At 42.3% G+C, this 227,599-nt stretch overlaps 1 protein-coding gene across 2 annotated transcripts; it reads right to left on the reverse strand.

The window, feature by feature from the left end:
• Positions 1–258: 258 nt before the first annotated feature.
• TTC27 (tetratricopeptide repeat domain 27) lies at positions 259–214,897 on the reverse strand. Of its 2 annotated transcripts, XM_002709924.5 has the most exons (20): positions 214,602–214,897; positions 212,974–213,151; positions 209,928–210,057; positions 200,970–201,110; positions 193,509–193,611; positions 178,651–178,815; positions 175,658–175,791; positions 165,732–165,844; positions 162,267–162,333; positions 134,577–134,690; positions 104,601–104,696; positions 98,798–98,920; positions 76,291–76,518; positions 58,841–58,939; positions 49,544–49,596; positions 44,437–44,602; positions 12,475–12,672; positions 10,742–10,853; positions 4,165–4,265; positions 259–498 (listed from the first exon to the last, which is right to left on the reverse strand). In XM_002709924.5, the coding sequence occupies exons 1-20, from the start codon at positions 214,699–214,701 to the stop codon at positions 376–378; spliced, it is 2,544 nt and encodes an 847-aa protein (XP_002709970.2). In that variant the 5' UTR covers positions 214,702–214,897; the 3' UTR covers positions 259–375. The 2 variants fall into 2 exon arrangements, with proteins under 2 accessions (XP_002709970.2, XP_051698980.2); XM_051843020.2 differs by lacking the exon at positions 134,577–134,690.
• Between the last annotated feature and the right edge of the window lie 12,702 nt (positions 214,898–227,599).

Consider the following 227,599-nt stretch of genomic DNA (forward strand, 5'->3'; position numbering starts at 1 on the left):
ATTTAGACTAAGTTTTTCCAAAGAATGATCCAATTCCTGTGTGTGTGTGTGTGTGTGTGTGAGAGAGAGAGAGAGAGAGAGAACACCCTATTTTAAAGAGAAAACCAAATCATTTGCTTTTTTGTACTAAAATACCTCAATAATAATAAAAATACTCAATTCTACTGCAACTAGAACTAGGACTATAGAAATAGAAAACTTTTTAATTTAATGTACTTCAGAAAGCACAAACATTTGGGAATATCACAAAAGTAAGAATTTAGCTTTAAATCAGAAATTTATTTTAAAAATCATTATCTTGTGTTTCAGCCACACAGCTCTGAGAGAAAGCCCGGAAGGTGACAAGCGCTTTTCCGGAAGCTGTCCGCTGCACAGTCAATACTGATTTCGAAACTGATTGCTGAGGTCTTGGAGCTGCACTACCACAGTGTCCATAGCTGCCATGTCATCAGCTAGCTCCCTGGAAATTTCTCCACTTGCCACATCTGTAAAAAGTTGCTGCAATAAAAAAATAAAGAACTATCAAAGCAATGAAAAATGCTTTAAAAAAAACATAGAGTACAGAATTAAAATCCACTTTGCTCAATATCATACCATCACAGTAGCAATGGTGGTATCTGTTCTGTTCTCTCGAAAGTGTATGAGCTTTAAAAGTTCAACAATGTGTCAGAACAACTTACCTGTACTTACAAACAACAATGAGCTCTGCTCTTCAAAGCAGCTACCTTAACTACTGGTCATTCATCTCAGTACTAAGGATAGTTTTAGATAACAGGTGTAATTCATGCAAACAAAACAAATCTATTTACTAGTTATGCAAGCAAACCAAATGTATTTTAAATTCAAATTAATATAAATCATACCCTTTATGCTATTTATTTGAAAGTTAACTTCAGTTTAGGCCTCAGAGAACACAGAGATCCTCAGGATTTGGTAAAAGCCAAAGAAACTCCAACAAAATAAAATAAAAATAAATGTGCCCTCCCTCTGGAAAGGGAGGTTTATTGCAACATACTTCAGTAATACTCCCATAGCTGACAACATTTTGGAATGCTTCTCCTGGGACTGCCTGCTGAGCCAATATGGGCACCCAAGAAAACGAGTGAACAGGATTTTTGATGACCACATTTTGTGTTTGTGCACACATGTGTGTGCATGTCACTGTGTGTGCTAACCTGAGGTATAATTTACTCAGTGTGCTGTTTATCTTTTCCACCAGACCTTGACAAGATGAGTTGCACAGATTCTGTAACAGAATGACACAAGAACTGCAGTGTGCTCAGCAGAGAAAACACCTTTTAGCAAAATCACCTGGACTCACACAGTGTGTATGTTTTTGACAAAGAATTACAATGCTTGCAATCATAATGAATCTGCATCTCTTCCTAATGTGGGAAGGAGGAAGCAGAGAAACTGAGATTCAGAAAGCCTGGATAATTTGCTGAGAGTTCCCAAGAGTGAAGGCAGTGAAGTGTGTTCTAACTCAAGGCTCTCTGGCACTCTGGTGAACGGACCCCATGCCACTACTGCAGCCAATCTGTAACGTGACAGGGCATGCATGGACTGATGGCTTAAGTGATTCTCCGGGTTCCAGGAGTTTATTTCCATGAAGTTTCTGGCCTGGCAGGAAAAGACCAAAGATTTGTGCAAACTGAGCCTATTGCAAATTATTTAACACAGTTATCTCAATTCACTTCCAAGTTTTTGAAGTGTTCTAAAAACATAGCTTTTGGAAATTCAATTTAGCAAATGCAGTTTATTCCAAAAAAGACAAAGCATATGAGCCACTACAAAACCAGAGACTCCCAAATTTCATATGCAAAAGGTGCTTCAAAGGAGGCACTAGGAGGCCATTTTTCCCGTTCACAGAGATCCAGTTGGGAGCTAATAACAAAATCTAAACATGCGTGATGTTTTGAGGCCTTGTTTTCAGCATTTGAGAACCTACCACAACATGAAAGTACCTGCACAAGCAATTCTATTTAAGTCATAGAACTACTAGATTATGTAAAAGTAGCAATGTCCAAGAAAAAACTTTGCACAGAGATGAGGGACCCAGAGTTTATCCTTAAGAAATAAACAAGTAGGGGAGCCGGCACCGTGGTTCACTTGGTTAATCCTCCACCTGAGGCACTGGCATCCCATATGGGTGCTGGGTTCTAGTCCCGGTTGCTCCTCTTCCAGTCCAGCTCTCTGCTGTGGCCCAGGAAGGCAGTGGAGTATGGCCCAAGCGCTTGGGCCCCTGCACCCACATGGGAGACCAGGAAGAAGCTCCTGGCTTCGGATCAGCTCAGTGCCGGCCGTAGCAGCCATTTGGGGAGTGAACCAATGGAAGGAAGACTTTTCTCTGTCTCTCAACTCTCTCACTGTCTATAACTCTACCTGTCAAAAAAAAAAAAAAAAAAAAAAAAAAAAAAGAAATAAACAAGTAGGGCTGGCGCTGTGTCGTAGCAGGTAAAACCACCGCCTAAGACACCAGCATCTGATATGGGTGCTGATTCAAATCTCAGCTGCTCCACTTCTGATCCAGCTCCCTGCTAATGTGCCTGGGCAAGCAGCAAAGGATAGCCCAAGTGCTTGGGTCCCTCTACCCATGTGGGAGATCTGGAAGAAGCTCCTGGCTTCGAGTTGTCCCAGCTCCAGCCATGGTGGCCATTTGGGGAGTGAACCAGCTAATGGTAGACCTCTCTCTCTCTCTCTCTCTCTCTTTTTCTAACTCTGACTTTCAAATACATAAACAAATTTATGTTGAAGCCTGAAGCTTCTTCTGGGTCTCCCAGGCAGGTGCAGCCATCTTTACTGCTTTCCCAGGCCATAGCAGAGAACTGGATCATAAGTGGAGCGGCCAGGACTTAAACCAGTACCCATGTGGGATTTGGCACTGCAGGTGGTGGCTTTACCTGCTATCCACAGCATTGGCACAAAACAAACCTTAATTTTATATATACACACACACACACACACACACACACACACACACACATATATATATATATATATAGGTTAGTGATCTAATCAAAAGTAGAAAACATAATCCCAGTTTGGAAAGGAAAGTCACAAATATAGCTTGCTGCTTTGACTTTCTCTGAGAGAACTTTTGCACATTTCTCAGACACATATATCTGAAGTTGTGCTGGCATGCTGGGAGGAAATGCAGGTAGATAAATAGGGAAGTAATTACCTAAAGAGGCAAATTACCTAAAGAGGCAAAAATGAGGCCTCAACCAGAAAAGATCAAGCAATTAACAAAAAGACATATTCTAGGAATGTTTTCCAGAAATGCTCTCTACGTGCCCTGGACTTTCAGAAGTGAATCAAAATTCATCTGAACCCAAGATTAAATGGTAAAAGTGGGTAAAGACTAGAAAACAAACTGTGCTGGAAGTGAGGTTTTTAAAATTTTGTTTCCAGAGATGAAAGCCAATCCTGGCTGCACATTAGAAACACCTAGGAAATTTAACAGATTCCCCAGGCTCTCTTCCACACCTGAATCTGTATCTGCCGCAGAGACAGCCCAAGAATCCAGTCTTCAAAAACGCTTCCTAAGTGATTCTTAAACACACCTCATGCCAGCACTGCTCTCCAGGTTGGTATCTTCAGTAACAGTATGTTTCAGCTGTCACATCTGAGTCATCCATCTAAACACGTTTTTGTCAAACTGTATACACCACTTAATATTTTTCCCTAATTCATTTTTTCTTGCATAGTCTTTCTTAAAGACTTTTAAATTACTAAAAATAGTAAACAAGCATAAATATTCATGAAATTATAAGTCTGATGACTTAGTTAATACTTTTTTCTAATATGCATTAAAATACATATTAAACCCAAAAACTGACCCAAGTGCCACCAGTGGGGATATATGCCATACTTGGAGAAAAGTGATAACAAATAGAAGAGCACGGTTTAATTTAATAAACAGAAGAAAGCATTAAGGGTTGCTTTATAAGCATTCACTGTGAAAACTCCTCGGTTACCCACATTTATGGTGGTCTAGCCACTGGTCCAATAACACCTTCACCAAGATAAACTGCCTGGCTGTTATCTCAAACACAGCATGGGGCTACAATATCCTTGATGTAAAAGAAGATTTAAGAGCAGTAAGCTGATCCTAATAACCTTTTTTTCTATGACAGCTCTAATTAATCCACACGTTATGCTCACCTTTGCTTTAGACAACAAACCCCGCAAATTGAGTCGAACTGAAGACAGCACTTGCACAGCTTCTTGGGGACTGGATTTGTTTTTACTGCAGTTCATAGCCACTGGAAGACAAAGACAGGGGAAATATCCATTAGGAACTGGAATGATAGTATACAGATACAAAACCAATTATTTACCCAGAATTTTATGGTAACTTTAGAAATACTTCTACCTTGAAAGTTTTTTATTTTTGAAAAAGAATTAAAGATTAAGTGCACAGAGACCAGCATTGTGGTGTAGCAGATTAAACTGCTGGCTCTGATGCCATATGAGCACCCGTATGAGCGCCAGTTGGAGTCCTTAATGAGAAATGACAATTGCTGAAGCCGACAGCCCAGGAAATGGCATGCTTCTATGCAGAGGTCAATTCTTCCTGCATTTTCCTTTTCACATTCAAGGTTTACAGTCCCCCTCTGGAAGAACTGATGTCAACACCGTGCATCTTCATTTAGAGAATGACCACAACCAGGCGTTCAAGTTTCTGAGCCACGCTTGGCATCAGTGAGGGTGCTGGGAAGCAAAGCCACTCGTCCCTGACAACTCTGCCTCCAGCACTCTGGCAAACCCATTCTCTTAAAATTTGGAATCATGAAGGAGTGTACTCTTCCCTGGCCGGGCCCGGGACATGAATTCTTTATCAGAACAAGTGAAGAGTGTTATAGAAACATCATGCCTGATAATTCTCCACCGATTCACTATTGTCTTATGTTCTTTGAAATTAGGCTCACTAAATTAAAAAAAATTAATAACCAGCCCCTATTTTAAAACTACACAAATTAGTGCATGAGTAAACTCTACTTCATACCCTAGGAAAGAGACTAGGGATGGAAAGTAGGTTTCTTTTTGCTAGCAAACACTACTCAGTCCATAGAGGTTGCCTGTGACTAGCAAAAGAATTTGGCATTGGGATCGGTGCTGTGGCGCAGTGGTTAGAGCCCCGGCCTGCAGTGCTGGCATCCCATATGGGCGCTGGTTCAAGTCCTGGCTGCTCCACTTCCAGGCCAGCTCTCTGATGCAGCCTGGGAAAGCAGTGGAGGATGGCCCAGGTCCTTGGGCCCCTGCACCTGCATGGGAGACCCGGAGGAGGCTCCTGGCTCCTGGCTTCGGATGGGCTCAGCTTTGGCCATTGCGGTAATTTGAGGAGTGAGCCAGTGGATGGAAGACCTCTCTCTCTCTTTGGCTCTACCTCTCTTTGGGACTCTGTCTTTCGAGTAACTAAAATAAATCTTTTTAAAAAAGAGTGTTTGGCATTAATTAATAATCTCTTCCATGGCCAGCAACAACTAGGTTTGACATTCCTCTCAGGATAATGATTAGACTGACATTTCTCAGCCAGTGGCTGAGAGGACACGTGGTACTTAGCAATATTAATCCAATTTTCAGAGGGCACAGTTGACCCAGAGATAGTGAGGATTATGATGTCTGTTTCCGTAAAGTTGTAACTACCATGCAGAGGTATTTGGGCTGTTTAACACCTAGTAACTTACATCAAAAACAGCTGTGATTCTTTTTTTAATCCCTTATTTTCATTCTAAGAAAAATAATACTAAAGCAAAAAGACAACACACAATATGTTTCCTTTCTTTCCCAAAGCCATCAAAGACAGAAACAAAGATAAAGGTAGAAATAGAGGTTGGGGGGGGGGGGTGGAAGAGGAAAAGAGGAAGGGAGAGAGGGAGGAAGGAAGAAAGGAGGAAGGAAGAAAGGAATGAAGGAAGAAAGAATCTGTTGTTTCAAATCATCAAAAAATCCAAGAAGGGTCAGTGTTGTGGTGTAGTGGGTTAAGCCACTGCCTGCTATGCTGGCATCCTATATAGGCACTGGTTCCTATCTTCATGGTTCCACTTCTGATTGAGCTCTCTGCTAATGCACCTGGGAAAGCAGTGGAAGATGACCCAAGTGTTTGGGCCCTGCACCTACATGGGAGATCTGGAAGGAGCTCTAGTGTCCTAGCTTTGGCCTGGCTCAGCCCCAGCCTTGGCAGTCATTTGGGGGAGGAACCAGAAGGTAGAAGATCAATCTCTCCCTCTCTCTCACTCTTCCTCTGTTACTCTGTCTTTCACATAAACAAATAAATCTTTTAAAAAAAAAAAAAAAACCCTCCACACTTTACAAATGGGCAGGCACACAATGACAATACTGCCATAGACAGGTCAAGTACAGGTTTCCTACTATGTTGAGACCTCAATGTCTTCTCCAGCTTTCTGATGAGCATGGTCACACTTAACAATAGCAACCTATAGGGAGTAAGCCATGTGTGGACTTTGAAAAAGTCTATTTCCTCTTCAGAATGGGGTGGGGCAAAGGAATAATGATGGAAAGAAAGACCAAAAGGAGAGGAGAAGAACAGAAATCCAAGAAAGCAAGAAAGAGCACTGATGTACAAAAGCAACAAAGCCAAGATTAAGATTTATCTTTATAAATCCAAATGTCATTAGAAAGCAAAGCCGAGCATCCACTCAAATATGCTTAAAACACTGTAAGAGCACCAACATATCATTCATTAATACTGGTAACAGAGAACTTAAAAGAATAGATATTTGTTTTTCTACAAGTATTGACCTTTGAAAAAAAAGCAGTGTCAGTAACAGTTTAAAATTAAGTAACATGAAAATTTTTCCTGGAACATTTTTTTCATCTGCATATTTATATTTGACAGGTTTAATACTATCACTTCATGATTACAGAAAATATCTTGGCTTTGACTGGTACTGAGCCAGCAATTCACAGAAATGTTTAGAGTTGGTAAGTTAAAGTAGATAAGATAAATTCTTCAAAGTAAATCCCATCCGGCTATTAATATACATACTACACCTTAGTGTGATTTTCTCTAAACATAGTACCATACCCACAAGGGCCAAACACATAAGGACGGAACTCAACCTGAGCCCACCTATCATGGGCCAACACAAGCCACATGAATTCTAGTGACCTCAAAACATCTTTTCACTGGTTAGTAGAGATGACCTTAAACTTTTCTACAATGAATTTCAACCATAGAGTTTAGCACGTCTACCTTATCTGCCAAGGGCTAGGTGGCCCAGGAAGTTGGATATTTACATCTTTTTGGTCAAAGATATCAAAGGCCATAAGAAGAATTATTAACTACCAGGCCCATTTCTAAATTGTTTGAATGTTCTGTGACTTCTTTATAGTCAAGTTAAACTTTATCCTTGTTCAGTTCCTTTTTAGCTTTGAGTCCCTTATCACATAGCCTAGACCCTCTACTTCAGAAAGAACAGAGAAAGGGTGGGTGGGTAAGGGTTTAACATTTGAACTCTGTATAAAATATTGCTATGTGTTTAAATATTTTCATTTGTTGTTCCTAACGGCCACTGGTCAGTATTTTACCATTTTACCAATGAGAAAAACAAGGCTCAGAGAGTTAAGCAATCTACCCAAGTCACCTACAAGTTCACAAGATACCTGGTCCTAGGGCTTTGGTTTTCCCAGTTCCAAAGCTCTGCCCTTTTGCATTGTTTCTTTTTGGCTCCCTATTTGCTATACATACTGGTGGCTGGAAGAAATTACACAAATTAGGACAGGTTCACAGTACTTGTAATTCAGCTCAAACATTGGAGTTTTATTATTTAATTGGAACAGCAATCCCAGGGCACTGTAAACCCATATTCAGATATAAATAGAACCAAAATTCATAAATTTAACTAGTATATTTTTCATTAATTCCAGTAAATTAAAGCAGTCTCTCTGGACCACATTCTATCTGGAGCACATTCTCCCAACAAGCATACAACTTATGCTTTTCATTTTATTTGAAAGACAGAAGAGAGAGCTCTTCCATTCACCAGTTCACTCCTCAAATGCCTGCAAAAGCCAGAGCTGAGCCAGGCCAAAGCCAAGAGCCCACCACTCAACCCAGGTCTTCCCACGGTGGCAGAGACCCAAGTACTGGAGCCACCACTGCTGATTCCAAGGAAGGACAGCAGCAGGAAGCTGGAATCCAAGCAGAGCTGGGACTCAAACCCAGGCACTCCAGTACCAGACGTGGGTGTCCCAAGCAGCACGTTGACTGCGGTGTCAAATGCCTGCCCTAGGGATATTTCTTTACAAGTAAGGTTACCCCCAACTAACACCCTCTTAAGTTTCTCAGAAATAGGGATTCTACTTTGTATTTCTTTTGTATATGCTGTAGCTCTTTGCATATTCCTAGGTACTCTACTGAGCTATCTTTATTTATAAAGGAAGAAGACGACAAGTAGTGAAAAAGTTAACAGGTTTCCTTTCCCCCCTCCACTCCACTAAATTTTATTTTAATGGATTTCAAAATTCTATGACAGATTTTTGGTCAAGTTGTTCCCATTAGAAAGAATTGATTTTTAAAACTAATAACTTAAAGCTGCCATAGACACACAAAAAACAAATAGTTCATAAAATAAACTCCTTTCTTACTGAAGGTTTTATGATGCATTGTTATCATTAACCAGTCTGACTATTAAACTTCAATGGCCAACTGAGACAAACAGTTCTGTGACCGTTCTTCTACCACAGATTATGACTGGGGAGGCAGGTGTTGCGATAAAATGTTCATTTAGCCTTCTGAGGTTTCTGGGTTGAGTTGGTGACCTTGCCAGTTCCAGCAGTCTTCTTGTACACTGCTTGGACGACATCCATAGCAACTGTCTGTCTCATATATGAACAGCAAGCTGACCCAGAAAGAGTCAGAGAGGCTTTCAACACACATGGGCCTGCTGGGAACCATTCCAATGCTGGCAACATGGCCAGATTTCAATACAAGACCATGTCCCAGCATCCTACCAGAAAGGTGATCAATCTTTTCCTTCAGCTCAGCAAACTCACAAGCAAGGTGAGCTGTGTGACACTCCAGGACAGGAGCACTGCTGGCACTGATATGGGCTGGATGATTCGGGAGAATCACCCGAGCAGAGAAGCCTGCTGCTCCACTGGTGGTTTCATTTTGCTGTCGTGAGCAGTGCTGCCACAATGAACACATTTCTACAGGCAGGCTCTGGACACTGAAGCCCACACTGTCCTAAGGAGGAGTTTCACTCAAAGCTTTATAGTGCATTTCAGCAGACGGAATGGAACAAAGGTGACAACCATGCCAGATTTAAGAAAACCAGTCTTCAGACAGACTACAAGGAGGATACTACCAATTCTGTGAACTTCCTGGAGGTGCAGGTGCAAGGGCTCGTTAGCTGGATGAAATTTTGGGAGGATGCAATACAGAGCTTCAAGCAGGGTGGTCACACTGGCATTGCCATCTTGGCAGGTGACTTTCCATTCCTTGAACCAAGACATGCTATGCATGACCCCAGTGTGTTGTCACCATGGCAAATAAAAACTGGCACAAATGATACTGTGTTTGGCTTGTAGCCAATTTTCTTAAGGTAGGAGCTGACTTCCTTAGCAGTTTCCTTGTATCTCTTCTGGCTGTAGGGTGGCTCAGTGAAATCTATTTTGTTAACACCAAACAATAAGGTCATACCCCCATTTTTTTATGCCAGAAGTGCATGCTCACAGGCCTGCCCATTCTTGGAACACAGTTTCAAATTCACCAGCATCAGCAGAAACAATTACAACAGCACAGTCAGCCTGGGATGTTCCTATAATCATGGTTTAAAAATATTTTTTTAATTTAATTAAAAGGCAGACACAGAGACAGAAATAGACACAGAGCTCTTCTATCTACTGGTTTACTCTCCAAATGCCCACAGCAGCTGGGTTGGGCCAGGCCAAATCCAGGAGCCTGAGACTCAATCCAGGTCTCCACATAGGGAGCAGGGACTCAAATACTGGAGTCATCACTCGCTGCCTCCCAGGGCATTAACAAGCTGGAACTCTGGCAGCAACTCCAACCCAGGTACTCCGATTTGTGTTTTTGATAATGTGTCTGTGTCATGGGGCATCAAAGATAGTCGTACTTGCTGTCTCAAACTTCCACAGGGAGATGTCAACAGTGATATCATACTCATGCTCAGTTTTCAGTTTATCCAAGGCCCATGCATACTTGAAGGAGTCCTTTCCCATCTCAGTGGCCTCCTTCTCAATTTCTTTGATGGTTCTTTTGTTGATTCCACCACATTTGGAGAATGGATGGCCAGTGGTGGTGTCCAATGATGACAAGTTGATGGGAATCTTTTTCTTTCCCATTTTAGCTTTGATTTAGTGGTGGTTTTCAAGAAACCCGTGTTTATGGTTGCAAACCCATTGCAAAAAAGGCAACAGATTTCCTTAATACTACATAATCAACACAACACAAACAGACTCTGCGTGAAGATTATACACAGTTGTAAAGTTATTTCATATACTCAAAAAGTTTCTCATTTCTGTCACTTACTCAAACAGTATGTAAGCCTCTATCCTGTTCCTCTGTATTGCTCTAATGTGCCTATTATATAGTAGTTGGCCTATAAATGTTTGGGGAATTAAATATAATAATTTCAATGTGATGAAATAATTTGAAATTACTTGCAGTGGAACTTTACTTTTGACTAATATTCTTTTCTATTAGGAAAAACTACAGTATGTCACAGATATCAAATGTTACATCAAATACCATGTGCAAGTCCTAAGGCTCTTTGAACAACTTCCTTAAATGATGCAACATCTTTCTCCCAACAACTGGACTGTGTGTCACACTTGTATGCCTTCAAGAGGTATTGGAAGGCCTGAGGGAAGAGAGAGAGAGAAAAAAAAAAAAAACATTTAGAATTCACATTTTAAACTCTGTTTCCTGGAAGTCATATGGAACTTATTCCAACTTGAAAAAATAGCATCTGTGTCATACAGCGCTGTCTTTATTATTCTCATCAAAGAAAGGGTACAGATGCACGCCCCATAGCAATAAGCAATTATAAGAAATCAAATAGCTGTATCTGGATAGAGGCACGTCTCTGTAACCAGGAACACACAGAGGCTAGGATTAGAAGTGTACATATTTCCTTAGCATTTGTAGCCATCAGTTTAGCAGACCTGTTTAGAGAAAAAGGCATGAAGGTGGTGAAAACTATGGAATTTCTGGTTGGTGTGTGATCTCACAGAACTTTAAAACACTCTCTTTTAAACTCCTATAAATTCTTGAGGGAAAAGTCACAGATCAGAGAATTCAGAGCACCCTTAATTCGATATACGCATAATTCAAGAAGAAATGGAGAGACAGACGTAGGAGTGTGTGCATGTGTGCATATGATATGCGTTCTTTTGACTTACAAGGCAATGGTAGAAGCCAGCTGTGTGGACTGAGGGAGGAGAGAACGGCTAAGAATCCCACAGATTAGCTGTACTGTGGCTAATTCCAAACCCACGCAAGGAGTACATTTGATTTGTTGTGAATGTTTTGAAAAGAAACACAAAATAATTATCCCAACCTTGGAAATTCTGGGGGCTCATTCGAGTTCTAAGATAACAGACTAACAGCACAACGTGAGTGTAACTGGTGTGCTGCTGCACTTGTGAGAAGGGCAGGGCAACCTTTGTAAAGGACTCCATGTTTAGATTTTCAAAGTTCTCCAAAATCTTTCATCTAGTTCCTTTTTCTTTTTCCTGTTAGTAGTCGTCAGCTCAGACCTAAACACTCTTTCTGTCCTTGTACTTATAGTCTTTAGCAATGAGCCCACAGAAAGGGGTGTTGGGTAAATAACAAGAGCCAGCTGTTTGCTGGAGGGAGGTAGCAGGCCAGAAAGACCCCTTTACAGGAAATACAGAACAACTGGATAAGGATAATTTATCAAAAATGAAAAGGTAAGTGTTATAACTCTTAACCTGTCCACAATTGAAAGCACTTTTGTTAAAGGCTGAATCAGGGAGCTGGTGTTGTAGTACAGCCAGTAAAGCCAGCACCTGCAGTGCTGGCATCCCATACGGGCACTGGTTTGAGTCCCGCCTGCTCCATTTCTAATCCAGCTCCCTGTTAATCCACCTGAGAAAGAAGTGGAAGACAGTCCAAGTACTTGGATCCCTGTACTCTTATGGGAGACATAGAGGAAGCTCCTGGCTCCTGCCTCAGCGCTCTGGCCATTACAGGCATTTGGAGAGTGAACCAGCAGATGGAAGATGTCTCTCTCTTCCTCTCTCTCCCTCTCTGCCAGTGCCTATTCCTCTGTAACATTGATTTTAAAATAATAAATAAATATATAAAAAATAAATAAAGGCTGAATCAGAACTGAAATTGAGCATATTAATTGTATCCTTTAGGGTATGAAACTCTTCCTCCACCCATCAGAAACACAGATCTGCTAAACATGTGTGCAAACAAATGCAAGGGCCCTGGAGTGCACAAGCATGACTTACCTTTTCATTCTCATCAGGCTTTTCACTCTGCCCATTTCCATACACTTGGGCATACAGCCTCCAGATTTCTCCATCATTCGTCACTCTCGAAGTGACTCTGCCAAATAACTCCTGCAGCTTTCCTTTGAGGCTGGTTGCAACATCTCCACTTCGATCAGCCATTCCATCCATCACTGCCTTGACCAGAATTTTAAGGACCTTGAAAAATACACAGAAAAAAAAATGGTAAGCTAGAAACCACTAAACAATAACAAAAACAGAGCTACCATAACTGTCATCAACAATAACGAACCCTATGAAACTGTTATCACCATTAACCGTTTCTAAAAAGAAAACTCCAGCCGGCCTGCACCTCAGGCTGACCACCTCTCGGGATGTTTCTCCTCAGGCTCCTTGGAGATCTCACCTGTCATGGGTCCCATGCTCGGCACTCCTCTCTTTTCACTTGGAACACTCTGAATGATCTGATCCACACCTGTACTCCAAACAAGTGACCAAGTCTCCTCTGGTAGCTAGCATCCGTGCCCCTCCAGCCAGACTCTTCTCTGGAACTCCAAGACCGTGCACCCCAGATCCACCAGGCAGGTTCCATGAACACCTCACCCTATATCTTCCCAAGAATAAAACACAGATCTCCAGTCTCTTTCTCTCCCCTAATCTCTAGGTAAACCTATCCACATAGCTACTAGAATGAATAACCTGAGCATCAACCTACCTTCTCTTCTCTCCTATTTCTGCCATCTCTGATTTGATTCAACATCCCCAATGAGTCCTAAATGTAGCCTCTCTTTCCTAATTTTAGGCCTCCTTAGCTTCCATATGGATTGCTACGATAACATTCTAACACTGCTTGAAGAGGTCTTGACCCTGCTAATTACTGAATTATAATTAGTTAAGCATGCAAAGTACTTAAAGAATATCTCTTCTTCCAACTACCCAAGGCCAACTTGCCATTTAGCAAATTCTTGGTTCTCTTACTAGAGGGTGCTCAATCCACATTCTATCCCAAATGCTTTCAATGCTGATAGACAAATTCAATTGAGCCCCATCAGAGGATACATCATTATGAGAAGGCATATTTGTTAGGCTGTGTGTCTCAAAGTCCGCGCCCTGAGAGCACAGAAAGTGCACCCTGAATCTTCCACTCCCTTGATGGAGGGATAGCAAAGACACCCAGACCCATCTAAAGGACCAGCTGAGGATAGAACTCCTAAGACCCTGATGTTCAGTGAGGTCCATGGACCACTAGCATTAAATCACCTGGGAGCTTGTTGGGATTGCAGAATCCTGGGTAGAGATGCTGATCCATCTTGGATCAAGATTCTGCCTTTCTAACAAACTCCCAGGCAGTGCTGATGTTCATAACCCGCCGGCCACACTCTGAGGAACAGGGTCCCATGAGACAAGAGCACACATGTTTATTCCTACCCTGAACAGGGACCTGGCCATTATATCTTCATCTTATATCACCAGTGTCTAAGGCTTATCACATAAACCTGGTATTTAGCACCAACTCAATAAATGCTCATGCCTGACTGGAAAGAAGACTGAATGAATAAACCTCTTTCAGAAAGTACTGATAAGAGATATGGGACCAGCGTGACACATTGCTGTGTCCTCACAGAACTTTCTGACTCAGGCATGAGACACTGTAGAGGAATTGAGGCTCCTCTAGAACATCAACACTTTAACGTGAACTCAGACAAGAGCTCCTAATTACATACAGTGATAAAAGTAGGCAGGAGAACATTTGTGCTTTTTCTTCCTTGCTTGGACAAAGTATATTATCTCTGCCTATAAATTTACATTACAATCCCAAGTGTGCGTTTTAAAATCTGAAAGTCACAAAATTCACATTCTAATCCCAGTCCTGGCTGTGTATCTGCAATGCAGGAGAAACACCGTGAAGTGCACTGCTTGCTTCAAGTGATTGTTCTACAAGCATTTCAAGGACTAACTTTTTTTTTTTTTTTAAGATTTATTTTATTTCATTGAAAGGCAGAGTTACACAGAGGCAGAGGCAGAAGCAGAGAGAGATACCTTCCATTTTGGTTTACTTCCCAAACAGCTACAACGGCCGAAGCTGGGTGGGTATAAGGGCCTAAGGACTTGGGCCATCCTCTACTGCTTTTCCAGGCCACAGCAGAGAGCTGGATTGGAAGAGGAGCAGACAGGACTAGAACTGGTGCCCATACGGGATGACAGCAATGCAGGTGGTGGCTTTAACCATTACACCACAGTGCCGGCCTCAAGGACTAAGATGTTTTGAAAGGGATAGTTTATTAAAATAGTTACTAACGTGTACAAACGAAACATACCAACTGAGTACAATACTTTGCTTCTCCTGGAAGCTCACAGTTGGCCCAACGTTCCATTCCCTCACGACAGCCTACTTGAGGAGCTACTGGGGAAGAGTGAGCTTTCAGTCTTCTTGCCAATGAAACATGGAGAGCTTCAAGGCTGGTATGACAGGGAAAGAGTGAAGTGTGTGTGTGTGTGTGTGTGTGTACACAAACGTAAATGAGTAAGGAAGTAGTACAGTATGTGAACTGAGAGAGGCAGGGAAGGAAGGGAACTGTTGGGAGGGCAAACACTGAAGGCTTCTATTCGGTTGATACGCAGATACTGCGAGGGGAAGGGAGCAATAACCAATTTGTTTTCACACTCTCAATTTATATGTTCAATGACCAGTAAATGACAGGATCTGGAATTTAGAAGAGGTCCATACCAGAAGAAGGGGCAACAATAGTCTTTCACAGCTAGGGCGGATATGGCCTAAACAGACTATTGTTGGGTAACAATAAAGCTGAGGAAAGAATCTTAGGGATCACGTTTAAGAGGCAGATAAACAGGACCCACCAATGAGACTTAAAAAAGAACAGCCAGAAAAGTCTCTACTTTGGAGGAACCAAAGGAGAGGTCAGCATTGTAGCATAGCAGGTCAAGACACTGCCTGGGTGCTGGTTCAAGTTCTGGCTGCTCCACTTCTGATCCAGATCCCTACTAATGTACCTGGGAAAGCAGCAGAGAACGGCCCAAGTCCTTGGGCCCCTGCACCCATGTAGAAGATCCTGAAGAAGCTTCTTGCTCTTAGTTTCCCCCTGGTCCAGCCCTAGCTGTTGCAACCATTTCCAGGTATGAACTAGTGGATAAAAGATCTCTCTCTTATCTCTCTCTGTAACACTACCTTTCAAATAAATGAAATAAATCTTTAAAACAGGGGGCCAGCGCAGTGGCATAACGGGTAGGGCTGCCGCCTGCAGTGCTAGCATCCCATATGGGCACCGGTTCAAGATCTGGTTACTTCATTTCCAATCCGGCTCTCTGCTGTGGCCTGGGAAAGCAGTGGAGGATGGCCCAGGTCCTTGGGCCCCTGCACCCACGTGGGAGACCAGGAGGAGGCTTCGGATTAGCCTAGCTCCGGCCACTGCAGCCAACTGGGGAGTGAGACAAGGGATGGAAGACCTCTCTCTCTGTCTCTCCTCTCTCTGTATTTGTGTGTGTGTAATTCTGACTTTCAAATAAATAAATAAATCTTTTAAAAAAATCTTAAAAAAAAAAAAGGAAACAAAGTAAAAGGATGTACATCTATAAAAGATTAGGACTGGAATATTCCACTGGATTTAGCAATCCTAAGGGTGACTATTCTGCAACCAAAGCCAGAACAGAAGATAATTTTAGAAAAGAAGTTAAAATGAAAAACATGACAACTAAGGCAATTATCAACATCAAGAAAAATGAAGAGAAAGAAACCTACTATAGGCCGGCGCCGCGGCTCACTAGGCTAATCCTCCGCCTAGCAGCGCCGGCACACCGGGTTCTAGTCCCGGTTGGGGCGCCGGATTCTGTCCTGGTTGCCCCCGTTCCAGGCCAGCTCTCTGTTGTGGCCAGGAAGTGCAGTGGAGGATGGCCCAGGTGCTTGGGCCCTGCACCCCATGGGAGACCAGGAAAAGCACCTGGCTCCTGGCTCCTGTCATCGGATCAGCGTGGTGCGCCGGCCGCAGCGTGCCGGCCGCGGCGGCCATTGGAGGGTGAACCAACGGCAAAGGAAGACCTTTCTCTCTGTCTCTCTCTCTCACTATCCACTCTGCCTGTCAAAAAAAAAAAAAAAAAAAAAAAGAAAAAAGAAAAAAAGAAAAGAAACCTACTATAATCATAGGATCTCCAAAACCCATTCTGAATATCATTTCTATCTTCACAGAGTGGTCATTGACCCAAAATTTTTTTTTTAAGATTTATTTATTTATTTGAAAGGCCAAGTTATGGGGTGGGGTGGGGTGGGGACAGAGAGACAAGAGTGAGATCTTCCATCCACTGGTTTATTCGCCAAATGGCTGCCATGACCAGAGCTGGGTTGATCTGGAGTCAGGAGACAGGAGCTTCTTCCAGGTCTCCTATGTGGGTGCAGGGATCCAAGCACTTGGGCCAGCTTCTGCTGTTTTCCCAGGCACAACAGCAGGAAGCTGGATCAGAAGTGGAGCAGCTGGGACTCAAACCAGTGCCTATATAGGATACTGGTGCCACAGGCAGCAGCTCTACCCACTACATCACAGCGCCAGCCTCATACCCGAAAATTTTAATATAAATATATTTGGAAGATAAGGAAGGGAAGTAGTAGAAGGGCTGGTATTAATACAGTTAAGTTCCTATTTAATGTAATAGAAAGTATGAGGTAATGCCTAATTTTTAATGAATAATAAGCAGTATATAACTATTAATATGAACTACAGAAATCTGCAAATAGCAGAAGATGTACTAAAGAATTTCTCCCCTTTGGACAGAAGGATCTTTAGGAGTAGGCAGGGGTAGAGCAGGAAATTACTATATTTTGGAATAAGCCTTTTATTGTTTCTAAACTTAAAAACCTACATACTGACCGGCGCCACGGCTCACTAGGCTAATCCTCCGCCTTGCGAAGCAGGCACACCGGGTTCTAGTCCCGGTCGGGGCACCGGATTCTGTCCTCGTTGCCCTTCTTCCAGGCCAGCTCTCTGCTGTGGCCCGGGAGTGCAGTGGAGGATGGCCCAAGTGCTTGGGCCCTGCACCCCATGGGAGACCAGGAAAAGTACCTGGCTCTTGGCTTCGGATCAGTGCAATGTGCTGGCCGTAGCGCGCTAGCCGCGGCGGCCATTGGAGGGTGAACCAACGGCAAAAGGAAGACCTTTCTCTCTGTCTCTCTCTCTCTCTCACTGTCCACTCTGCCTGTTTAAAAAAAAAAAAAAACCTACATACTTGTGCTGTTTGAATAAAATAAAATTTTAGTTTAAAAACAGAGAAAAGACAAAAATAAATGTAATCAAATATTTGCAAAGGTGAAATAAAAAAAAAAAAACGTTGGCATATGTGAATATTCACTAACTAAACTTTAAAATCTGTCCTCTGTCCTGTAATGGGAGGTAGCCTTTAAGTATGTATCCAGGCGACTGAAAGCTGGGGAGGCGGGAGTGCTGGGATGGTTCTGGCTCACGCTCTGGAGTTGCTGACACAGTGTGCTCTCATGAAAATTCATGTATACTGTATACTTTCCCATATGTATATTACATTTCAATAGTTAATAAAAAATTATTCCCTCCTACTAAGAAAAACCCATGAACTGAAGGAGAAATATATATTGCTTTATTTAAAACACTAACAAATGGAGCTAACATAAAGTCTTAAAAAGTGGCTTTAGGGGCAAGCGTTTGGCACAGCAGTTAAGGGGCTGCTTGGGAGCCTGCATCCCATATTGAAGTACCTGGGTTTCAAGTCCTGGCATCACTACCAATTCCAACTTCCTGCTAATAGTGTACCCTGGGAGGCAGAAGATGGTGGCTACAGTAGGAGACCTCGATTGGGTTCCTGGTTCCAGGTTTCTGTCTGGCCCAGTCCCAGCTGTTGAGGCTATTTGTGGAGTCAACTGGCAAATGGGAGTTCTCATTTTCTCTGCCTCCAAATAAAGCATGTACACATGTACATACATACATACATACGTACATAAATTTAAAGGGGCTTCAGAGTCAGAACAGAATTGTATTTTTCAAAACTATTCGAATAATTTTACAGCTTATTGGCTAACAATAGTCTTTTCATTGTTCTAAGTAGCAAATTAGAAAATCACATTCTAGTTAGTCACACAGATGATAAAAGCAGTAACTTTTAGCATACATTCAACTTTTCTTTAAAGTAGATAGTCACAGTTTAAAGGAGCAAAGAGTGTTACAGTAGTATTTCCTTGATTAAATGAATCACCAACAAGTACATTCCCTTCTTGGGCAGTCTACAAGTTTATCAGACACTCCACTCCCTTGCCTTATCAAAGGTAGAAAAAAAAAGATACAAACTTTTATCCATTGTCGTGGGTAAGCTGTTATTATTTAAGCCATTAGTAACTAGTCAAAACTATAAATTATTATACACATGTAAGTAGCTGCAGAGTAAAACACTGAAGGTTAAGATTTTAGAAGTAAAACAACTCTTTCTTGGGAAAACAGAACTCAAGATAAAACCACAGGGGCTGTGTTGCTCATCTGAAATGAAGACAAAGACAAAGAACTTTAAGTCCAAAGTACTGGCTCCGCCACCTAACTACCCATCAAGTGTTTAGGAGCAGCCGGACTATGGTGGGGAAGATCCACACGGGCAGCTGTGGAAGCATGAGCGATGCCACAATATGGGCAGTGACGGGGAACCTGGTAAGGGACAGTAAAGAGAACAGGTTTTCTGTTCACTACACACAGGACTGTTGTATTAAAGGAGTCAGTATACACGCATGTATGGGCTTTGAAAACTGAAAAGCAAAATAACCTATGAACTATGATGATTTTCACTGATTCTCAACTACTTGACTGTCAAAAGTAAGCAATAAAGCCCTCATCACTGGCTCCCTTACAGTCTTTTTCTGACAGTTCAAAACAGGCCTACAGAACACCAGAAGCCACCACTACAGTGCCAGCCTTGATGCTTCCCCACTAATTCATGCAGTGAGCTATCACTGCGGGCCAAGCCCTGTGTGCTCAGCGTGTGATCTGCCTAATTTCATTAAGTTCTCACAATAATCCCCGGAAGCAGGCACTTAATTACCCCCACTATACAAATGAAAAACCTGAGGCATGGACACATAAAATCAATTTTCTTAAGGTCACTCAGAAGTGAGTTGTGTGGCTGGCTTTTGAACACCAGTGATATTTGTCTCCTGAGCCTTAATGAGGATGACGAGCAGCAATCATGATGGAGGCTGACACCTCCACATGGCCCTTCCCATGTTTCAGGTGCTCTACAGGCACATTTAGCCCACCCAGCAACCCTATAAGGAAAGTGCTATTGTTATATATATCCTACAGAAGAAGTAATTAGTGCATCGAGACATTAAGTAACTCCTCCAAGGTCACAGCATAGGAAAGGTGGACTTGGATTTGAAATCTCAGCTTAAGTTCTGGCTCCTACTCGCAAGCATTTGCTATATTAGTTTACAAAGTACAGCTCCATACTCCTCTGTTATTTCTTTCTTCCTAACAAGTTCTTTTACATTAGAATGATTTCTCTTTTGTGAAATATGTCTGTTAGCACCATTTAACATTCATTTTCACTTCTTTGTTAAATAATCAACCAAAACCAGAAAGATCTTTGCTTTTATAGTTCACTATTTTATCACAAATTTTCAACAAGACTTTTTTTTTTTTTTTATGGACAGGCAGAGTTAGTGAGAGAGAAAGAGAGACAGAAAGGTCTTCCTTCCATTGGTTCATCCCCCAAATGGCCGCTATGGCCGGCACACTGCGCCGATCCAAAGCTAGCAGCCAGGCGCTTCCTCCTGGTCTCCCATGCAGGTGTAGGGCCCAAGCACTTGGGCCATCCTTCACTGCACTCCCTGGCCACAGCAGAGAGCCAGACTGGAAGAGAAGCAACCGGGACAGCATCCGGCGCCCCAACCGGGACTAGAACCCGGGGTGCCGGCGCCACAGGTGGAGGATTAGCCAAGTGAGCTGAGGCGCCGGCCTCACCAAGACTTTTAACTAATACAAAATAGATGGAAATAAACCTGATTGATCTATTAGCCATACACAAGCACCACTAACATTACAGTGAATTTCTAGTCATTTTACTACATGCTGTTTTACAATACAATACAATGTAAACTGTTTTACCTTTTTCACTTAATATTATGCTACAGAATTCATTTCATATTATTTTTAATATATCATTTTAATATATTCAAGGTATCTTATTGGGTTGATAGGCCATAGTCTATTTAGCAGTTCCCCTGCAGTTAGATGTGTAGGCTGGCTGGCCCCTGAGGGTTCCTTCCTGCTCTGCCCTCCACATGCTGAGGTTAGCTGACTCTCAGGGAAATGGCCTTGGAAAACAGCAGTTCCTGGCTCAGGGAAGGGAGCTTTCCTGAGGAACCAGCTAATTGGTGGGAGTGGGAGGCAGCCATAGCAAAGCCCATCAATGCGTGAGTTTCTCTATAGCACAAGTTAGGTTCTGGGCGTTAGCTTCTGCCACCAAGTACACACTATCAGTCGAATGGCAAACATCCCCAGGGAAGTATGAGTCAACAGGGAAAAAGAAAGACATCTGAAAGGGCAACCATAATAACATAAACCCATCGAATAGTGCATGTGTAAAAGAATTAAAGAGGCCGGTGCCATGGCTCACTAGGCTAATCCTCTGCCTAGCGGCGCTGGCACACTGGGTTCTAGTCCCGGTCGGGGCACCGGATTCTGTCCCGGTTGCCCCTCTTCCAGGCCAGCTCTCTGCTGTGGCCAGGGAGTGCAGTGGAGGATGGCCCAATTACTTGGGCCCTGCACCCCATGGGAGACCAGGATAAGCACCTGGCTCCTGGCTCCTGCCTTCAGATAGGCGTGGTATGCCGGCTGCGGCGGCCATTGGAGGGTGAACCAATGGCAAAAGGAAGACCTTTCTCTCTGTCTCTCTCACTGTCTACTCTGCCTGTAAAAAAAAAAAAAAAAGAAAAAAAAGAAAGAAAGAAAAAAAATTAAAGAGTCATGCATGGGAAAATTTTTAATTGTTTTCATAATATTTATCCTCAGGAAGATAAGAGAGAAGACCAAGGGAATGATGAAATCCCTTGGGTGCAGTATACTAGGATATGAGGAAGAAAAACAGCTGGAGTACTCTCCCAGAGAAAGACGAGGATGAGTCTGCAAGGCAGAGTGCGAAGCAGCAGCTGGTGAAGCAAGAAGTGTAGAATTGTGGAAGCCAAGTGAAGAAAATGCTTCAAGGCTGAGGAGTGACCACTGTCTACGGGATGTGGCAACACAGACCTTGAAACCAGCACTTGCAGGACACAGGAGACAGAGCCGACATGGCATGAGTTCCAAAGAGAATGAGAGAAGAGGAAGGAGAGACAATATGGAAAGATGCCTTTCTTGAAGAGTTGGCTACAAAGTGCAGCACAACAATGGGGTGGCAACTGGGGCAGGGGCTAAGTTTTGTGTGTGCAGTTAAACTATTTATGTACAGCTTGAAAACATCGATGACTTTGAAAAGTTAGGACAACAGATAAATGCATTCAGTAATATCTTCCCATTTGTAACATAATACAAGTTATTAAGGTAAATGTAATCCATTGTGATTACAATGTAAGGTTCACTTGCATATTTATCTAAAAATTAATCCTTACAATCCATTCTAAAAATGATTCTTTAGTCTGCTCCCCACCCCTACCCAACTTTGGGTATATTAGAGGTAACCTTGTAAATCTAATGAGAATCTTGAACCTTATCCACATAATATATACATAGCTACATACATGGCTTATTTTTTTTTTCATGTATGTCAGGTAATATCACACTATTCTGAAGCCCTGTAATAGAACTATCTCTTCTGATAAAGGCTAATTTATCCATCATAGTCTGGGACTCCAGTCTTTTCTATCAATACTGTCTTTGACTAAATATCAGTCTTTCTAAAAGCTTTATTAGTTTTCTATCAAACTCCTTCCAATTCTTATTTATATGGATTTTTAAAGATTTATTTATTTATTTGAAAGTAGGAGTTAGAGAGAGAGAGAGAGAGAGAGAGAGAGAGAGAGAGAGAAAGGTGTTCCATCTGCTGGTTCATTCCCCAAATGGCCACAACAGTCAGGGTTTAGCCAAGCAGAAGCCAGGAGCCAGGAGTTTCTTCCAGGACTCCCACATGGGTGCAGGGGCCAAGCACTTGGGTCATCCTCCACTGCTTTCCCAGGCCATTAGCATCAAGTAGCTAGATTAGAAGTAGAGCAGCTGGGAATCGAACCAGCACCCACATGGGGTGCTGATGTCACTGGTGGTGTCTTTACCTGCTATGCCACACAACCAGCCCCCTCCTTCCAATTCTTAGCATCTCCTCTTTCACTAACAGATGCTATTTGCTAATGGAAGACTTCAATGTGATTAGCTGAGATCTTGCTCGCCCTCCCTTACATGTCACCTCCTACCTCAGCTCCCCGCAAGGTGCCTATTGGATGCACTTTCTTACCTTGATCAACACCACTATTCTCAAAGCCACTGCTATAGCTATTTTCTCCCTGGAACTAGAAGTTCTGGTGGGCTGAATATTGTTCCCCCAAAATTCATGTCCCCATAGAACCTCAGAATGTGACCTTATTTGGAAAGAGGTTCTTTGCAGATGTTATTAGTTAAGATGAGTTCATATTGTACTAAGGTGGGATCTACATCCAATGACTAGCAAGTATCCTTATTAAAACAGGATGGGCTGCACAGACACGCACACAAAGGAGGTGAATACGGAGGCGGAGAATGAAGTTAGATTACCACAAGGCAAGGAACACCAGGAGCCACTATAAGCTGAAAGGAAGGAACCTTTCCTAGAGTCTTCAGAGGAGCAGTGTCAACTCCTTGATTCTGTTCTTCTGACTTCTAGAACTACATAGACAATGAACTGGTTTTTTTGGACGTCAAGTTTGTGGTAATTTGTTACGGCCACTCTAGGAAACTAATAGAGCAGTCTGAAGTGCAAATACCAGGTTGACATTCCAAACACTAAAACCAATTTCCCAGGGCACTTATTTAGCTTCTAGCAATCATTTTCTCCTTTCAATTCAGTAGATAAGAAATAACTGCATGTCACTGTCACAGCCTGTCCCTGCTGTGGATGACACCCTCCAGCACCTCACCCATGGGTCAGAAGTCATCCTTCCCCCATGTGCACAGTTTTAATATCACATTTCTTGATCTTTTCCTTAATGAGACATGGCTTTGTATCATAATAAAGTATTTCCTCTATCCCTAAGCTTATAAAAACATTCTTTTAGTACTTTTATGAACAGTTTCAGCTTTGTGCTGATCATGATCAGGATAGCAGCTACACTTAAACAGCACTTGTGTGTGCAGGTACTGTTCCAACTCACCTAATCTTCCTAATATTCTGTTCATTTAATTTTCACAACAATCCTGTGAGGCGAGTACTACCATCATCCCCATTGTATGAAACTGAGACACAAAGTGTTATATAATTTGCTCAAGGTCATACAGGTAGTGACTTAGAGAAGTGGGATGCAAACCCAAGCTAACTCCAGAGTCTACTCTCTTACATACAACATAATCCTGCTTCTTAAGGAACTTCAATTTAAATATTGTGTTCATTTGAATTTATTTTGGTTTAAGGCTTAGCCAACTATTCCAACACATATTGAATAACCTATTTTTACCACCATAGATTTAAAATGCTATTGTTATCATGTACTAAATTCTCACACCAACTAGAATCTGTTTCTGAATTCTCTATTCTGTTCCATTTCATTCCTACAGCAGATGTTAACTCTTTATATAATAAGGATATTATTAGCTTTTTATGTTTCCTATTTGCTGCAAATATTTTGTCACATATTTCTTTAATGAAGTCATAAAAATTCCTTTGAGTTTTCTTTTACAATGTCAAAGTTCTAGAAATTTGGTAAGTTTCCACTAATTTTACTAATTTTTCTCTGAGATAAAATCATGTTTAGCATGTATCTGGTCAATTTGGAATTCATTTGATGTATCATAAAATTATACACAACTATACACCCACATAGATATGCCTAGAAGCTTAGTGGGATTTCTTTTATTTCCTCCAATTGTTTTCTCTGTTGTAAAATACAAATAATTTCCCATCCTAATCATTTTTAAGTTACAGTTCAGGGGTATTGAATACATTCATAATGTTGGGCAATTGTCTCTACCATCTATCTCTATAACATCTCCTCTTGTGAAACAGAATTTCTATCCCACTAAAAAACAACTCCCTAAGACTGGGAGGAAGGACCCGGCTCCTGGCTTCAGATTGGCACAGCACCAGCCGTGGCGGCCATTAGGGGAGTGAACCAACGGAAGGAAGACCTTTCTCTCTGTCTCTCTCTCTCACTGTCTAACTCTGCCTGTCAAAAAATAAATTAAAAAAAAAAAAAAAAAAAGAAACAAACTCCCAATCTCCCTCTCCTCTCAGTTTCACGCACCATTTTAATTTTTATCTCCATGACTCTGGCTACTCTCCAGTACATCAGATAAGTGGAATCATACACCATTTGTCTTTTTTTGTGACTAACTTACTTCTCTTAGCATAATGCCCTCACTTTTAATCCAGATTGTAGCGTCAGCACTGCCTTCATTTTTAGGCTAATATTCCATTGTTTGTATATACCACATTGGTTCACCCATTCATCTGTTGTTGGATACTTGGATTGACTTTCATGTTTGAGCTAGAGTGAATAATGTCACTATAAATGTGGTTGTAAAAATATTCCTTTGAGTTCTTTCTTTCTTCTGCTTTTTTTTATATAGACCCCATACCCAGAAATGGAACTGCTAGATCATACGGCAATTTTATTTTTAATTTTTTGTGGTACTGTCATTACTATTTTCCACAGCAGCTATACCATTTTATCTTTATTCTAACAGTGCACAAGGGTTAAAAATTTCTCCATATTCTCTTGCCAAATTTGTTATTTTCTGTGTTTTTTTTTTTTTTTTCATAGTTGCCATCCTAACAGATATTATGTGGTATCTCACGGTACTTTAGATTTGCATTTTCCTAATTAGTGATGTTCAGTCTCTTTTTGGGTGCTTATTGGACACCTGTATATATTCTTTAGAGAACTGTCTTTTCAAGTTTTTTCCTTATATTAAAATTTCTTCACAATTACTTCATTGATGAGCTTTGGGAGTTCTCCATATATTCCAGATATTAATTCCATATCAGATACATGATTTGAAAATACTTTTTCCTATTCTGTGGGCTGCTTTTTCACTCTTTTGACAATGTTTTTTACTGCACAAAATTAAAAAGTTTTCACAAAGTCCAACTTAGTTTTTTTGTTATTGTTGTTTCCTATGCCTATACCAAGAATTCACATCAATTCTGATGTCACAAAGCATTCGGCTCTATGTTTGCTCCTAAGAGATTTAATTTTAGCTCTTACAGTCAGGCCTTTGATCCACTTTGAATTAATTTTTGTATATGACATAAGGTTAAGAACTCCATTCTTTTGCATGTGGATATCCAGTCTTCCCAACACCATGTATTAATAAACTTACTTTCCCAATTAAATAGTCTTAGCACTCTTATCAAAAAAAAATCTACTGACCAACATTCAAAAGTTTATTTCTGGACTCTCCTACTGATCTATATTTCTGTCTTTATGCCAGTACTCTTTTGTTTTGTTTACTCTAGCTTTGTAGAAGATTTTGAAACCAGGAAATGTGAGTCTTCAAGATTTGATCTTTTATATCAAGGTTGTTTTTGGTTATTCAAGGTCTGTTGAGATTCCATATGATTTTTAGCATGACTTTTTCTACTTTGCAAAAACATATATTGGTATTGTGGTAGGCAATGCACTGGATTTGTAGATTGCTTTGGATAGTACAGACATCATAACAATATTAAGCTTTCTAACCCGTGAACACAGTTCTTTCAGCAACACTTTGTAGTTTTTGTTGTACAAGTCTTTTACTTCCTTGGTTAAATATATTAAGTATTTTATTCTTTTTGAAGCTATTGTACATGGAATTGTTTTCATAATTTCCTCTTCAGAATGTTCACTGTTATTGTACAAAAATGTAACTAATTTTTGTGTACTGACATTGCATCCTAATACATGGATTTAATTTATTAGTTTTAAGAGGTATTTTTGGTACAATCTTTAGGGTTTTCTACATATAAGATCATATCATCTTTGAACAGCAATGGTTTTACTTATTCCCTTTTTAAAAAAATTTTTGGATGCCTTTTGTTTCTTTTTCTTATATAATTGCTCTAGTTAAGATTTCCAGTTGAGATTCCAAGATGGTGGAATAGGGAAAGGATGTACTGCTTTAGGCTAGAGGAAAATAGTAGCAAGAAGCAGAGGTAGTGCATTCCCAGGGGAGAGTTAGCAAGAAATCTGCAGTGGAAATTCTACACAAGGAAGAGGGGATGCCAGGGATCAGCATGGAAGATGTGGACATGCAGCAAAAGGTGTGGACACAACATACAATCTGCACAGCCAAGAGCCAGAAATGCTAGTTTTTCAGAATAAGGTGACAGCAGACTGTAGGAACCTGTGCCACTGGTGAGACTGCTGGAGGGAAAGTCTGGTGGAGTACACTGTCTTTTATTATGGCCTGGAGCCCTAAGGGAGGTGGGGTACCTGCCTAACCCAACAAAAAGGGACATGTTTCTCTTTCCCCATCTCCCCACAATGGCACTTGACAACCAGCTGGGATAGGGTGCTATTTTGACACCAGTAGTGGCTGCAGAGGCTCTTGCACATGTCTGTGATCCAGGGATTTTACAAGAAGGAAAAATCCACATTCCCAACTGGCTTTGAGTCTGGCTGGGAGGACCGATAGGGTGTTGGATACCCACGTAGGACTGTGAGGTGTCCCTATCCTGTCAACACATCACAGGCTCCAGGGCTCAAACTGCCAAAGCAGAGCACCCACAGACAGATGGCTCTGGGAACATCTTTGCCTCTCTGTGGACGAAACAGGCTAGTGAGGCATAGCGGATCCTCTGCACCCTGTGACCATGGGAGCCTTGTGTGCTCAGACTATGGGAACTCTGTGACTCCATGAAAGGGTGCAGGGTGTAGCTGGGTCTGTGGGCAATCACTGTGTGTGGCGCCAGAAGCTCAGAGGTTCCTAACTGTTTGTAGCGGGTCACTGTAGCAGGATCCGTACTCACATAGGACTGTAGAGATCCTTCGTGCAGCTCACATGACAGTGCAGGTCAGTATGGCAACCACTGTAGGCTAACTCAGGGCACTGATCATCTTGGAAGGAAGGGTGTGATTATGCCAACAGAGGTGATCTTACACTCTCCCCTGCTGAAAACAGAGGAGATCTAGCATAACCAACTTGGATGTCACCCTGGACACTTGCCTCACCCTGGAGCACTGATCAGAGAATTTGTCATCCCTTGTCCAGCCATACAAATGATGCTTAAGGATGTGCTACACACAAAAACATAGAAAGACAGTCATCATTATGAAAAAATGTGAAGAATCTCCCAGTAAAAGTACAAAGGAAATCCATAGCAAACAATAGGAACATTTACAGAAAAATGGCAGGGCCAAGTTGTTACTTATCAATAGCAACCTTGAATGTAAATGGTCTAAATTCTCCAATTAAAAGATATAGTCTGGCTGAATGGATTTAAAAATGAAAGCCATCTATCTGCTGTCTAGGAAACACCTCACCAACAAATACACATGCAGACTGAAAGTGAAAGGATGGAAAACGATATTCCACATTAAAGGACAGCAGGTACAGCTATGCTAATGTCAGACAAAACAGACCTTAACACAAAAACTGTTAAAAGAGACAAAGAAGGGCACTATGATCAAGGGATCAATTCAACAGGAAGGTGTGACTATAAAAATGAATATGCACCAAATGCCAGGGTACCTGGCTGTTATAACAAATGTTAACAGATCTAAAGGGAAACATAGACTCCAATACAATAGTAACAGGGGACTTCCAACACTCCAGTTTCATCAATGGAGAGATCAACTAGAAAGAAAATCAACAAAGAAACAGAGTTAATTGACACTATGGACTAAATGGAACTGATATCTACAGAACCTTTCATTCTAAGGTTGCAGAATATACATTCTTTTCATCACTGCATTGAACTTTGTATAGGATAGTCTATATTTTAGGCCATAAAAGAAGTCTCAGCAAATTAAAAAAAAAAAAAACTGAAATCATACCATGCATCTTTTCTGACCACAATGGGATGAAGCTGGAAATTAACAACTCAAGAATCTACACAAGGAGACTGAGCAACATGCTCCTGAATGAATAGTGGGTCATAGAAGAAATCAAAAAGGATATCAAAAAATTTCTGGAAAGAAACAATTAAAATTAGAAAGGAAATAAACTAAATTGAAACCAATAAAACAATACAAAAGATCAATGAAATGAAGAACTGGTGTTTTGAAAAAATAAAGTTGATATTATCATTGGCCCAACAAACAAACAAACAAACAAACAAAAAAAAAAAGGGAAGGAGAAGACCCAAATCAGAGATTAAAAAGGAAATGTAACAATAGATACCATAAAAATAAAAAGAAAATCACCAGGAATTACTACAAAGAGCTGAATGCCAACAAATCAGGAAACCTAGAAGAAATGGACAGATTCCTAGACACATACAATCTACCAGAAATGAGGCATGAAGACATGGAAAACCTAAACAGACCAATAACCAAAACAGCAATTGAATCAGTAATAAAGACTCTCCCAATGGCCAGCGCCACGGCTCACTAGGCTAATCCTCCGCCTTGCGGCGCCAGTACACCGGGTTCTAGTCCCGGTCGGGGCGCCGGATTCTGTCCCGGTTGCCCCTCTTCCAGGCCAGCTCTCTGCTGTGGCCAGGGAGTGCAGTGGAGGATGGCCCAAGTACTTGGGCCCTGCACCCCATGGGAGACCAGGATAAGCACTTGGCTCCTGCCATCGGATCAGCGCGGTGCGCCAGCTGCAGCGCACCAGCCGTGGCGGCCATTGGAGGATGAACCAACGGCAAAAGGAAGACCTTTCCCTCTGTCTTTCTCTCTCACTGTCCACTCTGCCTGTCAAAAGAGAGAGAGAGAGAGAGAGAGAGAGAGAGAGAGAGAGACTGTCCCAACAAAGAAAAGCCCAGGAATGGATGGCTTCACTAGTGAATTCTACCAAATTTTTAAAAAAGAACTAATCCCAATTCTTCTTAAGCTATTCAAGAACAAATGAAAAGGAGGGAATCCTCCCAAACTCCTTCCAAACATCCCCTTAATTCCTAAACCAGAAAAAGATACAACACAGAAAGAGAACTACAGACCAATATCCCCGATGAACAAAGATACAAAAACCCTCAATAAAATACTAGCTAATCAAATTCAACAATATGTTAGGAAGATATTTCACCCAGACTAAGTGAGACTTATCCCTGGTATGCAGGGATGGTTCAACATTCATAAATCAATAAATATCACATTAACAAACTGAGGAATAAAAAACATGATTATCTTAACAGATGCAGAGAAAGCATTTGATCATTTCATGATGAAAAGCTTAAGCAAATTGGGTACAGAAGAAACATTCTTCAACACAATCAAGGCAATTTATGACAAACCACAGCTATCATCTTACTGAATGGGGAAAAGTTCGAAGCATTTCTATGAAGATCTAGAATCAGACAAGGATAGCCACTTTGCCACTGCTGGTCAGTATAGCCCTGGAAGTTTCAGCCAGAGCCATTTGGCAATTAAAAAAAAATCAAAGAGATACAAAAAGGAGAAAGTCAAATTATCCGGTGAAGATGACATAATTCTATATATAGGGGAACCAAAAAGCTCCACTGAGAGACTATTGGAAAAGCTGGCACTGTAATGTAGCAGGTAAAGCTGCTGACTGCAGTGCCAGCAATCTACATGGGTGCTGATTTAAGTCTCGGCTGCTCCACTTCCAATTGAGCTCTCTGCTATGGTCTGAGAAAGCAGTAGATGATGGTCCAAGTACTTGGGCCCCTACACCCGTGTAGAAGACCTGGACGAAGCTCCAGGCTCCTGGCTTCAGACTGGCTCAGCTCTGGCCATGGTGGCCATTTGCAGAGTGAACCAGTGGATGGAGGAATTTCCCCTTCTCTTTCCCTTCCTCGCTCCTTTCCACCCTCCTACCCTCCCTGCCTCTCTCTCTCTCTCTTTCCCTGCCTTTCTGTAACTCTGCCTTTCAAATAAATAAATAAATCTTTAAAGAGAGACAGAAAGACTACTGGAACTTATACAAGAGTTTGGTAAAGCGTCAGGATATAAAATTAGCACAAAAAATTCAATAGCCTTTATACACAAATAATGCCATAGTTGAGAAAGAACTTCTAAGATCAATTCCATTCACAATAGCTACAGAAAAAATTAAATAACTTGGAATAAATATAGCCAAGGAAGTCAAAGACCTCCACGATGAGAATTATAAAATATTAAAGAAAGAAATAGAAGAAAACACAAAAAATGGAAAAATCTATCATATTCATTGATTGGAAGAATTAACATCAAAATGTCTATACTACCAAAAGCAATTTACAGATTCAATGCAATCCCAATCAAAGTACCAACAACATTCTTCTCAGATTTAGAAAAAAATGGTGCTAAAATTTATATGGAAACACAAGAGATCCCGAATACCTAAAGAAATCTTATACAACAAAAATAAAGCTGGAGGCATTACCATATCAGATTTCAAGACATACTATAGGGTAGTTACAATCAAAGCAGCTTGGTAGTGGCACAAAAATAGACATGGAGAAAAGGGAACAGATAGAAATTCCAGAAATCAATCCACATATCTACAATTAACTAATCTTTGACAAAGGGTTAAAAATGAATCCCTGGGGTGAAAGGGCTAATCTCTTTAACAAATGGTGCAAGGAAAATTAGCTCTTACAAGACTCTTACCTTACACCTATACCTTATACAAAAATCAATTCAGAATGCATTAAGTATCTCAATCTATTACCTGATACCATCAAATTACTAGAGAATGTTGGAGAAATTCTGCAAAACATTGTTATAGGCAGACTTCTTAGAAAAGACACAAAAAGCACAGGCAATCAAAACCAAAATAGACAAATGGGATCACATCAAAGTGAGAAGCTTCTGCACTGCAAAGGAAACACTCGGCAATGTGAAGAGGCAATGGACAGAATGGGAGAAACTATTTCCAAGCTATGCAACTAACAAAGGATTAATATCTAATCTATAAAGAGATCAAGAAACTCCACAACAACAAAGCAAACAATCCAGTTAAGAAAGGGCACAGTACTTAACAGGCATTTTTCAAAGGTGGAAATTCAAATGGCCAAGAGACACATGGAAAATGCTCAGGAGGGCCAGCACTGTGGGTTAAAGCCCTGGCCTGATGTGTTGGCATCCTATATGGGTTCTGGTTCTAGTCCCAGCTGCTCCTCTTCTGATCCAGCTCTCTGCTATGGCCTGGGAAATCAGTAGAAGATGGCCCAAGTCCTTGGGCCCCTGCACTTGCATGGGAGACCTGGAAGAAACTCCTGGCTCCTGGCTGTGGATTGGCACAGCTCTGGCTGTTGGGCCATCTGGGGAGTGAACCAACAGTTGGAAGACCTCTCTCTCTCTGTCTCTGTCTCTCTATCTCTGCCTATCCTCTTTCTGTGTAACTCTTTCAAATAAATAAAAAATAAATAAATAAATCTTTAAAAAAAAAAAAAGAAAGAAAATGCTTGGGATCACTAGCCATCAGGGAAATGCAAATCCAAACCACAATGAGGTTTCAGAAAGCTGAAAATAGATCTACCATATGGCCCAACAATCCCACTCCTGGGAATTGACCTTAGGGAAATGAAATCAGCATTTGAAAGTGTTTTATACCCCTATGTTTATTAAAGCTTAATTCTCAATAGCTAAGATATGCAATCAACCCAGATGTCATCAACTGCTGACTGGATATAAAGAAATTATGGTATATATAATGGAATACTACTCAGGTATAAAAACAAGAAATTCTGTCTTTTGCAACAAAATGGATGCAACTGGAAACCATTATACTTACTAAATAAGCCAATCCCCAAAAGACAAATACCATGTTCTCCCTGATCTGTGATAACTAATAGGGTACCAAAAATGTAATATATAGAAGTGAAATTGACATTTTCAGATGTGATAACTGTTCACAGCCCTTGTGTCCATTGTTGAGAAACATTTTTTTTTCTTACTATTTGTTTAACTCTGTACTTACTGTAGGGTTAATCTTAAAAGTATAAAGTAAACTGAAAGTACATGACTATAAAAATTAAGAGAGGGAATGAGGAAGGATGGAGGATGGGTGGAAGCACTGTAGGAGGGAAACTAGGATGAGAAGTATAACTATGTTCCTAAAGCTATATATTAGAAATATATGAAATTTGTATATCTTAAATAAAATTTTTAAAAAGAAAAAAATTCCAGTTGAATAGACATGAAAGTGAGCAACCTCCCTTCTTTCTGATGTTAGAGAAAAAGCTTTCAGTCTTCCATCAAAGTGCGATGCTCACTGTGAGCTCTTCCTATATGGCTATTATGTTGAATATTTTTTATTAGGAAAAAGCTTTGTATTTTGTCAAAATTTTTTCCTGCATCCATTGAGATGATTCTGTGGGTATTTTCTCTTTTATTGCAATAATGTGACTTATTATATTGATCATATTTTTTTAAATGTCAAGCCATCATTGCATTTTAGGAACAAAAAGCACTTGATCTGGTGAATAAGTTTTTTAATATGTTGCTCATTCAGTTTGCTACTACACTGATGAGGACCTCTGAATCAAAATGTTTATAAGGGGTTTGTTCTATAATTTTCTGTTGTGTTTGGCTTTGGCCCCAGGATAATGCTAGCCTCAGTGGGTTAGGAATGAGTCAGGAAGTATTCCTTTCTCTTCAAATTTTTTTGGAAAGTTTGAGAAAAACTACTGTTAATTATTTTGTAGGTATTTCATATAATTCATCAGGGAAGCCACTACATCCATAAGTTTTCTTTCTCAGGAGACCTTTCACTACTGATTGAATCTCTTTCCAATTTATAGGCCTATTCAGATTTTCTACTTTTTTGTGATTTCATATTGCTACGTTTTGAGTTTCTAAGAATGTGTCCATTTCTTCTAGGTTATCCTATTTGTTGGGATACACTTGTTCATAGTACTCTCATATAATTCTTTTTTCTATAATCATAAGTAATTTCCCATTTACATTCCTTATTTTAATAGTTTTAGTCCTCTTTTTGTTCTTCCTTTCAAAGGAATAACCTTTGGTTTCATTGACTATTCCCTACACTTCTATTCTCTATTTCACTGATCTCTGTGTTCTTATCTTTATTGTTTCCTCTCCTGCTAGTTTTGGGTTTGATTTGCTCTTTGTTTAGTTCCATAGATTGTAAAGTCATCTTGTTAACTTGAAATTTTTATTGTGTTTTAGTGTAAGCATTTATAGCAATAATTTTCCCCCTTAGCACTATTTTTGCTGTATCTGATAAATTTTTTTAAAGATTTATTTATTTATTTTAAAGTCAGAGTTACACAGAGAGAGGAGAGGCAGACAGTGAGAGAGAGCATGAGAGAGAGAGGTCTCTCATTTGATGGCTCACACCCCAGTTGACCACAATGGCCGGAGCTGTGTCAATCCAAAGCCAGGAGCCAGGAGCTTCCTCTGGGTCTCCCACATGGGTGCAGGGGCCCAAGGACTTGGGCCATTTTCTACTGCTCTCCCAGGCTACAGCAGAGAGTTGGATCGAAAGAGGAGCAGCCAGGACTAGAACCAGTGCCCATATGGGATGCCAGCACTTCAGACCAGGGCGTTAATCCGCTGCACCACAGCACTGGCCCCTGTGTCTGATAAATTTTAATATATTGTGTTTTTATTTTTATTTGTCTCTAGATGTTTTTGAATAGTTGATTCACTATTTACTTTTAAAAATGCTGCTTAATTTCTGCAATTTTGCAAATTTTTCAGTTTTTCTTCTTTTACTAACTTGACTTCATCCTGTGGTGGCTTTGTTTGATATCTTTTAAAATCTACTGAGACTTCATTTGTAGCCTAACATATGGTCTATCCTGGAAAATGTTTCATGTGCACTTACGAAGAATGTGCGTGTTCTTAGGTAGAATGTTCTATATACATCTGTTTTAAAGTTTGACAACATACAAAATCTGCTCCTTTAACAGCTCTGTTCCTACACTTTTTATTTGATGATGTCATAAAATTATAGTAAACATCATGAAAAAAAACACAAACTAATAATTTATGATGCATTATTCTCCAAAATTATGCAGGAAGTAAAATGTGGGGTTCAAAACCAGTTACAATAATACTAGCATTTAAAATAATGTATTTTTAAAATGTCTTAGTCACATAGAAAGCAATAAGTAGACATGAAAACTATTGTTACTATAATAATATAAATTGAGTATCCGGTATCCAAATGTCTCAGATTTTAGAGTGTTTTAGATTTGCATAGAATTCAGCATTTCTTACTTAAAAATCTGTAATCTAAAAATTACTGGGTTTGGAGCATTTCAGATTATGGATTTTCAGAATAGGAATGCTTAGTCTGTACTAGTTTTTATAACTATCATGTTTTTAGCTTTACTGAAACCCTTTCTTTCTTAAAAAAAAAAAAAGATTTTTAATTATTTATTTCAAAGGCAGAGTTACAGAGATGCAGAAGAAAGAGAGAGTCTTCCATCTGCTGGAACTCCCCAAATGGCTGCAACAGCCAGAGCTGTGCCAATCCACAGCCAGGAGCCAGGAGCTTCTTCTGGGTCTCCCACATGGGTGCAGGGGCCCAAAGACTTGGGCCATCTTCCACTGCTCTCCCAGGCCATAACAGAGAGCCGGATCAGAAGCGGAGCAGCCAGGACCTGAACCGGCAGCCATATGGGATGCCGGCACTGCACACGGTGGCTTTACCAGCTACACCAGAGTCCCGGCCCTGAGATCTTTATTTTTTTATACAGTTTCAAGCTACGGCTTCATAGATTTCCTTTTCTTATTGCAGGACTTCTTTGAGAATTTCTTTCAAAATGGTAATGAACTCCCTCAGTTTTTGTTTATTTGGATATGTCTTAATTTCTCCTTTACTTCCAAAGAACAGTTTTGCTGGGTACAAGATTCTTGTGACTGTTTTTGTTTTTTTTTTTTTTCCTTTACCACTTTGAATATATCAGCCCACTGCCTTCTGTCTTCTAAAGCATACGGGAAACCTGCTGATAATCTTATAGCAGATCCCTTGTGCATGATGAGTGATTTCATTTTAATCAGAATAAATAACCCGGTAGCCCCTCATTTCCTACCCAAGCTGACATCATGCCACTAAATACATGTGATGGCGAACAAATCCCTCGCCCTCTTCTCTAATTCATTTAGATAATATCCAACTTGTGTTTCATTCTTTATCTTAAATCCATTTCTCATGTCCATCATGGACCATGCATATGAGATGCAGTAAGCAGAGAATAACTAAGACAAAGGCTTCTTAAATGGAGCAGTGATTATAATATGCTTAAAAATCTGTACAAAGAGAAAACTATGATTATACTCTTCCCCCAACACTAACCTTGAAATTGTTGGCCAACTCTTAGCAAAATCTTGGCCTAAAGAACAAGGTGTTGGCCCTCTGAATCCTGGAGGTCCTCATAGCAGGAAGGAACAGGACTGCCTTAGGTCCCATTACAAAAACTTCCAGGAGGCTGCAGGCCAGGAATTAAGCAATTTCCCACCACTCCTGCTTGGCTAACTCCTGGCCCACTTGGAGCTCTCAGCGCTGCTTCCTAGACTGATAACCTTGATCCTTGGCTTTCCCAAACCTTAGTTATCAGAGACAGGCATGTGGTTGAGCATTTTCTTTTTCATTCCTTCAACAATAAATACATCCATACATAAATAAAAATATTAAGAGTGTGGAAAAGTTTTAGGTTGAATAGGCCAGACTTAATTCTTGGCTTTACTATTTATTAGCTAAAGATGGGCCTTATCAGCCTTACAAGACAACTTTACCTTGCTGAGCCTCTGATGCTGCAGCAAAACTGGACATAAAACCTAAATTACAAAGCTATAAATTCTAAAAAAGAAATCCATTCTTTTCTTTCAGGTAATTCTCCACCATCACTTGCTTTAAGACTTCAGTGCTGGGGCCAGTGCTGTGGCACGGGGGTAAAGCTGCCGCCTGCAGTGCCGGCACCCCATACTGGCACTGGTTCGATACTGGCTGCTCCACTTATGAACAAGCTCTCTGCTATGGCCTGGGAAAGCAGTAGAAGATGGCCCAATTTCTTGGGCCCCTGCAGCCACGTGGGAGACCTGGAAGAAGCTCCTGGCTCCAATCTTCAGATCAGCTCAGATCTGACCATTACAGCTATCTGGGAAGTAAACCAGCAGCTGTAAGATCTTTTCTCTCTTTCTCTTTCTCTTTCTCTCTCTCTCTCTCTCTCTCTCTCTCTCTGCCTCTCTATAACTCTGCCTCTCAAATAAATAAATAAATCTTTTAAAAAAAATAAATGTCAATGTAGTCAGCAACCTGCCCCACTGCACTATAACACCACCTTCAGTTTCCTGGAGAAAAAAAAAAAATAGAAATCCACATAAAAAACCTCATCAGTATATGGGAACATGTATTGCATAATTCTACTTATATAACATTTGAGAAAAATCTCAACTGAACTGTGGCGATAGAAATTAGAAAGTAATTGGGTAGGTGTGTGGGAGGAGTAGACATTCTACTGTTTGAAAAGGGCATAAGAGAACTTTGTATGAGAACGAAAATTGCCATAACCACTTTGAGTGATGAGTACACAAGAATATATAATGGTAAAATACATCAAACAAATGCTTAAGATCTGTGTATTTTATTATAGGTAAATTATACTTCAATTAAAAAAAAAAACTTTGTCACATATACGTGAAGCTAATTGGGAAATTTGCTTTTTAATATAAGCCTCCCCATAGACTTCAAGTCCTGAAATGATGAGAATAATTTGGCATGCCCACACATGATTTCTATCTTCAGTTCCTACTAGCTATATAACTGATCAACTTATATAATACCTCTGGGTTTCATATTTATCAACTTTAAAATGGGGAATATTAGCATCCATCAAATGTATTGTATGCTGAATAAAAGATGATCTACATTAAGTGGAAGGAACATAGTAAATACTCCATTTATGTTAATTTCCTTCACCTCCCCTTCCACATATAAACAACCAATGAAGTATAGATAATGTAACACTTGAATCCTTTTTCCAAAATGATTGCCAAATTATCGAGAAGAAATAAGAAATAGGGAAAAATACCTAAAAATCAGTATGAGAATTTATTCTGAGGAAAGAAGCAAGGATGTACACAAGGATCTGTTTACATGGATATCCATGGCAATATTTTTAATAGTGGAAACTGAACAGGGACTAATTACACAGAAAAATGAGTCTCAGGATAGATAAACAGAAGTACGTACAATACAATATGGGCATGAATATTACCAGTAGGCACTATCACTGAAAAGTCCTGAAATGATGAGAATAATCTGGCATGCCCACACATGATTTCTATCTTCAGTTCCTACTAGCTATGTAACTGGTCAATTTATATAATACCTCTGGGTTTCATATTTATCAACTTTAAGATGGGGAATATTAGCATTCATCAAATGTATTGTATGCTGAATAAAAGATGATCTACATTAAGTGGTAGGAACATAATAAATACTCCATATATGTTAATTTCCTAAGTTCAAATTTAAGACATGGAGAGAGGAGCTGTTGCTGTGGCACCCTGGCCTAAAGTGCCAGCATCCCATATGGGTGCTGGTTCGAGACCCAGCTGCTCCACTTCCGATCCAGCTCTCTGCTATGGCCTGGGAAAGCAGCAGAAGATGGCCCAAGTCCTTGGGACCCTGCAGCTGCGTGGGAGACCCAGAAGAAGCTCCTGGCTCCTGGCTGTGGATTGGCACAGCTCTGGCCGTTGCAGCCAATTGGGGAGTGAACCATTGGATGAAAAGACCTCTCTCTGCTTCTCCTCTTTCGGTGTAACTCTGACTTTTAAATAAATAAATAAATCTTTATTAAAAAAAATCGAAAGAAAAAAGGAAATAATAAACTTTATCCACTCACTTCATTATCACAAATACTTTACAAAAAACAGAATACTTTTTAGGTAATTTACCCCATCAGTTTTAAAATGAGTATGAATTTACACATTTGCACACATATGCACACACACAATAAAAAAAACTTAAAATGACATTATCTAAATCCATATCCATTAAAAAGTAGAATAAGAAAAGAAAAGAACTCCAAAGCAAATTAAAATAGGATGGGGTCAGGTAGTCTCAAACATGAATACCAGAGATTTTTTTGAAAGACAATTGCTGACACAGATGTACAGATAAATTAAGTAAAATTTTCGTACACAAGATTAAAATATTGCAGGCAACTTATTAACTGTCTTGGCGTGCACTGACTGGTTGTCATAAAGCCCAATAACAGAACATCCCAGAAGGCCAAATACACCAGAGCACATCAAAAGCCATCTCGACTTCCTTTCAATGATGCCTTCATCACTGTATGGTGATTCAAACTCCACCTGCCAGAGGCTAAACCTGCCATCACGAATCTTTGACACTGTTTTTTTTTAAAAAGATTTATTTATTTATTTGAAAGGCAGAGTTACAGAGAGGCAGAGGCAGAGAGAGACAGAGAGAGATCTTCCATCTGCTGGTTCACTCTCCAGATGGCCACAACAGCTGGATCTGAGCCAATCTGAAGCCAGGAGACAGGAGCTTCTTCCAGGTCTCCCACATGGGTGCAAGGGCCCAAGGACTTGGGTCATCCTCAGCTGCTTTCCCAGGCCATAGCAGAGAGCTGGATCAGAAGTGAAGCAGCCAGGACTTGAACTGGAACCCATGTGGGATGCTGGCACTGCAGATGGCAGCTTTACCCACTATGTCATAGTACCGGCCCTTCTTTGACACTTCTAAAGACAGCTACTGAGGCCGTTGTTGTGGCCTGGAAGGTAAAGCCATTGCCCGCAACACAAACATCTCATATGGGCACTGATTCAAGTCCCAGCTCCTGGCTCCTGGCTTCAATCTGGCTCAGACCCAGTCACTGCATTTGTGAGGAAATCAGCAAGTGGAAGATTTATCTCCCTCTGTCTCAGTCTCTCTCTCTCTCTCTCTCTCTGAGCCTTTCAAATAAATAAAAATAAATCTTAAAAAAAAAAAAGACAGCTGCTGACAGGGCCTCTCTATTTGATACATATTACCTCTCTGTGATTATTTCTATATCTGAATACCTGAAAGTTTTATATAAAACACTCAAGATAATCATTTGACCTGAGTTCCTAACATGAAAAATATGCTAACAGCTACAACAACTGACATCTTTATAGCACTTTATGCTTCTCAAAGTGCTTGGTTTAGGAAGAGTATTTTGAGCCCAGCAGGACCTCTTGTTGGTGTTCCCGTGTGCAGATTAGGATTGCAGGAGGGAAGTTTCAGGAAAGCAAATCCTAGGACCAGCACTGTGGTATAATGGGTAAAGCCACCGTCTGCAGTGCTGGCATGTCATATGTGTACAAGTTCGAAACCTGGCTGCTACACTTCCAATCCAGCTCTCTGCTATGGCCTGGGAAAGCAGTAGAAGATGGTCCAAAAGCTTGGGCCGCTGCACCCACGTGGGAGACCTGGAGGGAGCTCCTGGCCCTGGCTTTGGAAAGGCCTAGCTCGGGCTGCTGCACCCATTTGAAGAGTGAACCAGTGGATGGAAGCTCTCTCTCTCTTTCTTGGCCTCTGCCTCTCTGTAACTCTGCCTTTCAAATAAATAAATAAATCTTTTAAGAAAAAAACACAAATGTCATCCTTGATGGCTTCTGAAAATATTGAACTTTTATAGAAATTAATTTTAAACTCATTGAAATATTCACGCTCAGATGAAATATAATTGTACTAAAAAAACTTGGCTTCATATTCTGAAACTGAGAAACAATGGAAGAATTAGAAGAAAAGAAACAAAAAATTAACTGGCCATGAATTTAAACTTAAAATTTAACTGTCTCCAGAAAAAAATTATAAATTTCACTTATGTTTATAAATATATAAGTTAAATACTCTGCTAAATCAGGTATAAGACTGAAACTTTTTAAATGAACATCAGAACACAATTGTGCTATGGTTGAAAATATCTTATGATTAGAGGAGTGAGATGCTATGAATATGATCACAAAATATGTATGAAAAATCCACTTAAGGCCGGCGCCGCGGCTCACTAGGTTAATCCTACACCTTGCAGCGCCGGCACACCGGGTTCTAGTCCCAGTAGGGGCGCCAGATTCTGTCCCGGTTGCCCCTCTTCCAGGCCAGCTCTCTGCTATGGCCAGGGAGTACAGTGGAGGATGGCCCAGGTGCTTGGGCCCTGCACCCACATGGGAGACCAGAATAAGTACCTGGCTCCTGCCATTGGATCAGTGCGGTGCGCTGGCCGCAGTGCGCCGGCCACGGCGGACATTGGAGGGTGAACCAACGGCAAAAAGGAAGACCTTTCTCTCTGTCTCTCTCTCTCACTGTCCACTCTGCCTGTCCAAAAAAAAAAAAAAATTCCACTTAAGATAAAAGTTAAAGTATTCAAATTCAGGCTGGAAAATGCTTTTCTAAGACATTTTTTTTCTTTTTCCAAAAAATGTGCAAATGTATCTCCATGCATTTTGGGGCCCTTTAATTCTTTCTTAGGAAAGGATCTTGAAAGATTTCTAAGCAAATGTTCTTATCATTCCTGTGCATTTGATTAGGTATACAACACCCACATCAACAACTGAAAGCTGTATCTTTTTGAGATCAAGTAACTATACTCATATTATTTTTACCATAATTCTCTCTGTTGGTGTCTACCACTGCAACTACCAATAAATCATTCTCTCTTCTCCCCCATACATTTATAGATGTTCAAATACAGCAGTATTATCTAAACATTAGCAAGAATTTTTTTCATTCTGAGGAGGATGAAACTCTTAAGCTGGGGTTATTAACAAAAAAGAAGTTTATGCAAAATTCTCCCATATTTTGCAGCTACTGTAATTAGAAGAAATAAGGGAGATCCAGGCTGAATCTATTTTATTGTGCATTATTATTTTCAGTACAGAAACTACTTTATGTTTCTCAGGTATCAGCAATATTTGGCACATTTGGTATAACTGAGTCAACTAAAATCAGCACTATCTTGATGACTTCACAACTTTCTATGACAGAGAAGTAACAGCTTTCAAAACAACCTTGGCTGGTGCCGCAGCTCACTAGGCTAATCCTCCTCCTGCAGTGCCGGCACCCCGGGTTCTAGTCCCGGTTGGGGTGCCAGATTCTGTCCCGGTTGCTCCTCTTCCAGTCCAGCTCTCTGCTGTGGCCCGGGAAGGAAGTGGAGGATGGCCCAAATGCAGGGCCCAGCCCTGCACCCCATGGAAGACCAGGAGGAAACACCTGGCTCCTGGCTTCGGATCGGCACAGCGTGCCGGCTGTAGCGGCCATTTGGGGCGTGAACCAACGGCAAAGGAAGACCTTTCTCTCTGTCTCTCTCTCTCACTGTTTAACTCTGCCTGTCAAATGCTGTGGCCAGGGAGTGCAGTGGAGGATGGCCCAAGGAATTGGGCCCTGCACCCCATGGGAGACCAGGATAAGTACCTGGCTCCTGCCATCGGATCAGCGCGGTGCGCCGGCCGCAGCGCACTGGCCGCAGCGGCCATTGGAGGGTGAACCAACGGCAAAGGAAGACCTTCCTCTCTGTCTCTCTCTCTCTCACTGTCCACTCTGCCTGTCAAAAAAAAAAAAAAAAAAAAAAAAAAAAAAAAAAAAAACAAAAACAAAAAAAACAAACAAAAAACAAAACAAAACAACCTTTGGACAGGTATTCCACTTGATATGGTTAGTTTCTTTAACACAGAGGAGAAGACACACACACGTATTCCAGAGTCAGACACAGCTTACAGGAGTCCAAATGTGTCCTTCATAGCTGTAGGGAGAATTAAATGAGCTAATTCATATAAAATGCTTAGAATAGCATCTGAAACAGAACAAGCCCTCAGTAAAAGTTAACAATTACTTTACCATGTCCCACTTTGACGTGCTCTGTGTCTTGGGAAGCAGGGGAGAACAAGTGAGACAGAAAATTGAAAGTAGAGGCTGGCGCAGTGGGTTAGAGCCCCAGCCTGCAGTACAGGCATCCCATGTGGGTACCAGCTTGGGTCCTGGCTGCTCCACTTCTGAACCAGCTCCCTGCTAATGTGCCTGGGAAAGCAGCAAAGGATGGTCCAAGTGCTTGGGACCCTGCATTCACGTGGGAGAAGTTCTTGGCTCCTGGCTCTGGCTGTTGCAGCCATTTGGGAAGTGAACCTGTAGATAGATCTCTCTCTCTCTCTCTCTCTCTACCTCTCTCTGTAACTCTTTCAAATAAATAAAATGAATCTTAAAAAGAAAATAGAAAATAGATGGTTACCTATCATAATCCATACAAATCTGTCTCTTATGGGTAAACAGGAACCTAGATGTAGCAATTTGGGTTTCTTCTGTATAAGGGGACTTAAAAACGTTTGTGAGAAAATGAAATTAAAAGATACGATTTTTTTCAATGCAAATATTTTGAAATCTACGCTTAGGGGAGGAGTCCTTAAAAAGTATACATAAAATGAACATTATTCATGGAGTTCAAAAAAATTTTTATAACAAAATAAATTTATCTTTTAATTCCATTTTTTATAAACTTTTTGAAGTACCAACTCCCACTGATGCCAAACATGAATGGAGAATCAGAATTTTCTCAAGATCCAAAAATTCAAACTAGTGAACCAACTGCTACTAATCTTTAACAGATATGAAGGATTGCTGAGGGTTAAGTATAGATTTAAAGGGGAAATCCAACTCATATCAGGAAGAAAAGCAGATCAGTTAGAAATTGGAGGCACATGACAGAGGATTAATGGGATTAGATTTAAGTGTGATATTTAGAAAGGACCAACCAAAACAACAAGAATAAGAAAAGTAATTAAACAGGTGTCAGTTAACTCCTGCAAGTGGTTTTATGCTGCTACTTGAAGTCACAGCTTTCAGATGAAGTGCCCAGAACCTGAACCTTAAAATAACCTAGCCAATTAACTGGGCTCTAAAGACCATGTATACAAGTCAAAGGCAGAAACTCTAAGACAAGTGCTCAAATAAGCTGAATTTTGGAATAACTAGGGTAAAGACAACAGGTCTTAAGATCAGTGAGATATTAGATGATATTTCTAATTTTCCATAATTCCAAATTCACCACTTTCGATAATGTATGTTGATTACTGCAAATAAAATGTTAAATTTTCTAGCCTTCACTTCATACCCATAAGCTCCTACATACCCTACCGTTTTGTATACATGCCTTCAACTACTATCAAACCCAGTCTGCTTTATTTCACCTTTTGGATAACCAACATATTGCCTTCAATGTCCTGAATTGTCTGAAAAGATAATTTCATTTCATCAAAAAGAGGACAATCCCATTAAACACTACAAAGGAAATGCTAGCCATCATTTCCACATCGTACAGATCATCTGAAGGTACGTAGTAAGTGCTCGTTAAGTGAGTGAATAAACGAGCATGGGATATCGTCCAACTACCACAAGTCACGGGACACACTGAGAAACCCAAAGGAATAAGTAACACAGACCGCATTCTATTTAGTTATACAAGCTGACTGTATATATGCAAACCACATAACAGATTTTTAGAACTGACTCACAGTAATACTGAATTTATGACTACACAAAGACATTTTGATTCTGGAATTCCAGAATTAATGTGTAACAGAATATTTGACAAGAGGAAAAAAAAGATGTTTTTTTCATATAGTATACACAGTTAACCAAATTCTCTTATGCATAGTCAAGGAAACAATGTACTTCATATAATCAAGGATTAACATCAAACCCAAACTGAAATAAAATATAAATATCTTACCTGAACATCTTTGTATTTGTCTCGTAAGTCTAAGAGCCGATGATAAGCTTTAATGGCTTCTGAAAATTCTCCAACGTCAGTGCTGGTAAGGATGTAATTTTCCCAGATTTGCCAGTGTTCATAGTTACACTTGAGAGCTTCTTGTAAAGTTCTAAAAGCTTTTACTCTATTGAAAGTCAAATTATAGAGACAGCAATAATTAATTCTTTTTTATTACAATAAGCTACAGCTAGATGTGCGGACTGTCACTCCTTAATCATCCATGTTAGTAAACAGATTTAAAGGCTCAAATCATCCCAAGCCACTTCAAATTTCCCACAAAATTCAATGACAGACCCTGTGGTATACACAGCATACGCAGAGAGATTGTCTCTTTCTAATCTGCTTTCTAATAACAAGGACATTTTCTCATAATTGGCTATCAGTTACCACATAGTCTGAACGGTCAAGAGCAACTGCAAACCTGCAACACAAAATGTAGTGAGTATAAAGAGGGGGGTCCTGAAGTGAGGAGGTCAAAACAAAACGAAAAATGTCTCATATTCTAAATGAATCCACAAAACGAAACTCCCACAACCTGTGGAAGGGGAAAAAATTCTATGCCAGCTAGGAAAGACAGTCAACAAAATTAACCAACAGGGCACAAACTTGTTACAGAAAAAACTAATTTTAAGGAACAATCTAGCAAGTCCTTAAAAAATGTGTTGAGAATACTGAAAGAGACAAATAAATAATTTACAGTTAAAAGGAACAAGAGATTGTTAAACAATAACAGGCAGAAAAAAAAAACAAGGAGATGGGAATACAAATGAACTGGGAATTTTAGAATTAAAATAAAAGAGACATTGAAGTAAAACAAAACAAAAACCTCAACAGGTGGCAGAACTGGCCTGAACACAGTTAAAAAGAAACTAGAAGATAAAACTTAGGAATTCATACAGACTTCAGACTAAAGATCAGTAAAGAAAGGAAAAAAGGGAGGGGCCAGGCTGTGGCGTAGTATTGGTAAAGCCACTGCCTGCAGTGCCAACATTCCATATGGGCACTGGTTTGAGTCCTGGTAGCTCTACTTCCAATCCAACTCTCTGTTATGGCCTGGGAAAGCAGTGGAAGACACCCTAAGTCTTTGGGCCCCTGCACCTGCATGAGAGACCTGGAAAAAACTCCAGGCTCCTGGCTTTGGATTGGTACAGCTCCAGCTGTTGCAGCCATTTGCAGCGGATAGAAGACCTGTTTCTCTCTCTTTCTTTCTCTCTCTCTCTCTGCCTTTCAAATAAAATAAATCTTTTTAAAAAAAGTGAGAGGTTAAGGGTCAAATATATATGATAGAATTTTAAGAGTAAGTGGGTACAGAATGCTATGTACTGAAAAAATAATAGTTGAGCATTTTCCAGGACAGAACAAAGATCTAAATTCTACGTATATAGAATATAGTATATTCCACATATCAAACATTACAAAGATAAACCAACAACTAGACACATTTTGTGAACCTGCAGAATATAAAGATATTCCTAAAACTTACAAAGGAGAGACAATTAGAGAACAGTATATATTTCATCAGCAATAAAAGATGATAGACGACAACACACACACACACACACACACGAAGATGTCTTTCTTTTAAAGGCGGCAAAATGACAGAGAGAAGGAGAAACACAGGAGATGGGGGGGGGGGAAGGAGAGAGGGAGAGAGGGAAAGAGGGAGAGAGGGAGAGATCAGTTCACTTTCCAGAGCTAAGACGGGTCAAAGCCAGGAGCCAGGAACTCCATCTGGGTCTCTCATGTGGGTGGCAGGGGCCCAAGTATGTGGGCCGTCATCTACTGTCTTCCAGATATATTAGCCAGAAGCTGGATCAGAAGCAGAACAGTAAGGACTCAAACCAGCATTCCAATATGGGATAATGGCATCATAAGCAGCAGCTTAACCTACTGTGCCACAAGAACAGTCCCAATAAAATATATTTTTAAAGTGCTAAGTGAAAATAATTGTCAACCTAAAATTTTATAACCAGCGAAACTTACCACTCAAGAGTAAGTGCAAAACCATTTTTATATGTATATCAGTTTGTCATCTACTGACTATAACTAGAAGAATTATTAAAGATCTCCTCTTGCAAAAATAAAAGGGATTATGAAAAGAAACAAATATTTCTTCAAATTCAGCCATACATAGTTTTGATGGGTTTTTTCTTTTTGTTTTCCTTTCTCCACTCTACCTATTCCCATCCTACCCCACCCCACCCAACAGCAACTGCCTTCAACAGTGGTGGATTAAGACTCCTCAGTTCTCCCATCTACTAAGGAGTAGGGGTGAAGTTATCTGAAAAGAATTCAACAAGTGGATTACTACTTTTTTCCTTTATATCCTTCCTTTTCTAATCACAATTTCCTGACCTCAAAACATTGGCAATGAATTATTTTTTTCTTTTGGGGAAGTATATCTCCTTTATAAGGATCTTTATTTCAGGATTCATTTACCAACCAAACTATGGTAGAGATACTACACTACGAGTGTTGTACACAAAAAGGAGAAAGCTTTCCCAAGGGATTCGTAGTGACATGAGGCATAGGGGAATCAAAAGAAAGTGAAGAGAGCACTTTATGAAGAACTTTGTGATAACAAAGATAGTTTAATGGGCCACTTCTAAGGCACAGATAGGATTCCATTGAGGACTGAAGTAACAATCTCATGAGTCCAAAATTAGCTGTCTGGAGTAGCAGCAAAGAGAAAAAAGGAAAAGCAGAAAGAGTAAAAAGGCAAGGACAAAGGACTGATTTCCTCAGACTCTGCAACCTCACTTTTACACAAAAACCTATTTGGGGAGCAGCAGGAAAGCAAGAAAGTATCAAAAAGAGGTTTTTGAATACTATGCAAGAACCCTTAAGAGAGAAGTAATATTTCTAAGATTACTGGGCTGACAGACAAAGCAGAGTATCGAGGGCCTGAGTTACTAGTAAAACTCACGGAGATCATTCTAGAACTGTGAAAGGGAATTTTCCCTGCCCATTGCTCTAAACCAAAATGGTCTCCAGTGAGTTTAACACAATCAGTGGCAATCAAGAACATAATATTATTGTCTGAAGAGCATGGGAGAACAAACAGTACTTTATTTATGAAGACTGTCATCCAAGAGCTGAGGAAGCCTTTCATGATTTCAATGTACATGGATTCAATGTCTTCAGAAATATCTTGTGATCCACAAAGAAAAACTAAATTCAATTTAAAAATAAGGCCAAATAAAAACGGAAACATATCCATTCTCTAGTGAATTTACTGAAACTCTAGCAGTAGCAATCTTTGCCTTTTCCCTTTCTTTTGCTTTCTGTAGCCAGTCAATAGCCCAGCTGGTTGTCCCCTTTATAAGCTGTTTGGCATCTGCCCTTTCTTTTTCCACTCTAGTTATCTCATGCCTGGATTGTTACAACAGCTGTCTCCTAACTGGTTTCCCAGCCTCCAACTTCCTCTCTAGTCTGTCTCATATACTGCCACTAGATAAATCTTCCTAAAAAGCTTCTTTCTTCATGAAATTACACCGTGGAAATCTCTGGCCTCCTATTATCAAGAAAATAGTCTTAACTTGTTAGTCAGATAATCAACATATCACAGTGTGACTCCAGACTACCTTTCCAACCTTATCTCTCATTAGACTCCACATATTCTTTAGCTGGACTATTTTATGTCCTATCTCCTAAACTATTTCATTCATTCCTGTCACTCTGCATTTGGTCACATCATTTCCCCTGCCTAGAGGCTGCCCTCTGGCCCTTCTAACCATCCTTCAGTTTTTAGCTTGAGTCTAACATTCTCTTGGAAGCATTCCTGACCCAGGACCATTCACTCCCTCTTCTGAGATCCGCACAGGACTAAATGAGCATCTGGCATATAAGCACTCTATAAATATCACCCACTACTATTACTGCCCTCTTTGTATTCGCACTTGCTACTCATCGCATATAGTTTCCACTGCAAACCAATTTCTTAATAATATAGCATAATATTTTACTTTATAAACATACTTTCCCTGAAGATTCTGGTTCATATTTATGTACATTTCTTAGTAATGTCTAATACAGAACAAGCAATCTATTTAAAAATTAATCAACAGAGTTTGCCAATTATAAGTATGCTTACATTACCATGTAATGAAATTTATAATGGAAAACTTCACTATGAAATAAATATTTCAAGTAATATTGCTTATTTTATTACATATTAAATGTTTTCAAGAAATATTATATATTTAGAAGTCAAAAGACTATGACAGGTTAAAATGTCACATGGGACTTCTTATGTCCCATATTAGAGTGCCTGGGTTTAAGTCCCAGCTCTGTTCTTAATTCCAACTTTTTGCTAATGCACACACTGGGAGGCAACAGGTAATAGTGTTAAGTTGCTGGGTCCTTGTCACTTTTGTGGGTGACTTGGACTGAGTGCCCGGTCTTGGCTTTGGCCTGACTCAGACCAGCTGTAGTGGGCATTTGGGGACTGAACAAACAGATGGAAGATCTGTTTCTTTCTCTCTTTTTTAATAAAGATTTTTATTTATTTATTTGATGATAGAGTTACAGACAGTGAGAGAGAAAGACAGAGAGAAAGGTCTTCCCTCCACTGGTTCACTCCCCAAATGGCCACAACAGCCAGAGCTACGCTGATCCAAAGCCAGGAGCCAGGTGCTTCCTCCTGGTCTCCCATGCCAGGTGCAGGGGCCCAAGCACTTGGGCCATCCTCCACTGCCTTCCCAGGCCACAGCAGAGAGCTTGACTGGAAGAGGAGCCCATATGGGACGCCGGCGTCGCAGGCGGAACATTAACTCTAGTGCACCAAGGCGCCAGCCCCTCTCTCTCTTTCTCACTCTCACTCTTACTCGCTGTCTTTCAAATAAATAAATAAAATTGACATTTGTCCCTCTATCTACCTACCTTCCTACTTACCTACCTACCAATCAGAAGCCAAAGTGCTATGTTACACTGTTGTAAGTCACATAAGAGGATGGAAAATGGAAAAAGACACAGAGGAAGGCACAATGTCTCAGTGTTCCATCGGAAAAAAATCTCATTTGTGATTTCAAAAGCAAATTTCTTCATATTTGTCTGATATACTTACTTTTGTTTTAATCGGATATAGGAAGTTGATAAATTATTCCAAGCCTCAGCATTCTGAAATGAAAGACAATTCAGTTATTGACTACTCTCATTTAGATGAAATAATTGCTGAGACCAAAAATACAACACATGTTCCTTGACTTAAATGTGCTCTTTAAAATTATAATTTCCAACAAGATATGTTTAAAGTCTGACACACTAAATTAAACTTCTATAATCAAAAACATTTTTAAAAAGTCAATACTATGACATATCTCTTACAACTAGTTTGGAATTTAGTCAAGGTTTTATTTTTGAATTTAGATTTATACAACAGTTCAACAATTTACAACATAATTTATATAATACACAAATTAATAACAAATCCAAGGCAGTTCAGAATATTATTTTTTTATCTTATATCATTTTGCTATTTTAACACCATCCTTTAAAAAAAAAAGATTTATTTTATTTACTTGAAACACAGAGTTACAGAGAAAGGGACAGACAGAAAGGTCTTCCAGCTGCTGGTTCACTCCCAAACTGGACAAAATATAGAAGCAAAATATAGGACAACATGGCACGTTAAAAAACATCAACCAAGTGTTCTACCTCCAGGTAATCTCAGGGCTGTAGCACAGAAAAGCAGAAACCAAACAAAGCACAGCAAGATCTTACTGAGTTGAGGAAAAAGATCAGAATCCAAGGATAAAGAGGCAACAAGAACTTGCAGTGCAAACTACCTTTAAAAGAGACTGTGCAAAGAATGGACTCCCGATATCTCAATAGACATTCATTTTGAGGCCTCAGGTGAATACTAAGTTGTATCTGTGCAAGGCACAACTTCTTAACCAAGTACCAAAGAGCTATAAACTGAATGGAGATGTTGCAGGTCACACAGAGCTAGGAGTTACTGGAATTCCAACGAGGAGCATTTTCACGTCAATAAATTCTCCCCATAGGATACCAGTCTTCATTTCTCTTAGATAAAAACCTAAATGTGAAATTGATTGATCATATTCTTGATGCTATTATAAGCATTTATCATGTTAACTTCATTTTCCAGTTGTTCACTGACAGAATATAGAAATAAAATTTTTTGGCCGGCGCCGTGGCTCACTTGGCTAATCCTCCGACTGCGGTGCCAGCACCCCAGGTTCTAGTCCCAGTTGCTCCTCTTCCAGTCCAGCTCTCTGCTGTAGTCCGGGAGGGCAGCGGAGGATGGCCCAAGTGCTTGGGCCCTGCACCCGTATGGAAGACCAGGAGGAAGTACCCAGCTCCTGGCTTTGGACTGGTGCAGCACCAGCCGTAGCGGCCATTAGGGGAGTGAACCAAAAGAAGGAAGACCTTTCTCTCTGTCTCTCACTGTATAACTCTGCCTGGCAAAAAATTTAAAAAAAATAAATAAATTTTTTTATTTATTTACTTAATTATTTAAAAGGGTGATCAAGAGTGAGAGAGAGAGAGAGAGGAAGAGAGACAGAGAGAGAGAAAGTGCTCTTTATTCACTGGTAAACTCCCAAACAGCTGCAACAGCCAGGGCTGGGGCAGGCCAAAGCCAGGAGCAAGGAACTCTAAGAACTCTATCTTGATGTCTCACATAGGCAGCAGGGGCCCAGGTACTTGGGCCATCTGCTGCCTTCCCAGGTGCAGGGAGCTGGATGGAAGTGGAGCAACTGGAACTTGAACTGGCACTCAGCATTGTGAGCAGGAACTTAACCTGCTGTGCCATAATAACTAGCCTCTCTAACACTTTAAATATGATCTACCTTCACAATCTTTACTTTGTGTTAATAATTTCAATGGGAAATGTTTTTGGTGAACACTGACATTAAGTTCTAAACTAAAAAGTGAAATAAAGATTTGAGCAGAAATTCATAAAACAATTAAAAAAGAGAAAAATACATAAAAATTTGGTTCTTGGAATCAACAAAATTGATAATCGTTAACCAGACTGACCAAGAAGAAAACAGAGAAGACTAAAATTACTAACATCAAGAATGAAAAAAGGAGATATTCTTACTATTCTTACAGATATACAAAGAATTAAGAGAATACTATGAGCAATTAAATAACAAATTACATAACCAATACATTATATATCCTAGATTACAAGGATAAATTCCTAGAAAGACATCAACCACCAAAGCTCTGTTTTGTTTATTTATTTATTTATTTATTTATTTATTTATTTGAAAGGCAGATTGACAAGATGGAGAGACAGACAGATCTTCCATTAGCAGGAAACTAGATTGCACACCAAGTAGCTGGGACTCAAACTAGCATTCAGATACAGGGTGTGGCTGTCCTAAGCAGTGGCCACAACACCAGCACACCTCCTAAAGCTGACTTTTTAAAATGTTTTAAACAGGCCAGTGCCGCGGCTCACTAGGCTAATCCTCCACCTAGCGACGCTGGCACACCGGGTTCTAGTCCCGGTTGGGGCGCCGGATTCTGTCCCGGTTGCCCCTCTTCCAGGCCAGCTCTCTGCTGTGGCCAGGGAGTGCAGTGGAGGATGGCCCAGGTCCTTGGGCCCTGCACCCCATGGGAGACCAGGAAAAGCACCTGGCTCCTGGCTCCTGCCATCGGATCAGCGCGGTGCGCCGGCCGCAGCGCACCGGCCGCGGCGGCCATTGGAGGGTGAACCAACGGCAAAGGAAGACCTTTCTCTCTGTCTCTCTCTCTCACTGTCCACTCTGCCTGTCAAAAAAGAAAAAAAAATGTTTTAAACAGACAATCTGAATAAATCTGTAACATGTAAAGAGACTGATTATAAATCAAAAAATTGCTTGCAAGGAAAGTCCCAGGACCAGAAAGCTTCATTGGTGAATTTTACAAAATGTTTTAAAAAATGCAATAAAATCCTTCACAAAGATTTCCAAAAATAGAAGAGGGAACACTCTGTAATTTATTCATAAAGCCAGTATTACCCTGACACCAAAATCAAAGCCTTAACAAAAAAGAAAACTACAGACAAATGTTTCTTATGAAATATAGAAACAAAAATCCTCAATAAAAATACTAGCAAACCAAATTCAGCAGAAGATTAAAAGGATTGCATACTATCACCAAATGGGAATTATCCCAGGAATGCAATGCAAGATTGGTTTAATGCCTACGAATCAATCAACAAAAAATACTGCCTTAATAAGGGCTGGTATTGTGGCACATCAGGTTAAGCCACAACTTTTGATGCTGGCATCTAACATCAGAGTGCTGGTTGGAGTCCCTGTTCTGATGTTTTTTTTTTGTTTTTTTTGTTTTTTTTTTTGACAGGCAGAGTGGATAGTGAGAGAGAGAGACAGAGAGACAGAGAGAAAGGTCTTCCTTTGCTGTTGGTTCACCCTCCAGTGGCCACCGCGGCCCGCACACTGCGGCCGGCGCACCACGCTGATCCGATGGCAGGAGCCAGGTGCTTATCCTGGTCTCCCATGGGGTGCAGGGCCCAAGCACTTGGGCCATCCTCCACTGCACTCCCTGGCCACAGCAGAGAGCTGGCCTGGAAGAGGGGCAACCGGGACAGAATCCGGTGCCCCAACCGGGACTAGAACCCGGTGTGCCGGCGCCGCAAGGCGGAGGATTAGCCTAGTGAGCCGCGGCGCCGGCCAATGCTTCTAATCCAGTATTTGTGCTAATGCACCTGGGAAGAGAGCAGAAGATGGCCCAAATGATGGAGCCCCTGCCAACCATGGGGGAGACCCAGAGGGAGTTCAGGACTCCTGATTTAGGCCTGGCCCTGCCCTGGCTGGGTGAATGAACCAATAGATGGAAATCTCCTCTCTATCACTGTCTTTCAACTATAAAAATCGATGAATAAATGAATAAATAAATTTGCTTTTTAAAAGATTTATTTATTTATTCGAAGGCAGAGTTACAGAAAGATGAAGAGGTCTTCCATCCGCTGGTTCACTCCCTAACTGGCTGCAATGGCCAGAGCTGCACTGTTCTGAAGCCAGGGACCAGGAGCTTCTGCCAGGTCTCCCAGGCAGGTGCAGAGGATTTGGGCCATCTTGTGCTTCTTTCTCAGGTCATAGCAGAGAGCTGGATAGATAGTGGAGCAGCCAGGACTCGAGCCGGTGCCATATGGGATGCCAGCACTGCAGGTAGTGGCTTTATTCACTATGCCACAGCACTGGCTCCAATAAATGTATTTTTCAAAATACTATCTTAAATAGAATAAAGTGAAGGAATATGCCACATAGTCATCTCAACACAAAGAGAAAAAATGTGAAAAAATTCAGTATCATTTTATGACAAAAATAGTCAACAAACTAGGAATAGAACTTTCTCAACCTGATAAATGACATCTACAAAAAAACCACAGCTAACATCATATTCAACAGAGAAAAACCGAAAGCTGGAGCCAGCATTGTAGCATGGCTGGGTAAGCCACCTGCAACACTATCATCCCCTAGGAGCATCAGTTCAAATCTCAGCTGTTCCACTTCCAATCTGGCTCCCTGCTAATGTCCCTGGGAAAGCAGCAAAAGATGTCCGAAGGGCTTGGGCCCCTGCCACTCACGTGGTAGACAAGTATGGAGTTGCCAAGTTCCTGGCTTTGGCCTGACCCAGTCCAGTCCTTGTGGCCATTTGGGGAGTAAATCAGGGGGTGCATTTAAATGAAACACTCACGTGCAACACTGTACTAGAAGGGCTAGCCAGGACAAGGGAGCAAGGACAACCAAAGCATCTGGACTGCAGCGGAAGAAGTACGCCCACCTCTCTTTGCAGAGACCATGCAGTAAAAAACAATTGTGTTTCTACACACTACCACTGAGCAATCCAAGGACAAAATTAAGAAAACAGCTCCATTTATGATGGTAAGAAAAAGAATAAAAATCAGAAACATCAAAAGAAGTATAAAATGTGTACTCTGAATGCATAAAATATTGCCAAAATTAAAGAAATCTAAATAAATATATTTCATATTCATGGTTTAGAAGATTTAATATTATTAAGCAACCAATACTCTCCTATTAGCCTCCAGATTCAATGTATCCCCATCTACATCCCAGCTGCCTTTTCTTACAGAAATTGACAGGGCTAAACTTTCATGTGAAAATTCAAGGAACCCAGAATAGCCAAAACAAACAAAAGAATAAAGCTGGAGTATTTACACTTATCATTTTCAAAACTTTCTATAAAATTTGAGCAAACAAGAGAGTGGCACTAGCATATGCATAGACATGTACATAATTAAGTATAACTGGTGACCCATACATAAACCCTTATATTTAGTCAGCTGATTTTTCACTAAAGTGAAAAATACTTTTTAGTAGGGGAGAGAATAATCTTTACAATAATTCTGAGACAACTGGATATTCACATGAAAAAGAGGGAAGTTGGGCCCTTTCCTTACATCACACACAAAACATTCACTTAACATAGTCCTCAGCCCATGCCTCAGCTGTTGAGGAACAGTTTTTTTTTTTCCTTTAATTTATCTTATTTTACTTACCCTTTTTTTCTTTCATACTAATGACTGAACTCTTTACTTAACATAGAGTTAAGCATATGTGTATAAAGTTAACTGAAAATAGATCTTAGTTAAAAATAAGAGTGAGAAAAAGAGAGGGAAGAGGTTGGGAGGCGGGAGTGTGGGTGGGAGGGCAGACATGGAGGGAAGAATCACCATGACTCTAAAGGTGTAACTGTGAAATGTATAAAGTTTGTAACTGTAAAGCAGTATAGTTCTGCATACATTTGTACAGACTTACTTCTAAGGATACAGCTTAGAAACTTGCCATGGGACCAGTGCCATGGCTCACTTGGCTAATCCTCCACCTGCGGCGCCAGCACCCCGGGTTCTAGTCCCAGTTGGGGAGCCAGGGACTAGTCCCGGTTGCTCCTTTTCCAGTCCAGCTCTCTGCTGTGGCCCGGGAGGGCAGTGGAGGATGGCATAAGTGCTTGGGTCTCTGCACCCACATGGGAGACAAGGAGGAAACACCCAGCTCCTGGCTTTGGATCGGCACAGCACCAGCCGTGGTGGCCATAAGAGGAGTGAACCAACGGAAGGAAGACCTTTCTCTCTCTCTCTCCCTGTCTATAACTCTCTGTTATATCTATCTCACTGTCTAATTCTGCCTCTCAAAAAATAAATAAATAAATAAATAAATAAATAACTTGCCATGGGATCCCAAATCCCCTTAAGCTGGGTAGTAAGAATAGCGTTCTAAGTGCTATATGGATAGGATCAAGTGTTACTGTGATCTTATAAATAGGAGTAAGTGTTTAGTAATAATAACAGAATTAAAAAGGAGTGAATGCTCCAACATGAGAAGCAGTCCATACAGCAGACTCACAGAATGACAACTGCCTTAAGTAGCACTCTGACCCCAGAATCAACCCTTAAGGTATTCCAGTTTGGCTGCAAAGCCCAGGGGAGCATTTCAGGCATGGAAAGTCAAGGCACCGTGGCAAAAATGTTCTACATAAAGGACCTCTGTGGGTGGGACACCAGTAGAAAGAAGCAGCCACCAAAGAAGGATGCACTTTTCTCTGAATGGAGGAGAGGGCTTCTACTTTGCCTATGGCCCTGTCTAAATACTGAAGGAGTGTGTAGAGCCAAAAGGCCTCCATAGCCTAGGAAGCTCATATCAAGAGCCTCGGGTGACCACTGATGTCATACATAATAGTGTTAATTGTTAAATAAACAACAGGAAACACTGCACCAACTTCCCATACTGGACCTCTGTCCTCAAAGAGTTGTATTATGAGACTTAATAGTAAAACTTGTTCTCAAAGAATTACTTCATTTTAGTGTATTAAGTGGAGGATATCCTTATGTCACAAAAATTATAGTTATGTCTAAGTGCCTGCAAAAGATGTATCATTCTTGGGTTTCTAAAAAGTTTCTTTAAAAAAATGAAATTTCCATCCATATACAATGACTTTGAACAGACCTTGTCTGGACTGTTGAGGAACAGTTTTTGTTCTTCTTATTATTATTTTTAATGTTTTTTTGTTTTACATTTGTTTTTCTTTCTCTGACCTTTTGCTGACCTCTTTCCTTAGAACAAAGCTAACGTGTGTATAAAGTTAAATGAAAAATAGATGCTAGTAAAAAATAAGACTGGGAACAGGAGAGGGAAGAGGATGAGGGTTAGGAGTGTAGGTGTGAGGGTGGGTATGGTGGGAAGAATTACTATGCTCCTAAAGTTGTATTTATGAAATGCAAACAAATAAATAAATACATTAGTCCTAAGACCTATACTTAAGAGCTAACACTATTAAACTCTCAGAGAAAAAAAAAATAGGAGTATATTTATGGTCTTGGATTTGGCAATGGATTCTTCTTTTATATATGATAGCAAAAGTATGAGCAAGAAAAGAAAAAATAAATCAAGTTAGAGCACATCAAAATGTAAAACTTTTGTACTTCATAGTACACTATTCATAAAGTAAAAAAACAATAGAATAAAATGTTTGCAAATCCCATATCTGATGAGGGATTTGTAATTAGGATATAAAAAGAACTCTTATAATTCAATAATGAAAAGGCAAATAAGCAATAACTTTAAATGGGCAAAGGATATAAACAGATACTTCCTTAAAGATGATACACAATGGCCAATGGGAGAATGCTCCCACGATACACAATGGCCAATGGGAGAATGCTCAACATCATTAGCCACCAAAGAAATGCACATCAAAATCACAAGGAGATGCCACCCATTAGGATGGCTACAATTGAAAAGAGAGAGAACTGTTATCCAGGATGTTGATAAATTAAGACCTTCACACACTGCTGGTTGGAATATAAAATGTTGCTTTGGAGAAAGTCTGGGGGACCGGCGCTGTGGTGTAACAGATAAAGCCACCACCTGCAGCACCAGCATCCCATATAGGCACTAGTTCAAGTCCCGGCTGCTCCACTTCCAATCCAGCTCCTTGGTAATGTGTCTGGGAAAGCAGCAGAAGATAGGCCAAGTCCTTGGGCCTCTGTACCAACATGGGAGACCTGGAAGAACCTCCTGGTTCCTGGCTTTAAACTGGCCCAGTTGGGGAGTGAATCAATGGATGGAAGATCTCTCTCTCTCTCTCTCTGTGTAACTTCCTTTCAAATAAGTAAATAAATAAATGAAAGAGAGAAAAGGTCTGGCAGTTCTTCAAAATCATTAGGTATATACCCTAGAGAAATGGAAATATAGTTACCAAAAACTTATAAGCGAACATCCACAGCAGCAGTATCCATAATAAACAAAATGTGGAAATGATCCAAATGTTCATCAACTAATGAATGAATGAATAACAAGTGATGTAGCCGTACAAGGAACCACTATTTGCCCATAAAAATGAATGAAACACTAATACAGGCTACAACATGGATGGACCTTGAAAGCATTAACCTGATATAAAAGAAGCCAGACACAAAATCCCACATATTGTAGGGTTCCATTTATATAAAATGTTATATTTTATGCTACAGAAATGCTACAGAAACAGAATGTACATCAGTGGTAGTCTAGAGCTCGGGGAAGGAAAGGGTTGATGGTAGGGTGATAAGTTATTTGTGAAGAAATAGAGTGACTGCTAATGAGTACAAGGGTTTCTTATGATGGTAACAAAGATGTCTTATAAGTGATCACAGTGATGGCAGAACACCTCTGAAATTGCTAAAAATCATTGAATTTTTCACTTTCATTGAGTGAATTCTATGTTACGTGAATTTTTTCTAAATAAAGCTCAAAAGAATGTAGGTAGAAAATGTAAATGAAATACACATGGCACTTCATTATATACTTCAGTTAAGTATATTTTTAAGAAATTATTTTATCAAAATTATTTCCTAAATAAAACTATGAATAACATAGCTACTATGAAAAGATTCATAAATTGTATTTCTTGAGGTATGACCTTTCTTCAAACGTATACTTTTTTCCAAAAACAAAGGGAATTACTGTTCTGAACCATACAGTACAATGTGGTTAACTTAGAGATTACTAGATTACTGGAAAAAGCTGGGGCCAACATTGTGGCACAGTGAGTAAAGATGCCGCCTGCGACCTGGTTATCTCATATGGGCACTGGTTCAGGTCCCGGCTGCTGCCCATCCAATCCAGCTCCCTGCTAACACACCTGGGAAAAGCAGAAGAGGGACCAAGTGTTTGGTCCCCTGCACCCACATGTGAGACCCAGATGAAGCTTCTGGCTCCTGGCTTTGGCCTGGCTTGGCCCTGGCCGTTGCAGCCACGTGGGAATGAACCAGCGTTAACTCTGACTTCCAAATAAGTAAATAAATAGTTAAAAAGAGACAGAGAGAGAGAGAGAGAGAGAGACATTGCTAGAGAGCTATAAAGGGAAAGAATACCAAACTTACATCAGGTTCTAGGGTCACACAACGCTGAAATGCCTTTGCCGAACCTCCATAGTCTTCCAAGGCCAAATAGGCACAGCCTAGAGAAAACCACACCCCGAGCTGCAAAGGCAAAAGAGTCAAAGTCATTATCACACACAGAAACATCTACAGGATGCAATCTAGAAATCATTTAAGATACCATCAACAAATATACTACTAGAAAGCATGCAGAACAAAACAATAAATACTTGTCTAACACTATAGTTTAAATATAGGAAATTTAGTAACAGAGATTAATTTTTCCATATAATTTTCAAAGGTAATGTGATGTTCCAAGAATGTACAACTGCATACCTTTTGCTAAGGAAGCATGAACACTGTATTTCCTCTGCTGAGAAAGACCCTGTTTTATGTTAACCAAATTCCTTAGATGCAATGGAAAGCTCTGATTATAAGCCTTTATTTTAGAATCTGATATTATAATCCTGGAATTCATCAAATATGTGTTACTGAGTACTATGTAAAAAGTATACAAAGTAGCAGCTGATCCACCACTGATGAATATAAAACTTAGAAGACAAATTTCTGCCTTCCTTCATCTTCAGGTTAGTCTACAAATACTTCTCCAGTTGAACCAAGAGCTAAACAACTCTAGTATACAAGGGTACTTCAAAAACTTCTTGAAAAAAATGGAATTAAAGGATGAATTTATTTTGGTGTAAAAAAATTTTGAAATCCATGCATACATGTCTGCTGAGACATGCCTGAAACTAACTTAGAAAATATAGGCTCACATTTCAGCATGGAAAGCCAAAATACTGTGGCAAAAAATAACCGAACAGTAAGCCTTTGAAGTGGATGTAGGCTACTTAGGGTATGTATCTTCAGACCCCAGAGAACTGGGTGTCAATCATGCTAGGGTTTATGATAGCCACATTCCTGGTGCTGTGTGATTCAGAAGGTCTGTCATCTTGTCTCAGCAGGCAATACTGAGTAATGCTGACATTTCCAGCAGGAATATCTCTGTGAGCGAGATCCCAGTGGAAAAACGGGCCATCAAAGGAGGTGCCTTTCTCTGAAGGGAGGAGAGAACTTCCACTTTTGACTATGACCTTGTCTAAATAAGGTCAGAGTTTGTGGACTCAAAAGGCTTCCATAGCCTTGGTAGCTCATGACCAGAGCCTCAGGTGATTACTGACGTCATAAATAAGAGTGTCAATTGTTAAATCAACAACAGGAGTCACTGTGCACTTGCTCTCCATGTAGGACCTCTGTCCTTAATGAGTTGTACTATGAGAATTAATGGTAAAACTTGTCTTCAAACAGCACTTTATGCTTTGTGTGTCTGTGTGGGAGCAGTCTGTTGAAATCTTTACTTAGTATATACTAAGTTGATCTTCTGTATATAAAGATAATAAAAATGAATCTTGGCCAGCGCCGCGGCTCACTAGGCTAATCCTCCGCCTAGCTGCGCCGGCACACCGGGTTCTAGTCCCGGTCGGGGCGCCGGATTCTGTCCCGGTTGCCCCACTTCCAGGCCAGCTCTCTGCTGTGGCCAGGGAGTGCAGTGGAGGATGGCCCAAGTGCTTGGGCCCTGCACCCCATGGGAGACCAGGAAAAGCACCTGGCTCCTGGCTCCTGCCATCGGATCAGCGCGGTGCGCCGGCCGCAGCGCGCCGGCCGCGGCGGCCATTGGAGGGTGAACCAGCGGCAAAGGAAGACCTTTCTCTCTGTCTCTCTCTCTCACTGTCCACTCTGCCTGTCAAAAAAAAAAAAAAAAAAAAAAAGAATCTTAATGAAGAATGGGATGGGAGAGGGAGTAGGAGGTGGGATGGTTTGGGGGTGGGAGGGCGGGTATTGGGGAAAGAACCGCTATAATCCGAAAGCTGAACTTAGAAAATTTATATTTATCAAATAAATGCTTTCTAAAAAAATCATAGAAAATTTAAAAATCAGTTTCAAAATGTAAAAATCAATTTCAAATTCACTGGTCAAATTCTCTGACCACACAGTTTTAAGAAAAATTCATTTGGAAACTGTGAAAGAAAAAATTGTCTGTATAACTGCTGGATTAAAAGGGAGATGAAAACTAAAAAAAGAGAAAATATAGGCTCAGAATCAGGACTGCCAGAGTTATTCAAAATGTAAAGCCTGACTGAAGTCAGTAAGATTTGGAAACGCTGAGATTTTAAAAACAGATAAAATAGGAAGTAGCTATTCATATTACAAGAGTTTTTTACATCACAAGGTTTCCTCAAAATTCAATAGCTCCTATCAAAAGGAAGATTAAACTGATAAAAACTCAATGAAATTCGTCAGAAATGCAGCTATTATGAGGGAAGTTTTGCTTTCCTTTCACACACAGGCGGCAGCAGACTGCAGGGGACTTTCTCACTGCTGCACAGGGCCAAGGCAGCGACACGTCAGGGTGGGAAGGGCAATGAGGCGCTCTGCTCTCTGTCCAGAGCCTTGTACAGAGTAGGAGGCTGCCTTCACCATCCCTCCTCCCTCAGACACTCTCACAAAACGTGTTCCATATGGCGAGGCCTGAAAGGTCTTTAAGTAGATAGGGCTTAGAAAGCAAACATCCTTGGGCAATTTAACACTTTGCCATGAATACTCTAGGGGCTATAAGTAACTGCTCTCAGGAGTCATTACGGAGATCAATTTTTTTTTTTCAAGATCTATTTATTTACTTGAGAGGCATAGTTACAAAGAGGAAAAGACAAAGAGAGAAGTCTTCTATCCACTGGTTCTACTCCAAATGTCCACAATGGGAGAAGCTGAGCCAATCCAAAGGCAGGAGCCAGGAGCTTCTTCTGAATCTCCCAGGTGGGTGCAGGGGCCCAAGGACTTGGGCCATCTTCTACAGCGTTCCCAGACCATAGCAGAGAACTGGATCAGAAGAAGAGCAGCCAGGACTCGAATCGGCACCCATATGGGATGCCAGCATCGCAGGCAGAGGCTTAGCCCTCTATGCCATAGCGCTGGGCCCTGGAGGCCAGATTTTGTTAAGAGGGGTAGGTAAGCCTGAAAAGAGTGTGGGTAGGTATCTGGAGGGAGCAGGCAGAAACAGAGGCACTAGGTAGAAACTAAAGGTAGAGGTTCACTTTTTTGAATGGTCAGACATCAGGCAACTTAAACTGGGCTCACTACTTTGTTTTCATCTGGTTATTTGTAGCATCAAATGTAAAGAACGGCAAGGCAGGAAACCATGCTCACTATGCATGGCCCAGTCCAAGAGGGCCTGAAGCTTGATGGTAACTTACAAGTTCTCTTAACTTCCAACCAAATCAAAGTTTCAAAATCTGTGTATTGTATTTCAATTCTAAGGTACACATTTTTCCCCATAATTTAACATTTCTAAAATAGAGATGTATCTTAAAACCAGTAACCTGTTGGAATTTTACTGGCAGCATTTTTTTTTCTTTTTTTGCAAACAATGCAGTGCCTTTCACAACTGATGGCTTCCTAGATAACAAAGAATGGCTGTAGCAAGTAGCAAGTTTACTAGGCATAGGGGATAGATGGGTCTCCATCAAGAACCATGAGGCTCCCCCAGCAGGCACCCTGCTCGCCTGTTCCCTGCAGCAGCCAAGAGCACAATTTCCCCTGACTTGTGAGTTGTCACAACCCAGTCCATGTAAATTCAAGATTTAAATAAATAACTTTGTTTCTGCAGTCTACTGGAAAGATTTGTTAGTTATAGATATCTAAAATAGCAATTACTTGATAGCTCTAAATCAGCCTGGTGGTGGGCTTACTATTTATTTACCTATAAGCTATAAAAACCAACATGCTTTGTAACTAGTAAAAAAATTGAATAAAAATCAGACAGATGACTTAACCTAATATAAGGAGTTATGGTTCTTTTTCCTTTTTACTCTTGGGTATTTTTACAGTTGCTTTAATAACACATTTCAAGGAAAATCCAAGAATTATTAACTGCAGATTTCATCTGCTGATAACATACAATTACAATGGGAGAAGACTCATTTATCGGGAATCATGCAATGTCTTATATATTTATTTAGAAATGCAGGATCTTCTAGCTGCTTTTAGCTGACCACTAAACAATCCATACCCTGCTTCTTAACTGAGGCCCTAAGCGTTTGGGGGACTAAAGAAAATATTTGGTGCCTTTTTAATTGTTTTATTTTTGTTAATTTAAACTATTACCCAAATTGATTATTACCAGTAATGACTGGCACGTGGTTCAGAATGTTCATACATTTAAGCACAGAAAATCATTAAGAAAAACAATATCAAAGAAGCCTCCAAAATAAAAATCCTCACAATAAAGTTCTATGTACTTCAGCAGAAGACCTCTATCTTCTAGTGCAAGAAATAGAATGCTAGCTTCCTTACTTGTCCTGGTAGCTACATTTAAAAAGTAAAAAACAGTGGGTAAAATTTATTGTAGCGGCTGGTGCCGTGAAATAATAGGCTAAACCTCTGCTGCGGTGCTGACATCCCGTATTGCTGCTGCTCGTGTCCCAGTGCTCCTCTTCTCATCCAGACCTCTGCTAATCGCCTGGGAAGGGAGTGGACGATGGCTCTAACTCTCAGGCCCCTGCACCTGCATGGGAGACCCAGCAAAAGCTCCTGACTCCTGGCTTCAGACTGGCACAGTTCTGGGTGTTGCAGACATTTGCAGAGTGCACCAGCAGATGGAAGCCCTCTCTCTCTGTCTCTCCCTTTCTCAGTAACTCTACCTCTCAAATAAATAAATAAATCTTTAAATTTTTTATTTTAACAATATTTTAATACTGCATATCCCAATTGTGATTTCTTCAACATGTTAACCTATCAAAATTACTGATACATATACTTTTTTTATAACAAGCCTTTGAAATCTAATGTGTGTACCATACCGACAGCATGTTTTGGTACTGATCAGTCACATATCAAGGACAAACTGCCATATGTGATTAATGGCTGTTGTTCAGGGCAGCACACCTTGAAACTGCTTCCCTGGAACACCAAGGTAGACCTTGGAATACTTTGAATCCTCCTCTTCTTCCTCCACAAAAAGCCAGCTTCTCTGAGATCCTCCCATGAGCTCCTGCCTTTCATATACTATACTTACTCCCATTCATCTCCATACAACAGCAGCAAAAAATTAATAGCAATTAATGAGCATTTACTACGTGTGCCAAGCACTGACACACCATGAGCTTTCCACAGATTACATCACATATTCCTCACAATAACCTTGCTGGGTGATAACATCACTCTCTAGAGAGAGATGAAGAAGGAGATGGGAGAGATTCAACCCACTCAGAGTGACTCCAAAGCTCTGGTCTTCTCCATTTGGCCACACTGCCTTCTACTACACATTCTGCTCACCCACAAGCCATGACTTATGACAACATTTTATCCTTGTCACTGGTAAAGAGGGAAAGGAGAAAATAGTGCAGTTAACATGGGATGGAGGCTGGCATTGTAGTATACCGAGCAGATAAAGCTGCTGCCTGCGATGCTGGCATCCCATATGGGTGCCAGTTCGAGTCCCAGCTCTTCCACTTCCAAAACAGCTCTCTGCTAATAGCCTGGGAAAACGGAATAAGATGGCCCAAATGTTTGCCCCCTGTACTCACATGGGAGACCTGGAAGAAGCTCCTGGCTCCTGGCTTTGGCTTAGTCCAGTTCTGGCTTTTGGAGCCATTTGGGAAGTGAACCAACAGATGGAAGATTTTTCTCTCTCTGTCTTTCCTCCTCTCTCCCTCTTTCTTTCTAACTTTGCCTTTCAAATAAATATCTTTTAAAAATGTGCTGGGACCCCCCAGAAAACCCATTTTTTAGGAACCAGAAGTCAATTTTCCTCCAAAGGCTCTCTGCAGCAGGCTGGGCAAGTAGACCAAGAAGAAGTGGAAGAACAGACGGCTATGCTTAGTTGGAGAGAAAACCTCTCTTCAAAGAGACTGAGCATCAGTGGAGTGAGCTAACCATCTGACAGAGAGCTCAGCTGAGATTTCTGAGTGCTTCTTTTCAGGGCAATTGTGAGGCCAACTAACCATAGCAGCCAATGGCCATTATACGCTGACAGTCTGGTAGCAGTCATCTCTGAGGACGCCAATACAAGTACATAAAAGCAGGGTCAGATGTTGTGACATAGCAGGTTAAGCTGCCACCTCCTGGGACAGCAGCATCCTATAAGGGCACCATCCACCTGCTCCAACTCTGACCCAGCTCCCTGTTAATGTGCCTGGGAAAAGCAGCAGAAGACGGCCTGAATGCTTCAGCCCCTGTCACCCATATGGGAGACCTGCATGGAGTTCCAGGCTCCTGGCTTCAGCCCAGTCCAGTCCCAATCATAGAGGCCATTTGGGGAGTGAAACAAGAGGATAGAAGATAGTCTCTCTCTTTCTCTGTAACTCTTCCTTTTAAATAAATAAAATAAATACTGAAAAACAAGAAATAATGAAAGATACAAGCAGGCCAACTATTCTAACTGTGATGGTATCTGTACATAGAGAGTGGTTCAAGATTATTCTTAGTAAAATGTAAAGAGTAGTAAAGGTTCAGAATGTGTCTCTCTTTGATTTTCCCCTCACAAAAAGACTAGAATGTAACAGAAGACCCAGATGGATGACTGAAATCTAAGAGGTTCTGAGTAACTGTATGACCTTGGCTGTGACACTTTATCTCTGAGTCACAGTTCCCCAAGTATTAAATGAGGGAGTTGTCTAGGCTCACACTCCAAAGCTCTTTAGACTCCCCAGATTCTGAAAACCCAGGGGCCCACAGGGTTCAAAAGTATAGTAGTGCCATCTAGTGGCAATACAAGTATATGGACAATTCAAAGAGAATATTTAGAATCAGCAGGTTTGAAGAGCTAGAAGTGAATCAATTCAACTAGAGGCCTTAGAAATCAATTCAAAAGAAGTTAAAAGGAAAATGAGACCTATATAAGAAGTAACTGGCATAAAGCCACACAACAATTCCTGGTTCTTGATGTGTAATATTGTGAAGAGAGTAGCTGTAGTACTTACTAACATTCAGTAATTAAAACAGAAATTAAACAGTTTGCTATTCTGAGGGATACCAAAATAAAGAATCACTAGACAATGGGCATAAATTGCTTTTACAATTAAACAGTTCATTTTTACCAGGGTATTTAAAACACATCTGCAATAGGTACTGATTGCTTGTATGCATCTCACACTTTTCTTTCTTTTTTCCTTTTAAAGGTTCACTTATTTGAAGTGACAGAGAGAGAAAGAGACAAAGACAGAGACAGAGACAGAGAGACAGAGAGATCTTGCTTCCTCTGGTTCGCTCTCCAAATAGCCACAACAGCTGGGGTTGGACCAGGCCAAAGCCAGGAGCATTAGCACAAAGCTGAATCAGAAGAGTGGAATGCTAGGACTCAAACTATGCACTATAAAACAGGAAGTGGGTATCCCAAGCAGCAGCTTAACCAGCTCGCCACACCACAATGATCGCCCGTCACACTTTTCTTTCTTAAATTATAAGCCTGTAGGGTCAGCACTGTAGCTCTCAGCGGCTTAAAACCCCAGCCGTAGCACTGGCATCCCATATGGGCAGTTTAAGTCCCAGCTGCTCCATTTTTCCTCTTTTTTGTTTTTTAAGACTTATTTATTTATTTATTTGAATGTCAGAGTTAGAAAGAGGCAGAGGCAGAGAAAGAGAAGTCTTCCATCCGCTGGTTCACTCTCCAAATGGCCTCAACAGCTGCTCCACTTCTGATCCCGCTCCCTACCAATGTGCCTGAGAAAGCAGTGGAGGATGGCCCAAATGATTGGGCCCCTGCATCCATGTGGACCAGCTGGAAAAAGCTCCTGGCTCCTGGCTCCTGGCTTCAGCCTGCTCAGTCCTGGCTGTTGCGGCCATTTGGGGAGTGAACCAGATTCTGTCCTGGTTGCCCCTCTTCCAGGCCAGCTCTCTGCTGTGGCCAGGGAGTGCAGTGGTGGATGGCCCAGGTCCTTGGGCCCTGCATCCCATGGGAGACCAGGAGAAGTACCTGGCTCCTGCCATTGGATCAGCGTGGTGCGCCGGCCGCAGCGCACCGGCCGCGGCGGCCACTGGAGGGTGAACCAACGGCAAAGGAAGACCTTTCTCTCTGTCTCTCTCTCACTGTCCACTCTGCCTGTCCAAAAAAAAAAAAAAGACTCATCTATTTGCTGCCCACAAAAAATACGTCTCACCAACAAAGATGACCTTATTATCATCACTAAAACAAATAACTTTTATCATCACTGTTTTAGCTTTTAAATTAAATTTATAACACCCTTTATAATAATATACAATGGTTTATCCTTGACAATGAATTTCTAAAATTTTACTTAGCATCTATTAATTGGGTAGAAAAATTAAACCATCATGAGAAATATGTTAATGAGTTTTCCATATAGAGCATCTGATATTATTAATATAAACTGGTAAATTTGGGGTAGGCATTTGGCACAGTAATTAAGATGATACTTGGGATGTCTGCATCCCCTAGCAGAATGCTTGGGTTTGAATCTTGACTCCACTTCTGATTCTAGCTTCCTGCTAATGCATATCCTGAGAGGCAGCAGGAGATGATGGTTCAAGTACTTGGTTCCTTACCATCCATGTGGCAGTCAGATTGAATTCTGAGTTCCCAGTTTCAGACTGGCCAGATATGGCTATTGTGGGTATCTGGGAAAAGAACCAGCAAATGGAAGAGCTCTCTGTCTTTGCCTCCACCACTGTTTGCTTTCCCAATAAAATGAAAATAAATAAAAATTGAAAAGAAATTCAAAAACATAAAACTGGCAAATCCAACTGTCCATGGAGTACTTTGGCTAAGAGAGGTAGTACAGAAACAGCTATGACCTCATTTTTCATATACATGTAAGAAAATCTGGATACTGATGATACTTTATGCATTTTCATTAGCTCAAGGTAAAAACTCAAGAGTCAAAGAACTGGGTTCTAGTCCCGGTCGGGGCGCCAGATTCTGTCCCGGTTGCCCCTCTTCCAGGCCAGCTCTCTGCTGTGGCCAGGGAGGATGCCCCAAGTGCTTGGGCCCTGCACCCGCATGGGAGACCAGGAGAAGCACCTGGCTCCTGGCTTCGGATCAGCACGATGCGCCAGCCGTAGCGCGCCGGCCACGGCAGCCATTGGAGGGTGAACCAACGGCAAAGGAAGACCTTACTCTCTGTCTCTCTCTCTCACTGTCCACTCTGCCTGTCAAAAAAAAAAGGAGAAATGAGAATTTATTTTTCATAGTTGTAGGCTAACTCACATTAATTTAATCTCTGGCTCATATGGGAATGCTAAAATTAAAAAGGAAACTCGATCTGAACACAGAATGTTTGTAACTAGTGGCTGGAAGAGTAGGAACAATAAAAGGAGTTTAGATTTAAAAAAACAGGGGAAGCTGAGTGTTGTTCATCAATTGTGACAAATATACCGAGATATTAATAACAGGGGAAGCTGGGACAGATGTTGTGGCACAGCAGGTAGAGACACTGCTTGTGATTTTGCCAATCCAAATCAGAGTGCCAGCTCGAGTCCCAGCTGCCCTGCTTCCAATCCAGCGTCCTGCTAATGAGCCCAGGAAGGTAGCATGGGATTGTCCAAGAGCTTGGACCCCTGCCACTCACATGGGAGACATGAATGAAGTTTCTGGCTCCTGGCTTCCACCTAGCTCAGCCTCAGCTATTAGAGTCATTCGGGGAATGAACCAGTAGATGGAAGATCTCTCTCTCTCTCTCTCTCTCTCTCTCTCTCTCTCTCTCTCTCTTTTAAACATTTATTTATTTGAAAATAAGAATTACAGAGAGTGATATGGGATAAGGAGAGAGACAGAGAGAGAACCTTCCATCTGTTGGTTCACTCCCCAGATGGCCACAATGGTCAGGGTCTCGTCAGGGTGAAGCCAGGAGCCAGGAGCTTCTTCCAGGTGGCAGGGGCCCAAGCACTTGGGCCATCTTCTACTGCTTTTCCCATGCCAGGAGCAGAGAGCTGGATCAGAAGTGGAGCAACCAGGACACAAACCAGCACCCAGATGGGATGCCAAAGTTGCTTTACCCACTATGCCACAATGTCAGCCCCTCCCCAGATTCTTAAGCCTATGACTACCCCCATTTCCCACTAATCTTGCCAACTGGTAGCCAGGTAACTTCCTGTTTCTCATAGGTCCCAGCACAGCACAAATATCTGGCATATACCAAGGGGCTTGTAGCGACATTGGCTCAGGTATTTCTCCCAAGAGAAGTCAAGACGTGGAGTTGGCTGTCCTTAACAACCTGAGGTAAGCACAGGTCTTACTAGCAAACAACCTGGATGCTGTTCTTAGAAGGGAACTATGTTATTTAAGTCATATCTGGCAAAGATGGGAGTCGGAGGAGACAGGATGTTACTGTGATCCCTCAGATGCATGTACATTATAAAGTGAGAGTTCTGTTCACAACACAGGCACTAAACATTAAACAGTATTAGATGAGACTGCAGCAGAGATGAACAAAGTGGATGCTTATAAAACGTGTCTCACCTTCTTTTAATGCAACCATTGGTAATATAACTCTATTTAAAAATGAAATATGTGGGGGGCCAGCTCTCTGCTATGGCCTGGGAAAGCAGTAGAAGATGGCCCAAGTCCTTGGGCCCCTGCACCCGTGTGGGAGACCTGGAAGAAGCTCCTGGCTCCTGGCTCCGGATTGACACAGCTCCGGCTGTTGAGGCCAATTGAGGAGTGAACTAGCAGATGGAAGACACCTCTCTCTCTCTCTCTCTCTCTCTCTCTGCCTCTCCTTCTCTGTGTAACTTTGACTTTAAAATAAATAAATAAATCTTTAAAAAAAATGAAACATGTGGGACAAGCACTACTGCCTGAGTTACCAGGATAACAGGCTTATGGAAATGGACGGGTGAGCCATGCTTAGTGAACTCTTGAATTCGTGCCTTTCCTCAAACCCTCTGCCCCCCGGGAAGCCAGCTCCTGTCCTGAACATCTACTCACTTCCCATCACTCACTCAACACCTCCTTCCCATCACACCGCCAGCACAAGCTTCCCATGGCCCCAGCAAGACACAGACTGTTCACCTCTTCTGAACTCCCACACCCCTTCTGCCTTTGCATGTCTTCATATACAGAGCCAGCAGCATCACATAACCCACAAAGGTGAGTGACCAGTTGACTACGGAGGAGAGTTAAGGAAAATAAATGTAAAACAGGATGGAGAGTTTGACAAAAGAAAAAAATGTGTGTTGAGTAGAGGATGGATTATTAACAGCAAGTAACATCTTCCCTTTTCAGTTTTCACACGCTGACTTGAGATCAAAGCAATTTCTTTTTTACTTTTTTTGCATAAATCTAAGAGGCAATGGGAGTAATAATCACCTAGGAACAGGAGTAACAATTCATGTTTTAAATCGGGTCCTGTGACTGTGAGATCATGCCTAGGAGCTTTGCTTAGCTGTCCCTCCCACTTTCTTTTGCTTCTAGCATGTCACTGACTCCAGCAATCTAAAGTTGAATTTTAGTTTCAGAATTGTTTGGGAAAACAAAGCAAGTGGGGTATAGGTGACAGGAACCTCAAAAACACAAATGGAAATGGTACATGTCTTCTAACAAATGCACCATAGACAATGTGCGTAGTTTTGCAGCCTAACCCTGATAAGGCAAAACACTTCTATTTCTGTGCTAACCAGACTTCAGAACGTTAGTAGGATGCACAAAAGCCATTTTTGTTTGCCTGACTTCTGTTATTAAACCTAATTGGTTGAGTATGTCTGAAAAAAGATTAATTTTTTTAATTCTATTTTCCTGTTTTCCTTTATTGCAGGACATAAAAGAAACAACCCAGCACATAGGAGCTCGTCTTCTTCAGAGAAGAGAAGCTGGTGTTGGCGTTTGGGTCTGCAGCAGTACTGTACAACTGAAGCATCCAATGCCTGCATATTTTGGCATGGCATACAGTCTGCCTGAATTGGATCCATATGACAAGCTGTAAATACCCTTGCATAACATCTGTCTGAACTGTGACTCTGCTTTGAGAAATTGTCATTTCTTTGTCTAAGTAATTAATTGTAAATGACATAATGAGGCCATCAAGACCTGTCAAATCTCCCGTGCAAGTTCCTTCTCATCATCCCTTCCATCCCAGGGCCCCACCCACACTGACAACTGTCAAGGCTAAGACCAAGCTATTACTACAGTCTCCTAACCCTGCCTACTTCTAGTGTCTCCCACAAGCAGTGTTGCCAAGGCAATATTCTGAATTACCTCCTTGCACACCATATTTTTTCATTTAAAACAAAGCCCCAAACAAATCAGCCCCTGAAGGTTTCTCTGCCAAATAAAAAGCCAAACAATTTATACTCATATTTAAAACCTTTCATAACCTGGCTCCAGCTAGCATTCCCGCTGTACCTACCCTGTTTCTCTTACTCTCAAAACTTAACCTATTCACTGACCCCTTTGTCTTCTACACACACACACACACACACACACACACCCTTCTCTGTTTCCAAGGCGTTATTTGTACTCTCTCCCTGCCTGGAAGGCTATAACCACTACCCTTCCTTTACCTACTCAAGTACTACTTCATTTTTCAAAATCAAATTCAGCATCTTCAGCATCCTCTCTTCACTGTCTATCAAAGGTAAAAATGTTCTCTTTGGACTCTAAATAAGTAGTACTTCACAAATAATCCATTTGTTATTTCTTTGATGCACTCAATTGTTAGTTTTACCTGTGTTCATTTCACTAGATTGTACCGAGGGTACAAACCAAACCATGTGGTTATCTGTTGCTACTTTTTTATCCTCTGGCTCAGTGCGACATGCACAGCAGACAACTAGTACATATTTCTCTGAATAAATGGTCAGTGTTCTTCACCCCTTCTACAAATACTTACTGAATGCCTACTATGTGCAAGGCATTGCTGTAGGTACAAGGAAAATATAAATGAACCATACAGATGAAAATTCTCGTCTTCATAGAATTTACATTCCAGAGGAGGAGAAATAGAATTTCTTTAAGTTAAGTTATAAGTAATAGAAGGTGCTAAATGCAATGAAAATAAATAAAGTAGGGAAGGAAAATTAGGAGTCTAGGGTAGGGTGTGATTTTAAATGAATGGGTATGGAAGACCTCTCTGAAGAAGTAACACTGAGCAAAATACTTCAATGAGGTGAGGGAGCAAAACATGTAAGAATCTAGAATACTCCAGAAACAGAACAGCAAGCACTAAGACCTTGAGGCGGGATTGTGCCTGGTATATTCATAGAAGAACCAAGAAGATGATGTGGGAGGGAAGATTTAGGGGAAGAAAAGAATGGACAGAAACTCCACTGAGAAAAGCCTTGAGAGCCATGAAGGACTTTGGCTGTTGTCAGTAGTGCAATGGGGAGCAGAGGGGTAACAAACTTGACCAAAGTTTGAAAAGATTAACCTGGATGTTCACTAGAGAACAGGCAGATGGGGGAAAGAAAGGAGAGAGGCAGGAAGATCAAAATAGGAGAGAAACAATGGAAACTTAGACCAGGAGGGTGGCAAGTGGAAAAAAGTAGTCTGATTATGTAGATATTTTGAAGACAGATATTTAAGGATTTGCTGTGGGTTACCAGGGAAAGAGAAGTCAAAGATGATTCCAAGATTGGATAAGGCTGCCATTTATAGGGATAGGGGTGAGCTTAGAGGGAATAGGTTTTAGGAGGTGGAGAACATTTCACATATTAGAAATTTTTTTTTTTTTTTTTTTTTGACAGGCAGAGTGGACAGTGAGAGAGAGAGAGACAGAGAGAAAGGTCTTCCTTTGCCGTTGGTTCACCCTCCAATGGCCGCCGCGGCCGGCGCGCTGCAGCCGGCGCACCGCGCTGATCCGATGGCAGGAGTCAGGAGCCAGGTGCTTTTCCTGGTCTCCCATGGGGTGCAGGGCCCAAGCACCTGGACCATCCTCCACTGCACTCCCTGGCCACAGCAGAGAGCTGGCCTGGAAGAGGGGCAACCGGGACAGAATCCGGCGCCCCAACCGGGACTAGAACCCGGTGTGCCGGCGCCGCTAGGCGGAGGATTAGCCTAGTGAGCCGTGGCGCCGGCCAGAAATTTTAAGTTAGAGTAATGAATGGGGAGATTGAGTAAGCAGTTAATAAACAGAATTCCAGAGCTCAAGGGAGAACACAGGACTGAAAAGTGTTGTAGTTGTTGATGTACAGTTGGCATTAGCTCTGGACTAGATGAAGTCAAGAGAGTGAGTATAGACAGATAAGGCTCAATGACTAACCTTAAGGCACCCATGGAAACCAGCAAAGGAGACTGAGGAGAACAGCCAAGGAGGCAGGAGAGAAATGATAACACGGCCATCCTGAGAACGGACTGTGCTTGATGCAATAATTTATGTGTGTGAGGGATCTGACACTGATTAACTGACAGTGTGGCAAGGAATTCATTTTTCCTACTCACGGCAGCTGTGGTTAGGTAAACTTCAGTCAGAGGCTACTATGATAGCAAGGATATGACAGTTTTCTAAGAAAGTAAAATGTCAGTAACACAATACAGAGTAAGTACTGTTATCTAACAACAACAACAAAAACAGAGTGAAATCAAGTTAGGGCAGGGTTTCTCAACTACAGCTCTATTGACATAGGCCAGATAATTCTTTATTGTGGGGGACAGTGCTGTGCATTATGGGAATCGCACCCACTAGATGTTGGTCACCCACTGTAAAAACCAAATATATCTCCAGAATTTGCCAAATGTCCTTTGAAGGGAAAGAGAAAAAAAGCACTCTGAATTGAAAACCATAAGTTAGAACAAGTGGTCAATAAAAATGGACTCCTAAGGATACTTTAAGCATTCCTGCAGCCAAGCACACCTATTACTTTCAACTGATGTTCTGTACTTAATTCTGTGCTTGCCTCTTTTCCAGGCATTTTACCACTCACCTAATTTAGAAGGTTCTTGTCATATTCACCACCTACACTGGGAAAAGTAAACAGATCAACCAATCAAAAGCGCACTCTGCTCCTGATTCCTGTTGATGTACACCCTGTAAGGCAGCAGGTGATGGTGCAAGTACATGGGGCCCTGCCATCCATATAGGAAACCTGGATGAGGTCCACACTTCCAGCTTTGGTCTGGCCCAGCCTCAGCTGCTGCAGTTGTTTGTTGAATGCACCAGCAGATGGGAGCTCTGTATGTGTGTGTGTGTGTGCATATGTGCATGTATATGTTTGTATCTCTATACTTCAAATAAATAAATAAACATAATTTTTAAAAGTTCTTGAGTCTACCTAGTTCAAAAATGGACACGCAATGCATGTTCAAAGCAGCACTGTTCACAATAGCTGAGAGTTAGAGGCAACTCCATTGTCACTAAATGATGGTTAAAAAAATGTGGTATTTACCTACAAGAGAATATTGTTCAGTCTCCAAAGAGTTAGATGGTTCTAACATCTGATGAGCCTTGAGAACACTATACTACACGAAACATGCCAGTCACAAAAGGACAAACACTAGATGATTCTATTTTTGTGAGGCACACATAATAGTTAAATTCATGAGATGGGCTGTTGTGGGCATTTGGGGAATGAGTCAGCAGATGAAGGATCTGTGTCTCTCTGCCTTTCAAATAAAGTGTAAATAAATAAGTTTTAAAAAGTCATCAGATGGAAAGTAAATGATAGCTACCAAGGGAGAGAGGGAGGGAGGGAGGGAGAGGGAGGGAGGGAGGGAGAGAGAGAGAGAGCGAGCAAGGGCAAGGGCAAGGGCAAGGGCAAGGGCAAGGGCAAGGGCAAGAGGAGATGTTTTTAAATGGATACAGAGTTTCAGGTTTACAAGATGAGATATTCTGGAGATGGGTCACCAACAATGGGAATGTACTTAACACTACTATAAGTAGGAAGAACCATGAGACGGTTCATTCAGAACTGGTAAAGATGACAACCAGAATTAAATCACCACTTGGGATGCCTACCATAGTGAAGTCCCTGGTTTGAGTCCTGGCTCCTCTACTACCAATCCTGCTCCCTGCTAATGTGCACCCTGATGGGCAGCAGGTGATGATGCCCCAAGTATTTAGGGCCCTGTTGCCCAAGTGGGAGATTCAATAGGTTCGAGTCTCCTGGCTTTGGCAGGCATTTGAGATATGAACCAACAGATGGAATAGTTCTCTTTGCCTGTTTCTCAGTCTCTTTGACTTTCAAATAAAATGAAAACAAATATAAAAAAAGTGGTTAATATAGCAAATTATGTTATCTGTGTGTGTGTGTGTGTTAACCACAATTTAAAAAATATCACAACTGTTGGTTCCAGAGTCAGATATCTGTATTAAAATATTGCAAAAATGTCCAATGAGGTACCTGGCTTTTAAGTAAACCTCCAGTAAATGCTAATAGCTAATTATAAACTACTATTGCCACTAAAATTATACCATAACCATGTATATGTTTTTCAGAAGCCATGACTTTGATTATGCCTTTGACTGGTGAAATGAGAAAACAGTTATACACCATTTTGTAGAAAAAGATGACTATTGGGGCCTCTGTTGCGGCATAGCAGGTTAAGCTGTGCCTTTGCCAGTGACACCAGCATCCCATATGGGCACCAGTTCAAGACACGGCTGCTCCACTTCTGATCCAGTTCCTTGCTAATAAGCCTGAGAAAACAGCAGAGGGTAGTCCAAGTGCTTGAGCCCCTGCACCCATGTGGGAGACCTGGATGAAGCTCTAGGCTCGTGGCTTCGACTTGTCCCATCCCCAGCTGTTGCAACCATTTGGGGAGTGAACCAGTGGAAGGAAGAGCTCGCTTGCTCACTCTCTTTCTCTCTTTCTGTCTCTCTTCCTCTCTCTGTAACTCTGCCTTTCAAATAATTTTTTTAAAAAACCATTAAAAAAGGAAAAGAAAAAGATGACTATTTTTGATACTTAAATCACTAACAGAACATGATTAAATACAACATAAAGCTAATCTCTTTCCCCTCAAAATTAAATCTTCTCCCATGGATCCATCACATCACCTAAAACATGGATCCTGTTTTACAAATCTTAACAAATGTTTTACAACCATATTTATTTGTGTTTATGTAAACATATTCAACTTTTTTCTTTAGTTATCAACAATCCATTCTGTATATTGCACTATTTATTACATAGGTGTTTCTTTCATTTCTGGTTTCAGCTATTACTTGCAGAGTCCTACTCTGTCTGCAATTTTGACTCTCATTCATTTTCTACCCAACCAAGCTGCTCAAAATGGTATCCAACAGTAATAGCAATATGAGTATTAGAGTCAAGGACAAAGAGAAAGAAATAACAAAATGGAACAGAAAAATTAAAGCAACAGAAAGTAAGGGAAAACTTACCTACTCGCTTTTGGTGACAAGCAAGAAGTAGATTACAGACTACGTTCTTAAATCTCCAAGATAAGCTCACTAGTCATGAGGACAGAAAATGGGTACACGTTCAGCAAGAATCAAATCCAGTGAAAACTGCCAGGCCAAGAGCAGGCAGAGTTTTCTGAACTGTCTAACCTGCATGGGATTGATCCGGACCGAGCGTTCAAAGCACTCCACACACTCTTGGAACTCCTTGTTTCGAAGATGAAGGAGGGCTTTGGAACGCTGAGCTCGAGCACTGCGGTGGTGGGACAACTCCCAGGCCTTGTCATAGCAGGAGTGGTCGCGGAGGACATCGCCAAGTAAGCAGTATAAGCTTGGGGTTTCTTTTTTCTCCAGCTCTTGTCTAAGGATTTCTTCTGCCTAGAAACAACAATAGAAATAACACAATTGCTTAATCGTAACGAATTGCTAATTTTTAGCTAATACACTTCTTTTATCCCACAAGATTCAAAATTCTATTTTCAACATTTGAGAACACTTGCTGATTTCATGTGCCTAGGACACTGGATGAAGAAGAGGACTAGCAGAAGACAAATGCAGCACAAGTAAAAGAGAGAAACAAGGGATGAGATGGGAATGCTACTTTACTGGCCTTCTGGAATCCTCAAGGAAAGTCACCAAAAACAGGCTTGCTTCACAAGACCAGGTGGACTATTTAGTGCTCCCTGGGGGTGGCACTATTAGGAGGTATGGCCTAGTGGGAGGCCCGTAGGCCATTGGGGGTATGTCCACAAAAGGCAGTTATCAGAGAGGGCTGTCATAAAAGCGCGAGTTTGGGTCCAAGCCGTCTCTGCTTCCTAGCTCACCATGTGTCTCCTTCTACCAAACACACTCTCCATTTGCCACAGGCCCCTTCCCAGAGCCAAAGCTTGTGCTATGCCAGTTGGGTATTTAAATTTTTTTCCCATTTATTTTATTTATTTTGTAGGCAGAAAGAGAACTTCCTCCTACTGGTTCATTCCCCAAATCTTGGCAAATGTTGGGAGCCAGGACCTCAATCTGGGTCTCCCACGTGGGAAGCAGGGACTCAGCTATGTAAGTCATCACTTGCTGCCTTCCACAGTGTGTATTAGTAGAAAGCTGGGATCAGGAGCAAAGCCTGGACTTGGACCCAGGCACTCCAATATAAGAGGACATCCCAAGCTGTGTCTTAACTGCTAGGACAAATATCCACTTAGACTATGAATCTTCAAAACTGTGAACTAAATATATATCTCTTATCTTCATAAGCAGCATTTTGCTATAGCAACAAAAAGCTGACTAATATTGGTATTTTTTCACATGTTCACAATTCATAGCCAACCCATCACTCAAGCTAATTCTGTACCTGTTAATGCTAGTCCTTCACTTTCCCCCAACCATGTCCACAACCCATTTCTGATAAATTTAAAGGTAATAAGAGGCAGTAGCAGCCCTAGTTCACATCCTCACAAACATAAACACCTTCATATAAACAGCAGTGGGGTCATCAACAATGCTAAGACAGTCTTTGCCAACAGGGATATAGAAATGCAGGAAAGCCATCCTTTAGTAAACTAAAATAAGAACTTAAAGTCCATAACGTACATAAATCTGAAAGACTACTTGATTTTCTTTAGCAGGACATAGCTATAATTCTTGAGCAATATTGTTTCTATGAAATTTTTTAAAACAGGGCTGTGCTTCTGACAGGCTGAAACATCTTTGGATGTTGGCCCTTCTACATTTATTTTGATATGGGTGATGTAGGCTTTTAGGCCTAGTCTGAAAATGGAACCAGAATTTATAAAACAGCTTCAAAGGGAACATTATTCTAACTCCCACATAGCAAAAATAAACATGAGGTTTTAGAATATAATCAATGTAATTTCTCTATTTCCAAGTAATACAACAGTCACTAATGCATCTAATCATAACTCTGTAAGGTCACCTATAGAGAGATAATACCCAATCAAAATTACACCTAAAACACTATAATGCCAGCAGAAATTTTGCTGAGATCTGGCAGTATGGGTAAAAGCACTTTTCTTGACAGACTGGTATTGAAATCTGGAACTCATACAGTCCTAGAAATTCTGAAGGCTAGTGCACTTAGTAAGCTCCTTTCTGTCTTATTCAGTCACAGTAATTTCTGTGGTCTGCAATTAAGCAATGACTATTAGAGAAAATGAGTACAGAACTGACTGGAGGCAGTGTGCCCTTTGGAAAAATGGAAATCCGTGACTGGTATCAGATCTGGTTAGGTTTGAAGGAGTGGGTATGCAGAGATATGAGGGGGTGAAACAATAGTAGTCCATGTTATCCAGGGATGAAAGAATCACATAAAGTATCACTTGTAGTAACTGAGACTAAAGAATCTACTTAATGCAAGCCCCTATGTATGCAGAGATGGCACAAGTCATTATTATATTATAATGTCATTAATATATTAATATATTATATTATAATGGCACAAGTCAACTGCATAGTTGGCTTGCTGCTTTCAAGTTCACTGGTCAGCTCAAGAAAGAAAATGATGCTCGGTGTTTTAAATCTTCAAGGTCAGAGAACCAAGGAATTTCTACAATTACTTAAAATAATTTATTTTTCCTCGTAGCTGCCAAACTGGTACATCCAAAGTCAAATGTGGGTCAACACTAGAATTGTTGAATTAAGATGTAGGACTAATTCCATTTCACTTAGCTCTATGTTAAACTGAGGGTATTTGGTTGGGCTAATCAAATGTTTTAGAGGATGTGAGGGTGATCTGGCTGCGACATCTGTCACCCCATTGATTGCTAGGGTTGATTCAGCTGATACGGCTGGCTACGAGGGTGTCCCCTTCCTCCCTCACTGCTTCATGTGCGTCCCTCCTGACGCTGGGCACCAGGTAGAAGATGACCTTCCCTGCTAGAGGAAGGCTGGTCTTCGGTCAAGGGTATACAAGCTGCTGCACTCCCCTGCTAGAACCTCCAAACAAGCTCTCAAGTATGTTTCAAACTTCCATTTGGTTTTCTTCTGTAGATTTTTAGTTATACACTATTTTATTATTCTTTAGTGGTTGCCCTGGGTGGACCTGAGACCACAGTAAAGGTGATACTCTGTGACTTTCAAAGCTGGGTGGTTCTCTCAGAATATTTATGTGGAGCCCTGAGCTCCCTTGTAAGTAGTCCTTCCACCTGAGGTCACCATACTGTGAAAAGACCTACACTAACACATGAGGAAAAAAATCACATGGAAAGGCCCTATGATTGGATAAGGAGGAAGAATTGCCCAGTTAGTCCTCAGCTGTCTCAGCTCCAGCTACCACTTGACTGAACTGCATGGCAAATCTTAAGCCACTGCCTACTCAAGCCCCTCCTGAATTCTTGATCCAAGAAACCGTAAGAGAGGAAAAAATGATTGTTTTCTTTTTAAGCCACTAAGTTTGAGTAACATAGCAATAGTAATTGCAATAGCTGGTTAAAGCAAGAGGTTAAGTCTAGTGCCAGCTGGGGCCGATGCTGTGGCATAGTGGGTAAAGCCGCCACCTGCAGTGCTGGCATCCCATATGGGCGCCGGTTCGAGTCCTGGCTGATCCACTTCCTATCCAGCTCTCTGCTATGGACTGGGAAAGCAGTGGAAAATGGCCCAAGTCCTTGGGACCTTGAGAAGACTCAGAGGAGGCTCCTGGCTTCGGACTGGCCAATTGGGGAGTGAACCAGCAGATGGAAGACCTCTCTCTCATTCTGTCTCTCCTCTCTTTGTATAACTCTGACTTTCAAACAGATAAAGAAATCTTAAAAAAAAAAAAAAAAAGTCTAGTACCAGCACCATGGTCAAGAGCAGAAGACAGCACTGATTATGAAAGGGCAAGACCACTGAATTTAAATAGGGACACTTGGGATGATTCAGAAAACAAAAACCCCCAAACCCTCTCAGTTTCCTACACCAGCAGAGGTAACTCTCCCCTATCTGATAGGAACAGGGCTATCTTCCTCAAGACTATAATGACTGGGTGCTTCCACTCCTCACTGCCTCCAGACATGTAAGTGAACTTTCATGCAGAAAGAACTGCAAGATTTTGTGAACTTAGAGAAAAACTATCATAATTTAAATCAAGCTGAGCATAGAGGCTCATCAGAAGGTTCTGATTCACACTGCTGATTCAAGCAGCTGAGGATTGTTCTAAATCATTTTCTCAACTGCTTGACTAAAACCTGGACTCAAATATGGCTCAAACTAAACAGTGGAGATGCCAGAAATTCCTTGGTGTTATGTGGAGGAAGGAATCCAATAACTTAGAACAAAAAGGTGGTTGTTAATTCTTCATTTGCAACCTGCTCACCCACCCCTAACTATGTCCCTTAATTGGGCCCAGGGGATACTCCATTCAACTTGGCTTTGAGAAATACATAGCATTTGGGTGAACCAGCATTCTTGGAAAGTGCTACAGTAAATGTCTTGTGTAAAGTGGGGAAAAACTTGGATGTCCTTCTGTTGAAAAGAGTTTTCTTATTTCAATGGGAATGATTAGAACCCAGGGTAATACAGACTTGCTGATGGCACTGAGCCTCTGAAACCAAGAACAGAATAATTTGCAATAGGCATAGCCTGAGTGCTAATTAGAATGTTGGACTGGAATGGATCTTAAGAAATGAAAGACTTATCACGAAACTTCAGAACCAAATTAGATGGGCAGCCAACTAAGTGCAAACTTGATTCATGTAATAGAAATTAATTATTTAAAGTAAAATACAACACAGGGTTGGAGATCAGATGCCTGCCCTTGATTCTCTATGCTAAGACACTGTCTCTCACCTGACTCTTATCCCTGAGTCAGTTCACAGACTCAGAGCCTCTGAAGTAAAATAAAGAAGCCAGTATCATGGAGAAAGGACCCTACAATAACATAATAAATATATAACAGAACTCCTCTTCCCCGGTCTTCTCCGAAGAAGTAAATGTAACTATTTAACAGGTAATTGGATGCTGGGGAAAAAGACATAGCTCATCTTTTTAGAGCTAGCGCTTAGTTAATGCTAATCCTTTGAGACAAAGAACATCATTGTGACGTGAGAGTGGGTTTATGAGAGTCAGTCCATCCCACAGAAGGCTGAGTAATTCACTGAACCAACCCCATGCTACTCCCCTAGCTTCTGAATACACGACAGAGTCAGACACACCAAGCAAACAGCAGAGGCCCAGTGAGTGCACCTACATGAAACAGGCAGGTGAAATCCCTGAAGCTTCCCCTCCCCATTACAGAATAAACCCAAAGCAACACTGCATATCTATGTAAACTCTCAAAAACTTAAGAAGATAACTTGGAAGAGTGTGTGTAGAAGGGGGCATGTGGTGGGGGAGGGAGCTGAGGGGATTTATGAGTGGGATAATCTACCCATTTCAGCTGAGCAACGGGTTCTGGAAAATGTCATGGATTATCACAAACATAATATAGTGGTGGCTCTAATTACAGCTATTGTGCAGACATGATGTCCTGTTTTTTAGGAGCAAATCATTAGAGCTCCGTCACATCATAAGCAGATCCTGATACAGCAAATATGCTTCTCTCTACTCAGCAACTACACAACTCAGATCCAGTGGGCCTTCACCAGTTCAGAGAGAAGTATCTGTGTCTATAACGCTGCAGAATCACACAGGCCTTCATTGTCTCACCATCATATTAGATCCCACCAGTCAATGACTTTGATGACACAATCCTAACAAAACTCAAACATTTGGGGCCAACACTGTGGTGCAGCAGGTTAAAGCCCTGGCCTGCAGCTCCAGCATACCATATGGATTCAGGTTCGAGTTCCTACTGTTCTGCTTCTGATCCAGCTCCCTGCTAATACATCTGGGAAAGTAGTGGGAGATGGCCCAAGTCCTTTGGTCCTTGCACCCAAGTGGGAAACCCAGAAGAAGCTCCCGGCTTCCGATTGGCTCAGCTCCAGCTGTTACATACATATAAAGAGTGAACCAGCAGATGGATGACCTCTCTCTCTCTCTGTCTCTACCTTCTCTCTGTAACTCTTTCAAATAAATAAATCTTTAAAAAAAAAAAAAAGTCAAAAAGTTAAAAAATTTCATGTGCCAAAAAGACTTGGAAATGATCATACACTTAATACTATAGCTTGTCATTAGAAAAATATTCAATTTATTAAAAACAATTTGATATGTTATCTCTAACTCATCTATTAAATAAAGCAAAGTTTGTAAAAAACTGTTTAATTACATTTGCTCTAGGAATGCTTCAATACATGAATCCCTCTTTTAGTTTTACCATATCAAAACTCTTCCTTAACTATGTGACACAATCTATAAAACATTCTCACCTACTGGTAGCTTGTCACTTTCCAAATAAGTCAAATCCCAAATTAAAGAGCTAATCCCTTGCAGAGTCATACATGGTGGATTATGCCACATCACCTTGCTTAAACTGGAATCCCTTTTCCATCTGACTCCTAGTAGTTTGGCCGGAGAGGAACTTGTTATAGAAGTGAAAGTCAGAAGTAAATCAACACTCTTTATTTGTGGAAAACTGTCAAGGTCAAAAAAAAAAAAAAAAAAAAAATGCAGACATACCCTATAGATCCCAACTTGTTCTTGTTTAATATATCCAACTTGTAGTCCCAACTGCTGGACTTGTCAATAGCAACCCCAGGTCTCTCCTTAGACTTCTGCTGAGGACTTACTACATGAGTACAATAGCTTTCCACAGATCCCTCCATGAAAGGGAGAACCTTGATGGTCCCATTGCAATGGCTAGAAATACTTGGCTTCTCAGATCTCCCTGTAAGATCTGACCTCTCCACTTACGCTACTGTTCAAGCAGATGAATGATTATCTCCCTCATCTCCTGACTGATTTCTCTAGCTCTTTCCACATTTTGTAAATCCTTATTCCCCAAAACACCCAAAGTAGCTCTGCTTCCAGAAACAAAAATAAGCCTAGATCATATAATCTTTTTTTTCATTTTTAACTACTTAAATTCTTTATGTATCCTTCCATTTGAGAGTGATTTAGAAGTTAGTTTTTATCTATTTCACTGTTAAATGTATTATCAGAATCTCCACAATAATTCTGAGACACAGATACTAATATGCTTTGAGACAAGGAAATAAAAGTTTAGATTTCTTGATCAGTTGGTCAGGCCTAAACCAAAAGATACTGAGTTGAAAAGAAACTTGATTCCAGGGTCAAAGCTATTCCATAGGTGAACATCAGCAAAAATGGTGGTTTAAAGACACATGAAAATTCCCCCTACTAAAAAGGCAACTGCGAAACTGTGAAGTGTCAGAACCAAGCTTTTCAGAACTTTGAAAGTTGACCAAAAACTTGCAAATAATACAGGAAGTATTTATTCAAGAGAAATGGCTAGCTCTGGTCAGAATACCAAGTTCTGTGGTATTTTAACTTGCACCATTTCTGTCACTTTTTTTCCAGCTCTGTAAATAGCCTTGAAAATGGAAAGACAGCAATCCAGATGAGAACTGGTGGCTAGGCAGCCACTGGAGGGAGCGGTACGGGTTTGGAGCTCCTTTAAAAGTTTCAGTCTCAGAAAACTGTCATTATGTGTCCAGTCTGATGGTTCCCTGAAAAAGCCTACATTTACGGCTGCCTTTATTTGACCTAACTCAGCTTGTCCAGTGAAAAACCTAGGTCAAAAACAATTGATTGATTCATCTTGCTTCTGGCTAAGATGGAAAGTAACAGAGCAAACTAAAAAGTTTAACAGGAAAAAAGGGAAATGAGATATAGAGAGGGACTTAGAAAACTCTAACGTACACCTGGGTATTAAGAGAGTGACAAATAGGTAGGTTTGTGCACATGGTCAAGGCCATGTACATGCTCAGGAAAGACCTGAGAAGATTCTAAACTCTTACCTTAGAATGATCTTGCAACTCTGCACAAGAAGGCAGAGAAATAAACTCCCTGGCTCAGTGTTGAAAGCCAGCCAATATGAACACAGAACACAATAGCAACGACTGGGAGGCTTTGTTGATTTGAACATTTAAGGCATTTTCTATGGAATCTCATTTAGGCATTCTATGGAACCTAACAAGAGAGCCTCAAATTACATGAAGGAAAAGCCAACAGAACTGATGGGAGAACCTACTCTACCTAACAACAGTCAAACGAATCCTACGTTCTCTCGGGGCCAGAGCTGCGGCATAGTAGGTGAGGCCGCTGCCTGCAGTGCTGGCATCCCATATGGGTGACGGTTCGAAACCCGGCTGCTCCACTTCCAATCCAGCTCTCTGCTGTGGACTGGGAAAGCAGTGGAAGACGGCCCAGGTCCTTGGGCCCCTGCACTTGCATGGGAGACCTGGAGGAGGCTCGAGGCTCCTGGCTCCTGGCTTTGGATCAACACAGCTCTGAGCGTTGCAGCAGGCTGGGGAGTGAACCTCTCTCTCTCTCTGCCTCTCCTTCTCTCTGTGTGTAATTCTGACTTTCAAATAAATCTTTAAAAAAAAATACATTCTCAAATACATACATTTTCTAAGATGTTAGGCCATAAAATACATCTTCAATAAAGTTGAAAGAATTGAAATCACAGAAAGTAATCTGGCTTCTTTAATCACAGTGGATGAAATTTAAAAACAATAACAAAAGAATATATGAGAAATTACAAGTATATATTAATTCAACATACGTCTAAATAATCAATGAGCTAAAGAAGAAGTGACAATGAAAATACTAACACACTGAGCTAAAGAAAAACAAAACTATAATGTGTCGGGGCTGGTGCTGTGGTGTAGTGGGTAAAGCCGCAGCCTGCAGTGCCACCAACCCATAAGGGCACCAGTCTGAGTCCCAGCTGTTCCACTTCCAATCCAGCTCCCTGCAACTGGGGAAGCAGCGAATGATGGTCCAGGTGCTTGGGCCCCTGAACCCATGTGGGAGACTGGAAAGAAGCTCCTGGCTCCTGACTTTGGACCAGCTCAGCTGTGGCCATTGTGGCCATCTGGGGAGTGAACCAGCAGACAGAAGATCTCTCTCTGTGTCTTCCTCTTCATCTCTCTGTGTAAGTCTGCCTTTCAAATAAATAAATAAATCTCAAAAAAAAAAAAAACCTATAATGTGTCAAAGCTTATGAGAACACTTCAAAAAGTTCATGGAAAAAGCATATTATAAAAAACTATGCATAGATTCAACTTTTTTTTCACCAAGACAAATGTCTTTTTTTTTTTTTTTTTTTTTTTTTTTTTTTTTTTTTTTTTTTACAGGCAGAGTGGACAGTGAGAGAGAGAGATGGAGAGAAAGGTCTTCCTTTGCCGTTGGTTCACCCTCCAATGGCCACCACAGCTGGCGCGCTGCGGCCGGTGCACCGCACTGATCCGATGGCAGGAGCCAGGTACTTCTCCTGGTCTCCCATGGGGTGCAGGGCCCAAGCACTTGGGCCATCCTCCACTGCACTCCCTGGCCACAGCAGAGAGCTGGCCTGCAAGAGGGGCAACCGGGACAGAATCCAAAGCCCCAACCAGGAATAGAACCCGGTATGCTGGCGCCGCTAGGTGGACAAATGTCTTTTAATTCCAGTTTTTTCAATGTACTTTTTGAAGTACATTCACATAGGGCATAGCAAAAAGAATGCTTATGGTGTGAGAGGAGAGCATTGTGGTGGAGTGGGTTAATCCTCCACCTGCATTGCTAGCATCCCATATATGGGCACTGGTTCAAGTCCCAGCTGCTCCACTTCCAATCTAGATCCCTGCTGATGTGACTGGGGAAGCAGTGGAGGATGGTCCAAGTGCTTGGGCCCCCTATACCCATGTGGGAGACCTAGAAGAAACTCCTGGCTCTTGGCTTCAGTATGGCCCAACCCTGGCTGTCACAACCAATCAGGGAGTAAACCAGCAGATGAAAGACCTCTCTCTCTCCACCCCTCTCTCCGTAACTTTGCTTTCAAAAAACCAATCTTAAAAAAAATAAATAAATAAAATGCTTACCAGGAAACTTATAGCCATAAATAACTATATTTAAAAAGAAGAAAGGTCTCAAATCAAAAAACCTAACCTTCCACCATATGTAACTAGAAAAAGAAGAGCAAACTAAAGCCAAGCAAGCAGAAAGAAAACGATAAAGATTAGAATATAAATAAACAGATGATAGAGAAAACAACAGATAATCAACACACTAAAAGTTATTTAGCTTATGTTTCTAAAACCAGAAATAAAAGAGGTAACATTACTACCAATCTTACAGAAATTAAAAAAAATTGTAATGGAATACTATATGCCACAGGTATACCACAAATATAGGATAGGGCTCAGAATATCAAATCATGCCTACAAAGAATTTGCTTGATCAAAATATTCTACAAATATTTATCCTACTTCTAACTGCACTGTATCATGGACTGTGAAGATTCACCAGAGCCTAAGACCCAGTGTTTGAAGTCTTTGCAAAAAAGACAAAATAAAAACATACAAATGAAAAATTTAACAGTAATCAGAAAAATGTTTGCATATGGAAATAATGAGGTATCAAGGATGTAAATTATTTCTCACCAACACTCACCTACCACAACTCTCGTAAGAATGAGGTTCACAGTGGGTAGTACCTAACTTGTTATCGAACAACACCAGTGCTGGGCATTTGATTCACTGGAAGAAGAGTCTGTGAAGACAGCAGGGCAGCTTTCCAGAGAAGGTAAAGAAACACTAGAGCAGCGACCCTGCTCAGTCTGAACTGACCTCTTCTTTTCTCAAACTACTACCCCACATTTCTGTGATGGGTAAGTTAATTCTTTCTCCTTGAGATCTTACACCTCTTATTCCTGCCAACAGAATTAGCTTTCCCAAGAGCACTACTTGCAGGCAATATATTTCCTTTCTTCAACTAGTCACAGCACATTCCTCTGTCAACTTCTCTCTCTACAAGATGTTTTAGTTTTTCCGTCTTCCTCCACTTATCTACTCAAATTACCTAACTTATTACCAAATAACGAATGACAAAAGATGTGCTCAGTAACATAAATAAAGCACTAGGGCACTACGCACAGCCCACATAACATCACTTTTACAACATCAAAATGTGGGAGGCCAAAATGCAAAACCTTTTCTATCTCTGACCATAGGTTGCTCCTTCCCTATGGGTAAAAAAGGTACATTTTTATAGGAAGCAATAATTTTTCATCTACACATACATTAAATAGGAAAAAAGCACATTCCCAAATGCATAAAGATATTTAAACGGGCAACTGGCTCTAATGAACCTGCAGTGCTTGCAAAAATCTTGTCAGATACAAACACCAAAGACCATTATCCAACTCACCCATATATACATACACACAAATCTAGGCTGTTTCGATAATATTATTAGCTATTGGAGAGACAGAGAGAGACAGACAGCAAGACAGCAAGAGAGCTCCCATCTGCTTGTCTACTCCCCAGATGCTCACGATGGCTAGGGCTAGACTTGGGTTCAGAGCCAGCTGTTCCATGTGGGTGACAAGGAACCAACTACTAAAGCCATCACCTACTGTCTCCTAGGGTCTACATAAGCAGCAGGCTGGACTTGGGAACTGAAGATGGGAATCAAACCTAGGCACTTTGATATAGGATACAGGCATCTTAACAGCTGGGACAAATGCCCACCCCAAATAAACTATTTTATTTTGTAATTCCCCACAACTAAGTATTATTCTTAATATTATTTTGAGGCAACAACTGTATATAAAGAGTAAATCTCAACATTAAATCAAGTCAGCCAAGATTCAAGCAGAACCTACAACAACTACAGCTGGAATAACACTGTACTTAATCAAAGGATATCTGCAGCTCTCAGAACAAGGGTCACAACCACAAGCACCCAGAGGTTCTTGCCAATTCTTGAGAAAGAATAAAGTAGACTGGTGAATGGGTATCCAGGAGCCATTGCTCAGTTCCATCTAGTGAGTATAACAATATGGGAATCTGGCCTCGTGTTTCCATGTTTTTTGATCCTTTAAGAGAAGCCAAGAAGCTTAAATCTGAAAAAGCTTAATTGTTTCTAAAACACTGTATAAAATGCTTCTCTGGCCTACATGAACCCATATACTGCTAGTTTGCAACTTCAGATTTAGAGCATTAAAATTCTACCCTAGAGTAGATATCAGGTGCTCATTCTTGAACTTCTAGATAACAGAACTCTTCTTTCTTGAGACAATCCATTGCTTATGTGGTACAGGTCCTATCAGAGAGGCAGGTAAATGACTCAGGCTTTTCAGGATTCCACAGAATTCTGTTCAATACATGGAATTGACTGTATTTTCCTCTGAAATTAAGATTGGGCTTCCTCTGGCCATTACAGTTGGTGTGGATTGATTTTCTCTCTCTCTCTCTTTTTAAGATTTAATTTATTTATTTGAGAGGCAGAGTTACAGAGAGAAGAGAGAGAGAGACAGAGACTAGAGAGACAGAGAGACAGAGAAAAAGGTTTCCATCTGCTGGTTCACTCCCTAAATGGCCCCAGTGGCCAGAGCTGGGCCGATCAAAAGCCAGCAGCCAGGAGCTTCTTCTGGGTCTCCCACATGGGTGGCAGGGGCCCATGTACTTGGACCATCTTCCACTGCTCTCCCAGGCCATCAGTGGAGAGCTAGATCTGAAGAGGAGCAGCTGGAACAGGAACCAGTGCCCATATGGGATGCTGACACCACAGGTGGAGGCTTAGCCTACTATGCCACAGAGCTGGCCCTTGACTATATTACAATCAAGAGTCCTAACATCCCTAGAAAACTGTGTCACATAATCCATTCTATAGACTTCCAACTGCAAGCTAAAGAAAGATCTGTGTAAATGAAGGAGACCTGAATCAGACAAGTAGTTCAAATGTCAGTCCCTATATACTAAATGTGTGACCATGATCAAGTTAAATGTCTATTTTGAGAGTCTGGCCTTCATTTGCACCTTACCCCGAAGAAGCTGAAAGAATTAGATGTGAAATGTACCCAGCACTTTTGTCAAGCACTCAGTAAGCACCAAACTAATGTTTGTCTCCTTCAACTCTCTCCACTGGAAACCAGATTAGAAAGTAAAATGCTTGAGGATTCACTACCAGAAAGAAGGAAAGGACTTGAAATGGCTTCCAGGAACCTCAAAATTTTCCTGTAAATAATCACATGGGTCAACTATGCACAGTTTCTCCAAGGACAGACAAACCGCTGTTGTCAACCATGAAGTGGGCAATTACCTAACTGAACCAACAGGTACTGAGGAAATAAAGGCAAGAGAAGAAAACCTACTGACAGTAGAAAATCAAAGCTAAATTTTTCCACATAAGGTTAATTTCAAACAAAGATCAAATATTTTATGAAAGTGTGGAGAATCATGAAAGAAGTCCTATGAATCTCAGAAAGAAATCTGAACAAGATACAAGTCAAATGGATTATTGCTTTATAGAAGGATAGCACAGAAAGAAATACTGAGCTGTAGATATGAAAGCCAAAGAGAATTTGGAAACTGTTCCCACATCAACCTCAGCATCTGTCTGAGCACACCAAGCATTCTGTTCATGTGTATCTATGTTATGAGACCATAACATCTTGAAGGTAAGCTTAGGTATTCATCTCTGGAATATGACTGCCAAAAGACAAAAAATTCAACTGAAAGTTTCTAAGACTAGTTTATGAGGGCCTTCAGATAGATTTTTTTTTTTTGACAGGTAGAGTTACAGACAGTCAGAGAGAGACAGAGAAAAAGGTCTTCCTTTCTTTGGTTCACTCCCCTAATGGCCGCCACGGCCAGCACTGCGCCAATCTGAAGCCAGGAGCCAGGTGCTTCCTCCCGGTCTCCCATGCGGGTGCAGGGACCCAAGCACTTGGGCCACCCTCCACTGCCCTCCCAGGCCACAGCAGAGAGCTGGACTGGAAGAGGAGCAACTAGGACTAGAACCCAGGGTGCCGGCGCCCCAGGAGGAGGATTAGCCAAGTGAGCCCCGGACAAGGGCCTTCAGATTTTAAACAGATATATAAAGATTCCTCTCACTTGGAACAAAAGGAAAACTCCTTTAGGGGACACACTCCTGCTGAAATCCATATTGACTGAATTAGAACAGAGTAAAAAACAATTTGTCCTAGTGAATAAAGAGGTCAGACAGCAGAACTCAAATTCCACAAACCCTTTTACCACCTATGTGGCAACTTCTTAGGACCAAAAGGTCTGAGGAGCAAAACTCACAACCGAAAAGGAGATTCTGAGTTGCTCGGGGTCCTCACCCTGGCAATGTATCTTCTGATCAAATGGTCCACTGTTGAGAGGCAACTGAGAATTTCAGACATACACAGGCAAAAGCATTAATATACTGAAAAACATGCCATAGTGGGACTAACCTACATTTATGATGATATGTTTTTCCCCAAGTAGTTAGACAGGAAATTTGAAATTTGAGGGAGGGAAAATCCTAGCCTAAAAACTAGTAGGATTCCTTGGCCAGCACTGCGGCTCACTTGGCTAATCCTCCGCCTGTGGCGCCGGCACCCTGCATTCTAGTCTCGGTTGGGGCACTGAGTACGAATCCCAGTTGCTCCTCTTCCAGTCCAGCTCTGTGCTGTGGCCCGGGAGAGCAGTGGAGGATGGCCCAAGTGCTTGGGCCCTGCACCCGCATGGAAGACCAGGAGGAAGCACCTGGCTCCTGGCTTCGGATTGGTGCAGCGCCAGCCGTAGCAGCCATTAGGGGAGTGAACCAACGGAAGGAAGACCTTTCTCTGTCTCTCTCATTGTCTAACTCTGCCTGTCAAAAAATAAAAAAACTAATAGGATTCCAGGAACAATCTGTGAGGGACAAGACCTTGGGTTTTCAGTAAAGGATATTGATAAAAGTTCAGAATCAAGTAAAAAATGAGATAAAAGATTTCAGGAAAATATTCATATACTTGACTCAGAAGGAATTATAAACAAACTTCCCTTCTTAGCTGTGATTTGCAGCTGGATTTTGTGAACCAGCAGAATTAAAATTCTAATGTGTGATAAGAATGGGCTTCATGTGAACTTCATCTGTCCACCTTATAGGAAAGGGGAAACAGTAGATCAAAAACTATCAGAAACCCTTCTGGCAATCAAAAAAGAGCTCTAGACTCAGACAGAAGCAACTACAGTCACTGTCTTTAAAGAATACAGAAATGACAGAATTAGGCTTAACAATCAGAACTTTACTCCAGGAGGTGGGAAATAGGCAGGTAAAAAATTTAAGTCACATTCACACTATTAGTTAGATTGGCCTTCTGAAAACAGCTTTAGAATTAAAATAATAACAATAACAACCAAAGGGGGCTGGTGCTGTGGGTAGTGGGTAAAGCTGCCGCCTGCACTGCCAGCATCCCATTTGGGTGCCAGTTCTAGCCCCAGCTGCTCCACTTCCAATCCAGCTCTCTGCTATGGTCTGGGAAAGCAGAAGATGGCCCAAGTGCTTGGGCCCCTGCACCTACCTGGGAGGCCCGAAAGAAGCTCCTGGCTCCTGGCCTCAGATCAGTGCAGCTCTAGCTGTTGTGGCCATCTGGGGAGTGAACCAGCGGATGGAAGAGTTCTCTCTCTCTGCCTCTGCCTCTCTGTAACTCTGCCTTTTAAATAAATGAATAAATTTTTTAAAAAATAATAAAGGATATGGGGTGGGTGTTTGGGTTAGGATATCCATGCCCCACACTGGAGTGCCTGGATTTGACTCCTGGCTCCAGCACCTGATTTCAGCTTCCTGCTAATGCAGACCCTTGGGAGGCAGCAGGTGTTGGCTCAACTGTTGAGTTCCTGCCACCCATGTGGGATTAGGATTACAACACCAGCCCCCAGGCTTCAGACCAGCCCAATCGTGACCATTAATTTGGGGAGTGATCCAATGGATGGGAGGCTGGGCATACATGTTAAGTCTCTCTCCCTCTCAAAAAACAAAACACAACTGGTGTGTACATGTGTGTGCACACATGGAACTCACATGTCTTAGGGTATAGTCTAATTCCAGCCTTTCTCCCTGAAGCAATCAACAAAAGTAGATTCTAATTTTCACTCCCACAGAGGCATTCAAAGTTAAAGAGAATGACCACTGCGAAGTTGCTCTACTGTCCTTGACACAGAAAGTAAGAACCAGAGAGAGCCAAGAGCTCGCCTAAGGACAACCCTGTTTGCAGAAAGGCAGTTCCTTCATTTAAATTCTTATTCTATGAGCACCAACTGAGAGGTGAAAAGTGCAAAACACTTCACCACACCCTAGCCAGACGCTCCCAGCCAGAATTCTATGTGTTGGTGCCTGGTCCCAGTGACTCTCTCCTGGAGCCAACTGTTCACTAATTACTTTGTACATTTATGTGTATGACGACACTGTGCTCTGGCTTGATTTTTCAAAGGGTACTTGCCAACATAAATACTCCAGGTCCAAGATAAGACAGAATAATTAAAAACAGGCCTAGTTATTCAATTAACTGATCACCCGTTATTTGCATTACCAAGTTATAGAGTGTTTTAAATTACTTTACCTACTTATTCAAGAGAGCACAACAGGTTTTTAACTTAAACAGCATATGACAATCATGAAATAATTACATATTTAAAAAGGCAGTATATAAGAGACACTCCAAAAACAGCATCACATAAGAATGACATGTCCACAGTGCCTTTAGCATTTACCAAGAATCAAGATTCTCTTCCTAAAATTCTTAAAGGTAACTGTTTATATTCCTGAGAGATTAAAACAGGGGGAGAGGGAAGTCCCTTAATTTGTTTTTAGAGAGAGAATATAATAGCAGCAGTTGGAGAGATATCTTCTGCTAAAGCAGGAAAAAGATGTAAAAGTCATCCATAAGGGGTATGCTGTTTGGACGTCTGCATCAATGAAATATCTTTTCACTGAACACTTGCTAGTCATTCAACCAGCAAAGTATTCTTGGGTAATTTTTACATGCCAAATTCCACAAGGTTCTAAGTAGAGAGCTGTAAATAATATTGACACAAGTCTGGTTCTTAAACAGCTTACATTTAGCAGCTCAGATAAGCCAGCAAAAGGGGTACGAGAGCTACAGGAGCTCAAAGGAGGAGGGCAACACCAAATGTGAAAGAGAGGGAGGTATCAGGGAAGGTTCTGCAGGTTCAGTGGAAAACACTGTCAGGGAGAAACCTGAAGAATAAGCAGGAGTTAGGCGCTGAAGGACAATGTTCCAGAAAGACAACAGCAAAGGTCTGAACTGGGACAATGATCAAAAGCCAAGAAATTACCAGTAGTTTAGCCTTGCTGGAACATCAGTAACAACCTGGATGATACAGCAGGAAGGAGGATGAAACAGAAAAGAGCCAGGTGGTAAGGCAATGGGCAATGGGTGCAGGAGCAGATAATAAAGTGTCCATAATTCATTCACTCTAAAGAGATGAAGCTGGGCTGGTGCTGTGGCATGGCAGGTAAAGGCACCAGTCTGCAGCACCTGCATCCCATAGGGGCACCACCAGTTCATGGTCCCAGCTGCTGCACTTCTGATCCAGCTCCCTGCTAATGTGCCTGGGAAAGCAGCAGAAGATGGCCCAGGTGTTTGAGCCCCTGCACCGTCATGAGAGACCAGGAAGAAGCTCCTGGCTCCCAGCTTCAGCCTGGCCCAGCCCCTGATGGTGCAGCCATTTGAGGAGTGAACCAGTAAATGGAAGATTTCTCTCTCTGTCTCTCCCTTTTGATAACTTTGCCTTTCAAATAAATAAATAAATCGTGAGAGAGAGAGCGAGCGAGCGAGATAAAGGGGAGTTACTGAAGGGGGCAATGACATGGCCAGATTTGTCTTTAGGAAGATCACTTTGGCTGTAGCATGGGAAAAGAACTTGCAGGAATCTTTTAAATCATATGATGAAACTATCCTGGAAGAAAAAGGCCCCAAAACACAAAAATCAAGCAACTTCTAAAGAAATCTTAGCTGCTTCAGAAATAAAACATTTACTTGCAATGTAAAGGAAAATATTTTAAGAGTCCATGGTTACAATGATCTGCCAATGTAGCAAAATAAAAGATATGGCTACTAAATCTCAGGTAAACCTTGCTTCTTTGAAACGAGAGAGGTTCCAATACTTATGTCACCTCACCCCTCACCCTTCACCCCAAGCAGCTTATGTCAGCTCAGTCTTTGTCTCTCGTTTAAGAACCAAATTTGCTCAACAAAATCAGAATTTGCCATCAGCCAGGGGAAACTATAAGTGGGCCAGATAACTTAAAAAAAAAAAAAAAAAGTAAATGCTAACAGATGAGAACTAGTTCTGATCCCAAGATCATGCAAAATTAATCTTAGTTATTTTGCGAACAGTCGTTAAATAATGAGAATGTCTGCAGGTATTATCCAAATTACAAAGTCTGAGACTCTCCAACAGTGAGGTGTAAACATGAGCTTCAGAACACAATAATTAGAATTAGACATTTCTCCAAAATTGCCTTTTAAAAATAAATTATGCTGTTAAGCATTAAATGAAGGATCAAAATTTCACAAACTTCTAGTTAAATTAAAATGTGGTGACAACTACTGGCACATTACCAAACACTAAAAGAATCTCAGCTGTTTGCCTCCCACTAGAAGCAAAACTTTTGAGAATCTGTAGCTAAACTGCTCTGCAAATACAGCATAACAAACATAGGTAAAGGAGGTCTTTTATAGGACAAGTAATTTTTTTGTTTTAAGATTCCATTTTTTTTTTTATTTGAAAGACAGAGTTAGAAAGATCTTCCGTCTACTGGCTTATTCCCCAAATGGCTAGGATGGCTGGGGCTGAGCCAGGCCAAAATCAAGAACCAGGAGCTTCTTCCAGGTCTCCCATGTGGATGGCAGGGCCCAAGCACATGGGCCATTCTCTGCTGCCTTCCCAGGCACATTAGCACAGGGCTGGATCAGAAGTGGAGCAACCAGGGACCAGCGCTGTAGTGTTGTGGGCTAAGCCTCCCCCTGTGGCACCGGAGTCCTATTTGGGCTCCAGTTCGTGTCCCAGCGGCTCGTCTTCAAATCCAGCTCTCTGCTATGGCCTGGAAAAGCAGTAGAAGATGGCCCAAGTGAAGAAACTCATGGCTCTGGCATCAAATCAGCTCAGCTCCGGCCATTGCGGCCATTTGGGGAGTGAACCAGCAGATGGAAGACCTTTCTGTCTGTAACTCTACCTCTAAAGTAAATAAAATCTTTAATAAAAAAAAAAAAAGGGTAGGAACCGTTACTGGAAACAGTGCATATACGGGGTGCCAGTGTTGCAGATGCCGGCTTAACGTGCTATGCCAGAATGCCAGCTCCCAGGACAAATTTCTAAAATCAACCTTTAAAATTAAAATTCTGGGTATGTGTTGCTATAATTCACACAAAAAAATCAAGACAAAGTAAGTGAGGATATATTCCTAAGAACTAAAACATGCATATTTTCTAGAGTATTTAAAAACACAGGCATTTATCATTATAAGACAATTCTTTCAAGGTCATGTGCATTCCTAAAAATAATTATGTCACAACTACTTCGTCAAATTTGTTCTTGTTCTCTGAAAGGGATGGATTTGTTGTAATTTTTCTCCTACATTTAGACAAAGTCTCAAACTTCCAAGCATTCTAAAAAAATTTTTACAAAATATGCTTTGGATATTTGTAATTAACCAACTTCCCTAATTACCTAATTTGTATATACAGTTACTATTTATTAACCAATAGAAAAAAACTGGCACAGTAAAGAATAATGCAATGGAAATTACAACAGATCAGAAGCCAAGATATTCATTCATCTATCTACTGCTTTGTGAAACAAACATCTTTGTACTACGTTAGTGCCTGACAGTGAACCAGAAAAAAATATTTAAGTCCCTGAGGAAACATAATACTAAATTTCATCAAATATGAGATTCCATCAATCATGAAACAAACTTTAAATGGAGTATGAAATGCTTTTAATTATGAATCTATAATTTGAATAAATCACATCAGCCTACCACTGTTTTGGTTTTTTTCAACCTATCCAAGAAAAATCTAGCAATTCTTCCTGCCTTCAACACATTGCTTAACATTTTAAACAGCAACTAACTCGTATACATCTCATTACAAAACAAGACTTCATCATTTAGTTGTTTTCAGTTTTGGATCCCAGAAAGCATTTGGTTGTTGCTTTTAGAAAAAAGTAATTGAAAGTATGATATGTCCAATAACAATTATTTACTTCACTAGCACCAAATGTATACCTCTTTGTTGCTGTCTTTTTCTCTATATTCAATAACTTATTGTTTCAATACAAATCACAATAAAATATTTTTGAAGTTACTTTAGACAGCAATTAAATCCAGCATAAAGTCAGATAATGTGTCTCTACTTCCATTAAAATGATGACAGTGAATACAGCTTTAACTAAACCTGTTTATTGACACCTGATAAGAGAGCCACCTGACAACAACTGGAAGATGCCATTGATCGTTAGATTCCCTGCAGTTTCAGAGATGCTAAAATAGGAAAAAATGCAGGGTACTTTAAAAATATGTAAAAACAGAATTAAAACATAAATGTGTTTTAGTGCAAAAAATTTTCAAATTCAGGGCTGGTGTTCTGACACAGAGGTTAAGCCACCAGCTGCAATGCCAGCATCCCCTAAGAGCATCAGTTTGAGTCCCTGCTGGTCCCCTTCTGCTTCAGCTTGCTGCTAATATGCCTGGGAAAGCAGCAGAAGATGGCCCACATGTCTGGGCCCCTGCCACCCATGAGGGAGACCCAAATGGAGTTCCAGGCTTCTAGCTTCTGCCTGGCCCAGCACCTTCCTTTGCTGCCATCTGCGAAGTGAACCAGCAGATTGAAGACCTCTCTTTCTGCCCTTCATTTTTTCTAATTCTGCTTTTCAAAAAAATACATACATCTTTTTAAACATGTTTTTGAAATTAATAGATCAAAAGTTTGTGGAAGAAAATATTATGAAAAAATTATACACAGATTTCAGAATGTTTTGTACCAAAATAAATTTGTCTTTTAAAATCCCATTTTCCACAAACTTCTTGAACTACCCTGTGGGGAGCAATCCGGACTAGACTAAGTTACTCGAATTAAGACTTATTCTATGCATCTGCTCTCCCCCAATATGGCGTTGGGAGAGAAGTAAACAGCTTCCGCACAGCTGCCTCCAGTTCAACCAATAAACTGTAGGACTTGCTACTGATTGGAGGAGAGCAGCGTACTCGGCGTGTGGGCAGCCGAGTTAGGATTGGCGGAGGAGGACTATAAAGGAGGAGAGAGACGGCATGCACCAGGAACATCTATGAGGAACATTTAAGGGAACCCGTGCAGCCCCCGAGAGACCCGGCCGGCGGTGTGCCGCTCCCCTGCGGAAGTGGGGAATGTGGCCAGGGGGAACTGCCCTTCCACGGAGGTGGAAGGGATAGTAGCCAACCCGGGAAGAACCAGCAGCAAACCCGGGGAAGGCCGAGCAGACGAAAGAACAGCGCAGGGTCCTGTGTCGTTCCTCCACGAAGAGGGGGAGCGACACTACCCTGTCAATGTGTTAGAATCAGCAGTAACAGCAAGAACACTCCTGCAACACTATGAGGTAAGCACCATTCTGTGTACTTTACGTGTACTATCACACCGAAACCTATCAGGTAGGTAGGTCACGTGCTTCCTGATGAGGAATCTGAGACAAATCGGGGACAGCAACTTGTCCAGGAACACAAAGATAGCATGTGGCAAGGCTAGCCTCTGACTCTGGGCAGGCAGAGTCCTGAGGACACGCACGTAGGCACTGCGGCACACTGCCTCTCTAGTAGACACCAATAACTAGCTCTGATCGAGGCACAGCGTGAAGGACTCCTTTCCTTTCCAGGAAAGCAGAGAGCTGCAGTGGATGATTATGAAGCTCTTTTCCAGGATGAAAGCATTCCATTTCTGTAATCCTCTAAAGTACAACTTTAGTTCTCTGCTGGCTTCTCCTAAAGTCCTTCTCTGACATTAACTGATTAGCCAAAGAAATGTAGTTTTTGCTATTAGTCTAAAACAGACACCCTCAGAAAGGTATGGAAAAAAAATCTACTTGAACCACTACTTCTCTTCTTTACGGTGATGACAAAAGGTTAATCATAGATACTAATGATCCAATTTGTGGGCTTCACTCTGCTTGTGTACTTTACTTAGTCACCTAAAATTTTAATCCAAAATTAACATATGATTTCAATGTGTCAGTTTTTATAGTTACTCACAAGGCAGACTCCTTATTATTCTTAAAATTTAGTTCATGTATGAAGGAAAAAACAATAGATTAATAACAGATGCAAATATTGCAACATTTTCTCTCTTGACCCAATTTAAGGGCGGAATTAAGTGCGCATTACACACTTAACAACTCTTCTGCCCCAAGGGGGCCGCCACACCCTTTGAATTTTCTTACACAGCCTGAGCCAGCTGCTCTCCCCCTGAGTTAACCTCCCTTCAGGTCCACGGCCTCTGAGCAACAGGCAACCCAGTGATAATTAAAATAATTCCTAATATTTCACTCTGAAGTTGTCCTACAAAACATGAGTCAGCAAAGAAAAAAGATCAAGATGTACAGTATCTTCAAAGGTTTCATTATACTTTCTTCATTACATAAAATAATTCACTCCAACAGAAATTAAAGAAAACATTAACAAGTTTTCTATAAAAGGAAGCAAAAAAAGAATACAAGTGAATATTGGAAAAAGTGAGCTTAAAAAAAAAAAACAAAACAAGTGAGAATATATTCAAAGAGAGAAGACTCTCGCCAGTACATCAAATTTGACCATTCCATACCTTCCCATGTTGTCCGGCTCTTTCGTAACAAATAACAACATCTTCCCACATTTCTAGCTTCTCAAATATCTGCAGTGCTGAACTGGTACACCCCAGCTCAAAAAGCAAACTCGCGAGCTGGCGCTAGAAAAATAGAAAATCAAGTTACAATAATTAATACTTGATGTAAACAGTGTCCTGCTTCACTTACAGGTGTAGCCGATCTACCTTTTCAAGAGTTGCTGATTGGAATAAACACAAGATTTCAATAGTCCTTCTTCTACTAAGCATGTGTGATGATTCAATATTATCTTTACTTCAGCATGCTTCATTACAGGCAATGAAGAACTTAAAAACAAGACAGATACTGATCAAAATATCCAATATATCGATTTTTTTCTAAAAATTGAAGAACTGAAAAGCAAAATCAATATCTCTTTCTCACCAAGAGATTCTATATATATGATAATCTTGAATTCATAAAGCTGAGATCCAATAAGTCAATCTTTTTTTTTTTTAAGATTTTATTTATTTATTTGAGAGGTAGAGTTACAGACAGTGAGAAGCAGAGACAGAGAGAAAGGCCTTCCATCTGCCGGTTCACTCCCTAGATGGCCACAACAGCGGGAGATGCACTGAGCTGAAGCCAGGAGCCAGGTGCTTCCTCCAGGTCTCCTATGCAGGTATAGGGGCCCAAGGACTTGGGCCATCTTCTACTGCTTTCCCAGGCCATAGCAGAGAGCTGGATTGGAAGAGGAGTAGCCGGGACTAGAACCGGCTCCCATATGGGATGCCAGCACCGCAGGCGGAGGATTAACCTACTGTGCCACGGCAGCGGCCCCCAATAAGTCAATCTTAAAACTTTGAATTGTGAATAAAGATGACATAAAATCTAGGTATTGGCCCTTCTGAACTTTAACCATGAGAGCATCTCTGGTTCCTTCTCACTCAGGTCTACTTAGATGTATTTCTAAGCACATTCAAACAAGCTTAGCTACCTAACTTCTTAGTCACTGGCAGATACAAAGAAAATTGGGGTAAAGTCAATGAAAGTTAAATGTATTCAAAAGCAACTACATTACTATTTATAAGTGGTCCACTTTGAAGTAATGGACAGAAAAATTAGAAGAGTTAAAAAAAGATGAACTTCTTGGATAAGGTATAGTTTCACACTAGTGGGAGCTGTGTTGTTTTCTCTTTTAAATACATTTTTTACTACTCTTTGGAAACTCAAAATATATTTAAGTTAAAAGGCTAATAGGGCTGGCGCCACGGCTCAATAGGCTAATCCTCCGCCTGCAGCACCAGCACACCGTGTTTTTGTCCCAGTCGGGGCGCCAGATTCTGTCCCGGTCGCTCCTCTTCCAGTATAGCTCTCTGCTGTGGCCTGGGACACACCCCCCAATTCCATCAGTTAAAACTGTTTCTCTGAGGAAACTATTCTATTTGAAAGATACAGCAAAACTTTTAATTTGCCTATGGCTTACTGAGATTCCTGGCACATATAAAGCAAATACCAATATGTAACAACTTTCTAGTTTATTCTTTAAGAATATAATCTTATGGGACAAGTGTTGTGGTGCAGTATAAGTTAAGCAGCTGCCTACAACACCAGCATCCAATATGGGCCCCAGTTTGCGTCCCAGTCGCTCTACTTCTGATCCAGCTCCCTGCTATTGTGCCCCGGGCCTCTGCCATCCACATGGGAGATCTGGAGTTAGCTCCTGGCAATTGGCTTTGGCCTCTCTCTCTATAACTGTGGGGAACCCCACAGGAGTCACGGATCACCGTTTACCTGAAAAGGAGAGGAACTGTGGAAACACAGTAAAACATTGAGTTAAGAAGTTACCACTAGCCACAAAATAAAAGTAAAGTGGAGTTATAAGTCAGGAGCTGAGGCAAAGCCTAACGGCTGTTAGGCACACACTCCTTTTTTTTTTTTTTTAAACTTTTATTTAATGAATATAAATTTCCAAAGTACAGAATATTGATTACAGTGGCTTCCCCCCCACAACGTCCCTCCAACCCACAACCCTCCCCTTATACACTCCCTCTCCCCTTCCATTCATATCAAGATTCACTTTCGATTCTCTTTATATACAGAAGATCAGTTTAGCATACATTGAGTAAAGATTTCAACAGTTTGCTCCCACACAGAAACATAAAGTGAAAAATACTGTTTGAGTACTAGTTATAGCATTAAATCTCAATGTACAGCACACTAAGGACAAAGATCCTACATGAGGAGTAAGTGCACAGTGACTCCTGTTGTTGACTTAACAAATTGACACTCTTGTTTATGGCATCAGTAATCACCCTAGGCTCTTGTCATGAGCTGCCAAGGCTATGGAAGCCCTCTGAGTTCACTGACTCTGATCATTTTTAGACAAGGCCATGGTCAAAGTGGAAGTTCTCTCCTCCCTTCAGAGAAAGGTACCTCCTTCTTTGGTGACCCATTCTTTCCACTGGGATCTCACTCACGGAGATCTTTCATTTAGGTTTTTTTTTCCCCCAGAGTGTCTTGGCTTTCCATGCCTGAAATACTCTCATGGGCATTTCAGCCGGATCTGCATGCCTTAAGGGCTGATTATGAGGCCAGAGAGGCACACACTCCTAATCACACCAGGCAGACATCTCTGGTCCGTCTGATAGCGGTGCACTGTGGGCAATACCCTCCTACCCATGCTGACCGGACCATTCAAACGTAAGTAAGGCGGGAGCAGTATTGACTGGACCGTTCAAACATAAGTAAAAACCAATAAAACTGCACAAGTTGTATGATGGCAAGTTGGAGGACTGCCAAAAAAATGAGAATAAAAGGGGAGCCCTGGCGCTGCTCTCCATCCTTTCGGGGATCATGGCCTGGTGCGTGTAAACCACCGGGAGCAGAAGAAAGAAGTGCGGAGCTGAGCCAAGCTGTCACTGAGCTGTCACCGAAGAGATCCTGACCCGTTCCTGACTTGTTCCAGCCACAGCTCTCGGAGCTGCACCTGTTCCTGAATGGCCTTAGCCACTGTTCCTAAGCGGCTTTAGCCGCATGAGCTCTTGTTCCGGTCTCGTTCCTGTCTAATAAAAGTTGCTGCAACACTTTCGGCCTTGCAGCCGAGTAAGGGGCCCGGTGTGTGTGAACCTCTGGATCTCCACACATCCAGAGTTGAAGTGGCAGCCTGCTACTCTGCGTGGAGTAGGTAGCGGCACAAGCCGACCTGCAGAGCTGTCCCTGAGCTGTAAGACCCCACTGTGTGTGTGTGTGTGTGTGTGTGGCCCAGTGTGAGCGAACCTCTGGATCTCCTCGCATTTGGAGTCGAAGAGCCAGCCTGCTAGCTTTTGCTATGCGGCACAAGGCGACGACAGGATCAAGAGGTCATCTGGAGCTGCTGCTGCCCGGCCATTGTCTGACCAGTAGAGCTGCCGTCTCACCGCCTCGCCTGGAGTCCTTATCAGCCCGCTGCCAGAGTTGACCACAGAGCAGGACCAGGCCTCTCAGCAGGGGACCCCTCCAACTTCTCGCCTATCGTCGCCTGGAACCTTGAGCCTACTGCCCAGAGAGATAATCTTCCCACATCTTCCTGCCTGTAAGTGACTGGTCCGAGTTCTGTCCCTGCTGGGACACTGAACTCTGGACACTGGACACTCCCTGCAGGAGAAACACATTCGTGACAGTGATGCGAGCCTAGATACGTAGCAAACCACTGTTATGTATTGAATCTTTCGCTGTGCATGTATTGTTCATGGTGATAGTACTTAAGATTATTTTAACAGTCTTTGTTGTGACTTGCGGTATAATAATATTGAATGCCTGGCAGATAAGTGATATTGTTAAGATTGGGTAGATGTATTAAGTTAAGTATTTAAGTAGTTAAGTGGTTAAGTGGGTGAGTAAATAGTTAAGTCACATTAAATAATAGTGTTAAGTTCAGTGATAAGTGTATTAAAAAGGATAGATTGATGAGTATACTGGTACTGATAAGTGTATTGACCTCAATGAGCATGAGTAATGTGATATAAAACTCCTGGTATGTCACCGGTGTGTGAATAATAAAATTGAAAGAGACAGTCTTGTGTCCGTGTGTTCCTTTCTTCCCCATGACAAGTCGTACGTCGCACTTGCTACTGTTGAGCTACGTGACAGTAGGCGCTCGCGACAGTAACTCTTTCAAATAAATAAATAAATCTTAAAAAAAGGAATATAACCTACTCTAAGAAATCTTCTAATGGGGATTCTGAGCCACTGATTGGTCTTTATAATCCTAAATCAATACCTGTGTGCATAATCCACCAGAGGACAGAAACCTGATTAAAATGACAATAGGGCCAGCACCATAGCTCACTTGGCTAATCCTCCGCCTGCGGCGCCGGCACACCAAGTTCTAGTCCCGGTTGCTCCTCTTCCAGTCCAACACTCTGCTGTGGCCCAGGAGGGCAGCAGAGGATGGCCCAAGTGCTTGGGCCCTGCACCCACATGGGAGACCAGGAGGCAGCACCTGGCTCCTGGCTTCCGATCAGCGCAGCGCCAGCTGTGGCGGCCATCTGAGGGGTGAACCAACGGAAGGAAGACCTTTCTCTCTGTCTCTCTCTCACTGTCTATAACTCTACCTGACAAATAAAAATAAATAAATAAATAAAATGACAATAGTTACTAAATCATTTAGAAACCTCTGGTACCACTTGACTCAGCTTACTCACTGTGCCACAGCTTCCTCACTTGGAAAATATGAATATTTCACATTGTTGCAAATATAAGGTAACATATTCAGAACAAATGCATATATACTATTAAATGCACTTAAAAAATATTTTATTTATTTTGAAAGGCACAGTTATAGGAAGGTTGAGTAAGTGAGAGAGAGAGAAAGATCTTCCAGTCATGGTTCTTCCCCAGATGGCTGCAAGGGCCGGGGCTGGGCCAGACTGAAGCCAGGAGCCAAGAGCTTCTTCTCCAGCTCCCACATGTGTGCAGGGCCCCAGGCACTTGGGGCCATCCTCCGCTGCTTCCCCAAGCACATAAGTAGGGAGCTGGATCAGCAGTGGAGCAACCAGGACTCGAACTGGCACGAATATGGGATGCCAGTGTCACAGGCGGTGGCTTAACCTGCTATGCCACAATGCCAGTCCCTTAAATGCACGCTAAAAGCTGGTTGTTAGTAGAAGAAGGAAAGGTCGTCAGTAGCAGAAGAAAGCAAACCAGACTAATAAGTCAGGGAACCAGGGATCTAAATGAGATATAGCAGTATGGATAACACTGGAAAGTTAATTCCACTGGCCTCAATTTCGTTCTCTGTGAAATTAAGAAACTGGACTGGCATTAAGATATTCTGAGTGCTAAAATTTTATAAAGCAGGGGAACTACATGTAAATATGGTAGAATCATGCAGACAAGGGGCTGGAATCACCGTACCAATGTGGGCTTGGCATGCTATACTAGGTATTCTCATAAACTCAGAAAGAACAGAGTACTAAAGAATACCTCACAACATGAACAATCAAATAAATGCTTTCTTCCATTTTTTTCTGAAGAGCTTTATTAAAAGGTACACTATGATAAAAAGGCCTTAAAGGACTTTGACATTTAAAAAGTTATTTTGAAAAGGAAGAATTTGTGGTTCTCCAATTACTTAATTTCTAAGATTCTTTGCAAAATGCTTTCAAAGTCTAATATCACCTTAATGTAAAGAGTCATTTGAAGTAGCTGGCAATCCCCAGCTGGATGCTTTTATTCTTTTCACTGAAATCTTTGAAAACTCAGACATAAATTAAAATCAGTCTTTCCTAATGTATTTACATTTCTCATGAGTATTTTCCACACCGATGACAACAAAAGTACCTGAATGGCCCAGTGAGGTGGTACTTGACAGCAATAGAAAATTTTCCGACGCTCCAATACAGAAGTGGTTTCATCTTCAAATTGGTCTGCAAGAGCCTGAAACACATACAACACAATTTGAAACTATAAATAAGATTCTTATCATAAAAGCTTACGAATGTACATACAAGCAAGAAAGAACCAGAGTCATAGGGCCAGCATTATAACGCAGGGGGTTAAACCACCGCCTATGATGCCGATATCTCATATGGGCACTGGTTTGAGTCCGTGCTGCTCCACTTCCAATTCGGCTCCCTGTTAATGGCTTAGCACTTGACTCAAGTGCTTGGGCTCCTGCTGCCCATACGGGAGATCCACAAGAAGGTCCTGACTCCTGGCTTCAGCCTGGCCCAGCCCCAGCCAATGGGGCCATCTGGGGAGTGAACCAGCAGATGGAAGATCTTGCTTGCTTTCTCTCCCTCTCCATGTGTAACTCTTTCAAATACATTAAATAAAAAAAAAAAAAATGGGGCCGACACTGCGGCTCATTAGGTTAATCCTCAGCCTGCGGCGCCAGAATCCCATATGGACACCAGTTCTAGTCCTGGTTGCTCCTCTTCCAGCCCAGCTCTCTCTGCTGTAGCCCGGGAAGGCAGTGGGGGATGGCCTGGGTGCTTGGACCCCTGCACCCACATGGGAGATCATGAGGAAGCACCTGGCTCCTGGCTTCAGATCGGCGTAGTTCCGGCTGTAGCGGCCATTTGGGGGGTGAACCAACGGAAGGAAGACCTTTCTCTCTGTCTTTCTCTCTCTCACTGTCTAACTCTGCCTGAAAGAAAGAAAGAAAGAAAGAAAGAAAGAAAGAAAGAAAGAAGGAAGGAAGGAAGGAAGGAAGGAAGGAAGGAAGGAAGAAAGAAAGAAAGAAAGAAAGAAAGGTGGGAGGGAGGGACGGTATGTGGGGGAAGCCATTGTAATCCATAAATCGTACTTTGGAAATTTATATTCATTAAATAAAAGTTAAAAAAAAAAAGAAAGAAAGAAAAAAAAGAAAAAGGACTCCAGTCATTTTGACAAGGTGATAAATCTGTGTTTTTCCCTGAATTACTTTAAATGCTATAAAAAAAAAAAAAAAAGCTGGTAGGTTTCAAACTCAAAGAAAAAGATAAAGAAATGCCAATGCAAGTTACTTGGTTAGGTTGGTTTATGCTGTTTGCATGTGTTGAAACACTATACTGCACTCCCTAAAAATATACAAACATTACATGTTGATGAAAAAGTTTAAAAGAAAACAATTAAAGAAAAAAAGTATGTTAGTATGAATAAATCTACTCCAGGTTTCTTTCTAAGAGTATCACAATGACTCATCTTTCTGTATAATTTTAAATTGGGTCTTTACGTTTATCTTACTTTTAAAATACTTTTGTCTTAAATTGACAAGCAAAAATCAAACATATTTAGAAGCAGAAAAAAACCCACACTCACCATTTATATAAATACATACATTAAAAATTTACCAGAGTAATTTTTTTTAAAACCAAGAGTTCCTGGGGCCAGTGTTGTGGTGTTCAAAAAAAAAAAAAGGGCAGAAGTGGCAAGATGGCAGAATAGGAAGGGAGCACACTGATAGTCCAGGAAGAGACAGTTTAATAAAAATGGAGATACTGCAGGTTCAAGGAAGAGTAGGGGAAGAAACAGCAGAGGAAACTCTTCCAGAACTAGTGATTCACAGTGCACCTGCATGGAGAGCGTGGGAGCCCACTGTTCAGGTCACCAGTGGCAGAATCAACGCACCAGCGCTAGAACGCGAGGTGAGCCAAACCTCAACAGCTTGAGACACCGGTGGGCAAGCAGAAAGAGGAGACTAGAGGGAAAGAGGCTTGAAACCCCATGGGAAAAAGTTCACCACGGTAACTAGAAGAGAGAGGGAAAAAAAAAAAGTGACCGATATGAACATGAGATTCTCTCTCTCCGCTCACCTCTCAAAGGTGAGCAAGACAAACAGAAAGCGCCATTTTGGACATACATCATAAGAGGGGCAACCTCAGGGCTGCACCCACCCTCAGCCAAGCAGAAAAATCTGACTCAGCGGGGGTGAAATAACAGGAGATTAGGAACTAGTGAATGTGTGGTGCTACTGAACTGAGACTGTGAAAAAAGAGACGGTCAGGGAGAGAACTCACGGAATTCACATGAGTACTCTCCAGAGACGCTACAATCCAGTAACCTTGGCAACCCAGTGGGAGACTGCAGGAGAATTTGAGCCCACACTGAGGGCAGAACAGATTCCCTGTGTGGTCCTTGGGAAAGAGCTTCCGCTCTCTGGCTCCTGTGGGTATATCGTACACCTGCTAACTACCTCCAATTCCGCTCAGCTGTGCAGAATTACTTCCCTTTTGAATCAAAGAAAGAAAGAAAGAAAGAAAGAAAGAGAGAGAGGGAGGGAGGGAGGGAGGGAGGGAGGGAGGGAGGGAGGGAGAGAGAGAGAGAGAGAGAGAAAGAAAGAAAGAAAGAAAGAAAGAAAGAAAGAAAGAAAGAAAGAAAGAAAGAAAGAAAGAAAGAAAGAAAGAGAGAGAGAGAGATTTACCACACCTAACCTGGGAGTGTTACCTTTGGCACACCCTTAACCCTGAGGAACCAGAGCTCTCAGGCCACACCCATCTCAAGCCTCTAAGGCTCCATCAAAAGCAGACAGTCCACTTAATACATAGTATAACAAGAAAAAACACCACAGCAAAAGAGGAAGAATCCAAAGAATATCTCCACAATGCCAAGCAACAAACACAGAAACTGAGGAAACAAGAACAAGGAAGACATTATGAAACCCCCAAATGAACAAGACACCCCAAGCCAAGATTATGAAGATGATGAGATAGAAGAAATGCAAGATACGGATTTCAAAAAATTTATGATAAGAACAATTAGAAGTTTTCAAAAACAAATGCTTGAGCTACAGAATTCCTTACTGGACAGGATAGAAAATCTCCTTCGAGAAAATGAAATCTTAAGGAGGAATCAAAATGAAACGCAGAAACTAGTAGAACAGGAAAGTGTGATAGTGAAGAGAAATCAAAATGAAATGAAGAACTCAACAGATCAAATGACAAACACATTAGAGAGCCTTAAAAACAGAGTCAGTGAAACAGAAGAGAGAATATCAGACTTAGAAGACAGAGCACAGGAAAGTATACAGTCAAACCAAAGAAGAGGAAATTAGAAATCTAAAAAATATTGTCGGGAATCTACAGGATACTATTAAAAAAACCAACATTCAGGTTCTAGGAGTTCCTGAAGGCATGGAGAGAGAGAAAGGATTTGAAGGCCTTTTTAGTGAGATACTACAGAGAAATTCCCGGGTTTGGAGAAGGACAGAGACATCCTAGTATAGCAAGCTCATAGAACCCCTAGTAAACATGACCAAAAGAGATCCTCACCACGACATGTTGTAATCAAACTCACCACAGTGAAACATAAAGAAAAGATTCTAAAATATGCAAGAGAGAAACGTCAGATTACTCTCAGAGGATCTCCAATTAGACTCACAGCTGACTTCTCATCAGAAACCCTACAAGCTAGAAGGGAATGGCGAGACATAGCCCAGGTACTAAGAGAGAAAAACTGCCAGCCCAGAATATTATATCCTGCTAAGCTCTCATTCGTGAATGAAGGTGAAATAAAGACCTTTCATAGCAAACAGAAATTGAAAGAATTTGTCGCCACTCGTCCAGCCCTGCAAAAGATGCTTAAAGATGTGTTACACACAGAAACACAGAAACACGGTCATCAATATGAAAGAAGGTAAAGGAAGGAAACCTTACAGCAAAAGATCACAAGCATATATTAGAAAATACCTTTGGCAAATGGCAAGGCAAAGTTACTACTTATCAACAGTCACATTGAATGTTAATGGCCTGAACTGTCCAGTTAAAAGACACAGATTGGCTGATTGGGTTAAGGAACAAAACCCATCTATTTGCTGCTTACAAGAAACACATCTTTCCAACAAAGATGCATACAGACTGAAAGTGAAAGGCTGGAAAAAGATATACCATGCCAACAGAAATGAAAAAAGAGCGGGCATAGCCATCTTAATATTGGACAACATAAACTTTAACACAAAAACTGTTCAGAGCAACAAAGAGGGGCACTATATAATGATTAAGGGATCAATTCAACAGGAAGATATAACGATTATCAATGTATATGCACCTAACTACAGGGCACCGGTTTATTTAAAAGATTTGTTAAGGGAATTAAAGGGAGACTTAGACTCCAATACAATACTATTGGGGGACTTCAATACTCCACTCTCAGAAATAGACAGATCAACAGGACAGAAGATCAACAAGGAGACAGTAGATTTAAACAACACTATAGCCCAAATGGATCTAACAGATATCTACAGAACTTTTCATCCTACACATAAGGAATTTACATTCTTCTCAGAGGTACATGGAACCTTCTCCAGGACTGACCACATACTAGGCCATAAAGCAAGTCTCAGCAAATTCAAAAGAATTAGAATCACTCGATGCAGCTTCTCAAACCATAGAGGAATAGAGTTGGAAATTAGCAACTCAGGAATCCCTAGAGCATATGCAAACACATGGAGACTGAACAACATGCTCCTGAATGAACAATGGATCATAGAGAAATCAAAAATTTTCTGGAAGTAAATGAGGATAACAGCACAACATACCAAAACTTATGGGATACAGCAAAAGCAGTGTTAAGAGGAAAGTTTATATCAATAGGTGTCTACATCAAGAAATTAGAAAGGCACCAAAAACAAATGAGCTTTCAATTCATCTCAAGGATCTAGAAAATCTGCAGCAAACCAGACCCAAATCTAGTAGGAGAAGAAATAATTAAAATCAGAGAAGAAATCAACAGGAATGAATCCAAAAAAAAAAAAATTACAAAAAATCAGCCAAACGAGGAGCTGGTTTTTGGAAAAATAAACAAAATTGACACCCCATTGGCCCAACTAACTAAAAAAAGAAGAGAAAAGACCCAAATCAATAAAATCAGAGATGAAAAAGGAAACATAACAACAGACACCACAGAAATAAAAAGAATCATCAGAAATTACCACAAGGACTTGTACGCCAGCAAACAGGGAAACCTATCAGAAATGGATAGATTCCTGGACACATGCAACCTACCTAAATTGAACAAGGAAGACATAGAAAACCTAAACAGACCCATAACTGAGACAGAAATTGAAACAGTAGTAAAGGCCTTCCTAACAAAGAAAACCCCAGGACCAGATGGATTCACTGCTGAATTCTACCAGACATTTAAAGAAGAACTAACTCCAATTCTTCTTAAACTATTCAGAACAATCGAAAAAGAGGGAATCCTCCCAAATTCTTTCTATGAAGCCAGCATCACCTTAATTCCTAAACCGGAAAAAGATGCAGCATTGAAGGAGAATTACAGACCAGAAGGCAGTAGCTGGTGATCCAAGCCCTTGGGCCACTGCCACCTATGTGGGGGACCAGGATTGAGTTCCTGCCTCCAAGCTTCATTCTGGCCCAGACCTGAGAGTTACAGGATTTGAAGAGTGAATTAACAGATGGGAGAATTTTTCAGTCTCTGTCTCTCCATCATTCTGTCTCTCAAATAAATAATTTTTTATTAAAAAATAAAGGAAAGAAACATATCAAGGTAAAAGCCCACGACAAAGAGATCAGTTTCTAAGCAGGGTAAGTGTTCCAAGATCAGGGATTCTCTATATGGTACTAGAAGGAGAACGCCTTTGTTAGCCTAAGAGCCTATGGCATGAGCCCAGGTGTGAGAAAACACTGCACTGCACTTCTTTGGCAAGCCAAGATCTTATTCAATCAAGCCAGAACAAACTGAGACAAAATCAGACTCCTAAACCATCTGGGTCAAAATATTTGTAAAGCTTTCTGGCCTCATTTCACAGAAGCCTCACAGCATAAATATTGTTTCTGCTCAACACTATTTAATTGTGAAAGTGAGGGCACAGAAGAATAATTTTTGGCTAAATACAAATGATTACAATACATAAATGAAGAGATCAATGAATTACTCATAAAGAAGGGGGAAGTTTTTTAAATCATTACTTTTAGACAAAAGTAACTAACATTGGGGCCGGCACTGTGGCATAGCGGATAAAGCCGCTGCCTGCAGTGTCAGCATCCCATGTGGGCGCCAGTTAGAGACGCGGCTGCTCTACTTCCGATCCAGCTCTCTGCTATGGCCTGGGAAAGCAGTAGAAGATGGCCCAAGTCCTTGGGCCCCTGAACCCAAGTGGGAGACCTGGAGGAAGCTCTGGCTCCTGGCTTCAGATCGGCGCAGCTCCAGCCATTGGGGCCAATTGGGGAGTGAATCAGCAGATGGAAGATCTCTCTCTCTCTCTCTGTAACTCTGACTTTCAAATAAATAAATTTTTTTTTAAAAAGTAACTAATGCTCATTTAATTAAAAAATCAAATGTAACACCATAAAATTTACTAACTCCTAATTACTGCAAAATATTTTAAAACAAAAAAGTCATTTGCTGTAGCCGTTATAATTACATTAAACAGTAAGTGCACAGTAAATACTTCCTGATTTGCTAACAAATTTCTATGTATTTCAGAGACTCTCAGATACTTATGGAAGATATCAGAGCATCTAAGTGTCTCTGATTCTCTAGGATGCTCTCCAAAATGGGAATGACCACAGGAGAGAGCAGGGGAATCCACACTCATTTGAGCTGCATACCAGAAATAAGCCCCTGCACAAGGAACTGATTAACTCGTACATATGATAAAAATGAAAAACATAACTCTAACCTATTTCCACTCCCACACAGAATATATATCTTCCAGCCTTAAGCATGACAGCCACCTACATAAGATTTACCTACTAACTCAACTAGGAACATTAAACTACCATACAGAAGGGGTAATGGGTATTTGTCTGTTTCCTCCACTGGATCCAAATTATTCTTTTATTTCCTAATTTACTAAAATGATGGGGAGGCAGTGACAGTTCAACTCCAGGCTGCTCCAATTCTGATCCAGCTCCCTGCTAATGGAAAGGCAGCAAAGAATGGCCCAAGTGCTTAGGCCCCTGGGAGACCCAGATAAAGTTCCTGGCTCCTGGCTTTGGCCTGGCCTAGCGCCAGCAGTTGCAGCTCTATGGGGAGTGAACATGGGAATAAAAGATTCTCTCTCTCTCTCTCTCTCTCTCTGTGTGTGTGTGTGTGTGTGTCTCCCTCTCTCTCCCTAACTCTGCATTTCAAATAAATAAATAAATCTTTAAAAAAAAATACAGGGACATTGTTATACTACCTCTCTAGGTTTTCCAGAAAAGTATTCTTTCTAGCAACTCACTCCAAAATAATGCCATCAGATTCAAACAAACTGGAGTAACTTTACAAGTGTGGTAAACAAGAGGAGCAAAGGTAGCAAGTAAAGCCACTTGGATTCTGTTCTAGGTCATACCCCAAAAAGCAAATAGTTTAACACAATGGCACTATCTATGAAATGATTTTTTAAATAACTCCTGCACTTCTAGCAGGAGTAAATATGGTTTAATCAAAAGTGTCTTCTTTCAACCATTCAAGGTCTTTAGGTTACTTTTAGTTCCAGAAAAATGAGCCTGAGGCACAGTGAGGCCTCGATTATTAATGTGTCTATTTATTGTACATGAACATGAACATCAACAGTGTGCTCAACGAGAACAACACTGCACGAGTGAATGAAGGTAAGTGGTCTCTAAAGCAGCGTGTGCTGCCTCTTCACAGACCTATTTTCTCTTTCCAGTTTCTAAATGTCATGACTCTCACACTTGGAAGTCATGGCACTAGGTCATAAGCAAAAACTGCTATGAGGAGTTGGTCTGTAAGAGACTGCCATCAAAATGGAGAGGGAGAGGGGTATTGAAAGCAAGACAGTCTCCCCGAGCAGGCGGGCTGAAGAAAGGCCATGGATGGGAAAGATACAGAGAGTGGGGTGTGCCGGGGGCACAGTCCAGAGGAAAGGGGAGAGGTGAGTCAGATGAAATCCAGTCTCAAAGGCAAGGTACACCAGAGAAGACTTCATGCTGCGTGGACTGCTGTGACACCGGATTGTGTTCAAGTCAGAAAATTCGCTTTTAATGTGATTTCTTTCCAAACTTCACCTGAAATTATTTATATCAAGTGTCCTTTGAGAAAATATAGTTGTGTCCTAGCACAATAACAACTCTCAAATATTCTAGGTACCAGTTAGTACCACATCAGGGAATATCTCTGTGGAAGGGGGAAACCCCAGAAAGCAATGACGTGCTCTTTCTTTTTAACACTTTTGTTTTTAGCAGAGGCAGAACTTACCAGAAAAACTGGAGAAGGTTACCTTTTAAAATTAGCATGTGGAGAATGATTACGTGTGTAAGGGTGATTCTGAACAAGGACTGGTATGATTTAATTTTATTTATGTGCTCATATCTAAAAGTATGCCACACAGATCTTCAAAAGAGCAGAGTTAGTCCCTTTCCACTGAGAGCTATTCATTCTAACCAGGTATCAAAGTGTTTATAGGCTTTCTGAAGAGCCAAGCAGAAATTAGCTGACAAACTAGAGGTATCCCTGGTCATATGCCAGATCACCTTATACTTGCTTTGTTGTGCAGTCGTTGGACATGAATGTGTAGTGCAGTATGGGATTTATTATCAAAGTGTGCACTTAATCAAATATATCCAACAGTGGGGCTGAACAGCTTTCTCTGATAGGAATTCACAGTCATTCAGTTGTGATTTACAGAGCACTCAACCAGGGGAACTTCCAGTGAGAACAAGGAGAATGAGAATTAAATTCCATTAACACACCTACCAAGAAGCAACAATACCATTTACATCTATTGGTAACCCAGCATTACCTAATATATAGGACATCACAGATCTCAGAGAGAGGACGTGTCCAAAGTCAGAAAGCCATGACACGGGTGAGCCTGTCAGCTTCCAAAAACCAGAACTTGCAGCTTTCAGAAAACCTTACTCCTAACTAACTGTGCTATTATCAGTTCTAAGAAAATAGGCAGGTTCTCATTAGAAATTTTTCACCTAGGCCGGCGCCGCGGCTCACTAGGCTAATCCTCCGCCTTGCAGCGCCGGCACACCGGGTTCTAGTCCCGGTCGGGGTGCCGGATTCTGTCCCGGTCGCTCCTCTTCCTGTCCAGCTCTCTGCCTTGGCCCGGGAGTGCAGTGGAGGATGGCCCAAGTGCTTGGGCCCTGCACCCCATGGGAGACCAGAAGCACCTGGCTCCTGGCTCCGGATAAGCGCAGTGCGCCGGCCGCATCTCGCTGGCCGCAGCGGCCATTGGAGGGTGAACCAACAGCAAAGGAAGACCTTTCTCTCTGTCTCTCTCTCTCACTGTCCACTCTGCCTGTCAAAAAAAAAAAAAAAATTTTTTTTCACCTAACTTCCATAATACGAGAGTCAGGCCATGGCTCAGTCAAGAAAACACTCAGGTGAGGCTTCTGTTGCAGACACACACTTCAGTGTGGGGCCGACGGGCACTGGGTCTGCGAACAGAACTGGGGGAACCTAGGTCCCCTAACAACCAGGAGTAATCCTCAAGGAAACCCAGAGGGCTGCTGCAGGTATCCTCTAATCAGAACCATGACCTGTGCAGCAGTTCTTAAACTTTGTTATTTCAGGGCCCCTTTCAGCTCATAAATACTGAGGGACTTCAAAGAGCTTCGGTTTCTGTGTGTTGTAATCTATCAATATTCGTCATAGAAATATGAGAGATTAAAACAAAAAGTGTTACATTAATCCATTTAAAAATAATAAACTGGTGACATCACATAACTGACATGATTTTGTGAAGAGTATACTTTCCAAAACAATTTTTTTTAATGTCTTGAAAAGAGTGGCACTAACTAATACTTTAATGGCTGGCATAATAGACAGCCAAGCTCTCAGATCTGTTTCCATAGTTACCTGTCACAATACAATATTTTGACTGAAACTTTTGAAGAAAATCTGGCCTGGTCAGATATGTAGTTGGGAAGAGTATGTGAGTGGGTTTGTCAGTTAATTTTGGATATTACTCTTCAATACTACATCAAAATTCAACTGTGGCAGCTTCTGAAAGATTACTTGCAAATGTGGAATTTGAAATCCTATGTATGAACTTTTCTGTTAGATTATATCCCACTATTCTCAAAACAAAAACAAAAAATTCACTGGTCCATCTTGGACTTTCAATGGATTTTTTACTCAAGCCTAATCTTCTAACATCATGCACTGGTAATTCTGAAAATAAGCTGATCTTCCAAATGTAGACACATTTCATATAACATCCTAAAATTACAGGCAGCAATATTGACACTGATCTCATCATAAAGGTTTTATCTTAATACCTGAAGTATCAGGAAGCTGTTCAATTATAGACTTAAGTTTTATTTTTTCTTGGAGGCTTGAAAGTTTATCTTTTTGAAGATTTATTTTATTTATTTGAAAGAATTACAGAGAGAGATAAAGACAGAGAGAGAAAGAGAGAGGTCTTCCATCCGCTGATTCACTCCCCAAATGGCTATAATGGCTGGAGCTGAGCCAATCTGAAGCCAGGAGCCAGGAGCTTCTTCCAGGTCTCCCACATGGGTGCAAGGGCCCAAGGACTTGGGCCATCTTCTGCTGCTTTCCTAGGCACATTAGCAGAGAGCTGGATCAGAAGTGGAGCAGTCAGGACTCGAACTGGTACTCATAAGGGATGCTGGTGCTTCAGGCCAGGGCTTTAACCTGCTGCGTCACAGCGCCAGCCCCTCAAAATTTTATTTTAACAAAACCTATCAGTTATTTTCCTTGAAAAGATACTTACCTCACTTATTTTTGAAAACATTTATGTCAAATACCCAAGTCTAAACGCCCATAGTTTGTCAGTTATGCTGGCAAGAGTGCCCCATGGGAAAACCAGCAAGTTCTGCTTTGTCTTGAGAAAGCCAATGCACTTAAGCAAGCAGTTCAAGTGTTTCATATTTCCCATACTGTCACATAGAATATTGAAAAGGCATATTTCAAGGGGGAAGATATACCAGAATAATCTTTATCAAAGATATTTATAGGGGCTGGCGTTGTGACATAATGGGTTAAGCCACCAGCTTTGGCACTGGCATCTTATATGGGCCCCAGTTCATGTCCTGAATGCTCTAATTCTGATCCAGCTCCCTGCTGATGTGCTGGGAAAGTACCTGAGCCCCTTCACCTACATGGGAGACCTGCAAGCTCCTGGTTCCTGGCTTCAGCCTGGCCTCGCCCTGCCACTGCGGCCATTTGGGGAGTGAACCAGCAAACAAAAGAAATCACAATCTCTCTCTCTCTCTCTCTCTCTCTCATCTTCCCTCTCTCTCATCTTCCCTCTCTCTCATCTTCCCATCTCTCCCTGCTTTCAAATAAACAAATCTCCAAGAAAGAGATATTTGTAAATAAAGGTTTCTAAAAGCAAAAACAAAACTGTGAATGTGTGGCAGTGAAGCTTACAATGACTGTCCGTATAGTTTGGTGACCCACCTGGATTCGAGTCAAGAGATCAGAGTTTTGACCACCCACTGTTTCCATACCAATATAATATTAGTCAGCTTATTACTATAATAAAATACCTGAGGCAATTAATTTTATAAAAAGAAAAGTTTTATTTAGCTCACAGTGTTAGAGGTTCAAATCCAAAATCAGGCAGCCCCACGGGTTTGGCATCTTGTAGACACAGGATAGCAACGGCAAAGCATGTGCAGAGGATCGCAGGGCCAGCCAGGAAGCAGAGAGCAGTTGAGCACAATTAGGCTGTTACAAGCAACCTCTCTAGAAAAGTACCTTTTGAAGGCACATCCCAGTGACCGAAGGTTCTTCCACTAGGCCTTACCTCTAACAACCATAATTGGATTAAGTGTCAACACCTTTAATGTGTCTTTTTTTCCTTCTTTTCAGAGACCAAGAGACAGCGAGCAAGTGAGCAAGAGATAGAGAGTTCCCATCTGCCGTTTCACTTCCCAGTGTCCACAACAGCCAAGCAGCCAAGGTTGAGCCCTAGCTGGAGCCAGGAGCTGGGAACTCATCTCAGGTCTCCCTCATGGAGGGAGGCATTCAAGTGCTTGAGCCATCACTTTTGCATCCCAGGGTTTGCATTAGCAGGAAACGAATCAGGAGCCAGAGCCAGGACTTGAACCCAGGTATTCCATCCAATATAGGATGCAGGTGTCCTAAGTGGCATCTGAACCATTAGGCCAAATGTCTACACCTGCCCCCCTTAGTACCTATTAACTTGTGACTTTGTGGGGGTTAAAGTCCTGCATGAGTTTGGATGCCTAATCATTTTTAAAGGGAAAACAAATATGCAACTATCAGCACTGAGAAAAGGTAACTAACCTCTCAGTGTTACTATGTGGACAGTTTGGACTAATGGACTCCCTGAAACAGTCCAATGACCCCCTGTGGGTCCACAAGCTATATCCTAGAGCACTTGCTTTGGGGTTGGAAGAACAACCTCTCATGTCTTCCCTGCACATGACCAACCTGCAACTTTTTCTCAAAAGTCCTCCAGTGAACATATTTAGTGTTTAAGGAAGTACTTAAAAGTTCCTGTGTAGTAACTTGTTTTAAGAGATTAGGAAATGAGAACAAGTTGGCCTGTCTACAATTTACAAATATTATCAAGTACAAAAGTTCACAAATATTTCCTTATTAAAACCTAAATGAGGCCGGCGCCGCGGCTCACTAGGCTAATCCTCCGCCTTGCGGCGCTGGCACACCAGGTTCTAGTCCCGGTTGGGGCGCCGGATTCTGTCCCGGTTGCCCCTCTTCCAGGCCAGCTCTCTGCTGTGGCCCGGGAGTGCAGTGGAGGATGGCCCAAGTGCTTGGGCCCTGCACCCCATGGGAGACCAGGAGAAGTACCTGGCTCCTGCCATCGGATCAGCGCAGTGCGCCGGCCGCAGCGCGCGGGGCGGTGACCTGCGGCGCATAAGCTGCTAGCCGCCCAGGTGCTCATCGCCTCACTTAATCAGGCAGACCGAATCCAAGCTCTCACATTGCAGTGTTGTAGGGAGGCCTTTCTATTTCTCTATTTCTCTATCTCCAGGCATTCCTATTTCTCCCATTTTACTTCTGTCTGCCAACATTCCCATTTCTCTCACTCCACTCCCAAACTTCTGTTTCTCTTATCCCCGCAGCTTCCCGCTCTCATTCTTATCCCCGCGGCTTCCCGGCTGCGCCCGCCCCGAGGCTGCTTCGCCCCGAGGCTGCTTCTCGGCAGCTTTCCGGCTGAGCCGCTTCAGCCCGCGCCTCTCTCATCTGCGCAGCTTCCCGGCTTTGCGCGGCTTGGCTTCGCGCGCTCCGCGGTCTCCACGCCCTTCGCGTCTGCACCACGGCCTCGCGCCAGCCCCGTTCCCTATCTATTCACGCCCCGTGCTCTCTCTGCACGCGGCGGCTTCCGGGAGTAACACAGCGTAGCTTACGTGTCCGCCACTAGCATTCAATCTAAGTTCCCCGGGCTAGCCTGGCGAATTCAACCCAGCATACGTCTCCGCCCCACGGTTTGGCTTCCCGTCCTTTGCTCCCCGGGCTAATCAGACGGATCCCAACCAGGCTCACGTTTCAGCTTCTGGTTTCAACTTTTCGCCCCCTATTCCCAGGCTAACTTGAGAATCCCAAAGTGGCTTTCGTGTCCGCCTTGGCCTGCCCCCCACGGCTTCAATTTCCCTAACATTTTTCTCTACCCGGTATGTTTCCCCAAACTTTCCTCCAACGATATTCCTCCCTCATTTCTCCTGGCCTCTCCCCACAGTCCGCGTCCGAGTCTGTTCTAGCTTTCACTTTCGCTTTCGACCTTAGAGATTTCTCCCAGCTTCCCCCCGTAGTCCGCATCCGAATCTATGCCTAGGCTTTCAATAGCTTCCTCCGGCACCCTTTTCGTCCGGCTTTTCCCTAGGCTGTTTGCTAGTCTCTCTCTCCGGTAATTTCCCTAGGTTGTTTGCTAGTCTCTCTCTCTGATATTTTCCCAGTTCTTCCCGTTTCTTCCCTCCTAAGTTTGCTATCCGTCCTAGGTTTCCTATCCGAGTCATTTCTTCCCTCCTAAGTTTCCTAATCCGAGTCACGGCACCATTATGTCGCTCCCCCTCTTCGTGGAGGAGCAACACAGGACCCTGCGCTGTTCTTTCGTCTGCTCGGCCCTCCCCGGGTTTGCTGCTGGTTCTTCCCGGGTTGGCTACTAGCCCTTCCACCTCCGTGGAAGGGCAGTTCCCCCTGGCCACATTCCCCACTTCCGCAGGGGAGCGGCACACCGCCGGCCGGCTTTCTCGGGGGCTGCACGGGTTCCCTTAGATGTTCCCCATAGATGTTCCTGGTGCATGCCGTCTCTCTCCTCCTTTATAGTCCTCCTCCGCCAATCCCAACTCGGCTGCCCACACGCCGAGCACGCTGCTCTCCTCCAATCAGGAGCAAGTCCTACAGTTTATTGGCTGAACTGGAGGCAGCTGTGCGGAAGCTGTTTACTTCTCTCCCATCGCCATATTGTGGGAGAGCAGATGCATAGAATAAGTCTTAATTCCAGTAACTCAGTCTAGTCCGGTTTGCTCCCCACACCCACCTTCCCAGGATGCACATGTGTCTCATCCAGGAACAGGGAGGAGGAGAGGCCAAGACAGCCACAGTGAATTTAAACTCCATGTGGCAGTGCCATGAAAATTCCAAAAAGCCTCATGAGCAATGAGCTCCACCCAGGCCCACCCTGTTTGTTTATTCAACTGAGGCACCACCCCCAATCCCATAACAGAGACTTAACGTGAGAGGGGTTCTCTTTTGCCTTTAACCATGTTTGTGGATTCTTCTCTGACCTCCTCCCCCTCTCTCTCCTCACCCACAACTCTCTGACGCACTCATGATGGATATCCATCTGTGTATATGTTCACTCTCTATCTCTTGTAAATAAACTCTGCTTCACTTGTACATTATATGGATGCCTATGCTTTGAATTTTTACCTCTGTGGGGGCAAGAATGAATAAGATCAAGATACCTGGGCCTATAACACAATAATAATAATTAATCAGCACTTTCCTGAGTAGGTCTTAAACAAATGCAGAGCACCCAATCTTCAGAGAACTCAATTTCCATTGATCCCAGGTAGTATTCCCTCAATACACTGACCTCAAAGTTGCCTTTTGGCACTCAGCCCCCTGTTAAATCACAGCACTGGCCTCCAGAGGCTGGAAATACGCTGTTAACCTCTGTGCTGTATGAACTCAGGCATGAGACAGAAAAATATCTGGAGTTGCTAAGGATCAACAAGCAACATCTGCTTATGAAGTCTTTCCCCAGCACGCCCATAATCCCCACCCACACCCTGACCCATAATCTCTCAGGGCTAGGCTGAAGAGCTCTGTTTTAACAAGCATCTGAGAGAGCCAGCACTGAGGTGTGGTGGGCAAAGCCTCTGCCTGCAGCGCCAGCATCCCATGTGGGCACCAGTTCAAGTCCCGGCTGCCCCTCTTTTGATCCAGCTCTCTGCTATGGCCTGGGAAGGTAGTAGAAGATGGTCCGGGGCTGGCACTGTGACGCAGCGGGTTAAAGCCCTGGCCTGAAGCGCCGGCATCCCATATGGACGCCAGTTCTAGTCCCGGGTACTCCTCTTCCGATCCAGTTCTCTGCTATGGCCTGGGATAGCAGAAGAAGATGGCCCAAGTCCTTGGGTCCCTGCACCCACATGGAGACCCAGAGGAAGCTCCTGGCTTCGGATTGGCCCAGCTCCAGCCATTGCAGCCATCTGATGAGTGAACCAGTGGATGAGAAGACCTTTCTCTGTTTCTCCCTCTTTCTTTATGTAACTCTATTTCTCAGATAAGTGAATAGTGAATCTTTTTTTTTTTTTTTAATAATTTTTTGACAGGCAGAGTGGACAGTGAGAGAGAGAGAGACAGAGAGAAAGGTCTTCCTTTTCCGTTGGTTCACCCTCCAATGGCCACTGTGTCCGGCGCGCTGCAGCTAGCGCAATGCGCTGATCCGAAGCCAGGAGCCAGGTGCTTCTCCTGGTCTCCCATGGGGTGCAGGGCCCAAGTACTTGGGCCATCCTCCACTGCACTCCCGGGCCACAGCAGAGAGCTGGACTGGAAGAGGAGCAGCCCCAACTGGGACTAGAACCCAGGGTGCCAGAGCTGCAGGCGGAGGATTAGCCTATTGAGCTGCGGCACCGACCAAATAGATAAATCTTTACAAAAAAAAAAAAAAAAGAAAAAGGGCATCCAAGTAGTGTGTACATACGTTAAGGTAAATTTGGGAAATTCTGCCTAAGGATGTTAAGGACAGGGTACACAGGGTATTCTACCTGGAAAAACTAAAGCATCAATTCAAGCAACATAATCTGTCCAAAGAATTTAGGTTTGTCCCTCCTTGGAACTGACTGAAGGTACTTTTTGGTGACTTTGGATGTGTGCACTAAGAGGATGTACTTTACTGCATACCCATCTGTAAGTTCCTTTACCATTACCTATTTCTCACTTGTCTGCAACTTTCTGGAGGTTTTCACTTCTTCCTATTAATAAAGAAGTTTATCTGATGCTGTAGTTCACTTGTTTCATGCCTTCACCTATGAATTAGACATTGTTCATTTTTTGCTAAACTGTTATCATGAACTTTGTATCCTAGTTCCAGCTATCAGCATGCCTCTGGAAGCCTCATTTCTTGGCCTTATCAGTAGCCAATTCCACTCATCCACTCACATGTTCTTTTCCCACACAGATTACATCCTGATATTGTGTGCCTTTCATTTCCTTCCACTCCCACATAAACTGCAGACCCTTGAGAAGCCGAGCTCTGCAACGCAGGCTTTCTCACATAAGCCTCTATTCATGTCCTCCTGCCTATGCTCATTCAATTCCTTTCCTCCAAGGTTATGCCAAGTCTCCTACTGATACCATTTTGCCTTATTAAGTTCTCAAGGCCCTTCCTTAAAACAGTATGGTGCGGTGGAGAAAACATGGACTTAGAATCAGGTAGATTTGGCTTGAATTCTAAACTTGCTATAAGATCCTGGGTAAATTGCTTAAATTTTCTGCCCCTTCCTTTGTTTATCAAAAAATAAATAAATAATGCCGTAGTACAATTACTTATGAGTGCTCAGTAATGATACACAATTAATTAAATGGTAATAATCATACTTAGCTCTGTATAAATCATAGTAACCACAATTATTACAACAAATAAAAGCACAGCTATAATTACATGAGCAAATCCTAACACACTTTTCCATAACTTTCAAATATATATGCACATGATTATTGATGTAGGTAAACTACAGAGTGAGAAGGGAAGATATGTATTCATATCTTTCACATTTGAAAAGTTCAATGGTGTGGGCCAACATAATACACATGAATTCCAGTATTAAATAGCGTTTCTAGGTAGTAACAATTGCTTTTGATCGGTTAGGAAAGAGTGGGCAGTTTTATTTTTTTTGCACCTAAACTTTACCTCCTATAAAGTGAAGACAATAATAACAGTCAACATTAATTGAGGGTTGAATGTGTGCCAGGCACTATTTCAAACATTCCACAACTGTTAACTCATTTAATCCTTCAACATAGGTATGAGGTTGGCACAGCTGCTATCCCCACCCAACAGAGAAGTGAAGCATAAGAGGTTAGGGAGTTTAACCTTGGTCATAGCAAACAAAAACAGGATCTCTCTTCCTCTTAGATGGTGAAGTCTATGGATAATGAACTCTGGAATTCTTCTGACAACAAACTTTCTTACACTAAGCACACAGAGAACAGCAGAGAGATGAGAATGAAAGTGAGGAGGCAGAGAGAGAAAGATCTGATGACTTCCTTTAAAAAGATTTATTTATTTATTTATTTGAAAGGCAGAGTTCTAGATAGAAAGAGAATCTTCCATTTGTTGGTTCATGCCCCCACGTGGCTGCAAGTAGAGAAGCCAGGGCTTGAACTGGCACTCATATGGAATGCCAACATCTCAGGCAGTGGCTTAACCCACTGTGCCATGCCAACCCCAATCTGATGAACTTTTTGAGCCTGAGTCCGGCTATCTGTAAGCTTGAAATACTCCTAGGTTTCTAAGCTATAAAAGCAAATAAAGTTCCATTTGTACAGCCAATTTGAGTTGAATTTTTGTACCTCAAACTAAAAAATTCTTTAAGAGATCTGCTCTTAAATTTTACTGAAGGAGAATTATCAAGTCTTGAACAGTTCTAAATGTCAATCTGTCCAATTAAGGCCCTTATATCTAGGAGAAGGATGTTTAATATGAAAATCAAATGCAATTGCTCAAATTCTGAAGCCATGTCTCTATGTTAGGCAAGCCTGATACAACCCATGTCAGCTTAAATTACTAGATCAAGTGCTCCACTCCACCTCCAGTGCTTCCTGAGTGGCCCCAGAATGGCAGCAGTATACTCTTCTCTCACACAAACAGTTCCACATCTAGGCCAACTCCAAGTCTGCCAACTGTCAGACAAGAGAAAATATAACCAAGCACATGAATATTCTGAGACATGACCACATAAGAGAGAAGTCTTGAATGTGACCAAAAGACCACTTCATGACACAGGTGAAAAGTTTTGTTTTCTGGTGTGTTAAAAACTATAGTGAGAATCTACTTCGAGTTAAGGAGCTCATGCATGAACTCCCATCTCTTTTCACTTCTTATGAGTGCAGAGAGTAGTGATTTACGCATTCATTCATCATTTTTCAGGAAGCCCAGTAAGAAAAAACTGACATGCTTTTCTCTCTTTTCCTTCCCCTCATAAACATGCAGCCAAACAATCGTATAATACCACTGGGAACTCTGCCTTACCCACAGTGTAATCATAATCACTACCTTGTTCCTGTTAGCTTTGGCACTGGGGCTTGTTACGATACTGAAAATTGTACTAGGATGATATCAGAAATACGGGTCTCTACAGTTCTCACGTCACCTAAGTACCACAAAAAAATAGTCTTTAATTTAGCTAATGTTTTAATAAATACACAATTTAAATTTAATTTTTTTCCCAAAATAACATTTAACAGACATCCATCAAGTGACCATTCTGGGATTATAAAAATAAGAAAAATGAAGAAACTGAAAACTCAAGAAGCTCACATCCTAGCTGTCAAGAAGGTCATAATTAGCAAATTAGAAACTAATTAGAAATGTAATTAGCAAACGCCTAAGTAAAGCCATGAAAGCAGAGTCCAGAAATAAATCATAGATGAATGGTCAGTTGACTTTTCAATAAAGGTGCCAACCAGAATAGGAAGAGGCCAGTCAGTGGTAAGGACAGAAAGTAAAGAGAGTAGCAACAAATACCTGACAAACAATGAAGACCCTACGTAACACAATTCACATATGAGCTATGAGATGAAAGTGAACTTCAGAAAGCCTTCTCACATGAAGCTTAGAATGGAGCCAAGACAGGTCAGAAGCTTGAATCTGCTAACCCCCAGCGGACATAAACTACCCTTCACCCCTATTAGAATACAAAGGGCCGTTTCTGGCTCTGTCACGGCCCAGGGAGGCATCCTCTCCAACTGGACATCTTCATGAGATGCTCTGGGGTACTGAGGAGCCCAGACATGCACCTGAGAACATGCGGAGTTGTCTTCTGCTTGGAATAACTAAATTCTATCTGTGTTCATTAACTTCTTCCTGCAGTCATAGCCTTATCCCGTTGAAAGAACCACACTTAAGGCCAGCGCCACAGCTCACTTGGCTAATCCTCCACCTGTGGCGCCAGCACTGCGGGTTCTAGTCCCAGTTGGGGTACCAGATTCTGTCCCGGCTGCTCCTCTTCCAGTCCAGCTCTCTGCTGTGGCCCAGGAGTGCAGTGGAGGATGGCACAAGTGCTTGGGCCCTGCATCTGCACGGGAGACCAGGAGGAAGCACCTGGTTCCTGGCTTTGGACCGGCACAGTGCACCGGCCTTAGCAGCCATTTGGGGGGTGAACCAATGGAAAGAAGACCTTTCTCTCTCTCTCTCTCTCTCTCTCTCTCTCTCTCTCTCTCTGTCTATTGCGTGCACACGCGCGCGCTAACTCTGCCTGTCAAAAAAAGAAAGAAAGAAAGAAAGAAAGAAAGAAAGAAAGAAAGAAAGAAAGAAAGAAAGAAAGAAAGAAAAGAATTACACTTAGATCATTATTCTCAAGTGAAGATGATCCTCATGAGCTAGTTCTCTGCCCAATTATGGTGCTCTTGCCAAGTGTTACTCCTCCTGACCACACGAAGAGGGCATTCTGATGGGCTACTTTGACCCAAGGTCTGGCTCTGATCTAGGGCCACTAAGAGAGACACCATGTAGATTCAATTTGAGTGTCCAAAGTCAACCTCAGAACTCATTATCCAAATTGCTGTTTGTTTTTTTTTTTTTTTTCAGAACCTGCTACCCCATCCTTCAACCAATTTAACCTCTTATGATGTATAGGTGCCTCTCCTAATCGGTGTTAATCCTAACCAGTAGAAAACTTCCGTATCTTTTGCAGTCTCCCTGAGTTGAGTGATCTAATAACTTACAGTGTTTAGTTCACTGATCTATGCAGAGCCCACTGGTCACTCTTGTAGGGATGTTGCCATATCCCAGATTGTGACTTCCATAACTCAGGATCACTGGCTAATGTTTCAGACATCCTCTGGGAGGAGGCTGTCCTCATTGAGGTCTCTATCCAATATTGTTCCTGTCTCTACCAGCTCCTCTAGATGCCTACTCTGCCTCCCAGGCTCAAGCATACTGCCTACCTGACTCTGGGGTGGGCATTTGGCCCAGCAGTTGAGAAGTCAACTGGGATGCTGTATTTCATATCAGACGGCTAGTGTCCAGACCCTGGCTCTGCTCTGGATTCCGGCTTCTTGCTAGTTTGCACCCTGGGAGGCAAGAGATAAAGGCTGAAACACTTGGGTTCCTGCTACTCCATGAGAAACCAGGATGGTGCTTCCAGATCCTCCTTCAACTTGGCCCTCTCCACAGATTTGAGTTCTGCCTGTTTCCCTCCTTCTGTGTCTGTCCATCTGCTTCTCAAAGAAATATCAGCTCATATACTCCTCATACAACGCTATGTCATATATACACAAGGAAACTAAAGCACAGAGAGGTTAAGCAGTTTGTCCAGGCATCAGCATGGACACACACGGTACAGCTGGGATCTGAAAGCAGGCAGAATGATTCCAGAGCCCATGCTCAAATTAAGATACATCCAGAATTCCAAGAGTGGAGAGACAATTCTAAAAATTTTCTAAAAAGAAGAAAAGAAATATAATTTACAACAAAATAAGATTTAGACTTGTACTTATTAAACCAGGATGCTGTGATATATTAAAGTAAGAACCTGGGACAAAAAGATGATTTTGAAACTAGAATTCTACGCCCAAAAAAATTTGGGTTTAGCCAAACTAAATTTGGTTTGGAAAGTACTTTTCCCAAAGATTCAAGTTTTACTATACATGTTCTTGATATAAAAAACACACATGAAAAGGTAATACAGGGGACCAGCGCTGTGGCGTAGCGGGTAAAGCCGCCACCATGCAGTGCCGGCATCCCATGTGGGCGCCGGTTCTAGTCCTGGCTGCTCCACTTCCAATCTAGCTCTCTGCTGTGGCCTGGGAAAGTGGCAGAAGTTGGCCCAAGTCCTTGGGCCCCTGAACCCACGTGGGAGACCTGGAAGAAGCTCATGGCTCCTGGCTTCGAATCAGCGCAGCTCCAGCAGTTGCGGCCATCTAAGGAGTGAACAAGCAAATGGAAGACTCTCTCTCTCTCTCTGCCTCTTCTTCTCTCTCTCTGTGAAACTCTGACTTTCAATCTGTGAAACTCTGACTTTCAAGTAAATAAATAAATCTTTAAAAAAAAAGTACAACAGAACTATAAATATTTAAAGTTATAAAGGAACCCACTAAACAACAAACGTAAACCACTAAAAATGAACTGGGAATGGGGGAAGAACGTGTATCTTTCATTTAACAATCACTCTGGGTAGACTAAAATATTTTATTGACTATAATACTTTATAAGCATTATTATATACTGTAATGCATACATCATAATTGTTAATTTAATAATTTATTACTATATGCAGTACCAAAATATTTAATATGCAGATTAAAAATCAAAATTAAAGAGCATCTTCAAAAATAGGGGATTTGCTAAAACGATTATAGCACTTCTTTTAGCAGAATGACACACAGCTGTTACAATGAATAAGCTATTTCCACAGGTATTGGTGTACAGTTTATCAAACTATCATGTTAAGACATAAAAGGGAATAAAGCAGTACAGACTGCATGAACCCATTTATGTTAAAACATTTACGTTTATTTATGCATAGAAAAAAGTTATAAATGGTATAAATCACTGAGATTGGAAAGCAAGTGCTATGGTATGGATATTAGTTTAAATGTTCCCCCAAAGGTCCAGGTCTTATGCTAATTAAATTAAGAGGGTGAAAAGTTAACCCATCTATGGTTTTTAGCAGAGGGGCCTTGGGGAAGTAATTAGACTGGATTGGATGGGTGGAGCTCCTGTCATCAGATCATGGTAGCTTCAGAAGCGACAACATGTGCTGTCTATGGCCATGTAACACTCTGCACCACTTCATGACCCTGCCAGCAAGAATACCATCACCAGATGCCCAACTAATGGGTCCACATGATATTGGACTGTGAACCTCCAAAATCATGAGCCAAAAGAAACCTTTTTCCTTCATAAGTAGCTTGTCTTAGATATTTAGTTGAAATATCAAAAAGCTAATACAGCAAGCAAGGGGGAAAAGAAAGCTGTTACTTTAAACTTTCTGCTTCTGCACTTCTTTTTTTTATAATAAGTATTCTGTAATTAAAACAATTAAAAACAGTTAACTAAGTAAAATACATTTGGTCACTGCTAACCATGGGTTTGGTTGAAGTGTTACATATAATGCCTGCAAAGTATAGTAATACTAGCAATGTAAAAAAAATCATAACAGATTTCTTCCCGAAATTATTAAACAAGTATAAGGCCAGTATACAAATCCTGACAGAATATTACTGTGACTAATTCCATCCCATTCAAGAATTTTGTTATGGTCACCCTTAATTATTACTAAAAATTAAACGGCCTATAAAGCAAGGTCTACCAACTTTCCATAAAAACATCTCTGCCCACACAGGAGCAATGATCTCCATCAACGGTTAACAATCAAACAATCATTGTCTTCTGGGTCCTACTCCCATTAACTATGATAAAAACCCCTATTCCTGACAACCAGGCGTATGACTACAGTACCAAGAACAATTTTTTTTTTTTTTAAGATTTACTTATATTACTTAAAAGGTGTTTAGAGAGAGAAGGAGAGACAGAGACAGAGATCCTCCATCCGCTGGTAGACTACCCAAATGGCTGCAATGGCCAGGTCTGGAACAGGCCGAAGCATGGAGCTTCTTCTATGTCTCCCACATGGGTGCAAGGGCCCAAACAATTGGGACATATTCTGCTGCTTTCTCGGGTCATTAGCAGGGAGTCTGATAGGAAGTGGAGCAGCTGGGATTTGAGCAGGCATGCATATGGGATGCCTGCATTGCAGACAGTGGTTTAACCCACTGCTCCACAGTGCTGGCCCCAAACAGATGTTCTTAAAAATAATTCAATGAAAATTTATGACATCTGACTTTACCACCAGAGTCAAGGAAAGTCAACTTCAGCATGAATAGTCTCCAATGATAGAAAAGTGCGTTACTCTCAGACTCCCGATTCAATGAAGGGTCATTCCAGAAATTCAAGGGCAAAGCAAAGGATTCTTGCTGAGCTGAGCAACCACCTTCAGAGGCACAATTGTTTGAACGGGGAAGATTTTCCAATTTAAACTAAAAGGTTTAAGTGATTCCTAAGTAATTAAAATTCATTGGAAAGATTATTTTCATAATCAACATAAAATATTCTAACATTAACCCCCAATTACTACACTTGTTCTTAGCCAAAAGTCCAAGAAGCAATAACCCCCAATTACTGAATGGAGTTTCCCTAATACTAAGTTTTAAGGAGCAAAATAAAAATTAGAAGGCAATCACAAATTTAGTTTGCACAAATTTTGTCATAATTTTTTAGTTTGGACATAAACAAGATGGCTCCTTTCAGTGTACACAGTTTCAATTAATTTGCTTCATATTTGAGTTATACATACAAAAAGAAGATAAAGATGTGGTCTTGGGATAAAGAAAATGTTCATTATATGGATTTGGGTCAGATGAGGAAGAGAAAGCTGAATGACAGTACTTCTTTATACTTCACTGGTTAAAAAAAAGCAGAGTAACATACTGAAGAATGTACCTACAGTTTCATTCAAGCAGTTTCTGAGTCACAGTCACTAAACAAAGTTGCCATGTGCATTATCTTCAGTAATTTCATGAGATGGGGTGGTTTTCAAGGATTTAATTTCCCCAACCTGTAGTTCCCTTCTTCCTCTGTAGATCTCATCACTCAGATTTATTTACTTTTGGGTGTGATGCAATACTTTCTTCTTTCATTTGGATGGCTCACTTAAAAATCCATCAAAGTCTGCCAGTTTTTAGGCCTGCCAGCCGAGCCTTCAACACAACTGCCTGAACCAATGTGAGTAAAATAGTCCAGGGGACCGGCGCTGTGGTGTATGTAGCAGGTAAAGCAGCCACTGACGGCACTGGCATTGTCGCTCCCCCTCTTCGTGGAGGAACGACACAGGACCCTGCGCTGTTCTTTCGTCTGCTCGGCCCTCCCCGGGTTTGCTGCTGGTTCTTCCCGGGTTGGCTACTATCCCTTCCACCTCCGTGGAAGGGCAGTTCCCCCTGGCCACATTCCCCACTTCCGCAGGGGAGTGGCACACCGCCGGCCGGCTTTCTCAGGGGCTGCACAGGTGTTCCCCTTAGATGTTCCCCCTAGATGTTCCTGGTGCATGCCGTCTCTCTCCTCCTTTATAGTCCTCCTCCGCCAATCCTAACTCGGCTGCCCACACGCCGAGTACGCTGCTCTCCAATCAGGAGCAAGTCCTACAGTTTATTGGTTGAACTGGAGGCAGCTGTGCGGAAGCTGTTTACTTCTCTCCCAGCGCCATATTGTGGGAGAGCAGATGCATAGAATAAGTCTTAATTCCAGTAACTCAGTCCAGTCCGGGCTGCTCCCCACAGGCATCCCATATGGGCATTCTAGATTCTTCACTTCCAATCAACCACCCTGCTTGGGAAAGCAGTGAAGGATGGCCCAAGTGCTTGGGCTCCTGAGCCCACATGGGAGACACAGAAGAAGCTCCTGGCTCCTGGCTTTAGTTCGGCCCAGCTCAGGCCATTGCAGCCACTTTAGTAGTGAACCAGCAGATGGAAGATCTCTCTCTGTATCTCCTACTCTCTCTGTGTGTAACTCTGCCTTTCAAATAAACAAATAAAAAGAGTAAATGGTCCAAACTGTTATTACCTAGCCAGACAAATGGGCAAACCATACCCACATCCCCTCAGCTTGTAACAGGACAAGAGGGAATTTCCCTAAGGGCCTCTTCTTGTTTCTTTTCCTCCCTTTTTAACATGGCTATCATCTTATAATTTTGTATGGGAACAGATGTTCATGGAAACTAAAAAAAAAAGTTTTATCTGTACATGTAATTTTAGATCATTTTCCTCCTATTCTTCAGAGATGTAGTAACTTCAACAAACACAGCAATATCAAATTCTGAATCAAAGGAATTGGCAATAGTTCAGATTATGAGTTAAATGAATCAACAAAAGTAGAAAATTAAACAAATTTTGCATTCATCCTATCACAAGATATGGCTAATTTCTGAAATTTGGCGGTTGGCAAATGGCACAAAGATTTTTCTGAGGTACCACCCTGTAAAACAGAAATAATCACTTCCTAATTCTATGCTACCGGTTGAGACTCAGAATGAAGGGGCCCTAGTACACTAAGGCCAAGGCAAGGGCAAAATGTTAGAGCACAAGGATTTCATTCTTCTCTTAAATTCATGTTCCGGGGGCAAGTGTTCAGCCTTGCAGTAAGAAACCAGGTAGAAACGTGTCCTATATTGGAGTGCTTAGTTTTTTATCCCTGGCTCTAGCTCCAGCTCTGGCTCCTGATCCTAGCTTACTGCTAATGCAGGCCTGGGGAGGCAGCAGGGATGGCTCAACTGGTTAGGTTCCTGACACTGAGATGAAAGACCTAGATTGAGCTCCAGGCTCCCAGTTTTCACCTCAGTCCAAACCCAACTATGGCAGGCACTGGGAGAGTAAACCAACAGATGAGAGTTCACTCTCTTTCTGCCTCTCAAATACTTTAAAATAAATAAATAAATATTACCCACTCAGTGCATTCCTGTTATTTGATATCTAAAAACATAACCCTCACATTTCAGAATGATTCAAGTTTCAAATGAAAAGTATATACTGGCCGGCGCTGTGGCTCACTTGGCTAATCCTCTGCCTGCGGCGCCAGCACCCCGGGTTCTTGTCCCGGTTGGGGTGCAGGGTTCTAGTGCCGATCGCTCCTCTTCCAGTCCAGCTCTCTGCTGTGGCCTGGGAGGGCAGTAGAGGATGGCCCAAGTGCTTGGGTCCCTGCACCCGCATGGGAGACTGGGAGGAAGCACCCGGTTCCTGGCTTTGGATCAGCACAGCGCCAGCTGTGGAGGCCATTAGGGAAGTGAACCAACGGAAGGAAGACCTTTCTCACTATCTCTTTCTTACTGTCCATAACTCTCTCTCTGTCTCTCTCTCACTAACTCTGCCTGTCGAAAGAAAGAAAGAAAGAAAGAAAGAAAGAAAGAAAGAAAGAAAGAAAGAAAGAAAGAAAGAAAGAAAGAAAGAAAGAAAGAAAGAAAGAAAAGTATACACTTATATTACCATTCTTCAAAAAGTTCATGGAAAATGTTTTATAAAAAAACAATGCGTGAGATTTCAAATTATTTTTTGCCAAAAAAATAAATCTATGTTTTACTTTGGTTTTCAGTTAGCTTTCTGAAATACCTTTTTAACATGCACTTATAAACACATAAAAGATTTATTCTTAGGGACGGCGCTAAAGCTCAGTGGGTTAAGCAGTTCAAGCCAGTTCAAGTCCAGCGGCTCAACTTCCAATTCAGCTCCCTGCTAAGGAGCCTGGGAAAGCAGCAGAAGATGGCCTAAGTACTTGGGCCCCTGTACCCACGTGTAGACCCGGATGAAACTCCTGGCTACTGGTTTCAGCCTGGCCTAGCCCTGGCCATTACAGCCATTTGGGGAGTAAACCAGCAGAAGGAAGATCTCCTTTCTCTCTCTCTCTCTCTCTCTCAAGGAAGATCTCCTTTCTCTCTCTCTCTCTCTCTCTCTCAAGGAAGATCTCCTTTCTCTCTCTCTCTCTCTCTCTCTCTGTCTCTCCCCACTCTGTAATTCTGACTTTCCAATAACAAATAAATCTTTACAAAAAAGAAAAGATTTACCCTTATACTTCTTAATTTGTCACTATAAAAGAAAAATGAATGACCTTATTACTTAATATGCCAAAGTGAATGTAGGAGATGGGGCCAGCGCTGTGGTGTAGTGGGTTAAGCTGCCGCCTGCAGTCTTGGCATCCCATATGGGTGCTGGTTCGAGAGCCGGCTGCTCCACTTCATGTCCAACTCTCTGCTGTGGCCTGGGAAAGCAGTGGAAGATGGCCCAAGTCCTTGGGCCCTTGCACCCATGTGGAAGACCTGAAGGAGGTTCCTGTCTCCTGGCTTTGGATCGGCACAGCTCCAGCTGTTGCAGCCAACTGGGGAGTAAACCATCAGATGGAAGACCTCTCTCTTTCTCTCTCTCTGCCTCTCCTTCTCTCTCTGTATAACTCTTTCAAATAAAATAAATAAATCTTAAAAAAAAAAAGTGAATGTAAGAGATGAATACAAAGTAAGTAATTTGTAGGTGAGTATATCCTTCAATAAGTGAATGCATTATAGTAAGAACTGTTAAGAACAAAAGAAGACATTCAAACTAGTTTCTATAACACACACAAAAAAAGTTTTATTCACAGTTTTCTTGAACAAGAAATTTTACTGGCTGAGCATCCTTAACCCAAAAATCTGAAATCCAAGACTTTTTGAGCCAGACCAGTGTTCAAAGACTGTCAGATTTCACAGTATTTAAGATTGTGGAGGTTCAGATGCGGGATGCTCAACTGCTAGAGTAAATGCATTTTAACATTTTAGTCACTTTAAAATTTATAGTTTCAGAGTGAAATGAATTTTAGTAAATAAAATTCAAACCACCCAGTAACTCACGATGAACAGCTAAGGATGTTAACCATGGAACAGCCCTTCACCTTCCCTTTCTACTTTACACTGGGTCCGGCTGTAGAAAGTGGGTCAGCAAATGGCTTATGGCTGTTAGCTGTCTCCAAGGTACTTTTGCCACAAAGGCACCTTGCCTGAGATCATGCCAGTTCCTGAGGCTGCTTACGGAAGGAGGACTGAAGGCAAGGGATGGGGGCCAAGCCATTTCAGCCTAAGGGAACACCAAGGTGGGAAATATACTTCCTACACTACGTTGGGCCCTCACCTAGTTCAATTTTTCCTCAGTGCAATACCGCCTGGTCCAAGTTCTCTTCAATGGTGTTACACTTTAATAACACCTTGCACCCCTAGCTCTGCCTCAACCTTCTGGAGAAAATAACCTGTGACAACAATTTAGTATATTGAGACAAGAAATATGATGGTAATTACTGAAAAGAAGGAAGATGATTAAAACAGTATAAGACAAACTGTTGAGCACATACTAGGTCCTGGGTAAGAAGTTTGCTGATTCAAATGCTATGCAGGAAGAAAAGCAGCAGATTAAGCCATGGCTTGCAACACCAGCACCCCTCATCAAAGGGATGGTTTGAGACCCCCAGCGGCTCCACTTCCGATCCAGCTCCCTGCTAAAGTGCCTGGGAAAGCACTGGAACATGGTCCAAGAGCTTGGGCCCCTGCACCCATGTGGGAGACCAGGATGGAGTCACTAAATAGTGCCATCTAGGAAGAACAGCCATTTACCAGACAACAACCTGGGGGCATCTTGACCTTAGACTTCTAGCACCAGAACTGTGAGAAAGTAAATTTCTGTACTTTACAAATCACAGTCTCAGGTATTTCATTATAGCAGCACAGACTAAGACATGGAATCTGAAATCTTAGATCTTTTTGTGACATTTTCAATTTTCCTTGCTAATAAATTTATATCACGGGTAGTTTATCAGACAATATATGAAAGCAACAAAATGCTACTGTCTCACTGGAGGAGTAGTGTTAAATGGAGACTGAGGCCTGGATATGGATTAATTTTACAACATTAGTGGATATTTTTGCATGAGGATGAACATTATTTCCTCTGACAACTTGTACTTGTGAGATGCTTTATTGTGGGGAGCAACTCGGACTAGACTAGGTTGCTGGAATTAAGACTTATTCTATGCATCTGCTCTCCCACAATATGGCGCTGGGAGAGAAGAAAACAGCTTCTACACAGCTGCCTCCAGTTCAGCCAATAAACTGTAGGACTTGCTCCTGATTGGAGGAGAGCAGCGTACTCGGCGTGTGGGCAGCCGAGTTGGGATTGGCAGAGGAGGACTATAAAGGAGGAGAGAGACGGCATGCACCAGGAACATCTAAGGGGAACATCTAAGGGGAACACCTGTGCAGCCCCCGAGAGAGCCGGCCGGCGGTGTGCCGCTCCCCTGCGGAAGTGGGGAAAGTGGCCAGGGGGAACCGCCCTTCCACGGAGGTGGAAGGGACAGTAGCCAACCCGGGAAGAACCAGCAGCAAACCCGGGGAGGGCCGAGCAGACGAAAGAACAGCGCAGGGTCCTGTGTCGTTCCTCCACGAAGAGGGGGAGCGACACTTTATTTTTCTTATTAACCCTTAATTTGTCTCTTTTAATGCTCACCATAAACCTCCAAAGCATTATTTCTGCAAGTCAAATTCTAAAATGTGTATTCTGCAAATAAGGAAATGTTTGAGTAAAATGTAAGCCACCTAATTCTTTCATTCATAACATACATGGATGTTTATTTATAGCAATGGAGAGCTGGAAGAAAAACAACATATTAATTCCTACCTGAGTCTGCCTCATTGCTCGCTCCACTCGGCGCGTGCTTCCTCTCTCAAGTTTAGTCCGGAGCATCAAGGCTGACGTCTGAATGGCCCAGAACTTTGGTTGTGAAAGCAGACACTGATAGAAGAAGAAAAAACAAAAGACCACAGACAGAAGACTTAAATGCTGGATGACCCACTGTGAGTAGGACAAAATTCATTCTTCCAAAAATATCAGGATGCCGTTGAATGCAAATATGAAAATCTCAGCAAAGAAAAGCAAAAGTTTTTCCTTTTTTGATTTGTATTATAAAAAGTCATTGTAAAACACAATAATGCTTTATGGCCTTGGCTAGCATAAGGAGTCTCTAGTTTTAGAGAAAATACTTTTCTAGAAGGGGCATCTCAAGAAAGCCTGACCTATAACAAAACTATGAATAGGAACATACTGAAACATAACCCCAGGGAAAACAGTGCAGGCCATCAATTCAGAGAAGTAATAGAAACCACTAACATGATTACTAATGTAGTGAAAAATAAAATGGAAGTTTCAGGTAAGAGAAAACAGTAATGGGATGTGATAAATGGAGACTGCTTGATATAATGAACACAAAATCTCATTGATGGGGGTCAGCACTGTGGTGTAGTAGATTAAGCCTCTACCTGTGTAGCCGGTATCCCACATGGACACTGGTTCATACCCTAGCTGCTCCTCTTCTGACCCTGCTCCTTGATAATGGCTTGAGATAACAGTAAAAGATGGCCAAAGTGCTTGGGCCACTGCACCCATGTGGGAGACGGAGACCAGAAGAAGCTCCTGGCTCCAGATCAGCCCAGCTCCAGCTGTTGCGGTCATTTGGGGAGTGAACTAGCAAACAGAAGGCCCCTCCTTCTCTCTGTAATTCTACCTCTTAAATAAATAAGTAAATCTTTTAAAAATAAAACAAACAAAAAGAATCTCACTGATGAACACTTGGAATTCAATATTGTCTGTGGTTGATAATTCACACATACCTTTCAGCAAAGATGCTGCAAAGAAAGGGAAAAGATGTGTCTGAAAGCTAACACCATTCTTGATCACTACTGCTTGTTTCTTTTTCTTTTTTTTACTTATTTGAAATGCAGAATTATATACATATAGAGAGAGGGAGAGATAGAGAGATCTTCTATCTATTGGTTCACTCCCCAAATGGTCCCAATGGCTAGAGCTGGACCAGGCCAAAGCCAGGAGCCCAGAGCTTCTTCTGAGTCTCCCACATGGGTACAGAGGCCCAAGCACCTTGGTCACCCTCCACTGCTTTCCCAGCATATTAGCAGGCAGCTGGATCAGAAGTGGAAAAGCCAGGACTCAAACCAGCGCCCATGTGGGATGCTGGCATCACAGGCGACAGCTTAACCTGTTACACCACAATGCCAACTCCTGTTGCTTGTTTTTAAAAGTCAAGTGTGGAACACATCCTGGTCTAATCAATCCCTCAAAATCTAGGTGTTTATTAGAAGCACATGGGAAGCTTCTGGTATTTTTTTTTTTTTAATGTAAATCGTATCTTGAAGATCAGGATCTGGGCATCAATATTTTTAAAAATATCCCTCCTGCTGCCCCCTAGGTAATTCTCAAGTGTAGTCAAATTTGAGAACAATTAGGCTAAGATAACACAAGTATGTATTTTTGGTAAAATTCATATGGAACTCCAAATTCTCATTAACAGTAAGAAGTCCTTCAAGAAAGCACAAACTATAGCACAGTCCTACAACTCCATACCAAGCCAAGCCAAGCCAAGCCAAGCTCATTGCACTCATTGTTGTCATCTGCCTGGCCCCTATAGGCATTTGAATTATTAACTTCTAATTTAAACCAACCCCTTTTAAATTAAGAAGAAAATGAAGCAACAAAAGGCTAAATCACTTGCTCATTGCTATGCCTACCCTAATAGCAATAACTGGTAGTAAAACCTCATCTTCTAAGTACTAGAACAGCATCCCTATTGTCATTATTTAACTCTGTAAATGAACTTGTACTCATTGAAACAGCTAAATTCAGATATGATAACCTCCTGGAAGTGAATGATACTACCCAGGAAATATAAGAAAGTAGAGTAACGTAAGTTCAGGCCTCAGGAAAGAACCTTGGAAACAGTGAAAAAAGAGGAGTAAGCAACAAGTACACAAGTAAGGGATGAGGAGAATCAAGAGCAGCAGTTTGGCACAGCAGTTAAGATGCCTCTTTGGGTACCTGCATCTCATCTCATAGAACCTGGGTTTCAGTCCCGGCTTCCTGCTAATGCACACTCTGCAACAGGTGTTCAAGTACTTGGCTCCCTGCCACCCACACTGGAAGCCTGGATGGAGTTCCAGGCTTCTGGCATTGGCCTGGCCCAGTTCAGCCCTGCCTAGCTGTTTTGGGCATTTAGGGAATGCACCAGCTGATGGAAGATCTTTCTCTGTCCCTCTATTTGCCTTTTAAACAAATAAAAATAAAAAGAGGAGAATCAAAAGAATGGGCTCTTACTGAAGTTTGTTTATTCCTTAGTCCACCTGAGCACCTACTCTGTAAAAGCAGTGCACTGGCCCCAGCGAGAGGGTAGCGAGCAAGACAGACAAGGTCCTGGCCCTCAGAGGACTCACATCCTAATGCAATGCCTATCAGGTAATCTTCTATGACTAACTCTAGAAATTAAGATATTTTCTATCTCCTTGAAATAGTTTTCAAGATTAATGTATAATCTTATCTGGTTAGCCTTCTTTAACTTAAATCTACGAAGAGATTTTACCAATATAGCTAGCTATATATGGCATTATCAAGACATGAATGATAAAACAGAAGAATTTACAAAACCCATTCTTTAAAATGTGTAACACTATTTAGCACAAGATTTTACTATAAAATGTAACCTCAAGAATTTTCAAAGGAAAGGACTTTTCTCATTAGGTAAATCTGCAAACCTGACTCTACAAATTTTAATGGGTCATAACACTGCCTTCTTTTCCTTCTCATCTCAATGAAGAGACTATTATCTGTGACTTCAAGTTAGCAGGATGGAAGACGACTAAAGAACAGTGCTGTGCAACAATGAGGAAAGTCTCCCAGGTCAGCCAAGGCTGGATTAGAATCCCTGTGCCACCAAGTGACATGACCACCTACATGGCCCCGGGTGACTCAACTTCCCTGGGTCAGTTCCTCCTCTCAGAAACTGGAATGGCAAGCCCCACCTCCCTGAGCTGGGAGGGTAAGTAAGGAAGTCTCTGGGAGTCCGCACAGAGAAGCACGTCTGGCCGCTCCAGAGCCTCCCCCTCACTACGTGTTTTCTCTCCCTCAAGTCACAGCATTCACTTCCAAGCCGCACGCAGCATTTAGCCCACAGGCTTGTCGGAGTGAAAGTCCAACTTTTTACTGTTAAGACTTATTTTATTTATTTGAAAGGAAGAGAGAGAGAGAAAGAGAGAGAGATGGAGATGGAGAGAGATCGATCTTCCATCCACTGCTTCACTCCCCAAATGGCCCTAATGGCCACAACAGCCAGGGATGGGCCAGGCCAAAGCCAGGAGCTCAGAGTTTCATCTAGGTCTCCCACATGAGTGCAGGGGCCCAAGGACTTGGGCCATCTTCTGCTGCTTTCCCAGGCGCAGGGAGCTGGATAGGAAGTGGAGCAGCTGGAACTCAAACAAGTGCCCATATGGGATGCTGGCATTGCAGACAGTGGCTTAACCCAATATGCCACAATGCCAGGCCAGAAATCCCAGTTCTAAGAAGGTTGTCCTAAAGGTTTTCACACCAAAGAGATGAAATATTTTCCTCAGAAAAACAAAAAAGTCAGGATCTTTTCCACACTGGAATGGGAACAGAGTTATGCCCGAGACCTTTTGTGAAGATCAAGCAAAACACTCTAAACACTGAATGTAAAATGCAATGTGACAGACATTTGAAAAGTTGTAAAGCAGGAAAGAGGAATGTAATTACCTTGACTTAGAGATACAAAGACCTGACATAGTTTTTCTGAAAGGAAATTACTGTAGAATAGTTATATTAATATATCTTATAAAACACTGTTGTCCATGAGGTAATAATCAATCAGAATACAGACAACAGGTTAAAAAAAATTATGTGGCCATATTGTGGCACAGCAGGTTAAGCCACAGCCTGCAGTGCCGGCATCCCTTATGGGTGCTGGTTTGAGTCCCAGGTGCTCCACTTCCGATCCAGCTCCCTGCTAATGTGCCTGGGAAAGCAGAGGAGGATGGCCCAAGTGCTTGGGCCCCTGCGCCCCTGTGGGAGACCTGGAAGAAGCTCCTGGCTCCTGGCTTCAGCTTGGCCCAGCCCTGGCTGTTGTGGTGTTGCAGACATTTGGCGAATGATCAGCAGAAGGAAGATATTCATTTATTCATTCCCCTTTCTATCTCTCCCCCTCCTCCCCCCCATAACTCTGCCTTTCAAATAAATAAAATAAAACTTAAAAAAAAAAAACTATAATGATCTATTGACTTAAGAAGAAAATTACACTTAAGGATTTTTTCAGTCTAATAATTCAGCAACCAAATCCAACGGTGAGAATACCAATCTAATGGACCAGCTGGTGAGATGTCAGGCCACATATGGATGTGCAGACAAGAGATGATTCAGAGTCTTCATCATGTCCCCCAGTAAGGAGCTACTGTTCTTAATTCCACTGATTTTAGGACCAGAGAAGTTATCACCCCACTATTTACCTAAATGACTATCTTGTGCTTCAGGTCTAAACTTAAATGTTACTTTGTCTTAGACCCTTAGCAATTACCTTTTCTAAGTGACTCCATGTCTGCCCAATTAATGCCACTAAACTGTACTCTTAAAAATGAATAAAATTCTAGATATTCTGTTCTGCATATTTTATCAGAAAAAAAAAACTAGCATATATTTTAAAACATTACTGACAAAGTTCTTTTAAAAAAAAAGCAATCTTACATTCAAGTTCAGTGTTGCTAAAAATCTGACAGTAGGGCCGGCACTTTGCATAGGGGGCTAAGCCTCAGCCAGCGGTGCCGGAATCCCATATGGGAGCCAGTTCGAGTTCCAGCTGCTCCATTTCAGATCCAGCTCCTTGCTGATGGCCTGGGAAAGCAGTGGAAGATGGCCCAAGTCCTTGGGTCCCTGCACCCATGTGGGAGACCCAGAAGAAGCTCTTGGCTCCTGGCTTCAAATCAGCTCATCTCTGGCCATTGTGGCCATTTGGGGAGTGAACCAACAGATGGAAGACCTTTCTCTCTGTCTGTAACTCTACCTCTCAAATAAATAAATAAAATCTTTAAAAAAAAAATCTGACAGAACACATAAGATAGAAATATAGCTATATCCAAAATAATGTTTCATTGTGGTTTTTTTTAATCACTAATTATACTTTTGGGTGAAGCATACTGCCTGTATAATCAACATCTCCCAAATTTGAGAATGTTTCTCAAAAGCCAGATTGGTTCAGCACGTGAAAAGGCTCTGATGAGCTTCTACATAATCAGGGTAAGGCCATCTGAGCCCGCGATTTTTCCTCACTGCACCCTCTGGTTCTCTCAGGGAAGAAACCCCAGCTACAAAGGATCTTCCGAAAGTTCCTGGAAAATACATACTAGAAAAAACACACACATGGACTTCAAAAATGTTTGCACCAAAATAAACATATTTTAATTGTATTTACAAGAACTTTTTGAAGTACCCTCGACATATTTGGTTAACCAATGTCTTCCCTAGGCCCTCAAGAAAGGGACAAAGAAAGGAACCCCTTCTTTACCTTTTTTACATAGGGGCAGAGGTAGACAGAGGTAGTTTATCTGAAATAGAAATATAAATTAATATGAACTGGTGCTTATGGAAATTACCTGATGGTTCTTCTAGTATTCCCTAGGTAGAACTGGGACCATACCCTCTCAAAGACACAACACTGTGGTAAGTAAGTACATGAAATAAAACTTTTAGTACTATAATCTAGGTGGATCTGTGGCTTATATATAAAATATAGTAATTTCATGTTTAAATATTAGTTTTATCTGGAATTGATTTTATATATACTATAATACAAGGGTTAAGATATCTATTTTCCACAAGGATATATAAATTATCCAATGCCATGTACTGCAAAACATACCCTTTTCCCACTGTTCTGTACTGCCTGCCACATATATCATATACCAGATGAACCACATACATATGGATCTGTTTCTGTTCTACAGGCTAGTTTGCATTTCCTATGTCAAAACATCTTAATTCAGTCCTTTTCAAACTTGAAAGTGCATAAAAATAACCTACAGTTGTTAAACAACAGAGTCACTGGCCCCAATCCCAGAGGTTCTGATTCAATAGGGTTTGGATAGAGCCAGAGAAATTCATTTCAGTAAGCTCCTATGTGATGCTGTTGCTGCTGGTCCTAGGACCACACTGATAAGCAACACTGTACTAATTAGTACATTTCTGTAATAGGTCTTGCTATGTACAACACTAGTCCTCCAGCTCTACACAGCCTGAGCTATTGCTAGCCATTAGCAATTCAATATGAATTTTAAAGTCAGCTTTAGTTCCACAAAAAACAACAGAAACAGTAACAACAACAAAATCAAACTGCTGGTAATTTGTTAGGGATTGCATTAAATTATGTAGGTTAATTTGGAAAGACTTGAAATTTTAAAATCTTCAGTTCTCCATGGACAAAGCACATCCCTCCATTTATTTAGGTCTTCACTAATTTCTCCTAGTTATTTTTCAGACTCTTTTTTTTTAGGGGGGAGGGGGACAGGCAGAGTGGACAGTGAGAGAGAGAGAGACAGAGAGAAAGGTGTTCCTTTGCCGTGGGTTCACCCTCCAATGGCCGCTCTGGCCAGCTCGCTGTGGCCAGTGCACCACGCTGATCCAAAGCCAGGAGCCAGGTGCTTCTCCTGGTCTCCCATGGGGTGCAGGGCCCAAGCACTTGGGCCATCCTCCACTGCACTCCCGGGCCACAGCAGAGAGCTGGCCTGGAAGAGGGGCAACTAGGACAGAATCTGGCGCCCCGACCGGGACTAGAACCCGGTGTGCTGGCACCGCAAGGCGGAGGATTGGCCTATTGAGCCGCGGCGCCGGCTCAAATTCTAATATAGGGATCTTACTAATCTTTTGATAGATTTATTCCTAGGATTTTGATGGGTTTTATTTAAAATGCTATCATTTTCCCCTTTTTAATTTTTCTAAGTTGTAATAAAGTATACATGAAATTTACCATCTTAACAATTTTTAAGCATTATTCAATAATGTATTCCAATTTCACCAGAACTCTTTTCATCTTGCAGTTGAGACTCTGGAAGCAACAGCACCTCATTCCTACCCTCCAAGCCCCTGCAGTCACCATTCTAGTTTTCACCTCTTGGAATCTGATCACTCTTGGTACCTCATGTAAGTGGAACCATTTAGTTGCAAATGTTTTATAAAGTCCATTTATTTTTAACTTCCTATCTGTTAACTATAGTGATTCAATGGAATTTAAGTTCACTAGATTAATAAGCACTGGTTAAAAATCCAAATGGCATTGAAAAAAGCCTCAGAAATGTGGTGTGTTCAACCAGGCCCACTTAGAATTAGGACCTTGTTAAAGAACCTTACACCAGGGCCCACATTGTGGTATAGCCAGTAAAGCCTTCACCTGCAATGCCAGCATCCCCTGTGGGTGTGGGTTCAAGCCCCAGCTGATCCACTTCCGATCCAGCTCTCTGTTATGCCTTAGAAAGCAGAAGAAAATGGCCTAAGTCTTTGGACCCTGCAGTCATGGGAGAGATTTAAAAGAAGCTCCTGGCTCCTGGCTTCAGATCAGCCCAGCTCCGGCCATTGCAGCCATTTGGGGAGTGAACCAACAGATGGAAGATCTTTCTCTCTGTCTCTCCCTCTCTCTGCCTCTGCCTCTGCAATTCTGCCTTTCAAATAAATAAATAAATCATAAAAAAAAAACTTTAGGCCATTTGCAACCATGTACTTGTACATGAATGGAATTTCCACCACTTTTATACATCAAAACAGAGGCTAGAACCACTTGTGAGTGATAACATTTGTGTGACTGTTTTAAGTTCTCCCATTTCTCAACTCTCAATGACCAAAACTGATAAAAGGTGATTCACTTAGCTAATAAACTTTTACTGTATATACTATTTTAAAATACTAATAAATATTTTATTAATATGAATATTAAAATAATCCCTAGTAATTATAACTTTACTTATGGTTACAACACTACATAAAGAATCAATCTACTTTGGCAATTGTTGATGAACAGTATATTTTAAGAACAAAAGGAAGGTACTTGTTATAGATTAGGAGAGCTACTCTGCAAGACTGAGTAGGAATGTATCACTTTAAGACGTGCCATTGGGGCCAGTGCTGTGGCATAGCAGAAAAAGCCACTGCCTGCAGTGCCGGCAGCCCATATGGATGCCAGTTCAAGTCCTGGCTGCTCCACTTCTGATCTAGCTCTCTGCTGTGGCCTGCGAAAGCTGTGGAAGATGGCCCAAGTCCTTGGGCCCCTGCACCTACCTGAGAGACCAGGAGGAGGCACCTGGCTCCTGGCTTTGGGTAGGCACAGATGCAGCTCTTGCGGCCATCTGGGGAGTTAACTAGCAGATGGAAGACTTCTCCCTCTCTCTGCCTCTGCCTCTCTGTAACTTTTTCAAAAAATAAAATAAATTAAAAAAAAAAAAGACATGCCACATACTTTCACTAAAACTGCAGGAAACTCAGGTAACTGCCTGAAATGAAAAAGGCAGTGAATACCACTTTAACTCACAATAAAATGTAAATTTCCTTAGTACACTAGCCATACTCTCTATATGGGTGTGTGTGTGTACACATATGCATACACATACATATATACTTGGTAATTCAAGCCCCAAAAAGTAGCAAAAAAAAATCTTTTGTGATACCTGTGATACCATCAAGGAGATGTCCTGTGTTGTTTCCAATAAAAACAAACTCCCTTTTCATTCTTATCACTGCAGATTTCCAATCATCTTCTTTCAAAGGTCTCTAGGGTCACTTTACATGACACACAAAGTTTACTCCTTTGAAAATGAAGCAGCTTTCAGAGAGCTGCTTGTTCCACATGGAGAGCAAAACCAGCTCAGACCTCCGGTCATTTAACTATTAGGCTACACTGATGCCAAATCGGATGGTGCCCACCAACGTCAGGCCGACCTTACAAAACAGTGAACGAAGGAATACCATAAAAAGCAGAAACATTGACCCTTTACAATGATCTACTTTTTAAAAATCCATCTTTAAAATCAGTACCAAATGACAATAAATTACTCTATACATATCCTTGGTAGAACTGGCACAGTACTTCAAATCCTCTATCCTTGTTCTACAGACCACTTAGAACGTCTCCAAGTTGTCTTTCCCTAAAGCTCACTGTTGCCTTAAACAAATCTTCCACCACCACAGCTGAAGCAGCCCAGCAGCTTACATTCCACCAGCCTGTGCCTTTGTTCATGCGGTCTCACCGCATCTGAATGCCATCCATCTTTCAAGGCCCAACTCCAATCCTTCCTTAGTGAACAAAGCCTTCTTTGATGCAGTCTATTTTCTTCCTTTCTTAATAACTATGGTTAATATTTATCTTTGTTATCAATTTGTAAACTCAGGGCCGGCGCCGCGGCTCACTAAGCTAATCCTCCACCTTGAGGCGCCGGCACACCGGGTTCTAGTCCCGGTCGGGGCGCCGGATTCTGTCCCGGTTGCCCCTCTTCCAGGCCAGCTCTCTGCTGTGGCCCGGGAGGGCAGTGGAGGATGGCCCAGGTACTTGGGCCCTGCACCCACATGGGAGACCAGGAGAAGCACCTGGCTCCTGGCTTTGGATCAGCGTGGTGCGCTGGCCACAGCGAGCTGGCCAGAACGGCCATTGGAGGGTGAACCAACGGCAAAGGAAGACCTTTCTCTCTTTCTCTCTCTCTCACTGTCCACTCTGCCTGTCAAAAAAAAAAAAAAAAAAAAAAAAAACAATTTGTAAACTCAACTCCCTGGTCTTGCTACTTGCATTTATGCATTTATCTGACCTGAGGTAAATTAAAAACTACATGAACGTAAGTCCATTGGTTCATGCCTTTGTTTCTTCCACAGGCTCTACTAGTCTGCCATATGGGCGCCGGTTCGGGTTCCAGCCGCTCCACTCCCGATCCAGCTCTCTGCTATGGCCTGGGAAAGCAGTAGAAGATGGCCCAAGTTCTTTGGCCCTGCACCCACGTGAGAGAACTGGAAGAAGCTCCTGGCTCCTGGCTTCGGATGGGCACAGCTCTGGCCATTGCAGGCAATTGGGGAGTGCACCACGCGGATGAAAGACCTCTCTCTCTGCCTCTCCTTCTCTCTCTGTGTAACTCTGAATTTCAAATAAATAAATCTTTCAAAAAAAATAACAATGAGGAGCCAGTATTGTCGTCTCTCAGGTTAAGCCACTGCCTGCAAATACCAGGAGCCCAGCTGGAGTCCTGGGCAGTCCACTTCTGATTCATATTCCTGTTAGTGTGCCCGAGAAAGCAGCAGAAGATGGCCCAAGTGCTTGGGTCCCTGCAGTCACATAGGAGAGCGGAAGAGAATCCTGGCTTCTGCTTTAGCCTGGCCCAGGCCCGGTGACTGCAGGTATTTGGGAAATGAACTAGTGGAGGGAAGGCTTTTGTCTCTCATGCGCTCTCTCTCTCTCTCTCTCTCTCTCTCTCTAACTCAGCCTTTCAAATAAATAACTTTTTTTAAAAAATGATAAAAATAGGGCTGGTGTTGTGGCATAGTGGGTTAAGCTACCACCTGTGACACCAGCTCGAGTCCTGGCTACTCCATTTCCAATCCAGAGCCCTGCTAGTGCTCCAGGGAAAGCAGCGGAAGATGGCCCACGTCAGGCCTCTGCACCCACATGGGAGACCCGGATAAGCTCCTGGCTCCTGGCTTCAGCCTGGCCCAGTCCTAGCTATTGTGTGAACCAGAGGATGGAAGATCTCTCTATCGTGCATACTCTCTCTCTGTAACCGCCGTTCAAATAAATAAAAAACATTTTAAAATTGGGGTCGGCGCTGTGGCTGACTCTTAAAGTCCAGCTCTCTGCTGTGGCCTGGAAAGGCAGTGGAGGATGGTCCAAGTGCTTGGGCTCCCACACCTGCACAGAAGACCAGGAGAAAGCACATGGCTCCTGGCTTCAGATTGGTGTAGCTCTGGCCTTAGCAACCATTTGGGGGGGGTGAACCAATGGAAGACCTTTCTATTTCTCTCTCTGTCTTCTCTACCTGTCAAATAAATAAAAATAATAATAAAATTAAATTAAAATGAGTGAAAATAAATAAAATGCTGCTTATTCTTTAAAGTCTTTTAAGAGATCTAGTGACATTTAAATGATCTTGCTATTGTTCAAGGTAGTTTTGATATAGAAGTTTAAAATTAACTATAATGTAAGTTATAAAATATAAACACCTGTGAATTTAGGACTGGCTTTTTTACTTAATTTACCCATATTGTTGCTCATAGCTATAGGTCATTTATTTTCACTTTACTGGTGAATATTTCATAATTAAAAATCACAATTTATCCATCCTGCTATCAACATTTATTGTCATATTTTTTGCCACTATGAACACAGCCATTATTAAATGTTCTCATCAATACCCACAGGTGCAGATGCGAAAGTTCTCTTAATTAAGGATGGAGCTTTGGGAATTCCTACAATGTACAACTTCTTGATGTTCTACAAAGTCACTCTGCAGTGATTAAGCATGCATTAAATTTTTTCAAATTCTGATCTTTAACTTCAAATTATTTTCATAAGTTATGTTTTCCGGCCAGCACCGCGGCTCACTAGGCTAATCCTCCGCCTGCGGCACCGGCACCCTGGGTTCTAATCCTGGGGTTTAGATCGCTGCGCCGATCTGAAGCCAGGAGCCAGGTGCTTCCTCCTGGTCTCCCAAGCGGGTGCAGGGCCCAAGGACTTGGGCCATCCTCCACTACCTTCCCAACCCACAGCCGAGAGCTGGCCTGGAAGAGGGGCAACCAGGACAGAATCCGGCGCCCCGACCGGGACTAGAACCTGGTGTGCTGGTGCCGCAGGCGGAGGATTAGCCTATTGAGCCGTGGTGCTGGCCAGAATCTTGGTAGTATAACTTTTCTTCCTGTCTGTTGATCTTTAATTGGCAGCTCCTTGCACAATTTTCATCTGGGATTAGAGAATTTTTCCTCTGGAGTAGACTGGTTTCTGCTGCCATGGGCCAGACAGCACCATGAATGTAGGATCGCTTCAGACTTTCTTGAGGGTTCTGGCTCCATGGAAAGTTCTAGAAGTACCATCACCCTCAGGTAGCCCCCCCTCGCAGCTGCTTGTTGTTCAGTTTCAGTTTCCTGCCTCTCTGGCCCTGCCCTAGATCCCAACTTCTCTTTGTGTATCTGTGTACATGAATGTTTGCTTAATTCACCAGTGAAAAGAATGCTTAGACATCTCCTCTACCTGCCGTGAGACCAGCAACGGCTTAACAAGTGTGTCCTTTTCATGGCTTTACTTGCTTTGCAACAGGTAGGTCTCTCAAAGTACCCTGTCTGCTATATTTCCAGAATTTGAAGTCTTTGATCTCTGGCCCATTAGTGCTCCTATTCTTTTATTTTATTTTATTTTATTTTATTTTATTTTATTTTATTTTATTTATTTATTGACAGGCAGAGTGGACAGTGAGAGAGAGACAGAGAGAAAGGTCTTCCTTTGCCATTGGTTCACCCTCCAATGGCCGCCGCGGCCGGCGCACTGTAGCCGGTGCACTGTGCTAATCCAATGGCAGGAGCCAGGTACTTATTCTGGTCTCCCATGGGGTGCAGGGCCCAAGGACTTGGGCCATCCTCCACTGTACTCCCGGGCCATAGCAGAGAGCTGGCCTGGAAGAAGGGCAACTGGGACAGAATCCGGCACCCCGACCGGGGTTAGAACCTGGTGTGCCGGCGCCACTAGGTGGAGGATTAGCCTAGTGAGCCGCGGCACCGGCCCCTATTCTTTTAATATGTCTCTAGGCTTACTTCTTAATTCCTTCCTATTTCCTATGCTAATAAAGATATTAGTACATCTCCAAGAGAAAGGTACTGGCCAAAAGCGGAGCAATCCCTGGAAAATATCTGACCTAGCAGAGATTAGAGCTCCAGGAAGACTCAAAACTGAAACCTAAAAGATACACCAGAAGATTGACAGTTCACTGGCGTCCCTGACCATGTGTGAGACAGCCCGCTTAAATCTCCAACTCCAAATAAGAATAGCTATCTAACCTAAGACCATGTCAGACTTTGTTCACTTTCATATAGATTTTTAAAAGAATGTTTTTCTTAACTTTTAAATTTCAGATATTTTCTCATTTTTTTCTCCTTCAGAAAAGTTGCAAGAATCCTACAAAGAATTCTTATATATCCTCCACCCAAATTCTCTAAATATTAATGTATTGTCATTCAGCGACATTATCATCTTCAGGCAGTTACAGGATATATTAAAAATGACAGATTTAAAATAACTGAAATCTACGTATCAGCTATTTTTATAGTCATCAACACCATTAGTTACTTGAAATAGATGTCAATTACCTATGCTAATTTATATAGAAGTGGAACAGTAGGGACACAAAACCAGCACCTATACAGAATGCTGCCTACACAGGTAACGGATTTATCCACTATGCCACAATGCCAACCCCTCTGCACTTTTTTCATGTTGTACTTCAAAGAACAGAAGGTTTTAATTTTAGGAAAGTCAAATTTACCATTTTTTTTTTTCAGCTTATAAGACAGATAGAGAAAAACAGAGTTCCAAACATCTGGGTCACTCCCCAAATGCCCACAGTGCCTAGGACCAGACCAAAGCAAGGATCCTAGAACTCAATTCAGGTCTTCCACGTGGATGGCAGCAACCCACCCACCTGAGCTACTATCTGCTGCCTCCCAGGATATGCACCAGCAAGATGTGAGAATTGAGTAGAGCTCATACTCAAACCAAGACACTCTGATAAGGGATATAGGTATCCTAAGCAGTGACTTTACTACCAGGTAAAAACCCCACTTTTTTTCTTTAATGGTTCATGCACTTGTTGGCCTAGCTAACTATTGCTCACAACTCCAATGGTGCAACAATCTTACTTGAAGGAAACATTGTACAAATGTTTTGTAACACTGCAATCAATACTCTAGGATGATGATTGAATTTTATATATAAATTTTCCTTGATTTCTTCAATGAGTCATGAATAAATTTTCTTTTTTTTTTAAACTTTTATTTAATGAATATAGATTTCCAAAGTACAGCTTATGGACTACACTGGCATCCCCCACCTCCCCGATGACTTCCCTCTCACCCGCAACCCTCCCCTTTACCGCTCTCTCCCCTTCCATTCATATCACGATTCATTTTCAATTTTCTATATATACAGAAGATCAGTTTAGTATACATTAAGTAAAGATTTCAACAGTTTGCACCCACATAGAAACACAAAGTGAAATATATTGTTTGAGTACTCGTTATAGCATTAAATCTCAATGTACAGCATATTAAGGACAGAGATCCTACAGGAGGAGTAAGTGCACAGTGACTCCTGTTGTTGACTTAACAAATTGACACTCCTGTTTATGGCATCAGTAATCTCCCTATGCTCCAGTCATGAGTTTCCAAGGCTATGGAAGCCTTTTGAGTTCTCCGACTCTTATCTTGTTTAGACAAGGTCATAGTCAAAGTGGAGGTTCTCTCCTCCCTTCAGAGAAAGGTACCTCTTTCTTTGAAGACCTGTTCTTTCCACTGGGATCTTACTCACAGAGATCTTTCATTTCGGTTTTGTTTTTTTGGTTTTTTTGTTTTGTTTTGTTTTGTTTTTTTGCCAGAGTGTCTTGGCTTTCCATGCCTGAAAACTATCAGGGGCTTTTCAGCTGGATCCGAATGCCTTTAGGGCTGATTCTGAGGCCAGAGTGCTGTTTAGGACATCTGCCATTCTATGAGTCTGCTATGTATCTCGCTTCCCATGTTGGATCACTCTCCCCTTTATTTATTCTATCGGTTAGTATTAGTAGGTACTAGACTTGTTTATGTGATCCCTTTGACTCTTAGTCCTTTCATTATGATCAATTGTGAACTGAAATTGATCACTTGGGCTAGTGAGATGGCATTGGTACATGTCACCTTGATGGGATTGAATTGGAATCCCCTGGTATATTTCTAACTCTACCATTTGGGGCAAGTCAGCTTGAGCATGTCCCAAATTGTACATCTCTTCCCTCTCTTATTCCCACTCTTATGTTTAACAGAGATCACATTTCAGTTAAATTTCAACACTTAAGAATAACTGTGTATTAATTACAGAATTAAACCAGTCATATTAAGTAGAACAGACAAAAAAAATACTAAGAGGGATAATGTATTAAGTTGTTCATTAACAGTCAGAGCTATGCTGATCAAGTCACCGTTTCTCATAGTGTCCATTTCACTTCAAGATCACTAGCAATCAGGGAAATGCAAATCAAAACCACAATGAGGTTTCACCTCACCCCGGTTAGAATGGCTCACATACAGAAATCTACCAACAACAGATGCTGGCGAGGATGTGGGGAAAAAGGGACACTAACCCACTGTTGGTGGGAATGCAAACTGGTCAAGCTACTATGGAAGTCAGTCTGGAGATTCCTCAGAAACCTGAAGATAACCCTATCGTTCAACCCAGCCATCCCACTCCTTGGAATTTACCCAAAGGAATTTAAATTGGCAAACAAAAAAGCGGTCTGCACCCTAATGTTTATTGCAGCACAATTCACAATAGCCAAGACCTAGAACCAACCTAAATGCCCATCAACAGTAGACTGGATAAAGAAATTATGGAATATGTACTCCTTAGAATACTATACCGCAGTAAGAAACAATGAAATCCAGTCATTTGCAACAAAATGGAGGAATCTGGAACACATCATGCTGAGTGAAATAAGCCAGTCCCAAAGGGACAAATATCCTATGTTCTCCCTGATCGGTGACAACTGACTGAACACCAAAAAGGAAACCTGTTGAAGTAAATTCTCTTTTTTAATTGTTTAGTTTATATATACACGAAGTTTTCTAGATAACCAATAGTGATTGGTGTCATTCAATTTCCTATGGAAAGTGAATATATTCCATATGATGTCAATGTTTTTTAATATTTATGTATTTATTTGAGAGGCAAAGAGATAGAGCATGAAGAATGAAAGAACGAGAGAGAGAGAGACAAAGCTGCCATCCACTGTTTTATTTCCAAATGCCACAACAGCTAGGCCAAAGCCAAGAGGAACGCATTCTGGGCCTTCCACATAGGTGGCAGGTACTCAGCTACCTGGGCCATCATCTGCTGCCTCCCAACTGTACTTCAGCATGAAGCTGGCATCAGGAGTGGAGCTGGGATTCAAATCCAGGTACTCTGCTAAGAAATGCAGGTATCTTAACCAGCATCCTAACCACTAAGCCTGCCCTAATGGCAGTTTTTTATTCATTAATTTATTGAAGATTATTTTACTGTCCCAGCACATGGCCATGGTGATCATACCGTATGTATTTGAAGAGACCATATACTCTGAGAATACTACCAAAAAATATCAATTTTATCAGGGAAGTTGATGGTATTGTCCAAATTTTCAATGCATTACTGATTTTGTATCTCCAGCTATAAAGACTATGAAAATCTTTGAATTTTATTTGGAATATTTATCCATTAACATATAATATAATTATCTGTATGGTTGAGTTTAGATAAAGAATCCTAGCATTTATATTTTGTCCTATTGCACAGCCTTTCCTGTCTTTTTAGATCACTTTAATATATATTTCAGTTTGTCATTTTAATTTTTCAATGGGCTTCTTTTTTTTTTAAAGGCAGAGTTACAAATGCAGAGAGAGAGAGAAGTCTTCCATTCGCTGATTCACTCCCCAAAAGGCCACAATGGCCGGAGCTGGGCTGATCTGAAGCCAGGAGCCAGGAGCTTCTTTCAGGTCTCCCAAGCAGGTGTAGGGGCCCAAGGACTTGGGCCATCTTCTACTGCTTTCCCAGGCCATAGTAGAGATCTGGCTCTGAAGTGAAGCAGCCAGGACTCAAACTAGCACCCATATGGGATGCCAGCACTACAGGTGATGACTTTACCTGCTACACAACAGCAAAGGCCCCTCAATGGGCTTTTAGCTAGAAGCTTCTGCAGTTTTTAACTAGTTGCCCTAGAATAATTAATTTTTCACAAGTATTTGGAACAGTATAATTATTTGCATTATAGGTAGTAATTTTGCAATTATACGGATGCATTAATCTACCTTTGTATTCTTTCTACATCATTTAGAAAATACCAAGAAATAATTTTTAAAAAGAGAAATATGTATTTTAATGACACTGGAAAGAAAAGGAGGCTCTGTTACATATATACAGATGTTTATGGCTTCAAGTGCTCTTTAATTCTCAGCATCTGAGTTTCCATATGGAACTATTTCACTTTAGCTTGAAGAATTTCCTTTGGCTTCCTTTATAGTGCAGGTCTGCTGACAACAAATTCTTTTCATTTCTACTTTATCTATAAATGATTTCATGTTGGTCATAATTCTGGGTTGACATATCTTTCTTTCATAAATTAAAAAATGATATTCTACTGTCTTTTGTCCTTGATAGTTTCTGAAGAAAAGTTCAAAGTCTTTGTAATCATGTTCCCCTTATTTAATGTGTCATTTTTCTGTCTGCTATCAGGATATACTCATTAGTTTATTTTTCCTGGTTGATCAGTACACACAAAATTATGATTTTGTTTTCTCTTTCTTAGGTTTCACTATGCTTGTAGAATCCATAAATATACGACCTCCACACATGTTGAAAACTGTAACTATAAGGGCCAGCGCCGCGGCTCACTAGGCTAATCCTCCTCCTTGTGGCGCCGGCACACCGGGTTCTAGTCCCAGTCGGGGCGCCGGATTCTGTCCCGGTTGCCCCTCTTCCAGGCCAGCTCTCTGCTGTGGCCAGGGAGTGCAGTGGAGGATGGCCCAAGTGCTTGGGCCCTGCACCCCATGGGAGACCAGGAGAAGTACCTGGCTCCTGCCATCGGATCAGCGCAGTGCGCCGGCCGCAGCGCGCGGGGCGCAGCGGCCATTGGAGGGTGAACCCACGGCAAAGGAAGACCTTTCTCTCTGTCTCTCTCTCTCACTGTCCACTCTGCCTGTCAAAAAATTAAAAAAAAAAAAAACTGTAACTATTATTTCTTCAAATATTTCTTTCTGCTCTATTCTTTCTCTCCTCTGGAACTCCAATTATGTATAAATTGGGCTTTTTTTATATTGTTCCACATGTCTATAAATCCCTGTCCATTATTTTTACCCTTTTGTTGCTACTGTTCTTCAGAATGGACAGTTTCTAGGGGTCTATGTTCAAGTTCACTAATTCTTGCATCTTCATTAAATGGCTACTCTCAACCAGTGCCATTTGTATTTCACATTTTACATACTTGGATCTAGGATTATCATTTGGCTCTTTTTTATACTTCCTATTTTTCTCTACAAATTCTCTTTTTTTTAGAGCTATGTCACTGAAAATATAGGAAGACTTTTGTTTATCATTGTACCCTAATTCCAGAATCCAGGTCATCTTGGAATTAATCTCATTGACTATTTTTTCTCTTGTGAATGGTTTGCACTTTCTTCATTCTTCACGGTAGATGTTATATTGTGAAGATCAGGAATTTGATGCTATTGTTCCAAAGTGCTGGGCTTGTTTTGTTTTAACATACAACTTGGTTTAACCAAAGCTGTACTTGGGAAATCTTAGATGGCTGCTCAAGTCTCATATGAGTTGTTTAATCCTTAATGAATCTATTCAGAGCATGCCCATTATACGCATGGCTCAATGGTGACTGGAAACATTTATACACAGAATGTAAGGATACTCATCTGTGATTCTCTCCTTAAAATATGCTTCCTCCTGCTCACGTTCCAGTACCTATGGTAACCCCAAACTCTGTCCTAAGAAAGACTGCAGAATTGTTACTAAAGCTTTAGCTACTCTGAATGCAATATACTATGATCTACTTATAGGGTAGAAACAACACAAATAAGAAAACTAACCATGTCAATCCCTTCTTCCAACAACAACAACAAAAAAGTAATCTCCAAAATCTTTCTGTCTTTATGTATTCCCCCAATGTCATCAGGTAACCAGAAATTTGGGGGTTTCGTATTTTGTCCATACTTAGTAATTTATAACTACAGAAGAATGGTTCTAATCAGAGCTTAGCCACTACAAAACAAGCAGAAGTTCTCCAAAAGCATTTCTGAATCAGCTTGGCAATTTCCAAAGAGAAAAAAAAATAGCCTCCTGGGACTCCAATTGCTATTGGATCTATTTTAAAGCTCAATTTGGGGAGAAATGTCAATTCAACAATACTGAGTCTCCCAACCCATGAACAAGGTAAAGCTCTGCATGTACTTACAGCTATAGCTCCTCTCATCATTCCTTGTCCTTTTCAGGGCTCAGATTATGCACTGCAGTTATATTTATCACTAAACATTTGATTTCCTAAATGTTATCGTAAGTCCTTCAAAAGTTTCTTTCCCAATCATTCATTGATATTACATATAAAGAAAACTAACTTTTTTATGTTGATGTGTGGTATTCAATTAGATTATTAGTTCTATTAGCTGATTCTTCAAAAGTTTTTTATATACAAAATCATGTTGTCTATGCAAAAAGATAGTTTTACACCTTTCTTTCCAAACTGCACATCTTTCATATCTTCTGTCCTAGCTGGTATTTCTAGTTCAACATAGAATACAAATGGAGAAAGCAATTTTGTCTTTTACCTGATTTTTAAAGTGAGAGGGATTGTTTTTCATCAGTAATTTTAGTTATGAAAACTTTTAAAGGGGAACCGGAGCTGTGGTGCAGTGGATTAACACCCTGGCCTGGAGCGCCGGAATCCCATATGGGCACCAGTTTGAGACCCAGCTGCTCCACTTCCTATTCAGCTCTCTGCTATGGCCTGGGAAAGCAGTGGAGGATGGCCCAAGTCCTTGGTCCCCTGCACTCGCGTGGTTGACCCGGAAGAAGCTCCTGGCTCCTGGCTTCAGATCAGTGCAGCTCCAGCCATTGCAGCTCTCTGGGGAGTAAACCATCGGATAGAAGACCTCTCTCTCTCTCTGTCTGTTTCTCTCTTTCTCTCTCTCTGCCTCTCCTCTCTCTGCGTAACTCTTTCAAATAAAAAAAAAAAATACTTGTAAAGGTTTATTTATTTACTTATTTAGAAACTCAGAGTTACATAGAGAGAGCGAGAGAGATCTTCCATCCCCTAGCTAATTCACTCCCCAGATGGCTGATATGGCCAGCAAGGGCCAGACCGAAGTCAGGAGCCAGGAGCTTCATCTGAGTATACAACATGGGTGGCAGGGCCCCAAACACTTAGGCCATCTTCCATTGCTTTTCTCAGGCCATTAGCAGGGAGCTGGATAAGAAGTAGAGCAGCTAGGACACAAACTGGTGCCTAAATGGAGCACTGGTGTTGTAGGTGGCAGCTTTATCTGCTGTACCACGTTGGTCCCAGTATAGATTTTTCTGTTTTATCTTTTTTTCTTGTTTATTATTTATTTAAAAGGCAGAGTTACAGAGAGAGTTCCATCTGCTGGTTCACTCCCCAAATGGCCACATGGCTGGGGCTGTGCCAGGCCAAAGCCAGGAGCCAAGAGCTTCTTTCAGGTCTTCCAAGTGGAAGGCAGGAGCCTGAGGACTCAGGCCATCTTCCACTGCTTTTCCCAGGCCATGAGTAGGGAGCTAGACTGGAACTAAAGCAGCTGAGACTTGAACATGGGTCCATATGAGATGCCAGGACTGCAGGTGGCAGCTTAGCCTGCTGGCCACAGTACCAGTCCCTACAGGGGCCGGCACTTTATTAAGGTGATAGTTTCTTCTATTCCAAGTTTACTTTCTGTACAACGTTTTTAAACATCGTAAGAGTTCTTACAATGAAAGGGTGCTGAATTTTGCTAATGGCTTTTCTGTATCTAGATAGGTAATCACTTGGTTTTTCTCCTTCACTATTCTAATAAGGCAAATTGCACTGTTCCAGGTGAAACATATTTTGTATTCCTGAGATAAGCCCTCTTTAGTCATTACCTAGTACCCTTTTCATATATGGCAGTTTCATGTATTTTGTCTAGCTTGGAGCTAAACAATGGGAAATAAGTCCAGTACCAGTTACTGCAACATGGCTGGAAAGGAAATTCACAAATAAGCATTAACTTAACACATGGTTAACTGTATCGAAAAAAAGAGATCAGTCTCCAGGTCAGTTTTGATTTAGAAAACACCTGGAAGAGAAAATGCAGCAGAGAAATTATGTAGCATAAAGTTTTAGGTAAGAAGGTAAGGGCTTGTAACTGCTCTTTGTCTTCATTTGGCGTGTCCCTCTTCTCTGTTTGTTATCACCACATTCTCTTCATGTTTTATTCCCACCAAGTTGACTATGATATGTGTAGCCGTGGTTTTCTTTTTCATTGTTTTACCTTTCTTGGGTCTCACTGTGATGGCTCATCTATAACGTCAGGGACTTCTGAAGTAATTAACTGTAGTAACAAACTATTTGAAATGACAAAGTTAAATTGTCTAACAAATTGAAATTTCATGAGTATGTACTTCATTTAAATTTATAAAGATGGAGTTAATCAATATACAACATATAAATTATACCAACTTATCACACTGTAGATGTACAATTCTGCAATGTATAAGATGTACAATTACTACCTGACAATTAAGAAAAAGAAGTAAGTATTCTCTAGAAAAAATAGATAGCGTCACCTTAATCTGGGAAAATGATTAGGAAACTGTTTTATGTTCATAAATAAGTATTTATCAAATAGCTTTAAATCAACAGTAGACACAGAAAATATATACAATATAATATGTAACTTCCAGAGGTCTTATTACTTCTTTCATTTCCAGAGAAATCTTGGGACTTCAGACAGTCAGAAGGCAAGCTGCCAGTATCAACTCACACTTAAACAAAACTTTTGCCAATGAAAACTGAAACACCTGTATGAATTAACTAAATTGTTCCCATTTTCAACAATAAAAGGAAATTAAAAACATTACTGAATGTCACTGACTTGGCTCATGTGAAAGGAAATAACGTCGCTATCACAGCTAATTTTAAATTATCAAGTCCATACAGCACAAATGGCTCTCTAAAACATAGGTTATTTTTGCTATGACTCAGTTTTCCTGAAACATGCAGATACAGTATCTCAGGAATAGCACTAAATAATGACAGTATTAAACAAGTAAACCTATTATCTTTATCTCAAGCTTTTGCTTTACAGAACTAAAATACTTTCCTAACATATCTCAAATATATCTCAAGGCCGGCGCCGCGGCTCACCAGGCTAATCCTTCGCCTTGCGGCGTCAGCACACCAGGTTCTAGTCCCGGTTGGGGCACCGGATTCTGTCCCGGTTGCCCCTCTTCCAGGCCAGCTCTCTGCTGCGGCCCGGGAGTGCAGTGGAAGATGGCCCAAGTGCTTGGGCCCTACACCCCATGGAAGACCAGGATAAGTACCTGGCTCCTGCCATCGGATCAGCGCAGTGCGCCAGCCGCGGTGGCCATTGGAGGGTGAACCCACGGCAAAGGAAGACCTTTCTCTCTGTCTCTCTCTCTCACTGCCCACTCTGCCTGTCCAAAAAAAAAAAAAAATATATATATATATATATATATATTTCAACATGAAAACAGTGGCAAAAATTTCTCCCCCCAAAAAGAAATTTCACTATAATTTGAGTAAACTTTTGGATAGTTGACTAAAACTGAACAAAATTCATGACCAATAAGCCATTTGGGTTTTTTTTCCATTCAATAAATATTTACCTAATGCCAAATAACCATGGTCCTTACCTCTCCAAGTACCTTACAGCTTTGTGGCAGCAGCATTAAGATTTCTACTGTACTTGCTCCTCTGTGACAGAGCACGACACCTGATAGTCTCAATAGTTCACAGTCCCGGTTTCCAGCCACGCAAGCTGCTGCCAAAGAAGGAAAATGCACGCCCGGCAAACACAGCATATTCTTTCTTTCCTTTACTCCTTTCTCTGCTACAAATATAACCAACTTCAAACAGGTCTTAGCTCTCTAGGCTGGGTAACATGGGAACCCTCTCCTACAAAGCAGTGACCAGCTGGCCTGGCACAACACTGAACGCTCTGAGTGCAGCAGCCACTACCTGCCCTGGAGGACTTTCTTGGATGTTCTTCAGTTTGACCCTCAAGGTAAGTTTTGAGTGTTGAGGCAGGGACACACTACACCTTCTCTCATTTTGCAGAAGAGGAAGATGAAACAAGTGGTCTTGCTTACCATCATGCAGTTCCAACTAAAAATGGAACCAAGCAGAGTGATACAGCAATAGAAATCAGTCCCATTCCAGGTTTGTAGTATATTTCATTCATTCTCTTATTCTGTACACATTTATTGAGCAACAGCTATTTGTAAAGCAATGAAGTACTATACCAGGCCTTGTATAGGACCCAGGAAAGAAGAGAGCTCAGTCTCTAAAGCTAGGTATGAGCTAGCACTATGGCATAGTGGGCTAAAGCCTCCACCCTATGGTGATAGCATATACAGGTGCCGGTTCAAGTCCCAGCTGCTCCACTTCTGATCCAGCTCTCTGCTATGGCCTGGGAAGGCAGCAGAAGATGGCCCAAGTGCTTGGGCCCTAGCACCCACATGGGAGATCCAGAAGAAGCAACTGCCTCTCTGATCGGTCCAGCTCCAGCCGTTGTGGCCATTTGGAAAGTGAACCAGTGGATGGAAGACTTTCTCTCTGTCTCTCTATGTAACTCTATTCTCAAATGAATAAATAAAATATTTTTAAAAATCTGGGCATTCATTGTCTTACAAAAAATTATATTTACATAACTACTTATCCTGTAAGCCAAAAACAACCCTTGCTAAAAGAGAGGCACAAAAGTTTAAGAGTTCAGAAATGGGTAGCACCTAAAACTGGCCCCTCTTGTCTCAAACATAATAATATACAATACAGTCACACTTCAGTATCCACAGGGAATTGGTTCCAGGACAATCCACAGATACCAAATGCTTGAGTACCTTACATAAAATAATGTAGCATCTACATATAAGATAGACATACTCTCCCATACACTCTAAATCATCACCAGATTACTTACATTACCTAACAGAATGCAAATACAATGGACATAGTTGCTACAATGTATTATTTAGAAAATTACAAGTAAAAATAAAAATGTCTATACATATTGAAGGTAGTTTATTTCTAATACTTTTAATTAGTGGTTGGTTCAATACAGGGATGAAGGGCCCAGAGATATGGGGGACCAATTGCATACATAAAATTTCTTTCTTCTCTGAAACCAGGGGCCTCTTCTAATTCACCATCTCATCTAGTTCAGAATAATGCACAAAGGGACAGAGGAAGGACTGAGAGACAAAAGCAAACAGTGATAAAGTCTGATTTTTGGAGGCCAGTGCTATGACACAGCGGGTTGAAGCCCTGGTCTGCAGTGCTGACCATATGGGCGCCGGTTTGAGTCCTGGCTGCCCCACTTCCTATCCAGCTCTCCGTTACGGCCTGGGAAAACAACAGAAGATGGCCCAAGTCTTTGGGCCCCTGCATTTATGTGGGAGACCCAGAAGAAGTTCCTGGCTCCTGGCTTCAGATTGGCTTAACTCCAGCCATTGCGGTCATCTGCGGAGTGAGCCTGCAGTTGGAAGACCTCTCTCTCTCTCTCTCTCTCTCTCTCTGCCTCTGCCTCTGCCTCTCTCTAACTCTGCCTTTCAAATAAATAAATAAATCTTTTTTAAAAAAGTGTGATTTGTGTTTTTCAGGTATATTTTTAAATGCTTCATTTAGGAGAGAAGAAAAATCAGGGAAGTGGGATAAGGAGACACTGTAGAGCCCAACAGAAGCAGAGGCTCCCTCCTAAAAGCCCTACACATACGTACATTTCTTGTTCTACCTCTCAGTAATTACAGATTTACCTAACTCTTCTCTTTGGAAGAGTGAACCCGTATGCTATGAGGTACTGTCATCAAACAGCTTTCCTCCAAAAACAGATCGATGTGCAGGCCACTTCTGATCTGGAAGAGATCTGGAGGAGAAAGAAAAGCAGAAAAACGATGCTGTCTCTTAGGGTAAAAGTATGGAACCTGAATTTATGACCTTCGTTGCAAGCCAGGAGTGAGCAGTTACCTGCCATCAGAAGTGAAAAGAGTCAGTAACTTCAGAAGAATTTCATAGTATAGAGGACCAAGAGAAGGTGAATGAAAGAAATAGTTTTAAAGAAAGGAAACAAACATACCCTCACCCACAAGAAAGGGTTTTTAAAACAGCAGCTGTTCCAATGTAAAAAGGGTGGCTTTCTATCTCTTCAGATAACTATGAATAGTACATACACCACAATAAACTGCCTAGAGATGAATCCCAACTGCTCATCCTCCCCACGGGAAACCAGCAGCACTGTCACCTCAGCCACTGGAAGAAACACAAGCCTGTCCAGCTTTCTACCTCCTGCCACTGATTCAAGCTCATGGCCGCTGCAGGCTTTCTGCTGTCTCCTGTGTGTCACATCACACAGATCTTCCCTGAGCACCTCCTTTAATGAAGTTGCACCCGGGGTCGGCCCTGTGGAGCAGGCTAAGCCGCTGCCTGCAGCACTGGCATCAATATGGGAACCAGTTTGAGACCTGGCTACTCCACTTCCAATCCAGCTCCCTGCTAATGTACCAGGGAAAGCAGCAGAGGATGGTCCAACTGCTTGGCACCCTGCACCCATGTGAGAAACATGGAAGAAGCTCCAGGATCCTGGCTTGGTCTAGCCCTGGCCGTTGTGTCTATTTGTGGAGTGAATCAGCAAATGAAAGACATCTCTCTCTCTATCTCTCTCTTTCAGAAAGACCTCTCTCTGTGTGTCTCTCCTTCTCTCTCTGTAATTCTGCTTTTCAAATAAATAAATAAAGCTACACCCATGTCATACCCTCTTACCCATGTCATACTCTCTTTCCCTGTTTTATATTTCTCCTTGGCACTTCCTTTAAATATCACTGTCTCTCCGTTTACTATATATTTCCAGTAAAAGGCAAAAGACTTTGTTTACAGCTGCATCCTCAATGGTCAGCATCTTGCCTGTATATATTAAGCATTTACTATGTATCAGATGAATAAATAGAAAATACACAATAATATTTTATATACTTTACCATTTTCTTCCCAAAACTTAGTTGTCAAATTATTTTTTTTCTATGTTTATTTATTTATTTTTGATTATTTGATAAGCAGAGTGACAGAGATAGAAAGGGAGATCTTCCATCCACTGTTTCATTTCTCAAATATCTACAATAGCCAGGGCTAGGCCTGGCCAAACCAGAAGCCTGGAACTCCAACCAGGTTTCCCATGCTAGTGGCAGGGACTCAAGTACTTGGGCCATGAACTGTTGCCTTCCAGGGTACACATTAGCAAGAAGTTGAATCATAAAAGGAATAGCTGGGAGTAGAAACAGGCACTCCAATGTGGGATTTGGCTACTCAAGAGGCAGCTTAACCCACTGTGCCATAAATTTTTTATGCTATATATAAAGTTAGTGAGTAAATAGGGCTATTTCCAAACAGTTACCTAAAACAAACATGGTAGAAAGATCCACATCAACAATTTCTAAGAATACTGAAGAGGGGAAATAAAGCAGTTATCTAGAAGACTCAACTAATATCCAACCAGTTCCAAGATGGTATAGAAAACAAAACTAACTCAAAAAATTAATATTATGGTACAAAGCAAGCTAATTTTCTTTCCACAAGATAAAAGTACACCCTTTTGGCTCATCTGACAAATAACAAAGGAAAAAAACATGAGAATTCAAACTCGATTCCCAAGGTAGCAAAATTTTTTGAAAATCATTTGAAAAAATGATAAGCTTAATCAACCTGCATTCATTAAAGAAAATAAGCATCTCTTTTTAATCCAAAAAGGCAAAAAGATAATGACTGACTCCTCCTTCTGACTTTTCTCTTCTTGAAAACCTTCTGTTGATCTCCACTTTTCAAACATCTATTACTCCATCCTTGTTTTTCACTGTCATTCTTCTCCAACTGCAGTCTATCCAACAATCTTATTGTTCTATATCCCATTCTCACCTTAATTCTCTATACTGCATTATAATTCTCTACCCAGGTATTCAACTAAAAATGTCCTCAAGATAAACAGTGCACTGCTCTTCTCTGTCCACGTCTCTCCCCACTGCTCTACACTGCTGAATGCTGATGAGCACCCTATGTGCTAGACGCCCATCTTCCCTGGGCTTTATGGCCCAGGCTCTCCTGCTCTTAGCTCTCATTCTCACCAGTCTGTAGGCTTCACCCACAGCTTTATGCACAAAAGTCACGCACGTCAGTGGTTCTGTCTCTGTTATTTCACTTTTTCATTCAAAAATATTTACTGAGCATCTATTATATGCATGGGATAAAACAATAAAATAGTTGATCATTGTTCTCAAACCTAAGCAGGTATAAAGAAAAACAGTTATGTTTACATCAGCAGCACGACACACGTGACTTATAAACTAAAATGATGACTCCTTTTTTCCCCTTAATTTCCTTAGGTGGCAGTATTTCAACATGAGAAATTTAAGTCAAGAACAAACATAAAGCAAAATAATTTACAAGGAAAAAATATGGCAAGGAAAAAGATGCTACTCACTGATGTAAATGCCAGCAGCTCCTCTTCAGTTAACTTATGCACGGGGTTATTCTTTTGGTAATTTGTGCTTTAAATAACAAAAACAGTAAATTAATTATAAAATGCAAGTTACACCTAATGAACTATAGTTTTATAAAAGCAAGGTAAACTGCTATATTTTTATATGAAAGCATAATTATAGTATTATAGCAAACATACAAATGTAGCTATCAGTCTGCCAAAAATAAGAAAAAAATTCATAAAATGCTGACAAATAAAATGTGCTGCTATCCTAAATTTTAACAGAATTTACCTTATAAGGAAAACAAGAAACACAATCTGTGTGCCACTCACAGGAAAGAAAAGAATTACTATAGCATCAACCTCTATCTATTAAATACACCAAATAAATAAAGATTACTATAGCACTAAATAGGTAAAAATTAAGAAGTTGTCAGAGCAGAACCCAAATCCTGAGATCCTACTGATCCTAGTATAACTAGTAAAATCATTTTGGAAAACAACTTGGCAGTATCTTATAAAGCAGACATTTACTTATCCTCATCCTAGGTAAAGAGCCCAGGCAAACTCTTGAACGCTTTCCCTTCTGAAAAATGAATAAAAGTTACAACTCCTAAGGTTGCTAGAATAATAATAATGTTACAGTATAGGGTATAATGCCCAGCACACAGCATTGCTCATAAATAGGTGCTATTCGTATTATTTATACAGTGTCATTATGAACAAGTAACTTTTCTACAGTAAATGTAAATTCTATCACTGGAATCAAATGTGATAGGACAATTGTGATGGATTTAGAAATAGAACAGAAGATGCCGGCGCCGTGGCTCACTAGGCTAATCCTCTGCCTTGCGGCGCCAGCACACCGGGTTCTAGTCCCAGTCGGGGCGCCGGATTCTGTCCCGGTTGCCCCTCTTCCAGGCCAGCTCTCTGCTGTGGCCAGGGAGTGCAGTGGAGGATGGCACAAGTGCTTGGGCCCTGCACCCCATGGGAGACCAGGAGAAGTACCTGGCTCCTGTCATCGGATCAGCGCGGTATGCCGGCCACGGCGGCCAATGAAGGGTGAACCAACAGCAAAGGAAGACCTTTCTGTCTCTCTCTCTCACTGTCCACTCTGCCTGTCAAAAAAAAAAAAAAAAAAAGAAAAGAAAAGAAAAGAAAAAAGAAAAGAAACAGAACAGTAGAACAAGGTGTGATCCCTGTTTTAAAACTGACACATAATGTTGGTTCAAAAGTTCCCAACATTAAAAAGTAAATGTTTAAGGAGATGCAAATGCTAATGACCCTGATTTGATTATTACATGGTCTGGGGATACTTGAAAAACTTTGTGGAAAAACGGAATTAAAAGATAAGTTAGGGGCCCGCGTTGTGGTATAGTAGGTTAAGCCTCTACCTGCAATGCTAGCATTCCATATGGGCACCAGTTGGGAACCCAACTGGTCCACTTGCAATCCACCTCCCTGCTGATTCTCATTGGAAAACAGCAAAAGATGGCCCAAGTCCTTGGGCCTCTGACCCACATGAGATATATGGATGAAGTTCTTGGCTCCTGGCTTCAGCTTGGCCCAGCCCCAGCCTTTGCAGCTGTTAGAGAATGAACCAGCAGATGGAAGACCTCTCCCTCTCTCTTTCTCACTCTCTCTCACTCTCTCTGTAATTTTGACTTTCAAATAAATAAAATAAATCTTTAAAAAAAAAAAAAAGTTAAGCTGGGGCCAGCACTGTGGCATAGCAGGAGAGGCCACTGCCTGCAGTGCTGGCATCCCAAATGGGTGCCGGTTCGAGTCCCAGTTGCTCCACTTCCGATCCAGATCTCTGCTATGGCCTGGGAAAGCAGTGGAAGATGGCCCAGGTCCTTGGGTCCCTGCATCCACGTGGGGAATCCAGAGGAAGCTCCTAGCTCCTGGCTTCAGATCGGCACGGCTCCAGCCGTTTCAGCCAGTTGGGGAGTAGCCGGCAGATGGAGGACCTCTCTCTATCTCTGCCTCTACCTCACCTTCTCTCTCTGTGTAACTCTGACTTTCAAATAAATAAATAAATACTTTTTTTAATAAAAAAAAGTTAATTTTGGTGTGAAGATAATTTAAAATCCATGCAAAGGATTTTCATGATATGCACTTTGATGAACTTTGTGGAGACCCCACACAAACACGTTTAGAGTTATCACAGTTATGTAATCCCTTTTAAAGAAATAAAAGGGGACTCCAGAACTGAACTCAAGTTTACTGATAGTATATAGGAGGTAACAAAATGCTATGAGGTAAACACTAAAGGATTAGTTCTACTGAGTTAAAGAAGAAATTTTTTTCAAATGCTCCTTTCCTAAATTACCTATTCCTAATTCAATTTGTCTCAATATTGTAACTGAGATATTTAATTCTGAACGTTACTATCTCTGATGAAAAATGTGATATTTATATTATCTAAAGCATCTTCCTACAAAATATTCATTACAAAGCTAAAAAGAGTAATTTTACATTGGAGAAACTAAGCGAATACTACTTTAGGGGTAGGTATTTGGTCTAGACATGGGGACATAGAATACCCACACATCGCATCAGAGTTGCCTAGGTTCAAGTCCCAGCTCTGCTCCTGATTCTAGCTTTCAGCTAGTATGGGCCCTGGGCTGCTGCAGGTGATAGCTCAAATGGCTGGATGCCTACCACCCATGAGGGAGGCCGGAACTGGGTTCTCAGCACCCAACTTTGGCCTGATCCATCCCAATCTGGCCATTCTAGACACTCAAGGAGTGGGCCAGATGATGGGAGGTTACTCTCTCTGTCTCACACATGAATAAAAATAAATAAATTGCACTTCAATCATGTGACCAAAGTTAACAGCACCAGTAGCAGGACAAAACAAAACTGTGTTCCAACTCCTAGGATGCAATGAGAACTACGACACTTAACTTCTTTGATAGCCCTGCACCCCATGGGAGACCAGGATAAGTACCAGCTCCTGCCATCGGATCAGCGTGCTGCGCCGGCCACAGCGCCCCAGCCGCAGTGGCCATTGGAGGGTGAACCAACGGCAAAAGGAAGACCTTTCTCTCTGTCTCTCTCTCTCACTGTCCACTCTGCCTGTCAAAAAATTAAAAAAAAAAAGAAAAAGAAAAGAAAAGAAAAAAAGAAACAGAAGATGGGATCGCTGTATGTGTGTGCGTGTGTGTGTGTATGTCACACTGCCTCTCAAATAATAATGCACAATTTATTAAAACAAAAAATAAATGAAAGAAAAATCCAATGTATTGCTAGCTAAGGCTAATCAAAGAAATTTCCTTTATAAAGGAAAAAAAAGACAGGAAATTCCTACTTAGCAGCCCAAGTATTCTTTTCATAAGCATTACCAAATTTTCTATTCATTCACACAGAACCTTTAGGAACTCCTGGAACACAGATTTTCCCCAAACACAAGAGTACCAACGTGCAAGGTGTTAGAGGCAGTTAACTCAGTCCTTAACTTACCAGACTCCAAGGATAACAGCAAGCTCTTCTGCACAAAGGTCAGGCATTTGAAACTGTTCACTGTCTGCTAACTTGATCTCATTCAGAACAGTATCATCGTTGAGCTCAAGATTCTGGTAGAATACAAAGGAAAATATTTGGATCAAAAGTTAAATTTGATTCATTCAAAACAATTATATGTATTATTGCTGAGGGATAAAGTTAAGCTACCTTTTAAGATTTATATAATATATAAAAAATATATATTATATAACATAGCCAATAGGCTTTTCTATCTGGGTGGGACATATTTGGAGGTAATTTACCTTGTAGAAAGGAAAGATGTGCCCTCTACTCTTCAATAATGACAACAATAAGGAAAAATAGATATCTTTGATTGAGCCTAGTATGCAAAAGCCCCTATGCTGACAGTTTAACATAAAAGGGTACTTTGAAAAGTTCATGCAGGAGCTGGCATTGTGGTGTAGCAGATCAAGCCACCACTTGCAAAGCTATCATCCCATATGGGCACCAGCTGAGTTCCAACTGCTCCACTTCTGATGCAACTCCCTGCTAATGCACCTGGGAAAGCAGAAGACAGCCAAAGTTCATGGGCCCTGCCACCATCATGAGAGACGCAGAGGAAACTCCTGGTTCCCAGTTCCTGGTTGTAGCCATTTGGAGAGTAAACTAGCAAATAATAGATTTCTCTGAGACAGAGACAGAGATAGAGATGATAGAGATAGAGATAGAGATAGAGAGATATATCTCTCTGTAACTCCGCCTTTCAAATAAATGAAATATTTTAAAAGTAAAATAAAATAAAAAGATCATGCAAGGCTTTGCGGTACTGCAAGTTAAGCAACTGCTTTAATGCTTGCATTCCATATGGGAATGCCACTGCTTCACTTCCAATCCAACTTCCTGCTAATGCACGTGCAGGTGGCAGATGATGGCCTAAGTACTTTGGCCCCTGACAACTACATGGGTGACCCCTGACTCCTTGCTTTAATTTGGGCAAAACCTGGCCTTGAAGCCTTTTATAAAGTGAACCAGGGAGCCAGTGCAGTGGCATAGTGGGTAAAGCTGCCACTTGCAGTGCCAGCATCCCAGAAGGGCACAGTCAAGACCCAGCTGCTCATCTTTTGATCCAGCTCTCTGCTGTGGCCTGAGAAAGCAGTAGAGATGGCCCAAGTCCTTGGGCCCCTGCACCCATGAGGGAGACCCAGAAGAAGCTCCTGGCTCCTGGCTTCAGATCAGCGCAGCTCCAGCCGTTGCAGCCATCTGGGGAGTGAACCAGCTGATGGAAGACCTCTCTCTGTGTCTACCTCTCTCTGTAATTCTTTCAAATAAATAAAAATAAATCTTTAAAAAAAAAAAAAGCAAAGAGAAAAAGGGGGGCCCAGTGCTGTGGCATACTAGGCTAAGCCTCTGCTGCTATGCCAGCATCCCATATGCGCGCTGGTCGGTGTCCCAGCTGCTCCTCTTCCAATTCAGCTCTCTGCTTATGGCCTAGGAAAACAGTAGAGGATTGCCCAGGTGAGAGACCTGGAGGAAGCTCCTAGCTCCTGGCTTCAGATCAGCCTGGCTTTGGCTGTTGTGGCCAATTGGAGAGAGAACCAGCAGATTAAAGACCTTTCTCTCTGTAGTTCTCTCTCTCTCAAATAAATAAGTAAAAATCTTAAAAAAAAAAAAGTCTGAAAAAGGACTAACAATCAGAATATGGAAAACGTCTTATAACTGATAAAGAAGATAAATAACCCAATTAAAATGAGCAAAAGATTCATAAAACACTTCAAAAAGAACACATACAAATGGGCAATAAGCACACACAAAAATCCTTGACATCAGTAATAAATGGGGAAATACTAATTAAAATCAGAAAGAACTACTACACACAAATTACAATGACTAAAATTAAAAAGATTTGCAATACTAACTATTGGCAAAGATCTGAACCAATTAGAACTTCATATATTGCTGGTGGAAATATAAAAATGGTGCAATCAAAGAAAAAAGTTTTCCAGTTTCTTAGAATAATGAGCCATCAATTCTATTCCAATTCTAGTTACCCAAGAGAAATGAGAACATATGTCCACACAGAGGCCAGGCATAAATGTTCACAGCAGTTTTATCTGTAATAACCCAAAACTGGAAATAACCCAAATATCTGTCAACAGGTAAATAGATTTCAAAGGTTATGGTATATTTAACCAATGAAATTCTGTTCAGCTATAAAAAAGAACTACTGACACATGTAATCACATAGATAAATCTCAATAAAATGTTGAAAAAGAGGACAGACACAAAAGCATACATAGTCTGTGATACCAAACATATGAAATTCTAGTAAAGGAAACTATCTGTAGTCACAAAAAGTAGACCAATGTTTAGCACCAGGATATGGGAGATTAACTACAAAGGAACAAGATGAAACTCCTTGGGGTAACAGAGTATATCTTGAATAAGATGGCTAGGCCTATATATTTCCCAAATCTTATTAAAATGGGTCAATTTTTCTATAAGTAATATACTTCAATAAAAGCAATTTTAAAAAATGACGCCCCTCCCCTCAATAAATCTAGTGAAACCACAATAGGATATCACAAAACATACACACTAGAATGGAAAAAACTAAGTCAACTGACAACACAAAGCACTGGCAAAGACAGAGCAACTGGCACTCGCATACATTTCACTGTAGGGATGTAAAACAGTATAACCATTTCGGAAAACAGTTTTGTAGTTTCTTATAAAGTTAAAAATATACTTCCCACACAACCCAGCCATTCCATTCCTAAGTATTTACCCAACAGAATGAAAAACACATGTTCACATAAAGATTGAACTACTAATGTGCCAAGCTGCTACTAGCAATTCAAATGCCCACCAACAGCTAAATAAATGCATTGTGTTTTATCCACACAATGAAATATGTGTGTGCTTCAAAAAGTTTGTGGAAAATGGAATTTAAAGTATTTTATTATGGTGCAAAAATTTTAAATCCACAAGTTTTTTCAGAAAATGCTTTTTTCCATGAACTTTCTGAAAACCTCCTCACAATATTTAGCAATGAGCAGCATGTGACTTGGTATTACAACATGGATGAACCTCAAAAACACAAGGGTACATGACAATTTTTTGTACATGTTAAGGAACTGTATTGTTCAGTTTTCAAGATTGTTGTGTTAGGAAGACTGATACAGGTGTTCTATGCGGTCCTGAACCCTGTTAATTACACTTACAATGTATTTTGGTTCCACATCACAATGACTTGTTCCCAATTACCCTTTTATCCTTTTTAGGCACCTTTTTTTTAATGTTGCCGTTTCCCTTTGCATTGTATTGTTTTGACAACTATAATTTGAATCAGAGCTGAAAGAGGTCAAGAATAAAGTATATTTTATATTAAAAAACTAAAAACAAAACACAAGGCTAAAGGAAAGAAGCCAGACACAAAGTACATTTTGTATGATTCCATTTATTCAAAAATTCTAGAAAAGACAGGTCTAATTTGTGACAAAAAGCAGATAGTGGAGGGAAACTGTCCAGTGGAAAAGGATTTTGAGAGGATTTTTGCTACCTTGAAAATTGTTCTATATTTTCATTTAAGATGTGGTTACACTGCTCTTTGTATTTTTCAAAGCTAATCAAATTGTCCTTTTGAAATAGGTATATTTTATTTAAGTTATCCCTCAACAAGCTTGATTTAAATTTTTTTCTAATTCAATAGAAATACAATTAACACAAAAAAGCCTTTAGGAGCCAAACAGAGCCAGGCAGAGATCACCAATTTCATAAGCCTAGAAATTACTTATAGCTAAGAGGTCAAGCTTTGGAAATAGGGAAAAGGGAATCAGTCAATCTGCTCCAATCACACACCAAAGTTAACAGCTTTTCTTGTCTATTATCCAATTCACTCTAACATAAGCTTAGCATTTATCTACAAGGCTTTAAGTAAAGAGTACTGCAACCCCAGCAACTGCTAACTAGGAGGAACACTTCAAGCTGCTCCTCAATCTCCATTCCAAAAGTTCCCTCTTCAAAGAGTCCCCTAAATGTATAGAGGCAAGTGTACAGCACCCTGGTGATAGTCTTTTTTTTTTTTTAAAGATTTATTTCTCTGAAAGGCAAAGTTACAGAGGCAGAGGCACAGAGAGAGAGAGAGAGAGAGAGAGAGAGTAGTCTTCCATCTGCGGGTTCCACAAATGGCCACAACAGCAGGAGCAGGGCTGATCTGAAGCCAGGAGCCTGGAGCTTCTTCCAGATGTCCTTCACAGGTGAGGGGCCCAAGGACTTGGGCCATCTTCCACTGCTTTCCCAGAACATAGCAGAAAGCTGGATTGGAAGTAGAGCAGCCAGGACTCGAACCAGTGCCCATATAGGATGCCAGCAATGTCAGCAGTGGCTTTATATGCTACACCACAGCATTGGTCCCGGTCATCTATTTTTATCACAGACCTTTCAAATGTAGTTACATAGGTAATTTTAAATTTCCTAGTAACCATATATAAAATCTTTTTTTAAAAAAAGATGAAATGATTTAACCTAATGTGTAAAAAAATGTTATCCTTGTAATATGCATCAACAGGAAATCATTAGTTAGATATTCAGTCTTTTTTTCATACACAGTCTGAAATCTGGTATAATTTTATACTTACAACACATCTTAATTTGGACCAGTCAACTTTCAAATGCTCAATTATCACATGTGGCTGATGACTACTGTACTGGACAGGGTAGCATGTGTATGTGTGTGTATGTATAAATATATATACACACATTGATACAACCTGCTTATTAATATCCAATGTTTAATAATTCACTTGTAGAAAGTAAAATGGGTCTGCAGCAGTACTTCCTTACCTAACCGTTATACAAGTCTCCATATTTATTTTTTTCAAGATTCTTAAAGATTTATTTGTCCATTTGTAAGGCAGAGTGACAGGGGAAGGGGAGAGAGAGAAACTGAATCAGAGAATCTTCCACCACTCCTTTACTCCTCAAATGGCTGCACCAGCCAGGGCTGAACCCAGCTGACGCTAAAGGCCAGGAACTCCATTTGCATCTTCTACATAGTGACATTGGAACTGGACTCAAGTACTTAGGGCATCATCTGTTTCCTCCCAAGCAATAAACAGAAAGCTGGATGCAAAGTGGAAAAACCAGAACTTGAACCAGCACTTCGATACAGAATGGGCAATGCAAGTGGCAGCTTAACCCACTATAAGGTCCCCATATTTAAATATTGTTCTACCTTAGTCCCACTTTACCCTCCTAACATTCTACTGAATCAAGAAATCAGGACATAATTTACCATCAATTTTAAAAATTAATTTATTCAAAAGTCAGAGTTAGAGAGAGGGAGAGACACAGAAAGAGCAAGATCTTCCATCCACTGGTACACTCCCTATATGGCCGCTGGGCCAGTTAGGAACTTCATCCAGGTCTCCCACATAGGTAGCAGGGGTCCAAACACTTGTGCCATCATCTGCTGCTTTTCCCAGATGCGTTACCAGGGAGTCGGATTGGAAGGGGAGCAGCCGGGACACAAACCAATGCCCATATGGGATACATCACAGGTGGTGGTAATACCAGCACAGCATAACGCCAGTCCCAAATAAACACTTTTATTTTCCCTCTCCCCACTCCAACAACTGAATGATAAAAAGCAGGAACCAGTTCTTTCATGTGCACAATAGGGTTGCTAATTATTGTTGGCTTATTGAACCCTGATATCAAATAGCTTTTGTCTATGTAGTCTCCCATTAATAACAAGTCATTAATCTAGGAAGACCCATAGGGGAAAAATTGCATTCTTCACTGACAACAAAATTATCCTCCTTCCCCAATTGTTAAGATATCTGTGTTCACATTGTTACATTTCTAATCAAGATATATTTTGTAATTTCTATAATTGATAGAGTGACACTCTTTTTTTTCCTGATGCATTCCATAATTTAATAGCATCATAAGGAAATATATAACTGATCAAACAAGTAATTCTATCATCCACTTGTGACAGTAAAGCTATGGTTCTATCTAATCCATACTTATATCACAAAACCTGTATCTTAAGTATAACTGAGAAAGAGGATTATCTGAAATTATTCTATTTCAAATAGGTATAAATAAATTCTATATGAAATTGTATAGCATCTTTATGCATTCTCCATAATAATCATCATATCCCATTTATCATCAAAGGACACAATTTCATTTGGAGCCTGTCACTCTAGGCCGCTGCCTCACAAGTAACAGTTGATGACTTTGGGAGAGAGAGCTCCAACAATGAAAATGACATGACAGCAGACAACGCAGCAATGCCTAGTCAGCCACCTCCCAAATACCCATGGGATGAACTTAGACAACCTCAAGGAGATAACCCATGTGAAGTCATCCCATCCGCACCCAGTGAGGATCCCCACATTTGTGGCAGTCCCCAGGCACCCCAGGCTCTCAGGGCAGTTGCTAGACCCCATCCCACCCATATGTTTGTCATTAATCTCAAAGTGGATGCAAAATTCAGGCCCTGGATTCCAATGCCTTTAAAAAGGCTTCTGCCAACCAAGGGCCGAGGATATGCTTGTGTCTTTCCAGAGAATGCTGGACAGCCCATTTGGGTACCAGCCAGAAACATCAAGCCTGCAAGGGACAGCCAACCAGAACCAGCTGAACAAGACAGAGTCCGCCTTGTTAGCAGATGCACCTGCCCTGTCATCCTACCCTGAGGAACTGCCCATAGCCACATCCGCTACTGCTTTATACCCAACTTAACTCTGGTCAGTCATTCGAACAGCCAACAGCCTGCGTGCGGTCACGCCATTCCTGATTACCACTGTTCCTCATTCCTACCCCATCTGAGCAAGCATTCCTGTGGTCTCCCGCTTTGAGCACTGGTTAGTCAACAACGGGTAAGATCCCCTGTGGGACAACCTAAGACAGAACGGGGTCAACAATGGTATGGCCAAGAATCATGCCTCTCATTCCTCAAAAATAAACGAAAAGGGGGAAATGTGGTGGAATGAGAAGGCCATGCGAAGATGGCCACTGATAACAGAGCCTGACTGACAACAGGCTATGACTGGATGGTTTTGGAAACCACATGACAACAGAGCCTTCCTGGCAACAGGCTGTGATTGCATGGCTTCAGAAACCACAAGGCAACGGAGCCTGACTAGCAACAGGCGGTGATTGGATGGCTTTGGAAACTGCCTGGCAACAGGCTGTGATTGGTTAGGGCACAGACCACCCCTTGACCAGATTGGCTGCCTTGGCTATTTAAGCTGCTGTACCAACTGAAATAAATGAGTCTGCAGGATGCGCGCCTCTGGCCTGCTTTTACCCGGCTCCCAGGGTCTGTGTGGTGACTCCGTGCCTCTTGCCCCCACTACCCTCCTCCTCTCAGAACGAATCCACAGAATCCACAACAGAGAACATCACATTTGGAAAAAAAAAAAAAAAAGGGCTGGGGGCCAGCACTGTGATGCAGTAGGCTAAGACTCTGCCTGCAGCACCAGCATCCCACATGGGCACCAATTCATGTCCCAGCTGCTCCTCTTCAAATTCAGCTCTCTGCTGCTGGCCTGGGAAAACAATAGCAGATGGCCCAAGTGCATGGGCCCCTGCACCCACATGTGAAATGTGGAAGAAGCTCTTGGCTTCTGGCTTCGGATCAGCCTAGTACCAGCCACTGTGGCCATTTGGGAAGTGAATCAGCAGATGGAAAACCTTTCTATCTTTCTGTCTGTAACACTACCTTTCAAATAAATAAAATCTTTGAAGAACAAAAAAAAAAAAAAAAAAAAAAACAACATTGTAAGCACAGCTTATAATGCCAGCATCCCCTAACAGAGTGCCAGTTTGAGTTCCCACTGTTCCACTTCTGATCAAGCTCTCCGCTAACGTGCCTGAGAAAGCAGCAGTTGAGGGCCCAAGTGCTTGAGCCCCTGTCATTCAAGTGGGAAACCTGGATGGAGTTCTTTGTGCCTGTCTTTGGCTTGACCCAGATCTCCATGTTACTGTGCCTTTCAAATAAACAAATAAATAAATAAATATTTTAAAAAAACAACAATGCATTACCGAATAAAATGCTTGAATTCCAAAATTAATGTCTTCCCACAGATGCTGTGTTATGGCCCAAAACTCAGGCTTATGACAGTTACCCAAGGCTTAGAGAAGAGATAGATTGACATCAAAAAAAACTAAGGAGGGTCCGGTGCTATGGCATAGCAGGTAAAGCTGCCATCTGCAGTGCCGGCATCCAACATGGGAACCGGTTCAAGATGGGGCTGCTCCCCTTCCAATCCAGCTCTCTGCTGTGGCCTGAGAAAGCAGTAGAAGATGGCCTATGTGCTTGGGCCCCTGCACCCACATGGGAGACCCAGAGGAAGCTCTAATTTCTGGCTCTGGGGAGTGAATGAGCAGATAGATGACCTCTCTCTCTGTTTCTTCTCTCTCTCTGAAATTCCTCCCTTCAAATAAATAAATAAATCTTTCAAAAAAAAAAAGAGAGAGAGAGAGAGAGAGAGAGAGAAAGAAACCTAAGGAGTAGAGTTCAGTATCTAGTCATGTAGGGAGAAAATAAAGGACAGAAGCAGGGAGAAGCCCAGCTCCCCGGCCCTCAGGGACTGCTGTGGGGTGCTCACCCAGTTCCCGCCTCGAGATGGCAGAGTCAGCAGCCTGTGATCCCTATCCCTGAGTTACTACAGCTTTCCCTGCCATCCTCCACGCTTCTCTGAGAATCAACAGCTGCTCCTCACTGAAGTTGTCATAAAAACACACAACAGAACACTGGGAGCAAGCCCAGGAGATGGACATTCATCTCCTGGGACTGCTGACTGTCGCCACTCCTCATAGCCACCCCTGGCTTCCTCCCTCAACGTCACTCTCAGAACACAGTAAGATTCTAGTGTTCAGTGTGCCCCAGGTAAATCTGCTTGCAGCCTCTGGAAAGAATCAAAGCAAAATACAGACTTTAAGTACATTAGGATCACCAAAATGAAAACCAAAAGTGTGGGCTAGGGGAATCTGAGATAAGAAAATATCAATGCTAACGGCATCCACTGAAGTGAGTAATGAGACTTATAAGCAGGTAAACTGATCAAGAGTCAAATTTAAGCTACAAGAAGAGAATTTATTACAAACGTCAAAAGGAAAAAAAATTGCACTGAGGCAGCACAGAACTAATTGAAAGGAATTCTGATCATCTTTTTTAAGAAGCTCAAGAAATTCCAAGTCTAAATGTTCAAAATATCTACAGAAGGCTAAAGTAAGGAGACAACCATGGTAGCAGCTAGAGAAAGTTGTCTCTTGTGGCTAGCGCTGTGGCACTCCAGTATAAAACGCCACCGGCAATGCTGGCATGCCATTGGGGCGCTGGCTCACATCCAGCTGCTCCACTTTCCATCCAGCTCCCAGTAAATGCTCTTGGGAAAGCAGCAGAACATGGTGCAGGTCCCTGGGCCCACCACTCACATGGGAGACGTGGATGTATTTCCAGACTCCTGGCTTCGGCCTGGTCCAGCCTCAGCTGTTGTGGCCATCTGGAGAGTAACCCAGCAGATAGGAGATTTCTCCCTCTCTTTCTCTCTCTTTGTCTCTGTCTCTTCTCTAAAACTCTGTCCTTCAAGTAAATAAAATAAATCATTTTTAAAAAATCAGTATCTTGGTCTACTCTTGGTATTTTTTCAAGGGGTAATAAATAACTGCATTATTAATTAATATTTATTGCATTGTACAAACAAAACAGCATTTACCTCTACTTATGAGTAAAAAAACAACAAAGCCTAAACACAGGGTATCCCTGTCCCAGTCACCTTGAAAATGCTCAAGAAAGGATAAATTAAAGTCTCTCCCCATCCTATTCCATGTTTCTTTGGTATTCACTTATTGAAAATGGTAGCCTTGGATGTTAACTGAATTGAAAAACTTACACTCCAACCTACCTTGGCTAAGTGTTCCTGAGGAGTAGGAGCTGGACTGAATTCATGGTGCGAAAGAACATCCCCTTCCCTTTTTACATCCAGAATGAGTTGGGCCACATAATTTTCCTGGAATCGTGTCCTTTTCCCTAAAGCACCTGAAAAAATAAAATAAAATTATATTGATACATTTGTTAATTAGATCTACAGGAAGAGTAATAATTTCACAGAGTTTTAGAATTTATAAGGTGTTTCGTCCATTTCACATAAAAGAAACCTGAAGCCCACTGATGTTAAAATGACAAAGTTATATAGGCAACAAACTATACAGCCAGGACTCAAATCCAAGATTTCTACCACCAGATTCCACACACTCTTTTTTATATCAACTACTTCCCTTGTCAAAAGACTAACTCACTAAACTTTTTAGGTAGAAAAATCATCCTTATCTTTATATAGAAGATTAAAAAACAAAGTTTCTGAGGTACAGTCACTTGTTCAAGATGCCTGGGCTATGGGCCGGCACTGTGGCATAGTGGGTAAAGCCGCTACATGTAATGCTGGCACCCCGTATGGGCGCCAGTTCAAGTCCTGGCTGCTCTACTTCTGATCCAGCTCTCTGCTATGGCCAGGGAAAGCAGTAGAAGATGGTCCAAGTCCTTGGGACCCTGCACCTGTTTGGGAGACCCAGAGGACGCTCCTGGCTCCTGGATTGGCACAGCTCTGGCCATTGTGACCATTTGGGGAATGAACAAGCAGATGGAAGACCTCTCTTTCTGCCTCTGCCTCTCTGTAACTGCCTTTCAAATAAATAAATCTTAAAAAAAAAAAAAAAAATGTCTGGGCTTGTCAGTAACACAGCCAGACTAAAAGTTAGGATCTTCAGGTTCCAGATCACACAGTATAGTACACTGTCTTCCTCCAACACCACAATTTTTTTTCAGTAAGTCTCTGAAATAACTGTATCAAAACCACTTTAAGAGAAACAAAAGCTCCAACATTAATTCTGTGGAAACACCAGGCTAACAAGTCTGGATGTTAATCTGTGATAAATTCAGGTCCAAGTCAGCCAGCAGCATTCTGAACATGTTACACGAAAGACAGCCACTGAAAGAATTTAACACAGCTTCCTGTTTAACAGTGAGCCTGCAGCTGAGTGGTAAAAATAATAACCTGATTCTCATTTATATTTGTAAGTCCCAAATTCACATTTTTAAGTTCTTCACCCCTAAGTTGGAAAAACAGAATATATGAAAGATTACATGGTAAATATACCAGCAAAGATGAATATGCAGAGAACTGTACTATTAATTTTAACATAGTATTAAAAAAGTCTCCCAGGACCAAAATAATTAAAAGCACAATCCTTGAAATTAACCTCACAAGTTATATTATATGTAAGTATATTTTCAAATACAGACAAGACTCCAACGTATACATGGCATTAATCCAAAACTTAAAGCTAGATATTAAATAATTTTTCTCACACAAACAATATAATAAAAGGTGGCTAAGACCCCAGCCAGGCCAAAAAGTCATATTTAACTCATAATACATGTAAAGAATTTTACTGCTAGCACTAGTTCAAGAGAAAGCACAGAAATTGGGAGTTAATAATAGGCCTCAGAGAGAATCTAGACGTAGCACAGGGAGGACAAACAGGGTCAACCATTTCAACAAAAACAGACAGACAGTCATATCTTGGAATGCTCAGTCCAGCTTCAACAGTTTTAAATGCTGTGACTAATTGATGATGTCTGACTAGCATTAATTTATACAATATTGAATGCCAGCTACAGTGTGAGACATTAGGGTGAGCAATATAAAAAAGAAAACAATGTTTTTTATTTGTATTCAAAAGAAACATAGAGAACTCAGGAGAAGTTCTGTAACTCATTTGTTCACTCAGTAAATATTTGAGTGTACACTATCTAACTATATTATAAGGCAACAAAGAAACATCAAGTAGGGGCTGGCACTCTGGCACAGCGGGTTATGGGTTCCAGTTTGAGCCTTAGTTGCTCTGCCTCAGATCCAGCTCCCTGTTAGCATACCTAGGAAAGCAGTGGAGGATGACTCAAGTCCTTGGGCCTCTGTACCCACATGGGAGACCCAGAAGAAGCTCCTGGCTCCAAATGGCTCAGCTCCGGCCACTGTAGCCATCTGGGGAGTGAACCAGCATATAGAAGACCTGTCTCTTTTACTCTCTCTTGCTCTTGCTCTTGCTCTCTCTCTCTCTCTCTCTCTCCCTCCTCTCTGTAACCCCTTCAAATAAATAAAATAAATCTTTAAAAAAGAAAGAAGAAACATCAAGTAAACAAAATAGTCTAAAACTCTGCTCTTGAGGAAATCCTGGTTAGGATCCTCACATGCCATATCTACTCTAACTTCCAGTTAACGGGCATCCTGGGAGGCAACAATAACGGCTCTAGTAACTGGGCCCCTGCAGTGCACATAGCAGATCTGGATGGAGTTCCTGTCTCCTATCTTCAGCCCAGCTCAGGTCCAGCTGTTGTAGCCATTATGGAAGTGAACTAGCAAATGGAAGCCCTCCTGCAACTCTCTCCCTCTTTTTCTTTTTCTCTCTGCCTCTTTGCTTTTTAAATAAAGTCAAATTTTTTTTAAATTCTCCTCTTAAGTAATACCAAAAAAGCAGGATGGAAGCAATAGGGGAGTATTTACAAAAAGGACAATGCAGAGTCCAAACTAAAGCTGGAAATCAGAAGAGACCTTCAGAGGCCCACACACAGAACCAAATGGTCAAAAGTCTGTGGAATGCCTGGATGCATTCCACAGATGTGCCTCACCTAGACAATAAATGGGAATCTCAGGGAATAAAGAAAATGACTAATTTCAAATTTATTCTTAAACTATGAATTTTTAAATAAAATCTTCAAAATCTAGTTTTAGAAAGAATAGGATATAGCAAATCAAATTTCAGCATAAAATACAAACTACCAGTATATTTATTAGTTTTATCTTAAAAAAATCAGTATGCACAAAAGTTCATGTCTTACCTGTCAAATTAATTTGTAAGTTGCCAAGGTCTCTAGCAATATTGAAGTGATCTTTTGCTTTCTTATATTCATAATAATATAAATATATATATGCACTTTCCAGATAGAATTGAATAGCCAAATATCGACCCGAATCACCTGCAAACAGATTCTCTAGTTTCATCACTGCAAGACAAAAGATATTAAAAACTATGATGAGAAAAAATGTATTAATCAGTAAATTGTTAAGTTGATAACATGTAAAGTCAATATTACATTTCCACTTTTAAAAAATTTTAAATGCAGAAAGTAAGAAATATAAATACAGTAACAGTTAATAGCTATCATTCTCTTGGCTCCAAAAATGAAGCTAAATACATATACAAATTACCTCCTTTATTCCACACAATCCTAGGCGATCTAATTCATAACCCTGCTCTTTCTCAGAGTACTTGTCTTAATTGTGTTATTAAAAAATGTTAACAGAAGGTATTGACACAATGTACTAAATGGATCTGCAGGAGTTAAACAATGATTGAAATGTGATGAAGAGGAGACCAGCTCACAGCTTCTGTCATGGAGAATGCAAAACTTCTCCCTTAATAAAATGGAGGGGCGTAGTGGGTAAAGCTGCTGCCTGCAATGCCAACATCCCATATTGGCACCAGTTCAAGTGCCAGCTGCTCCACTTCTGATCCAGCTACCTGCTTATGGTCTGGGAAAAGCAATGGAAGATGGCCCATGTGCTGAGGACCATGACACCTGCCTGGCCCACCCCTGTCCATTGTGGTCATCTGGAGAGTGAACCAGCAAATGGAAGATCTTTCTCTCTTCTCTTCTTTCTGTAACTCTTTCAAATGAAATAAATAAATCTTTTTTAAAAAGGAGGAGGGAACAGATATACAACCATATTTATCTAAGCTAATATAAGTATCAAATAACAACTGAATGAATATTGGTTTGATAATAGGATTCAAATTTATTTCTCAAATACCTGACACATGAGGATAATAACCTAGAAGCAACATCTGGAATAAAATGACTGTCGAAAACTAATTCTAAAGTGGTTGCTTGACACACACCGAAATTGTGAGGGTGTCAAACATGTCATCTCATTCAACTAATCCTTTCAAAAAGAATCCCCTGATGAACCATTCCTCCCAAATATTTCCAGGAATGGGTTGGTGAGCATTTCACAAAGCAGTCCACAAAAATGACTGCATAATAAATGAATGGAAAATGCACTTCCACTGTATGAAGAATGATGATAATTCCCTCATCATTAAAACTGAAAGAGAAGTTAAATTTAATGTCTACTCTGCCCAGAACCCAGTATTTCACAAGTTGTGTTTTTAATTTCTCACCATGTCTTTGAACTGATATGACTTTAATTTAATTCGTTAAAAAACTGAACTCAAGCAGCTTATTGACTAGTTACCTCCATTAAAAGGCAAAGTCCACCTATTATGTACACATGCATATCATCTTGGCTTTGATCTTCTACTCTGTGCTGTCTCTGCTCAACTTAGGTATTCAGAGGGAATAAAGTAGGGGGATAGACACCGAATTTTTTCTTTAAGAATTAGCTTAATCTTGAGGTTCCAGCAGCATGGTCAGCTATCCTCCTCAATAAAAATACTTAAAAACTTTAATATATTTATATGTAAACTGCTATTCTGGCAACACAATAAAGAAATCCTCAAGCAACAAATAATAAATGAAAACTACAGCCTGAAGAAGTACCACAAATACTGAAATCATAGCCTTCCCTGAGGTTATCTACCAAACCCTAGGGGTCAGAAAATTATATGGCTCAAGGAACACCAAAGATAAAAGATGAGGCCTAGACTCACCCAAAGCAGGCAGTCCTGCAAGAGATTTACATCTAAAGCTGGGATACACAGAATTCTATCGTCAATGTAAGGTTAAAATACAGGTAAGTCTACCACTTACTGTGGAAGAAAAAAGCAAGCAAAGTGACAGTAGGTGAAGGGAAAAAAATGCACTCCAAGAATTCTTTTTTTTTTTTTTTTAAACAGGCAGAGTTAGTGAGAGAGAGAGACAGAGAGAAAGGTCTTCCTTTTACCGTTGGTTCACCCTCCAATGGCCGCTGTGCCCGGCGCACCGCGCTGATCCGAAGCCAGGAGCCAGGTGCTTCTCCTGGTCTCCCATGGGGTGCAGGACCCAAGCACTTGGGCCATCCTCCACTGCACTCCCTGGCCACAGCAGAGAGCTGGCCTGGAAGAGGGGCAATCGGGACAGAATCCAGCACTCCAACCGGGACTAGAACCCGGTGTGTCGGCGCCGCAGGCGGAGGATTAGCCTAGTGAGCCACAGCGCTGGCATCCAAGAATTCTTAACCACAAGCCAACCTTCACACAAATCTGAACACCAAATCCAGGCTATCTATGTAGTCCAATTTTTTCAGGCTAAGAATTGAAGTCAGTCAAGGAGGAACCAGGAACAAAAACAAATCCTCTTCAAAATTACTAGATATGGTCTATTAAATAATCAATAGGTTCAAGAAAGAAAAAGTCAGAAAATATGAACAAGGAATCAGAAACTATAGAAACCAACCAGGCAAACTGGAAAAGCAATCTCAAAACAATCCATAATTTTTTTCTTGAATTAAAATTTAAAACTAAATGGACAGACCAGAGAAGTAGAACACAGATGCAAAGAAAGTTATGCATGATACAACACAAAGAATCAAATAGATGGAAAATTAAAAAATGATGCCAGTATTGTGGTATAGTGAATAAAGCCACTGCCAGCGATGCCAGCATCCCACATGGGCACCAGTTCAAGTCTTCATTCCACTTTCAATCCAGCTCCTGCTAATGCACGTGGGAAAGTAGCAGAGGATGACACAAGTGCTTGGGCCCCTGCACCCACATGGGAGGCCCAAATGAAGCTCTTGGTTCCTGGAATCAGATTGAACCAACCCTGGCCATTGTGGCCATTTGACGAGTGAACCAGCAGATGGAAGATCTCTCTCTCTCTCTCTCTCTCTCTCTGTCTCTGCAACTCTGCCTTTCAAATAAATAAATAAGTCGAGAGAGAGAGGAGAGAAAAAAAATTTAAAAAAAAAAAAAGAAAAGAAAAAAATTAAAGAATGTTGAAGATGCCGTTATGTGTCTGAAGATGTAGGAGAAAACGATGAAGAGATAATGGCTAAGAATTTTCCAGTGGGGCAGGCACTGTGGTGCAGCGAGTTTACACCATGGCCTGAAGCACCGGCATACCATATGGACACCGGTTCTAGTCCCGGCTCTACTTCCCATCCTGCTCTCTGTTGTGGTCTGGGAAAGCAATAGATAATGGCGTAAGTCCTTGGGCCCCTGTACACATGTGGGAGACCCAGAAAAAAAGCTCCTGGCTTCAGATCAGCACAGCTCCGGCCGTTGCAAACAACTGGGGAGTGAACCAGAGGATGGAAGACCCCTCTCTATCTCTCTCTCTCCCTCTCCTCTCTGTGTAACTCTTTCAAATAAATAAATAAATAAATCTTTTTTAAAAAAAGAATTTTCCAGAAATGTGGCAAGACAGTAAATCTCAGAATCAGAAAGCCCACTAAATGCCTGGCAAGATAAATGAAAGTCATGAGTTTCAACAAAGTCAAACCAAAGAGCACCAAATACAAATAGCTGCTCCTCTTCTTTTTTAAAATTTAATTTTATTATGATTATTTTTTTTTTTTTTTTGACAGGCAGAGTGGACAGTGAGAGAGAGAGACAGAGAGAAAGGTCTTCCTTTTGCCATTGGTTCACCCTCCAATGGCCGCCATGGCCGGCGCGCTGCAGCCGACGCACTGCGCTGATCCGAAGGCAGGAGCCAGGTGCTTCTCCTGGTCTCCCAGGGGTGCAGGGCCCTAGCACTTGGGTCATCCTCCACTGCCTTCCCGGGCCACAGCAGAGAGCTGGCCTGGAAGAGGGGCAACCGGGAAAGAATCCGGCACCCCGACCGGGACTAGAACCCGGTGTGCCGGTGCCACTAGGTGGAAGATCAGCCTATTGAGCCACGGTGCCGGCCCTTTTTTTTTTTTTTTAAGATTCATTTATTTATTTGAAAAGCAGAGTTACAGAGAGGCAGAGGAAGACAGAGAGAAAGAGAGAGAGAGAAAGGTCTTCCACCTACTGGTTCACTCCCCAGATGGCTGCAACCAATGGAGCTGTGTTGATCGAAAGCCAAAATCTAGGAGCTTCTTCCAGGTCTCCCATGTGGGTGCAGGGGCCCCAAGCACTAAGACCATCTTCCACTGCTTTGCCAGGCCACAGCAGAGAGCTGGATTGGAAGTGGAGCAGCCAGGACTTGAACCGGCACCTACATGGGATGCCAGCACTGCAGGCAGCAGCTTTACCTGCTACGCCACAGCGCCGGCCCCTGCTCTTCTGATTCAGCATTCTGCTATGGCTTGGGAAAGCAGTGGAAGATGACCCAAAATCTTGGGCCTCATGGGAGACCCAGAAGAAGCTCCTGGCTTCAGATTGGCCCAGCTCCAGGTGTTGCAGCCATTTGGAGAGTGAACCAGCAAAGAGAACGCGTGCGCGCGCTCTCTCTCTCTCTCTCTCTCTTTCTCTCTCCCTTTCTCTGTTTGCAATTCTACCTCTCAAATTAAAAAAAAAAAAAAACAGTAAAATGAAAACGGTAGACTACTCACAAAAAAGAACTGAATCTACAACTGATTTCTCAACACCAACAATGGAAAACAAAGAAACAATAACATTTTCATGGTGCTGCCTACAATCTTTAAGCCAACACTCAGAAAGGAAGGTGAATTAATAATACCTCCAAGCAAACAGAAACAAAGTTTATCACCAGGAAGTGGAGTTTAAGAGAAGTAACTGCTAAATTATTTTACCTAATTTTTAATATATAAAGTAATAACTGTTGAATTTAACTTTCCTTAAGTGGAAAGAATAATGAGAAAACATTGCCCAAAGGCAGACAAGAAAAGAGCCAAGAGCCGGCGCCACGGCTCACTAGGCTAATCCTCCGCCTAGCGGCGCCAACACACCGGGTTCTAGTCCCGGTTGGGGCGCCGGATTCTGTCCCGGTTGCCCCTCTTCCAGGCCAGCTCTCTGCTGTGGCCAGGGAGTGCAGTGGAGGATGGCCCAAGTGCTTGGGCCCTGCACCCCATGGGAGACCAGGAAAAGCACCTGGCTCCTGGCTCCTGCCACCGGATCAGCGCGGTGCGCCAGCCGCGGCGGCCATTGAAGGGTGAACCAACGGCAAAGGAAGACCTTTCTCTCTGTCTCTCTCTCACTGTCCACTCTGCCTGTCAAAAAAAAAAAAAAAAAAAAAAAAAAAAAGAGCCAAAAATTATAAACCAACACTGCAGTTACAAACTTCAAAACACAAAGCTTCTTTTTAAGTTTGGAAAGAAGACTGAGGCTCTTTACGAACTCTCTTTAAGGAGAGTTGAGGCTTTATCTATTTTTAAAGTTTCTTATTTAGATTAAAAATTCAAAGCTGCTAGAGATAGCTGCTTTTGAAGAAAAATTTTTCCCAGTGTTAGTTCAGCCACTGATGAAGATAAGTAAAATTTGAAAGAGCAATGAAAAGATAAAGAATTGGCATTTTCCCAAAAGCAGTCATCCTAATGACAACATTCTCATGAGAAGCTGAATCCTATGGATATGAAGTAGTCAAGCAATGTCTTCAGGTATACTGTGCTGTAACCAGAGAAACAGAGGCAGGTGTTCAGCCTAGCAGTTAAGATGCCTGCATCTCAAATCAGAGTGCCTGGGATCAATAATAGTAGGCTCCCCTCTTGACTCCAGCTTCCCGCTAATATGGATGGACCCTGGGAGATAGAACGTGATGTCTCAAGTAATTGGGTTCCGGGCAACCGTGTGAGAGACGTGGACTGAGTTCCTGGCTCCTGGCTCCACCTCCTGTCCCAGGGATGTTGCAGGCATTTGGCGAGTACCAGCAGATGGGAATACTCTCCCTCTGCTTCTCTGTAACTCTACCTTTCTTTTTTTTTTTTTTTTTTTGACAGGCAGAGTGGACAGTGAGAGACAGAGAGAAAGGTCCCGTCCCCTACCCCACCAGCTATTTTCCTCTCTTCCATTCTTTATCCCTTAATTACTATGTATTGAGTTACTACACATTCTTAGAATTGTGCTAGATCCTACAGTAAGGCTAAGACCTGCTTTCCATTAAAAAAAGAATAGCAAGAGGAGGAACTAAGCAGCAAGGAAGAGCAGACACACCATCATTATTCCATATATGTCAGTCAGACACTAACTTGTGCACTACTGACCATCAGTACTAAAAGGGGAAATCCATAAGGCTGGGAAAGTTAAACTTTCTCAGAAGAGTAAGTGGACCTTGAAAGATGGGTGGAATTTGGCTACTACCTCACCTCAAGTCTACAAAGTTCACCAAAGAAGGGTCCACTTATGTCTCATTCACTGCTGTAAATCTAACCATCTATCATAGTTGGTGCCCAAAAAATTATCCTCAGAGTAAACAAATATTTAAAAACCCTTTCATGGCTGTCACCAAAAAAAAAACCAAAACAGATACTTGACATCTTAGTGACCTAGCTTCTGCCTACCTGTTTGAACTACCACCTGTCACATACCATCTAACATTCTTCCCAAATCATTCCAAACTACCGGAATTCCCAGGTACACAAAGATGTTCCAGGTGTCTATGCCCCTTTTTGCGCATATTTGTACCCTTTCCAACTTTTCTACTTAATAGCCTACTCTCTCTCCAAGAGTCAATTCAAGCATCAGCTACTTTGTGAAACCTTCAACCTCCTAAGTTCAGACTAACGTTATCTTCTCCACCATGCCTTACTCCTTGGGCCTTTTTTTCTCCCTACATTTATTTTAGCCCCTATATTCACTAATTACTACATCTAGCAGTGTCTGAAAAACAGCAAGCATCTGAAAAAAACTTTTTAAATTAAATATCAAATTGGGTAGAAGATAAATGACAAAAATAGAACTGAGAATAATTCCAGGCAACCCTTATCTAAAAAAAAAAAAAAACCACGTTTCTTTAAGGACATCACAAAATTGCTATGTAGGAAAAAAACAGTACTGGTGTAGAAACAGGGAGAAAGAATAAAGGCCAAGAAAGGGCCTACATGTCAGGTACAATCCTTCACACATGAAGAATCATAAGTTCACCCTTAAGTAACTGGAGGGCTGGCCATGCGAAAGGAAAGGTAGGCCTATCCTGTAATTCTCTAATGCTCAACAGCAGTGCTGTCCAAAAGAGCTTTTTTATGACTGCACTGTCCAAATGGTAGTCAAACATAACTTATGAGCACTTGAAAGGTGACTAGTGACACTGAGGAAGTGAGTTTTAATTTTCATTTATTTAAATTTACATGGACTTTTGTGGCAAGTATCTACTGCATTGGGCAGCACAGCTCTACGTGGCAGAAAAAATGGTTATAAGTGGCAGAATAAAAAAATATGTTTTCAAATTTTTATGTATTTATTTGAGAGGCAGAGAGACAGAGACAAGAGAGAGTTCCCAACAGCTAGCTCATTCCTCAAATGCCTGCAATGGCTACAATTGCTAGGGCTAGCTTAGAGCTGAGATGGCAATCCAAATCTCCCATGTGGATGGTAGGAACACAATTACTTGAGCCACCACCTGCTGCTCTCAGGGTCTGCCATCAGCAGGAAGCTGGAATCAGGAGCCAGAACTGGGCACTGAATCCAGGTACTCCAATATGGGATGCAGACATCCCAATCAGCATCTTGCAAACTACCAGGCCAAACATCTGCCTCCTAAAATATTTTTTAATTAATAAAAAGAAACATGTTATAGCAGCTATGAATCCTACCAATAGAGTGAGTTCCTTCTCAAATTAATCTCTAAAAGTGTCCAAGAGAGGTAGATGTTTGCCATAGCAGTTAAGACACTGGTAAAGACACCCATATCCCATATCAAAGTGTCTGGATTTGAGGCTCAGGTCTGCTCCCAATTCCAGCTTCCTGCCAATGTGCACCTTGGGAAGTAGCAGGGATGGTTCAGGTGCTTCCCTGACACTCAAGTGGGACACCTGGACTGACATTAAGGGACCCATCCTGGCTTCAGCTTGGCTCAGCCCTAGCATTGTGGGCATTTGGAGAGTAAGCCGGCAAACAGGAGCTCCCTCTGAGTATCTCTGACTCTGGCTTTCTGCCTGTTTATACATATGTCTGTCTGTCTCTCTCCCTCCCTTACTCCCTCTCCTTCCCTTTTTGCTTCTCAAATAAATTTAAAATATAAACAAATAAAAGTATCCAAGAAAAGAAGAGATAACTTTATTAAACACAAGCTTCCAACAAGTCCAGCAGTAGAATGAAAAGAGGTTAGGCTATATATATATTTTTAATCACATTATTCTACACCTGGAAAGGATTCAAAGATCATTTTACAAGGAAGGAAATCTTGCTTGTAAGCCAAAGGATTTTTTTGAAGCCACACAGGGAGTTATTAACAGAGTAGGAACTAAATGCCAGATTTTAAAATTCTATGCCCTGTTAATTGTCTTGATTGTGAGGATTTCACACACTTATATAAAATTGTCATCAATCATATGTTTTAAATATGAGTGTTACTGTGCATTAGACTTAAGACAAGCTTTTTAAAAAAAGGCACTATGGGGGCTAGTGCTGTGGTATAGCGAGTAATGCTGCCACCATGACACCAGCATCCCACCTGGGCACCAGTTCAAGTCTTGGCTGCTCCACCTGCAATCCAGCTCTCTGCTAACACCTTGGGAAGGCAGTGAGAGATGGCTCAAGTGCTTGGACCCCTACACCCATGTGAGAAACTTGGAATAAACTTCTGGCTCCTGGCTTTGGATCAGCCTAGCTCTGGCCATTGCAGTCATTTGGGAAGTGAACTAGCAGATGGAAGATCTGTCTTTCAGTCTCTGCTCCTCTCTCTCTCCCTCTCTCTCTCTCTTTGTAATTCTGCCTTTCAAATATATAAATGAATAAATATTTTTAAAATGTCACACTATATCTACTATTACAGTATCTTAAGTTTAATTTCAGGAGAGTTATTGTGAGGAATAAACTAGTTAAACATTTAAAGACTTAGTGCTTTGATATGCATACACACTACAGAAATGTTAGCTGCATTATCATTATTGGTTACTAGAATTCTGCCCTACTGACAAACTCGGAGAAATCTAAGTGAAAGGGTGAGCAAGACATGGAGTCAGAAACCTCAGATCACAGTTCTGGTTCTTGGGCAACTTCTCTGAGTCTCAATTCTTTGTAAAATGAATTAGTGAGACATGACGATCTCTAAAGGACCTTTCCAAACAAAAGATTTCAGAACAGGATAAGAGCTGTAGGAACGGAAAAGAGAAACAGATATGGGGCCCTTAGGGAAAAACTAAGACTTAAAAACTGGCTAGATGAACAGCATGATGGAAAATAATGAGTCAAATATGAACACAAAGTTTTCACTGAAGTATAAGTCAAAGATCAGCAGGCTGACCCAGGAGACTTATATTTATTATTCTAATAAATCAGCAGGTTCACCATGAAAATGAATATTTGTGACCTTCCATATCAAAATGTCAATCAGTACATCTACAAGGTACATTAAGGGACAGGCAGTTAGCTCAGCAATTAGCCCACATCCCATATCTGAGTTGCCTGGGTTCAATTCCTAGTTCCAGCTACTGATTCCAGCTTCCTGTTAATGCAGACCCTGGAAGGTTGTGATGATGACTCCCACGTGGGAGACCTAGATCCAGCTTTGGCCTTGTCCAGCCACACCTACTGAGGATATCTGGGGTGTGAACCAGGAGATGGAATTCTTTATCTCTCACTCATTATGTCTCTTTCATATCTATCTCTCTAGCACCTAAATAAATTTTTAAAAAATAAAAAATTAAATAAAAAGATTTTTTAAAGAGTTATTTATTTATTTGAAATGCAAGAGTTAGAGAGAGGCAGAGGCAGAGGGAGAGAGAGAGAGGTCTTCCATCTGATGTCTCACTCCCCAGTGGCCACAATGGTTGGAGCTGCGCTGATCCAAAGCCAGGAACCAGGAGCTTCTTCCAGGTCTCCCACATGGGTGCAAGGGCCCAAACACTTGGGGCATCTTCTACTGCTTTCTCAGGCCATAGCAGAGAGCAAGATTGGAAGTGGAGCAGCCGGGACTCAAACCAGCACCCATACGGGATGCCAGCACTACAGGTGGTGGTTTTACCCGCCATGCCACAGTGCCGGCCCCTTGAACAATTCTTTCAATGTGGACACAACCTCACTCCACAGGCAGAGCTCTCTGTAGACATCACAGCAGAACTTGTTTTCTCATAGACAGGAACTTGATGACTTCATCTTCAAATAGCTCAAAACCCCACAATAAATCTTGTATGCCTTTAAATAGTCTAGAGAGGCCGGCGCCGCAGCTCAACAGGCTAATCCTCCGCCTAGCAGCGCCAGCACACCGGGTTCTAGTCCCGGTCGGGGCGCCGGATTCTGTCCCGGTTGCCCCTCTTCCAGGCCAGCTCTCTGCTGTGGCCAGGGAGTGCAGTGGAGGATGGCCCAAGTGCTTGGGCCCTGCACCCCATGGGAGACCAGGATTAGCACCTGGCTCCTGCCATCGGATCAGCGCGGTGCGCCGGCCGCGGTGGCCATTGGAGGGTGAACCAACAGAAAAGGAAGACCTTTCTCTCTGTCTCTCTCTCTTTCAATGTCCACTCTGCCTGTCAAAAAAAAAAAAAAAAAAAAAAGATTCTAACCTACTCCTTTCACAGATGTGATTATCCCAGCAAAGTTATGCTGACATTCTGCTAGGCTCTACCACTATACTGTGCTATATAACATCCTTGGACAAAAAATGTAAAAATCATGATTGAACCTAAAATCTTTTGCTTATGTTCCATAGATGGAAAAAGATTCTGGCAACTCTGTGATGATGCTTCCAGGGCGACATTTCAAATATAATATCTTTCTCGGGATGCTGAACAGTACCTCAGTTATAACTGGTCAACACCGAGGTCAAACTGCAGGACAAAACACTTTAAAATAAAACTATTTATGCAGACCTATTGAGACACAGCCAGAATGTCTAATTATGTCTAGTCACCAAATTATGACTAGATAAAATGAAAAATGCTCTTGACTAGGCTAGAATCTGAGCAAGATAAAAAAATTCTTGGTCACATAGAAAAGCAAATGATGTGCTAAAATATGCCACAGAAAAGAGCTGCAGCCACCTGGGGACTGAGTCACTGACAGCCGTATTTTCTAGATAGCTGAGCTGACTGTTTTAGAATCTAATTTTAACTCTTACAATAGAATTCCCTCTAAAACATACCATGTGGCTCCTACCTGTTAGGAACATTAAGAATGTTTTTTCTTTTCTCAATAATTAAGGGTCAATAATATAAAGATTAGTCACTGAGAAGTGGCAAAGATGTAAACACAAATGCAGTTATACAAGATAGGATAATTGGGGCCAGCACCGTGGCTCAATAGGCTAATCCTCCACCTTGCGGCGCCGGCACACCGGGTTCTAGTCCCGGTCAGGGCGCCGGATTCTGTCCCGGTTGCCCCTCTTCCAGGCCAGCTCTCTGCTATGGCCAGGGAGTGCAGTGGAGGACGGTCCAAGTGCTTGGGCCCTGCACCCCATGGGAGACCAGGAGAAGTACCTGGCTCCTGCCATCGGATCAGCGCAGTGCGCCGGCTGCAGCGGCGGCCACTGGAGGGTGAACCCACGGCAAAGGAAGACCTTTCTCTCTGTCTCTCTCTCTCACTGTCCACTCTGCCTGTCAAAAATAAATAAATAAATAAATAAATAGAATAAAAAAAAAAAAAAAAACAAGATAGGATAATTGGAATTAAGGGAAGAAACGTCTTTCCTGGGGCCAGCGCTGTGGCACAGCAGGTTAAAGCCCTGGCCTGAGGTACTGGCATCCCATATGGGCGCCAGTTGCTCCACTTCTGATCCAGCTCTCTGCTGTGGCCTGGGAAAGCAGTAGAAGATGGAACAAGTCCTTGGGCCCCTGCACCTATGTGGGAGACCCGGAAGAAGTTCCAGGCTCCTGGCTTCAGATCAGCGCAGCTCCAGGCATTGTAGCCAATTGGGGAGTGAATCACCAAATGGAGGGCCTCTCTCTCTCTCTCTCTCTCTCTCTCTCTCTGCCTCTCCTCCCTTTGTATAACTCTGACTTTCAAATAAATAAATAAATCTTTAAAAAAAAGAAATGTCTTTCCCTAAAGCAACTGCATCAAATTTGATTTCCTAAAAAACCAAACTCCAAGTGACATCTTGCTTCTTGTTCATGTATCAATTTTTCCACAAAAGTACAAATGAAGCATAGATGACTGTATTATATGCTGTGCAGTAAAATGGAACTTTTCATAAGATTAAATCGTTGGCTGAGGGGCCGGCATTGTGGTATACGGGGACACCAGACACCGACACCCCAAATAGCACTAGCTGATGTCCCGGCTGCTCCATTTCCAAACCAGCTCCCTGCTGATGGCCTGGGAAAGCAGCAGATGATGGTTCCAGTGCTTGGGCCCATGTCACCCACATATAGGGAGGGAGGAATCTCCTGACTCCTGGCCTCAGACTGGCCCAGGCCTAGCAGCCATTCGGGGAGTGAAACAGATATGAAAGACATATCTCTCTCCCTCCCTCTAACTCTTTCAAATAAATAAATAAATCTTTAAGAAAATAAACACATAAATAGCTGACTGAATCCTGATGCCATTTTCTTCAAATGCTTTCATTATCCTCTGCAAAAATCATTTTTGCTTCCCATTAATATCAGTCACATTCAACTCATCCCTGACTTTTAAAACATGACCCAATTTCATGAACAAGAAGCTTATCCTAACTGTTCATTCTTCCTTGTACTAAGTTTCTTTACAGAGCATATATCATTTGATTTAAAAAACACAAGCATGTTATGGTATGAAGAGTAGAAGACTTAGTCTATGGTTTTCATTTTACTAAACATAGAAAAAGGACAACAGCATTGACTGCTGAATGGAGTATCAATTCTTAATTTTCTCTAAATCCTATTTCATATTCTATTTTAAAGAGAGCCCCACACGTAAGCAACACTATTACGGGAAGATTCAAAGTCCCCAAGAGTACTTGGATAGGATCAATTTTTTCATAACTTCTATAATATTTTACTTTTTGAAAAACCTCATTCAGAAGTTAACTTAGGAGGCCAGCACTGTGGCATAAAGGGTAAAACAGCTGCCTGCAATACCAGCATCCCATATGGAAGGCAATTCGAGTCCCAGCTGCTTCACTTCCAATCCAGCTCCCTGCTAATGTGTCTGGAAGAGCAGCAGAAGATGACCCAAGTGCGTAGGTCCCTGTACCTACGTGGGAGACCCAAAAGAAGCTCCTGGCTTCAGACTGGCCCAGCTCTGGCCATTGGGGCCATTTGGGGAGTAAACCAGCAGATAGAAGATCTCTCTCTCTCTCTCTCTCTCTCTGTCTCTCCTTCTCTAACTCTGCCTTTCAAATAAATAATCTATTAAAAAAAAAAAAAAGGAAGACACTCCCTCTCTATTAAAAAAAAAAAAGCTAATGTAGTTAAAATTTGCAATCAAGATGGATAAGTATGGGGCTGGCGCTGTGGCACAGTGGCTAAAGCTGCTGCCTATAGTGCCGGCATCCCATATGGGCGCCAGTTCAAGTCCTGGTTGCTCTACTTCCCATCCAGCTCTCTGCTATGACCTGGGGAGGCAGTAGAAGATGGCCCAAGTCCTCAGGCCCCTGCACCCACATGGGAGACCTGGAAGAAGCTCCAGGCTCCTGACTTGGATCAGCCCACCTCTAGCCATTGCAGCCATTTGGGGAGTAAACCAGTGAATCGAAGACCTCTATCTCTATCTCTATCTCTCTCTCTCTCTCTCTCTCTCTCTCTCTCTCCATCTGCCTTTCTGTAAATCTGCCTTTCAAATAAATAAATCTTACCAAAAAAAAGAATGTTCAAAAAAAATGATGGACAAGTATAATTGCACCTGGGAAAGCAACAGAGGATGGCTCAAATGCTTGAGCCCCTGCCACCCACATGGGAAACCTGGATGGAGTTTCTGGCTCCTAGTTTTGGCTCAGCACTGTGTTGGCAATTTTAGCCATCTGAGGAGTGAATCAGCAGATGAAAAATCTCTCTGTGAGTCTCTCACTATGTCTTTCAAATAAAATAAATATTAAAAAAAAAAGAGCAAATGTAAGTATATAAGTATTCCCAAGAACCAACCTTGCTTCTTAGAAGGAATCCTAAAACTTTTCCACTATACACAGTATAAGTTCAGTAACTGTTGTCTGTTCTTTCTCACCAAATACATATTAAATATTTATTACTTTCTAGGTAGAATGCTAAGTAGATATAAGTTTAAAAAACATTTCAGCCTTCAAGGAGATCACAACCTAGTGAAAATATATATGGCTTAGTAAGCTAAATTTGCTTATAAAAATCGTCTGTAAACCAAAAACTTTTTTGCAGGAAAAAGATAAAAAGAAATTAGAGGCCAGCGCCACAGCTCACTAGGCTAATCCTCTGCCTGCAGCGCCGGCACACCGGGTTCTAGTCCCAGTGGGGGCGCCGGATTCTGTCCCGGTTGCTCCTCTTCCAGGCCAGCTCTCTGCTATGGCCAGGGAGTGCAGTGGAGGATGGCCCAAGTGCTTGGGCCCTGCACCTGCATGGGAGACCAGGAGGAAGCACCTGGCTTCAGATCAGTGCAGTGCACTGGTCGCAGCGCACCGGCCGTAGTGGCCATTTTGGGGGGTGAACCAATGGAAGGAAGACCTTTCTCTCTGTCTCTCTCTCTCTCACTGTCTAACACTGCCTGTCAAAAAAAAAAAAAAAAAAAAAAATTGGAACAGAGCTAGATTTCCATAGCAAGCAAAAATCTGTCACATACCTTGATCAATACAGTTCTCAGCCAGAGCAAAAAGCTGAGGTGAGCGTTCTTCAAGCAACTGCTGGTGAATATTCACACATCGCAAAGTCCACCACGGCAAGCTCTACGAGAAAAGCACCATGGAAGCTGAAATTAAGGAACTCTTGACAAAAAAAAGTTTTTTATTAATTGAGATCCATTTCTAAAACTGTTTGATATTCATAAAATTAAATTTATTCCTCAATAAGCTTATCCATCCACTGTCAGGCTTTCAATAATAAGACAAAAATCTACTTCAACATCTTTCACAAGAACAACATCTCACGGCCAGCACTGTGGTATGTACAGCAGGTTGAGCCATTGCCTGCAATGTCTCTTATGGGCACAGGTTTGGATCCTGGTCCATTCTGGCTACTCTGCTTCTGATCCAGTTCCCTACTGGTGCGCCGGTGAAAGCAGTGGAAGACGGCATAGTCCTTGGGCCCCTCCACCAACATGCGGGACCCAGAAGCAGCTCGTGATTCCTGGCTTCAGCCTGGCCCAGTCCCAGCTGTTGCAGCCATTTGAGGAGTGAACCAGTGGAGAGATCTCACTCTCCCTCTCTCTCTAATTCTGCCTTTCAAAGAAATAAAATATATCCAAACAAAAAAAAAAAAAAAAAAGAAAAAGAATAACATCTCACCTCCATTCTCTCAAGGTCTGCATTTTATTTTAGCCACATGGATTTCCTGGTGCCATCTGGAACTTAGCACTCCCTCCTCTAAAACGTTTGCCATACTCATCCTGCTCTGCTCCAGCTCTCCATCACCACAACCCAAGTCCCAACCCCACTGGGAAACTTCTCCAAAGAACCCCACGTCGAGGTAGTATTCCCCTCACCTGAACTTTCAGAACATTATTTGTACTTCCCTTTGCAAATACTTCATACTGGATGCATTTATGTAACCTTTAGGTTCCAGTGTTATTCCCCATCTAGCAAGCGAGATAAGAAATTATATCCCCTTCATCTTTGTGTGCTCTTCAAAACAATGTATTTTCCACAAACTACACAGAAAGAAATGCCTTAGATTCAGATATTCCACAAAACTGGGGCAATGCCTTCCACACCCTCATGAAACCTCTTCCATGAAGCCTTCCCCTACAAGTGCGACACACACTGACTTCTCGCTTCTCTGAACCACTATGTTATTCTTAGATGCTGGTACCACCTCAGGTACCATTTGTTTTTGAAGTATGAAATTCTAGCTGGACATATATTTTTGAGAGTAAAGGTTATATTTTATACATTATCTTGCTAATACACAAGCTGAACACAGATTAACATTTTCTTTTATTTGCTGATGTTTGCCCTTGCTTGAATAATACATCTTCACTTAAGAAAACAAGAAACAATAATAAGCTGGTCATATAGAAGCATATACCCTGAAGAGTAAAAATCTCTATTAATGGCCCTAATGCCATAAGAAAACCCAAGACATTTATATTATTCATCTAGAGCTTAGTCAAATGCATATGCACTTGTGTCTGTATATATACAAATACAAGCTACAGAAGGCATTTTTAAAAGACTCCCTAAATATCATGGGTGACCAATACTGAATCATCTAAATTAAACTACTTTATTCTGAATTATTTTATTCATTAACTATATTTCATGAAGATATAAGAACTAATTTTGCTTTTTTTTTTTTTTTTTTTTTTGACAGGCAGAGTGGACAGTGAGAGAGAGAGAGACAGAGAGAAAGGTCTCCCTTTGCTGTTGGTTCACCCTCCAATGGCCGCCGTGGCCGGTGCACTGCGGCTGGCGCACCGCACTGATCCGAAGGCAGGAGCCAGGTGCTTATCCTGGTCTCCCATGCGGGTGCAAGGTCCAGCACCTGGGCCATCCTCCATTGCACTCCCGGGCCACAGCAGAGAGCTGGCCTGGAAGAGGGGCAACCAGGACAGAATCCGACACCCCGACTGGGACTAGAACCCAGGCGGAGGATTAGCCTATTGGGCCGCGGCACCAGCCGATTTTCCTTTTTTAATAGAATACCTACTAACAGAAGATCATGCTTGATGGACAAAAGCACTTTCTTACTTGGATTTAATTTCTTCATTTGATTAAAGGATTCTTCATTCCTTTCTCTACCGGTACACACCACAGCCTAGTTCCCTTCTAAACTGCTACTCATCTCAACTGCTACAACAAATAAATTCTGACTCTGTGATAAAAACCTAATTATTATTACTTTTTATTTAAGAGCAAGATTTATTTAAGTCAGAGACCTCCTGGCAGAGTGGTCAGGAGGGAAGCTCTAAGAGAGGATAAACCCCCAAAAGGCTGGTGGTAGTGGGGTTTGTAAGCACAATTTTGGGGAAGAAGCTGACAATCAGCACAAGGCTGGGACAAACCCATCAAAAGGCCTGATTTATATTATAATCTTTCACTCTGTTGGGTTAGCTCATGATAAAACAAGACTGCTGGGATACCTCACTTGTTTTACAGCAAACTGGGAGCTCAGCAGGATGGAATCACCACTAGCTGGCTATTCTCATGGTAAGACTGCAGACTCCTGAGGAATGGAGCAGGCACTTTTAATCTTGCTAAAGGTAACTTTTGGGGGAAGAAAGCGTTTTTTGCACCCTTAACTTTCTAATTACTAATGCTTTCTCTTAGTCCATATAAGGGAAGGTAGAATTATCTAACAAAAAGTTTCAAAACCATTCCCTGAGGCGCTACCTCATTTTCATTCTTTTCCTATCACTAAATCTAATGAAGTCAGTCTACATTTCAATTATCTGTCCTCTAGCCACTGTCAGAATTAAGTGAGTCAGGTTTGGCAACTCATTCTTTCTTTTTCGAGACATCAAGTCAAAAAGACTGTCTTTTAAAAAAAATGACATAAGAAATTGAACAATTACACGTCCAATCAGTAAATTAATTCAACACATAATCTTTATAGGAGGGAGGGGAATGTGAAACAAACATACAAAGAATAGCCCGTTTTTCTACTGGAAAATAATCTTGTTCCATTGGCCAAGAATTATTTAACAGAAAAATTGAGGCATTAATACAAAAGGAAATTTGTAGCCTCACTTCAGACAGTTTCTAGATTCTATTTCCTATTTATAGCACTAACTACAGAATAGTCTGGGAGAGAAATCATGCTGGTCAAGACCTCCTATGTAGCACAGAGAAGCAGTACACTCAAAAGTCACCCCACAAACATTCGCTGACTTATCCCACTCAAGAAAACTGATACTGAGAGAAGTCAACAAGCACAAAGGTCACACGGTGGTCAGGAGGCTGGGCCAGACAAATTAGTCTGCTTTCAAAGCCAAGATTCTTGGTGGTTTTTTTTTTTTTTAAGATTTATTTTATTTATTTGAAAGGCATAGTTACAGAAAGAAAGAGGTGGGGCCAGCGCTGTGGCACAGCAGGTTAACACCCTGGCCTGAAGCACCAGCATCCCATATGGGCACCGGTTCTCCACTTCTGATCCAGCTCTCTGCTATGGCCTGGGAAATCAGTAGAAGATGGCCCAAGTGCTTGGGACCCTGCACCCACGTGGGAGACTCGTAAGAAGCTCCTGGCTCCTGGCTTCAAATCGACGCAGCTCCAACCGTTGCAGCCAACTGGGGAGTGAAACATCAGATGGAAGACCTCTCTCTCTTTCTGCCTCTCCTCTCCCTGTGTAACTCTGACTTTCAAATAAATAAATAAATCTTTTTAAAAAATAAAAAAAAAAGAAAGAGGTAGAGACAAGAAAGAGGGATGTTCCATCTACTGTTCCTTTCCCCAGATGGCTTCACCGGCCAGGGCTGGGCCAGACCGAAGCCAGGAGCCAAGAGCTTCTTCCGGTCTCCAACACAGGTATAGGGACCCAAGGACTCAGTCCATTTTCCACTGCTATTCCAGGCAATCAACAGGCAGCTGGACAGGAAGTAGAGCAACAAGAACTCAAACTGGTACCAATATGAGATGCTGTCAACAGAGGCAGCAGCTCTACCCACTACACCACAACACCAACCGCAGCCAAAACTCTTTTTAACTCAACATTTACACACTACTGATTCTAGTCTATCACAGCTCACAGACTGGGTGAGGGGTTGGGTGCAGAAGGCAGGGAATCATCTTCTTTTACACTTTGACAAAAGTAACAGTATCACAACAACTTGATACATTTCTTAGGAGTCAGGCTACTCAAAAAGGCTAAATGTACTTGGACAAGTGAGTGATTTTTTTTTTTTTTTTTTTTTTTTTTTTGACAGGCAGAGTGGACAGTGAGAGAGAGAGACAGAGAAAGGTCTTCCTTTGCCGTTGGTTCACCCTCCAATGGCCGCCGCGGCCGGCGCGCTGCAGCCGGTGCACCACGCTGATCCGATGGCAGGAGCCAGGAGCCAGGTGCTTTTCCTGGTCTCCCATGTGGTGCAGGGCCCAAGCACCTGGGCCATCCTCCACTGCACTCCCTGGCCACAGCAGAGAGCTGGCCTTGAAGAGGGGCAACCGGGACAGAATCCGGCGCCCCGACCGGGACTAGAACCCGGTGTGCCGGCGCCACTAGGCGGAGGATTAGCCTAGTGAGCCGCGGCGCCGGGGTGATATTTTTGATCACTTTATCTTCAAGTCAAGTGAAAAGCTGTTCAGTATCAGCCAAGAAATTAAAGTAACTCGCCTCTCCAACCCACAAAGCATGTCACCCACCAACAGCAGTTCACACAGTTACTAATTCTCCCACCTTGGGGACGGTACATGGAGTACTTTTCAAATGATGCTTAACATGCTGAATGACCAAAGTTTTCAACCAGCAAAACTTAAAACTTTAAAACTACCTCACATTAATAACCGTAAGTCTCACTAGAAAGAAAATAATGTTATTTAGCAGCCACTGCCTTGGTAATATTTACTTTGGTGTAAATCTATATGTAAAACCCTATATGACCATTTAACTCAGATCAAGTTGAGAGGAAATATTGTATTTAAGCTACTGTCACTAAAAGATCGAAGATAAGGCCCAACATCTGCTAACACATATTGAAATCCATCTATTAAAAGCTCTTTTAGGGGGCCAGCACCATGGCTCACTTGGCTAATCCTCCATCTGCGGCGCCAGAATCCCATATGGGCACCGGGTTCTAGTCCCGGTTGCTCCTCTTCCAGTCCAGCTCTCTGCTGTGGCCGGGGAGTGCAGTGGAGGATGGCCCAAGTGCTTGGGCCCCTGCACCACATGGGAGACCAGGAGAAGCATCTGGCTCCTGGCTTGGATTGGCGCAGCGCGCCTGCCGTAGTGACCATTTGGGGGGTGAACCAACAGAAGGAAAACCTTTCTCTCTATCTCTCCCTCTCACTGTCCATAATTCTACCTGTCAAATAAATAAATAAAAAATCTTTTTGGGGGAAAAAAAAAGCTCTTTTAGGGGTAGGCATAGTGAAAAAGACAGTGTGGAATGCCCAGAGTGCCTGGGTTTCATTCCCGGCCTGCTTCTGATTCTAGCTTCCTGTTAATGAGCATCCTGGGAGGCAGCAAGTGATGGCTTCAAGTATTTGGCTCCCTGACATCCACGTGGGAGACCTAGATATTGAAGACTAAGATGGAGTTCCAGGTCCTAGCTTCCGGATGGCTCAGCTCTGACTGTTGCAGGCATCTGTGCAGGAATTAAGCAGTGGATGGGAGATCTCTCTTTGACTATTTCTCTGTCAGTCTGCTTTTGAAATAAAGTAAAAGAAAAGAAAAAACTATTCTAGTATAACAGCTTCCAAACCCTCCAGCTCTTGTACAAGTAGCTGACGGAGGCATCACCTCTCTTCTTCCCCCTTCTTTAAATATGTATGGAGGGATGGGTGGATTTTTATCTGAAAGGTAGAAGGACACAGAGAAAAAAGATAGCTCATCCCCCAAATGCCGGCAGGACTGGGCTAGGCTGAAGCCAGAACCCAGAACTCCATCTGGGTCTCTCCCATCATTACCTGCTGTCTCCCAGGTTGCACACCAGCAAGAAGCTGGATCAGAAGCAGAAGCAGGACTTGGACCTAGGCCCTCTGATATGGCATGCTGGCATCCCAAGTGGTGCTTAACCCACTGTACCATAATACCCATCTCTCTTCTACACTTGATATTAGCCAAAAGGCTGACAAGCCATCCTACCTCTCTCTTCTTTAAAGCAAAGTCAAGGGGCTGGCATTATGGCATAGTGGATTAAGCCACATATGGGTGCCAGTTCGAGTCCCAGCTACTAATGCACCTGGGACAGCAGTGGGAGATGGCCAAGTTCCTGGGGCCCTGCACCCATGTGAAAGACCTGGATGAGGCTCCTGGCTCCTGGCTTCCGCCGGGCCCATCCCCAGCTGGAGATATGAACTTGGAGAGTGAACCAGCAGATGGAGGCTCACTCGCTCTCTCTTTGTAACTTTGACTTTCAAATAAAATAAGTAAATCATAAAAAAAAGTCTATATCTAAATTTAAACGCTTGGGGAAGTAAGCTATTAAACAGTACATAGCAACTCTACATTTAGCCAACAGAAATTTTGTGTTTGTTAATACCTTAAGCCAACACATAAACATTGGGAGATTTCATGCAAAATTTAGATTTACAACTTCTGACTATATGGGGTCTGCATCTAAATCCAACCAAGATGCAATAATCACTAAAAACAGGAGTTGGCAAATTATATCCAGCCTGCTGCTTGTTTTATGCTACCCCCAAACTAAAACTAGTTTTTATATTTTCAAATTATTGAGAAAAATCTAGAAAAGTATCTTGTGTCACATGAAAAGCACATGAAGTTGAGGCTGGTACTGTGGCATAGCAGGTAAAGCTACCACCTGCAGTACTGGCATCCCATACGGGTGCCAGTTTGTGTCCCAGCTGCTGCACTTCTGATCCAGCTCTCTGCTATGGCCTGGGAAACCAGTAAAAGATGGCCCAAGTCCTTGGGGCCTGCACCCACATGGGAGACCTGGATGAAGCTCCTGGATCCTGGCTTCAGAATGGCCCAGCTCTGGCCATTGTGGCCATCTGGGGAGTGAACCAGAGGATGAAAGACCTCTCTCTCTCTCACTCTCTCTGCCTCCCCTTCTTGCTCTGTGTAACACTGACTTTCAAATAAATAAATAAATCTTAAAAAAAAAAAAGAGAGAGACAGTTTGTAATGCGACATCCCATAACAGAGTGCCTGGGTTTGAGTCCTGTCTCTGCTTCCAATTCTAGCCTCCTGCTAATGTGCACACTGAGAGGCAGCAGATAATGGTCATGTATTTGAGTCCCTACTACCCATGTGCGAGACCCAGACTGAGCTACAGGCTTCTGTCTTTGGTTTGGCCAAGGACCAAATGTTGAAGACTTAGGGGATAAATGGGCAGTTGGAAGACTTCTCTCATTCTCTCTGCCTTTCAAATAAATAAAAATATATAAATAAATTACCCATTCTCAGCTATTCTGGTACACAACAGAAAACGTACTAAGAAACCTTGGTAGGGACCCTTTTCTTCCCTTACCTGAACAGCTGTCAGTCTGTGTCTTACGTGCACTAGGATAATGCGTGCTACCAGCAGCAGTATAGGCTTTGCAGTCAGGCTGTAGATTGATTCTCCATCTAGAATGAGCAGGCTCAAAACAGCTGCATCCAGTCTTTTGACCTGAAAAAAATTTGTAAGTTAAGATGCTATAACTTAACAAAATAACGATCTTTATGTATTCTGTAGTAATACATGTATTTCCCAGCTAATTCAACCATGAAACAAAGGCATTAATCTACCATACAGTTATTGGCAACAGACAAAATCATAGTACTGCAAATGCCTAGAGATCTGCAAATCCAGCCTGCCCTGACAGGCTCAAACGCTAGAGGAACAGGGCACTCAATTAAAAAAAAATGTTTAAAAAAAGGAAGAGGTAACTCAAGAAAATGCTGGCATCAAAAGAGTATCATTGCTTCATATATTTACTTACAATAAATATCATCTTAACAAAAACATTATGTTAAGGATTTTTATTAAACACCTACATTTCACTCACACTTTATTAGCTGGCAAATGTCATTACACAGCATGTCTCAACTTCATAATTCCTATTAAAGTCAAACAATCCACAGGCCTTATATATCAAATGTTGTATAGGCCCACAACTATGGACCAGATTGCACAGGTTTCCTAAAAAAAAAGATGTCTTTGAAAAACTCACTCCTCTACTCAACAGATTTTCTACAATGAACAAAGTACCCGTGTTTCTAAAATGTGGATTGCAGAATTTTAACAGCTGCCACAAAGTAGACAGCAGGAATGCTTAATTATTAGTAATATGGACTCATTTCACAGGCAAAGGAGGGTGTCCTTTCTCTGTTTTTATTAGATTGCAGGCATGAGTAAATTTTTTAACTGGAGCCTCAGCTTCATCAATTATAAAATGAAATAAATGAACTCACAGGGTTTCTCTATGAATTAAACTAAATGGGGTAGGTATTTGGCATAGTGGTTGCATAGCTACTTGGGATGCCCAAGTGTCTGGTTCAGGTCTCACCATTTGTATAATGAACCAGAAAATGGAAAATTCTCTATTCCCCCACCTCCTGCCTTTCAAATAAAATGAAAATTAAAAAAAATTTTAAAGAATTAAACTAGATAATCCAAGTTATGCCATACCACAGCTCAATAGTAAACACTTTGAATATTTAATATTTTGAATATTGTTTAAAGTAATGAATAAAGGCAATAAAGAAATAGCCATGAGTTCGTCCTGTTCTACTTTAATCTTCACTGAGAAGTGCAGAGAAACTCCAACATGAGTTAACCACCACCAAGCCACAAATAAAGCTTACTGTTCTCAGCACTAAAAGTGGAAGGGATTTAAAAAAATTTTTTTTCAGTAATTAAGGTAACAGTTTGAACCAATTACAAGTGCCTCAATTTTAGAAAAGAAATAGGTCCATAAAAGTGAAGCCGTAACTTTGCACACCTCAAACCAGTGTTGCTCCTAGCACCCGCGGCTACCTACTCCACAGATCTCCTTCTTCCTGCCCTTGAGCAGGACCAAAAGCTACTGCTAGGCATTAGGAGGGCATCAAAGACTAGGCTAGAATGATTTCTATCCTTCTGATGGGCACAATTACATTATGGGGATGTGAAAAACTGAGATACTGGATACTAGAAGAAGATCCACTTTGGAGAAGAAATTCATTATGAGTTCAGACTTGGATGAGTCTGAGGTACATGGCAAGAATCCCATTTGGAAGTACTGAATAAATAGGTTAATATAATTTTTTATTTTTTTTTTAAGAATTATTTTATTTATTTGAAAGACAGTTACAGAGAGAGGTAGAACCTCTTGCATTCCGCCAGTTCACTCCCCAAATGACCACAACGGCCAGAGCTGAGCCAATCTGAAGCCAAGCCAGGAGCCAGGAGCCAGGAGCTTCCTTCGGGTCTCCCACATGGGTGCAGGGACCCAAGCACTTGGGCCATCTTCTACTGCTTTCCCAGGCCACAGCAGAGAGCTGCATCAAAAGAGGGGCAGTCGGGATTCCGATGCTGCAGGCTGGGGTTTTAACCCGCACTGGCCCCTACCATGCTGATTTACCAACTCAAGAGAAGTGGGCCTTCAGCCTAATGGTTAAGAAGCTTGCAACCCATATCAGAACATCGGGGGTCAAGTCCTGACTCCAGCTTCCTGCCAGTACAGACCCTGGGAGGCAGGAGTGACAGTTCAAATAGTGGAGTTCGTGGCATCCACGTGGGAGACCAGAACTGAGTTCCCAGGTCCTGGCTTCAGACTGGTCCAGCATTTGGGGAGTAAGCCAGTGGCTGGGAGTGTTTCTCCATTCTCTCTCATCTCTATTTCTCTCTCTTCCAAATATATATAAAAAACATATTTTTAAAGAGCTCAAGAGAACTTGTCTAACTGCCCAAACTACTTCCATCCTCATGGAATCATGTTGTAACATCCAAGCCAAACTGGTGAAGACAAGAAGACATAAAGCCTGACTTTAACAAAAAGAATGCTGGGCTGGTGTTGTGGCATAGTCAGGTGCCACATATGGGTGCTGGTTTGTGTCCTGGCTGCTCCAGTTTCAATCCAGATCCCTGCTGTTGTGCCTAGGATAGGAGTGGAAAATAGCCCAAGTACTTGGGTGTTTACACCCACATGGGAAACTCAGATGTGGCTCCTAGTTCCTGGCTTCACCCTGACATAGTTCTAGCCATTGAGACCATCTGGGGAGTGAACCAGTGGATGGAAGATCTCTCTCCCTCAATCTCTGTCACTCTGCCTTTCAAATAAATAAATCTTTTTAAAAAATCTTTATCCCAAAAGTTCAGATCATTATATTCTGAATAAAATCCCTAAATAGAAACAATAAACAAGTCATATAATAGAGTAAGAAACAAAATTATACAAGCAGATAACCCATGATTTCTGGATATTACTACCTCCAATACTGAAAGCTAGTAGTCAGTTACCAAACCTCCTACTTTTCAACACAAAGCTCTCTAGCAATGATATTCACAAATAAGGCAAAGGGCCAGCACTGTGACATAGGGGTAAGCCCGCTGCTTGTAGTGCTGGCATCCCATATGGGTGCCAGTTCGAGTCCTGGCTGCTCCACTTCTGATCCAGCTCTCTGCTAATGCAATCGAGGAAAGCAGCAGAAGATGGCCCAAAGCTTTGGGCCCCTGTACCCACGTGGGAGACCCAGAAAAAGCTCCTAGCTTCGGATCAGCCCAGCTCCTGCCACTGGAGCCATTTGGGGAATAAACCAATGGATGGAAGACTTCTCTCTCTCTCTCTCTGCCTCTACCTCTCTGTAACTCTGCCTGTCAAATAAATAAATAAATCTATTTTAATTTTCTTTCTTTCTTTCTTTCTTTTTTTTTTATTTTTGACAGGCAGAGTGGACAGTGAGAGAGAGAGAGAGAGAGAGAGAGAAAGGTCTTCCTTTTCCGTTGGTTCACCCTCCAACGGCCGCCGCAGCCGGCACACTGTGGCTGGCGCATCGCGCTGATCCGAAGCCAGGAGCCAGGTGCTTTTCCTGGTCTCCCATGCAGGTGCAGGGCCCAAGGACTTGGGCCATCCTCCACTGCACTCCCGGGTCATAGCAGAGAGCTGGCCTGGAAGAGGGGCAACTGGGACAGAATCTGGCGCCCTGACAGGGACTAGAACCTGGTGTGCCGGCGCCGCAAGGCAGAGGATTAGCCTATTGACCCACGGCACCAGCCATAAATAAATCTTTAAAAAAAAAAAAAAAAACTGCTATGTGAAAAAAATCTTCATTTATTAAAAAAAATACAGCAAATAATACTTAAAAGAAGAAATGAATGAATAAACAAATTTATTTTCCTAGTGTTACTCATGCATCATCAAGACATATTTAAATGGTTTTCTATATCTTCTTACCCTATGATCTAACACTGACATTCTAACTGAGTTCTAAATGTGCTTCCAGAGATTTTGAAAAATGGCCTGCTTTAAAGAGGATTATTTATATTTTCAATAAAAAAGACAAAGCAAAGATTATAACTCCCTTAAGAACAATCCTCAGTGATGAGAGCATATGACATATAAAAATGCATATTTATCAACATAATAGTGGAAAAAGCTCAATATGTAGAAACCCGAGACAAACTTAATATAACCCCAGATTCCCATGAGCTCAATCTTTAAGTGTGAGAGATGATCCACTGCTCAGACAAAGGCCTCAGTGCTATTCCTCAGGGGCTGAAAAGCACCAGTCTCAAAAAACAGCTCAATAAATGCCAAAGTCATGTTAAAAGAGGGAAAAATTAATTTTGCTGTGATGACTGTATTCCATGACCATAAAGTATATTCACAAATACTTGCACCCCACAAGAACCAACAAAGATGAATCAGCACAGGAAAATGGCAGCTAACGCATACCGATGTGCCACTCCCCAGGTTCAAAACTTTAACTCCCTCTGTCTCCCAAATAAATGCTTCCATCCTTGGAAAGCTGGTAAAGAGTGTAAATATTAAAACTTTCTTGAAAACAACTTGGTATTAACCCTGAAAAAGCTGAACAACCCTATATCCTACAACAACTCCCTGGTGGATATATGCACATGTAGTGCAGCCTAATATGGTCTGACTGTTAAAGTCTCCCTCGAATTCACGTACTGAAATCCTCGCCTCCAAGGTAATGGGATTAGGAGGCAGGGGTCTTTGGCAACTGATTGGCTCATGAGAGTACAGCTGTTTTGATAGGGTTCATGGCCTCAAAAGAACTCAAAGAGCCAGCCAGCCCTTCTCACCAGGCGAAAACACAGACGAGCAGCACTATCTATGAGGAAGCAGCCCCTCACAGACTCTAAGTCTGCTTGCACTTTGGTGGAAGTCTCCAGAATTGGAAAAAATAAATTTCTGATGTTTGTAAGTCACAGTAATTTGCTGTCTCCCAAATAGTTGGAGAAGGGTTTCTAAGTCTCTTGAAATACTGATTGCCTCGGCCGGCGCCGTGGCTCACTTGGCTAATCGTCTGCCTGCGGCGCCAGCACCCTGGGTTCTAGTCCCAGTTGGGGCGCCGGATTCTGTCCCGGTTGCTCCTCTTCCAGTCCAGTTCTCTGCTGTGGCCTGGGAGGGCAATGGAAGATGGCCCAAGTTCTTGGGTCCCTGCACCCGCATGGGAGACCAGGAGGAAGTACCTGGCTCCTGGGTTCGGATCGGCGCAGCGCCGGCCATGGGGATAAGAGTGGGGATAAGAGAGGGAAGAATTCTTAAGTGTTGAAATTTAACTGAAATGTGATCCCTGTTAAACATAAGAGTGGGGATAAGAGAGGGAAGAGATGTACAATTTGGGACATGCTCAAGCTGACTTGCCCCAAATGGTAGAGTTAGAAACATACCAGGGGACTCCAATTTAATCCCATCAAGGTGGCATGTACCAATGCCATCTCACTAGTCCAAGTGATCAATTTCAGTTCACAATTGATCATAATGAAAGGACTAAGAGTCAAAGGGAGCACATAAACAAGTCTAGTACCTGCTAATACTAACCGATAGAATAAATAAAGGGGAGAGTGATCCAACATGGGAAGCGAGATACTCAGCAGACTCATAGAATGGCAGATGTCCTAAACAGCACTCTGGCCTCAGAATCAGCCCTAAAGGCATTCCCATCTGGCTGAAAAGCCCATGAGAGTATTTCAGGCATGGAAAGCCAAGACACTCTGGCAAAAAAAAAAAAAAAAAAAAAAAAAAACTTAAATGAAAGATCTCTGTGAGTGAGATCCCAGTGGAAAGAACAGGTCTTCAAAGAAGGAGGTACCTTTCTCTGAAGGGAGGAGAGAACCTCCACTTTGACTATGACCTTGTCTAAACAAGATAAGAGTCGGAGAACTCAAAAGGCTTCCATAGCCTTGGAAACTCATGACTGGAGCATAGGGAGATTACTGATGCCATAAACAGGAGTGTCAATTTGTAAAGTCAACAACAGGAGTCACTGTGCACTTACTCCTCATGTAGGATCTCTGTCCTTAATGTGCTGTACATTGAGGCTTAATGCTATAACGAGTACTCAAACAGTATATTTCACTTTGTGTTTCTATGTGGGTGCAAACTGTTGAAATCTTTACTTAATGTATACTAAACTGATCTTCTGTTAAAAAAAAAAAAAAAAAAAAAGAAGAAGAAGAAGAAATTAGCAATTCCCAACTTGACTCTCACTGGGATTAAACATGACAATAGGTCTGATCTGATTTCATCATCATTTAAAAAATCATCTATTATTTTTCACTTTATGTTTCTGTGTGGGAGCAAACTGTTGAAATCTTTACTTAATGTATGCTAAACTGATCTTCTGTATATAAAGAGAATCGAAAATGAATCTTGATGTGAATGGAAGGGGAGAGGGAGTGGGAAAGGGGAGGGTTGAGGGTGGGAGGGACGTTATGGGGGGGAAGCCATTGTAATCCATAAGCCGTGCTTTGGAAATTTATATTCATTAAATAAAAGTTAAAAAAAAAAAAAAACAACGGAAGGAAGACCTTTCTCTCTCTCTCTCTCACTCACTGTCTATAACTCTCTGTCTCTCTCACTGTCTCACTCTGCCTGGCAAAAAATAATTAAAAAAAAAAGAAAGAAAGAAAGAAATACTGATTGCCTCAGCACTCAAGGTGGCCAAGCGTAGCCAGGGAACAGTAAAAATAGCCTCTTCTTAGCACACTGTAGCAAATACTATCATTTTTAAAGTATGCAATGCTTTGAAAATCTTATAAATGATTTCCAGATGTGTTCCTAATAGCACTGAACATACCAGACAAAAATGGAATCAAGAACATAATAGATGTATAAATTATGGTATGTATATTCACACAATTAGAAAATTACATAACACTAAAAATGAGTAATAGTATACGTTCAAAAGTCTATCATTGAGGGGATGGCGCCATGGTGTTGTAGGTTAATCCTCTGCCTGCATCACCAGTCCCATATGGATGCTGATTCTAGTCTCGGCTGCTCCACTTTCTATCCAGCTCTCTGCTATGGCCTGGGAAAGCAGTAGAAGATGGCCCAAGTCCTTGGGCCCCTGCACCTGCGTGGGAGACTTGGAGGAAGCTTCTGACTCCTGGCTTCAGATCAGCACAGCTCCGGCCGTTGCGGCCATTTGGAGAGTGAACCAACGAAAGGAAGACCTGTCTGTCTCTCCCTCGCACTGTCTGTAACTCTAACTCTCAAATAAAAATAAAAATCTTTTTTAAAAAAAGTATATCATTGAACAAAGGAAGTCATAAAGAACATATGCTGCAGATTTCACTAATAAGAAGTCCAAAATTGGCAGCATTAAACATCTATGGATACATACATAGCTGTTAAAACTATGAAGAAAAGCAATGGAATGATAAACACAAAATTCATGAGAATGATCCATGAGAGAGGGAAGCCAAGGATGCTGCCAGGAAGCCTACAGAGGGGATCATCTACGGCAGCATGTGCCAACCCTTAAGAAGTCACAGCACAGGGAGAACACAGTACTAACTGCACAACAGGTAAACAGAGAAGACTGCTAAACAAAAAGAGAATATAGTTTGAAGGCTCTCACGAACCCAGGCCCTTCACAGTTGCTGAAACAGGAAATTAACGTTAGAGAAGCAAGTCAACAGACATATTCTATGATGCCAGTAACATTCTACCTCTCAAGCTAGTTAATAAGTACAAAGGAGACTTAGTATTAAACAGCACATGTTTCATATGCTCTTTTGAATATCTGAGTTAGTTCCAACACAAAAATGGAAACCAAGGACTTGCTCGAAGTTTCCTACGCTCTGATGTGAAACCCATCCAGTCTGCTACTTGGCTCCACTCCAGCAGTCACAGCATTTTCCCCACAGCTCCATCCTCTTCTCCTCACCCTGCAACGGCCGCTGTGGCCAGCACACTGAACCGATCCAAAACCAAGAGCCAGGTACTTATCCTGGTCTTCCATGGGGTACAGGACCCAAGCACTTGGGCCATCCTCCACTGCACTCCCGGGCCATAGCAGAGGGCTGGCCTGGAAGAGGGGCAACCGGGACAGAATCCGTTGCCCTGGCTGGGACTAGAACCTGGTGTGCCGGTGCCGCAAGGCGGAGGATTAGCCTAGTGAGCCGCGGCACCGGCCAATAATATTCTTTTCATATCACCAATGAGTATCTCTGGGCCAGACAATTTAAGAAAGTAAAAAAACTATCCCTAGGCGGGCGCCGCAGCTCACTAGGCTAATCCTCTGCCTGTGGTGCCGGCACACTGGGTTCTAGTCCTGGTCCGGGCACCGGATTCTGTCTAGGTTGCTCTTCTTCCAGTCCAGCTCTCTGCTGTGGCCCGGGAGTGCAGTGGAGGATGGCCCAAGTGCTTGGGTCCTGCACCCCATGGGAGACCAGGAGGAAGCACCTGGCTCCTGGCTTCAGATCAGCACAGTGTGTCAGCCACAACACGCTGGCAATAGCAGCCACTTGGGGGGAGAACCAATGGAAAAACTATCCCTAGCAGTCACTCCTTTTTTTTCTTTGCTTTTCTTTTTTAAGATTTATTTTATTTATTTGAAAGGCAGAGTTACAGAGAACGGGATCTTCCATCCACTGGTTCACCCCCCAGATGACCTCAAAGGTCAGGGCTGGGCCAGACTGAAGCCAGGAGCTTCTTCCAGGTCCCCAGGAGCCATTCTTTAGCAGTGTAGCAAAACTTACCTTTCCCAGAACAAACATTAATGTAAGTATGGCAATATAAGCAACTGGGTGAGTGCCACAGCTGACTGTGTTGTCATAAAAAGAGCAGTTACCAGAGCTCCACAGAATGGGGAAGTGTCTGAAGAGGAGACTGAGACTGACAATGGAACTTCTGGAAACAACGGAACATTTGAATAAGCAATCTCAGCAAGGCACAGACTACGAAGTCGCAACTCTTTCCTTCCTACTAGTAACTCTGGCTCATGAAGACCCACTCGTGAAGAATCAATGCCACAAGAACAACCATACCTCACTGAATTGTTGGCACAAAACAGATGGCAAAAAATCCTGAGGGTGTAGATCGACAGGAGGCCCCGTCCAGTTACTCTGAACAAAAAGCTGTAAACTGCTCACGCCAAGCAGGAACGTCAGCTGCTGTCTGCATATAAACATGATTAAAGAAACAGACATGAGCCACTCTCACCAAAGCACCGCAAGCACACTATCTCATTTCACGTTGACCATGCAAAAACGGCCAACCAACATTTAGCGAGACCATCCTAGAGTAATACTAAAAAAATTCTGAAACTTAAGCAACCTAGGTCTGCAATGTTCAATAGTATAACTATAAACCATACATGGCCCTTTTAAATTTAAATGAATTACAATTAAATAAAATTTAAATTCACCAACTGCAGCCAATACCTAATTTGAAAATTTCTAGCAGCTGCTTTTTTTTAAAGAGAGAGAAACTTATTCCTTTCTTTTTTTATATATATTTTTATTTATTTGAAAGAGTTACACAGAGAGAGAAGAAGAGACAGAGAGAGAGCCATCCACTGGCTCACTCCCCAGTTGGCCTCAATGGCCAGAGCTGCACCGATCCAAAGCCAGGAGTCAGGAGCTTCTTCCAGGTCTCCTATGTGGCTGAAGGAGCCCAAGGACTTTGGGCATCCTCCACTGCTTTAATCCTCCCGCATTAGCAGGGAACCAGATGGGAAATAGAGCAGCTAGGACTTGAATTGGCACCCAAATGGGATGCTGGCATTGCAGGTGACAGCTTTACCCACTATGCCACAGCGACAGCCCCCTCTTGTTTTTTTGTTAATGGATATTGGGATGGGGATTGCCTGCACAAATGCTATAAATTTGCTACCAGAATCTAGCCTACATCTTTTTTTTTTAAGATTTAAAAAAATTTTTTTTCATAGTGCTTATGCGTATCTTTAAAAAAAAAACAGATTTTATTTATTTATTTGAAAGGCAGAGGCAGAGAGAGAGAAGCAAAGAGACAAAGACAGAGAGGGAGAGTTGAGAGAGAGTGAGTCTTCCATCTGCTGATTCACTCCCCAAATAGCCAAAATGGCTGGAGCTGGGCTGATCTGAAGCCAGGAGACTGGAGCTTCTTCTGGTTTCCCACGTGGGTGCAGAGGCCCAAAGTCTTGGGGCATGTTCTACTGCTTTCCCAGGACACACCAAAGAGCTGCATAGGAAGTAGAGCAGCCAGGACTAGAACTGGTTCCATATGGGGTGCCAGCACTGTAGGCAGCAGCTTCATCCACTACGCCACAGCACCAGCTCCTGAAGATTTATTTATTTGTTTGAGAGGTGGAGTTACAGAGAGCAAGACAAACAGAGAGGAAAGTCTTCCAACTGCTGGTTCACTCCCCAAATGGCCACATGAGATGGAGCTGGGCTGATCCGAAGCCAGGAGCCAGGAGCTTCTTCTGCATCTCCCACATAGGTACGGGGTCCCAAGCACTTGAGCCATCTTCCAGTACTTTCCCAGGCCATAGCAGAGAGCTAGATCAGAAAAGCAGCAGACAGGACATGAACCAGCACCCATATAGGATGCCAGCACCACAAGTAGAGGCTTAGCCTATTATGGCACAGCACCAGCTTGGTTTATTTCTTGAGGGACTAAGTGAAGCCATTCACTAGAAATAATGATAAAATAAAATTGCAGGGCCGGCACCGTGGCTCACTAGGCTAATCCTCTGCCTGTGGCACCGGCACCCTGGGTTCTAGTTGCGGTTGGGGCGCCGGATTCTGTCCTGGTTGCTTCTCTCCCAGGCCAGCTCTCTGCTGTGGCCCGGGAAGGCACGGAGGATGGCCCAAGTGCTTGGGCCTTGCACCCACATGGGAGACCAGGAGGAAGCACCTGGCTCCTGGCTTCAGATCAGCACAGCACGCCAGCCGTAGTGGCCATTTGGGGGGTGAACCAACGGAAGGAAGACCTTTCTCTCGGTCTCTCTCTCTCTCACTGCCTAACTCTACCTGTCCAAAAAAAAAAAAAAAAATTGCAAGCATTTTAAAGATAAGTAAGATTTAATGTGGGGTGCTGGTTTTGTGGCACAGTAGGTTAATCTTTCACCTGCAGCGCCGGCATCCCATAAGGGCATCGGTTTGAGTCCTGGCTGCTCCACTTACGATTCAGCTCTCCGCTGTGGCCTGAGAAAGCAGTAGAAGATGGCTCAAGAGTCTGGGCCCTTGCACCCGCGTGGGAGACCTGGAAGAAGCTCCTGGCTCCTGGCCTTGGACTGGCCCAGCTCTGACCACTGCAGCCATTTGGGGAGTGAACCAGCTGATGGAAGACCCCTCTCTCTATAACTCTGCCTCTCAAATAAATAAATAAATCCAAAACAAAAGTTTATCTTAAAAAAAAAAAAGATTCAAAGAAGTGTACATTTTCTAGTGAAAAGGAAATAGTCTAAAGTCTTGCCTACAACTAAAACCTTTAGGAAGATCAGTGGGTTAACAGTTAACTAATACACAATTACACGTCAGTCTTCCATATGAAACTTTAATCTTATACCACTTTGCTTCTCCATTCTGGATGGCCTTCTGCACAAGACTTCTTACAAAAGATGACTTCGGGACCCGCGCTGTAGTGTAGGGGGGAAAGCTGCCACCTGAAGAGCAGGCAACCCATATGGGTGCCAGTTTGAGTTTCAGCTGCTCCACTTCCGATCCAGCTCTCAGCTGTGGCCTGTGAAAGCAGTAGAAGATGGCCCAAGTCCTTGGGCCCCTACACCCACATGGGAGACCTGGAAGAAGCTCCTGACTCCTGGCTTCGGATCGGTGCAGCTCTGGCCATTGCAGCCAACTGGGGAGTGAACCAGTGGATAGAAGACCTCTCTCTCTCTCTCTGCCTCTCCTTCTCTCTCTGTGTAACCGACTTTCAAATAAATAAATAAATCTTAAAACAAAAAAAAAAGATTACTTGGTACACCATGAGTTCCAAGGAAACAGAAGCCAGGTCTCTCAACAACTACTAAAATCAGTCCTTTACTCTATCAAGGCTCTATTAGATGTATTCAAAGTCTTTCTATAAAAATTTCGAATAAAATTCTACCTTTCCATTTTGTCCACATCTGTTGAGTTGTCAAGGAATGATATGATCTTCTTCTCCAGGAAGCTGTCAATCTTTTCTTCAGCCATTGTTGTTGAATTAAAAATATTCTGAGTCACTGAATTTAAGAACACAGCCTCGTAGGTCCCTTCTAGCAGCAACTGCAGGAAAGATGCACTCTCTGTAATGGAAAAAAATTAGTACAGCAATCCAAAAGAACAACTTTTTTACACTGTTAAGTATAACCCTAGCAGGTGAATCTACCATTTTAGCATGCAAAAAACTGTGCACACTTAGAATACTTGATGTACATTCATCACAACGTACTGAAAAATCCTTATGACACAAACTCCCAGGATTAGAGACTCCCTCATGCTATTCTGAGCAGCAAGCTGGAAGCTGGAATCAGAAATAATATTCTTTATTAGTAGTTACTAAAACCCTTCTGGGAGGTGGGCATTTCACACGGTCATTAGGATGCCAGCTGGGACACTGGCATTCCACATCAGAAGGTCGAGGCTGGAGTTCCGGCTGCTGTTCTTGATCCCAGCTCCCTACTAACGCAGACTCTCAGCGGCAACAGATGCTGGCTCAAGTAGTTGGTCTCTGCCATCCACCGGCAAGTCTCGGATTGAGTTCCTGATTCCCACCTTCTGGAAGGTCAATGTGAGCATTTGGGGAGTGAATAAAACAGATGGGAGTGATCTTTCTTTGGCTCTCCCCTCCCCCTTTCTTGTCTCTCTAAGGGTAGATTCACAAAGATTCCACTGCCAACAGAAAAGCTTCCTTATCCAGAGATCTGGGAGTTTTCACACCTGGGCTCCTCCTATTTCTGCTCTTCATCCTCATCAAGTCGCTCCCAACAGGCTGGTTTACACACAGGTCCCCAGCAACTCTTCCGCACGCGCGGTTTCTCCGCTAACTCCTCCGCTTTGTCAGTCTCACCCTTTCATCAGAAACCAGCTCAAATCTGACCTTCCACGAAACTTCCTGACCACCAGCCTTCAGACTAGGGACTGTAAATTTCCTCCTGTCTGACACCTGTGTGTACTTAAACACACACACACACACACACACACAGAGTCTTTATATATTGTTGTTATTTCCCTCCCAGGGCCACCTAAATTCCTCAACGAGACATTCCCATCTCCAGCTAATAAGTAAATGTGCCTTTAAACTCTGGATTTTTCTGGCAAATGTGCACCGATCACTAGAATCACACCCTGGCTGCCTCGTTTCAGCTTTTCTGCTTCCCAGCAGCGTTACCTGGAACCAATCAATCAATCTGTGCGGCGATGTTTTCATCCGCAAAACTGAATTCAAAGTGGTACCTACCTTACGTCTGTCACAGGGGTTAGGTGACTGAATGTGAAGAGCTCAGAAAACAAACTGACACTGCTAATGTTGATCGCCGAACCTGGACGGTGGGCAGTCTGGGCTAAGGCCTCACAAGGAGCCTCAGCGCCATGCCCGCCCACCCTGTCAAGGGCTCAACAAACCCCAAGCCCTAAACCGACAGCTCTGGTTGGGGAGAGGGAAGACACGGGGCCAGAATCCAGCTGTCGGCACCACGCTTTTTCCCTCCCAGCTCCCACGCTGGCCGGAGGCCCTAACAGGTGCGTCTCTCTCACCTGAGCCGGAGCTGCCCTCCTGCTTCCATTGCTGCTGCTCAGCCTCAGTGGGAAAGCCCCTCAGAACCGCCAGCTCCGGGGTCCACGCCACCCCGGACATCGCCGAAGCCAAAACAGGTTCCTGCGAGGCCTCACACAGGGGTCAACGAAACAGAATAAAAGGAAGAGGGTCCACGCCGAAGCCCACGGGCGACTTCGGTGACCGTAAAGACACCCACGGCACTAGAACCCCGTGCGCGGAAGGCAGCCCAAGGAGGCAGCCATGACAGCAGCGCGGGGCACCCTGGGAAAAACTCGCGTTCCCGGGTTGGGCTTCCTCCCAGACCAATGGGAGCGTGTCCGGGGCCTAAGCCCCGCCCAGGGGCGGGTCTAAGGGCGGAGGCAGAGCCCCGCCCGCCCCCAAGGGGAGCTTTCTAGGGCAGTGAAGGGAGAGGGACCCAAAGAAAAAGGTGTGGCCTCTCGGGTTCGAATGCAAGGTGAAGCAGAGCTCTTGGCCACTGCGGGTTAATAGGCAAGCATCCTGCTGACGCGCACCCAGCAGGTGATGCCCAGCCGCAAGGGAGACCTGGATGGAGTTTCAGGCTCTGCTTCAGCTTGGCCCAGCCCCAGCTGTTACAGGTGTTTTGGGAGAGAACCAGTGGATAGAAGAAATGTCTCCAGGAGGAAGCATCTGGCTCCCGCCTTCGGATCGGCATATCTCCGGCCTTAGCGGCTATTTGGAGAGTGAACCAACGGAAGCAAGACCTTTCTCTCTGTCTCTCTCACTAACTCTGCCTGTCAAAAAAAAAGAAGAAATGTCTCTCTCCCTCCCGCCCTCCCTCTCTTTGCTTTTCAAATAAAGTATTTTTTTTTTAAAAAAGTGTTTAGGGGCCCAGCTTTGTGGTGCAGTGGGTTAAGCCACAGCCTGCAGCGCCAGCATCCCATATAGGTACTAGTTCAAGTCCCAGCTGCTCCACTTTTTAATCCAGCTCCCCGCTTGTGTGCCTGGGAAAGCAGCGGAAGATGGCCCAAGTACTTGGGGTTCTGCACCCTCGTGGGAGACCTAGAAGAAGCTCCTGGATCCTGGCTTCAGTTCAGCCTAGTTCTGGCCATTGCAGCCATTTCTGGAGTGACCCATAGAGTGCAAAATCTCACTCTGTCTCTTGGTTTCTCCCTCCCCCTCCCCTCTGTAACTCTGCCTTTAAAATAAATCTTTTTTTAAAAAAATGTTTTAAATACCCTTGTGTGGGGGCTGGCGCTGTGGCATAACAGGAAAAGATATCTCTCTCTCTCTCTCTTTCTCTCTCCTTCCTTTCCTCTCTCCTTCCCTCCCTCCCTCTCCTTCTCTCTGTAACTCTTTCAAATAAATAAATAAATCTTAAAAAAAAAAAAAAAGGCCGTTGTATATTGCACCCTCTCTAGACCGCTCCATGGTGCTGGAAGGAAAGCAATGGATGGGCCAAGGACTCCCTCTTAGGGACTCACCTTTAAATGAGGCCTCCTTGGTTTAGCTTCGCACGTTCCCACCTCGTAATCCTCAGTCCCAGCATCATCTGGTGGCCCCAGTTTCTCACTGTTTTAGGTATTTTTCAATGTAGATAAAATTTGCCTTACCTTTTCCTATTGCCTTTTTTATTTTATTTTATTTTTTTGAAAGGCAGAGTTAGACAGTGAGAGAGAGAGACAGAGAGAAAGGTCTTCCTTTTCTGTTGGTTCATCCCCCAAATGGCCACTATGGCCAGCGTGCTGCGCCAATCTAAAGCCAGGAGCCAGGTGCTTATCCTGGTCTCCCATGGGGTGCAGGGCCCAAGCACTTGGGCCATCCTCCACTGCACTCCTGGGCCACAGCAGAGAGCTGGGCTGGAAGAGGAGCAACTGGGACAGAATCTGGTGCCCTAACCAGGACTAGAACCCGGAGTGCTGGTGCCACTGGCGGAGGATTAGCCTAGTGAGGCGTGGCGCCCGCCTCCTATTGCCTTTTTAAGATACTGCTTTTTCTAACCAGCTAGACCTAATCAGTTGCCTAGCTTCTAAATGTTGTCACTCTCCCATCTCCTTTTGCCTTGTTTCCTTCATTTCCCTTATCTTTTCCATTTTCTAGGGGTTTTGACGAGGAAGAGAAATCAAATGCATGTGTACAATATACCATTTTTACCAAGAATCTTACATTGTATTTTTATAAGGTTTGTTTTATTTTTTAAGGATTATTTATTTATTTGAAAGGCAGAGTTAGAGAGGCAGAGGCAGAGGGAGAGAGAGGTCTTCCATCCACTGGTTCAATCCCCAAATGGCTGGAACAGCTGGAGCTGCACCAATCCAAAGCCAGGAGCCAGGAGCTTCTTCAGGGTCTCCCACATGGGTGCAGGCGCCCAAGGACTTGAGCCATCTTCTGCTTTTCCAGGCCATGTCAGAGAGTGGGATCGAAGTGGAGCAGCTGGGACTCGAACTGGTACCCATATGGGATGCTGGCACTGTAGGCTGCAGCTTTACCCACTATGCCACAACACTGGCCCCTTATATTTTTTTATATGACATCTTTCTCCAGGCAGCTTCACGTTTAATACATTTATATGTTTGAGCTAATTGAACCTCATATCTTTTTAAGTGGTCAAAGGGAGGCAGGATTTTCCATTAGCTCAAGCATAGAGAAGTCAGGATTGCAATCAGCATTTTATGATCTTTCGATTTCTTTTCATATTCGTGACCAACATCCATGCTTAATAATCATCATTTTAAAGTATTTGCAAATCTTCCTAGCAGCTTTATTTGTAATGCCCCAGAACTACAAACAACACACATTGCCATGCAGGGGTCATTGTGACACAGTCATATACTGGAATACCACTCAGTTAAGTATGTTAAATAGAAAGAATTCTTATAAAGGCAATATTGAGGATTATCAAAATAATTATGCTGGGTAGGGGGGAGCCGTGTAGTCTAAGATTCTGCTGATACAAATCCACAAGGGAAAACTGATCTCCTGATCTGTAACGATGGAGAGCATACAAGTGGCTTTTTGTGGTGAGGAGGAATGGGGGAGGGGTTACAAAGAGCAGCAAGGAAGCTCTGGGGAGTGGTGATGGTTTATGGGTATATACGTACGCAAAAACTTCACTTGTCTCAGGACAAAGGAAGTCAGAGGGTAGTCCCTAACTCACTGTGACTGCTGTTCTTAGAAAGCCACTGTCTGGCACCCAAGCAGAGAGGCCACAGAAGAAACCCACGCTGCTGACACCTGGACCTGGGGCTTCTAGCCTCCAGAATGGTGAGAAAATGCATTTGTTGCTTAAGCCACTCAGTCTGCGGTACTTTGCTTTGGCAGCCCAAGCAAACTGATACACTATAGGATGCAATAAATTGAGCTTTGACTTTTTATTTCAGGTTTTGAGTAGAGGGCCCCAGCATCCTTTAACAACTCTGGAGGTTCCACAAGATTATTGTAAAATCTTCGCGAGGCAGCATTCCAAGGGACCCTCAGCCCAACACCGGCCACTTGAGTCCAGACTCTTCTGGTGCCAGGAAGTTAGTCTCAGTACTAGGAGATCTAACACGTTTCATTGTTCTCCCTTTACAAAATGCATCCTTTTATCTTGGGATTTATGATGCGGTAGCATTTGCAAAACGTCACTAGACCTTGGGGCCAGCGCTGTGGCTCACTTGGTTAATCCTCCACTTGCGATGCCGGCATTCCATATAGGCACAGGGTTCTAGTCCCGGTTGCTCCTCTTCCAGTCCAGCTTTCTGCTTGAGGCCCGGGAGGGCAGTGGAGGATGGCCCAGGTGCCTGGGTCCTGCACCCGCATGGGAGACCGGGAGGAAGCACATGGCTCCTAGCTTTGGATCGGTGTAGTTCCAGCCGTAGCAGCCATTTGCGGGGTGAACCAACAGAAGGAAGACCTTTCTCTAGACCTTTCTCTCTGTCTCTCTCTCACTGTTTAACTCTATCTGTAAAAAAAAAAAAAAAAAAAAAAAAAAAAAGGCCGGCACCATGACTCAATAGGCTAACCCTCCGCCTGTGGCACCAGCACACCAGGTTCTAGTCCTGGTCAGGGCACTGGATCTGTCCCGGTTGCCCCTCTTCCAGGCCAGCTCTCTGCTGTGGCCAGGGAGTGCAGTGGAGGATGGTCCAAGTGCTTGGGCCCTGCACCCCATGGGAGACCTGGAGAAGCACCTGGCTCCTGGCTTCAGATCAGCGCGGTGCGCCGGCCGCAGCGCGCAGGCCTCGGTGGCCATTGAAGGGTGAACCAACAGCAAAAGGAAGACCTTCCTCTCTGTCTCTCTCTCTCTCTCTCACTGTCCACTCTGCCTGTCAAAAAAATAAATAAATAAAATTTAAAAAACTATTTAAAAAAAGTCACTAGACCTAGTACTTCATTGCAAGAAATCAGCTCATTTGGTGTAGAGATGGACTCCATTGGCAATTAGATTAGACAAGGGTCTTGATAAAATTGTTAGACCTTTGGCTTGGGAGGTATACCCAGAGGTCTATCTGGCCCTATCACACTTGACCAGAAGAAGTAGCAGCATCAAACAGGAAACATTCATGATCTCACAGTCTGTGAGGGCCAGGACTCTGGGGGCAGCTCAGCAGAGCACTTGGGGCTCTGGGTCCCTCCCAGACGTCAGCAGGAGAGTGGCCTCCTCCCAGCTCCTGTGACGCAGTCCTGAGGGCCTGACTGGAAGGCGGCCACAGACATCAGTGCTTTTCCACATGGGCTTCTCGCAGACCAAGAGACCGATATAAAGGCTGCAATCCGGATCAGCTGGGGAATATTTGACAGGCAGAGTGGACAGTGAGAGAGAGAGAGACAGAGAGAAAGGTCTCCCTTTTTTTCCGTTGGTTCACCCCAGTGGCCGCTGCGGCCAGCGTGCTGCGGCCCACGCACTGCGCTGATCCGATGGCAGGAGCCAGGTGCTTCTCCTGGTCTCCCATGGGGTGCAGGGACCAAGCACTTGGGCCATCCTCCACTGCACTCCCTGGCCACAGCAGAGAGCTGGCCTGGAAGAGGGGCAACCGGGACAGAATCCGGCACCCCGACCGGGACTAGAACCCAGTGTGCTGGCACCGCAGGTGGAGGATTAGCCTGTGAGCCATGGTGCCAGCCCATCTATAGAATCTTCACAAGGGCACTTCCTTGTCAATTTGTGAAAAGTCATTTGATTTAATCTGAATTCTAGGGCCAGAGATTATTGGGGCACTGATCACACAGTCTATTCTTCCATTTGGTTGGGGAATCTGAGATATGGCCACCAAACACACACTATCCATCATTCATTCATTTATAAATGAATAGTGGGGCCAGTGCTGTGGCATAGCAGTGGGGCTGCTGCCTGCAGTGCCAGCATCCCATATGGATGCTGGTTTGAGTCCCAGATGCTCCTCTTCTGATCCCGCTCTCTGTTATGGCCTGGGAATGCAATGGAAGATGGCCCAAGTCCCTGGGCCCCTGGACCCGCGTGGGATATTTGGAGGAGTCTCCTGGCTCCTGGCTTTGGAGTGAACCAGCAGATGGTGGATCTCTCTCTCTCTCTCTCTCTCTCTTTGCCTTTCCTTCTATCTGTGTGTAACTCTTTCAAATAAATCTTTAAAAAAAAAAAAAAAAAAGAGAGAGAAATGAGCCGGCGCCGTGGCTCAATAGGCTAATCCTTCACCTTGTGGCGCCAGCACATCGGGTTTTAGTCCCTGTCGGGGCGCTGGATTCTGTCCTGGTTGTCCCTCTTCCAGGCCAGCTCTCTGCTGTGGCCAGGGAGTGCAGTGGAGGATGGCCCAAGTGCTTGGGCCCTGCACCCCATGGGAGACCAGGAGAAGCACCTGGCTCCTGCCTTCGGATCAGCATGATGTGGCCATTGGAGGGTGAACCAACGGCAAAAGGAAGACCTTTCTCTCTGTCTCTCTCTCTCACTGTCCACTCTGTCAAAAAAAAAAAAAAAAGAGAGAGAGAGAGAGAGAGAAATGAATAGTTTACTTAGACATTTTAAGTGTAACCAAAAGAGTGATTTTTGGTATATTCAGAAAGTTGTGCACCCATTATCAGTAATTCTCTAGACTGTCAATCATTTATAGTGGCCTTGAACTTGGCATGTCATACAGTCTGTCTGTCTCAGAGTCTAAGCCTCTTACTAGAAAAGCTTCTTATATTAAGTCACAGCACAACCCCAACTCTTGAATTTTTCCTGGTAAATGGAAAAGTCAAATAAACTAAAGGGAAATTATTATTTTTTTTTACTTAGGATAGTGGCCATTTTGAGAAACTTTTGACATACTAGAAAAAATGAGTATGTTTAGGCAGCATTTTAGAACAATCAGGAGACAAAATACCAAAGTTTGCTTCTTTATTGGAAAAGTGAGACCTTAAGGAGGAAGAGGAGAACGCCTCTCACACGGCTGGGTAGCCTCAGCAGCTTACATCAATGCCATCCTTGCGTGTGTCTCACTTTAATCTTTCCCTGATGTTCTAAATGAACTCTTTCCACGGTGTGTCTTCATAGGGAAAAAATTTAAATCCCCATTGTAACAGATAAAATCAGCTCCAGGTGGTAGGGAACTCAGCATAAGGATTCTTGCCATTACTGGACGCAGTCGGGGAACAGAAGCAATAAAGCCCCAATGCTGCAGGAACTTAACCTCAGGGACCCTACCCAGGTCGGCACCTCGTGCTAAGATTTCACAAAATTTGAAGAATGAATGGAACTCAGATAAGTGATTGCGTAGGCCGGGGGGGTGGGTCAGGAGCTGGGGCTTCCAGCTGAAGGACGAAGTGATGGAGACGTGCTAGAATCAACAGCGGTTAGGTTGCACATATCCGTGGCCCAACTGAAACCAGTGCATCGTGCACCACAGATGTGCAAACTATGAAGGATGTGAAGTATCTTCCAGCGAGGCTTTTTAAAAACTTAAGGTGTTTTCCTGTCAATCACATAGGTCCACTGGCCTTCCACTCGGACAGGCGTGTGCAGGCATGGTTGCCAGGGATGCCCCTAGAGCTCTGTTGTGGTTTTTTTAAATACACATTCTCCACAGTTTTTGAATACCCCTCCAGTATATTCCCCGCCACAGTCAAAATGTGAAACCGCTTCCCTGGCTACTGTCATCCTCAGTAAAATATATTTCCTATCAACTGTTTAATAAAAGAGGTGTCCAGCTTAGAGGCGAACAGGCCCATGTCCCTGGGTTCCATTTCTGGCTCCGGCTCCAGCTTCCTGCCAATGCGGACTCCAGGAGGCAGTGATGATGGTCAAGTAATTAGGCTCCTGCCGCCCACATGGGAGACCTGACAGCCGTCCCAGCTCCTGGATTTGGCCCCCACCCAGCCCTGGCTGTCATGGGCATTTAGGGAGTGAACCAAACCTGTAGATGAGAACTCTCTTTTATACAAATAAACAAATATGTAAACATTAGTCCTGCCTTCATGTACTTGTAGCAAGTAGCAAGCCTAGGGTCCAGGACACAGATGCCAGGACATGCCAGGGATTATTAGCTGTGTATTAGGGTTTTCTCCTGCCAGGCAGAGGAAGTTACAGCTTTTCTCACTGTGAAGTCAGAAGCCAGATGATCCAGGGGTAAGGCTTGTCCTACAGCTGCACATAGTGGGCCGAGTAACCTAGGGGCTGGCGCGTGGTGCAGCAGGTAAAGCCGCTGCCTTTGATGCTGGCATCCCACATGGGCGCTGGTTCAGGTCCTGAAAGCTCCACTTCTGATCCAGCTCTCTGCTGTGGCCTGGGAAAGCAGTGGAAGACGACCCAAGTGCTTGGGCCCCTGCACCCACGTGGGAGACCTGGTTGAAGCTCCTGGCATCAGCCTGGCCATTAGGGCCATCTAGGAAGTGAACCAGCAGATGAAAGGTCTGTCTCTCCCTCACCATCTATAATCATCCAAATAAATACTTAAAAAAAGTAACAGCCAAGATAAAATATATGATTTTTTAAAAAAGAAAGCAAGGTGATCCCATCAGCTCAGACATTGAAATGGGCTCAGAGAACTTGCTGGTAACTCAAAATCCAACGAAAATTGTCGGCTTCAATGGTTCCTTCTCTTTCAATAAACAGAGATGCCCAAGGATAGTATCAGGTTTTTTTTTTGTTGTTGTTGTTGTTTTGTTTTTGACATTTTATCCCAAGCCCTAGTACATTGCAGGCCAGGTAGAAAGTACAAGAATGTCTGATGAAATTATCAGAAAAAAAAAATAGGACACTGTGCCTGATACAAAGGTTTGCACAGTTACATGTAAGGAAGGGCAGCCCCAGGCCTTCCTGAGCATCCCTTGGGAGATTAACTTGGCCCTCAGGTCAAAGGGAAGAAGTGCACACTGTACTTCCGGGCAGCAGCTGAGGTAGGGATGATCAGGAAAGGTGGCTTTTAATCCAGACTACCGCATGGATGATGGATCTGGGGCTTGAATACACACACACACACACACACACACACACACACACATTTTTTTTTCTATTTGAAAATTGGCCAGGCTTAGAAAACTTTAGATGGCTAGTGAGGAGATAACAAGCACAGCAGACCCCTGGAAAAGGACAGATAGGCAAACAGAGCTGTAGCTGCTTCCTTTAAAAATGTAAAGAGGGCTGGTGTTGTAGCGTTGTGGGTTAACCCACTGCCTGTGACGCTGGTATCCCATATGGGCGTAGGTTTGAGTCCTAGCTGCTCTACTTCTGACCCAGCTCCCTGCTAATGCACCTAGGAAAGCAGTGGAAGATGGCCCAAGTGCTTGGGATTCTGCACCCACGTGGGAGACCCAGAAGCAGCTCCTGGCTCCTGGCTTCGGCACGGTCCAGCCCTAGTTGTTGCAGCCATTTAGGGAGTGAATCAGTGGATGGAAAATCTGTCTCTCTTATATATATAACATTTAAATAAATAAATAAATAAATCTTTAAAAATTTTCACCAAAAAAAAAAAAAAAAACAGAAAAACCGGACAGGAGGCTGGTGCTGTGGCACAGCGGATTAAGTTGCCGCTTGTGACTCCAGCGTCCAGTATAGGAGTGCTCAGTCCAGTCCCTGCTTCCACCCAGCTGCTAATGGGTCCCCTGGGAGGCAGCAGCTGATGGCCCAAGTACTTGAATCCCTGCCACCCTTGTGGGAGACCAAGATGGAGTTCCTGGCCCCTGGCTGGGAGGTGCTCTGTGGCTAGGCTTGCTGACTTGGCACACAGCAAGGTGAACAGAGGAAGGGATACTCACATCACAAAACCTGCAGGAAGGCTGGGGGCAGGCACTGACAAGCCAGGGGCAAGCGGAAGGGGGCAGGTGGCTTCTCTTTTGACCTAGCCTTTGGAGTAACAGAGAAGGGGCCAGAGAGGTGGGAAGGATGAGTATCCTGGGGACCCCAGCAGGGAAAGCTACCGAGACAACAGGGCTCCTTGCAGCACAGGGCCTGAAGCTGACACGGGTGGACTGGGCATGCCATCCATGTAGTCATGAGAAGTGAGTGAAATAAGGAACAATTAAAATGGTGGCCAGTGAGTTAAGCCACCACCTGTGTACCCCTGCTAATGCTCCTGAGAAAGCAGCGGAAGATGGTTCAAGTGCTTGGGCTCCTGCCACCACGTGGTAGACCCTCATGTTGTTCCAGGCTCCTGGCTTTGGCCTAGCCCAATCCTGGTTGTTGAACCTGGGAGTTGATCCTGGAAGTGAACCAGAGGATGGAAGATCTCTCTAACTTTACCTTGCAAGTAAATAGATCTTAAAAAAAAAAAAGAAGGCCGGCGCCGCGGCTCACTAGGCTAATCCTCCGCCTAGCAGCGCCGGCACACCGGGTTCTAGTCCCGGTCGGGGCGCCGGATTCTGTCCCGGTTGCCCCTCTTCCAGGCCAGCCCTCTGCTGTGGCCAGGGAATGCAGTGGAGGATGGCCCAGGTGCTTGGGCCCTGCACCCCATGGGAGACCAGGAAAAGCACCTGGCTCCTGCCATCGGATCAGCGCAGCGCGCCGGCCGCGGCGGCCATTGGAGGGTGAACCAACGGCAAAGGAAGATCTTTCTGATCTTTCTCTCTGTCTCTCTCTCTCACTGTCCACTCTGCCTGTAAAAAAAAAAAAAAAAAAGAAGAAGAAGAAGAAGAAACAGTGGACTGGTACAAAGGAAACAGTGGAATCTGAGGCAGGGCATGGAAAAAGCAAGCTACTGGGTGAGCCCCAGCAGCACTGCGGGATCACAGTTGGGAGACAGCCGGGTTCAGTGGGCTCATCAGTGGAAAGCATCAGGAGGCTGGAAGCTGTGAAAGGTGGGCAGCTGCTAGGAAGCAGGCTGCTTGTGAAGGGGTGGGTGGAGGACTCAGGCTGGAGCTTTCCCAGCATAGCCTGCATTCTTTCCTCCACGCTGGGTCCTAGGGCTGGGGAAACGGCACAGCCTATTACAGTTCAGCTCAGGCAGGCGTCCGCCAGTATCACCACCAATCCCAGCAATGAAAAGTTCGATAAATGATTGGACGGTGATTTACAACCTCTATGAGAAAAAAATGAGGCCATCCAGTCCAAAAACAAATGTATGGTAAAAATCACATTCCATTGTAAAAGTAGCTCATTTACATCAAAACATGCTAATTCAAAAATTGGGAGCCGGCGCCGCGGCTCACTAGGCCAATTAATCCTCCATCTGCGAGGCCGGCACCCGGGTTCTAGTCCCGGTCCGGGTGCCGAATTCTGTCCCGGTTGCCCCTCTTCCAGGCCAGCTCTCTGCTGTGGCCCGGGAGTGCAGTGGAGGATGGCCCAAGTGCTTGGGCCCTGCACCCGCATGGGAGACCAGGAGAAGCACCTGGCTCCTGGCAGTGCGCTGGCCACAGCGGCCATTGAGGGGTGAACCAACGGAAAAGGAAGACCTTTCTCTTTCACTGTCCACTCTGTCAAAAAAAAAAAAATTGGGAAAGCATATAAACTGGTAATTAACAAAAGTACAAATTCAAGTGACTAACAGTAAACATAATGTTGAAGAAACAGACAAAAACATGTTCGATGTCAGATTAAAAACTGTAAGGGCCAGCACTGTGGTGCAACAGGTTAAGCTGCCGTATTCCAGAGAGCACTTGTTCAAGTCCCAGCTGCTCAGCTTCTGATCCAGATTTCCAGCTAATGTGCCTGGGAAGGCAGATGATGGCCCAAGTACTTGGGCCACTGCCACCCATATGGGAGACCAGGATGTTTCTGACTCCTGGCTTTGGCCTGTCCCAGCCCTAGCTGTTGTGGCCATTTAGGGATGAACCAACACTCTGTCTTTCAAATTAAAGACCTAGGAATTCTATTCTGGGACTTATCGTAAGGAAATAATCAAAGATATAGACCATGTTCATCACAGTATTATTTATAATTAGAAAAACAGAAACAACCTAAATGTCCAGCAGTAAGGGATTAACTAAGTACATCCATATTATGCAGCCCGTACTTTTCTTTAAGGATAGAAAAGTGCATAATATAGTTTTAAAAAGATGTTAAAATTTTAAATACAAGTTATTTAGAAAAGTATACAAAACAGGAGATACTAGAAAGTAATTTCACATTTTGTATTTTCAGTATTTCCCAATTGTCCATATGAGCTATACATTAGAGTTCAACTATCACAACAGAAAGACTGTTATTGAAAGCAGATGCACCTAACACCCTGCCATGCTCTGACCACCTGCCCCAAGCCAGAAGCCTCAACACAGTAGCTTGGGTCAGTCTCCTCATTACAGGGTTGTTTCGACCTGGCTGCCCATTCCCACTTCCAAGTCTACTGAGCTCCCTACAAGCCCCCATGTCTAGTGTGACTTGATGCAGTGGGCAGTCTGCTTGCTGTCTGGAAATCTCTGGGTCTCCCCAGTCTGATTACCTCCCAAGACCTGAACCTCGTTATTTCATCAAACTGATGTTACTCCAGCACTACCACCATCGGTACGTACCAGTTTTTAATTTTGGAAAAGTATGTGTGGTGAAACAACACAATAGCAGAAATTTGTCAGAAGAATATTAGCTCTGATTTGGGGAATAAATGACCAGTAGGTAGTGCCTAGGTAGGGCCTGAAGCTTGCTTGCTTGAGTTGCTAGCACAGTGCTAGGCACATCAGGGTTCACAGATTGCTGTCTGCAATGAGGAAATGGGAGTGAGCAACGTGATAGCACCCCAACATTCTCAGTGTACCCTGCAGATTCTGGTTTTAGTACTAGAAAGGTACTTAGGCAGTTATTTCTTTAAGACTTTTAATAAAGATAGCGACTTTATAGTTAAGTTGTATGAACAGACCAATTCTCTCCGTGTGCTTCTGGACCCAGAACGTGCTGTTTCTGCTGGGCTTTGCCCCATCCACTCCCAAGTTTAACACTCACCCTTTCCCTCGCTCCTCGGCTTGTCCACACGCTGACGTTCTTCTTATACCAAAAACCATGTATTTCTCCAAGCCACCAATGGGCTCTTCCTCTTCACTCGCGGACTCCCCCAGTCTAGAAGCTCCCACCTGGACTCTTAACGCTCTCCTAGCCTTACTACAGCGGGCGGGATGATCTTCCTGGAACCCAGCCTGACCAGCTTGCTTCTCTAATGCATGCTACTTGAGGGCTCTCTGCCAGCTACAGAATGGCAAAGCTCCTTAGGCAAGAAAGGCTTTCGATGCTACCTCATTCGACATTCCCACTTGACCTCTTAAAATCCAGTAACATCTAACAAGGTGCCATTAACTTGATCTCTCCTTTCACCCTCTACTGTCTGGCTAACTTGTTCACTTTCAGATTGTTTTAGGAAGGCTTTCCCGACCATGCATCAGCACAGTGCCCCTCCCTCAGCACTCCCAATGGTACTCAGCAGGTAACTGTCCCAGAACCCACCGCTCACACTGGCAGTAATTCTCACATCTGTCAATTTACTGAAGTGCAGGACTGTGTACCGAGTACAATATGAGTGCTCAAATGTTTGCTGACCTAAAATCTGGATCCCAGATACAACTATTGTAATGTAACTGGCTTCAAATTTAGTTTTTTAGACCTTGGTTTTTAACAGAACATGAATTGGACCTGACAGTGCTGGGATTGTAACTTTCATTTTATAAAGCT

The sequence above is a fragment of the Oryctolagus cuniculus genome, chromosome 2 (genome assembly GCF_964237555.1).
Source record: "Oryctolagus cuniculus chromosome 2, mOryCun1.1, whole genome shotgun sequence".
In the NCBI taxonomy this organism is placed as follows: Eukaryota; Metazoa; Chordata; class Mammalia; order Lagomorpha; family Leporidae; genus Oryctolagus; species Oryctolagus cuniculus.

Coding starts and splice junctions, on each gene's coding strand:
- TTC27 (XM_002709924.5), bottom strand. CDS start 214,701: ATGTCCGGGGTGGCGTGGACCCCGGAGCTGGCGGTTCTGAGGGGCTTT. Junction 58,940..76,290: donor TCCGGATCAATCCCATGCAG/GTTAGACAGTTC, acceptor TTGCCTTTGCAG/CTCGGGGTGTGGTTTTCTCT. Junction 10,854..12,474: donor AGCCTGATGAGAATGAAAAG/GTAAGTCATGCT, acceptor CTCTTCCCTCAG/GCCTTCCAATACCTCTTGAA.